This window comes from Lithobates pipiens, unplaced genomic scaffold (genome assembly GCF_037356315.1).
Source record: "Lithobates pipiens isolate NorthernLeopardFrog02 unplaced genomic scaffold, aLitPip1_a1.2 Scaffold_25, whole genome shotgun sequence".
Classification (NCBI taxonomy): domain Eukaryota; kingdom Metazoa; phylum Chordata; class Amphibia; order Anura; family Ranidae; genus Lithobates; species Lithobates pipiens.
The window spans coordinates 195,743,066-195,986,858 of NW_027507787.1; the positions used below are offsets into that span (position 1 = coordinate 195,743,066).

The following is a 243,793-nucleotide window of genomic DNA, read 5'->3' on the forward strand; positions in this document are numbered from 1 at the left end:
CAAATAAGTTTATCTTGGTCTCATCAGACCACAGGACATGGTTCCAGTAATCCATGTCCTTAGTCTGTTTGCCTTCACCAAATTGCTTGCAGGCTTTCTCGTGCATCATCAAGAGGCTTCCTTCTTGGACGACAGCCATGCAGACCAACTTGATGCAGTGTGCAGCGTATGGTTTGATTATTAACAGGCTGACCCCCTGCAGCAATACTGGCAGCACTCGTACATCCATTTCCCAAAGACAACCTCTGGATGTGACACTGAGCACGTGCACTCAACTCCTGTGGTTGACCATGGGGAGGCCTGTTTTGAGTGGAACCAGTCCTGTTAAACCGCTGTATGGTCTTGGCCACCGTGCTGAAACTCAGTTTCAGGGCCTTCTTATAACCTTCTAATAACCTATGCCATCTTTATGTAGAGCAACAATTCTTTTCAGATCCTCAGAGAGTTCTTTGCCATAAGGTGCCATGTTGAACTTCCAGTGACCAGTATGAGAGAGTGAGAGCGATAACACAAAAAATGTAACACACCTGCTCCCCATGCGCACCTGAGACCTTGTAACGTGAATGAGTCGCATGACGCCGGGGAGGGAAAATAGCTAATTGGGCCCAATTCGGACATTTTTACTTAGGGGTGTACTCACGTTTGTTGTCAGCAGTTTAAACATTAATGGCTGTGTGTTAAGTTATTTGAGGGGACAGCAAATTGACACTGTTATACAAGCTGTACACTCACTACATTATATTGTAGCAAAGTGTCATTTCTTCAGTGTTTTCACATGAAAAGATATAATAAAATATTTACAAAAATGTGAGGGGTGTACTCACTTTTGTGATATACTGTATAACACAAACTGTTTTGGCAGTTTTTAATTGTTTTCTAAGAAGAAAGCAAAGGATGAGCCAACTATTGTGTCACTTAGGGACAATAGACATTGAGCCACAAATAGCACAATAGCTCTCCCACAAGCACATTCTTATTTGTAAAATATTCAGCACTGACATTTTCTGTATATGCCGTCAATATTAGTTGGCACCTCCCGGTAAATATGCCGTCCCCGGAGGTCGAACATCTCCGAGCCACTTTTCCATACCACTGGAAAACTGATTCCCTGAAATACTTGGGGATTCATATCACCCCGACCTTCGCTTCTCTGTATCAGGCAAACTTCCCGCCCCTATACGGCGTCATTAGGCAATTACTTTCCCAATGGCGGAGGCACCAGATCTCCCTCTTTGGTAGGATAGCTTCGGTGAAAATGACGATTCTCCCGAAACTCCTCTACCTTTTCCAGACCCTCCCTATCCCAGTACCATATCACCACCTGAGAAAATTACAGGCGGACCTGCTAGATTTTACATGGAACTACAAACGCCATAGAATCCCCCGCTCGGTAATGACAGCCTCTCGCTCAGCCGGGGGACTGGCGTTTCCGGACCTGGTAAAGTATTTCCAAGCGGCTCAGCTCCGGGCAGTGACCTCCTGGTTCACCCAGAGGTCGTACAACAGATGGACGGAAATTGAGAAGCTCTGGTTGGCTCCAGTGCACCCTAATAGTATGCTATGGAGCGCCCCAGCACTAACCCCCCGGGCCCAACTGCTAGGATCTATGTCCTACCTACAGGGCCTATGGCGCAAGCTTTCTAAGATATATGTCCTGGCTTCGGACAAATCGCTCCTGACGTCCTTCCTGTACCACCCTAAGATGCCAGACAGCCTGACGTGTGCGATGTCCCACCCGTGGTCTTCCCGGAATCTCTTTCACCTGGGGACCTTAGTGGACCCCAGATCGCGGAGAATGTTGTCTTATGCAGACCTTCAGTCCAAATTTGACCTCCCGAGACAGAGCTTCTACAGCTATCTGCAGATACGACACTTTGCCCAGACCATATCCTCTGATTTGCGCTTCTCCCCTCCCTCCGCTTTTGAGACCATAATCCTTGAGGGCACGGCCCAAAGGGGATTGATGTCGGCTATATATAAAATCCTTAATGCACCCCCGCTAGCTCCGGTAGGTAAACATGCCTACATGCTCAAGTGGGAGGAACAGCTGGGGGAGGAGATCACGGATGGGCAATGGCAGACGATATGGTCCCAGGCCTCGAAAAGCTCTCTATGCACGCTCTATAGGGAGAACGCGTACAAAATTTTATTTTTCTGGTACATGACCCCGGACGTCCTTCACGCCATTTACCCTACCACCTCTGACAGATGCTGGCGGTGCTTGACCCACAAAGGCACGCTGTTCCACATCTTCTGGCAGTGTCCCCTAGTGGTCCCCTTCTGGGAAGGGGTCCGGCGCCTCTTGGCTGATCTCTTGGATCGGCGGGTGGACCTGGATCCTAAGACCTTCTTGTTGGGCATCCCTCTCCCTACATTGACGAAGTCCCGCAAGAAATTATCACGGCATATCCTGACTGCGGCGAGATGCCTAATAGCCCTACACTGGAAAAAGGTGCTGCCCCCCGCTCTGGGAGCACTCCATGCTAGAGTTCAGGACGTGGAGTTGATGGAGAGGATGACCGCCAGGATACAGGACAGGCTCGAGGCCCACGATGTGGTCTGGAGTCCATGGAACTCCCGGGAGATCCAACTGTGAAAAAGAAGCAGAGACCACGCACGGTGACTATACCCCCTACCTTTCCCTACCCCTCCTCCCCCACACTCTCCTCCCCCCCTTCTCTTTACTTTTTAGCCTTTGCTAAACTCTCTTTCTTTCTTCTTATCCCTCTTATCTCCTATACTTCTCACCTCTGCTCTCGTTCTTCTTCTCTCTCTGTTGCTTAGTACCCCTATTTCTTTCTGCCAGCCTCTCTCTCCTTTTCTATCATGGCTGGTGTATGTACGTGCTTTGTTGTTCTTTTAGCACACTACTTTGTGGATGCTGTTTGTTATGAGAGATTGATACTGTAAGAAGAGGTCCATGACTTGATGCGGGGCTACTCCACTGGACCCTATGATGGGTAAAGCCATTCTTTATTTCTCAGGGTCGGCCCGGTTGTTCACGGGGGGCCCCCCCGGGCAGGCATTTGCCGGCCCTGGGGGGCCTACTGGGATGGGCCAAGAGGTGGGTGGTCCCGGCGGTCTACTCTTTTCTGTTCTAGCTGTTTTATTCTGATGTAGTAATGCATGACGTGTAATGCACTTTTTGAAAATAAATAAATATGTTAATTGAAATATTAGTTGGCAACCAGCAGATAATAAATGTTCAGGTTGGCAATGTTCAGGATTTACTGTATGCCTGCCACCCTGCACAGTATTGTTTTTGTACTTGCATAGCGCATTATGTATTCTTTTACAGCTTTTGCTCTTCCCCAGGAGATCCATTCTGATTCACTTGCTAAAATACTTTGCTTTCCAACCAAGAGGTCAGCATAACAGCCAGGCAAATAGAATTTTCCATTGAAAAACAGCAATTTTTCATTTAAAGAAAAGTGTAGTTTAAAGTTGGACAGAAATACAACTCTTTGACAGATAAAACGGCTCTCATATACAGTGCCTTGAAAAAGTATTCACACCCCTTGAAATTTTCCACATTTTATCATGTTATAACCAAAAACTTAAATGTATTTAATTGGGATTTTATGTGATAGACCAACACAAATTGGCACATAATTGTGAAGCGGAAGGAAAAATATAAATGGTTTTCAAACTTTTTTTTTACAAATAAATATCTGAAAAGTGTGGCAGGTATTTGTATTCATCCACCGAGTCAATACTTTGTAGAACCACCTTTCGCTGCAATTACAGCTGCAAGTCTTTTTGGGGATGTCTCTGCCAGCTTTGCACATCTAGAGAGTGACATTTTTGCCCATTCTTCTTTGCAAAATAGCTCAAGCTCTGTCAGATTGGCTGGAGAGCATCTGTGAACAGCAATTTTCAAGTCTTGCCACAGATTCTAAATTGGATTTAGGTTTGGACTTTGACTGGGCCAGTCTAACACATACATATGCTTTGAGCTAAACCATTCCATTGTAGCTCTGGCTGTATGCATAAGATCGTTGTCCTGCTGGAAGGTGAAACTTCACCCTAGTCTTAAGTCTTTTGCAGACTCTAACAGGTTTTCTACTAAGACTGCCTTGTATTTGGCTCCATTCTTCCTCCCATCTACTCTGACCAGCTTCCCTGTCCTTGCTGAAGAAAAGCATCCCCACAACATGATGCTGTCACCACCATGTTTCATGGTGGGGATGATGTGTTCTGGGTGATGTACAGTGTTAGTTTTCCGCCACACATAGCGTTTTGCTTTTAGGCCAAAGAGGGGTACATTTTGGCTTCATCTGACCAGAGCACCTTCTTCCACATGTTTGCGGTGTCCCCTACGTGGCTTCTCGCAACCTGCAAACAGGACTTCTTATGGCTTTCTTTCATCAGTGGCTTTCTTCTTGCCACTCTTCCATAAAGGCCACATTTGTGGAGTGCATGACTAATAGTTGTCCTGTGGACAGATTTTCCTAACTGAGCTGTGGATCTCTGCAGCTCCTCCAGAGTTGCCATGGGCCTCTTGGTTGCTTCTCTGATTAATGCTCAACCTGTCAATTTAGGCCATGTCTTGGTAGGTTTGCAGTTAATTTTATGGCTTTCTTTCAACAATGGCTTTCTTTTTGCCACTTATAAAGGCCACATTTGTGGAGTGTATGACTAATAGTGGTCCTGTGGACAGATTCTCTGATTAATGCTCTCCTCGCCCAGCATGTCAGTTTAGGTGGACGGCCATGTCTTGGTAGGTTTGCAGTTGTGCCATACTCTTTCTATTTTCGAATGATGGATTGAACAGGGCTCCGTGAGATGTTCAAAGCTTGGGATATTTTCTTATAACCTAACCCTGCTTTAAACTTCTCCATAACTTTAACCATGACCTGTCTGATGTGTTTCTTGGCCTTCACGTTACCATTTGTTCATTAAGGTTTTCTATCAAATCTCTGAGGGCTTCACAGAACAGATGCAATTATACTAAGATTAAATTGCACACAGGTGAACTCTATTTACTAATTAGGTGACTTCTGAAGGCAATTGGTTATACTGGATTTTAGTTAGGGGTATCAGAGTAAAGGGGACTGAATACAAATGCACCCCACACCTTTCACATATTTGTAAATAAAATTAAAAACCATTTATCATTTTCCTTTCACTTCACAATTATGTGCCACTTTGTGTTGGTCTATCGCATAATATCACAATAAAATAAATTTACGTTTTTGATTGTAACATGACAAAAGGTGGAAAATTTCAAGGGGCATGAATACTTTTTCAAGGCACTGTGTACATATTTAATCTATGCGTCTTGCTGTTCGTCCAGAGTTCAGCTTTAAGTCAAGGCTTGTGGCTAGGATGAGGGAATATAAAATGTACGTTTTAATCTGATATGTCACGTTTTGTGTGAAATGCTGAGCCATAAATAATCTATACAAATGTCTGGAAAATGTCTGAAAACCACATATTTGAAAAAAAAAAAAGTTTCAGCTGGAAAAATCAACAAAAAGACATGTCGGTCAGTTGTGAATTCCTCTGGGTGTCTCCTTTGCGGTGTTGTATATGTCTGTTACATCAAGCTGGGGCTGTATGGTATTCTTGTGTTATAACAGTGGGATATTTGGTTTAAGCTGGCTGACAATGTTTATTTGTGCTGTGTTTGTTACATTAAACTATGGAGCTATATATTTGTAGCAATGGAACACCCAGTGAATATACAAGCAAGGTGTGGGTATATATGATTTATTACTAGTTCTTAGCTTTTCAACATAAAACTGTTTTAAAAATGAAAGCATTTCTATGGTGAAAATGTAAAATCATATATTTATTTCCAAATACAGTATAATTTCAATTATTTCTAGCTTATTGATATTATTCAGAACAATCTAGAACAGTGTCTCTCAACTTTTTTTTACCTTGGAGCAACCCTTGGCAAAAAGTTAGAGATCTGGGGGAACCTATATGTAGCACTGACCCCCGAAGGAGTGGCTGAGATTAATGGGCTTACCGTTACCTTCTTTACTTCGTGTACGTCTAGGGGTTTCCCGAGGTAGATGGCCCAATGAACTGCAGAGGCTGACACTTGAATGTCTCTCGCTATGCAATCCAGGGAATAGCCATTCGCAACTGGCTATTACAACTATCGGATAGATCCCTTTTCTGTGAATTTAGCAACTGACAGGTGATTCGGATAAAGCAAAGTCTCTGCCACAAACTTGGTTGTAGAACATATGCCGCGCAGTCACACGATCGGAATTCCGTCGGGAAAACCATCAGAGCTTTTTCCGACGGAATTCCGACGGAATTCGGCTCAAGCTGTCTTGCCTACACACGGTCACACCAAATTCTGATCGTTTATAACGAGCTGACGTACAACACATACGACAGGACTAGAAAAAGGAAGTTCAATAGCCAATAGCTTCTGTCTTGTAGTTGAATCTGAGCATGCGTGATTTTTGGCATGTCGGAATTGCATACACACGATTTGAATTTCCGATAGAAAGTTTTTTTCTGTTGGGAAAATTGAGAACATGCTAAAAAATTTTGGCTGGCGGGAATTCGGGCAGCTATATTCCGATGGAGCATACACACAGTCACATTTTCCGATGAAAAGCTCTCATCGGTCTTTTTCTGGCCGGAATTCCGATCGTGTGTACGCGGCATTAGAATGAAAAGTCGCTCTCACAGACTTGGTTGTAACTGAAGGATAAAATTTGAGAACTCTCATACAGTACCAGTATCTTGCAGCCGGTACGGCGATACCGTACGAGTGTGGATTCACCTGGTGTCCTTTCCAGCTTAGCTTCCAGGCTCTTGCTGAGCAGCCAGCCTTGTGCATGGCCCTCTTCTGAAGAGTCCTCCCCTGGTTGCGTTTTCAGTTGCTCAAAACCAAGATGGCACTGGACCACCTTGGAACCACCCTTACAGTTACTGTGCCTCAGGCTAGCCAGCCCAGAGACTCAGAATGGGATGGATCCGCACCCTAGGCCATGAGGGCTTCTGGGGGCTGGTCAGAAGGACCAGGACCATGGAGTCAGAACATACTTCTGGACCGGAACTTCGAACCAAGTGACATCCGCATCTTAAGTACCCTCTCCCAGAATACACAGCAAGAGTGACACTCCCACTGGCTGGCTCCAAGAGAAAGTAACCTTAAAGCACCCAACCAGACTGTGTTTCCATGCCTACCAGAGGAGACAGCGCCCCCTATGGCCAGGCCGAAGACCCTATAGTCCAGTCAGACTGATGCTGAGGTCAAAATTTTGAATAATAATACCCAAACCAAACTGCAGTTTAGGTGTAACTTTAAATTTCAAAAACACATAGTGAATGCTCTTCAGGAGCCGGCACTGCATACAGCTCATAGAACATTGGCTCTGATCAGCGAGCTATAGATATAAGTACAATTAACAAACAAATGCAGAGCAGTGCAGGGAAGCTGCTGTTGTAACATGCCTTTTCAGCCTTGATCCCTGCTAGCCCTCCTCTAGTCCATCTCCGATGATAGTACATAGTTACATAGTAGGTGAGGTTGAAAAAAGACACAAGTCCATTAAGTCCAACCTATGTGTGTGATTATATGTCAGTATTACATTGTATATCCCTGTATGTTGTGGTCATTCAGGTGCTTATCTAATAGTTTCTTGAAACTATCAATGCCCCCCGCTGAGACCACCGCCTGTGGAAGGGAATTCCACATCCTTGCCGCTCTTACAGTAAAGCACCCTCTACATAGTTTAAGGTTAAACCTCTTTTCTTCTAATTTTAATGAGTGGCCACGAGTCTTGTTAAACTCCCTTAGACATACAAGAGCTTGGGAAAGACAGAGGAGGACCTGTGAGTAACAGTGTAGTAATTAAACAGTATGCTTCCCTGCACTGCTGTGCAAATCCATAACCGTGTTTTTCAAATGGGATTCCACCGCAAATCAATATTGTGGTGAATGTATATTCGCCCAATGTTTTCAAAACGCACTAACACGATGCCTCTTCTTTAGTTTCGGCTCCTGTGAACTCAGAGGGTGGTATCAAGAGGAGTGCAGAGAGCGGGAATACGTGGCTGGATCAGGAGGTGACATCATTTGTATGGCAGCAGTAAATGTAGACTGTGGAGGGGGGGGAAGAAGAGAGTGTATGCACATGGATGGGTGTAGCAGGAGGTGACATCTAGTGTGTGGCAGCGCTGAATGCAAAATACAGACAGGGGGAGCAGAGCGCAGGGGCACGTGGCTGGATGAGACTGAATGTAGCAGGAGGTGAGATCATAATAGCTTTATGTACAATTATAGCATAACATAAAGCTATTATGATCTCCCCCTCCTACTACATTCAGTCTCGTCTAGCTGTGTGCTCCCCTCTCTGCAGTCTGAATCACTGCTGCCATACACTGGATGTCACCTCCTGCTTTAGCCATGTGCTCTCTCTCTCTTCTGCTCAACCCCCAGTCTGCATTCAGTGCTGCCTTACATACACAGTGCTCCAGCTCCCCCCCCCCCCCCCCCCACACGCTCCATCACACCACAGACTCATCAGGGGGGATTTCACCTCCTGATCAAGCCAAGGGTTCACACTCTGTGCTCCCTCCCACAGTCTGTGATCAGCCCTGCCATAGGAAGTCACCTCCCCCTTCAGCTCTCTGCACTACTCCTGGAGTATACACCGCTCCTACAGTGCTGCAAAGATGTGGCTTGCAGGACTTTTTTTTTTTACCATCCTGCAAGTGCACCGCTCCAGTGTGAAAACACTCAGGCTTTCAGACTGGAGAGACAGGAGAGGCTCTTTACAGGCACTATTTTTAGCGCTGTAGCACCTGTAAAGCCCCTCAGTGTGAAAGGGCTCTTATAGAAGGAGTTTTCATTCTCCTCTGACTACCCAATGAGGCTGCAGGGTTCCTGACCCTCTGTCTGGACTGTGCTGTTTGACCCTGTGCCGATCACATACACTTTCCTATAAAGAAAAAACTCTACATACTAAACTGAGCATGCGTAGAGTGCCTCCAAGACTCTGCACTATCAGCAGATAGATTGGGGACAGTAAAAGAAGGGGATGATCAGAGAAGACAGAATCAAATAGCCTTTTTACACAATGCGGAAGATTAACCCCTTAGGTTCCACAGTGAGTATAACAAGCATGCTTTACTGCATATACAGACTGATTTTTACTGTTGTGGTTTTAGTAACACTTTAATTTGTGGTGCACCCCTGCCATTGATAACGTTCTAATTTTAGCTTGTTTAGGGCTTGTGTAGATTGGGATCAGTTTTTCATTTGTCTTGTGTTTTCTCTTATCAACAATTGCTGTATATGGTTCCACACTATAAATAATAATGAAAAAGTATGAAGAAGTATTACTCAGTTAGGAGCCCTGGCAGGTCAGCACCATATATTGCTCGTCATTTATATCAACGATGAATCTGCAGTCAGGAGAAGCCAGAGAAGAGATCTATCTCAGACAATGTAAACAGTTCTGCATGAAAAGGAGACATTACTGCTGTGTAGCCATATGGATTCCTAACACTGTCTTCTTATTCTGAGAATAATTTATACAACGCGCTACATTATTCTTGTGCAGAAAAAAATTAAAAGGGACAAAATCGAATGGTTTTGAAAAAATGAATACTTGACTTCAGCCTCCTAACACTTGAAGTCATTGTGCTTTGTCTCTGATAAAGCTGCACGCTTGTTAGATATTACGATGATTACATAAAACCATTAAATACAATGCAGATTTTAGCCAGGCAGAACTCTAACACAGCCCAGCCAAACTGATGCCAAAGTTAACCTACATAATTAACCCTCAGAACCCCATTACCATTCTGAGGCAAAAACTAAATTTATACATGAATGACACTTTGTCCAAAATGTCATCCGCTACAACTAGAATTCACATTTCTGTAGTTTGGGAGAGGCCCAAGTTTGTGGACACATTGTCCAGGGGTTTAGTAGTCCTTTATTTTATAATTTAATAAGATTTCCTTCAAAGTAAGCCAGCAAACACATGAATTGATGAGGCCAAAACTGCATAAACAATGTTAATCTCTACTGAACTTGTTGGCAGTCACTTTGTCAGAGCTGGATTATAACCAAAGTCTAGGCAGCCTAAAATATTGGCCAACCAAGCCAAACGTCGCTATATGCTCCTTCTTTACATGTTTCAACTGTGTAAGAACAACACTACACACGTATTCATCTTCTATATTACTACTTTATTCTCTGATGGACTATTTCACTTTCTGCATTATTTTATTTTATAGGAGACCATATATTCTCCCCTCTTTTATATCCCTCAGTTTTACTCTAATACTGTGGTTGTCAAGTTCTGAGCTAAAGGAGGCCTTAAATGGAGCCCCCGGCATCACCAAAGGGCCACATATAACACTGAATATATCTAATGCGTGAGAGGACTGTCAGAGACTGCAGACCTAATAGAGGAAATGAGGGTGTGGAGAGTGTGGACAATGCTATATTTCTGGCTGGGGATATGCTGAAAAATACCATAAGAACCTGGGAACATGTTACATGAGGCTAGTACAGGTCAATGCTATTACTCTAATCAATATTCCCACTACAAACTGCTGATGTCCAAGGGCCACACATCATATACCAAAGGGCCGACGGTTGGGCACCAGGACTCTCATAGAATTTTGTATCTCTCCATATTCCCATAATAAATTGTGAGCTCTTCTACCTTTTCTGTATCTCTTCCTTATACCACACTGGATACAATCTTTTGCAATCTATGTCTCTCTTTATTATATATTGATAGATTGAAAGCTTTTTCGTCTCTATATCCTTCACTTATACACTTCCTGCAGTGGAATGTACTGTACCCATATGTCCTCTGTAGGTTTCAGTGGTTCTTCCAGGGTCATGGCTGGAACAGCAATCCTGATCCTGGTATCGTTTTTTTAGAGCCAGCAATGCTCTTTAATGGAAACGCTATGCAGCCACCCGATCACTTTTAGGCTTAGTTCACACTATGAACCGCATGTGAATCACACAAGAACCACACCGGATTTATGTTCAATTCACATGTGATTCAGTGCGGTGCAATTTGAGCCCATTCATTTTGAATGGGCTCAAATTGCACCACATTTCTCCAAACACCTGCATTGTCATTTTCTACAATGCAATCTGGTGCCAGCAAATGCACTGTGTTAGCGACATGCCTTTGGAGTGACGTTAAGATTGCACTGCCAATGCAATCTGAATGTGATGCGGCAAGCATGCACGGATCGTGGTGTTTCCTGCACCACATTAGTGTGAACCTAGCCTTACAGGTGGTGGAAGAGGGTCTCCCCCTCTCACCACCTTTCCAGGCTCTCCCATTCCAAGGGGGAGCCCAGGACCAATGTGGAAGGTTGGATCGCTTATCATAGAAATGAAGAAGGAACTTCTGTTCCCAAGTCTTCTCTATGATGTGAAACCAAAAGCAGCTAGAATTTCGTCACTTCCAGTTTGTTTGTTGTTTACAAGCTGTTACCAGCTTGTAAAGCATCTGATCGAACCAGTCGGTTCGAACAGATGTTTTTGAGGGTAGAGGAGAGATCAGGGGTCTAATAGACCCCTGATCTCTCAGTAAAGAGTACTGCCCCATACACATGATTGGACTTACCAACAACAACACCATGGATTTTTGTTTGAAGGATGTTGGCTCCAACTTGTCTTGCATACAAACGGTCACACAAATATTGGCCAACAATTACAAAAGTGGAAACGTAGTGACATACAAGACGTACGACGAGCTGAGAAAAAGGAAGTTCCAGAGTCAGTGCGGCTCCTTCTGCTTGATTCCGAGCATGCGTGAACTTTTGTGCGTCGGACTTGTGTACACACGATTGGAAATTCAGACAACAAAGTTTTGTTGGCGGAAAATTTGAGAACCTGCTATCAGATACTTGTTGGCGGAAAGTCTGACAGCAAATCTTCGATGGAGCATACACATGGTCAGACTTTCAGCCAACAAGCTCACATCCAACATTTGTTGTCGGAATATCCGATCATGTGTGCGGGGCATACCTGTCGCTGCCTATGTTACCACAAGAGAGTTGATAAAAAAAAAAAATAGAGACAGTGTAGAAAATGATTTTAAATAAAAAATAAATAATAAAATGAAAAGAAAAAAAATGAACGCGCCCCATCCTCCCTTACCTGCAAATACGACCGCATACGTAGGTCCTGCACGCATATGTAAAGAGAGGTCGCACCACACATGTGAGGTATTGCCGTGAAAGTGACCGCAATAGTTCTAGCACCAGACCTCTTGTTTAACTCCTAAAATGGTAACCTGTAAAGGCTTTTAAAGTGTTGCCTATGGAGATTCTTAGGTACCGTAGTTTACCACTCCATGGGTGTGCCCTATTTTAAAGCATCACATGTTGGGTATCTATTTACTCAGTGTATCATGATCCTTTATATTTTATTGAACAATAGGGTATAATATTGTACCCAAATGGGTATTATACTGTGTTTATGTACTAAAATGCATTAAAGTGTATTTTCCTGAAAGGCTCCATGGCAGCATATGTGTGGGTAGCCCCGCCTCCACAATTACCCAATAGGACCCAACTCCCATAAATCTTTGCTCCTGGTTACTATCAGTGTTCTTTTTGTCCTCCCCAGTAGGACCAGATGGTTTCTTTCCCGGAAACAAAACTTCACGACGATCGATTGGCTGATTGACTGAGAATTTTTCCTCCGATAGGCCCTGACTGTTAAGCAGGGTATGGAGTGTATTTGCAGAGTAGCGCTGAAGAAAGGATTTCCTACCTGAAGTGCGCACGGTCTGTGTCCCTTTGCTATGGGTGACCATTATCTGCTTGGAGGTGCGGCGTGTGTGTCCCAGTCCGTTCGGCCAGGTGATCGTTGGAGTGGTGAGCCTTTTGTCTATCCATGGCAGCAATGTATTTGTGTGTATTTTACTCTTTTCTGTTTGTCTAGCGGTCTCCTCTATGCTGTTTGCGGACACTTCCACGTTCCAGCAAACCTCTCTCTCCTACTTCTGGGTTACGCAGGCGTTCTGCGCATGTGCGAACCCGATGTGAAACCGAGGCTTGGTCCCTGCGCATGCGCACGAGCGCCTCGCGTCTGACGTCGGTAATGACGTCACGGGCGCCACTTTTAAAATTTTTTGGAAGCTGTCAGAACCCTGGGAATGTTTGCAGTGGTCGCAGCGACTTCCCAGGGCTGACAGTTCGGCGGTTTAAGGTAAGAGCATGTCCCTTAGGCTAGGGAAGTGCTTACTCTTAAAAAAAAAAAATGCATTTTTATTTTCTCTTTGGTTTGCAGTATCTCTTAATCTGTTGGTTTGTTTGGAATATGGACACCTTACTGCCTCCTAGTGGCCAGCCCGCTCATGTTAGGTAGGTTGCTAGCATTCATGTTTTTTTTATATAATGGAGAGAGTTTTGCATAGGTAGGATTGACTGTGTGTCTTTCTCTCTCTCTCTGTCTGTTTTGTCTTTACAGCCCTTCTGGGTCTGATCCACAGCATAATGCCTCTAGACGCAGTGGATCATCAAGATCACACCGCCATAAATCCTCCTCAAGGTCTAGCCAGCATAGGTCAAGGTCTGAACAGTGTGACAAGAATTATTCTCACCCCCCTGCTGCTCACTCCAGCAGGCATCCGGAAAAATCATGCTGGGGGTGCAGGATGCCTGTTCCATCAGACAAATCCCTATGCGATCACTGCTTCTCCAAAGCTGCAGATGAAAGGGATGGTGCAGACCAGCGTTTGGAGTCATTAGTAAGACGGGTTGTGAAGGAATCCCTGCAGGAGAGGGATGCTCTACAGTTGTGTGAATCCCCGTCAGATTTATTGGCTCCTCCAACCGGAGAGAACCCATTGCAGGAGACATGGGAATCCTCTCAACCAAGTCGCCTATCTGCTCCCATCTCAGACAGTGAATCTGACTGTGAGGATCCTGGTTTAGGATTTGACTATGGACTGGTGCCTTCATTGGTTAAAGCAGTGAGAGAAGCTCTGAAGTGGGAAGACCCTATTACTTCCCCACCAAAGCAGAGAAAATTCTTTAAACAGCTCAATAAGGGCGACAATATTTTCCTTTCCTTTCAGAGTTGAGTGACATTATCACTGAGGAATGGAGCAAGATAAGATAAAAAGGGTTCCATGCAGTCAAAAATCCTGAAGTTATACCCTTTTAAAGAAGGGGATGTGAAACACCTTGAGTCAGCTCCACTGGTGGATGCAGCGCTCATGCGTTTGGTGAGATATGTAACCCTCCCTTTAGAAGATACGGTATCTTTTAAAGATCCTTTGGAAAGGCGGATCGACTCAGACCTAAAAAGGATCTACCTGACTTCTGGAATGGCTTGCAAACCAGTGCTAGCAATGGCAGCGGTATCTAAGGCCATAGAATCCTGGGCTGATACTGTAGAAGAATTCCTGAGGAGTATTTCTGTCGATAACAGCCAAAGACTCCCCTATTCAAGAAATCAGAATGGCGTCTGCCTTTTTGGGGGAGGCATCTATTGATGTTATTCGCCTGATATCTTGGGATATGTTAGCAGCGGTCTCAGCACGCCGTGTGTTATGGCTCCGTCCATGGCTGGCGCATCCAGCATCCAAACAGGCCTGGTGCCGTATTCCTTTTGAGGGGACATCTTTGTTTGGTAACAAGCTGGATACTGCCATATCCCGGGCTACAGGTGGGAAATCTGGGTTTTTTCCCCAGGACAGACGTCTTCAAAATCAAAAGCGTCCATTTCCTAGAAGACAAGGCCCTGATCGTGCCAGGGAGGAGCGTAGCTATAGACCTGGTCGAGAATTCTCAAGGTCATGGAGATCCAGGCAGTCTTCTTTTAAAAATACCTCAAAAGGGGGTTCGTCTGGCAAGCAGGATTCCGCTAAATCCTTTTGAAATTGGGCCCGCTCAAACTTGTCAGGTGGGGGCTCGTCTTCTCCACTTCAGGCATGTTTGGGCGGCCTCAATTTGGGATTTTTGGACAGTAAAAACAGTTTCCTCAGGTCACAAGTGGGGTTTTATCAGCACCCCAAGGCTAAGATTCATTCCCACAACTCTTCCAGAATCAGAAGAGAAGAAACAAGTCCTATTGACCTACGTGAACTCTTTACTGGATCAAGGCGCAGCCGTACCCGTTCCAGAAGAAGAACGTGGAGAGGGCATGTATTCCCCTCTGTTTATGGTTCAAAAGAAAAACGGCACATGGAGGCCAGTAATAGATTTGACCCATCTCAATTCCTTCATTCACAAAGAGAAGTTCAAGATGGAATCTCTGCTTACCATCCAGTAGTCAGTGCATCTGGGGGACTGGATTATATCAGTCGACTTGAAGGATGCTTACTTTCCTGTACCCATGGCAAAGGAGTTTCAACAGTACCTCCGCTTTTCGGTAGGCAATCAACATCTTCAATTTACATGTCTTCCCTTTGGGTTAACAACGTCCCCACGGGTCTTCTCCAAAGTTCTTTTGGCAGTTGTGGCCTTTCTCAGAATCAAAGGTGTTCGTCTCCACTACTATCTCGACGACCTACTTCTGCTATCTCAGAACAGAGAGCAGCTCTTGGAGCACAAAGACCTAGTCATCTCCACTCTGCAAGAGTTCAGGTGGCTTCTGAACCTAGAAAAGAGTCACCTAGATCCAACTCAGTCTCTCGTTTTTCTAGGGGCACAGTTCAACACGGTGGAAGGTACTATCGCCCTTCCAGAAGAGAAGGTTGGAGTCATACGAGACAGGATTCATGCAGCCCTTGCGTCATCCCATCTCTCGGCTCTCCAATGTCTGAAGGTGATTGGCACAATGTCAGCCACCATTCCCATGGTAAAGCGGGCCCAGTGGCACACTCGTCCCTTTCAGAAGGGGTTTCTACAACAGTGGGACTTATCCAGCCAGACACAGCGCATATTCCTCACTCCAGCCATGAGGACATCTCTTCTTTGGTGGCTGCAGGGGAAGAACCTGCGCAACCACCATTCGATCATTTCCATCTCATGGGTCACGGTAACTTCAGATGCCAGCAACCGAGGATGGGGTGCTCACTGCCTTTCGGATGTCGCTCAGGGCAGGTGGACATTTCCATCACAAAGAGTTGTCTCCAATGTTCTGGAGTTGAGGGCGGCCTTCCAGACGCTTCGGTCATTCCACCATCTGATAGCGAATGCCTCGGTCATGCTAAGGTTGGACAACACAACCGCAGTGGCTTACGTAAAGAAGCAAGGGGGAACTCGCAGCTGGTCTCTGTTACAGGAGGTGGAGCCGATAATGAACTGGGCTCAGAAGAATTTGTCCAACCTTTCTGCGGTCTACATCCAAGGGGTGCAGAATGTTCAGGCGGACTTCCTATCGCGAGTCGAGATGGATAATAACGAATGGTCCCTACACAGGGAAGTATTCGATTGGCTTCTGACCTTAGGATTGTCCCTGGAGGTCGACTTGTTCACTTCCCCGTGCAATCGGAAGCTTCCCAAATATTACTCAAGGTTCAGGGATCCTCAGGCATATGGGATAGAGGCGATTCAGTTCGCATTGTGCGCTATACAAGTATTTCATTCATTCATAGATGCCCTCACAGAACATTGGAAGTTTCAGACAGCTTATGCCTTCCCTCCAGTTCCGGTGATCCTGCAGTTCCTTTGGAGGCTCAGGACAGAGAAGGTGGAGATTCTCGCAGTGATTCCATTCTGGCCCAACAGGCCTTGGTTCCCTCTACTGCTGCTCCTCAGTTATCAAGAGCTGGTTCCACTGCCTCTCAGGCTGGATTTGCTATCTCAAGGCACAAGGTTACATCCATGCCCATCATGTCTACACCTCAGGGTATGGTTTTTGAGAGGGAAAGGCTAGAAGCTCTTGGTTGTCCGGAAAAAGTTATTCCAACCCTTCTCAATTCCAGACGGGGGAGTACTAACAGAGTATATGAGCGCATATGGTCCAAGTTTTCAGCCCATATGTCCTCCAGAGAAAATTCTTGTAGTTCTCCGACAGTACAAGACATACTAAGCTTTCTCCAAACAGGGCTTGATTTACCTTTAGCTATCAGTTCATTGAGAGTCCAAGTGTCGGCTATTTCAGCCTTTACGGGTATTTCCTGGGTGAATCATGCACTGGTACAACAATTCTTCAAGGGAGCTATCACGCTCAGACCCCAAAGAAAACCAAGGTTTCCTAAATGGGACCTCCCTTTAGTGCTGGATTTTCTTTCGAACCTTGGAAAGGATCCTAGAGAGCCTCTGTCTGTAAGGGATCTCACTCTCAAGACCATCTTCTTGGTAGCTATAACCTCAGCCAAGAGAGTTTCAGAGATTAGGAATCTAGGTTCGGAGGAACCTTTTCTGACTTTTTTTCCAGACAGGGCAGTATTGATTCCCATGTTGGGATCGAATCCCAAAGTAACCTCAGTCTTCCATGAGAATCAGGAAATTGTGCTTCCCACTTTCAAAAACTCAGAGAGTCAGGATGTTCATCCTCTGGACGTAGGACACGCACTAAAGCAATATTGGGAAGTCACAGCTCCTTTTAAGCAAACAAAATTTCTTTTTGTTCTCCCTCATGGCAAGAATAAAGGATTGCGAGCTTCGGCTAGATCTATCTCTACCTGGATCGTTCAGATCATTCAGAGGGCTGTATGCAAAGGGCTTGGCTCCTCCTGAGGCACTAACGGCTCATTCAACACGGAGTATCTCAACATCGTGGGCAGCTTCTCGACATGTTGCGCCCGAAGTTATTTGCAGAGCGGCCTCTTGGTCTTCCATTAATACTTTTGTTTCTCATTATTGTGTAGAGCCAGCGGCTCTGTCTTCTGTTAATTTCGGTTTGCAAGTTTTGTCGGTTGACAATGCTAAATAAACTTTTGCTCTTTGCTCGACATTTTGCCCACCCGGGTGTGTTTGGCGAGTTATTTCCCACACGTATGCTGCCATGGAGCCTTTCAGGAAAACCGAAAATTTATATCAAATACTTACCGTAATTTTCCTTTCCTGATAGGCTCCATGGCAGCAGGAGTTCCCTCCCAAATATCTGGAGTAGGCTAGTTACAGAACACTGATAGTAACCAGGAGCAAAGATTTATGGGAGTTGGGTCCTATTGGGTAATTGTGGAGGCGGGGCTACCCACATGTATGCTGCCATGGAGCCTATCAGGAAAGGAAAATTACGGTAAGTATTTGATATAAATTTTCAGTTTTTTCCTGAAACTGTACATTTGATAAACTGCTGAATAAATATTGTGTGACATAAAATATTGCAATATAGGAGGGAGGACCCTAACCTTGCCAACATCCAAAATATAGCAAAAAAGGAGAGAAACTATAATAGTTTCTCAAAAAGACCAGACTTTGTAGGCACAGCATGAGGCGGTTTATAGAAAAAAGTTTAACAAAATGTTATTATATGTACATTAAAAACACGGTACAGGGTTAATGTGGATCACAGGAACCCAGCCAACTGTAGTTCCATACTTTAAATGTCAACGTGTTTTGCAAACTATACTTGCTTCTTTAGGACTGATTGGGTGGGTGCTGATCAACTACGGATGCAGAGGAAAGGACGGTGTACAACCAGGGGGTGGACACGGGGGACATCACAGAGGGAGGTGGGCACAGAGGAGGGAGACTCCTCCAAAAGGGGGGGGTGTGAACCACTACTATCACTGACAGGAGCCAGCCAAAATGGTATACATGGAGCAGGTAAGGAATATCAGAGTACCCATAAAAGTATACCCTTAATAGTATACACACCCTCAGGCGTCAGTGAGGGTGTTCTTCTACATTTTGATTGTAAGGCCCATTTTGCCTTAAAGAGACATGATGGTATATTTCTGCATTTTTGATGCGAACCATTCCATATATCGGCTACTGGGAGTCTATTGGTGTCACTTCAATATATACAGAGTATAACAATCATGTACCTTGGTACACCTGCATTCTCAGTGATACCTACGTTTCCCATTGTGATCTCATATGTTCCCAGCATACTTCTATTCCTTGCCAACCATGCTACACCCTCCGTTATTTATTAGAGCTTGTTTAGCAATATGGCAGTGTATACTTTTAGGGTACTCTTTGATAGTCCTTACCTGCTCCATGTATAACATTTTGACTGGCTCCTGTCCCTTTTGGGGGAGTCTCCCTCCTCTGCACCCACCTTCCTCTGTGATGTCCCCTGTATCCGCCCCCTGTTTGTACACCTTCCTCTCCTTTGCATCTGAAGTTGATCAGCACCCATCCAATCCGTCCTGAAGAAGCAAGTATAGTTTGCGAAACGTGTTGACGTTTAAAGTATAGAGCAACAATTGGCCAGGTTCCTGTGATCCACATTAACCCTGGATTTCAATATTGGGCTTCAACATACTCTATGATACACTGTGGCTCTGTTTCTCCATACATTAGGATTGGGTATCTGTTGACTTTCTGTAGACGGGAGGGTGTTTTTTTAATCCCCCCCCCCCTTTACCATGGGTTTTGTATCATGTTTTTAATGTACATATAATAACATTTTGTTAAACTTTTTATACAAACTGCCTCATGCTGTGCCTACAAAGTTTGGTCTATTTGAGAAACTATAATAGTTTCTCTCCTTTTTTTGATTAAAAAAATTGCAACCACCACCATTTTTTTCTCCAGGGCCTTTGCTTTCAGGAAATGCATAATCTATGGGTGTTCTAAGTAATTTCTAGTAAATAATATTTTACTATATATATATATATATATATATATATATATATATATATATATGCATATATTACAATTTTTTGTTCTTTCTTGTAATTTTTGCATTATTTATTTTATTTTTTGCATTTTTGGGTCTATTTGTATTGGCTAAACACTATTTTTGACACCATTTTTGGCTAATATCACATACTAATATATTTTTTTTGCCTTTGTTTTTTTCTGTATATTTATAATTTTTGCTTACTTTGTACACTTATCCTACTTTTTGCACTATTGCACAGTTTTGCATAAGCTCTTAGTATTTGCACATATTTATTCCTTTGTATTTTTGCACATTAGGTCTCCCTCTGTGGACTATACTTATGGGTTTACATATACCACAAACTGTATAATTATTTAGGTGGCGTTATGATATTGTGGTGGAGATCTCTCTGCAGTTGGCCTAGTGCCCTTAAATAAGATAGGGCTCCATACAATTTATATAGCTGGATGGTGACAATTGTCACTATCCAATTATATACTAATATATATATATATATATATATATATATATTTTTTTTTTTTTTATATTATTACTTTTTTTATTGTTGTTTTTTGAGCTTGTTTTTATATTGGATTCTTACTGGCTGCTAGATACTGATCATGGCCTTATAATGTGGTATTGCACTAAGTCTGATCCTCTTATCTTCATATAGCACACTTACATTCAACAGCTGGCATATATACTAAGTAGGGGGTAGCAGATAACCTACTTAGGCCTTGGGAATACAGAATCTAAATATAGGGTACCCCCATAGTGGCCTATATATAGGCTGTGACCACCTCTTCTCGTCTGTTTTTGTCACTTATATGTGGCATATTCTTCTCTCTCTTATGGAACATCAGTATTAAGGAGCTAACAACAACCCTAGATCACCCTAGCTTGCTAGGATTTATCTGCTTACAAATACATCCATTGTAGGTAGCGCCTGGGCCCCTAAATATATATTTTTACAATATTTTACGTTTGTGAGAAGTGTCAGAATTGGTTTAGGCAGCAAGTACTTATACCCCAATAGGTTGTAATCTCTTCCACTCTATGTACTGTATGTCTCCCTTCTACCCCAACAGATTGTAAATGCTATCACCTGTATCCCTACATTATACCCAAATAGGTTGTAATATCTTCCACACTATGTATCTCTTCCTTATACCCTAACAGACTGGAAGCTCTACCACCTGTATCCCTCCATTATACCCCAAGCATTTATTTCTGTATCACTACCTTATACACTAACATATTCTAAATGCCTCCCCCTTTTGTATCTATCTCCTATACCAGTGGTCTACAAACTGAGGCCAGGGGGCCAAATGCTGCCCTTTGCCTGCTTTCATCTGGCCCTCGGGGCACTATTTAATCCCCTGATACCAACAATGGGGAACAATTCCCCTCCCCCACCAGTAAAGGGGCACAATTTCTCCCAATGACATAGATGGGGCACAAATCCCCCTAATAACACCAATGATGGGGCACAATTCCTCCCACTGATACCAACAATTGGGTCCAATGACACCAATGATGGGGCATGAATCCTCACAATGACACCAATAATGAGGTACAATCCCTCCTACTGGCACCAATGATGGGGCATTGTTTTTTTTCCCCTGCTGACATTGGGACCTTTTCTACTCCCAATGACCAAAGTCCCCCCCCCCCCCCCCCCAAAGTCTGAAGAACAGTAAACTGGCCCTTATTTAGAAAGTTTGGATACCCCTGCCTTATACCCTAATAGATTAGAAATTCTTCAACCGTCTTTACCACTACCTTGCAACCTAATACATTATCACTACCATATGTTCTAATAGATTATACGGTATTTCACCTTCAGTACCACTGCCTTTTTCCCTAATAGATTGTATGCTTTTCTTCCTTCTGTATCACTTTTTTATGTCCTAAAGCCCCGTACACATGATCGGATATCCCGCCAGCAAAAGTCCGACGAGATCTTTTGGTCGAATAATGTAGGCTCCGTCTGACTTTTGCTGGCGGAATTTCTGCCAGCAAAAGATTGAGAGCAGGTTCTCTATTTTTCCGATCGGAAATTCCGAACGTCTGTAGCAATTCCGACACACAAAATTCCTACTCATGTTCGGAAACAATTCGATGCACGCTCAGAAGCATTGAACTTAATTTTCTCGGCTTGTCGTAGCGTTGTACATCACCGCGTTCTTGACGGACGAAAGTTCAGAGAACTTTTGTGCGACCGTGTGTATGCAAGTCAAGCTTGAGCGGAATCATCCAAGATTTTTGAGACGGAAATTTCACTCATATGTACGGGGCATTAGAAGCTGTAAGCTCTTTCACCTTGTGCACCTTTTCTTAAAGAGCTGCAGTCTGCTCACATAATTTTTAATAAAAACATGTTTGCCATTCTGAAGCTTCCCTCCAACCACTTTGTATATTATTTTATATATACTGTGGTTCTGTACTTGCCAAATATGCTGTAGAAATCTCCCTCCACTAAGTCTAGCTGCATCCATTTTAACTGTGGGCAGCTAAAGCTGCTGCCTGTTCACTTCCTGGATTTACACAGACACACACCTCCAGCTCTGCAGACATCATTGGCCCTCTTATGACTCATCCCCCATCCCTTCCTGGCAAGCTGTCACAAGTGTAAGAAAGAGAGAGAGCTGTGCGTGATATAAGCTTAGACCAAGAAACAGGAAGTGGGCTGTATACGGTATTTACTGGCAGAAATAACAAATGTTTTACTATCCAAAGTTAAAACAAGGGCAGAAGATTTAATAGATGGAAAAATGAAGAAATGACTGTCAGCTTTAAGACTGTAGGCTCTTCTGCCTTCTGTATCCCTCCCTCATACCCTAATAAATTGTATGTTTTTCTGTGTACTTCTATTCATTCTAATAGACTGTAAGCTCCTCTACCTACCAGCCAAGCTGGCAACCTTACACAACTGTTCCTGAATGGGCAGGGAGGCTTTCTCCCCATTTTCTCCTGGACAGCGGTCTTACCTACTCTACCCGAAATGATGAAATCTGAGTGTTAGTGCATGTACGTTATTTGTTTAGACATGAAAAATTGTGTTTATAGAGAATAATGGTGTGGTAGAGAGCAAGAATTTCGGCAGAACAAATTGGCGCATAATCCCATATTAACAAGCATAGTCCAAGCACAGAAACGGCTAGAGAAGGGGATATGTAAGCCAGCCATAATCGTCATTTTCGGGGGATTTGTCATCATAAACTGTAACCACTTGTGTAGAAAATCCTGTACGAGTGTGGTTTGGTCTCCTTGCGCCCTGTGACTATTTCTGACGGCTTCAATGTGAGTTTCTGTGCTGCCGATATTTTTCCAGCAGTTTTATGCAAGATTATTACATTAGAATTCCCTAATATTACACAATAGACCTTTGGTGGCTGTCATCACAACCACCTTTCACACACCTGTATTCCCTACACCTACATATAGAGGTGCATTGCTTTTTTCTTTATGTACATTCATGTCATGGGCTATTTTTGATGTTTGAACTGAAACAAGAGCTCAGTGGGGGATCATCTGAAACTTTCCTGACTGTTCAAACAGCCATTACTTGTGCTCAAAACATCCCTTATGCTGTGTACACACGATCAGAATTCTCGTCGGAAAAAGCTCTGATGGGTTTTCCCATCGGAATTACGCTCAAACTGTCTTGCCTACACACGGTCACACCAAATTCACACCGCCAAAGAACACGGTGACATACAACACGTATGACGGGACTAGAAAAAGAAAGTTCAATACCTAGTAGCCAATAGCTTCCATCTCGTAGTTGAATCTAAGCATACGTGAGTTTTTGCGTGTCGGAATTGCATACACACAATCGGAATTTCTGAAAGTTTTTCCATCGGGAAAATTGAGAACATGCTATCAAATTTTTGCTGGCCAGCTAAATTCCGATGGAGCATACATACACACGGTCGCATTTTCCGATGAAAAGCTCTCATCGGTCTTTTGCTGGCCGAAATTCCGATCGTGTGTACGCGGCATTAGAATCCCTCTGAACAGTGATCTATGGTGGTTTGCGTCTCAGAAGCGATTTTCAGACAGTTAGGAGGTAAAATGTGGCCTCCTCATTGTGTCTTTTAACCCTATAAATGCAAAACCATGTAGCAACCATGTGTGGCATAGTCTCATTAATTTGAATGGGTTGTGTTCAGAGGCAATACTGTTTAGTAAGGGCTTGTAAGGTGCAATATATTCCAGGTTTGTTGTTGGGTTTAGATACACTCGGAGGAACAAGGGACAGAGACGATGTTGCCGAAAATGAGGGATTGTTTAGAGCAATGATATTACACTTTTAATATTACCGTTATTTATTTAAAAGTTGATAACCGTATTCTCCGGGGCTTTGAGACTTGGGAAATGTACAAGATGATCCGACAATGAAAAACAAAGTGTAATAAAGTAGAGTAGATTAGAACAAAAGGAGAGTAGACTTTGCCCTCTAGATTTTTTAATATTCAGGGAAATATTTGCTCTTGCTTTGTTTGCACCACTGCCATAAAGTATATTAGTATTCTGTATTGCCAGTGTGACCCTATGTTCAGGTTTTTGTTTCCCAGGTGGCTGATGGAGAAATATAAATGTTCTTTGTTGCACATGTGACCTCTTCTATTATTACTGGCCGTTTGAAGGAACGCTTTACACTAACAAGCACAGTCCAGATAAGGACACACATGGATATTTAAAGAACCATTTTTCCTAAAACAAATGTTAACTTCCATAAACAGCCATTAAAAATAGTCCATTTATATAAACGTGCTCCACTTTCATATTCGTAGAACCTGAGATGCTTATTTTTTTTTTGTAAAGCTTAATGTGTATGTATAGCCAAAAAGTTTTTGCTTTTTTGGGATAAATTAAAGTACGGGTTAAACTCCTGTCAGGTTAGATTTTGCGGCCTGTGTACCATTGAAAAATGGAGGTCTGTCATCATAAATAGACAGATCTCCGTTATATCAGGGGTGAGGAGACTGATCAGTTGTTCCTAATGCTTAGGAACAACAATCGGTCTCCTCCTCCAGGCAGTCCCACCCCCCCGCCCACAGTTAGAAACACTCCCTAGGACACACATTTAACCCCTTGATCGCCCCTAGTTTTAACCCCTTCCCTGCCAGTGACATTTATACAGTAATCATAATTCACCTCTGTAAAATCTCGAAATTTCGCCACTTTTTTTAACAAATGAAACCACCAAGCTCCTCATTCACTCCCTTGTTATCTCTCGCCTTGACTATTGCAACTCCCTCCTTATTGGCCTACCTCTCCATCGCCTCTTCAGTCTATCATGAATGCTGCTGCTAGACTTATCCACCTTACCAACCACTCAGTGTCTGCCAACCCTGTCCTCCAATCCCTACACTGGCTCCCAATCACCCAGCAAATTAAATTCAAAATACTAACCACAACATACAAAGCCATTCACAACTCTGCCCCGAGCTACATCACCAATCTTTTCTCCAAATATCACCCAAATCGTCCTCTCCACTCTTCTCAAGACCTCCTACTCTCAAGCTCTCTTGTCTCCTCCTCCCATGCTCTTCTCCAGGATTTCTCCAGAGCCTCTCCCATCCTTTGGAACTCTTTACCTCCACCTGTCCGGCTATCCCCTACTCTTGCTACCTTCAGGCGATTCCTGAAAACTCATGTCTTCAGGAAAGCCTATCACGTCTCCAACTAATCTCCTACTACTTCCATCAGCTCATTCCCCACAGTTACAACCTTTTATACCACCTGCCCCACCCTATTAGATTGTAAGCTCTTCTGAGCAGGGCCCTCTTAATCATCTTGTATTTTATTGTATAATAACTGTATTGTCTCCCTTTTATGTTGTAAAGTGCTGCATAAACTGTTGGCGCCATATAAATCATGCATAATAATAATCAGTGGCTATAAATGTCAATGGCCCCAAAAAAGTGTCAAAGGTACCTAATCTGTCCACTGCAATGTCGCAGTCCCAATAAAAATAGCAAATCACCGCCATTACTAGTAAAAAATAAAATAAGTATATATTCCATTAAGCCCCTATTTTGTAGACGCTATAAATTTAGCTCAAACCAATCAATATTCGCTTATTGCGATTTTTTTTTTATTTTTTTATTTTTTTTTTTTACCAAAAATATGTAGAAGTATACATATCGGCCTAAACTAAGGAAGAAATGTGTTTTAAAAAATTTGGGGGATTTATAATGGCAAAAAGTAAAAAATATTGTTTTTCTTTCAAAATTATTACTTTTTTGTTTATAGCGCAAAAAAGAAAAATCGCAGAGGTAATCAAATACCACCAAAAGAAAGCTCTATTTGTGGGGAAAAAAGGACATCAACTTTGTTTTTGTACAGTGTCGCACCACCACGCAATTGTCAATTAAAGTGACGCAGTGCTGTATCGCAAAAAATTGGACATTGAGGGGCCAAATATTCCGGGGCTTATGTGGTTAATGCATGTATGCCTTAAGGTGAAAAACCTTCTGAGCTGCAGAGCCCCCCCCCCCCCCCCCATTAATCTTACATGTGCGTATCCAGTGAAGTTGCCACGAGCGCTGCTGTCTCTCTCCTCACTGGACAGACTGATAGCAGGAGCTATTGGCTCTTGCAGCTGTTAATCAAATGCTATGACGTGGGGGCCAGGGCTGAGTCCCACTGTCTGTGTCAGGTACACAAGCTCACACAGGTGCCCCCATGCAAAGCAGCTTTCCGTGGGGGCACCCAATGAAGAGGAGGAGCCAGGAGCACCGACGAGGGATTCCAGAAGAGGATCAGGGCTGCTTAGTTCAAAAGCATTGCATAGAGCAGGTAAGTATATACACATGTTTGTTATTTTAATACAAAAATAAAAATAAAAAAAGCTTTACAACCACTTTAATGTTTTGCCAGTGTAAATAATAGTGACACTTCTTATTTAGTAGTGCTGCACAGTGGATGAATCTAGAATCTACAGGGATCTGCAATTCTCCGACAGCTAGTTACGTTGTTTATTTGTGTCAAGTGAGGAAAGAAAAAGGGATTTTAATGGTGCAATAGAATCAGATAATGATGAGAGAGGATAAGAGAGATAACCAGAATATAAAAATTTAATTTCTAATAAATTTGAGATTAAAAAAAGCAAATATAAACATTTATCAATAAAGAAGTAGGCAGAAATTCATATGAGTGGTGGTCATAACAAACAAGTCAAGTTGAAAAAGACCCATTGCACATTATCCTGACATGTTTCGCTGTAATGCTTCTTCAGGGGATGTGCAGAGTACATTGTTAATTTCAAGAAAAGCCTGCAACAGACTCCACCCAAGACCATCACTGCCAAATACTGGAGCTGAACAAATATCCCCCTAGGGAGGGATCCCTATGTGGTCATAGAGGAAGGCCACGTTTAAAAACGCTTCCCTCATCTGCTTTCCTATTTACAGGATGGGAAAGTACAAGTGGCTCAACCTTAAGGTCTCGCCCTCCTCCTTTCTGGCTTTAGGTTGTTTACCTAAACTTGTCACTTGTTCCTGAGCCATTCATCATATCCATCAACTGCTACTATATAGAGAAGGCATGCACATGAGACAGCAGCAAGAATACATTATAAGTTGTGAGATCTAAAAAGGTGTGCCGATTGTGCCATAATGTTTAAACACATGGAGAGAAAAGTCTGTCTTACAAACTGTTGCCATCATAGAAGGTCTAGGACTAGAAAAGTAAAAACGGTTTGGACTGCATCCAGAAAGTTCCTCCATTGTGGAATTTGGAAGTGAGATTAACAGCATTATGTGGGCAACCATTGCTAAACGACTTCTACTGAGATTGTTAGTAGTCCGATTCCCTGGATTCTGCACTTTGCATTACAGGTCAGAAGATATATAGTATGCTGATCAGGAATTTTCTTATCACTTTCTGTATGCTTATATTGGGGCTGTGATTTAGAGATCCATACAACCCCATAATTCACTATCCATATTCTTAATAACACTGTGCTCTCCCCTGGGGTGACATCGGGAGCCAGAGTGGGCCATGTGACAATACTGGGCCAATCCATGCGGTCAGACAGGAAGGCACTAGCTTTGTGTGAGCAAATTCTCCAGTGAATTTGGGCATATCTGGGGCTTTTTTGTTTTAGCTCCAGGTAGCTGCACTGCCAAATCATCTGTTCACTTTACATTTTGTATAGAGTGGAAAAAAAACATTAGAACTTTATTGTAAATTAGACCTTCTCTTTCTCACCCAATGATATCCATAAAGTGAATGGGAACTTTTCCCCTAATGGGGATACTGCAAAAAAAATCAATAAAAAAAAAATCGCCTAACAGAGGTTCTAATTCTTCCTACTGTTAACGTGTTTTCCATTTCTAGTTGTATTCCTATTACAAATAGTTCTCCAATAAGGTGATGGGCACTGGGATGCACTATTACAAATCTGACCAAGGTTCTAATCCTATACAGCTTGTCCTTAAAGTGGTTGTAAACCCTTACAAACCACTTTGACCTACAGGTAAGCCTAGATTAAGGCTTACCTGTAGGTCCAAGAAATATCTCCCAAACCTATACGGTTTAGGAGATATTTGCCCGAAGACGGGCACCGATATATACGGCGCATGCGCCGTAGACAGCGGCGCGCAGGCGCACTGAGCGGGGCATCGTCGATGACGGCAATGGCGCGAGTCTCGGCTCCCGTGCGCATGCGCCGTAGACAGCGGCGCGCAGGCGCACTGAGCGGGGCATCGTCGATGACGGCAATGCCGCGCGTCTCGGCTCCCGTGCGCATGTGCCGTAGACAGCGGCGCGCAGGCGCACTGAGCGGGGCATCGTCTATGGCAATGCCGCGAGTCTCGGCTCCCGTGCGCATGCGCGGGAGTGACGTCATCGCTGCTCCGGCAAATCACAGCGCTGGAGCAGCGAGACCCACCAAGAAGATGGAGGCTCGGAACTACAGGGGACAGCGGTGACTTCGCTGGCTCCTGTGTCAGGTAAGTGACACATAATGGACTACTATGCGATGCACAGTAGTCCATTATGCTTTGCCTTTACAGGGAATGAAAGAGGAAGTAAACTCATCAGGGTTTACTTCCTCTTTAAGGCGGTTGTATAGACTTTTTTTTTTTTTTTACTTTCACCTACAGGTAAACCTATAATAAGGCTTACCTGTAGAACAGTCAAAATGCCATCAGAAGTTCTAATCTGAACCTTCCCCACTCTTTAGGCTTTGGTTTGAGTTGTGTTTTGAAAATATTTGCTCCAAAAGATTCTTAAAAAGTTCTTTAAAGCGGGAGTAAACCCACTGAAATATTAGTGCGCAGTACAGAGGACAAGGAGAAGCCGAACATCTCCAAAGATAAACGGCACCTGCACACTGAGTCCAGGTTGAAGCCCCACCATCCAAGTGGACATACGGTTGCTCATAATAACAGGGCCCCTCGTGGGCTCGCTTCGCTCGCCACGCTTCGAGCACGGCGTCGCTTCGCTCGGCTATTTTTTATTCTAACTCTATGTCCACTTGGATGGTGGGGCTTGAACCTGGACTCACTGCGCAGGTGCCGTTTATCTTTGGAGATGTTCGGCTTCTCCTTGTCCTCTGTACTGCGCACTAATATTTCAGTGGGTTTACTCCCGCTTTAAACAACTTTTTAAGAATCTTTTGGAGTAAATATTTTCAAAACACAATTCAAACCAAAGCCTAAAGAGTGGGGAAGGATTAGATTAGAACTTCTGATGGCATTTTGACTGTTCTCTGCGCGCTGTATCACCAAAACAATAAATGAAGGGGGAGGCGCGCAAGTGGTGCTAGGAACCCTCCTACCAAAAGAAAAAAAAAATCACCAATAATGTTTTTTTTTTTTTAATTTCTTCCATATAAAATGTTTTGCTTTTCTGGCTGGAGTTGGGCTAGAATTTATTAAGGTAACCTCTGTCTATTTTGATAAAGGATATCTCTGAATGTAGAAATAAAAATGTCTTTCTGACTAGGCTAATCCAGAAACAATTTTTGAAGTGTTACTAATGTTCTCAAGCTGCATATAAAGAATGACTTGCCTTCTGCTATACAACCAGTAGGTGGCATTTGTGTCTTGAATATTGTACTGAAAGTATTCATTCTGAAAAAGCAGCTTGTACTAGCCTACCCTGGATGCAGCCTCCTTGTAATGTACTGTATATAGTTACCTGAATGCAGTTCTTCCACACAAAAAAATACTTTACTAATCTAACATTTGGAATTAGCCCGCAGAGACGTTTGTGTTTTGTTCCCAATGTTAGTGAGTGAAGCAGACGAGGAATGCATTATTTCAAAGGGAGCTTAATGTATGCGTGTATTTATTGTTGCATTGATTTTACTCCTCTATACATGTTAATGCAAACATGTCATAGCTGGCAGAGTTTCACATGCATGGGGCAATATAAAGAACATTACTAACATTTCCTTACACTCAAGCCAGCACATTATTCTTGTTATATAGGCATACACCTCCCCCTTTATTTTTACCCTCTCAATCCTTGTGATAAAGGGTATACCCTTGAATGTTAGCCAGCCAATCATGAGAGCTGTTGAACCAGCTCTCTGAAATTCCCACAAAATCCAAATCCTCCTCGTACAACAGTATCTCTAGTTCATGCATCTCATCCGCCAGGCTCCAGGCATTGGTGAACATGCCATGTAGTTTAGACCGGTCGCATATCCTTATTGGGTGTTCCGAGATTCCAACTAGGACTTGCTACTATACTTACCTTGGGTTTATGTGCTTTTGTCAACCTACCACTATTGCCCCCAATACTACCCTCTGGAATATGTTCCATGCTGACTATCTCTACCTCTGAACCCTCCCCCCATCACCTAGTTTAAAAACCTCTCTAACTTTTTGGCCATCTTCATTTCCAGCTGATTTGCACCCTCCCATTTTGGTGCAGTCCGTCTCTTCTATAGTACTGGTTATTGACTGAGAAGTCGGCCCAGTCCTCTAGGAACCCAGAGCAGATGTAGTGTTTAGGACTTTGGGCTCCAGCAGGTGAACAATGTGGTTTGGGAGCTCGGGGAAGGCAAGTGTCAGTGGGTGGGGATGCCCTATCAAGATGACTCTTTCTTTCACTTTGCCCTAAAAGTGTAGATTAACTTTAAATTGCTTTTATTATTTAGATTAAACCAGAGATGTGTGGTGCATACATTTTGTAAAAATATTGGAAGCCATATACAGTATCTAACAGAAGTGAGAACACCGCTCACATTTTTGTAAATAGTTTATTATGGTATATCTTTTCATGTGACAACACTGAAGAAATTACACTTTTCTACAATGTAAAATAGTGAGTGCACAGCTTGTATAACAGTGTATATTTACACAGCCATTAATGTCTAAACCGCTGGCAAAAAAAAGTGAGTACACCCCTAAGTGAAAATGTCCAAATTGGGACCAATTAGCAATTTTCCCTCCCAGTGTCATGTTGCAAGGTCTCAGGTGTGAATGGGGAGCAGGTGTGTTAAATGTGGTGTTATCGTTTTCACTCTCTCATACTGGTCACTGGAAGTTAAACATGGCACTTCATGGCAAAGAACTCTTTGAGGAACTGAAAAAATAAAAAAATGGTTCCTTTACATAAAGATGGCCTAGGCTATAAGAAGATTGCAAAGACTGAAACTGTGCTGCAGCACAGTGGTCAAGACCATACAGTGGTTTAACAGGACAGGTTCCACTCAGAACAGGCCAAGCCATGGTCTACCAAAGAAGTAGAGTGCATGTGCTCAGCATCATATCTGGAGGTTGTGTTTGGGAAATAGATGTATGAGTGCTGCCAGCATTGCTGCAGAGGTTGAAGGGGTGGGGGGTCAGCCTGTCAGTGCTCAGACCATATGCCAAACACTGTATCAAATTGGTCTGCATGACTGTCATCCCAGAAGGAAGCCTCTTCTAAAGAAAATGCACAATAAAGCCCACAAACAGTTTGCTGAAGACAAGCAGACTAAGGACATGGATTACTGGAACCATATCCTCTGGTCTGATGAGAGCAAGATAAACTTATTTGGTTCAGATGGTGTCAAGTGTGTGTGGTGGCAACCAGGTGAGGGGTACAAAGACAAGTGTGTCTTGCCTACAGTCAAGCATGGTGGGGGGAGTGTCATGGTCTGGGGCTGCATGAGCACTGCCGGCACTGGGGAGCTACAGTTCATTGAGGGAACCATGAATGCCAACATATACTGTGACATACTGAAGCAGAGCATGAACCCCTCCCTTCAGAGACTGGTCCACAGGGCACTATTCTAACATAACGACCCCAAACACACCTCCAAGACGACCACTGCCTTGCTAAAGAAGCTGAGGTTAAAGGTGATGAACTGGCCAAGCATGTCAGACCTAAACACCATTGAGCATTTGTGGGGCATCCTCAAATGGAAGGTGGAGGAGTGCAAAGTCTCTAACATCCACCAGCTCTGTGATGTCATCATGGAGGAGTGGACGAGGACTCCAGTGGCAACCTGTAAAGCTCTGGTGGAACTCCATGCCCAAGAGGGTTACGGCAGTCCTGGAAAATAATGGTGGCCACACAAAATATTGACACTTTGGGTCCAATTTGGACATTTTCACTTAGGGGTGTACTCACTTTTTGTTGCCAGCGCTTTAGACATGAATGAGTTATTTTAAGGGGACAGCAAATTTACACTGTTATACAAGCTGCACACTCACTACATTACATTGTAGCAAAGTGTAATTTCTTCAGTGTTGTCACAAAAAGATATAATAAAATATTTACAATGTGAGGGGTATACTCACTTTTGTGGGATACTGTAACCTGCATGCCAAATATTAGTAAATGGCGCTAGTCTTATATTTACATTTATAACATTCTGCAGCATATTAGGAAGAAGAACACACAGACAGCACACATATTTAATTATTTTTATTATAATTAATTTAAACAGAAATCAACAAGGAATGTATCGAGCAATGTAGAAATTATAGTACCAACTAAAAGGTCAATTACAAAGCTCACCCACTTGGTGTTACTTGTATATATTTATCCAAGACAAGGATTGAATATTTATGATGTAAGTGCTACATGTTGGGATCCACATCAGTGTCATACAGCCAACTTCATCATGAGCAAACCACTAAATCTGTCTGCCCATATAGACAGCAGCACTGGGCTATTATTTTCCAAGTATAGAAAGATTCATATTTTTTTAGTAAGGGAAATACAATAGTTTAAACTTAGGAATTTAGCCAAGTAAATTGAGCTGGATTTCTAGGGATTAAATCCAATGAGGTACATGAAACCTTTTGAACTCGTCTGTTTAAATTGATTAATTTATATTTTTACAGAGCTGCAGTTGTACGAGAGAGCAGTATTTCTCCTGTCAGAGCCCTGGGAGTGTGATATCTGTACTCCCAGAGCTCCACAAAAATGTCAGATGTCAATAAAAGAGATACATCCAGGAGATGGCATGCACCTCCTTGGACTTAATTCGGTATGCCAGCAGATTTTACAAATGGGCTGAATTCCTGGAATTCAGCTTTAAGGCCTCTTGCACAAGGATGGAATAATAGTTTACTGATGTTTATATTCAGCATCTTGCTGGCAGAAAGATCCTGGTTAAAAAAAAAAAAAACATTATGATCTGTAAACCAGTGGTCATCAACCCTGTCCTCAGGGCCCATTAACAGGCCAGGTTGTATGTATTACCTTGGAGTGATGCAGACTAGAATACTGCAATCACCGAGCAGAAAATGATATCCCCTGTGATGTATTTCAGTTATCTTGCAAACCTGGCCTGTTAGTGGGCCCTGAGGACAGGGTTGATGACCACTGGTGTAAACGCCATGCATATACGCAAATGGAATTCTTCATCTTCTTTTAGCTGCCAGTGTTTCAATCTATGCATATACCTGCTTTGGATGCATAATTGCATTATGGATCTTTACATGTGCTGTGTGCATTGTCCCATAGATAATACATCAGTTTTTAGAGCCATAAAAATGCTAAACTTAGAACTGCTAGCAGGGAGCCGTTATAGCCCAATGGGGTTAATGTTTGACTGTTTATGAGCCTCCTTTCCCTCTTTAGCATGGAATTAACATTGGCTATAAGCATACTTTTTCTCCTTGTCCAGTCTCCACATGTTCATAATTTCATTCCACTCTCTTGGATCAGTTATGAATATCAGAAAATGATGGTAGCATTTTGTACCTATGATTACATTTTCCTTTGTTTCGTTAACTGACTTCTCTGGAAACTGCCTTTTCTTCTTAAATAACAATTTTGAAAAAAAAAAAAAAGCTAAACAGCTATAAATGTGGCCTTTGTATAAGAGGCTTTATAAAGATAGTGTTGAAACCTACAGTGGATTTGTTTCCTCTTGTATAGGTCTCTATTTTTACGTGCCTTGGTGTATTATGTGATCCAATACTTCCTGTTGTGTCCTATAGTATATAAAAGAAACTAAAAATCCAGAGAGAGTGGGCCTTGCTAGGAATGGCCATACCAACGCTGCAGACGTCAGAGCTCATACACACAGATCTTTATCGCCAATGATAGAAGATATTAGGTGGTTTTCTCCTGCAGCAGCCAATAAAACTGAAAATACATATTGGGTGAACAAGCTATAATTCTCTAAGGCCCCACTGAATATAAATGCCGCCTTCTTTGCAGCCCTTCAAATTGTATATGGATATTGCACACTTTTTAATAAAATGGCCAATCTTTTCTTATTGAACAAAATATTGCAGAAACTTTAATATCTTAAGAGGGTTGTACACGGCTCGTATTTTGGCCGATTCCCATGAATCGGTCAAAACTTGAGACATGGTTGGCCCTAGCTAACAAACATAAATCAAAGACGCCAGATGGAAAAAATGTGGCTGAAGAGTAAATACAGCCACTGGTTTGGTACTCTGACAGCCGCGGGCACTGGGTGTCATTATACATTATAGCTGGCAGCAGGAGTTTCGTCCATCCATGCTGTTTAGGGGGAATCTAGATTTCAGTCGTTTAGACTAAATGGCTGTATAGAGACCAGCATTTAGTGAAGTTTACACTTCATGTATGGAAATAATACTGCTGTCAATGTTTTACAGGTTGGTGAATTGTGACTTGGTCACCTGTTGCCTATGCATGAGTCCTTAGGTCACCTTAAAGGATAAGTTCACCATTGGGAACATGTTCCACTCACAGCCGCTGCCCAATTCCCTCCCAGCCCCCCTCCCTTTGACAGTAGTACAAGCACAGTTCCCCATACTAGCTGTCAGTTTATGAAATCAGAGCAGCTAGGCTCCAACCACACAGCCCTGTGAGTGAACGAACTTCAAATCCCGACATCCTTTACTAACTTTTAGCTTGTAGTTTTCAATGAACTTCCACAGTGCTGCGGAGCGGGATGTACGGGCACAGAGATACATGGACAGATTCGCAGGAGAACTGCATGGCACCAGCGATCGGTGCAATGCTTTACAGGCTCCAAAAAACAAAAACAAACAAACGCACATTTTGAAAAAGTTAACGTATCCTTTAACTGCCCTACTGTAATTTTCCAGTTTAAATTTTGGTCTTGTAAATTTAAAAACAGTTCCTCATCCAATAGAGAGGTGAATCTACTTAATCGTTTGGGTTGGTTACCATCTTAGTATGTGGGGAGCACATTATAATATGATACAAGTTAGATACAGCCATATAATAAAACTGATGCTTATAAGCATCTGCTCTAACTGCAAAATAATTGTAAGAACCACTTGCCACCGGTATGATTCAAAATAAATAATGAAAACTTACAAAGACTGAGGACCAACTCTACAGTACCAGCTTTTAAAGCCAATAAATTTAGCAGCACTGTACACCACACAGGAGGGTGACGTCACAGATTACATTGGACTACTACTAGAACCATCTTCTTTACAATAAAATAATAGTTAGTGACACCATTAGGCTGGCCATACATGTGGTCAGTCTTTTTGTTCAAGAAAAAACTGACCCAATTCTGCCATCCACACATTTTATGTAGATAGGGGAATCCTCTCTACTGTACCCTTGTATTCTGAAAGCTGGAATACTCCTTTGCCATCAGAATACACAGATCAGCCCTGCAGCCTATTGCCTGTGGATCTGAGTAAGCAGAAATATACCAACAGGGCAGTTGAACAGAAGTCAATCTGTAGCTTGACCTCTGTTCAACCACATGGCCACACAGATTGTAATTTTGATCCATGTAAGGCCTGCTTTAGTCAGATAACATCCTCGGATGTGCCTCGACTGGCAGCCACTCTCAAGCTTGGCATAGCTAAGGAGATTGACATTGGGGTGAGGTTAAAGATGACTAATTTCTTACAATGTAAATTTAAAGTATTTCAAACCATCTAGTGTATATTTTGAAGAGCATTCTAGCTGCACAACCTGATAGGAGGCTTTAAAGGACACCTGTATCCTTTAGTAGTATAGCCGCTAATTATTTACCCCACCACCCTGAGTACAGTCCACTTGGTAAAATACACTTCCTCCCCATTTCAGGGATCATCAGTGTATGGCTGTACTGCAAAGTCTTTGTAAGAGAAACATTTGGGCCAGCTCTTCCACTACACACATGCCCAGGCCCTATAAATTTCCATGGATGAGCCATGAGGCCACCATGAATACGACTCATCCATAAATGGGACCTTGGGTTCCTTTATTGCTGTGGCTGTTAGGTCCACTTTAAGGCATCCCTTTTAACCTGAAACCCGTACGTCATTTCTCATTCACAAAGCTTTCCTTACAAAAACCATAACAATCTAAACCCAAAACATAAACAATATCTACAGACATTTTTTGGAACTGTAAATTGGTCATCTTAGAATTACGTAGGAAGGAATAAGGTGTGGAGTCATCACTACACTATGTCTTGGAAACATAAGCACTGCAGAAATAAACAGACCTGTTGTACACATAAAAGATATTTCAAAGCTCCTGTCTACATAAAACTGACACTTCATTTTAGATAGACACAAATGGATTGCATCATTCTTTGGCTTTTAGGCAAGAAATCTTTGCTGAAGTCATTAGTTTGGATTGGTCATTATGGGTTTTTGCCTAGGGCTACTCTGCTACAAGACAGTTGACAGCTTACTAAAAAAAAAAAAAAAAAAAATCTCATTATCATAACGTGTGCTTCAAATTAGATGATTGCCAACAAGTGGTTAAATCTCACAGTAGCAAAAAAAAATGTCATCCTTAGTGTTGCCCTGGCTTAAAGCTGCCCATACATGAAGCGAATGTTAGCTGGTTGCTGATGAACTGATCAGTTGCCATGGGTGACTGATTGCATTCTCCAGCCCAGCATCCTTAAAAATAAATCAAAGGTCCCGGGAGGAAAATTGTTGGACAAACAGCGACTGCATCCAATCAGATGCAACCAGTGTTTGAATGTAAAAATACAATAGCTGTCAGGAAAGAATCAGCCAGCCACACTGTTCAGCATGGGTGGCAAAATTAAGCCAATTCTTGGGCTGAATAAGAAAAATATTTTACAGGCATACCCCGCTTTAAGTACACTCACGTTACCTACATTTGCAAATACGGACATACCCACGAGTGTATGTAAAGTGCCTCGCAAGTACTGTACAGACATTTTGTAGCTGCAGTAGAAGGAGCTGAAGCTCCAAGAGTGTAGCCTATCCAGTGTGCCCCTGATACCCCCACTACACCCTGAAAGTGAAAAAGGGTATTGCTTCACTTTAAGTACATTTTCGTTTAAATACAAGCTCTGGTCCCTTTTGTGTACTTAAAAGTGGGGTATGCCTGTAGTGTATGAAAAGTTTAACACTTGCATTTGGATATCCATCTGTACCTGGAACTAGCAAGTCTACTTAGACTGCAATCCATGGAAGCCAATGCAGAGGCCAGCTGGGAATGTGGAAAGCCGGGGATATTTCATCCAAAATAGAAACTGCTATTTTACTTATAAAATATCAGCCCGTTCACATTTGCATATTTCTACAACGCACCTGCTCTGTGTTTTTGCATTGCCATTCATTGTAAATGGCAACCCAACACACTATACGCCGCACTACAGCATACCCCACAACATACATACTGTATGTAATGGAGCTTCTTTAAAAGTGTTACCTAGAAATGCTAGGGAGGGAGGTACTTTTAACAAACATCAATTGAGTAACATCCAATGGAAATTGTTCTTAAGTGATGCCTGTTGATATATTTCATGTGTGTGCAGATAACATGTTTTGAGATTTTACATATTTGTCCTACTTCTGCACCGTCCTCTATTTTGCAAAATTTCTGAATGATCTTTTCTTTCACTCAGCAAAATGTTAGAATTTATAGGTATTTGATGTATGTGTGATATGTATATGATTTTAACCATTCGGCCCCATTCACATCATCACACAGCGGGAATGAGTTTTTTCCACTACGCAATTATGACATTGCAGTTTTCATGTGATTCTGTGTCACATAGGGCAGTCTATTCACTTGAATGGGCTGCCCTATGCACATTTGTTGCCCGAAAAGATGCTCCTTCTCCTTTTCAGGTGACAAGCTTCACGCGGCAGAATTGCATTGTGTTTGGGTGCTATTGAGGCATAATGGTACCCAAATGTGTGCAGTACTTCAATTGTTTCCAAAAGAGAATCCCGATTTCATAAAGCACTGGTTTAGCAGTAAATGCAGTTATTTTGGTACTCTATATTCGACTTATAAATATTTAATTCTCAAATGGATGGCACTCTTCTTAGTACTTGTCATGGTATTCTCATGGAAAGAAATAGGTTCTGTTATACAGATTACCAAGCTACAAAGTACAAAGTCACACATACATTTAAAGAAAAGCTCTCACTTCTTGATTACTTGACTTATAATGAATGCCCTGTATACCTTCTTTGTAACATCTTGGACTTATTGGAAAATGAAGCACAGTAATTTACCACAACCAATCAGCAAATATAATTTACTCTTCTGACAGTCCTAAACTGAAAGTTGGGGCTGTCTGATTACTCTTTGCTCTGCACTACCTTAAAGTGAATCTGGCTTTGTACGGCAGAATATGAAATCAGTAAAATAGACAAAGCAGACTATTACATTTCTACTAAATCTGTATTATAGTGTGTGACAATGTCCATTGGAAAACACAGTATAGGAATGTTTACTAGGTCGGGATAGGAGCTCCTGTTTCTGCATATATTCTGGTGAACGTCAGACTCAGTAGTGTGTCGCAGACAGTACTAGGGTCTACCTTCCGTGAAGCATAATGTCCGCCTTCCCTTTCACCAGTGTACTCAATTCTTCTCTCAATAGAGGGACTGCATGGTTTATCCTCACTTCTCTTCCTCGGTTTTGTGACTCTGAAGTTCAGTCAGTAACTCTGTACCGGCATCTCCTGCTTTCTTGGCAAATCGCAATGCTCCCTCTGTGAATCCTATAGAGCGCAGACTGCGTGCGTAATCTGCGAACACTGCCGATATCAGTTTATGTACACAGAGGTTAAGGAAAATGCAAATGGTATCTGTTGTACAGTAAATGTATCATGCTTAATGTAACAGTCTCCACCTATTAACCTACAACAGAGATAGCTGCCTAGAACTCCACCTCTAGTAGAACCGGTATACCTGCTGAGTAAATCCTGAGGGTTTGGCTCCAAAATACAAAAAGTTGCCAAGACTGTTTCTAAATTATGCTTACCACTGGAGTGTATAGATTACATTCAGTCTTGAAAAAGGGTGGGGAATAAATCGCTGTATTAGCCCCCGTACACATGGTCGGAAATTCCAACGGAAAATGTCCGATCGGACCGTGTTGTCGGATAATCCGACCGTGTGTGGGCTCCATCTGACTTTTTCCGTCGGAATGTCTGACCAACAAAATTTGAGAGCTGGATATAAATTTTTCCGACAACATGATCCGATCGGACTTTGTCCGATCGTTTGTAGAGAATTCCAATTGGACAAAGTGCCAGGCATGCTCAGATCAAATTACGAGACCAAAGCTACTAGCCTGAATGTAGTCCCGTCGTAACGAACGAACGTCATCACATTCGATTTTCTGACAACTTTATTTGACCGTGTGTATGTAACACTAGTTTCGGACAAAATCCGTCGGAAAAAAAATCGGACGGATTTTGTGGTCGGAATATCCGACCGTGTGTACAAGGGCTTATACCCGTGTTCAAACTGAATGCTGCAAATCTGATCCCAACTACTCAATTTAATGTAATAAATTATATAAATGGCCAGTGCTGCCCTCATGTGAAAAGGCATTCTGCCTGGCTGCCTAGATACAAGGGGAATTAATAAAGGGTGTCAAGGATACTCTATAGAATTCCATTGGGCCACAACAAAATTGTCAGTGTTTGAGCTTGATTCATGTACCTGTCAGACTGAAGTGACATTACTGGACACTCCGTCCTCAGTGCATCATTTTCTGACCCCTACACCCAATTAAATGACAGGAGTTTTGTAGTGCAGTGGGTGGAGCCTGATTAGCAACTAAGACTAGTTCCCCATCAAGTCTACCTAAGTGCTGACTGAGCCATAGTTATTTTTCAGCTTTCAAATCAGTTCACTGCCACCCACTTCAATTAAAAAGCAAGGTAGACCTAATGGGAAACTAGTGTTTCAGGTCCTCATCCGGCTGTGCCTTAGAGAAATATGTCCCATCCGGTCCACCTTCTCTGTGACTCAAGTCTTTTCCCAAGTATGTGCATTACCATATTTGAGTAATTGCATCACTAAGATTTCTCGTCCCTTTTACATTTAGCATCAGTTGAATTAGTCTAGGAATAGAGCCCGATGCAGGAAGTTGTCACATTCATGACAGCTTCCAACATAGAAATGCCCCACTCTGAGCACTGGTGCATCTCTGTACGCTAGCTCAGAACTGGTCTTAATTACCTCCAGTTTGCTTATCTGAAAACTAGTGGTAATTCTTTAAAAACCTGTCGCTATGCCAGCCACAGATAATTAAAGTTATGGTAATCAGACCTACAGTGCCTTGTGTGTGTGTGCTCTTTGTGTAATGTATTCATACCCCTTGAAATTGTCCACATTTTATCATGTTACAGCCAAAAACGTAAATGTATTTTAATGGGATTTTATGTGATAGACCAGCGGTGCCCAACCAGTGGCCCGGGGGACGCATGTGGCCCGCGACCTCCTTCTGTGGGATGGCGGATTGGCAAGCCCAGATTATGGGTTGTAGACCCACCATCCCAGAGCATCTGTGTTGATAATGATGCCGGCAAAGCAAGTGGCTGTGGAGCAGAGCTGTATAAGCTGATGCTTCCTGTATAGCACTGTCTCCTGCCATAGGTGGAGTGATAGCAAATGCAATGTGCCGGGGACAGCAACAACAGGCGATGCCTGAATGGAAGACTGTTATTAAAGGTCAGTTTATTACTAAAATTGCAGTGTATATATGGGCATATCTGCGGATTGGTTACTGTGCTGCTTTCAAAAGGGATCCACAGGTGCAGTGCACCTTCAGTTTACCTGCACTGAGGCATAGACTTCTGTTATTACCTGCGGGTTTGGTGAGCTTTCAGAAAGTGCACCACACCTGCAGGATATAATAGAAGTCTATGGCAAAGTGTAGGTAACCCGCAGGAAAGACACAGGTGCACTGCGCTGCATTAGTGTGAAAGGCCCCTTTCACACAATCGGTCTGACCCAATCGGACCCTCCATTCACCTCTATGAAACAGCAGATGTAAACAGATTTGTGTCCATTTACACCAGCCTACTTCCAATCTGATTCACTTAAAAAAAAAAAAAAAAACAGAATCCCCTTCCGTCGTGGTTGAACGGATCGGAGGACCCATAGAGTAGAGTGGGCTGTGTCCCGCTCTGCACAGACCTGTCATCCGCCTGCTCTGCTCATTGTGGCCCGCGACCGGTTACCAAGTCGCTTAAGTGGCCCTCGCTCTTCAAAAGCTTGGGCACCCCTGTGATAGACCAACACAACATGCACATAATGGTGAAGTTTTTTTTTTTACAAATAAATATGTGAAAAGTGACATGCATTTGTATTCGGCCCCCCTGAGTCAACACTTCAAATTTGCCACATTTTGTTATGCTAAAACCAAAAACAAATGTATTTTATTGGGATTTTACGTGATAGACCAACACAAAGTGGCAGGAAAATGATAAATGGTTTTCCAAAAATAAATATGTGAAAAGTGTGGCATGCATTGTATTCAGTCCCCTAGTCAATATTTTGTAGAACCACCTTTCGCTGCAATTACAGCTGAAAGTCTTTTTGGGGATGTCCATTCTTCTTTGCAAAATAGCTCAAGCTCTGTCAGATTTAATGGAGCGCATCTGAACAGCAATTTTCAAGCCTTGTCACAATTTTTCAATTGGATTTAGGTCTGAACTTTGACTGGGCCATTATAACCCATGAATATGCTTTGATCTAAACCATTCCATTGTAGTTCTGGCTGTATGTTTAGGGTCATTGTTCTGCTGGAAGATGAACCTCCACACCAGTCCAAAGTCTTTTGCACACTAACAGGTTTTCTTTTAAGATTGCCCTGTATTTGGCTCCATCCATCTTCCCATCAACCCTGACCAGCTTCCCTGCTGAAGAAAAGCATCCCCACATTTCATGGTGGGGATGGTGAATTTCAGGGTGATGTGCAGTGTTAGTTTTCCACCACAAGTTCAATTTTGGTCTCATCTGACCAGAACACCTTCCATATGTTTGTTGCGTCCTCCACATGGCTTCTCACAAACTGTAACGGGGAATTCTTATGGCTTTCTGTCAACAATGGCTTTCTTCTTGCCACTCTTCCATAAAGGCCAGATTTGTGGACGACTAATAGTTGTCGACAGATTCTCCCACCTGAGCTGTGGATCTCTGCATCTCCTCCAGAGTTACCATGGGCCTCTTGGCTGTTTCTCTCACTAATGCTTCTCTTGTCCGGCCTGTCAGTTTCGGTGGACGGCCATGTCTTGGTAGGTTTGGAGTTGTGCCATACTCTTTCCATTTTGGAATGATAGATTGAACAGCGATTCGTGAGAAGTTAAAAGCTTGGGACATTTTTTTTTCTTTATAACCTAACCCTGCTTTAAACTTCTCCACAACATTATCCCTGACCCGCCTGGTGTGTTCCTTGGCCTTTATGATGCTGTTTGTCCACTAAGGTTGTCTAACACACCTCTGAGGGCTTCACAGAACAGCTGTATTTATACTGGAGATCAAAATACACACAGGTGGACTATTAACTAACGAACTAATTAGGTGACTTCTGAAGGCAATTGGTTCTACTAGGGGGCCGAATGCAAATGCATATCACACTTTTCAGATATTTGTAAAAAATAAATTGAACACAATTTATCATTTTCTTTTCACTTCACAATTATGTGTCACTTTCTGTTGGTTTATCACATAAAATGCCAATAAATTACATTTACGTTTTTGGTTGTAACATGACAAAATGTGGAAAATTTCAAGGGATATGAATACTTTTTCAAGGCACTGTATAAAACTGGTGCACAGAGAATCTGGTGCAGCTGTGCATAATAACCAATCAGCTTCCAGGTTTATTGTCAAAGTTTAATTGAACTGAAGTTAGAAGCCGATTACTATTACTATGCACACAAAAAAGAAACGGATTCCTAAATCCACACAAACAAGGTCATTATATTCTGACAATGGTAACTGTCGCAAATTTTTTATCAATCATCTGCAGCTGCTGATCAGTGTATTCGAACATGTCCCTTTAACAGAAGTTGATCAAACAACTGACATCAGTTGAGCAAGGACAGCCACATGCTAATCGGAATTTGGCTAGTCTGCTGAACCGGCTAAATTTTGATCAGTGTATGCCCAGCTTAAAGCGGGGTTCCACCCTAAAGTGGAACTTCCGCTCATTGGAACCCTCCAGTGTCACCTTTGGCACCTTTCAGGGGGGGAGGGGGGTGCAGATACCTATCTAAGACAGGTATTTGCACCCACTTCCGGGCACAGACTCCCACAGGAGTCTATGCTTCTTCCTGTCCCAGCGCGCTGTCTGCTGGGACACACACGGGTCCCAGAGACAGCGCAGACCATTCCCATTGCGCTGCGTGACTCGCGCATGCGCAGTAGGGAACCGGGAAGTGAAGCCGCAATGCTTCACTTCTTGATTCCCTCACCGAGAATGATGGTGGCAGCAGCCGAGAGCCGAGCAATCAATTGGCCTCGGCTGCCGACATCGCTGGACCCTGGGACAGGTGAGTGTCCATTTATTAAAAGTCAGCAGCTGCAGTATTTATAGCTGCTGGCTTTTAATAATTTTCTTTTACAGTGGTCTCCCTCTTTAAGAACAGTGAACTACTGTCAAAGACTTGATTGTCCATCCTAACTTCAAACCATCATTGAAATAAGAAAGACACTGACCTGGAACCAATATTTAGATGAGGAATTCTGACTTGGCTGATTGCTCCTCAATCAGCAAGATAACCAGGCAACTAGTATTCTAGAAGGTGGTCTGCAAGGTCAGCCTCAATATTTCTCTTTCTACAAGAAAATATAGATTGGCAGCAATTACCACCGTCCCTAGAAATTACATTTTCGGAGTCACTGATGCTGAAATGGTTATGCAGGATCGGGCGTTATAATTTTCCTGCATATTTGTTTGGCATTGAAGCCAGAGGCTGACAAGCAGCATTTTCAGAAGGAAGTACATAATATCAGCCCAGTTTTGGGTGGAGGTGTTTGAACTTATTAACTTTCATTTCCAGCCGACTCCCCTGAACTGGTGCGGTTGGTATAACAGATGATGAGCAACGGCTCAGATATACCAAAGGATTAGTCTCATACTTGTTATACAATGCAAAGAGAGAAATTATACTTCAGTGGAATGTTCATTCCCCTCCCTCCTTGCTTTTGTGGGGGAAAAAAAACGACTAACGCTGCTCTTTCTATGCATAAAATGACTTACATTAGAAGGGATTGTCCTGGGACGTTTCATAGGGTATGGCAGCCATGGATGGCTTGGCAGAGGAGCATTTATTTAAATTGCTCATCCTGTTAGGGTTCTGCAGCCACATCAGCACCCCAACTTATTCAATGCGAGATGCAGATGTGGGGCATTGACACTGCTACAGTTTATATACCGGCTTGTGTGATGACATGTGAATATTGAGTTTAATACTGTCTCAGTGTGTTGCGCCTTAATTCCATTCTTTATTGCTGATTTTTGTACCATGCCAATGTTTTCAATAAAAGGATATTATCAGCCCACGTTTTCCTTTAAACTTAGACAGGGCTTAGGCTTTCTGCTCTCCTATGACAGGTAATCACCAATGCTGTCACATAGGAGGAAGGGGACAGAGCCACATTATTTCTCAGGCAAATATGCAACTGCCTTAAGTACAGGTGCACTATAAAACCTACAATAGCTTATGCAATAACCGGAGTTCAAATTGCATTCTGCAATACTTAAAAAGGATATTGGACTCGTCAGTGGTTTCAAATGCTGAACATTGCAGACAGGCTTCCAGAAACAAGGCAGCACGATCAAAGCACCTCATGCTGAGAAACAGAAAAAAAAAAAAAGAGAACACTTTATGTGAAATACGTCTAGAAAATCAAACAGGCCTTGGATATTTAAAAAGCGCACACAGTCCAAAACCATTGTATTATGGGGAGTAGGAGCTTACCTGTGTAACATTTCTATTACTTTTCTGAAGCAGCCAAGAGAAAGGAGAACAAGGATTGCTTTATATTTCTGATTGATATGTGGGGAACAGAGATGGTCCACCCATCGTTTCATGACCTCAGCACATTCTTCTGGATTCAGTCGCACCTGTTAAAAAGTATAGGTTATGGTTATAGGATAGGTGGAATACTGTAGATATCAATGTAATGTTGTGTGTCTCTATACAAAGCATCTATTCCCTTATTACAACCAATCCCGTTTCTCCTCATCTCCATTGCTCAACCTAAAGAACCACTCCTCATCTCCTTTCTAAATTATCTACACAGGACCCAGTGTGCTCAGACACCAGGCTCACTTTTCTGTAATATCTAAAGAAAAAGATTTAAAAATGTATTTCAGAAGTAACAAAGCATATTATCTTCATGTAGTAATTCAAGAAATTTGTATCCACTCACATGATTTTACTTGCTCCCAATCAGAGTTCTACTGTTTATGCTGAGAAAGTTAAACTGGGTTCAAGGTTTTTCCTACCTAGTCTTAAAATCGCTCCCTTCCCCCTCCTGACATTATTTCTAACTAACCTGTATAAGAGCGAGCTATATGCTTACTTATTTTCAGGCGGCTCCAGGCACGTGATCTCCCCTGTGTCAGTCAGTGTTGGCTGCAGGGAGAGGAGAGAGCGATGGGTGACTGGTTATGTATGCCTGAGAGCAGTGACATCACCCATAAGCTTACTATGGCCCCACCCATCAACGCTCATTCTTCTCCTCTTCTCCAGCCATTGGTTTACACAGGGGAGACGGATCATGTGACTGGACTGGCCCCAAAATAGGTTAGTATATAGCCTACATCTTTCTTATACAGGTTAGTCAGAATAGGTGTTAGGAGGAGAAAGGGAGCATTTTTAAAACTAGTTAGGAAAAGCCTGGAATTCCACTGTCTAGTCACAACAAACGGATTTCTAATATTTGTAAGTATTATCATCATCAGGTACTATGAGCTTACATTCCTAGTCTGTTAGCAAGAATACCAGATGCCACTCTGAGGCACCCTTCTACACCTGCAGCACCAGAAAGATAAATTCACTTAGAAAATGTATTGTGTATAGTACCTCTGCGCTGAACCCTATAGGTATAACAAAGGGAAGATGGGCTACTGCTGCACACACTGGTAAAAGGGTAAAACTCTGACCCCAATAAAAACAAATAAAAAGGGTAATAGTGTTGCGCTGTATAAGGAAAGGGGAGGGGAAGGGGCAAAAGGAAAAGAGGGAGGGGGAGGGGTGGATAAAAAATGTGTGTATATATATATATATATATATATATATATATATATATATATATATATATATATTACACCATAAAAATAATTAATTGTGTACACATTATATATTCCCTATAATAAATATAAAATCAAGCAGCAATTGGTGGGTAAAAAATTGTGAATCAAAGTGTCATAAAGATCTATATAAAATAACTAGCAAGTGCTAAAAGTGCAAAAAACTTCAAATAAACCTCAAAGTGACTGGTGCACACTTCAATAAAGTGACTGGTGCACACACAAATAAGATGATCAAAAATGAAAAAGTCCCGTTCAAAAAATAAATACGTAAAGCAATTCGTATAAATAAAGTGATAAGTGCCAATAAGTCCAAGTAATTAGTCACATGGATGAAAAAATGCTGGAAGAGAAATCAGTGCAACTATTGCTGTTGTGCTGTTCAAGCAACAGATAAAGCCATATTTTGTGCTGTGCAAATCATGCAGACAATTCCGTGGCACACTCCTCCTTTCCCCTTCGTGGGATAAATGGGTGGATGTCCCCTTACCTTACCACTGTAAGGTTACAGCGTGTAGCAACATATGATGGTCACTATGAAGCTTCCCTTCTCTTTGTATCGGATGATATGGTGGCAGATGAACCTCATAAAATGTAAGAGACGTTGCCAGATAGTGTAGTATTTTAATCACTCGTTTTTTTATTTAATAAAATGATCTAGCTATTCACATTTTTGAAGTTTAAAAACAGGCATGAAATGTAAATACAGCGATGGACAGCAGGTCTGGGCGTCACTTCCGGTGTCTCTTTCTCTCTCTTTCCTTGGAAAAACATTTTTACATTTACATTTCATGCCTGTTTTTAAACTTCAAAAATGTGAGTAGCTAGATCATTTTATTAAATAAAAAAACGAGTGATTAAAATACTACACTATCTGGCAACGTCTCTTACATTTTATGAGGTTCATCTGCCACCATATCATCCGATACAAAGAGAAGGGAAGCTTCATAGTGACCATCATATGTTGCTACACGCTGTAACCTTACAGTGGTAAGGTAAGGGGACATCCACCCATTTATCCCACGAAGGGGAAAGGAGGAGTGTGCCACGGAATTGTCTGCATGATTTGCACAGCACAAAATATGGCTTTATCTGTTGCTTGAACAGCACAACAGCAATAGTTGCACTGATTTCTCTTCCAGCGTTTTTTCATCCATGCGACTAATTACTTGGACTTATTGGCACTTATCACTTTATTTATACGAATTGCTTTACGTATTTATTTTTTGAACGGGACTTTTTCATTTTTGATCATCTTATTTGTGTGTGCACCAGTCACTTTGAGGTTTATTTGAAGTTTTTTGCACTTTTAGCACTTGCTAGTTATTTTATATAGATCTTTATGACACTTTGATTCACAATTTTTTACCCACCAATTGCTGCTTGATTTTATATTTATTATAGGGAATATATAATGTGTACACAATTAATTATTTTTATGGTGTAATATATATATATATATATATACACTTTTTTTTTTATCCACCCCTCCCCCTCCCCCCCTTGCTTTTGCCCCTTCCCCTCCCCTTTCCTTATACAGCGCAACACTATTACCCTTTTTATAAATTCACTTAGGCCCCTTTCACACTGGGGCGGTTTTCAGGCGCTACAGCACTATAAATAGCGCCTGTGTAGCACCTGAAAAAACCGGCCCCTATCACTCCAGTGTGAAAGCCGGAGGGCTTTCACACTGGAGCGGTGCGCTGGCAGGACGGTGAAAAAAGTCCTGCTAGCCGCATCTTTGGAGTGGTGAAGGAGGGGTGTATTCACCGCTCCTACCCATTGAAATCAATGGGGCAGCGTGGCTATACCGGCGGCAAATCGCTTTGCGGGTGGTTTTAACCATTTTTCGGTCTCATACAGCCGCTAAAATGACAATAAATCGCCGCTAAAAATAGCGGCGCTTTACCGCCGACGCCCGCACCGCAGCAGTGTGAAAGGGGCCTAAAGAGGCAATGTGATGTTATAGTACTGGTGATATTTGAGGCACATCCTGCCATATAGAAGCATGTCAGGAGTATGACCTGATCATTCAGATATTCCTTAAAGACCTTCTAAAATCATAAATAATCTATCCCCAGCTCTATAAACAGCAGAACTCCAGGATAAGCAAATAAAGTCTATATACAAGTCATGTGCATTCTGCCTTGAATATTGATGTGCTTTTTGCATTTCTTCCAGATCTGTGCAGTAATCCAGTGTGAATTTTTGCCTCTGGAAAAGGAAGGGGGGCGTCTGAGCAGGAGGAGAAAGCTCTCGCTGAGATCTACAGCAAGCAGGCAGATGGATTTTTTATAATGAAGTGAGTGGATTGTGGTGGAATAAAAAAAAAAAAAGCACAAGTGGACTGTATTATTAATGTACTTCCTGGAGGTATGAAAAACCCTCTGCCTACACTTACATCTTAAAGGAAGCCTAATAAAGTAGAAATATGGGAGCAGCCACTGCTGAATTAATAAATAAAAAGGTAAAGACTTCAGGGCTGTCATTCTTATCCTGGCTTCACTACCAAGGGTGTCTTTGACCTGGAACGAGTATAAGTGATGGAGTTCACACTTGGCAGCCTTGAAGTCTGTAATTTAGTAAATCATCAGTAGCAGCCCCAACATTTCTCTCCCCACAGGTGCCCATTACAATCTTTTTATGAACAAGGCAGCAATGACCTGTAATTTAACTTGCATGCCTTTTACAACATTAAAAGGAGAACCTGAGACTATGGATAAATCCAGCAACATATACTCATCATATTGCCTATTCTTATAATCATGCAACCATGAAGACAAAGTGACAGCACTGCAGCCTGATTTGATTTTTAAATGGGAAAAACATTTGTGTTCAGGAAACAAGCACATCAATGCCATTAGATGCTACTATACAGCATCCCTGAAAACAGGAGGCAACCATTTATTTGCCATTTTACATTTATTGGTCTGCCCTGCTGTCACAAATCAATGCTCGATATCCTTGTCTGTCTCACTTGTCCACTGTATAGTAAATACTTTACGCTTGCTTAACTTTTGGGAAAAAAGGCCACCTGACAAATTCCATTAGCTGTCTGTCTTGCCGTTACTGAATCCTGCCTGTTTAAAATGCCCCATTTATCTTTAAAGATATATATATATATATATATATATATATATATATATATATATATATATAGAACTCAACATACATATACGACATTAAAGGGTGGGTGTACATACAGCATTCAGGAGTGTGCTACTACGTGCATATCTCACAGACCAATTTACCCCAAATCCCCCCTCTCCAAGTACAGAGCTATCTCCTCTCGCTCCCAAATCCTCTCTTTCCCCCACCTACAGAGTAGCAGCGAGAGGAGCTGCTGCAGAAGTTAAGCTACCACTTATAGTAGGAGTGTGCAGGCTTCAGGAAAAGCTGCTGCCACAAGTTTAGGCTGGCTGTGCACATTCCCTGCCCCAAACTCTGCTCTCATAAGATTGGGCAGGGAGTGGAGCGCTGTCACATTCCAATCGTTCATTAGCTTGGTCTTACCCAAGTCAATGTGGGCTCTCTAGCAGTACTGAGGCCTGTTGACTGGCCACTTAGGAATCTAGCGCTACATCGTGGGAATGACATTTTATCCCCATACCTGGGGCGAACTAGCTCTGACAAGTTAACATGAAAATGTGAGTTAACGTGAAAGTAAAAGTTGTTTACCAGGATTGTTATCCAGTGAATCAAGAGGTTTTAGAGCAGAAAACAAGAACCAAGGTCCCATGCCCGTCTAATGTAGTATAGCAGAGATCTCCGTGATCAGCTGTTCTAGCAAATGTCCTGAGGCTACACTACATGCAAGGCAATGCAGACCTTCCTCAGCAAAGCCATTCCATACCAGCTGCTGCCTGGCTAAGCCTGATGTAATTATTTTATAGGCTGGGAAACCTCATACTAGAAGAATGCAGAGCAGCTCTTTGATGGTAGTCTCAGATCTGCTTGGCTACACTTAAAATAAAAGGTAAAAAGCTTTATTTATCCATTTTAAAAACAGCTAAGGGCTCTTTCACACAGGGTGGATCCGTACTGATCCGCCCTGTGGACATCCGCCCGCTCAGCGCTGTCGATCCCCACGGAGCAGGAAGATGACAGGTCCGTCTCTGCTCACCGCTCAGGGACGGACCTGTCAGAGCGCCGCTCTCCCCTATGGGAAATTGGATGAGGACGGACCGCAGAGTCCATCGTCACCGGATCTGATGACTGATGGAAAAGTAGGTTTTTCCTCTGTCACACTTTTTTGGGTCGGATGTCAGAGCTGACATCCGACACTCCATAGACCTCTATGGAGCATCTGTTCAGGTCCGCCTAAAAAATTGACAGGTGGCCCTGAACGGATCGGTGAAAGAGGCCTTTACGTGTAAGGCCCCCATTGACCCTTGCCAATGGGCTGTTTGGAATTAGCTGCAGGACACCCAGCAGAGGTTCGCTACGATTAGCTGCAGGTGGGAAACCACACTGAAATCAACAGGAGGCTGCTCATGCAGCTAATCATGGCCAATTGCATGTAAGTACTCATGCAGTGTTTACATGTGAATGGGCTGCCCCCAGGGTTGAACAGTCGCAGGTAATCGTAGAATAAGCATTGCATGCGATCTGTCACAATATGTATGTTTGCAGGAGCTGTCAGTTTCCCAATGCTTTAATGGCACTTCCGTCAGCAGCTAATCACAGGGACCCCTGCTGAGTCTCCAGCAGCTAATCATAAAAGGGCTAATTCACAAGTGTTAAATGGGGTCTTAATCCACTCCAGCACACTATGAGTACTGCAAATTGGTGGGACCTTTTTTAAATTGTGTTGCTATGGATTCTGCTACTACTAACCTTGGCAAGCCACGCTGCGTGATTCCACTCATTGTATGTCTGCAAGTAACGGCAGGCATCCGCAGCCTTGTCTATTAGGCAGAGAAGCTGCACTCCCTCTGTGAAAAAAACAAAAACCGTGTGTCATTTTTACTCACAAACACCATATTACCAAAAGGACCACTAGCCAGCATTTCCAGTGTTGAAGTCAACATTCTTTCAAACTAAAATTGTAAGTGCATGGAAAATGTGAAATTCAAAAAGGAAAAAACACAAGAAAAATCAGTTTTAGGCCCAACTCCAGCCAAACTTTTTGTTATTTTGAAAATTGTGTATTCTAATTAGTTACAGAAACAGGTTTTTACTGCAGACTTGGTCCACTTTGTGGAGATTTTCACTTTATTTTCTGGCTAATGTGTCCCCTGAACAGGAAGGTAGGAAAAGGGAGCAGGGACACAGACAACAATGAAAACCTGACAAAAAGTTGTTAATTCTTCCCAATTGTATTAGACACGTATTTGTATTGCCATCTGTATGCCTGTTGAGTTAGCTCCCCTAGGCTGAATTCACAATTCACAATAGGGAGCAGTGTGGTGCTTTTTTTTGTAGGTGGTACACTTCATTCATGGCGCTGTACAACAGCACGATGTGCTGTGCAGTGCCATGCGATAAAATGCATAATTTCTACATTTTACTCTGGGCCACGGTGCAGTGTGAATAGGACACACAGAAACCACTTGTCTGCTGTGCATCCCTGTGGCGACAGGCATTTTACAATACGTGTGTGAATCTACCCATACTGCTGTGATACCTTACAGGAATTACAACTGTTGTAAACCCCACTTTGTGATTTTTACCTACAAATAAGCCTAACTTAAGACTTACCTGTAGGTAAAATTAATATTGACCCTGCATGCAGCCACTGACATCAGTGACGCATGTGTTCTGAAGTTTCGGCTTACTATGCCGGAACATCATAGCATCTTGCTGGAACCAGGGGCCCCAGCGAGAATGCACAGGAGTTACATCAATCACAGCTCCAGAGCCCACAATTCCGGAAGGACGGTAGAAGATGTCAGCCCTTTGTTCTAAGGTGCTGGTAGTGTTTAAAGTGCGTCAAGGAAAAAAACAAACATACAGTCGATATAAAAAGTCTACACACCCCTGTTAAAATGTCAGGTTTCTGTTATGTAAAAAAAAATGACAAAGATAAATAATTTCAGAACTTTTTCCACCTTTAATGTGACCTATATAAACTGTACAACTGAAAAACAAACTGAAATCTTTTACGTCTAGCTGTTCTAGTAGGTCTTTCCTGACATCTTTGATGCTTTGGAAGCTCTCTGTGGACCATGGATTTTGCTGTATGATGTGACAGAGGGATCTCACTGTTAAAAGGTATCAGTCAGAAGAAGGGTACAAAAGAATTTCCAAAGCATTAGATATACCATGGAACATGGAATGAGGACAGTCATCATCAAGTGGAGAAAATATGGCACAACAGTGACATTACCAAAAACTGGACGTCCCTCCAAAATTGATGAAAAGGCGAAAAGAAAAAACTGGTCAGGGAGGCTGCCAAGAAGCCTACAGCAACATTAAAGGAGCTGCAGGAATATCTGGCAAGTATTGGCTGAGTGGTACATGTGACAACAATCTCCCGTATTCTTTATATGTCTGGGCTATGGGCTAGAGTGGCAAGACAGAAGCTTTTTCTTAAGAATAACATCCAAGCCTGGCTAAAAAAAAAAAACACCCAAAAGCATGTGGGAAAATATGTTCTGGTCTGATGAAACCAAGGTTGAACTTTTTGGCCATAATTCCAAAAGATATGTTTTGGCACAAAAACACTGTACATCAGCAAAACAGCACCATACCCACCACCACACTACCCAGCAGTTTGCATATGGCAGTGTGAACTGCTGTGCATGTCGGGTGCGATGTGGGAACCCGCAGTTGATTCGCAGAGTTCGCACAAGTGTGAACCGGCACTAAAGGAGGAAAAAGTTCTGAAAGGATATAGCTTTGTCTCAATTTTATACATCACAGAAACCTGACATTTTAACAGGGGTGTGTAGGCAGTTTACTGTATGCAGTACAGCTCTACAATACATGCACATTTCCCCATGTTTTATCCATTAAAATACTGCAAGTACAGAAAAATACCTGTTAATCAGAAAGAAATGCACACATCCTGTAAGTCCTGTAGTGAACTGTCAACACAGCTTTAGGGCCAGTTCACACCAGATGCAGTTCCATGCAGTTCTGTTTTTTCTGCACCAATACAGTCAGTTCCGGTCAGTTTCTGCACCAGAAACTGACTGCATGGTGTGCACTAGAACCATTGGAATACATGAAAAACACTGTGCATGCATTTTTAGTGCAGTAAAAAAAGCACACAGAACTGAACGGAACTGCGTCTAGTGTGAACTGGCCCTTATTGTGGACTGAGTGGTGTCAGGCCTACCCATAGATTTTTTTTTGCAAATTTACTCAACCGCTACTACTGCTCCCAGATGTCTACAGCACATTCCGGAGTTTATGGTAACATCTAGGAGGGAAGTGTGTAGAGGACAAAACACAGTTCTCAATTTCTAAAAAGATCAACACTATTTTTTTGCACTTTTCAAACAACCAAAATGTTTCCAATGATATATTTAACAGACCAGAAGGAAGAGATAAAAGTTCACTGCTAGGGTTGTACATACACTTAATGTTTCATAAAATTACCCAAGATGAAAATCAATTAAGTAATGAAAATATAAAGCACAGCAATCAGTTGGTGAATTGTGCAGTTTTCCTGTGAACAAAAACAAAATTCCCACCTGCCAGTTTTCCATTGGCGATCATATTGGTTGCCACAAGCTTAATGGTGCTCTGAGAAGGTCCAGAGGAAGTGACTGTAGTCACCAGACAGGCCTTCAGTGAATCGCAGTAATACTGTGGATTTTCAGCGCTGGTCTCTAGTAGCAGCTGTACAGCTCTGTCAGTCTGTAGAAATAGATACTGAAAGTTACTACCAAATACAAATGTAAACTGGACAAAAATATTTTTCCCTCATTAATGTAATACTATGTTCAGTACTTCATAGCAACCAGATCTCTTTATATAATGGCCAGACAACAGGTGATTTTTGTGCATCACCATTCTGCCCTTTGCATAAGCCCGATAACTTTGTTCCATAATACAGTATAGTCAGCTGTTATTGGGGTCTATTTTGTTTATCAAATACATCTTTAAAATTTGTAACTCAAACTCCGCTAGCTCCAAACAACCAGACTGTGAAAAAGTTTAAATCCAAAGTGAAGCCCCATAACTTTTCTGAAATTTAAAACATATTTGCTGTGCTGGCAGAAATGGAGCATTGCTTTTTTACATGCAGGTGACAATTTTTTCGATATAAAATATTCATTTCAAAATATATGAAGTGCAACATCAGTTCTAGACATATTATGCAGTAAAACGAGATTCAGAAGGGTGTAAAGTAAGATATGCAGTACACCAGGGGTGCCCAATCTTTTGAAGAGCGAGGGCCACTTAAGTGACTTGGTAACCGGTCGCGGGCCACAATGAGCAGAGCAGGCGGATGACAGGTCCATGCAGAGCGGACACAGCCCACTCTACTCTATGGGTCCTCTGAGCCACCCTGGCGGAAGGGGATTGATCCCCTTCTGTTTTTTTGCGAATCAGATTGGAGGTAGGCAGGTGTAAAAGGACACATCTGTTTACATCTGCCGTTTCATATAGAGGTGAAGGAGGGTCTGATTGTGTGAAAGTGGCCTTACACAAGTGCACTGCATTAGTGTGACTTTCCTGTGGGTTAGCTACACTTTGCCATAGACTTCTATATATTCTTTTTGAAAGCTCACCAAACCCGCAGGTAATAACAGAAGTCTATGCCTCAGTGCAGGTAACCTGAAGGTGCACTGCACCTGCGGATCAGTTTGAAAGCAGCCCAGTAACCAATCCGCAGATATGCCCATACATACACTGCAATTTTTGTAATAAACTGACCTTTAATAATTCTTCCGTTCAGGTATCGCCTGCTGTTGCTGTGCCCGGCAGAGTGCATTTGGTATCACTCCGCCTGTGGCAAGAGAGCGCTATACAGTCAGCTTTTACAGCTCTGCTCCATTTGCTTTGCCAGCTTCATTAACAACACAGATGCTCTGGGATGGCCAATCTGCCATCCCACAGAAAGAGGTCGTGGGCCACATCAGGGAGCTCCGCGGGCCACTGGTTGGGCACCCCTGCAGTACACAGTCTCAAAATCATCCACGTAATTCAGCCTATTTCACTCAGTCTTATTGATATGTTGCTACAGAGTGATGTAATCATATTCTGGCCTTTTCATGTTATTTGTGGCACATTAAATCAGTGTACTGCAAATATTGCCAACAAGCAAGGATACCTGTCATGAGAAGAATGTGTGGGCTACTATTGCCAAACCCCTCCTGAAAAAGCCATTTGCTTGACTGTCATCAATTTCTGAATCACTGACCCAAAACAGACATGCAGTAAGTGAAGTTAGAACCCCTGATCTGGAGTTTGGTGCAAGTCTGAACCAGTGATCAACCTGACTGCCAAACAACTAGAACTTTCAGAAGATCAGCAATGGCCTATATGTCTCCTCATTACAGATGCCAATGTTAAGCTCAATGGCTTCCAGAAAGGCAAAAAAAACGGACTTTTCATAATACAGTGAAATTGTATAACAAATATGGTTAAAATGGTATTAAAGGTTAACATGTTACACTTACCTGCTCTGTGCAATGGTTTTGCACAGAGCAGCCCCAATCCTCTTTTTCTCGGGTCCCCCGTTGGCTCTCCTGGCTTCTCTTCCTTGAGCAGTGCCGCCAATAGCAAGGCGCTTGCTATGGGGACACTGGTGTGTACTTGCTCCTGAGCCCTGCTCTATGCGACATGTTCAGTAGCGGTTTGACCCAGTTCCCCTGCTCTCTCCTCATTGGCTCACTGTCTGTGATTGACAGTCAGTGTGATTGACTCAGCCAGTGAGGAAAGGGAGTCCCAGGATAACCGAGGCTCTTGTGCACATCGCTGGATCAAGAGGGAGCTCAGGTTAGTATTAGGAGGGGCTGTGGGGGGAGCAGCACACAGTAGGTTTTTTACCTTCATGCATAGAATGCATGAAGGTAAAAACCTTCAGCCTTTGCAACCACTTTAGCTTGTATGTATTTTCAGAGATCTGTGGGCTCACCTGTCCTAGTAGCAATAGCTGGTCTGCACATTTTCTGGTGTGTTCATAACTGGAGCGTTTTACTTCCTGAAGACAAATTCTGTCCAACTGTAATTTCTGCAGGTAAAGGAAGAGAAAATGATGTAAATAAACAAATATATATATATAATAATTTTATAAATGCTGGTATGAGCACACCCATCTACAATCACCGAGCCTAAATAAGGAATAAAGAACATCTACATGTTCATCGAAATAAACCAATAAGACTAACCACAGACTGCATTAAGTACATTATGTTTCAATGCTGAGAAAAGTCAAAGAAAAATACCTTTTCACATGACAACTCCCTTCTCTACCAAGCCCTAAATCATATCCCAACCCCTAAAATATCCCCAAACCATTTCACCTCTCACTACCATTTTACCTTTTGGGAGAAAAAACTGAGTATTCTCTGTTCAATCCTGACCTCTAGAGAACAATATTAGTTTGATTATAGTTGCTGTCCACACTGTTCTGTGTATTTACACGCCATCAACATACAGTATCTCACGAAAGTGAGTACACCCCTCACATTTTTGTAATTATTTTATCTTTTCATCTAACACTGAAGAAATTACACTTTGTAACAATGTAAAGTAGTGAGTGTACAGCTTGTATAACAGTGCAAATTTACTGTCCCCTCAAAATACAGTCATTAATGACTAAACCACTGGCAACAAAAGTGAGTACACCCCTAAGTGAAAATGTCCAAATTGGGCCCAAAGTGTCAATATTTTGTGTGGCCACCATTATTTTACAGCACTGCTTAACCCTCTTGGGCATGGAGTTCACCAGAGCTTCACAGGTTGCCACTGGAGTCCTCTTCCATGACATCATGGAGCTGGTGGATGTTGGAGACCTTGCGCTCCTCCACCCTCCATTTGAGGATGCCCCACAGATGCTCAATAGGGTTTAGGTCTGGAGATATGCTTGACCAGTTCTTCACCTTTACCCTCAGCTTCCTTAGCAAGGCAGTGGTCGTCTTGGAGGTGTGTTTGGGGTTATGTTGGAATACTGGTCTGAGCACTGACAGGCTGACCCTCCCACCCTTTGAACCTATGCAGCAATGCTGGCAGCACTCTTACATCCATTTCCCAAAGACAACCTCTGGATATGACGCTGAGCACGTGCACTCAACTTCTTTGGTCCACCATGGTGAGGCCTGTTCTGAGTGGAACCTGTCCTGTTAAATACCTGTATGGTCTTTGCCACTGTGCTGCAGCTCAGTTTCAGGGTCTTTCCAATCTTATTATAGCCTAGGCCATCCTTATGTAGAGCAACAATTCTTTTTTTTCAGATCCTCAGAGAGTTCTTTGCTATGAGGGGACCAGTGACCAGTATGAGAGAGAGAGAAAGAGCGATAACACCAAATTTAATACACCTGCCCCCCATTCACACCTGAGACCTTGTAACACTAGTCACATGATACCGGGGAGGGAAAATGGCTAATTGAGTCCAATTTGGACATTTTCACTTAGGGGTGTACTCACTTTTGTTGCCAGCAGTTTAAACTTTCATGGCGGTGTGTTGAGTTATTTTGAGGGGACAGCAAATTTAGACTGTTATACAAGCTGTACACTCACTACTTTACATTGTAGCAAAGTGTCATTTCTTCAGTGGGGTGTACTCACTTTTGTAAGATACTGTATATGAAAAATTAGTTGCAGTGTGTTGCAAGCCAACACAAAAGTTTTACATTCCCCCCAAAAATCACAAATGAATGCACCATATACACATACAACTGATCACATGCATTGTGAACTCCAATTGCATAGGTTTTTTTTTTTTTTTCTTCAATGAGTTTTTATTAAGTTTTTCAAAGACAAACAAAACAAAACATAATACAATAAGGAAAGGAAGATAAGGGTGGGTATCTGGACACAGGATATACAACCATGAGAAATGCAACAATATAAAAATATAAAGTACAAAGTACAGACAGGTGTATTACGTCTCGTTCAGTTAGTAAAAAGCAAAACAAAAATACTTGTATCAGTTAGTGATAGTAAAGTTCTAAAATAAGAGGTGACCACGGATCAATGCCCGAATCTGGTGGTCCATAACTTCCAATCCTTATCGAATTGCTTACAGCAAAATGAGTTAATAGCAATCAATCTTTCAAACGTATAATTCCTATTGACAATGGTGACTACTTCAGAAAAATTAAGGGCCATAGATGTCTTCCAATTGCGAAGAATTAGGTTTCGTGTGGCTAGTAAAATATGTGTTACCATAGCTCTATCCCCACATGAAAAGGTTTCAATACCAATGTGCAGTATAGCTAAATTAGGGTTTGGAGGGGTAAGGATACCTGTGAGATCAGAAATTGTTTGAAAAACTTTGTTCCATAAGCTTTTCAAGCATGGGCATTCCCAGAGAATGTGAATCAAGTTTCCAATGCGACCACAATTCCGCCAACAAAGTGGTGAAGAGGATGGGAACATGATAGACATTCGAAAAGGGGTATAATGCCACCTATAAATAATTTTCAAGGTCATTTCCCAATGACTCACACAATGGGAGGATTTGTGGATAGATTTAAAGGCAGAGAGCCATTGTTCATCAGTAAAGGTGGTTGCTAAATCTCCTTCCCACTTCCTGAGTGCTGGCGATTTGTGAAATATGCGTTTATCCTGAAAGATGTTATAAAATAATGATATACCTTTGGTATTATGGTGTGAACTCGAAAAAAATGCCCATGCCTTAGTGGGTATATGGGTGATGGGTATCGGACGTGTCTTTAAATAATGAGAAATACGGGTACAGGAAAACCATGCGGTGTGTGGTAAGTCAAATTCCGATATGACCTGTACGGCCGATTTGGGTTCCGTGTCCCTGCATAGTTCTTGAATATAGCGAATATTTTTCGCTTGTAGTTGCGACGTTTGTAGGAAGGGGAGCTTGGCATTTAGGATTTCTAATGGTAAGTCATATGCTATGTCAGTTACGTCTCCGTTATCTTGTTTGAGGAGGAATCGCCACGCTTGCAGTGACACCTGTATAGTGGGAGGTAAATTTCTGGAGTCCCAAGGATCCCATGAGTCACTAAGTAAGAAATCTGTGGGATTACTTACAGGTAGCTTAGAAATTTCCATGTCTGCCCACAGTGGACTTTCCGCTCTATTGAACCAGTGCTTGAGTTGGTCAAGTCTTGTAGCCCACATATAATCCCTTAGGTCTATGTATCCAGCTCCTCCTATGGTTTTGTGAGGTGTAAGAACGTGGCGGGGGCATCTAGCCTTTTTACCCCCCCACGTGAATTTCCACATGGCATTGGACAACTTGTTAACATAGTGTAGGGGTATGGGAATTGGTAAGGAGCGGAACATATACAATACTTGAGGCAGTATAGACATTTTGTAGGCTGCTATTCTACCTAGCCATGACAACTCCCTCCGTCCTATCTCCGTAAGTTGGCGTTCTATTTTGGCCAAAAGAGGTTTGAAATTAGCATCAGCCAAGACAGGGAGGGTGTTAGTCAACGTCAGACCCAAATAGGTAATGCCCTTGGTGGCCCAAGAATATGGAAGCGATAATTGCAAGGCTTTTTTTGCTTGCGGGTGGGTTCCCAGATCCAAGATCAGTGATTTATTGTAATTGACCTTATAGTAGGATATAGCTCCAAAATCAGACAGGGTCTTGTGGGCTTGTGGGAGAGAATGTATAGGATCAGTTAATAGCAAAATAATGTCGTCAGCAAACAGATTTATGACATGTTTGGATTTGCCAAAGGAGAAACCTTTAATCAGGTCATTTGTCCGTATAGATTGTGCTAATGGCTCTATGATCAGATTAAATATAGTGGGGGAAAGAGGACACCCTTGGCGAGTGCCATTTGTTATGTCAAACGACTTGGACAATAGGCCTGCCGTGTATACCTGTGCTGATGGACACGAGTAAAGTGCCATAATAGCAGTGAAAATTGGTCCCCTGAAGCCAAATTTGTTCAATACCGCTTCCATATACATCCAGTGCACTCTATCGAACGCCTTCTCTGCGTCTATGGAAAGAAGCAGAGAAGGCGTTCCGGAGGCTTTAGCATGATGAATAACATTGATAACTCGCCTAGTGGCGTCTGAGGTTTGCCGCCCCTTCACAAAGCCCATCTGGTCCTTTGGTATAATGCTTGGAATGATATTTGTCAGTCTCCTAGCCAACAATTTAGCATAAATTTTTATATCAGAATTTAAAAGGGAAATTGGCCTAAAATTAGCGGGAGTAGTGGGATCTTTACCCGGCTTTGGTAAGGTTACAATGTGTGCTCTCAGCATCTCAGAGGGGAAGGAGGAAGTCGATTCCGCTTTAGTGAAAACGTCAAGAAGGTGTGGGGAGAGCAGGTCCGTGAGGATTTTATAGTACTCATTCCCGAAGCCATCAGGGCCTGGTGATTTGCCATTAGGCAATGTGGATATAGTCTTGGCTATCTCCTGTAGTGTGAATGGGGCATTTAATTGAATTAGATGGTCCTCCGAGAGAGACGGGAGATTAACGGCCTGCAGGAATGTTTGAATGTCTTGTGCAGTCGGTTGTGGAGTGTTTATGTCGTTGCGTAAATTATAGAGAGCTCCATAATAATCTGCAAATTGGTTCGCTATGTCCTGGGGATTGGTGATTTTGTGGTGTGATGTCGGGTGTATCAAGTGGGCAATTTTGGAGCGGGTGCGGGCAGCCTTTATCCGATTAGCTAGGTATTTCCCTGCTCTATTGGCATGAGCGTAGGAATTCAGTTGCAGTCTGCGTAAATGTTTATCAAATTTTTGTGTAAGGAGGTTTCTCAGTTTGTTTCTAAGGTCGGTGATGGTAGCCGCTATAACAGGCGAGGGGGAGACTTTGTTTTGGGTGTCTAGCAAATGAATTTCATCTAGCACCTCTTTCAGTAAAGAGTTGTATTTTTTCTTCTCTCTGGCTCCTAACTGTATAAGAATGCCTCTCATGAAGGCTTTGTGTGTGTTCCAGAGGATAAAGGGATCAATGCCTGGGGTGGAATTGTTTTGGAAAAAGTCTCTGAGATGCTGAGAGATTGTTGGGGCAAGTTTGGGTTCTTGAAGAAGCCTAGTATTGCAACGCCAGATGGGTGGTGAAGGAGCGGCCTTATGTGTATCGATAGACAATGAGATTGCAGCGTGATCCGACCACGTGATATCATGTATCTTAGTGGCTCGGACCTTCTGCAAAAGCCACTTGTCAGTTAGGAACATGTCAATCCTTGAGTAAGTGCAATGTCTAGCTGAGAAAAAGGTATAGTCCCTTTCGTTAGCATGGTGGCATCTCCAGACGTCGAAAAGGTCTCTTGTGTGGAAAAAGTTAGATAAAGACGATGATCTACACTTATGAACAGCCGTAGTATCCAGATGACGATCCGCTACGAGATTGAAGTCCCCTCCGATGAGAAGACTGCCGTAAAGCATAGATTCAGCTTTTTTGAATACTCGTCTGATAAATCTCAGTTGATGGGAGTTCGGAGCATAAAGCGTAACCAAGGTGAAGGGTTGAGAGTCAAAGTCGCCTGTTAGAATTATGAATCTACCTTTATCATCTATGAACGATTCCTTAAGAAGGAAGGACACAGTGTTCTTAATTGCTATCATCACCCCACCTGTTTTGCTGTCTGGAGTACATGCCAAAAATATGTGTGGGTAATCCTTATGGGTACAGAGCGGATTTTTCCGTTGTTGAAAATGAGTCTCTTGGATGAGAAGTATGTCTGCTTTTTGTTTATGGGCCTCTTGCCAGAGTGAAAAACGTTTTGCAGGGTGGTTCAGCCCCCGCACGTTAAGAGATAAGCAGGTAATAGTCATTTATGACGTAGTAAGAAAGCCTGTGGGGTCGTAAGTGCATGGTACTCACTGTTATCGCATGTTTTCAACAGATGCGTCTGCACCAGAGCTGAACGGAATAAGGTTGGGTCTTGCATAAGGAAGTTCTTGGTTTTTTCGTAGAAGTCCATGAGTCCAGATGGGAGGAAAAAGGGAAAAGAACAAAAACATAAGACAAAAACGTATAGTGCATGTATAGTAAAAAAGGATCTAACAACTGATCCAAGTGCAGTCATGACTGCTGAACTCGGTAACAGGGCGATTGGAGAGTGAGAACTAACTCCGTCAGCCAGAGAGAAAAGATGTAAAGGATGAGGAGTACTTAAGAGCTACTCCCGGCCTGTGTTTTGTTGTGGCGCTTGTGTGAGACTAGCTGCCATTCTTCCTGGAGAGGCGAGGGATGCCTTGGGGGAGCTAGAGTAGGTGGTGGCTCCTGCACAATCCCCCATTGAGTTAGGAGGTTAATACCTTCTTCCAATTTATTAATGGATTTGGTGACCCCATTGTGTGTGATGATGAGCGTGGCTGGATATTTCCATTTGTGTGGAATTTTATGGTTTCTCAAAGCTTTCGTGATTGTCGCTAGATTGCGCCTCCTCTGTAACGTATGCCGAGAGAGGTCCGGGAGGATTTGCAAATCAGCATATTGGGAAGGCATATTGTCGGGGCTGCGTGCTGCTTGAAATATTTGCTCTTTAACATGGTAGAAATGGATCCTCAATAGTGTGTCTCTCGGGGTGCCCTCAGGGAGGAAGGAGGGCTTGGGGATCCTATGGATCCGGTCCACTAATAAATCCTGTGCGGTCAGATTAGGCAGCAGAGAGGAAAACAGCGTTTGGGCAAATTGTAAGAGTTGCTGTGCAGAGACAGATTCGGGTATTCCCCTTAACTTAATATTGTTACGCCTGCTGCGGTCTTCAAGGTCTGCGACCTTATCTTTCAGCCATGCTATGTCATTCCCCTGTGCTGTGTGTGAATCCACCATCACATTGTAAGTAGCTGAGAAATCCTCCATCTTACGTTCCACCCTGTCCACTCTGACTCCTATAGCCTGCACTTCCCTGTGACATTGGTTGATACCTTGTACCATATCAGCTTGGAGAGCTGATCGAAGTGATATCAGCATTTCTTTCAGTACAGTATCTGAGATAGGTTGGCCAGATGTGGGAAAGTGAGATATGGGGTCAGGGCCTTGTGATGGTTGTGCAGCCTGGTCACCTTGTGAGGCGCTTACCTCCATGTCTGGATGCCTGTCAGGAGAAATCAGCCTGGGTTTTGATTTGGCTGGGCTTCTTGTAGTGGGGGTCGGCGTACCTGACGACTGGCCACTGAAGGATCCTGCAGAGTCTCGTTGTGAACGAAGATCTCCGTCGTTCGTCCCGGTCTGCGCGGCCTGCGCGGCCTGCTCTGCTCTGAGGTGAGGATGTGATCCGCCGCCATCTTGCGGGGGCTCGCGGGATTTCGCCGGGAAGAAGTGAGCCATCTTCTGCGGTTGTAAGGTATTCTTACGTCTCCTCGACATTCCCCAGCAGTTCCGCCAATCGTTCGGGTGAAATCGTGGGTATTATACGGCCGGTGAGCGCTGTTGCGGCGTGTTCTCTCTGGCGGGCGAACGGAGCTCCAGGATCAGGCGTCCATCTTAGAGCTCGGTCGCCACGCCCCCTCCATAGGTTTTTTTTCATGAGCGGAAAAGTTGAAGTTTCGTGACTCTGGAGGGATCAAACCAGGAGCCTGAGAAGGAGAGTCCAGGAGCAGAGAGTTGAAGTATCTGGGAGTGAACCCCATAAAAGGGAAAAGTGCCTGTGCCTTTTTTTTTGTTAAAAGGTCCACATTTTAAAGGTGAGTGCATATTATGAAAGGTGGTGGGGACTCACAAATTTTATGCATGCAGAGGATTCACATATGTTTGGGAAGAAAAGAGAGACCTTAAAATTGGATGAATATAAAGCAATATTTTAATACAAAATTACTTTTTTTATTTTTATGCAGCATATGGACAACTGATTTTTTTTTATTATTGTTTTGCACTAGGAATAATAATAATATACTGGGCTATTTGAGCTCACAAAAGTTAGTTTAGTGATGCACATTCTTGATATTATTGCATGTGGTTAGTTTTGCGTATATGATGCATTCATTTGTGATTCTTTGAGATATAAAATTGGGTTGCGAGTCACTTAATTATTCATATGTTCAACCCTTAACCTTAAAATGAGCAAATGGTTTCGCTTTTTAGCACGGGATGTTACCTGTCCTACATTGGAAGGCCAAAACCAAAAACAAGTTTTCCGTACTTATTTTAACAAAATCTTTTTTTGGAGTCCATTGAGAGACATAGCCAGACTTTTGGGTTATATTAGGAAGTTAGACACTGTCAAACAAAAGAAGGTAGGCCAGCCACAATTTTAAACACAATGGGATGGGACCTGTGTCCCTTAAAGGATTCCAAGAAAATTATTCTATGGTAAATACAAAAATTCTATTTGTTTCAAGTACATTCAAGAAAGTCCAATGGTGGTCCAAATGAGGGTGAGCGGGCAACACGGCAAATAAGTCAAAAAACTGCCTGAAAGACCTTATGCCCAAAGCTGGCATTAGATGAGGCCAAAACATCCACCTTGCCGAACTTAACCAGTTCCAGACTTTGGGTGTGCTACACAAGCCCCAAAAAAATATCATTGTACACAGGGTGTGTGTAGCATATCCAGTCTGTCTGCCCTGCAACTAGGGAAAACATGGTGGAGGCAGTGTGATGGCATGGGCATGCATGGCTTCCAGTGGCACTGGATCATTGGTGTTTATTGATCAGACAGAAGCAGCCGGATGAATTCTACCAAAGCAAAAACAAAAAGGATTCCTTGCAGAATAAGGCTGGCCATACATGGATCAGTTTTTTTCCCAAAAAACGGATGCACCTGAGCTCAATTTTGAGTGTCATTGCAAAGGCTGTGAATACTTATGGACGTGTTTTTTTTTTTTGTCCTTACGGGGTATTGTTTGTAGAATTTTGAGGAAAGTAATGAGTTTAATCCAGTTTGGAATAAGGCTGTAACATAACAAAATGTGGAAAAAGTGAAGCACTGTGAATACATTTCAGATGCACTGTAAGTTCACCTTTGTACCGTGGTTGCAATGCAGGACTCCTGCAGGCTGTCTGCTCATACCTTGTACAGCTAGGCAGTTACACACTGACAGGAAGCTTCAATGAACTACCTAGAGCACTCAACAGCACCCTGGTAGTTCATTGAGAACTACAAGCCACCAACTGCAACTTGTCACCTGTCACAGCTGATATTTAAGGCCTTGTGCATATTGCTACTCTTAATCTCACATTTAGGAGATTTGGGCTTTTTATTTTTTACCAAAGCTCCTGAAGTGAACTCTATCAAAGCCTATATGTGTCAATGTACACAGACATTTACCAGAGTTTAGGAGCTGCAGATTTTAGAGGCAGTAAAATGCTCCTCTCCTGAACACAGAGGAATTAACACTTCAGTGTTAATTTATTTAAATAGCCAAAATACATTAAAATTCTGGCCGATTAAATAAATGCCTAAATGCAGAACACTGATAAACTCACCTAAACTGGTTTGAAACAATGCAGCTTTTAGGTGAGTTCATAATGCAGATTTTTGTCCTAAAAAAAAACCCCAGTATGCATGAGGCCTAACACTACAACCATCTGCCCCACGCATGGGACTGCAGGCAACACTTGCCCACTACCTTAAAGTGGTTGTAAACCCTTACAAACCACTTTAACCTACAGGTAAGCCTAGATTAAGGCTTACCTGTAGGTCCAAAAAATATCTCCTAAACCTATATGGTGTCTATATATGGCGCTTTCACCGTAGACAGCGGCGTGCAGGCGCACTGGGCAAGCCGCAGATTGCAGCGATATGCTGCGAGTGTTGGCTCCCATGCGCATGCGCGGGAGTGACATCATCGCTGCTCCGGTGAATCACAGCGCCGGAGCAGTGAGACCCACCGAGAAGATGGACGCTCGGAACTACAGGGGACAGCAGTGACATCGCTGGCTCCTGTGTCAGGTAAGTGACACATAATGGACTACTATGCGATGCATAGTAGTCCATTATGCTTTACCTTTGCAGGGAGACAAAGAGGAAGTAAACCCATCAGGGTTTACTTCCTCTTTAATTCCCTGGATACAATCATATAGCAGAGTAATACACAAACACACTATTTTGGCAGAAAAGGGCTGTGGCATTTTATTGATTTACAATATTCATAAAGACAAACCATATTAATCCAATATTCAGATGAAATCAAAACATGCAGCAAACCTTTGCCCAGTTGTTAGAACTCGGACAGCTTAAACTTTATTATTAAATCTTATTAAAGAAAAACATCCCCACCAGCCGGACCTGTGAAACAAGACCGGCCTACCCAAAATAAGAGGCCATTTCAATACCGTTTTGCAGCCAAAGATTGAAGATATTGGCACCCACATCCAAAAGGTGGACCCTGTCCTGCCTATAAAGCCCTGGTATTCCCCCTTCAAGATCCACGTGCCGAAAAGCAAAACCCCCTAACAGTGGCATGTACTTAGCCATTACCCGATTGATCCTCTTCCTCATTTTCTCCATCACTCTATGGATCAGTGAAGACAGCCAAGCTAAGTGGGGAACTATCTCTGAAAAAACAATGATCGCACCCAGGGAAGTCAAATGAAACTGATAAAGATCTCTTTTGATCATAAACAAAAGATCCAAAGTATGAATGTTACCCACGTCGTTACCTCCCAGATGAACTATCAGGATTGAAGGTGGTGGCCAAAACTGATATAATTGCTGCCACTTTAGACCTCTCACACCCTTTCAGTACAGAGCGAAGGATTCAGTGAAATAAGTTAATGAAGTACCTGCGTTGAGCCGCACACTTCAGTGCTCAATATATGTAAAGCCGCATACACACGATCAGACTTTATACAAACTTTCTCGTGGATTTTTGTAAAAAAGGGCGTTGGCCCTGAACTTGTTAAGCATACGCACGATCTGACCTTTTCAGCCAACTTTCACGAAATAATGTTTTTGTGCTCTTTACTGCCACCTTTGGTCAGCTTCTGTATTGTTGTCTGATCTTTTGCATTGGTTCTGAGCATGCGTTTGTTAAGTCCGATGGTTTTCTGTACACATGATCAGACTTTGCTCCATCGGATTTATGTTGTCAAAAAGTTTGTCCGTTCACACAGCCAACAAAAGGTCAGATGAAAACTGAAAAAGTTTGTCCGATGGAACGTACACATGGTCGGATGTTGCCTTAAAACAGCTCATTTGCATGTCTGATCGTGTGTATGGGCCTTAAGAGTGGCCCAGAATCCATACACAATGTTAAAAACCTAGGAAAGCAAAGTGAAAGGTTATAGATCTCTTAAAACAATTGGACCTCCATCTTCCCATACCCATTACAGCTTTGGCCGGCAAACCCCTCTCAGCAGCATCAGACACTGCCCCTATTCTGAATGAATGGGATGGAAACTTAAAAATTTTCTAAACCCAATTTTTCAAAACAGCGTTTCAGGACATATGAAAATGTGTACTTCATGAGGGGAGACCGATCTAAATGAATGAGAAAATGGCTTGACTCAGACGGATGCGCTGACAAAAACAATTTACCAGTGCCCCCGGGCACACTGAGACATCTCCACATGCCGGTAGAATTACCCATTCACCACGTCCCAATTGGTTGGTTTTAGAGCGCTTCAAAAAAAAGGCATACCCAACCTTATTCGACTAGCACATACTCCGATAGCATTCCAAAAGAAATCCTTTTGGACACTGGAAGTGGGTAGGAAACCCTGAAAGGCTGCAAAATGAGACAACACAAAAGCCGCCTTAAATAGTACAGCCTCATAATTGATAAAGAAAACCAAATGCGTGGCCTCGTAAAGGTGGTTAAGAATATCCAAATAAGCCGACTACCATCCAGGGTAAAAGTTTTCCTCCTGTAGTCTTTCAATGCCTGTTTCACCATAAAAAATAAAAATAAAAAAATAAAAAAAACTAGAGCAGGGCGGGAAACCACTCATTCAGAAGAAAAAGGAAGGATACTCCAGCTAAGGTCTTTGCTGGAAGCCCATAAGAAGGTTGCCTCTCCATCAAAAAAAGCCAGAACAACCTGCTCATTGGAAGCATTCCAAGCAAATCCAGTATTTTCAGCAAAACGTATCCACTTCCTCCAAGCGGCAGAGTAATCACCCATGTACAAGGAGTGATTGAGTGTCTAATAGCTTCAACAATCGGTGTTAAATCAGATCCCAAAGGTAAGCTGGGCACTGCGATCGACCCAGGGAGTAATTGGTGAAAACATTGCATTTGGAAAAGGGAAAGAGAGTCAGCTATGGTATTTAAAACCCCAGGCGTGTACTTAGTCTTAATCCAGATCTAAAATTTGAAACCTAAAAAAAAAAAAAAAAAAAAAAAAAAAACAACAGATGAAGCTAAATCTTAACCACAAATAAAGAGCTGGAAGAAAGGCAATTGACAGCGAAGAGGACCCCTTTATTGTCGGTTTCCACCAGAATCCGCCTGTTAGCAAAAAAAATTCCCAAAGCAACATGGCTACTAAAATTGGGAAAAGCTCTAGTAGCACAATGTTTCTAGTATCTTTTTTCTGAATCCACACATCCGGCCAAGCACCACAACTCCAATGCAAATCTCATATCGCCGCAAAATCTTTCAAGCCCGCCGTGTCTGTGAACAAGCGGATATCTGCAGCAAAAATACAATCCGAATTAAAAAAGGATTTTCCGGTAAAGGATGCTTAAAAAATAAATAAATAAAAAACAGCCTACACCACTAAGTCATCCTTGAGGGGAGCCGTCAAGCTGATGTGAGCAAAAGGGGATTTTAAACCAGAGGTTGAAAGTTATAGACGTTGAGAAAATCCTCCCTATTGGCATAATTTTTTTTTTGAAATAATTTTTATTCAGGAAAAAAAGAAATAAGAACATACAAAGGCATAGAAGAAGGCACAATCAGCGATAAAGAGAGAAGATATAAATATCCAGGGCAAGCCCTGGGGCAGAGGAAACCGTGAAACACAGAAGAGTTCAACGAACAGTAATACTATAATAGCATAGGGCAACAGGGACCAACTGGATGAATCGGGGACTGTTTCGAACCTTAAGTAGAACAGGTATTGATACCGGCTCCCTAGTGGAACAAGTGCCTAATTACACTTTATAGATCCAAGTAATTAAGAGGGAGGGGAGGGGAGGGGGAGGGGGGAGGAGGGAGAGGTAGGGAAGGACAAATAAAAAAAAGGGGGGGGGGGGGAAGGGGACCGGGGGAGGGGGAGAGAAGGCAGATTAGGAACAAGGATAACATCTTAAGAAGGGATTCATATGCAATGACCACATAGGAGAAACCTGGGGGGCAAATAAGGACCAAGGCAGTCTAGGCAGTTAAGTAGATCCTGAAGATATATTAGGAGTGAAGCAAATCATTGTAGGTAAAAGACAATTGATCCAATGCACGTTGATCAGGTAGTGACATGGTTGCGGCGATAAACAAACGCCATTTGGCGAAAAAGGCAGCTTTTTGGGAGACATGGGAAAAGTCAGCCAGAAGCCTCTCCTTGTACAGGAGAGATAGAAGGTCCTTGAGAAGTTGGGAGGCCGGAGGGCCAGGAGGCGAAAGCCAAAAACGAAGTATAAGGCGGCGGGCCAGAAGTAGACATAATAAGATCCAGTCGACTGTAGCATGCTGGGAGTGGGGCCCTAAAATGGGTCCGGCCCCCGGCAATGTAGACCATGGCAACAGCAAGGGGCCCCAATATCCAAAGATTAGGAGCAGAGGATCCTTGGGTAGTTTCAGTAGAGTGATATAAAAAATGAATGTTATGACCTGGTCCCAGAATGTAGATATTATTTGGCAAGACCAGAAACGATGAGAGAGAGGTGGCTTTAAACATTGACAGTGGGGGCAGGATGCCCCGTCTTGCTTTGATTTAGGAGACAAAAATGGGACGTAGGCCCTGTGGGCAATCTTAAGCTGGGTTTCCCTCCAGATTTCGTTGGGCGTGAGTCTCATAACTTTGTTGAGCCCCAGCATAATCCTGTAGATGATGTCGGGGTCTGGGAAGGCCGAGGACCAGTTTGCAATGGAGGTGGTGGAGGCCGGTGGCGTTGAGCGTTCCAGAAGGGGTTTGTAGACATCAGAGATCTTAAAACACTCGTCCCGTATCAGCTGATCCATGAAGCTGGGTTGGAAACAAAGAAGCTCTTCCTTGCAGCTCTGGGTAATACAGCTGACACACTGTTGGTAGTGCAAAAAGTGCGAGGCGGGTATGGAGAACAATTCCATCACTGACTGAAAAGGAAGAGGTCTGCCAGTAGCCGGGTCGCACAGGGAGGAGAAAAGGGACAGGCCCCGTGCTGTCCAGGACGAAAAAGCTTTGCAGTGAAGGCCTGGAGTGAAGCAAGGATTTCCTTGAATAGGCAGGTGAGTAGAAAGGAAGGGTGGGAGTTTAGCCAGTTTCCTAGACTCCCTCCATGCTATTGCTGTGTCTCTGAGGACAAGGTTATGTTGGTGGGGGGGGGGTACCGCCTTCCAACGGCAATGCAGCAGGGCAGTTAAGGAGAAAGGGTAAGCCATAGCAGTTTCGAGATCAAAATTAGAGTACCTGGACGAGTGGGTGATCCAATCTAGGCTGGTTCTAAGTAGACAAGCTAAATTATATAATCTAACATTAGGCAAACTGATACCCCCTTTGCCCCTGGGAAGGTGTAATTTTTTGTAGGCAATGCGTGGTCTTTTGCCGTGCCATAAGAATTTTGAGATAGCAGAATCCAATGAGGTAACATCTTTGTGTTTAAGCAATAGTGGGAGAGTTTGCATAGGGTATAAGAGTTTGGCAAAGCTGACCATTTTCACAAGGTGGCACCTTCCCAGGAGCGAAAGGGGCAGATCCATCCAGTTGGTCAGTTCTTGGGAAATCTAATGCCCCGTACACACGAGCGGACTTTTCAACATCCAAAGTCCGTCAGACCGAGTCCGTCAGACTATCCGATCGTGTGTGGGCTGCAACGGACTTTCGCTTCGCAAAAGTCTGACGGACTTTAGAAATGAAGCATGCTTCAAATTTTCCCGACGGAACTCCGCCGGACCCGGTCCCCTTCGAAAAATCCGCTCGTGTGTATGCTACTCCGACGGACTAAAACCGACGCTAGGGCAGCTATTGGCTACTGGCTATGAACTTCCTTATTCGAGTCGGGTCGTACGTCATCACGTTCGAATCCGTCGGAGTTTAGTGTGATCGTGTGTGGCCAAGTCCGTTCGGCCGAAAAGTCTGTCAGAACTCCGTCGGAACTCCGGCAGAACTCCTTTGGAAGTCTGTCGGACATAAGTCCTCTCGTGTGTACGGGGCATTAGAGAGCAGAGGAGGGTAATTTAGCTGGTATAATGAGGAAGGTAATTTCCCAATTTTGATTCCTAGGTATGTGATGAAGGAAGGGGCAACCGAAAATAAAGAACCAGCAGCCCAGGGGGGGGGGGGGGGTGGAATGGGAGCCAATGGGAAGAATCTCACTTTTGGAATAATTAATGCGGAGCCCTGAGCAAAGTCTGAATTCGTCGAAAACGCTTTTAATAGTGTGAATGTCAGCTGCTGGATTAGATGTGAAGATAAGTACATCGTCGGCGAACAGAGATGTGCGGAGTTCCTTGCCTCCTATGTCTATGCCGTGGAGGGAGGCCATATGGGTCAGGTGTCTAGATAGAGGTTGGCATAATTTAACAAGCAAAAGCCACGAGGCCCCATAGCGACTGCATCTCCTTTAACAACACCTTACGTCTCCATTTTGTCAATCTTAGCCTGTGGCAGACTAAACTCCCTTGCTTCAGTATCAAAATACCTAAAAACTCTACCGAAGTTACAGAAGAACAAGTCTTCTCTGTGGCCAGTGGAATGCCAAAATGTTCCGTAATAACGCCAAACAACAGCAACAGCCAAGAACAAATGTCAGATTTTGCCGGACTGATAAATAAAAAATCGTCCAAGTAATGCACTACAAAGTCCTGCCCAGACTCAAAGCACATAGCCCAATGAAGAAAAGTGGAAAAAGTTTCAAAATACGTACAGACAAAGAACATCCCATAGGGAGACTTTTATCAAAAAAATAACATCATTCAAAATAAAAACCCCAAAGAACTGAAAGCTAACAGGGAGATAGTCAAAAGCCAACAAGGCCCCTCGGCCGCACGACTTAACCGTCACAATAGCTTCCTCAAAAGTCGCATAACAAACTGACCAAAGCGCCTCATCAATTTCATCATTGAACAGTCCCCCTTTAGGAAAAGAGAGATGTTGTATTAGACAGAGCGTATTTGGTTCCTTCTTGGGGACCACCCCTAGTGGAGAGATGTGGAAATCTTTGAACAGTGGTTATTGAAAAGGGCCCACCATGCGAATCTCCTCTATCTCTTTAAAAACTCTCTCTCACACAACCTCCGGAAACTGATCGACCGACTTCAAATTACTCACAGTATTGCACCCAGTGCCCAAAAAAAAGGAAGAGGAATCCGACATCGCACTGGATGTGGCCCTGCACAAAATGAGCACTCATGTTTATATTTGCATGAGGCATTAAAGCTACATTGATTTTCATTAAATGAAAAACAAAGACCCCTGTGATAAGCAGAGCTAACAGGGTTAACCATGTGCTGCCAAATAGCAGGCACTCTATGGAGCATAATCAAGTTAAGCCATAGGCCCACGTCCTTCATCCCATTCTTAAGAATGGGTGGACCACCAGCTTTTGGTGAAACGACTCATCGTAGGCGTACCAGCCCAAGCCGCCAAAACTTTTGTAGGCCTCCAACACGTGATCTAAATGCTGAAAAAGGCCTCCGCTCAAATCAGGGTGCTTTTCTACTAACACACTGGCAAAAACAAAAAATGCTTATAGCCAATTATTGAAAGAGCGGGGTACAGGCCTATGCCTATCCTCCTTCAGTCTATCCTCCCCTTTCTCATCTCATTTCAGAACAAAATCTTTTGTAGCAGGAAGGAGGGATAACACATCTACAAATTCCCCCTCCAGATTTTCTCCTTAACTGGACATAGCTAAGTGGTACCCTAAAGGAAAAATATCACAGGGCCGTGCCTCCTTCATATAGGATTCAGGGACCTCAATAGCAGGAGTGGGTATGTGTGTATCCCTAGCATGTGTTGTGCTGTCTAGCTGACTCAGTGACACAGGAGCTGGGACAAAAGGCACAGAAACCGAGCTTGCAGAGGCAGACCCAGAGGGGGATACAGCTAGAGGTAGGAAAAACAGGTACAGAAATGCCAGCAGCAGAGAGAGCATTAGAAATAGCTGACAATTATACCAGAATATCAGGTAAAGCATTAGACAGAGAAGACTCACCATGCACAGCTGGTGAAGTTGCCACAGCTGGTACTCAGGCTTGGCTGCATACTGTTGAAAAGTGCACCCGGGACCAGGTCACTCTGAGGAGCTGACAACTGTGGGATAGCTGTCGCTTGTAGACTTGCCTGCTGGTGCGGGCAGCGCCGTTCTCTCCAGCCGCTCTCCCCGTTGTTCAGTACGCGCTCTGCACCTTCTCCTGGCTGGTGACTGCGAGCAGGGCCACCACTTCTGTCCTGTCCTCTCCTGGGCACCACCTCCATGCCATCCTGTTCGGCACCTCCTGCCTGCCTGGTATCCTCCTTCACCTCCCACAGCCACAATATGCTCCGGGGGCATGCTCCGCCGCATTCTTCGCTGGGGGGGCTGCACTTGTTGTGGCCAAACCTCCTCTGCTCCAACACCACTATTCTGGCTCCCTTCTTCTGTGTCAGCATGCGCCATGCAGCACCGCTCTCTGCTCTCTCAACAAAAGCATGGACCAAGTCCTCCATTGGCATATAGTGCGGTACCTTGGAAGGGGGGGTAGCTCTGTCTTCTGGAGTCCTGGAGCTTTTTTTTTTTACTGTAGTCCTGGCCGCTGCAAGAGGAAGGAGAGACCCTCTGCAGCCCTTTAAATCACATCCCAAGGGACATTCAGAAACTTCCAGGAATTCCCCTTGGACCCACCTCGATACTTAATTTACATATTTAAAGTGACAGTACACCCACCATCATATACATTACAAATTATATGGTTGACATGAATATTGCCACCAAACAGGGCTGGGCCGTCCCAAGAAAGTGGGCTCAGATGATGCGCCCCCTTGTACATTCTATAAGCAAGGGATCAACCGCAGCAGCAGATCCGTTAACCCTTTTAATGCCATCAACTTAAATACTGCATTGGTGCGGCAGTAGTACCTTGTAAAGAAACTCATGGCCAGAATAGCATCTGAGATTTACTCTTATTAAAAAGAAAATTGTGAGCTACATTTTAAAAGCAATCCAGCAGCTATAAAGCTGTCCGATTGTTTCTATGGTGCTTGTTTTTGTTTTTGTCCATCTCTCCTGTGAAACGTGAACCAGCAACTGTTCAGAGCTATTTTTTTCCAGCTACGGTATAACAGCCAGTGAAGCAGCTGATCGAGGGTGCCATGTCCTTGATCACAATTGCCTTCATAAAAGATAACCTGTCAGTAAGAAAGTGCCATCACATACGAGAGCTTATTATCCCCCTTGAGATGGCAATGAAGTTAAAGCCGGGCTAAACTTACCTCATCTTCAATGTTCCCCATCCCATACCGGCATCTTCTTATGTGTCATGTCTTTGGCCATCTTCATTGGCTAGTGCGGAATGACATCATCCCAGAAAACAGGGACCGTGCCAGCCATGCCGGAGAACGCTGTGAGCAGACCGGTAGATGTATTTTATTACAGAAGAGACACTGAATGTCTCTAATGCAATTCAGAGCCTGCTTGCTCACAATTTATGACAGAGGAACTTTGTTTTCTTCTTTTTTATTAAAGTGGAACTAAAGTAAAATAATATCAAATGAATTAAAAAACAAAAAAATGTTTAAAAGCTCCTTGGCTCCTCACACATGCATTTATGGTTACCTGCCAGCTGATAATCTGTGAAGGCTTTTAAAGTGTTGACTAAGGACAGTTTTGAATATCAGTTAGTTGCGTTTTTTGAAGACTGATATCAGCATTTTCCTGTATGCAATGTAAAATCATAGACCACCTACCTGGAAGTAAGCATTCTCACATAACAGGTCGTAACAGATGTCCAGGGGGTCTGCTGGAACTGTGACATTCGGTGAATCACTGTGGTAAACCTGGAGGTAGTGAGAAGCCACCGTCCAAAAATTAAGTTCAGATTCATCCCCATATAACCTGGAGTGGAGATGAAAGTTAATCATTACAAAGCATGATAGGACAACAGGTACTCTTATTGCACTGTCTAGAAGGTCTGGATCACAGCTAAACAGAAGCAGTCAGGTAGTAATGTGTGCTCTCCAAGCCAACTGTATCTTAGGCTGGCCTTACATACAGTTTTCTTGTTCAAATTTTCTTTTCGAGTTTTCAAAACCATATAGGTTGAGGTCAAACCTAAACAAACACTTTCAATTTGTATGCAATCAGTCAGGTCCTCACACTACATAGTTGAAGGTAAATCTAAAGGAAATTGGACAAGAAAATCGTATAATATATGACCAGCCTTAGGAAGATCTTGTCCTGTTTAAGCCACCTACAGATAGCGCTTCCAGATATTAAAAACAATATCTGATTAAAAGTTTATATTGCACGGAAGAATGATGATTGAAGACGTATTGACCAAACATAGGAGTAATTTGTCTTTAACCCCTTCACTTCCATCCTTATAATTTTCTATTCTAGGCAAGCAATACAAAGAGTCTCAATTTACTAATATAAAAACCATGAGTACAGCAAGTGTTATTTTTAATAAAGTGACAGTATTCTTCAAGTAAGAGGATTTGAGATTTAAATTCATATTGCTTAAAATAAAAAAACACATAAAAATTTTGGAATGTTTTTCAAATGAAACCTAAAAAAGAAAAAGAAAAAGAAAAAGAAAAAAAATCTTTATCCCAAAACCATATTTTAATCCTGCATATCTAATACAATCTGAACATATTTGTTGTTTTCTACCCTCCTCTATTTACTTTAGTCTGTCAAAGATATTTCAGTAAAAAGGACATAAAACCTGATCTGAACACATACAATCAAAACTATATAATTGCTAAATATACCGTATATACTCGAGTATAGGCCGACCCGAGTATAAGCCGAGGCCCCCAATTTACCCCCAAAAAACTGGGAAACCTATTGACTCGTGTATAAGCCGAGGGTGAGATATGCCTGTCCATCCCTGTGTGTGTGTCCATCCATCCATCCATCCCTGTGTGTGTGTCCATCCATCCATCCATCCCTGTGTGTGTGTGTGTCCATCCATCCATCCATCCCTGTGTGTGTGTGTGTCCATCCATCCATCCATCCCTGTGTGTGTGTGTGTGTCCATCCATCCATCCATCCCTGTGTGTGTGTCCGTCCATCCATCCATCCATCCATCCATCCCTGTGTGTGTGTCCGTCCATCCATCCATCCATCCCTGTGTGTGTGTCCATCCCTGTGTGTGTGTCCATCCATGTGTGTGTGTGTGTGTGTGTGTGTGTGTGTGTGTGTGTGTGTGTGTGTGTGTGTGTGTGTGTGTGTGTGTGTGTCCAGCCTACCTGTGTCCCCAGCCTCCGTCCGGTCCCGAGCCTCCGTCCGGTCCCGAGCCTCCGTCCGGTCCCGTCCTGTCCCGAGCCGAGCCTCCGTCCGGTCCGGTCCCGTCCCGTCCCGAGACTCCGTCCGGTCCCGTCCCGTCCCGAGCCGAGCCGAGCCTCCGTCCGGTCCCGTCCCAGGATCACCGCTCTTCGTCGGCGCCCATTTTCCTGTTCAAATGCCGCGCCTCCCTGTCTGTGATAGGCGGAACACAATTTCCCAGCAGTCTGTGTTCCGCCTATCACGGCCATCCTTTCATCCTCGTCCGTAGTACGAGGATGAGCGCCTGTGATAGGCGGAACACAGGCTGCTGGGAAATTCAGTGTTCCGCCTATCACAGGCGAAGGCGGAGCCGGAGGCGCGGCTTTTGAATTAGAATAGAATGGCCGCTGTCTGTCTGCTCGACACGCTGATCGAGCAGGCAGACAGCGATGACTCGAGTATAAGCCGAGGGGGGCACTTTCAGCCTCAAAAAAGAGGCTGAAAATCTCGGCTTATACTCGAGTATATACGGTAATAGATAAAACTCAGATGTATGCAGCATGTTCACTTAGAGTGCTTGTAAACCCTTACAAACCACTTTGACCTACAGGTAAGCCTAGATTAAGGCTTACCTGTAGGTCCAAGAAATATCTCCTAAACCGTGTACCGTGTACCTTTACAAAAAGAGAGGCACCGCTGTCTATGGCGCATGTCCCGCAGACAGCGGCGCGCAGGCGCACTATTGAGTCGGAATTGCATACACACGATCTAAATTTCCAATAGGAAGTTTTTCCGTCTGGAAAATTGAGAAAATGCTATAAATTTTTGGCTGGCGGAAATTTCGGACAGCTAAATTCCGATGGAGCATACACACGGTCACATTTTCTGATGAAAAGCTCTCATCTGTCTTTTTCTGGCCGGAATTCCGATTGTGTGTATGCGGCATTACACTAAAGAACCCTCTACACAGTTTAAGGTTAAACCTCTTTCCTTTTAATTTTAATGTGTCTTATTAAACTCCCTTCTGCAAAAAAGTTTTATCCCTATTGTGGGGTCACCAGTATGGTATTTGTAAATTGAAATCATATCCCCTCTCAAGCGTCTCTTCTCCAGAGAGAATAACTTTAGTGCTCGCAACCTTTCCTCATAACTAATATCCTCTAGACCCTTTGTTAGCTTTGTTGCCCTTCTTTATACATCCTTCCTGAGGAATGGTGCCCAGAACTAGACAGCATACTCCAGATGGGGCCGGACCAAAGTCTTGTAGAGTGGAAGAATTATCGATTTATCAGTGGAGTTAAAGAGGAAGTAAACCCTAATGGGTTTACTTCCGCTTTGTCTCCCTGCAAAGGTAAAGCATAATGGGCTACTATGCATCGCATAGTAGCCCATTATGTGTCATTTACCTGACACAGGAGCCAGCGATGTCACCGCTCTCCCCTGTAGTCCGGAGCGTCCATCTTCTTCCGGGTTTCGCTGCTCCAGCCACTCACAGCGCCGGGGCAGCGATGACGTCACTCCCGCGCATGCGCATGGGAGCCGCCACTTACGTCATATTGCCATTAGCAGCGGAATGCGGGAGCGTGTTATACACAGATCCCTGCCATTTTGGAGCCTCTGGGCAGCTTTTAGCTGCCTTTGGCCCTTCTCGGCGGCTTTTGGCCCTTTCCGGCGGCCGAAAGCCGCTGAGAACAGCCGAAGGCCGACGGGAAGGGCCGAAGGCGGCCGAGAACTACCGAGCGCCACCGAGATACACAGGACATCTCGGCGGCGCCATTTTTAAAAATAAAAGCGAAAAATAAAATGGACAAGGCTGAAAATTACACAGACAAGGGGACAAGGCTGCATTGATGGACAAGGCTGCATGACAAAGCTGCATATGACACTGACAAGGGTGCAATGATGGACAAGGCTGCAAATGACACTGACAAGGCTTCAGATGGACACTGATAAGGCTGCATTGATGGGCATTTGAATGCAAGTTTTTTTCCTTAAAATTCCCTCCTAAACTTGGGGTGCGTGTTATACGCCAATAAATACAGTACATTCAACAATTTTTAATCAAGGCTATATGAAGGTGTCACATGTTGACTATGCATGGTTTGATCTAGAATAAAGAGTACCAGATGGGGGGAAGCAGCAAAGTCATGGATACTATATATTAGGAAGTAACAAAGCAGTGGACATTGTCTATTGTGATCATAATTGCAAAAAACAACTAAAAAGCACATATTCCAAAATTTCCGTGCAGCAGGATTGTATCCTTTTTTCCACTTGAGTGCAGATTGTATATTCCAGACATATACTTACATTTTTTTTTTTGCCCAGACATACACTTTAAACAGCAGGCTAGAGGTAAACATTTGATACAGGATGCTGTGAAGCTGAACCAGGAATTAGTGTTTCCATCGGTGATTCAGAGGTTTGAATTATATTTCTGAACAAAATGTTAAATTCTTTGGTAAGCTAGACATTTCTCACCTATGCACTTTAAATTGAATGTAGTCGATTGCCTGGAGCTCAGTTTTAAGAGGAAGATTTATATGATCACAAGACTAAAAAGGAAGATTTGAATGTACCTTGCCACCAACAGACACCTCTGTGTAAGTGTGAACTCTGGGTCTAGAAGAAGGTCCTTCACATCACTACAAAGACAAAAAAGAAGTGTTTTATGGTGTTAACATCCTGTAAATCTAAGTTGTACTTGATTCACCATATTACCATTTAACAATGTATTGCATAAACATTGAATTATTCAATGTATCAAATAATGCTGCAATTGTTGCTTTGAGCGTCCAATTGCAACTGCAAACTCCTCAAATTTCAGGTTTCAATCCTTGAAAAAGAATGAAAAACTTTCTTGAACTAGAAGTTTGTGCTTTTTTTCAGTTTTGTATAAAGTGCAGCATGATAGGACATCCGTCAAGCTATTTATTTTTCCCATCTGGTGGATTTACACTTTTTGTCCTGAAGACCACACCGAACGTGAGGAGCCTTCCTTACTCTATCCAAAATGGTAAAAATTATTTCACAAATATAACAGAAGTCAAATACGTTTTAACCATTAACACATCACATTTGCTGGTTTACATACACTTTAAATGCATTTTTATGTTTGCAGATATGAATTTAGTACTTGGCAGAGTCCCCCTTTGAGGACAAAGCTGCTAGGATGTTTTTTTATTTTAAATCAAATAAAACAGCATATAAAACTTAAGCCTTATTGTTTTCAGAGTTTACATCTTTCAGCAGCCTATAAGTGGCTGTACGTGGACATAAGGCCAAAGCAGCACATTTATGTCATTGGTGATCACTGTACAAACACAGGCTCCAAGTTATGTCTCCTACTGATGGTATACTGAAAACATCCGACACTCACTTGGTCAGAGAGTTTATCTGTTGCTGAATCAAGTTTGTCAAATCTTCATGTTCTGGATAGACACTGCAATAAAAAAAAAAAAAAAAAACACATTCATTAGTCAACTTGGATTTTGGATTCAAAACTCATAGGAAATACTGGTAAACGGACAGACAAAACATATCAGACACAACCAACTCTGAAATCACCAAGGCCTTGCATCTCTTTTCCTGCCGGTACCATGATGAAGATGCATTGGTGTTTATGTTCTGACAATATCCAATAACCAGAACTGAAAAGTATCACCAACAGAAAAAAAAGGGGGGGGGGCGTGGCCAGCGCATGAGCTGAATGGAAGCTCTGTGAGAGAGCTCTGTGACACGAACGGGCATATTAGCGACAATTCACAGCGAATATCGGTAAAAAAGATACGAACAGACAATGGAAGAGTTCCTGAATCCGAAGGAGATGTCAAAAAAGCGGAAAAACGAACGGAAAATGAAAAAACTAACGACATTCTCCTCTCAGTCAGCGGGAGGGAGAAAAAAAGATGGCACAGATCCTCTCACAGCTGCTGTACCAGCAACAGCCTCCTCAGGGAGAGCGCAATACACTGACAGGCCTGATGCTGCTCTAGAAGAATCACCTCACAAAACACATCTGGAATCTCCTCATGAGGAAGATTACCTCAGCCCTACATGTCGCAGCCCGGCTAAAACTCGTATCAAACTGGATTTCACAGGCCAGGAGGTAAGCTATAAAATACCTCATATTAGTCAAGATAACACAGTCATAACTCCTATAGCTTCACCTATAGCCGCATTCCCCACTAATAACCAGCCTATTCTGGACACCCAATTAAAAGAAATGCTATTAACTTTACATACTTCGCTTCATACGGATATTTTACAACTCACAAATCAATTCTCCAAAGCAGTGAACTCCTTAGGTGAAAGAGTACACACTATTGAGAACTCTATGGGAGACATGACCAATACTATTAATGATTTAATAGATGCTCATGAACAAAATAAAGCTGAAAAAGAGTGGCTTAAATTTAAAATCGCAGATTTAGAAGACCGCTCAAGGAAGAACAATCTCAAAATCAGGGGTATCCCTGAAAATATACAGCAGTCTGATCTTAAAAAATATGCCACTGACTTATTCTCCAACTTGCTGCCAGCTATACCAGCCTTAGAGCTCACAATTGATCGTATCCATCGGATTCCGAAACCGTCATTTCTCCCTCCACAGATACCACGTGATGTACTACTTAGAGTACACTTCTACCATGTTAAAGAACAAATCCTATATAAGGTGCAACATCTAGGACAACTTCCACAACCATATAATACAATCCAGATTTATGCTGACTTGTCTAAACATACTCTAGATATGAGAAGACAACTTTCCACGATTACAAAGGCTCTGCGTAATCATAAAATTGAATACCGTTGGAAACAACCATCTAAACTACTGATACAGAAGAACAACACCTACCATACAATCACTTCTGTGGAACAAGGCATTAAGTTACTTCACGCATGGGGTATTATCCCCGAACCAACTCCACCTATCAGAGCTAAGAAGAATCCGGAGAAACTTACGCCACAATGGCATTAGCTTTCATTGACTAGATCCTGTCAAAATACAATCCTATCTATAGGAAACCGATCTATCAGCTTGCCCGCCGTGCGATACTAAATCTTTGGAACAGCTGACCTTTGAACTAATTCCCCATTCTAATGTTGCAGTATACATTGAAATGTTTACCACTGCAAGTTAAGTTTAATGTTTGGTTATATTTTTGTTTGTGCTTTTACTTTTATTTTTTTCTTCACAGTATCCTATACACAACTCATAGCATTCAAAGGGACAGGTATGTTGTGAACCTACAAAATTTGAATCAAAACTTTTCAGTCACGAAATTTTTGGACATTCATAGTCATTTCAGACTACAGATTGTTCACATGGAAGTAGAATTTAAAGCTATTATCAGGCTAGTATGTACTTACTTTTTCCATCTTATTAATATCCTTTTATGAGTATAAAGTTAATATCTTTAAATACTAATGGTCTTAACCATCCAGCAAAAAGAGCGTCGATGTGGCAAATGGCTAACACCCAGCGATGTCAAATATTGTGTATACAAGAAACCCATTTCAAAACAGGCGCTACTCCCACTTGTAAAATAAAATAAAAAGTCAACCAGCGCTAAACACAATAAAAATAAGTGAAAAAAGTGAAAAAATGCAGCTAGAATACTATAGGTCAAAATACCAAATCCCACATTACAAAATCAAAAAGTAACAGTACAGCGCAAATAAATAATAAATAATTAATAAAAAGTCCATAAATTGAAAAATAGATGAATAATAATAGATGCAGTGATCAAGAAGAAACCGCTTGTGCAGTGTGTCTTCAATCAATGTAACAAGTGACGATGTGATCCCTTCACCATTGAACAAGTTGGACTCTCACCTCAACTAATGGACCCCTGATATATCAGACAGGTCAAAAACACATGTTCCCATCAAGGGTAGATCATAAGATTGCAGCAGACCAAACGGAAGTACTCCCAGGAAAGATCCTCCTCCGTGTCATCAGATCAATATGATATCATGTATAAATATAAAGAACAAGCAAATCTAGTGCTCTCCATTGCTCTGCTCCGTAAAGAGAAATTACACTCACATTTGTAAGCACTGATCTCCAGTGCTGAGTGCTAAGCGAAGAAACAAATACCATGCGTGGATCAGTGTGTCAGCTTGCGGATGACGTCACGGCGCGAGTCACGTGGTCCGTACGCGTTGCGTCCCAAAGAGTAGGCGGGACTTCATCAGCGGTGACGGCATGACGTCGGACGGCCGCTTTTAAGCCAACACACTGATATTGAGCCAATAGAAAACAGAGTTATGCCCAAGACGAGTACCAGGGGAAGCACGTATCAAACGTGACACCGGAACACAGATCTGCGCACAATCACAATACAAGAAAGAGAGGAAAGATGTATTTAAAAACAATACAAATAAGAAACAAAACAAAAACAAAAACAGAGGAAAGCGCAAGTATTGCCTACTAAACAGCAACATGCAGCAATCCTCTAGTTATTCCCACATAAACTATGTGAAGAAGTATTATTGCCAAAAAAGCAATGCGATGTAATAGCACTGAAATAAGGCCACATATGTGTATATCTCCTAATCAGTCCAACATTACTGGCAATGAAAACCTAAAATGTAAACCCACAAAGCCGCTGATATCATCAGAAAGCTACACTGATCCACGCATGGGTTAATGAGAAATGGATATACATATAAAAATACTAAAATAATAATCGTGAGTGAATATATATATACAAGATATATACAAAGATATATATAAAGAATAAAAGATATACTAATCTAAAAATATTATGCTGACAATACAGATAAAATAAAAAATTAAAAAAGAAAAGAAATAATTATCTGTCCGAAATGAAGCAATTTAAATCAAAATCCACGTTCAAACCTCTCGGGGCGAGAACCCTTGTTTCATGGATCCAGTAAGACTCACGTTTACTTAATTGGCGTATGAAGTTACCTCCGCGCCAATGTTTGGTTACCTTCTCAATCCCCCAGAAGCTCAAACTCCTGGGGTTCTGAGAATGCACCAATTTAAAATGGCGAGACACATTATGAGTCTTGAGACCCTTTTTAATATTATTCACATGTTCACCTAACCTCACATGTAGGGGTCTCGAAGTTCTACCAATATATTGGAGACCGCATCCACATTGTAACATATATACCACCCCTACAGTAGAACAGGTAATACGTTTATCAATCTTATATTCCTTGTTATTACTAGTGGCAATAAAAGATTTTCTCCTTTTTACATTGCATCTGGAGTGTCTGCATGCCGTACACCTACCACACGCATAAAAGCCAGATAAAAAAGAGAAAAGTCTACTTTCAGTATGCACAGGAGGATCGATAACACTGGGTGCTATCTGGTCACGTAATGAGGGAGCTTTCTTGTATATGAAGGAGGGCCGTGCAGGTAGGAGAGGACCCAACACACGATCCTGTTTCAATATGAACCAGTTTTTGGCAACCACTTTTTCAAATTTCTTGTACTGTACATTATAATCCAGAACCATTCTGACGTTAACCCCTTCCGCTTCTGATTCTTTTACTTTATCTCCAACTAAGATAGATCTATCCATCTGTTGGACCAAAGACATTTCATGATCAAGAACAGATCTATCATATCCTTTTTCTTGAAATTTAGAGGATAAGGTTTGGGCCTGAAGCATAAAATCATCCACACGAGAACAGTTCCGCCTCAGTCTTACATACTGTCCTCTGGGGATATTGCATAACCAAGACTTATGGTGGCAGCTCCCCAGAGGAATGTACGAATTCCGATCGGTTGGCTACTCCCACTTGCACCCATAAGAACTTTCCTCACATATTTACAGCATCAGGCCAACAGAAAAAAAGAGGAGTACTTATTGCCATACATCAATCAGTTAATTTTCAATTGCATGAATCTATTGTAGATACCAATGGACGATACCTCATATTAATATGTACCATTGATAATACACTTACTACATTGGTAAATGTGTATGCGCCTAATAAAAGGCAATCCCATTTTCTGAATGGCCTGATGAGAAAAATAGGTAAATGCCGAAAAGGTGCCTTAATAATTTGTGGAGACTTCAACACAATACATGAACAAGAACTAGACACTTCTAATCCCAAAACCAGAACCAACTGTGCACTTAAAATTTTTTTGAATAAAAGCGATCTCTATGATGTATGGAGATGCCATCATCCTGGAGATCGTGAATACACATATCATTCCCTGGTACATAATACCTATACTCGTATCGATTATATTTTTACGGATAAGTGGTTATTGCAGCGGGTGAGGGAGTCTGACATTGCACCCATCACTTGGACTGATCATGCCCCAATTAGTATGACTATTCTACCTAAACACTCTCAAACGATCCATTTTCTATGGAGAACAAATGCATATCTTATCAAAATGCCTACCTATGCTACAGCTATACAAAACCAGATAACTGAATTCTTTAAATATAGTGTGGGATCGGTGTCAGACTCCGCCACCCTATGGGGTGCTCATAAAGCATTTAGTAAGGGAATCCTAATGCAACTGAATGCTCAATTCAGGAAAAATACAACGAAACTCATTGAGAAACTTACTGCTGACATTAAAACATTAGATTCCCAAAACCAATCTCACCCATCACAACAACTGAAAACTAAACTACAAATATTACGACAGGAACTCAGAACGACTATTGGATACATTTGAAAAACATACTAGAAAACTTAAAGCTAAATATTACCATACTAGCAACAAAGCAGGAAAAAACATGGCACTTCGGATCAAAGGCAGATATTCCAAATCAAAGATTCCATATCTATACCACCCTATTACTAGAGAAAAATTGCAAGACCCCCAAGACATAGCGAATGCATTTAGCTGTTATTATAGCTCCCTTTACAATCTTAAAGATGATTCTCAAACTCCCACACCTACCCCAAAGATAATAAGTGATTTCTTAGATACTATTAGTCTCCCATCATTAACTACTGATCAAATCTCTGATCTTAACGTCCCATTTTCAGTGGAAGAAATTGCTAGAACTATAGACTCCCTGCCCAACAATAAATCTCCGGGCCCAGATGGAATGATAGGAGAATACTATAAATTACTTCGAGATATACTGGCTCCCCACTTATGCTCACTTTTTAACGAAGCGGCATCCAAATCAGAATTTCCGGCTGAGATGCTTCAGGCCTTGATCATAACACTGCCGAAACCAGGCAAAGATCCCAATGCTCCCCAAAATTTCAGACCGATTTCATTATTGAACATTGACATCAAAATATACGCCAAAGCAATAGCGAATCGACTGATGAACTACATACCAGACCTCATTCACAAAGATCAATCTGGCTTTACTAAAGGTCGACAATCTTCAGATGCAACAAGACGTCTGATTGATATTATACACTTCACTGAGAGACATCAAACGCCTTCTCTGCTCCTTTCTTTGGATGCAGAGAAGGCGTTTGATAGGGTCCATTGGGGCTATTTACAGTCAGTGCTTTTAAAATTCGGCTTTCATGGAAATATTTTATCGGCAATTTTTGCACTGTATAAGGGCCCCTCAGCGAGAGTATACACAAATGATATGATGTCTAGGCCCTTTGGCATCTCGAATGGAACATGACAAGGTTGCCCCTTATCTCCTTTAATATTTAATTTAGCCATCGAACCTCTAGCAGAACGTATAAGATCTGACACAAAACTATCTGGTATAAAAATTGGGCAAATAGATAATAAAATAAGTCTGTTCGCAGATGACATAGTGCTTATAGTGTCTGATCCTATTTCATCTCTCCCGAATCTCCAAAATATACTAACGACATTTGGAGCAGCATCATATTATAAAATCAATGAAACTAAGTCCAATATTTTAGACCTAGGATTAGATAACACAACAAGGCAGTTATTGTCTAATAAATACCCCTACCACTGGAAAGACGAGGGGATTTCTTACTTAGGAATCACTCTCACTAACAAAACAAAACAGTTATTTAAAACAAACTTTTTACCATTTAAGAAACATTTTGAAACAGATCTGACAACACTTAGTAAATTCGAATTTACATGGGCTGGTCGCCTGGCAGCTTTCAAAATGATGACCTTACCAAAATTATTATATCAACTCAGGTCCCTTCCAATATGTATCCCTAAATACTACTTTAAATCCTTACAAAGCAGTTTGGGAAAATATCTATGGAATGGCAAAAAATCCCGTTGCGCATACCATATACTAATTAAACATAGAAATATAGGTGGTGCGACCGTACCTGATCTACAGGATTATTATGACGCAACTCTTTTGACCCAATTGCAAGAATGGTTCTTGCCTACTCCTAAAACTTTATGGGGACAAATTGAGAAAGACACCACACGACAGCCTAATATGCAATTCTGGTTACTTAGTAGGAAAATTAAGTCCACAATTACAGCTCAATATCCACCAACGGTGAAAGCGACGCTACACTCTTGGCAGAGAATCATCACATACAAATGGGATAAAACTCCAATCACGGCGTTAAACCCTCCTCTAACAATTATACCAACATTAATTCCTGGCGTACAAATACACGACTGGAATTTGGGTGGGGATATCAAACTTGGTTCCTTCTTCCAACAGGGCTCATTAAAGTATTTTTCTCAGTTAAGTAATGAATTACAGCTTTCGAATTCTGAGCGATCTACATATATTCAAATAGAAAAGTGTCTGCTACACAATCCACAACTCAGAGCTTCAATCCTGGTTAAAATATGGTCTTTCCTCAATAACCATGCCACCTCACAGAAAGGAGTAGCTACAATATACCCAATTCTAGGGGAAAAAAACATACCCAGCAAACTACCTTCCTTCCTTAAATGGGAACAAGATTTGGGGCAAGACTTTTCAATTAAACAATGGATGGCTTCCCTACGAAGCATATATAGGGCCACTGCATGTGTTACACTATGGGAACTGGCACAAAAAATTGTTCAAAGACAATACCTGACTCCACATATTCTAGCAAAATTCAAGGGGAACTCGTCACCTAATTGCTGGAGAAATTGTACCCAATTGGGGACCCTATTTCATATTATGTGGGACTGCCCAAGCTTACATAACTACTGGCAGGCAATCTCCCATTTACTCACTTCCGTAACAGGTATTGTCCTTCAACTTTCACCAGAACTAGCCATTCTGAATATGAATTTACATACGATTCCCAAACAATATCGTAAAGTAGTAACACATATACTTTTAGCTGCGAGACTATCCATAACTAGAAAATGGAAAACTGACTCTCTTCCTACTATGACAGAAGTTATAGAATTAACCCAACTCCACCACTCCTATGAATTGTTATTTCCTAATGACAAATCCCTATATATTAAGGAACAACAACTATGGGAACCTTGGAGTACATGGTACAAAAATTATACTTCCACAATTTAGATAATGCTGATTCTTTAATCATATAGAAGAAAGAACTCCTGTGCGTTTTAATATTTTTTTTTTGGATGGCTTTAAAAATAATTTCATAGCAAAGTGACAAATATATCACATATTTGTTTATCTGAATTGAGCTGCGGAGTAAGATCTTTATTTTCCTTCATAAAAGATAACTACTGTGTTTGAATTTCCTTTAGGATGTTGGCCTAGGTACTCCAAGACACAGATAGATCCCTGTGAGGGGTGTCTTGGGGTCCAGAAGTGGCCATTATCCATATCGCTATTTATAAATCTTACAATAATTATATTACGGACTTTATTATACAAATTCTAAGAGACTTACTCTTGTTCGAGTCCCTTTATGACTATGAATATTAGATACTTAGGAATACTACTTTATTCTTTATTGTGGATTATTTGTTTCTATGCTATATTATGCTGAGAAAACCCTGTCACTACATTATACTGTGTTATGTTACTTTTATTACTATATATTCTTTTTTTTTGTTTTGTAACCCTTGTTGTAACTAACTCTGCTAAAAATCTCAATAAAAACATTTGAAAAAAAAAAAAAGGGGGGGTCTTAAATCAGCATACTCACTGGGGTTAATTTACTAAATTTGGAGAGTGCAAAATCTGGTGCAGCTCAGCATAGGAACCAATCAGCTTTCAGTTTGAAGCTGAAGTTAGAAGAGGATTGGCTGGGGGGCGTGGCCTGGACATGGCGGAGTAGAGAGGTGTTTGAGTGAAGCTCCCGTCCATCTCCTACCTTCTCCGGATCACTTAGCTCCTTTGACAGCATAATGCTCTCCTCTCGTAAGCGCACATCCAAGAAGAACAGGAGACCTGATCTTCGGCTTCCCTCGACTTCTCCCCGGGGCGAAATCCAGCGTTTGTTTGGGGCAGCCCTGCCGAGCTCCGCGGACACCAATATGGCGGAGGCGCAGGCCCCCCACGTGCGGGACTCAGAGTGCACGACTCCACTGGCTACCCCCTCGGGATCCCGGAGCCGGCCCCGGACTTCCCACTTGCCTTCTCCTCACCCCCGGGGGATTCACCGCGGCGACGGCCGCCATGTAGTGCTGATGAGGAGCTGCGTGACATCCTGCGGGCACTGCCAACGAAGGCGGATATTGAGGACTTGGTCGGCCGGGTGGAGGCGGCCCATCGTAAGGAGCTTAATGCGGTTAAGCAGGAGGTGCACTCCCTGGCGGATAGGCTGACGGTGGGGGAGACATCCCTCTCAGTACTGGACCGCAGGGTGTCGGACCTGGAGGCACACCATCGTGCACACTCGGAGCGATCGTTGGGTCTGCAGCTCCATATGGAAGAAATGGAGGACAGGAGCCGCAGGAACAACCTGCGGCTCCGTGGCCTCCCTGAAGCTACTGGCCCGCAAGATCTGGAGGCGACCGTGGCAGATATTTTCCGCAGGGTAGCGGGGGATCAATTGCAGGGCAGACTGGAGTTCGATCGTGTCCATCGAGCGCTGGGTCCGAGATCTGAGGATCCTACTAGACCTCGTGACGTAATATGTCGCCTGCACCACTATGCTCATAAGGATCTTATAGCCCGCAAGGCTTGGGAGACTCAGGACCTGGAACTGGACGGGGCGGCCCTCAAGATCCTCCCAGACATTTCCAGAGCTACGTTACAGCGCAGGGCGCTGTTGAAACCTTTGCTGGATCTAGCCAGGAGGAGAGGTGTGACTTACCGTTGGGGTTTTCCCCTTTCAGTTACCTTCCGGAGGGACCAGCGGTCCTTTACACTTCGTTCCCCCGATTCTTTGCCGGCGCTTTTCTCCTTCCTGGAGGCTGAGCCAATCAGGCTGCCCAACTGGCTGGATTACCTCCCGGACTATCCAGGGCACAGGAGTCGTGTCGCTGCGGGCGGTGGCTTGCCTCCCAGAACACAGAGAAGTAGACGACGATCCCGGGTGCCATCCCCGGAAGACGGCAGAGAGGTGTGAGATCTCCCCCTTTATCTTTTTCTTTTTTGGTGACTGTTTTGTTACTTCCCCACACCCCCCCTCTCATTTCTGTAGCCTGGTGCTGTTTTGGGACCCCCCCCTGCCCTTCTACATCAGATGATTCCTTCTGGCTTCCCCCCCTCCCGCCGCCCGGAGTTGTTCCGGGGCCCCCCCCCTCGCTCCTCCTGATGAAAGGTTTATCTGGCTCCTTTGGGGTCCCCGCCCCCCCCCCGTCCCGCCGCCCGGAGGTATCTAGGGACCCTTCCCCCCTGTCTCCTGTCTCCTTTTTTCTGGGGTTTGGGGTGGTGGGGGGGTCGATCTGCCTGCCGAGTGGAGCGAGGCGGCTGCCACCTGCGACCTCTTGCTTGCCGCCCACAGTTTTGATGGATGCCTCGGGGTGGTGGATGGGGGTTGCTCCGTGGACTGTCTTCCTTTCTTGAGCCGTTGAGGCGGTGGACACCCCCTCATCCCCTACCTGCCGGCCCGGTGGGTAAGACCTTGCTCTGGCCTTGGAACCTGTGGTCCAGATTGTACCGTTGGGTACTCGTTAATTAGTACCTGGACTCCTCCGCACGAACGTTGTGCCTACACTGAACAGGTCGTGGACGCTGTATTTTGGACTGCAGCCTATATGGGACGCCGGGATGTTGGTTGGGGTGTCCTTCTGGAGGGTGCTTTGTTTTGCTGGGAGTGGGGGGGCTGTAGTGGAGCGGGTGGGGGGCCCCCCCCCCCGGGTGGACCTTGGGTGCTGGGTGGGGGGGCGGTGGTGGCAGGGTGGGGTTCTTACGCGGGGGGGGGGGTGCTGGGGAGGTGTGCTATGTTGGGATGTTATGGTTGATACAATGTTATTGTATAATATTGCAGACTCTTATTTCTAGGGTTGTTTTCACGGACGTGTGACCTTGCCGCGGATTCCCCCCCATGTCTCGGGGGGACACGCCTCGGGTCTTCATGAGAAGATGGTGGAGTGCTCTGCATTGGGATCCTCTGCCCCATATCACCGCACTATGTTTGGAAGTGCTCTGTTTTAATTATCTCGTTCTGTTATTTTTTTTTTTTTTTTTTTGTCTCCATTTTTGTTTAGTGTTTCCCCCCTCGCGGGGTTGTGACTAAGTTGTTTATTGTTGCCGCTTACACTGGTACAGTGTGGTCTTGGGGAGGGTGGGTGGACGGGAGCTCCTTTTTCCTGCCTGAGTCCAACCCATCCCCCACGTAGGCCGGCACGCACCCCCGGATTTCTGGAGGTGACGTGCCTTCTCAAGGTTAGACTTGATTAGTTATTTGTGGGTCCCCCTTTTTCCGGGACTCACCCCTTACAACTTTCTTCCCTGAGTGGGAGGGAGGTCTCTGATATTATATCGGCCTGCCCTTCCTCCCCCCCCCCACCCTCTTTCTGTTGTCTTTCCTCTTTCCCTTGCCTGTCTCTCGCCCCCCCCTGTCCTTGCTTCTCCCTCCCCCCCCCCTTTTCTGTCACACCCCTCCCTCCCCACTCCTCAGCCAGGGGAGATGGACTCCATCAAGGTGGTTTCATTGAATGTACGGGGACTAAACACCCCCGAAAAAAGGCGCATGCTGTTAACTGATTTAAGGAAATCCCGTGTGGACATAGCGTTTATCCAAGAAACTCACTTTCAAAACACTAAAGTCCCAATCCTTCAAAACAGATTCTTCCCCACGACATATCATGCTACCAACCCTTCTGCCAAAACCAAGGGTGTCTCAATAGTGATCTCCAGTGGCATTCCCTGGAAGTGTCAAACCGCCCTTCGGGATACGGAGGGTCGTTACTTGTTCCTTAAGGGGTTGGTTGGAGACGTGACAGTCACCCTTGCGACAGTGTATGCGCCTAACGAACACCAGCACACCTTTATTGCTAAGGTGCTGGATAGTTTGGACGACTTTAGGGAGGGCCAGTTGATTTTAGGGGGGGACTTTAACATCCCTCTAATTCCATCTTCAGATACCTCGTCGGGTTCCTCATCGGTCCCTGTAGCCCATAGGAAACGCGTGGCTCAGTCCCTTCACAAGGTCCAACTAGTTGACGTTTGGCGGTTACAGCATTCGAGCGAACGGGACTATACCTATTTCTCAAACACCCATAAACTTTACTCCAGAATTGACTTTTTCTTGATCCCTCACAATCAACTGCACGCAGTGGTAGACTCGGCTATCGGACACATTACATGGTCAGACCATGCCCCTATCTACCTTACATACACTCTCACGGGTCGAACGGCGTTGCATTCGCGGTTCTGGCGGCTGAATGAGAGCCTCCTCCAGTCACCTGAGATACTAGCTGAAGTGAACAAATCGCTGGACTTATATTTCCAGGAGAACGACATCCCTGACTGTGATCCGGGTTCGCTGTGGGAGGCGCATAAGGTGGTCATTCGGGGGCTCTTGATCAGCCACGGGGCACGTATAAAAAAAGAGAGATCCGCAACTTTGCGTACACTCCTCGATACTCTAGCCTCTCTAGAGGCGCGACACAAACACGCCCCTTCCCAGACCTTAGTAGCAGACTTGACCATGACACGCAAACAGATTACGGACTTGCTTCACTACAGGGCTAAGGCAGCGGTGCAACGTAGCCGGCAAATTGCATATGAATCCGGAGACAAATGCGGGAAGTCGTTAGCTAGAACGATTCGGGTACAGAAACAGGCAGCCTACATTCCCTATATCGTGGGTCCGGACGGCCGGAGAGTTGCCCTACCGCAACATATCTCGACGGCCTTTCGTGACTATTACAGCGATTTATACAATCTCCCACGAGAAGGCCCCTCCCAGTCTGTGCTTGATGCTTACGTAGCATCTTCCCAGATGCCCTCTCTCCCCGCGGAAGTTCGGGAGGAACTTGAAGCACCGATAAGTTTAGTGGACCTTCAGACTGCCATTAGTGCTATGAAGCCGGGGAAAGCCCCGGGTCCGGACGGATACACCATTCAATATTACAAGACGTTGTTCCCTGTCCTGGGTCCACGCATGGTGCGATTCTTTAACGCCGTGGGGGCAGACACAGCCCTACCTAGGGACCTGCTAACCGCACATATTTCTTTAATCCCCAAGGAGGGTAAGGACCCCTCCAGCTGCGGTAGTTATAGACCCATCTCCCTGTTAAACACGGACTTAAAACTATTTACTAAAATTCTAGCGACACGCCTTGCCCGCCACCTGCAGACGCTGGTCGACTTAGATCAGGTCGGCTTTATACCTGGCAGGGAAGCGCGTGATAACACTATCAAAGTTCTAAACCTACTTCATGTGGCCAGTACTAAAAAGTCCCCATGTGTGTTTCTTAGCACAGACGCTGAAAAAGCGTTCGATAGGGTGAGCTGGGCATTCCTGTTTTCAGTACTCCGACATATTGGCCTCGGAGATAGAATGATCACCTGGATTACCAAATTGTATTCCTCCCCCACGGCACAGGTGAAGGCTAATGGTATCCTATCTACGCCCTTCCCTATCACAAACGGAACGAGGCAGGGGTGTCCCCTATCACCCTTACTCTTCGCACTCTCCCTAGAACCCTTCCTATGTAACATCAGACGAAACCCTGATATTCAGGGTATTCAGGTGGGCGCCTTGCACTGTAAAATATCGGCGTACGCGGACGACTTATTGTTCACTTTGACCAACCCCACAATCTCACTGCCCAACCTCCTTAAAGAATTCGGGACGTATGGGGAGTTATCGAATTTAAAAATCAATTATTCCAAATCGGCAGCCATGGGTGTGGCTGTTCCCCCATCGATTATGCAATCTATGCACACCCACTTCGCCTTTAGATGGACGAATGTGGCTCTGAAATATTTGGGGACTCAAATCCCCATGGACATCACACGAACGTTCGAGTTGAATTTCCCGCCACTCTTGGTTACAATCCGCTCACTCCTGGATGGCTGGTCCAGGGGTCTCCATTCGTGGTTTGGCAGGTGTAACCTCATTAAAATGTGTATACTGCCTAAGATCCTCTTTCTGCTCCAGGCCCTTCCAATACATATCCCATTAGCATTCTTCAAGCAAACGCACAACCTTTTCATAAGCTTTATCTGGGCCGGTAAAAAGCCGAGGATTAATAGACACCAGATGTCCCTCCCCAAACACCAGGGCGGTCTAGCAGTGCCTGATATTAAGCGGTACTTCCAGGCGACACACTTGGGTCGTTTTCTGGATTGGAGACGGAACGGTGGAGTCAAATTATGGGTACAGTTGGAGCAGGCTCAGTCCATTGTCCCACTGAAAGGCGCGCTGTGGTGCTACGACTCCCTCCCCTCAGACACGAAACATCATCCCCTCCTGGGGATCACGCTGCGACACGGTAGACGGGTAGCGGTACAACACTCACTAACCTCGCTTACGTCCCCTCTTTACCCAATCTTGGGTCACCCTGACTTTGCGCCGGGCCTTCACCCCAGGGAATTTGTTGCCCTGCGTGACAAAGATTTCGATCATGCGGCGAAATTTGTGATACAGAACCGTTGGCCTACTCTCGCGGAATTGTCCGACGGCACGGGTGAGTTCCGCCTCAATTTCTGGAAGGCGGTGCAGATACACCACTTCCTGCACTCGATCCCTGAGCCCCAGGACTTCTGTCGTCCACGGACAGTATTTGAAGAACTTTGCGTGGGCACGGAACCCTTGTCTGGTACGCTATCCAGTATGTATGTACTACTTAATTCACCCGCCGCTCAGCCACGCCTGCTTGGCCTGGAAAAGTGGGAGAAAGACCTAAACCGAACGTTTTCAGACACACAAAAACAGAGGGTGATTAGCTGCGCGGTTACAACGTCCATTTGTACCAGAATACAGGAGACAAACTATAAAGTGCTTTATAGGTGGTATCTCACTCCTTCAAGACTTCAAAAATGTTTCCCTGACGTCTCGGACCGATGCTGGCGATGTGGTGAGGAAGAGGGAACCATGCTCCACATTTTTTGGACTTGTTCCAAACTTGGAGATTATTGGGGAGCTATAAGGCGCATTGTTCAGAAGTTTGCGGAATACACAATTCCAGATGACGCCGCCTTCTTCCTCCTACACCTGTCAACTATCCCCCTTAAAAAATATAAAAAGTCGTTAGTACGCCATCTTCTGAATGCAGCGAAGTCATGCATTCCGCTTAGATGGAAGCAGCAGTCCCCGCCCACTGTTGCGGATTGGTTACGCAAAGTGGAGGAAATCAGGAAGTTAGAGGACTTGGCCCTTACGGCACAGCATAAGAGTGAGCAATTTACGGCGACGTGGGCCATATGGATTACCTTTATTTATTCGGAGGAGGGGACTACCCTCCTGGGCTCGTAATGGACTGGCGGCGGTGAGGACCCGAGGATGTAGATGTCCATCTCCCTGGCTGATACCCCCCCCCTTCTTTTCACTCCCTCTTTTCTCCCCCCCCCCCCCTTTCCCTGAAGAGTATATGGAAAATGGAAGGGAGGTTCCCGTCTTGGACATGAGTGCATACGGTGGGATGATGCATGGTTTAGCGCATTATCCCGGTTTGCTGGCAGTTCACTGTGAGACGCTTGGTCCTGTGACCTTGCTAGTAATGTTTTTGAAGTCATGCAAGCGCTTCACATGTTTGTATCTCTGTATTGATTGTACTGTCGGGATGTCTCCCTTTATGTGGTGTTTAATAAAAATTTATAATTGAAAAAAAAAAAAGAAGAGGATTGGCTACCATGCACAGCTGCACTAGATTTTGCACTCTCCAGTTTTAGTAAATCAATCCCAAGCCAATGTCTCCAAGTGTATGAAAGATTGTCAGTAACGTACCTTTGCAGCCAAGGTCAAAATTTGATTCCACATTATCCAATGCAAGTCAGAATCAGTTTTTCTGAAGTGCAGCAACAATATTTTGGATAAGTACTGTAAGGCCCAAGTGGATCATTGTTCTATTCCCTGGCTTAACATATGCATATTTGGAATAAGAGGGGGGGGGGGGGACTTACACATCTGTAATATCTAAGGAGCATTTCTCCCCCCATGGCTGGTGAATCCAGAAAGCTTTTAACACTAGAGAGGCTCTTGGAAGCAACATGTATGGGCACCACACAGGATCTGAAAAACACAAATACAGTGTTTTTATTGATGGTCAGCATCTGATAAGTAAAACTAAATTACAGGCAGGTGTGAATAAATCACCATTTAAAGCAGAACTCCAGGTTTTATTGCATTTGAAATAGTTAACTTGGATCAAGCTGGTGCAAGCAAACTATTTCACTAAAATATATACACACACACACACACACACACACACACACACACACACACACACACACACACAATGGCTTTTTGGGGTACCCAGGGATTACTGATAAATGTATGTAATACCCTGTGTAATAAAACTCTGAGTGTGGGATAGCCAGTATTTTAAATCTATCAAATCCTGCCACGTGCACATGTGTAGAACAGAAGAAGGACAAAGATGATGTTCCTCTACTGTCCAATCACAGTCTATTGGTGAAAAGCTGACCAAGTAGTATTGCTTAAAGTGTTTGTTAACAGAACAAAAAAAAAACAACACAGATACGGTTACATTAAAGCATGTTATACAGCACAGTGCTTGTGCCGTGTGTCATTTGGCCCCCTGTATAACCTAAAAAAACCTGGCTTATCCAACCTGGCTTTACCTTCCCCTCTGCAGACAGACCACAATAATCATGGCCGCTGAGCCCTAAAATTGTGGTCCGTTTGCATGATTCCATAATCCGCAGCCCTGCTATTTGCAGCTCTCCCTGTGTCTCCTTTGTCCTCATCCCCCTGCTTTTACCAGCACCCCTCTCTTATATGCCAAGCAGCGGTCTTATCCCCTCTGTAGCTTAATAACGTGTCCCTGTTTAATGTAAAAAATCAGCTGACCTGTACCTTGTATGAACGCGGCTCAAGGCGCTGAGCTGATTGTCTGCTCTCTCTCTCCCCCTAATAGCAGATTGACGTCTGGGAAGTGGTTCTGTTATTCTGACTTGGTGTCATATGATGTCCCTTAGGATAACAGCCGCCGCATGCCCATCGCACCCACCGGCGGAGGCTCTTTACCAAGTGATCAGCCATGTCCAATCAAGGCTGATGATGATGGAAACCAGAAAAGCCATTGATCGTCTTTTCCTCACTTGCGTCTAACAGACGCGAGTAGAGGGGAACCGATCGGAGGCTTTCCTGACGGGGGGGGGGGGGGGTCTGCGCTGATTGTTTATCAGCACAGCCCCCCTTTGGATGCCCACCCAGCACCACCAGGGAAGTCCACAGGACCACCAGGAAAGTGGGCAACATGTGGATGGCCAGGTATGTACCCCATGGCCATCCACATGTGCAAATGACAGCCCAATCTGTACCAATCAGTGCCCACAAAGGGGCACTGACTGGCACCATCATGTACCAAATAAAATCAGTGATGCCCTGCAATGCCACCCAGTGCCAACCTATCAGTGTTACCCATAAGTACCCATTAGTACCGCCTATGAGTGCCCATCAGTGCTGCATACCAGTGCCGCCTTATCAGAAACAAAGAAAAACTTGTTTTTTTTTTTTTCAAAAATTCTCTATCTTTATTAGTTGCACAAAAAATAAAAAAATCGCAGAGGTGATCAAACACCATCAAAAGAAAGCTCTATTTGTGGGAACAAAATGAAAAAAATTTGTTTGGGCACAGTGTTGTATGACCACGCAATTGTCATTCAAATTGCTACAGTGCTGAAAGCTGAAAATTGGCTTGGGCAGGAAGGTGTCTAAGTGTCTGGTATTACAGTAGTTAAACATAGAAACATTAAAATCAACACTGAATAAAGTCCATGTCACACAGAGTATGAAAATATAAGCTGTACATGGAGATATCATGAAAAGATTGATGGCGGATAACTACTCATTCCATGATCAGATATTACATTCCAGATAGAGGCTATGAAAACAGATTGAAGATGGTGGTAAAATCCTGGGCTGTACATATTTTGCGCCTTGTGTTTCTTCAGGAGCATCAAAAAAAGATTTAAGATATGAACACCGGTGTTGAAAGGACAAATAGTTGTATATAGTAATAGCTATTAACGTTGAGTGATTAATCAACTAAAAAAGGTGATCTTGATAGGAACAAGGGGTGTCGATACAGTGTATAGATAGAGGTATATAAGCAACGCCTAAAAAACTGTGTATAGTAGTCAGTCAACTCCCGAAGTGTGTATCCAGCATTAGACAGGTTCCTGGGTAAGGGACCATTTATAATATCACAAAAATCCCTATAGGGATATCAAAACCCATAATAGGTTAGAGGGTATATGGAGTGAAAAGATTGCCGGTAACCCGGGGGAGCGAAGGCTGGAGCAAATACCTGCATATGACCATATGAAGAGGCAACCTTCTTGCAAACAGCCACTTGGGTAGAAGCGGCTGGAGGCAGAGGATCTCCATTGGCTATGTACAGCTTATATTTTCTTACTCTATGACATGGACTTTATTCAGTGTTGATTTTAATGTTGTTTCTATGTTTAATAAATAGCTTTTTATATTATTAGACCTTTGTGGTCGTGCCTAAAAAGTCCAAGCCCTCTTCCTCTAGATTTTTGTCTAAAGTTTAAAGCCACCCACACATACCTGCCACACCATACACAAGGGGAAAGCACAGAAATGAACATTCCGACAGAGAGGGGGAGGAATGAAAGTTCATACATTTTCACATTGTGTACATGTTCCTTGTATTTAACAGGTAAAGTTTCAAGCTTGACTGTGCTTATAAGCACAATAAAAAGCATGGATTTCATAATACCTATCAGCTCTTGCTCATCCATTCTGAAGTTTGAAAACTTCATAGACATCTCCAGTACTCTGATACAGCCGTCATCACAGGCCAAGATGACCTTGTCTGATGAGCACCAGTCTACATCTAAGACTCGATAATTCACGTTCCTCCCAGTACGAAGGCTGCTCACCATCTGAATCTAATGGACACAAAAATACAGCATTATACACACACTCAACATAATGTTTAGTAAATAAATGCATAGTCTCTACCTGCAGAGAAATGCAGAATAATGTGTAAAATACAACACAGATGTTTTTTTTTTTTTTTTTTTACAGACTTTGGTGAATGACCACATAGTGATCACAATAGTAACAACATTACATGGTTGCATTTTTCCTCCGTCTACATTTGCAAAGATTTCTACTACCTTTCATTTTCATTATGTTAATTGATTTTAATTAATTGCATTTAATATTTTAGAGCACATCATAACATTACATTACTTTATATGTAGTTTGAACAACAGTGACACCCGCAGGACAATTAACAAAATCACAACTGCAAAGAAAAAAATTGCCTTTTGAAAATTTTTCTAGCAATACCCGGATGTCAGACATGAGCATTTACAGTTACAAATATTTAAAATTATATGCATGTATCCTTTATGCCTTACACTTGACAAAAAAGTCCCAGTTATCTGAAGCAACAATATACTGTGCCAGTACTGCAGAGCTCTTAGGGGTTAATTAACTAAATTTACTAAAACTGGAGCAGACCGATTCTGGAAGAGCTGTGAATAGCAACCAACCAGCTTCTAGGTTTAGTGTGTTCAGTTAACCACTTAAACCTATTTCCGACACTTATTGCTTACAAGTTAAAGTCAGTATTTTTTGCTAGAAAATTTTAGAACCTCCAAACATTATAAAATAGGATTTTTGTACTCACCGTAAAAATCCTTTTCTCTGAAGTTCATTGACGGACACAGCATCTTCATCTTGATCTTAGGGTTATATCTTCCCCTTCAGGAGAGGGCTAGGCAGAACATGTAAAAACAGCAAAGCTACACAGTACCGCCCAGGGGGCGGTCCTACTGGCTATAACCCCTCACACTGCATCCAGCAGCTCATTTCATCAAAAAGCAGTACAAACCTAAATAGGAGGGGTGCTGTGTCCGTCAATGAACTTCAGAGAAAAGGATTTTACGTTGAGTACAAATATCCTATTTTCTCTTTCGTATATTGACGGACACAGCATCTTCATCTTGACCTTAGGGACGTCCCCAAGCAGTGTAAAAAAAAAACGAGGAGTGGGAACAGCAAGAAAATAACTCCACCCATAACAACCAGAGCTCCTTAACGAAGGAGTTGCAACCTTACAGCCACCTGCAAAACCTTGCGGCCGAAGCAAGCATCCGAAGATGCGCTAACATCAACCTTGTAAAATTTAGTGAAAGCGTGAACGAACGACCAGCCCCTTAAGGCAAGAAATGGTGGCCGACGAGACCGCCAGGCCCCTTTTCGGACCAGCCACCGATACAAACAGGGAGTCCGACCTCCGAAAAGGAGCTGTAGAAGACAGATACAACCGCAGAGCCCAGACCACGTCCAAGGAATGCAAAAGCAAACTCTTTGGGATATGACGGCCGAGGATATAAGGACGGAAGCGCAATGTTCTCATTTAGATGACAGGCCAAAACCACTTTTGGAAGAAACGAAAACTGCGGGCACCGCCTTATCCTTGTGGACAACCAAGTAGGGAGACTTGCATGACAAGGCCGCCAACTCAGAAACCCTCCTGGCAGATGTAATCACCACTAGAAAGACTACTTTCTGAGAGAGTGTCAATAAGGACATCTCCCTAATGTTTTCAAATGGAGGTTTTTGAAGCACCGAAAGCACCAGATTCAAACCCCACGGAGGCAGCGGTGGTCGAACCGGAGGGGCCACATGGCGAACACCCTGAACAAACATACTCACCAATGAATGACTCACCAAAGGTCGTTGAAAAAAAGACATTTAAAGCCGATACCTGCCCCTTAATGGTACTTAAGGAAAGTTTCTGATCCACTCCTTGCTGCAAAAACAGCAGGATCCTGGAAACTGAATATGTACGTGAATGCCGCCCCATCTCCTCACACATGGAGATGTAGGCCTTCCACGTACAATGATAAATCTTCAGAGAAGATGACTTTCGTTCCCTCAGCATAGTGGAGATTACCGAATCCAACAGACCTCGATCCCTCAGCACCTGGCTTTCAACAGCCATGCTGTTAAAACCAGCGACTGTGAAGCAGGCTGAAGTATTGGACCTTGCGACAGAAGGTCTTCTCGTATCGGCAGCCGCCAAGGAACATCCGCCACCATTCATACTATGTCGGCGTACCAAGGACACCGAGGCAAATCTGGGGCAATCGGAATCACCGGAATCCCCTTGGCCTCCACTCTGCGAAGCAGACATGGTAGAAGTTTGAATGGGGGGGGGGCCATAAATCAGCCGATAATGCCCCCATGGAGCCACCAACGTGTCTGCCGCATCCGCCCAGGTACCGCCTCGAAAGTGGCTACCATGAGACCTAGGACTCGCATGCAGAAGGCAGAAGCTGCTCTCAGGAGGAGATTGTCCAGGTAACCCATCCTTGATGTCCAGGGACGCCAGGAAATCCCCCTGATGGAGTGCAGCGACCACAGAGTGAACTGATTCCATCCTGAACCTTTATACTTTCACAAAGCTGTTGAGGGCCTTGAGATCCAGGACCGGATGGCCCCCTTCCTTCTTTGGGACTACCAACAGATTGGAGTAGAATCCCTGAAACCTTTACGGCATTCCGGCAGCAGGTCCTGTACTGCCCCGAACAGGGCTTCGCAACAAGCTGGAAGAAGATGAAGGTTGGGAGGGAAAAAAAATCTGTTTGGGGGACAAGAAAGAAACTCTATCCTGAATCCTGATGAAACCAGTTTGCAGACCCACTGGTCAGAAATTAGGGAGGTCCACCGTGCAGCAAACTCCCAAAGGCGACCACCCACCCGAGTTGGGCGGGGACAAACCTTCATGCAGCAACAGATTTGCTTGCAGGCTTGTGAAACCAGGGAAGCTTTTGTGCCTCAGCGGGCACCTTGTCGGACTGGGAATGCTTACCTGCTGACCCAGGCGGACGGAAAATCTGCCTCTAAGTAGAAAAGGAGGGCCCTTGCCTACGGCGTGGCTCCTTACTTTTCCTGGACTGTGGGAGCATTGTACTCTTACCCCCAGTAACATTCTTAATAATGTCATCCAGCGAGGCTACAAACAGCCTCTCTCCCTGGAAGGGCAAATCCACCAGTGCCTTCTTAGATGCCTAGTCCGCAGACCAGCATTTTAGCCAAATTAGGCGACGTAGCACCAGAGCTGATACGGAGGCTCTAGAGAGCAAGGGGGCCGTATCTAAGGCTGCATCACAGACATAAGGCCCTGCACCAACTGGTCCGCCAGCTCCACGCAGACCAGGGAAGCCTGTTGCTTCTCCAACTCAACAATTTAGCCCATTCAGTAAGTGTCTGGGACACCTGGGCCATGGCTAACACTGGCTGCAATGCTGACCCCACCACCGTAAACATGGACCGGGCAACCGCCTCGGCCCTTCTGTCGGCAGGGCCCTTGAAAGGGTCTCTTCCACTGGAATCATGGTTACGTTATTTATCCTGGATACCGGGGCGGTCAACAATCAGAGGAGATGTCCATTTCTTCAGGAAACTCTCCTCAAAGGGGTAACACACCGCCATGCGTCTCAGGACTGAAAAGGCCCGCTGCGGGCTTCCTCACTCCTTGTAAATAAACGTATCAAAATAAGTTAAGTAAGGAAACACTTTAGCTGTGCGGGCCAGTTTGTGGGACCCAAAAGGGACCGACACCTCTGTAGATGCCCCCACCGTATCCATCTTTAGGGGATCCCACACCGCTGTGATAAGTGCTCCTATGAGCACTTTCTCCTGCACTGACCCAGACACGGAGTCATGCTCATTGTCCGAATGGTCCTGGTCCGCATCAGCTGAAAATTCAGAACAGGGACCGACTGCCACAGCAGGACCAGAGTCTGTATCAGAGCTTTCTCCAGACAACAGTGGGGGGGAGGGGCGTTTTTTTACCCCCCTTGCACCTGCATGCCGCTTCCACCCTGCCAACAAAGGACTCCAGGACCACCGACAAAGAGTCCATAGGCCCTGCAGGTACAGGGGAACCGGTTGCCATAACAGGGATGTCATACTAGCACATTATGCTCTTAGCTTGCAGGGAGACAATTTTTTTGTTTTGTTTTCTTTTTTGCGGTTTACTGCCGCTCTAAGTTTTTAAAGTGACCACTAGTCAATTGGTTACTATGCACATCTGCTCTAGATTTTTTTTCTGCTCCGGTCTCAGCAAATGCACCTCTTGGAATATTATACTGTATAGTATAAAAAAAAATAATAAATACCTCTTTGGTATCCCAAACCTCAGCTCCATCACTGTACAGCACAATTAGCTTCTGGTTCCCTTTTCCTGGTGCAAATCGGATTTTCCGCACACAGTTTCGGTGTGTAGGTACTCCCCTAAAATAAATGAGAGCATACCAAATTGCTCACAGTTTAGCACACATTACAATGCATGATAGTGATCGCAGCATGCTTGCAAAAGGTCACTTATCCCATTAACCCACTTAGAACATTACATTTAGTACCAGGCAGCAATAAAAGGCACTAACTGCTGATGAATTTTAATTAGCAATGAATTTGGGTGAACAGATGCATTACAGATCAATGGGTTTTTCCTCAGCTTTTTCGGGATAACACATATTTGTAGATTTTAATCAGAAGCTTGTTCAACATGAAGCACCACATTAAACAAGATCCAATAATGTGCTTAAACAATTACCATGATAAATACATTTTTAATGTCCCAGAGTTTAGACTCAGTTTCAAATCACAAGGATGCTGCATCATGATGGGTATTACATACCAAAAGGTTTTCTTTCACAATGTTTTTTTTTTTTTAAAGAAAAAAGTTTGTATCCAGAGGAAACAGTTGAAAGACATTAGCGTCAGAAATGATATAGTTTACATTAGACCAGACCACCATATCACAATCAAATGGGTCTTTTATAGACCATAATCAACAAACAGTAGCAGGGTGCCAATGGGACAGTACGCTCCACTAGGGAAGTGAATAGAAGTATGGCTCAAAGTACTTAAACATAAAATGGGCACTAATGAAAGTGTTTTCATGCCAATTGGAACCCTCCAATTGCTCCTTTTCATAAAAAAAAAAAAAAAAACTGGTTGCTGTGACTAACAAGAATACTTTTACCACTTTAATAAATTACATGCGTACACAACACTACCAAAAAGAGAAATAATCTTGTGGTGTATACTAAAAAATGGTAAAATTCAGATAGGTTTACAAACATCCTTCCCATATTTATACAGATCAGATGAGCTTCGAATATATACTGTAGATAGATTTAGAATATTGTCAGTCTTGACTCCGGAGCGTTGAAAGAATGCCTCTTACCTGGACATACGACCTTTTAGGTCCCAGAAGTTTAGGTTCCCATCAACATCTCCCAAAACCAAGATGTCACCTTTCCAGGCAATGCATGAAATGCTCCCCATGCTGCCCTGCACAATACAAACAAAATTCAGCTCAATTCAAAACTGATGAAAACCAGGCATATTAATTGCTCTATAAAATTCCCCATTTAATACATTTAAATGCCAACATGCACCGGGACAGACTTGCTCAGGGCACTAACCCTCCCTCTCCAATACAGGGTGTACAGGAGACATCTACCAGACAGGTGCAGGCACTCCAGTTTACTATCTAGTATCATAGGGGCATGGAGACCTATCGGTAGTTTTACAAGTCTGAAAAAATTAATTAGACATAAATAACCATGTGTGTATGTATGCAAGTATTTATAATATATATACACACACACACACAAGACACTGGATAAAAAAAGTCTACACACCACTGTTAAAATGTCAGTTTTTTTTGTCGTAAAAAAATAAGACAAAGATAAATCACTTTTTCCACCTGAAGGCTCGGTTCACACTTGTCTTGGCTGGGCTCAGCCCTTCCTTCTCTGAGCGGGCCGCTCAGCTGTCAGCTAATTGCCAGCTCCCATTTCTCTGCACAGTTACTCAGCTGTTGATGATCCTGCTCATCAGTCCTGTCTACTTAAGCTGTCCAATCCAGAGGAGCTCTACCTTCGCCTTGGTCACGTCAAACGAAACTATCTCCTGAATTCCTGTTTAAAGACTGACTTTGCCGACATCCCTTCTGGCTCCAGATCCTGCTTGCTGTTCCACTACTTTGATCCCTGACTTCTGGCTTGGCTGACTATCCGTGATTTGACTGTACTTCTGTCTCGGTCTGATTTCATGGTTTCTGAAAACACTGCAGCGATGCAGGAACCCTGCGAATCCACGGCGGGTTTCAGCATCGCATGTCTCCTGGCAGCAGTTTACACTGCCCTATGAGAACTGCTGGGAGTGTCAACTGAAAGTTAATGACACCCCCAAATCATTTTGCATATCGCAGTGCGAACTGCAAATTCAGACAGGAACCGGATCGCATGGGTGTGAACACCCATGCGATCTGATTCTGCTGCGGTCCAAAAAAGGGGTCCTGTGCGAGTTTGGTTCAAAGGCGATGCAAATTCAGCCAGCCATACTATATGTGATTTTCAGTGCGGTATGAATCACATCCGATCTTGGACATCGTACCTATGGGAACTAGCCCTTAATGTGACCTACAAACTGTACAACTCAGTTGAACAACAAACTGAAATCTTTTAGGTGGAGGGAAGTAAAAATGAAAAACTAAAATAATATGGTTGTATAAGTGTGCACACCCTTAAATACTTTGTTGAAGCACTTTTTGATTTTATTACAGCATTGTCTTTTTTGGGTATGCGTCTATCAGCATGGCACCTCATGACTTGGCAATATTTGCCCACTCTTTGCAAAACACTCGAGATTGTGAGGGCATCTTCTGTGTACAGCCCTCTTCAGATCACCCCACAGATTTTCTATGGGATTCAGGTCTGGGCCATTCCAAAACTTTAATCTTCTTCAGGTAAAGCCATTCCTTTGTTGATTTGGATGTATGCTTTGGGTCATTGTCATGCTGAAAGATGAAGTTCCTCTTCATGTTCAGCTTTCTAGCAGAAGCCTGAAGGTTTTGTGCCAATATTGACAGGTATTTGTAACTGTTCATAATTCCCTTTACCCATATCTTTTGCAATTATGGCCAAAAAATTCAACCTTGGTTTCCTCAGACCATAACACATTTTCCCACATGCTTTTGGGAGACTTCAGATGTGTTTTTGCAAAATTTTGCCAGGCTTGGATGTTTGTTTTTTTTCGTAAGAAAAGGCTTCCGTCCCTGCCACTCTACCTCATAGCCCAGACATAAGAAGAATACAGGAGATTGTTGTCACATGTACCACACAGCCAGCACTTGTCAGATATTCCTGCAGCTCCTTTAATGTTGCTGTAGGCCTCTTGGCAGCCTCCCTGACCAGTTTTCGTCTAGTCTTTTCATCAATTTTGGAGGGACGTCCAGTTCTTGGTAATGTTGTTCCATATTTTCTCCACGTGATGATGACTGTCTTCACTGTGTTCCATGGTATATCTAATGCCTTGGAAATTCTTTTGTACCCTTCTCCTGATTGATACCTTTTAACAATGAGATCCCTCTGATGCTTTGGAAGCTCTCTGCTGACCATGGCTTTTGCTGTAGGAAGAAAATGTCAGGAAAGACCTATTTCAGCTGAACTTTATTTGGAGTTAATCAGAGGCACTTTAAATGATGACAGGTATGTACCGACTCCTATTTAACATGAGTTTGAATGTGATTGCTTAAGGCCCCTTTAAACGCATATGGACCGTTCTTCTGTATTCCATCCATTCGTTGACAGATGACAATGGATGATCATTCTTTTGCATCAGTTTTCATCCTTCAATGGACAGAAAAAGGATGTTAGCGGACGACATCCACTTACATCCGATCTGCTGACATCCGCTTTAAACACACCGTATATTAGCTGGCTGCTAATGAGGGGGCCTGGGGAGCCGGCCGCCACATCCTCAACAACTGATGAGTCATCAGCTGTCAGCTGCCAAAGTACCCATGTTGAAGGCATGCGGCCTGGTATGGTTCAGGAAAAGGGGGGGGGGGCCTCGCTGGGCTGCATGTTTGAATAAGGTTCTGGTATGGATTTTGGGGGGACCCCACAGCATAAAAAAAAGGCTTTTTAGGGTGCATGGGTAGGGGGACAATGTACGCGATACCCATTTACATGGGGAAGTGGGATCTGGAGGCTTCCAGATTCCGATAAGCCCCCTGCTCCCAGACCCTGACAACCACTGGCTAGAGTTGTCTACTCCACTTTAAGGACGTGGTGACCATCATCTGGCCCCCTCCTTAGCAACCAGCTATATACAGTGTTTGCATTTCAGTCACTTTTTTTTGTAATGAAAAACGGGTGAATACTTTCTCCATTTTGATGTGACTGAACTGATGAAATGAACGGTCTGTATGTGTGAAAGGGGCCTAATTCTGAACACAGCTACATCCCCAGTTATGGGTGTGCACACTTAGCCAACCGCATTATTTCGTTTTTTATTTTTACTGCCCCCCCAAAAAAAGATTCCAGTTTATTTTGCAACCGAGTTGTACAGTTTATGTTTCACACTAAAAAGGTGGAAAAAGGTCTGAAATTATTTGTCTTTGTCTCATTTTTTTTACATTACATAAACCTGACATTTTAACAGGGGTGTGTGGACTTTTTATATCCACTGTATGTGTATATTATACAGTATATGCTCAAATTGCTGGAAAAAAGCTATTGCTGGTTTTGATAGAAAGGTGTCAGAACACCAGTTTGTTGTGTATAAGGTTGTGTAGCTGCAGACCAGGCAGGGTCCCTGTGCTGTAAACATCCAAAAGTGCCTACAATGGACACGTGAGCATCAGGACTGGACCATAGAACAATGGAAGAAGGTGGCCTGATCTGATGAATTCAAGAATGGTTTGAGGAAAACAAGTTCAAGATGCTGACTTGACAGATCTCAGTCCAATCAAGCCTCTGTGGGAAGTGCTGGAAAAAAAAAAAACAACAAGTCCCATGCAAGAAGGACCCACTTCGCAACTTACAGGACTAAAGGATCTGCTATTAACAACTTGGTGCCAGAAACCACAGCATACCTTCCGAGCTCTAGTGGAGACTATGCTTTGATGAGTTATGGCTGTGTGTGTGTGTTTTTCCTTTTTAGTTTAAAAAAAAAAAAAAAAAGAAGGATTTCATTATCAAAAAAGGACCATCCTGAGTAAAAGGAAGTCAGCTGAATGCAGCATTTCCTCAGTCTCCCTCTCCCAGTGATTACATTGTAACACAAACTTTTTTGGTTGACTATTTAGGCACAAGGTGACAAAACATAGCCAAGAATAAAAATACTAATACAGCAGACTTCTATGATTGTGTTATCTGTGGGCTTGTGTCTTAGCCCAGTAAGTGAATTCTGGCCTGTATGATGCCCTGGAAGAAGAGGGCTCTGTCCTAAGGAGAAAAGAAAGTTGAAGCCATTTTCCGGAGTACTGTAATACCTGAAGTAGTATTACACTTCAAAACACAGCATGTATTTACCATATAAAATATATATGATTGCATTAATGTTTAACACTAAGCATCCTAAACATAAACAAAAGTTTTTAACCATGACAATCCATTTTAAACTGCTTGCAGAAGTTCAGAAAGTTTTGAGGTCTTGCTAAAGTCTGCTGCATTCCCATGAGCACCATTAGACTGAACGCTCACACTTCGCTAATGTGCCGCCGACCCAACAGATATAATGTTAGCACAATATACGACAGCGATTACAGCACATCCATGCCATAAAAGTGCCAATACCTACTCAACAATATATGATTCAGGAAGCTCTAAAGAAGACATTATCGTCACAAGTAATCTCACCAATAGCTCCGTTATGGGAGGAGAAGTAACAGCAGACCATAGAAGAGGAGCTGCATGAGGACAAGGACAGTGAAGAATATGTTACTGACACAGACATTATTCCACTTTTGCAGCCAAACTTGGATAACACCTACTTTATATTTGTTACAAGTTCCATTCACATAGCATAACCTTAAATATGTATAGTATTTATCGGCCTATAACACGCACTTTTCTCCCCTGAAAATAGGGGGGCAAATCATGTGCGTGTTATACGCCGATACCTGGCTGCCTTGGAAGGGACGGAGGGGGCAATCGCCACTGGATTACACAGAGCCGAGATCTCCTGTGTACCCGGCGCTCGCCGTGAAACACAGTTCCGCCTCCTGGCCCGGCATTGGACCAGTGTTCTGCATCATAGGAGCCGGGCCAGGAGGCGAGACTGTGTGACTGCAAGCGCTGAGTAGACAGGAAATCCTGGCTCTGTGTAATCCGGCAATGATCAGACTGCAGAGATTGGCAATGGTGAGGCTGCAATGGTCAGGCTGCAGATGGGCACTGCTCAAGCTGAACTAATGGGCTACATTCATGGGCAATGGTGAGGCTGCAGATCGGGCTGGGGAATTGTGTTTGCCATAATTAACCCAGTCTGTGCTGTGCTGACATATATTGCATTAGATATGGAGGAATGTCTTTCCTAACAAATGGTTAAAGATCTGAGGATTGGGTGGCACATTGTATGATGTTGAGCCTAAAAATTAAACTGTCCCAGAGTTTATCTCCAAATTGCTATTTACTCAAAGCTATAGAAACTGCCGATGGCCAAACTTGCTCCAATAAAGCAGACAAGGAATATATATATAATGCTGTGTGAATGAGAACACAAAAACATAGTGAGCATTTCTCAAATTTGACCATAAAGGTGGAAACCACTACTTTGAAGCTGCAGCATCTATAAAAGGATCCACTTGTTAAAAACCCCTAAACACACAATAATGAAGCACAGGACAACATATAAAGTAAACAAAATATATAAAGACCAGCTTGCTTTTTCTAATACTGATGCACAATAAGAAAAAACAAAGAAGAAGAACAGCCAGCACAAAGAATAAAACAAACTATAACATTTAGGCAGGCCATACATGGTGCAAATTTCTTTCCTGCAACCACGAGTTGCAGGAAAGAAATCTGCACAATTCCCCCATCAACACAGACAGTGCTAACAAGGGAATCAGCAATTGTCTTCTTCCAGCGGGGGAGGGTGGGGAAGGTCATCTTGGCAGGAGAAGACAGTGATTATTTCTAGCGGCTATAGCAGCCACTAGCGATCATCGCAAGAGAATCCGGCAAGCTGGTTGTATCAAAGTTGATTGATCGATCAACTTGGTACATTCAGCCTGCCCATTAATGGTGCGAATCTTGGTCAGTTCCTGCCAAATCTAGTTTTAAAGCAGAGGACCTGGTTTAATACACTGTAATGTTGTTACATACGTTGGCAAGTATATTGAAAGCTATCCTGCCATGTCACAATGTCTGTAAAATAGAGTACAGCAAGACAGAGGGTAAGATTTTAGCTACCATCACAGTAAGAGTGGTTACAGGTACCACATCACAACAAGGCAGAGTGTGAGATTCCCCCCTCACCTCCATATACAGTGCCTTGAAAAAGTATTCATACCTCTTGATATTTTCCATATTTTGTCATGTTACAACCAAACATGTGAATGTATTTCATTGGGATTTTATGTGATAGACCAGCACAAAGTGGCACATAATTGTGAAGTGAAAGGAAAATGGTTTTCACATTGTTTTACAAATAAATATCTGAAAAGTGTGGCATTTGTATTCAGCCCCCTTTACTCTGATACCCCTAACTAAAATCTAGTGGAAGCAATTGCCTTCAGAAGTTACCTAATTGGCAAATAGAGTACACCTGTGTGTAATTTAATCTCAGTAAAAATGCAGCTGTTCTGTGAAGCCCTCGGAGGTTTGTTATAGAACCTTAGTGAACAAACAGCATCATGAAGGCCAAGGAACACACCAGACAGGTCAGGGATAAAGTTGTGGAGACAATTAGTGTTTTTAGTATACCAACTCGCTTAATCATAACCTCTGTGATTGGTTCGTGAAACATGCTAACCTTGCTGCTATAGTCCTATTTTATCGTGGTCTATTGATCTTATGCGTGGATTTGAACAAATAAAGCATTTATACTTCTGAAGATCGGAGTGCTCTTTTGCACATACTTTGAATGTCTTCCAGTTCACGAACTGGACCAGCACCAGATCTTCAGTACAGTCGTGTTATCACCTGGTGCGTTTACATGCTCTGCCAGTCACGGGAACCAGTACAGAATACTGACAGAGAACACGCATATTCGGCAACCCATAACAGAAGCGGTGTTCCGTCGCCGCCATCTTGCTACACCCCACACTCGTTCCACAGTAAGGATACACTAAAAAGGGGTAAAGCGAACATGTTGTTACACCCACCGGAGTTTTGCATTTTATACGTATTTATAACAGTGAACTCAGTTTATATAGTGAAATACAGGACTTACAACTCCGTCTGACTACTGCGATCTTGAATTTTAAAAGCAGCGCTAGCCCTGCTCATCTCACAGGTTTGCTAATCTGACAGAAGTTTGCTGCTTTTAAAATTCCACATGTAAGCAGTCATACAGAGTTCTAAATCCTGTATTTCACTATAGAAACTGACTTTACTGTTATAAATACGTCTAAAATGCAAAACTCCAGTGTGTAACATGTTTTCCCCCTTCTTAGGGTATCCTTACTGTGGACGAGTTTGGGGTATAGCAAGATGGCGGCAACGGAACTTCACTTCCATAGCAAACTGCAATGGGTCACCGAATATGTCGTTACACCGACCCTGCAATTAGCGGTGTCCTTGTAGGTGTCAATAGCCCCTGTGCCAGGATGTATAATTTCTCCGACTAGCCTTGGTTAAGGAATCTTCAGTATATGCTCACACAGAATATACAAGTAAGGCTACAGCAATCTGCAGTTGGATGGGAAGTGTGGTGCGGTGTGTGTGTGTGTGTATAAATGTGGCAGAGATATTCGAGGGTGAGCCTGGTCAGAGAAATGTCAATAAGTGGGCTCTGGTATAGACTGAGGAGTATTCAGTTAATAAAATAAAAATAGAGTTTTTAACTAGCATTGCCCAGAAGGTAAACTGCACACTGCCCAGCTGTCTCCAGCACAAATACTATATTGTGTATTGCAGACTTACAAAGAGTTAACCTGTACAGTCACTAGAACGGTTCCCACAGGCCTGCAGAGGTAATGATCTTTGCTGGCAATCAGTAGGTTTAATTTTCTGTGCTGCTAAATGAGATCATCCCTTCACATGCCCACAGGCTAAACCTGCTACAAAAGCAATCCTGGTACAAAAGCAATAATATGAACTCACATCTGGGGGAATCCTGGCGCTGTCTTTCACACTGTTCCCCTCCACAGTAAGGTGATAAACCTGCCCATCTGTGTCTGTGAACACAAAGTGCTCCCGCGCAGAGACGTTTTGGCTCAGCTCCGACTTGCTCTCCGCCTCCTGTAACAGACTAATGCAGCAGGTAAATGCAGAGAACTGTTGGCACCAGGTACTGACTAATTCTCTTTACCACTCTCTTCACTAATGGCCTCATTAGCGCTCTATTAATACACAACCAGTGGCTATAAAGGGAGGAACTGAAATTGCAGCAAACCAGCAACTCGTATGATTGGTACTTTGGGTTAATGCAAGTGTTAGAGAGAGATCCATATCCCTTCACTGGCATGAAAAGTAATTGGAGGTGGAGGAAAGCATAAACTCATCAGAATTAAAGAGCTGAGCTGATGAGGGAGATCGGCAAGGCATAACTTTATAGCCAATTCTTTCCATTCAGCCAACTACCACAGATGGTCAGCTCAGATTTAACCATTTTCACACATAGATTATAGATCTACCGCTGAGGCCAAGGATTACTGAATTTTTTATTCCAGTTATAAAAGTAATAATGGCCAATGGAACAGATCATTTAACACGTTGATCATATTTGACAGTAGTTTCCTCTGACAAGTACATAGGCATACAAAGTAAGATATTCATTTACAATATTATACACAATGAAGTTTTATCAGAAACATGAAATGAAACTGCTTCTATGTGACATTACCTGATCACTGAGCTTGCCCAGCAGTTAAATGGAACAAGTTTATAAAAAAGAGCAAACAATAGTCCTTGAACTCTGTCACTTTGCTCACTAAGCCCCGGTTCACGGTGATGCCATACAGGAAACGTAGCGATTACTGTGCGTTTATCGCACCGCATAGCAATCTGATCATTTTCTGCAATCTGCTGCGGGTGTCAATGGAAAGCTAACAACACCCCAAAAACAGGTCGAAAAGCAGTGTCTTTGCCTGAACGAGATTGCATGGGTATAAATACCGATGCAATCCAGTTACAGGAGCCATCCAAAATGAATGTATCGCACAGAATCGCATGTGATTTGCACAGGAATGCAGTGCGCTTCAGTGTGAACCTAGGCTCAGGGCAAGGTGTCATGTCAAGCTATTATTATTTTTTTTTTTAAACAAAAACACACTCCCCAAACTGAGACTAGCCTTATCCACACCCCTTCCCTTCCTGTTTATTAAAATCCTTTCAATGTACCGTATATACTCGAGTATAGGCCGACCCGAATATAAGCCGAGGCCCCCAATTTACCCCAAAAAAACTGGGAAACTTATTGACTCGTGTATAAGCCGAGGGTGAGACATGCCTGTCCATCCCTGTGTGTCCGTCCATCCCTGTGTGTGTGTGTCCATCCATCCATCCCTGTGTGTGTGTGTCCATCCATCCATCCCTGTGTGTGTGTGTCCATCCATCCATCCCTGTGTGTGTGTGTCCATCCATCCATCCCTGTGTGTGTGTGTGTCCATCCATCCATCCCTGTGTGTGTGTGTCCTTCCATCCATCCCTGTGTGTGTGTGTCCATCCATCCATCCCTGTGTGTGTGTCCATCCATCCATCCCTGTGTGTGTGTCCATCCATCCCTGTGTGTGTGTCCGTGCAGCCTTGTGTGTCCAGCCTACCTGTGTCCCGAGCCTCCGTCGTCCCGTGCCTCCGTCGTCCCGTCCCGAGCCTCCGTCCTTCAGCCATGCCAGGATCGCCGCTCTTAGTCGGCGCCTCGGCGGCCATTCCTCTGTTTAAAAGCCGCGCCTCCGTCTGTGATAGGCAGAACACTCAATTTCCCAGCAGTCTGTGTTCCGCCTATCACGGACATCCTCTCATCCTCGTCCGTAGTATGAGGATGAGCAGATGTCCGTGATAGGCGGACCACTGACTGCTGGGAAATTGAGTGTTCTGCCTATCACAGACGGAGGCACGGCTTTTGAATAGTAGAATGTCCGCCGTCTGTCTGCTCGACACGCTGATCGGGCAGGCAGACGGCGATGACTCGAGTATAAGCCGAGGGGGGCACTTTCAGCCTCAAAAAAGAGGCTGAAAATCTCGGCTTATACTCGAGTATATACGGTAAATAGGTTATCCAGAGGGAACAGTTTTTTTTCTCAACAAATGTGGAGTTGCACTTTAAAGTAATTTAGCCGATAAAAAAAAACTATGCGGTCTTGAAGCAGTCAGAGAGCAAAAACAGAAGTTATGAGAGCCAAATAATGGTGCTGTAGAACAACTCATGCATAAATAAGCAACTGAGCTGCATGCATCCAACGCACCAGCCTTAAGGTAGCTATACATAGATCGAAATTTGGTTAGTTTAACGGGGATCGGACAAATTTTGATCCATGTATGGGCATACCGATAGACCTCTGTACAAGCAGGTGGTCAGATTTTCCCAGAACAATCAGTACCGCCAGCAGCACTGATCAGTGTATTCTGACAGTGGGAAGATCCCTCTGTCGGAAGAACACAATAACTCGGGGGAAAGTCTCCTCCAGCCACATGAATGTGTGGATATGGGAATTGGGTTTTTTTTTTTTTTTGTTTTTTCCTTTCACCCAGCTGGTTGAAAGGAAAATAAAAATGTACAATGTATTACCTGCCTTACCTCTATGGAATAATAATCATCTAGCCTAGAGAACAAATTCTTCTCTTTGAGCTCTTGTCTGAGAAAGACCAACAGCCAGATCAGATAAAGAGCTTATTTGTATGTTTAATTCTAAAAACATCTCCACATGCACGTTACATAAGTATGTTTGGCACAGAGTGGACATGGGATCTTCATAAAACACCTAACACTTCCCAGTAATTCATGCAATCCTTTAAGCCAGGTTTACACCACTGTGTTGTGGTAATGCATGTTACATGCTTGGGTGTGCTGTCATGCCACTCATTTTGAGCGGCACTCCTATATATTAAAGCAATGCACCTACACTACCATGCATTGGATTCCAAATAAGGGTCAAATGTAAGCCCAGCCTAAAGCAAAGTACATGTAAACTGCATCACTTCAGAGTCGTCCGTTAAAAAAAGAAGTCTCACGCATCTGATTACTTACACTTCACTGCTGCAAGCTGACATGTGATTGGTTGCTATGTGTAGTTACCTTTAGAAGCTCTTCATACTAGCTATCTGATTCAAGATGTTCCCTTAGGAAAACATTTTTTTTTTATATGCAAATAAAAAAAAAAAATATGCCACCCAAGTATGCAACTTCTTACTGCATTATTCATTTATTTGTAATAAGGCTTTTTGGTTTTAGTTTTATGCACTTGAGATTGATTCTGTTTCCCTGATTTCACAAGTGTTCAGCACAGTGTGATGGGAGAGTTATGAATTATTACTATGCCTCTAAAGAAGTGCCAGATGTTTCACCTGATGACTGAAGACTCAAAGCTGTTTGGATCACTGTCTGAGGACCCTGTCTGACGTGCCATTGCCTCGCGAGCTGCCATCTGCTTCTTGCGGAGGCTCTTCAGATTATGAGACGGGGACCACTCCTGAGAGACCGAGGAGGAGGCAGAGTTACTACATTTGTAATGTCTGAAAAGCCAAAAAATTCTGGGCTACTGACATACCACAATTACAGAAATGGCAAAATCTCTGTGCAGTCATTCATATAACAGTTCTATGCAACAGACTACGATGTGACAATTTACATAGAAATAAAACTGCAGAAAAGAACTGGTGGTGTATTCATTTTCTCAGCTCTAACAAGTATAATACTAAAGTACACTGGCAGGCAAAACATTTATAAATACAGTATAGGTAATTTGCTAAACCCTCATTCGTGTTTTTTGCTGTGTGCCAAAAGGGTAAGCTCCGCTTGTGTGCTCCCTCCGCTGCTACATTGGGGGGGGGGTGTTGTGAGTGGGTACCTGTCCCCACTTTCGGTAGACCTCACCATGGTGGTGAGATCCCTCTGAAGGTCGGCCTCTCCTCCTTCCCCTGCCGTCGGGCCATTCAGAAAACACAGCACTTAGCTCATGCGTAGTAGGTACCCGGCAGTGAAGCCACAAGGCTTCACTGCGTTTCCCTTACAACGAATGGTGGCATTAACCCCCCCAGAGCAGACTGGAAAATCGGCAGGGGTGCAGACATCGCTGGATCCTTGGATGGGTGAGTGCAATATTAAAAGTCAGTAGCTACTAGATTGAAACAAAAATGGGAAGGTGACTTGTCCCAGTCCTTTTCTGTAGAAGATTGGGAAACTATATTCAAGATGGCTCATAAAGGGTCCCTGAACGCTCACACGCAGGAGAACGCATTTAAAATAATCTCAAGATGGTATAGGACACCTCTCCAGATGCAACGTTTTGTTCCACACCTTTCCCCTCAGTGTTGGCGCTGCTTAGACGGAGTGGGATCTTTCTTGCATATTTGGTGGACTTGCCCTAAATTGCAACCGTTTTGGAAAGTAGTCCACAGAGTGATTAAGCAGGTTACTACCTTTGACTTGGCCTTCCGACCTTCGCAATTTCTATTAGGTTTGCCCTCCATTCCCAAAAAACAATACTTTCGCTCATTATCAATGCACATGGTAAATGCAGCCAAATTATGCGTACCGACCAAATGGCGCAATTCCGATCCGCCCACGATTGTAGAATGGCTGGCGAGAGTTCGAAAAACGGCGGAAATGGAAGACTTGATACATCAAGCTCATGACCAACCAGAAAAATTCACTTCCACCTGGGCTTGCTGGTTCCACTTCCTTTCTACCCCTGAATATAAATCACTCACACACCACACTGGGTAGAGGGTACGGAGTTAACGGACAGACATCCTATTTCTTTCTTACATTGCCTTTCCTTTACCCTTTCCCCTTATATTTCTATTCCCTCATATGACAGATCCCTGGCCTTAGAAAACCGGGGAGCCTCATTACTCCCAGAGGAGGGAACTAGATTTCCTTTTCACAATAGAACTTGCTTCTGAAGAGATTCTTTCAGTACTTTAGGAGGACAATCTCTTTGTTCTCCCCCACCCATTCGGCTAAAAGATAAGCCACGGGTATCGCTCAAAGTGATCTCGGGCATTTTATACACATAAGAGCCTCAAGGTTTATATTATTGCGTTTCATAAGTTGATAGACTTTGTTATACTGTGTAGTCCTTTTAACGTAGCATTGGCTTTTCTTTTTCATATTCAGATTCTATTTCGCTTCCTTTGACCTATGTCTAGGCCAGTGATGGCGAACCTTGGCACCCCAGATGTTTTGGAACTACATTTCCCATGATGCTCATGCACTCTGCTGTGTAGTGGAGCATCATGGGAAATGTAGTTCCAAAACATCTGGAGTGCCAAGGTTCGCCACCACTGGTCTAGGCTAACAAGCCTTATTAAAACTGTCTGGAATATATGGTGGGGGGTTGGGTCTGCCTCCGCACAGACACAGTCCAGCACCCTTTCGGGGTGTCCGGGTGGAGTCACCCCCTCCCTCCACCCATTTGATAAGCGACATACTGGCATGGACCACCTTTGGTATATGACATATTCTCTACCAAGACGTTTAGTGAATTCCTGGACTTAGAGTAAATGACACACAGTAGACGTTTCATGTTCTAAAAAGTTGTAATGTCATACTTTGTCAATACTGTTTCTGTCACTTTGGCTAACAGATGTATTTTTCTGAATACTCCAATAAAATTTATTGTTAAAAAAAAAAAGTCAGTAGCTACAGGAACTGTTGTAAAATGAGGAAAAATTCTTAGAGACAACAGTGATCAGAGCAGAGTGTTCTCTATGCCTGTCCTTGTGACAATCACATCATTTTGCATTTCTCGTCACTCACTGTCCCTTTGATGACAATTAAAGTGGTTCTAAAAGGCATTTTTTGTCCATCATAATGCATTATCTGCATTAAAAAGGTAAAAAAAAAAAAAAAGAAAAAGAAGAAAAAACCTTCCATGATCAGCCCCCTTAAATAGTTACCCTGTTCCTCTTTAGGTACAGTGTTGTACTCGTCTACATCAGTGCTTTTCTTCTCTCCCTCTCACAGGCACAGAGAAAAACTGGAGCCATTGGCTCCTGCTGCTGTCAACTAAATCCAGTGAAGAGGGAGCGGGGGGCTGGGGCCAAGCAATGCTGTGTGCGTCTACAGTAAAGGATGGTTATAACCTGGCGGGGTTTTTTTTTTGTGTCTACTGGATTTCCCTTAACGTCCTGTCCTATAGCCACAATAGGAAGTTAAAGGAAATCCATGGTAGTCACAAGAACTAGTGTCTCCATTGAAAGATTTTTCCTCTATTCCTGTTCTGGTGACAACCATTATTATGTGGGATTTTTTTCTCATTCACTTTAGGCAATAATAAAAAACAGTACTGATAGAGAGGGTGCATCTCCCTAACAGAGACATAGACAGCCATAAAAACCGGACAGGCATTCAAATCCCTCTCCACTCTACCCAAAACCAAAAAAAAAAAAAAAAAGTTTTGGATTTAGTTATACTTTAAACATACAGCGGTTAGGTGGTTAAGCAGTAAAAATAAAAAACATACATATTATTTTGGTCATTAGAATGTGTCCATCATACATACCAAGGCAGTTACTGTAGGGAAGACCTTTGACATCTCCCGCAGCAGAGTACAAGTCCTGATATCCCATAATTCCATAGGCTTGTCCTTAAACACCACAACAAGATACTGCCTGCAATACACATGGACAGGTGTCAGATCACAAAGACGTATGGTTCTCCCCTTCCTCTGATAGAGTGGGAATATTTGTAATGCAATGTAAAATAACATTCACCAAGCAGGTGACCCATGCATCGGTTATGCTCAATTTAAGGCCGCCATCAGGGGCGAAGTTATAGTTACAGCAAACCTACTTTAAATGAGAAACTTTGATCATCTCCATGGGCTGTTCATCGTTTCCTCTCTCTCCTCTGAATGACATACTTCTGCCTGAAAGTAAGGAAACAAATGACATAATGCAGAGAACGGTTGTACTGGAAGCTGTACAACACCTACAAAGCACTTTACATCAACTCATGGCACATCTGACCTTATTATTATAGTAGTTTCTTGCTCACACATTATGAGCCTATATACACCATGTTTTACTTTAGGAAGGGTAACAATCCTACAGTATGTATTATGAACAAAAGCTGGCCATGCATGGATTGAATATTGGCTGGTACTGTCTGAATTTTCGATCCAAGTGTGGCCACTGAGGGTGAACAGAACTCGCTCTACTGATCGACTTCTGTTCAATCATCCAGTCTGTATTGTTGAGCAGGATGGATTCCCCAATCACATTGAATGTGTGGATGTGGGAATTGGGTCAGGTTTTTTTTTTTTTTGTTTAACCCACTGGCTGAAAAAGGAAAAAAAAAAATAAAAAAATACAAAAACAAACACAATGTATGGACAGCCAAACACACTCATAGCAATCCATAGAAATAATCCACAATAACATTTTGCACACAGGAAGAAATAGGTACATGCAGCACTTCCAAAGGCTGTGAGGTATATTTTCAAATGCCAAGACATAAAACAGCAGCAGCCCTAAAATGTAATTTTGGGGCGGCACAGTGGTGTAGTGGTTAGCACTCTCACCTAGCAGTAAAAAGGGTCACTGGTTCAAATCTCAACCACGACACTACCTGCCTGGAGTTTTCATGTTCTTCCTGTGCCTGCATGGATTTCCTCCGGGTACTCCGGTTTCCTCCCACACTCCAAAGACATGCTGGTAGGTTCATTGGCTTCTGTCCAAAATTGGCCCTAGTATATGAATGGGGACCTTGGATTGTGGGCTCTTTGAGGGTAGGGGACGATGTGAGTGTGCAATGTACAGGGATAGGGGTAGACACTCACTCAGGATGCACTGGATGAACTGGTGTCTTTATTCAACCTTACCAACTATGTAACTATAATATAGGGGGGAGTAGAAGAAAGGTGTGGGGCAGGATCTCTTAAAGCAGCAGGTGTTTTCGTTCAGGTCTCAAGCATGTAGTGGGAATGGTTCTCCATCTCCCAAGAGTGGTGGCAAAAAGTTGGTTTCTGTACAAGGAGGGACTGGGTGTGTAAGAATTAAAGTGCCAAAAGCAGAACATGTAAAGTCCAGATTAAAATTTTATTTAGGCTCCTATACCATACATTTTTTGGGGGGTTCTTCCTTAACAGGGCTTGGTACTATTGAACAAAGTGTGCACTGGACTGCACTTACTCCAAGTGCTGTTGCAATGTAAAATGCTGGAGAAAAAAAGATCAGGTCTTTGTACCAGACACTTAGGAGAGCAGAACCTGTAACATCAGATTTCCTATAAGAGGGGTCTCCAAACTTTCCAAGCAATAGGGCCAGTTTGCTGTCCTCCAGGCTTTGGGGGGGAGGGTTGGTCAGACCATAGCCAGTGGGAGCAGAAAATGCCCCAACGTCAGTATAACAAAATAGTGCCCTATTGTCGGTGTCAATGGAAGGAATAGTGAATCCAGCCCTCGGGCCGCAGTTTGGAGACCACTGTTCTACAGCATTGTTTCTCTTTGCAGGCAAATTGGATTCGAGCAAGCCGACACACGCCCCTTGCTGCTCAACCACCGCAGTTCGAGATATGTAGTATCAGCAGCATGTTGGAAATGACATGCAAGTGCTGCTGAACCATTCCAGCCACCTTCTTCCCTGTGTAGTTGCAACTGGCTTGGAAACATCTTTCCAGGTAATAATTCAGGTAGCAGTGTGTAGACATGGCTTACATACATTGAAGGAGGGGAGCATGCGTAGTGTGTTGGCAACAGTGCAGTGGCTCTGTGAGCCTACAAATAGTTTCCACCACACTATGGGTGACTGCAAGGTGCACCAGAGACGTATTTATAAACAAAGATTTTTAAGCTAAACAAAGGGCATGGGCACATTATAGTATTTAGGGAGGGTTTTATTCATTTTAATTTTTTATTTTTTTGTGACCCTTGAGGCTGGGTTCACACTGCTGCGGTGACGAGATCGGATGTGATTCGAACGGCACTGCAGTGCAAATCACATCCGATCTCTGTGTGATGCGAGTTCAGCCATACAGATAGTATGGCTGAATTCGCATCGCATCCGGCCCAAAACTTACACAGGACCCTTTTTTTGGCCCGCAGCAGAATTGGATCGCACTGCGATATGCGAACTGATCTGGGGGTGTCATTAACTTTTCACTGACACGCCCAGCAGTTCTCATAGGCTAGTGTGAACTGCCGCCGGGAGGCATGCGATGTGGGAACCCGCAGCGGATTCGCAGCGTTCCCGCATCGCAGCAGTGTAAACCCAGCCTTAAAGAGAACATTGCAGATAACAGTCATTTTAGCATAATGAAAAGTCTGCATGTACGTGCAGATAGGTTGTACTGCAGTCAATGTATGCCTAGAGGGGCTCCAGAAATACACAATATTTTAAATCTGTCATTAATGTACAAAAAGACTCATTACTAACCTAAAAGCTGGCATACACTACATTATAAATCTGTAATGGTAGCTACAGCAAAATTCAAATGCTAGTCAGTCACAAGCTAAATAAAATGTCACAATACAGCAAAGTAATAAACACGTGTACTCCCTGCTAATAAGAACTTAACCTAGGTGTACAAAACAGTTACTCAGAAAATTGAAAAGCCCAGGGGGCAGTGAAATCTAGTTTTACATTCTCAGAATTGTGTATTATAAATCCAGAGGTCTCGTATCACCTCTGTTCAATAATTCACATGGTGAAAGCCGAGTCTTCTGCCAAGCACAGTGTGAAACTAGATTACTTCAAACGTGGCGAACAGAATAAGGTTTGGATAGGTGTGTGGTCATCAAGCCCTGGAAGACACACCTCTCTAACAGTAATTAAATTACCATTCTGGAGCTGCCTTGTAAAAAGAGCAGACATTTTAACCCTTTTCGCTTCCAGGTCCTGCGCTCCACTTTTAAACTCTGGTAGCCAGACTATTTTTGCAATCTTTTCATTGTTTTTTCATTTTATACTTGCAGCTTTCAGAAATTGTAAAAAAAAAAAAAACTCAACACCATATATTTTCTGAAATAACATGACCAATAGCATAAAATAGGATTTTTCCTAGAGTACATCACGGGACACAGAGCAGCTATAGCAATTACTATCTGGGTTATACACCACTTATAGGTGAATGGACATTGGCACACCAAAAAGACAGGAAGTCGCCCTCTATTTAACCCCTCCCATACAGGAATTACCTCAGCTATAGTAATTACTATCTGGGATTTCCCAAAGCAATGCCACTGAGGGGAGGGAGACACAATGCAGACCACCATCAGACACGAGGACCTATATCGCCCAAACGTAGCATCCTCCTGATGCCTTACATGCATTTGATAAGATTTAGTGAATGTATGCGCTGACGACCAAGTAGCGGCCTTGCAAATCTGAGCCATAGGAGGCTTGATGACACACTGCCCATGAGGCACTTACTCCCCTGGTAGAGTGTGCTCTCACCCAAAAAGATGGGGCTTTTTTCTTCAACACATAAGCCTGAATTATAAACTTGGCGTATTCACTGGGAAATAGTTGATTTTGACACTGCCTGCCCCTTCCTGGGCCCTTCTGGCAGCAAAAACAAAGTCGGTCTTCCGTATCCGAGCTGTCATTTTCAGATAGACGCTGACAGCTCTTACCACATTGAGAGAATGCAACAATCTCTCCTCTGTAGAACGAGGCTCTGGAAAAAAAAGAAGGCAGTTTGATATCTTGGTTTAAGTGAAAACTGAACACTTTAGGCAGAAATGCCAGATGAGGACGCAACACCACCTTGTCCTGATGTATAATCAAATACGGCTCTTTACAAAAAAAAGCTGCCAACTCTGATACCCTTCTTGTTAAAAGGATCAGAATAGGCTCAAAAGACTGTTCTTGCAACGCAGCCAAGACCAGATTCAAATCCCAGGAACACAAAGGTGGCCTGACTGGCGGAGTTATACAAACTACCCTTTGTGTAAAAGCTAAAACGAAGGAATATGAAGCAATTGATCTTTGAAAAAATACAGATAAGGCTGAGATCTGACTCTTGATTGTATCTAAAGCCAGCTTATTTTCTACCCCCAACTGTAGGAATGCAAGAATTCTTCCTATGACATATTTACAGGGATGCCATTTCCTGGCCTTACACCAGGAAATATAAGACTTCCAAACGCAGTAGTAAATAGACCTCGAAGCTGGTTTTCTCGCATTTATCAGGGTAGTCACCACTGAGCCAGAAAGCCCTTGATTTTTCCAAATCCAGGCCTCAATAGCCAAACCATTAAATTTAGCGACCGCAAGACCTTCTGGACCAAGCTGGGGCCTCCAGTATTACTGACTTCCCCACCTCTTTGATCCTGTGCAAAAGCTGCGATAGAAGCTGAACTGGAGGAAATGCATAAATCAGAGAAAGCTGATCCCAAGGAATCAGTAAAGCATCTGCTCCGAATGCGAGTGGATCTCTATGGTTTGTCAATCTTGTTGTGCTGCTTTGTGTGCTGCTGAGCCAGCAATAACAAAAGTAGCTCTAAGTAAAGATTCCAGCTTTTTATCTGTCGGATCTTTAAAAACCTGGGCATTATTTGTCTAAAGGACAGGTTAAGCTTTTGTTAACAGAGGAAATAGCAGCATCAACTGCTGGCATACTCCAATTTTTTGTGAATTTTTCCTCCATTGGACACAAAAGTGAAAATCTTTTAAGAGGAATAAAAACTCTTATCAGGATGATCCCAGTCTGCATATACTAACTGCTCCAGCGGCGGGTGCAAAGGGAAAGTATGAGAACTCTGGAGGCCTCAAAGAACCCGAAAAGGAGGAGGAGGTTTCAGAAACCTCTACCGGAGGCAATTTAAATCCAGAACGGACCAATTCCATAAGGGATTGAACAAACAATCTCTGGGATTGAGAAGCTGAGAAAAGCTCTTCAAAGACTGACACTTCAGATGAGGAGTCATCCGTCTGACCCTCTTCCAGGTCATTCAAAGGCACTTCTACATCCTCTGCCCATTCCTGTTCCATTACTGGAGGATCAGAGAGGGAGAAGGAGAGCTTTCACATTTTCCCACCTTGGGGGACAGAAGCGATCATACCAGCTATCTTGCCTTCCAGACCAGCCAAAGCTGATGCCAAATAGTCTTCTGACGTATGCGGAGGCTGAAGCATTGGAAGTAGCCACTAAGGCTGATAGTCGTAATGGCTCAGATTGGTCAGTTGCCTCTGGCCTTTAAGGGGAGGATAGCACTCCAGAAGCATGACTAAGATCCTCAGATCCTAACAGCGGCACCCTTGTGCCCCTTCCTGCTGTGTTCTCCCTACTGCTCTTTTGGGAAGGCATTGCTTCAAGCAAAAAATATTGAGGTACCCAACAGGTTATAGCTGCTATCACAGCTCAGCATAACACCCAGTAGCCGTGTTTTTATATGCCTGTATCCATACCCCACAGTGACTCACGTGCCCCAGCAGCAGCCTGCTCTGTATCCATCCAGCAGTCTCATAGGAATCCCAGCAGGAACTCACTTTATAACCACTGAGCTGTGTTTGTGTAGAGTGCTACGTGCACGCTCGATTCCCATGTGCACCCCAGCCGTAGCCAAGGCCACGCCCCCGGAAATCCTCTGCAAGCACAGGAGAAAAAAGCTCCCTGAATGGTCAGAGAACACCAAGGTAAAATATGCAGCATCATACTTCCCTCTAGTGGGGAAGTCCAGGCAAGACATCGGAACTACTGAACTAAAAGTGAACATATATTCCTATTTTTTTTTAAACTTACCATTCCCAGCCCAGGATACTGCTAAAATATCTCAGCCAGATCCAATTTTCACCTATCACGGCGGGTCATGTCTCCTATGGATCTTCAAGGATCGGGTCCCCCTTGAAACTTTGGGGTTCACACCCTTGGACCTGTACAGCACCCTGCCAGAACAGCCTTTAGCTGTCCAAGGGTCGGATCCCAGGGTCCAGTACCCAAAGGGTCACATTACAAGAGAAACCTTGATATTTTCTTCTTCGAGGCTCAGGTACCATTCATCTTAGCCTCATTTGCGAGTGGATCCAAATGCATAGCCCCTTGATCCTGACAGGACATTTAACTGTGACCATCTTTAGCAGAGATAAAATAATCCACCGTGACCATCACCTTGAAGACACTGGCAAAAAGAAAAAAAGGGAAGTACTTCCTGTATGGAAGGGGAAGGGGAATTCCTGCCTTTTTGGGGTGCCAGTGTTCATTCACCTATAGGTGGCGTATAACCCAGACAGTAATTACCTATAGCTGCTCTGTGTCCTGTGATGTACAATAAAGAAAAAGAAGGTGCTACAGATTTTTAGGGCCCAATGATCTTTGCGCAAATGTTTATCAAATCAATATTTTCACAAAAAATTGACTAAAATCATTATTAGCAGATACAAACACAGCACATTTTATAAAATTGCTGCTAGAATCCTACTAAATATAAGTTTAACCTGTATTGAGTTAATAAATAAAGATTTGTAAAATTTTAAATTGCACTTTTTTACGAAATGGTGAAATTGGAACTTACACAAAACTAAAATAATCAAAAAAATCTGGGAGGTTTTCATTTTTTCACTTACAGCTTTCGGAGTTTATAAAGCTGTTCCCATGCAGCTGTTGTGTTCCAATGAATATCAACTAAACTATCCGCATGGGGATGGACAGAAAACCTGTGCTTCCCTGTGCAACTAAACACGGCCTTACTGTAGTATTCCCCGCATGAACGAGGCCTTAGGACTTGTTTAGACTTGCAGTTGGGGGGGGCAAAAATGTGCTGTTTAGCTGCATTTTTACCACCCGCCAATGCCCCCCACTTTAAGGTGTAATCACCTCAATGGGAAAGTGCCAAAAATGCCCTGCAACCGTGTGCAATACATGTGGTTTGAGGTGCATTTGTCAGCAAAAATGCTGCCTCACCACCTGTCAGTAGCCTCTGGAGTGTGATCTGAATGCAGATCAGGTTTCAGAGGCAAGGGAGATATAGACGCATGTCTAAGTCGACCCCCAGGCATCTTCCACATGGGGTGGACTCTGCCAGGAGTCCACTTGCTCATCAGGGAATCTGTCCACTGATCCCTGCTGAGCAAGCAATGGCTGGTCTGTGTCTGATCTGTTTATGCAGAGCGGACATAGACCCCTTTCCTCTATTGGGGGGGGGGGGGGTCGGATGTAAACGTACCGCATGTCGATTTAGACCCGACTGCCATCCGATCCACTAAACAGATGAGTAACGTCTGTTTTTGTGAATCAGATTGGATGTAGGCAGTTGTAAACAGACAAGTGCCTTTACATCCGCTGCTCCACAAAGAATGATGGAGGGGCCGATCAGGTGCCCCTAAAAAAACTGCCTGTGAAGTGGTACATCTGTATGACGTATAAAAAAAGCTTATTACAGATGAAAATGTGGTATGGATTCAAAAGGGACCACATATATACACACACACACACACACAAAGTCAGCAATGTTGGCACCCATATTTTTTTTTCCTACAGCCTACCTTAACAAGCACATGGAACTATGCATAATCCCCAGACTTACCAGTAAGAAGATCAACCAGCTGTAGTTCATTCCTCACTAAACCAGCATTGTTTGGGGTTGAGGTGGCAAAAGACAAGAAGTTTGTAAGGCTGGTCCATTCAATGCCCCTAAATGACAGTAAGGTTAATCAGCACATGTTTAAGAACCAAATACTTTATAACTGTGATTCTAAGACAAAAACACTCAAATACACAGGGCCAGCTTTAAGGCAGGGCAAAATGGGCAGCTGCCCTGGGCCCTGTCATTGTTATGGGGCCCAAAGCAGCTGCCTCATACTTGCCAACTATCCCAGTTTAAATTCCCTTGACCTTTGAAGTTATAGTACTGTGCTGTGTCCCGATATCTCAGTGTGAAATGCTGGTACTAATTCTGCCCAGCTCTGCCTTATTGCTGTGTACAGATGACTCATCTGCAGAACCTGCGTTTACATGTAAATAACCGGCATTCATATGTAAATAGTGGCGGCATTCATAAGTAAATAGCTGCGGCCGGCAGCATTGATATGTAAATAAAGGTGGCATTCATATGTATATCATGCCACCCTGCAGTGAGGAGATGATGTGCTGTGACCTCTAGCAGCCAATCAGTGAGCAGTATTACTGTACAGTAATCTCTAGCAACCAATTAACAAGCAGAAATCATTTGCTGTAACCTCTAGCAACTAATCAGTGAGCCGTAATATGTGCTGTAACCTCTACCAACCAGTCAGAAAGCAGTAATGATATGCTGTAACCGCTGGCAACCAATCACAATAGCTGCCTGATCTGATATAGTAAACAGATTTTTGGTCTAGCTGCTATTTATTGTATGTCTCAGAGCATGTGGAGAGTGAAACTGAATGGGGGGAGCCCCCAAGAAAATTTTTGCCCAGGGTCCAATCAACATTAAAAAGACGGCCCTGAAAATATACACAAAAACAATCAAATAAACACAAAATATATTACCAAAAAGTCATTTAAAATAAATCAAAGGTTTGTACTTCTGTCATGACAGTATATTTCTCCAGTCATCTTCCAGGACGGCACACCTGAGAGATGACTGGTCCACCTGACAGGAAACACAATCAACAACAAATTTAAAAGTCCCCACCCCTCCCTCAGACCCTCAGTTCTTGATTGTGTTTCCCACAGGATGGCAGCGAAACCAAGTTTCTTTTTAATTTTTTGTTGTGGGGTCTGGGACCCCATTTTCTCCTTGTGAGGTTTATCTTCCTGGGACTTAGCAGACAGGGTCTGTGATGCTCCCTTGTAACCCCCAGGGAATACTTGGGGGAGATAGCCCTCACTCAAGGCCTCTTTAGGGAGCCTTGTTACAGCCTCAGGGGACAGGGGAGTTGTCCCAGAAGTGCTATTCCCCTTTCATGCCTTTTACCTACCTTGAACAGGGTTCGTTGGTGGAGTGAGGTGAGCTGCTTTCTTCCGGAGTGCGGAACGCGGATGGCGTGCGTTCCAGCACTACGGCGCATGTCCGGAAGTTCAAAGGCGTCACTTCCGGGTATCGAGTTCCGGAAGCCTGGTGGTTCTGGGGCGGCTGGACGCACCGGCGTGCGTTCCAGCCTCATGGCGCAGGACCGGAAGAGGCCGTACGTCATTTCCGGACGACGGACCTCCTAAAGATGGCGCCGATCGGCGCGCTATTTAAACAGAGCGGGTGCGGCGTGAAGCACCCAGTCTTCTTTTCTGGTGAAACGCTTTTGTGTTGGCAGCATCTATAAGACAAACAAGGGGACGCTCAAGATTGTACCTTGGTCCAGCGATCCTGCAGGGCAGTAAATCGCCATGGAAGTGGAAGGTCCGTCTGAGCAGACAGGCGTTGAGGTCGCCACAGGGGGTGAGTGATCCAGCTGTGTTTAGGGGCAGGGTACTCTGGGGAGACCTCCTGTGCCCCTTTAGGACATGTGTAGCTAATTGTCTATTTGTTTTTGACTATTCCCAGGGACCGAAGGCTCTGCCCAGGGGTCAGCTGCTAGGTCTAAGGGAAAGGCTACTTCAAAGTCCAGGCGTTGTGGGTATTGTAATTCTAAGTTAGCACAAGACCACACCAAACCTTTCTGCGATAGATGTATCATTAAACTCGCAGGCAAGGAGACCGCCCAGGTCGTGAAGGAATGTAGGGCCTTACAAGCAGAAATGTTGGCCACCCTATTGTCCCTATTGTCTGAGGTGGAGGAAGGTCAGGTCCCAGATTTTAGTTCTGGGGAGGAAGATTCAGACCAAGATAGCCAGGGGGAGGCTAAACTTGGGGGACTTTTGTTCTCGAGTGAGGACATGGAAGGCTTATTAAAAGCCATTTACACCTCAGAAGATATCCAGGTTCCCTCTGCTCAAGTCTCAGCACAGGACAGAGTATATAGAGGTCTAGGAAGGTTGCAGACTAGAACCTTTCCCATCCACCAGTCTCTGAAGGAGATAATCCTCAGAGAATGGAAGGAACCTGAACGCAAGCTTCTCAAACTGAAAGCTTGGAAAAGAAGGTGTCCCTTTAAAGATGAGGAGGAGGAGAAATTTTTTAAAACTCCTCGCTTGGATGCAGCCTTAGCGCAGGTATCTAAGAGGTCCGATTTATCCTTTGAAGATTCTGGAAATATCCAGGATCAGATGGATAGAAAGTCGGAGACTTTACTCAAAAGAGCCTGGGAGGCGAATGCGGCAGCAATGGCGCCGGCTCTAGCTTCCGCCTGTGTAGCCAGGAATGCAGACACCTGGCTTGGCAAATTAATGGATCACGTTTCCCGCAGTAGGGAGACTAAAGAAATCGTAGACTCGCTGGAGGTAATCAGTCGAGCGGTAGCATATGTGGCAGATGCAGCGCTGGAGACTGTTAGGATCACAGCTAAGGCAGCAGCACTTTTGAACTCCGCCAGGAGGGCCCTATGGGTAAAGACCTGGGATGGAGATTTTACTTCCAAGTCTCGCTTATGCGGCATTCCCTTTGAGGGTTCCCTGCTGTTTGGCTCAGGCCTAGATCAGGTTTTGTCCCGATCTACTGAAAAGGGAAAGAAGTTCCCGGTGAGGCCCAAGAGGGAAAGGGGTAAGAAATTTTTTCAAGGCCCCTACTCAAAGGCCCATCATAAAGGGGAAAGCTGAACAGAGGAAGAAGTGGAACTTGGGAAAAGGAAAAGAAAAGAGTGCAATTCTTTTCTCCAGTTCCGGAGCCTCTCAGAAAGAAGGCAAATGACGCCACCGTAAAGGTAGGCGCAAGACTCAGCGACTTCCTTCCCCAGTGGGAAAGGATTACGCAGAGTCCATATATTTTAAATCTCTTAGAAGTGGGGTACAGACTGGAATTTCAGAGTCATCCCCCACAGGAGTTTCTGATTACTTTTCCTCCCAGGGACCCAACCAAGGCAAAAGGGTTACTGAGAAATCTAAAAGGAGCTAGCAGAGCAAGGGGTTATTGCTCCAGTACCAACCAGTCAGCTAGCCCAGGGTTTTTACTCACACGTATTTGTGTTTCCAAAACCCTCAGGCAAGTTTCGGTTGATAATAAATTTGAGAAGACTCAACCGTTACTTACTTCACAAGAAGTTCAGGATGGAGAGTATTTACTCAGTAAGAAAACATCTTCAGAGAGGAGTCTTTATGGTCACCCTGGACCTAAAAGACGCTTATCTACACGTACCCATTGCTCCCGAACACCAGAAGTACCTACGCTTCGCAGTTTGCATACAGCAGAAGGTACAACACTGGCAGTTCAGAGCTCTTCCCTTTGGGCTGGCGGCAAGTCCAAGGGTATTCACAAAGGTGATGGCCGAAGTAGTAGCATATCTACATCTGCAAGGGATAGGGTTAATACCCTACCTGGACGACTTGCTGATCTACAGTGTGAATCAGAGGCAAGCAGTAATAGACAGAGACATCGTGTTAGAAACTCTGGAGACCTTGGGCTGGATGGTCAGTCGGGAGAAGTCCTCACTGACTCCATCTCAGTCCAAACTATACCTAGGCTACCTGTTAGACTCGCAGGCACAGAAGGTATTCTTACCAACAGAGAAGGTAACGAAGGTCCAGAATGCGGTTGTCACCCTTCTCGAAAGAGGAGAAGCCTCTCTGAGATATATAATGAGACTGCTGGGTCTCATGACGGCCTGCATTCCGGCAGTAACCTGGGCACAACTCCATTCTCGGGAGCTTCAGACTTTCCTACTTGCCTCATGAGGAGGAAAAAGAGAAACATTAGAGAACAGAGTACCCATCACAGAGGAGGTATCTCGTTCTCTGCGGTGGTGGCTCGACCCACAGAATTTGTTGAATGGTCGCCCCTGGTCTCAGGTAAACCCTTTGGTCTTAACCACGGACGCCAGCGCTTGAGGTTGGGGGGCTCATCTGGGAGACCGATATACCCAGGGGCCCTGGAACCACAGCCAAGCCAGGGAATCTTCCAATTTCAGGGAGCTTCTGGCAGTAGGCAAAGCCTTAGACTATTTCCGAGAGGAGCTGCAGGACAGAGAGGTTCAGGTCCTCTCAGACAACCTGGTCACGGTGGCATACCTAAACCACCAAGGGGGGACAAGGTCGGACAAGCTAAGACGGTTAGCACAGCAGATCCTTGTGAAAGCAGAAAGGAAGGTCCTTTCACTGTCAGCGATTCATATAAAAGGCTCACTCAATCTGCAAGCAGATTTTCTAAGCAGACAGCCCATCCTTCAGGGGGAATGGGGATTGAGCAAAGAAATCTTCTTCCTGGTGTGCAGACATTTTGGCAAGCCAGAAATAGATTTGTTCGCTTCCCGGGGGAATGCGAAGGTACTCAGGTTTTTCTCCCTTTACAAGGATCAAGAAGCAGAAGGGATAGACGCTCTTGTACAAGTGTGGGATTTCAGGCTGGCTTATGCCTTTCCCCCATTGGTACTCCTTCCCAGAGTCCTACAGAAATTAACCTACTCAAGGACAGACCTGATACTGATAGCACCCTGGTGGCCCAAGAGAGTTTGGTTTCCCACCATTCAGAGTCTCTCGATAGCTCCCCCGCTGCGTCTGCCGGTGCAACGAGACCTACTCAGTCAGGGTCCAATCTTTCACCCCGACCCGGGTCGTCTCTCTCTGACAGCATGGCTATTGAGAGGGAAATACTCCGCGACAGGGGATGTTCAGAAAAAGTGATAGATACTCTTCTCCTCAGTAGGAAAGGCGTCACCAGAAAAATTTATGCAAAGGTCTGGAAAGTCTTCTCCCACTGGCTGCAGTCTAAGGAGGGGGCTCTCCAGATGATACTTACCATCCTAGACTTTCTTCAAGAGGGGGTGGACCAGGGTTTGGCAGTTAGCACCCTAAAGGTCCAGGTGGCAGCCCTGTCCGTGTTTTTTTGATAGGAAGCTAGGACAGGAGCCGCTGATAAAAAGATTTTTGTCGGCCAGGGAAAGGGTAGTTCCAGTTAGGTCGGTCAGTTGCCCTCCATGGGACCTGTCCCTGGTATTAGATTCCCTATTCAAGGGGGCCTTTTGAGCCGGTGGCTCAAATTTCTGTTAAACTCTTATCATTTAAGTTGGCCTTCCTCCTGGCTATCACTACGGCCAGAAGGGTGGGTGATATACAGGCTCTTTCAATTAAAGAGCCGTTTTTGCGCATCCTAGAGGATAGGGTAATCCTCACTCAGGATCCTCTTTATTTGCCAAAGGTAGCTTCATTATTTCACAGAACACAGGAGATTATTCTCCCGTCCTTTTGCCAGAATCCCAAGAATAAGGAAGAGGAAAGATTCCATTTCTTAGGTGTCAGGCGTTGTCTCCTAGTCTATTTAGAAAGGGTGAGAGACTTTAGGAGATCCAGTCATTTATTGATCACCTTCTCAGGGAAGAGAAAGGGTCTACAAGCATCTAAAACAACGATAGCTAGATGGGTTAGACAAACCATATCTATTGCTTATAGGCAGGCAGGTAAACCAGTACCAATCCGCCTTAAGGCACATTCAACCAGATCCCTGGCGACCTCCTGGGCAGAAAGGGCAGGCGCCTGAATCGACCAGATCTGCAGAGCAGCAACATGGACGAGCCATAGAACTTTTCTGAGGCACTACAGAGTGGAGCTGTTGTCCCCTCAGGATTTGGCATTTGGCAGGAAGGTCCTACAAGCGGTTGTCCCGCCCTGAAGGTAGGCCTGAACTTCTTGCTTATCCTCTCAGGTGTGCCGTCCTGGAAGATGACTGGAGAAAATGACCAGTTACACTTACCGGTAACGTCTTTTCTAGGAAATCTTCCAGGACGGCAGGCCTACTTCCCTACCCTTGTTTTATTGGTGTGGTATATTGATTCCTCACAGAATGTTCCCTCTGACACTGGTGTGGGATTTTCTTTACCATAACTGAGGGTCTGAGGGAGGGGTGGGGACTTTTAAATTTGTTGTTGATTGAGTTTCCTGTCAGGTGGACCAGTCATCTCTCAGGTGTGCCGTCCTGGAAGATTTCCTAGAAAAGACGTTACCGGTAAGTGTAACTGGTCATTTTTAACATCCTAGTGCAAAGAGCAAAAGTGTTCAGTAACACAGCTTCAGCCAACCAGAATTAATTTTAGCAGGATAATGTTTCTTGTTGTTAATTTATTGTCTTGGATACACTACAGTGATATTAAAAATTCTTTATTTTCTAAAACAAACGTCATACATACCTGCTTTGTATAGTGGTTTTGCCACTTGATCCTTTTCTCAGGTTCCCCGTCGGTACTCCCATCTCCTCCCCCTTCGAGTACCTAATCGACACACAGTGTGGCTTGGCCCTGCCCTCCCCACTCTATTCAAAAAGCTGTCGGTGACAATCAACACTGCGCTATCCCCAAGAAATTATATACAAAAAGAAGCTGCTAACACGATCACAAGGATAAAATAGTGAACAAAATACCAAATATTAAATTATAGTGTAGCGCTATAGAAAAAAAAGAAAAATAGTCTATTTAAACTACTTAGTGATATAACAATATTATATAAGTGTCAAAATTAAATAACATTCAGTGATGCTTCTCAGACTGCACCACACTTGCATAAAATCGTGAAAAAATTTTGAACTGAAGAAATCAAATAATGTGAAAAAGTCCAAAATATACAAAAAAATAGTCTATTGTTTAATTTAAATTAAATCCAATCCACACGTGAGAGGGAAAGAACCATCCACCTTCTTCTTATAAGGACCACATGCAGGCACCCTGTGGCATTTCCATCACCAAATAGGATGTAAGCTTACCAAATTGAATGGATCCAAGCGAATATATATTCGAAGGATCAATCAGGCTTCTAAATACTCTTATATAGAGCTCTCCACCATAAATGACTCTCCAGGGAATTTTCAACCAAGTACTCAAACGATGGGAAAATCTTCCGCTTTAAACTCCAACGCACATTATGGAACTCATACAGGGAGAAAATGAGGGCTTGGCCCTGCCCTCCCCACTCTATTGTCTGGATTTGATTGACAGCAGCTCTCATAGAGCCGAGTAAGGATGGAGAGATAGAGCAGTGCCCCTAGTACTGTGCATGGCGCTGGTAAGAATTTAAGGATTTAGCTGCACCAAAAAGTTTTTTTTTTACCTTAATGCAGAATAAGTCTTTCAAGTGTGGTCATAGACCTTCTGAGGGGTAAGCTTCCTAGATTCTAGAGATGTAGGAGTAATGGGATTCAAAAAGATTCCGGGCTCATCAGGACCTAGGCTTCAACATTCAACCAGGATGATATTTTGGCTCTCGAGACAGCAAGCTGGGATGTACCCATCGAGAGTCTCCCAGGAGTTAAAAAATAAAATAAAAATAAAATGTTCAGGTACCAAGTTATCTTGGGCCAGTTTGGCTTCATCAGGATCACCAGCAAAAGTAATCCCAAGGGGTCACCAGTGTGTCCACTGCAAAGGCCAGATAATCCCTGGCCCTAGCCATGCAGGGTCCACCTTGCTGTTAAAATGGGATGCCATAAGATCTGCATCCGGAATCCTCCAACAGTGACAGATGTCCCTAGAACAGGGATATGCAATTAGTGGACCTCCAACTGTTGCAGAACTACAAGTCCCATGAGGCATTGCAAGACTCTGACAGCCACAAGCATGACACCCAGAGGCAGAGGCATGGTGGGACTTGTAGTTTTGCAACAGCTGGAGGTCCGCTAATTGCATATCCCTGCCCTAGAACATTTAAGGTTTAGAGACCATTCCCTGCATCCAGATATTGACAGCTGAAAGATTCCACCTGCAAATTGACTATTCCAGGAACATAGCCGGGACATGCCTTTCTGCTCAAGCTACAATCAAATCCACCTCTTGAAGAGCTGGGAGACTTCTGGTGCAGCCCCGATGATCTAGCCACAGCCATTGTGATCTTAAACTGAACTCTTATCGTTAATCCCTATAGTTGGTCAATTCACTGCTGAAGGGACAGGCGATTTTATTTTAGTTACAGAAGGTTGATGAGAAGTCTGGACTCCCTCAACGACCAAGTAATTTGAACGGTGTCCGTTTCAAGGACTCCTTCCCAGCCTGATAGGCTGGCATCCTTAATTAAAACAATCCAGGTAAATTGGATAACGGACCTCCCCAATTCTAGTGCATGGCCAGTAAGCCACCTGGCCAGTGATATACCAGCCTTAGGAAAATGCTACATGGGCCAATCCACAGACTGAAGAAGTTTCTCCAACATAGTCCGCACACTGAGCTGCAGAGGTCTGGAGTGAACAAACATCACCGCCTAAAATTAAGTCATCATCTGGCCAAGTAGTTTCATGTAAAAATGGACTGCTGGAAGCCGGTCCAAACACAAGTCTGAACAGTCAATACGGGCCTGAGCCATCTCCAAGAATAGGCCCAGGTACTTCAAGCGGTTGATTCCCTGAGAACTAGAGCCAGCACCTTGGTGAAGACCTGGGGCCATTGGCAAATCATAACAAAAGAGCCACAAACTGGAAGTAAAACCAAAAAACAAAAAGCTAAAAGTCTGAACTAATAATTATTTAATGCATCTAGCAAAAAGATTTCAGCCTGTACCTCCAGGATACCCTATTCCAGACCCAAAGATCTGAAATTCCCTGAGACCAGGTGGCTGAGCTGGTCAGACATTCTCCCCACTTATATAAGTTAGGGGACCCCTCATTTTAAAGCAGGCTTGACACCAGACTTGTCAAGACATGGAAGCAGAGGACTGGAAAGAACAAAAGTACCACAGTCACCAGAGTGCTCTTTCTGCTAGTGATTCCTTAATAAAAAGGTGACTCTCAAAAGATTTGTTTCCCATCAAATGGAATGTTTTTCAAACATCTTAAGGCCTGTACACACGATCTGACTTTTTGACAACAAACATGCAATTTAGCTGTTTTGGAGCAACATCCGACTGTGTGTACGCTCCATCGGACAAACTTTTTCCGTTTTCATCTGACTTTTGTTGGCTGTGCGAACGGACAAACTTTTTGACAACATAAGTCCGATGGAGCAAAGTCCGATCGTGTGTACGCAAAACCATCTGACTTTTGTGCAAGGTACAAACACGCATGTTAAGAACCAATGCAAAAAGATCAGACAACAATACAGAAGTTGACCAAAGGTGGCGCTGGAGTAATTGAACGTCCTCTTTTGAAGTGTCATCAGTACGTTGAAACCTCACTACATTCATGTTTGTTGCCTAAAAAGTCCGATCGTGTGTATGCAATACAAACTTGTGGACTACGCCCTTTGTACAAAAGTCTACGGGAAAGTTTGTACAAAGTCCGATTGTGTGTATGAGGCTTTAGACTGCTTCCACACGTGGTTCTCCAGCCACTGAATCTGGTGTAGAAAAAATGCCAAACCATCTACAGAGTAGCACATAGTGATATTGGCATCTAGACACAAGTAATTGACAGAGGTCACAATGAGCTCAATTAAATGGTTTCTGGGACACTTCAGCTGCAGGATATGAATTCAATTGGAAGTGTTCGATGTGTAAGGAGCAGGGATAGAAAGGATTATTAACATATCCAGTGTGAATGACCATCTCTTAACCTTGATGTTCTAAAACACACAAACACCCTGACACTTTTCCCCACAACATTGTGCATGTATATTGTGTGCTGACATGTTAGGGTGCAATACAAAATGAAAATCAGAAGGCAGTGATCCTGTCTTAATTTTGTGCTCAATGGCTCTTTCCTACAATGGAATAGTAAATGCGCTGAGCAAATTTAGTGATGCTTTTCATTCAGCAGTTTCCCCCGCAATATTACAGGTTTCCCCAGGTGGGTCACGTTTAACCTCCAGCCTGATCTTGAATGAAGTATTTGCATCACCACGACAATCATCTGACTGATAAATATGATCTCTTACAGATTAAATGTATATGCTTTTGAGCTTAATAGACAGGGCACTACAGTGCTTAGTTGCGAAATTTGATGAGATAGCAGGCATTGCTAGGGATAGCTGCATAGGAAAAAAGTGGGCAATGCTACCTGCAATGGTACTGTTAAGGATAGAGGGCACCGAGATTACCATTTACATCATAATGCAGAGATACTATAGATTAAAAGTATAAAATACCCAATAATGCTTTCGTTCATCTCTATCATTATTATTGTTCAATAAAATGGCTTTCCTCTGCTGGTTTCTCTAGAGATACAATATTATAGTTACATAGCTAGGCAGGTTGAAAAATAAAAAAAAAGACACAAGTCCATCTAGTTGAACAAAAAAAAAAAAAAAAAAAAAAAAGAAAAAAAAGAAAAAAGTAACAATCCCCAGTTGAGCCAGGAGGAAGGCGGAAAACCCCAGCAAAAGCATGATCCAATTTGCTACAGCAGGGGGGAAGAAATTCCTTCCCAATTCTCTCTCCCCCCCCCCCCCCCCCCGAGGCATTTCCATTTTCACTGGATCAACTTTACCTATAAACGTCAGTACCCAGTTAGTTATATTATGTACATTTAAGAAGGAAACCAGGCCTTTTTTGTTTTTGTGGAGTCTATTCCACATTTTCAGAAACCTTTCTGGAGATGAAATCTTTTTTTCCGCTAGACCTAAAGAGTGCCCCCTTGTCCTCGGTGATGATCTTAACGTGAATAACTAAACACCAAGTTTACTATATGGACCCCCTTAATCTCCTCTTCAGTTCCTCTAATCTTTCCTCATAGCTGAGCTCCTTCGTGCCTCTTATCAGTTTGGTTGCCCTTTTCTGCACTCTCAGGTTCCCCGTTATCCTTTTTGAGAACTGGTGCCCAATACTGAACTGCATATTCTAGATGAGGTCTTACTAATAATTTGAACAGGGGCAAAATGATATCTCGCTCTCCGGAGTCCATACCTCTCTTAAATACAAGAAAGGACTTTGCTCGCTTTGGAAACCACAGCTTGGCATTGCATTCTATTATTGAGCTCACCTACCACTTTTCCCAGATCCTTCTCCACTATGGATTCCCCCAGTTGTACTCCCCCTAGAAAGTATAATGCATGCATCTTAGCCCTCAAGTGCATAGCTTTACATTTATCAACATTAAACCTCATTTGCCACTTAGTTGGCAAATTAGACAGTGCATTGAGGTCAGCCTGTAAATTGGAGACATCCTGTAAGGATGTTATTCTACTGCATAATTTGGTGTCATCTGCAAAGATGATGGTACTTTTAATCCCAGATCCTATATTTATAAAGATATTAAAAAGTAAGGGTCCCAACACTGAACCTTGTGGTACACCGCTGATAACCTTAGACCATTCAGAGTAAGAATCATTAACCACTACTCTCTGAACTCGCTTTTTTTAGCCAGTTTTCTATCCATTTACAAGTTTATCTTTCCAAGCCTGTAGACTTTACTTTACACATTAGGCGTGTGTCAAATGCTTTTGCAAAATCCAAGTATACCACGTCCACAGCCACCCCTCTGTCCAAGGTTTCACTTACCTCCTCATAAAAAGAAATCAGGTTTGTTTGACAACTTCTGTCTTTCATGATTCCAAGTGGTCTGTTGCTTAAAATATTTTTTGCCAGCAAAAACTCGTCTATGTGGTCTTTTATTAAACGCTTTAGTATCTTTCCAACTGTAGAAGTTAAACTAACAGGTCTATAGTTACTTGGTAAAGACTTTGATCCCTTTTTAAATATGGGCACCACATTGGCCCTGCGGCAGTGGTGCCATTCCAGTCATTAACAAGTCCCTAAATATTAGAAACAATGGACTTGAAATGACAGAGGTCCATTTTAGGATCCGTGGATGTAAGCCATCTGGTTCAGGTGCTTTATCCACCTTTATTCTATCTAAATATTTCTGGACCATATCACTTTTGAGCCATTGTGGATCATTTGGGGCAATGTCAATGTCAATACCATCACCATTATGGACATAAGCTCCCCCATGCTCATTTGTGTACACAGAGCTTAAGTATTTAATAAAATTTACCTTCTCTTTGTCCTCAGTCACCCACTCTAGATTTTGTAAAGGGCCTACATGCTCAGACCTGACCTTTACAATATTAATATTTGGGGTTTGTCCTACTATCTTTTGCAATCTGCTGATAGATTTGAATTTTTGCATTATTGATTTCCTTTTTACATATTCGACTATATTCTTTTGTAGCATTTAAACGATAATAGTGTTCCTTCATTTTTATATTTTTTATAAGTTCTTTCCTTATTATTTATATCCATTTTAACTTCGGCCATCAGCCACATAGGTTTTATTTTTAGACTTTTAAACATAATGCCCATTGGAATATACTTTGCAGTGAGTTTGCATACAGTCTTTGAAGAATTCCCATTTTTGTTTTGTGTCCATTGATGCCAACATTCACTTCCAGTCTAAGGCCGCGTACACACGGGCGGATTGTCTGGCCAACTAAGTTCGTCAGACAATCCGACAGACAGTCCGTTCAAAATTTGCATGAACGGACTTGACCACACACGATGAGCAGACAGTCCGCTGAAAGCGTGCGCGATGACGTGTACAGCACTAGAAAAACGACGTCCTATACACTGCAATGCAACCTTCGGCCGTGTAAATCCTTTCTGAGCATGCGCCATACTTAGTCCGTCCAACTTGCCTACACACGAGCAGACTGTCCGCTGAAACCAAGTTTGGACGGACAAAACCAAGTTTGAACGGACAAAATTTCGGAAATTCCGTAAGACTTTGTTCGTCAGACAGTCCGCTGAAAAAGTCCGCTGAAGCCCACACACGAGCGGATTGTCCGCTGAAACACGGTTCAGCGGACTAAGTTGGACAGACAATCCGCCCGTGTGTACGCGGCCTAAGTCTTGGAGAGCAGCCCTCATCCTTGGAAAATTTGCTCTCTTAAAGTTAAAAACACTTCTCTATTATCTCACACAGCACTGAAGGCATAAGCATACAGAAAACAAGCTTTTATACTTTCTACATTGAAGCCAGTCCCACTTTACCCCACCTTTAACTTTCCTTTTCAGCTTTTGTGAGCAAGCAGTACAAAATGCTAACAGATGAACAGAATCTGTGTCCCTCAATGGACTCGAGAATAGTTTTTTTTTATAGTAAGCACAAAATTGTATTTTCTTCATTGTCCATTGAGGAACACAGGAATTCTTAAATTCTTAAACAGTGAAGATTACCAAAAGCAGTGTAAAATAGGATTTTTGTACTCACTGTAAAATCCTTTTCTCTGATGTTCATTGATGGACACAGCACCTTAATCTTGACCTTAGGGTTATATCCCCAGCTTTAGGAGAGGACTAGACAAAACACATAAAAAAAAACACAGCACAGTACCACCCAGGGGGCGATCCTACTGGCTATAACCCCTCACTCTGTTCCCAGCAGCTCACTTTGTCAAAAAGCAGTACAAACAAATAGGAGGGGTGGGTGCTGTGTCTGTCAATGAACATCAGAGAAAAGGATTTTACGGTGAGTACAAAAATCCTATTTTTCTCTTTCGTTCATTGACGGACACCGCACTTTAATCTTGACCTTAGGAATGCACCCAAGCAGTGTCAAAAACGAAGGGTGGGAATAGAAAGAAAATAAACGCCACCCATAACAAAAAGAACTCATCAGAGGAGTTGCAACCTCAAACAGCCGCCTGCAAAACCTTGCATCCGAAGAAGATGTGCCCACATCGACCTTGTAAAATTTGGTGAAAGTGTGAACGGATGACAAAGTCGCTGCCTTACACACCTGGGAGAGGGATGCTTGATGTTGGAAAGCCCAGGAGGCACCAACTGCCCTGGTAGAATGTGCCGTGACTGGAAAGGGAGGCGCCAGCCCCCTTATGGCACAAGCCTGAACCACAATCTGTCTGATCCACCGAGAAATGTTGGCCTACGAGACTGCCAGGCCCTTCTTCAGGCCAGCCACCGATACAAACAGAGTCTGACCTCCGGAAAGGAGCTGTAGCAGACAGATACACCCGCAGAGCCCTGACCACATCCAAAGAATGTAAAGTGACCTCCTTGGGAATGCGACGGCCGAGGACATAAGGACAGAAACACATGTCCTCATTTAGATGAAAGGCCGAAACTACCTGCCTGCGGACGTGGCACGGCAAGTAGAGAGACTTGCATGACAAGGCCGCCAACAAAAGAAATCCGCCTTGTAGATGTAAAAGCCAGTAGAAAGACTACTTTCTGAGAGAGTGTCAATAAGGGGATCTAATGGTTTTCAATCAGCGGTTTCTGAAGCACCGAGAGCACAAGATTCAAATCCCACAGGGGCAGTGGCGGTCGTACCGAAGGGGCCACATACAGAACCCCCTGATCCACTCCTCGCTGCAAAAAACAGCAGGATCCTGGAAACTGAATACATAAGCGGACGCCATCCCATCTCCTCACACATGGAGATATAGGCCTTCCCCGTTTGATGATAAATCTTCCGTGAAGAAGACTTCTGCGCCCTCAGCATAGTGGAAATTACAGAAGCAGACAGTCCTCGGTCCCTCAGCAACTGGCTTTCAACAGCCATGCCGTTAAACTAGCGAGAGTAAAGCAGGATGAAGTATCGGAGCTTGCGAAAGCAGGTCCTCCCACATCGGCAGCCGCCAAAAAACATCTGCCACCATTCGCACTATGTCGGCGTACTAAGGACGTCAAGGCCAATCTAAGGCAATCAGAATCACCGGAATCCCCTCGGCCTCCACTGTGTAGCAGACGAGGGAGGAGTCAGAGGGGGAAAGGCATAAATCAGCTGATAATGCCCCCATTGGGCCACCAACGCGTCTGACGCATCCGCCCAGGGATCTTTTGACCTGGCCACAAACCTCTGCACCTTTACAATTGAACCGAGAGGCTAGGAGATCCACATCCGGCATGCCCCACCTTAGGCAAATGAGCCGAAACACTTCCGGATGCAGTGACCATTCCCCCTTGTCCAGCAACTGCAGACTGAGATAATCCGCCTGCCAGTTTTCTACGCCCGGAATATATATACGGCTGACAGAGCCCACTGTAGGATGTGAGAGACCTCCAGCACTGCCACTGAGCTCCTTGTCCCTACTTGATGATTGACATATGCCACTACCGTGGCGTTGTCCGACTGGATCCTGGCCAGATGCCCCTGCGACCATGTGGAGAGGCACCGACTGATCGCCCGAAGCTCCAGCACATTGATCGGCAGGCGGGATTCTTCCTGCGTCCAGCGACCCTGGGCTGACTGGATGCCCCAACCCTCCCCCCCCCCAGCCGGTCAGGCTGTCGTCTGTCATGATCACCGTCCAATGAAGAGGAAGGAATGACTTCCCAGACCAAAGAGTCGGAGACCTCAGCCACCAGAGAAGCGAAGCCCTGACTAGCTGGCTCACCCAAATTTGATAATCCAGGGATGTCGGAAATTTGTCCCATTTGGACAGGATCTTTCTACAAGACTCGAGTGTGGAATTGAGCATACGTTACCGCCTCGAAAGAGGCTACCATGAGGCCCAGAACTCGCATGCAAAAATGCAGCGAAGACCACCTGCGGGTCAATAATTGCACCGCGGATTGAAGAGCCTGTAGCTTGTTCGAAGGGAGAAAGACTCTCGCCTCTGAGGAGTCCAGAATCAACCACAAGTACTCAAGGCACCGAGTCTGCACCAACACTGACTTCTGGAGAGTCAACACCCAACCATACCCACAGAGTCTGTATGGTGATGGCCCCATCCTCCCTTAATTCTGAGGCAGAAGCTGGTCTGAGAAGGAGGTTGTCCAGGTAACCCACGATCGCAATCCCTCGTTGTCTCAGCAACGCCAGAATTGGGGCCAGCACCTTGGTGAAGACCCTTGGCTCCGTCGCTAGACGGAAGGGAAGAGCTACAAATTGGTAGTGCTCGTCCCTGACCGCAAATCGCAAAAACCTTTGGTGTCTGACGCATATGGGGACATGCAAGTATGCGTCCTTGATGTCCAAAGAAGCCAAGAAATCCCCTTGATGAAGTGCAGCGATCACAGAACGAACCGATTCCATCCTGAATCTCCGCACCTTCACAAAGCAATTGAGGGCCTTGAGATCCAGGACCGGACGGACCCCTTCCTTCTTCGGGACTACAAACAGATTGTAGTAGAATCCCTGAAAGCTTTTCAACGTCAGTACAGGCACTATCACCCCACGCAGTAGTAAGTCCTCTACTGCCCCAAACAGGGCCTCCCGACGAGCCGGAAGAAGATGAAGGTTGGGAGGGGGAAAAAAAAATCTGTCTGGCGGACAAGTAAGAAACCATCTTGTAGCCTGGCAAAACTAGTTCGCAGACCCACTGGTCGGAAACCGGACTGCAAACTCCTGAAGGCGACCCCCCACCTGAGAGTCGGGCAGGGGCTAACCTTCATGCAGCAGCCGATTTGCTCGCAGGTTTATTTGGTTTGCGAAAGCAGGGACGCTTTTGTCCCTCAGCGGGTACCTTGTTGGACTGGGAACGCTTACCTGCCGGCCCGGGGTGGACGAAAAAAAGCCGCTTCTGAGTGGAAAAAAAAGAGGACCCCTGCCTACCGCGTGGCTCCTTACCTTTTCTGGACTGTGGAAGCAAAGTACTCTTTCCCCCAGTAACATTCTTAATAATGTCATCCAGCGAGGGGCCAAATAGCCTCTCACCTTGGAAGGGCAAATCCCCCAGCGCTTTCTTAGATACCCGTTCCGCAGACCAGCATTTAAGCCAAATCAAGTGACGCAGCACCACTGCCGATACTGAGGCTCTAGAAAGCAAAGGGGCCGTATCCAGGGCTGCATCACAGACATACTTAAGGCCGTGCACCAACTGGTCTGCCAGTTCCACACAGACTGGGGAAACCGGTTTCTTCCCCAACTCACGGTGCAACAACTTAGCCCATTCAGTAAGCGTTTGTGACACCAGAGCTGTGGCTAACACCGGCCGCAATGCTGACCCCACCACCATAAACATGGACTGGGCAACCACCTCAGCCCTTCTGTCGGCAGGGTCCTTGGAAAAGGGGCCCACTTCCACCGGAATTGTAGTCACCCTATTTAAACGGGATACCGAGGGGTCAACAACCGGAGGAGATGTCAATTTTTTCAGGAAACTCTCCTCAAAGGGGTAACGCACTGCCATTTGTCTCGGGACTGAAAAGGCCCACTGCGGGCTTTCCCACTCCTTGGAAATAAACTTATCGAAACAAGTTATATAAGGAAACACCTTAGTAGTGTGGGCAGGCTTGTGGGACCCAAAAGGGGCCAACACCGCTGCAGATGCCCCCGCCATATTCTCCATCTTTAAGGTATCCCGCACCGCAGTGATAAGTGCTCCTACTAGCGCTTTTTTCTGTTCAGAAATGGACGCGGATTCTTCCTCTGAAGCGTTAGAACAGGGGCCACCTGCCACAGCGGGACCAGAGTCTGAATCAGAGCTTTCCCCAGAAGACGGGAGGGGGAGGGGGCGGGGGCATTTCTTACCCCCTTTGCGCCCACACGACACTTCCACCCTGGCAACAAATGATTCCAGGACCGCCGACAGAGCGTTCATAGGCACCTCAGGTGCAAGGGAACCAGTTGTTATAACAGGCGTGCCTAGAGAAGAAGCACTGAGTAAATGTCCCTAGAATCAGTAGGAAAGTATGGTCTGAAGTCACCTGGTGCAGCAGAACTGTCACAAGACTCGAGAAGGTGATTAATCTACATCTTGAATTTACAAGTAATTTTTAGGAGGGGATGATCCTTTTTCCAACTCAGTCCAACCAGCGATTCGTTTTTTTTTTTTTTTCTAACATGGTGTTTTATATTTCACTTGGATGTTATAAGTTGCACTGAGTAATACAGCTGGGCAATACAAAAACTGTCTTCAGTTCAGGCTGCAAAGCAACAAAATGTGATTTTAAAAAAGGGGAGTGATTATTTTTCTATAACCACTGTATATCAACATCTATAGTGCATTGAGTATCTTAATTGAAGAAGAAAAGTAAAAAGAAAAAAAATATTATGGCTAGCAAATTTATAGTTGGGCTTTTACCAGCAGAGCTAAAGACATCCAAACTTATAGGACACTAGCAAAATAGGCATGGCTGTTAGGGGCAGGGCTATATGGGGGTTAGCTTTAGCTTTTTTTGTGTGAGAGTGTTATTTAGAAATTCAGGAGTCCCCCAATGGACAATAAGTAAATCATTATTTGATGTCTCTTGTCACTGAAGGCATTAAATCAACCAAACAAAAGGAATATAATGTTTAAAGGAAACGTTTCAGGACAGAAATATGGAGATGCCAGTGCTGACTTAGGAACAGAATTCTCATGTTTGCTTTACTACTTAGTAAGTGGCCAACCTGAAACAAGCATACAGGGTGAGAATCTTGACACATTCCTGGTTGCATACTTTTGCTTAACTCCTAGGATGAACCTGTATCTAAGACAAACAGATGAGGATCCTAGACTGAGCCATCAAAAACAAGACCGCAGTTATTACAAAAAAAAAAGAAAAGAAAAATAGTTCTTGTTTAGGCATTAGTCCAAGGAGGGTCTCTCCATGATGCCATGTCAACATGGGAAATAGAAACACCACAACTCAGTGGGGATGCAAGGCTTGAAAACTTTTATGTCTTGCACTGGAGTTGATGCAAAAAATGCTATGAATAAAGGGTACACTGAACACACACCATGCTAACAGATGTTCAATATAGGCTGTGTGTATTTTAAAATGGCATTTCCATGATACTCATAACACCTGGAAATACTTTTGGAACAAATGACTTTGATCAATATGTCTATTTAAAGTGGATGTAAACCCTCACATATACTCAGCCTCAGTTGATACACAGAGATGAAACAAATATCCCTGCATGTGTTTTACATGTATATCTGCGGTTTTAAATCGGAGTTCCGCCCTAAAGTGGGACTTCTGCTCATCAGAACCCTCCCCCCCCTCGGATGCCACAGTTGGCACCTTTCAGGGGGGAGGGGGGCGCAGATACCTGTCAAAGACAGGTATTTGCACCCACTTCCGGGCATAGAATCCCACGGGAGTCTCTGCCTCTTCCTGTCCCGCCACGCTGTCTGCTGAGACACACACGGGTCCTAGAGACAGAGCGGACCATTCTCATTGCGCTGCGTGACTCACGCATGCGCAGTAAGGAACCAGGAAGTGAAGCTGCAATGCTTCGCTTCCTGATTTCCTCACAGAGAATGGCGGTGGCAGCAGCCAAGAACCGAATGATCGATCGGCCTCGGCTGCCGACATCGCTGGACCCCAGGAAAGCTAAGTGTCCATTTATTAAAAGTCAGCAGCTGTAGTATTTATAGCTGCTGGCTTTTAATAATTTTTTTATTTTTTGGGTGGACTCCCTCTAAGCTTTTTATACGGTTTAGAACGTGCACGTCCTGTTTGATTTTTCACTTCCTTATTCATCTGTAAGAGTGGAGTATTGCTAGACACTCTGAGACAGCTGACTGAAGGAAAGGCGCGCACGCACGCACGCACACAGGTTGCCTGTGAATAGTTTAGCAGTCTGCTAATTTATAGCCACCTCCCCTGACACACACTTCTATCCCATCTAGGAGAACATGTGAGAAGTTATTAGGCTGATAACATAGCTACAGAACAGGACAAAGCTACGGGACTCAGTACTTTGAAGAAACATAACAAAACACTACAGATATATGTGCCCAGCTCAAAATTTCCCGAATTGGGTTTATATCCACTTTAAGTTCTACAATTTGTTTTTATCCCACGCCATTACATCAGCCATCATAACTTTCAACTATACTAGAAGACTTAGTTGCACTCTTCGTTACTCACCTGACTTCACAGGAATGTATATTCAACTCTTTGTGCAGCAGCCCATTAGTCAAATTATACACAAAAACTGAGCCATTGCTGGTGCCTGTAAAAAAAAAAAAAGGATATTCTGTATCAATGCAGAGAACCAAGGGAGGTAAGAAAATCTCAGAACTAGGTTGTCAGCTACTCTCCAAAGCTTTGACCCTACACCACAAAATACCATTTATAAAACCCATCATTACCTGCAACAGATTAGCTTTTTCCCCCCAATTAAAATGTGCTGTGAATTTTGTTCTGTAATCTACCACCTACTGGACATTCTGCCTCATTAATTTATCCTAATGCTTTAACTCTCACATCTGGTCTACTGGTAAAATAAACATCTAATTAGAATAAAAACATAAACCTGCACAAAACAGAGCTTTAGTGTACTAAATTACTTCATTAATTGCTGTCCTATGTCCTTATATATTAGTCTCCGAGGGAGAAACAGAGCAGCCAAGTCAAACATGATTTATTTTGAGAAATCTTGGCATTTAAAAAGGGATCCTTGTAGACTACAAGCCAAACTTTACTGAATATGGGGGTATTGTATGGGTTAAAGGACTTGCGAACACAGGAAGGAAGTTCAAATAACGTTCGACAGGGAAACATTTTAGGGGCCCATCTCAACTGGATAGGTTTGAGAATAACACTGCATTGTAGAAGAGAAGACACTTTCATACACCTAGCTGAATTCCTTCTCTGTAATCATGTGAGGTAGCCCCCAGTGACTGCGGATAAACCTAATGCAGACAAAAATGGCAAATAAGTGTCAGAACAGTTGATGAGGAGATTATGATTTTCGGTTCTTTCCCGAAACATTATGTATAAGAGCTAGTGTGATTTCTGAACAAAAATGAAGATAAGGTACTGTTCAGAACTGGACACACATCCAACCTACATTTTGCACTCAAAGACAGAGGAGTAGCTTCTGATGCCCTATAAAGGGTTCATCTATAAGAATGTGGGAGTTTTGGCCCTTACACCTTCTCATGTTAACATGCACATGTTTAACTTGAGTATTGATGTATTTTATTTGCCTGATTTGATACATTTTAGCAGGCAATAATGTTCTTCAGTAAACTAAAAACGAAAAAAAAAAAAAAAAAAAAAAAAAAAGAAGAGTAAGACATGAAATAACACCCCCCCCCCCCCCCCCCCTTTAGGCAAGGCTTCAGTTTTTTTGCTAATGTCCTAGGAGATGATGGTCATGTCAGTTTCATCTGGGATTAGGAGACTAGCTCTTTCCTGATCCATTTTCCTAAAGATTTGCCTATACCATTTGCTGGTTGGCACTGGACCCTGGGAACGTGACCCTGCACAGGGGTGGCCTATAACGTTGCTGGTCAGCACTGGACCCTGGGAACTTGACCCTGCACACTGGTGGCCTATAACATTGCTGGTCGGCACTGGAACCTGGGAACTCGACCCTGCATACTGATATATTGCCTTGCGGACTGGTACAGTGCTACACAGGTCCAGGGCAGTGAACCTCTGCTGGGGAGGAGAGTTCCTGAAGGCCCATGCGGCATTGCCTAGGTGAAAAAAAAAAAAAAAAGAAAAGACAGAATGTGTCTAGCGGGGAACGCTGTGTATTGTGGAGTAACCGTTTTTGTTGAGTATTGCAGGTGCCTGTGTAGTGCGAGTACCTGTGTATTGTAAGTACACGAGTGCATGTGGACTGTGAGTACAGGAGTGCTGCGACTGCATGTGGGCTGTATTGAGTATTAGTGTCAGGTAGTATTGTGAGTGTTGGGAGTACCTGTGTATTGTGAGTACCTGAGTGTTGTCTGAGTAGTGTGTGTGGATCGTTATTACCTTTGTATACTTGTGTATTGCGAGTGTACGTAGGCCATGATGGCACGTGGGTGGCGAGTACCTATGTATTGTCTTGTTGAGTCCCTGTGTATTTCATTGTTGAGTATTGGTGTCAGGAAGATAGTTGTTAGGTAATGTGGAAAGGGTATAATCCCCAATTCTCATTCAATTAGTAGGTATGATGCCTGGCGGGTGTTGAGAGGCGACTCGGTGTACATCTTGCGGCATGTATGCGTTCCTTGATTATCTGATTGAGGGCGAATACTGCTGTGCAAAATGTAAGCATTGTTTCCCTGGAAGCCCAGGTTCTGAATCTATGGAAGCAACTGTCAGTACTGAGAAGAACCTCTGTACTAAAAGGCGAGCTGGAAACCTACCCGGCAGGGGCCAGCACAGAGGCGGGTGGATACAAAGAGGTTCAGGCACTAGAAACTAGTAGATGGCTTTCAGTCAGAAAAGAGTAGAGGGGGGTAGTGCCACGGAGGCCGATCCTGGGCTGGAGTATCCCAATAATTATGCTCCATTGAGTGACATTGGTGAAGCCGGTCAGGGACCAGCACTACTGGAGCTGAGGGACTCTCCTAACTGCCAGGGGAAGTACTCCTCCTCAGAGTCGGGGCAAAAGTGAAGGGAAAGGATAGACGGATTCTGGTGGTAGGGGACTCAATTCTTAGAACGACAGAGGGGGCAATCTGTGACAAAGATGTGAAAAACAGTGCAGCGCTTAATGTATAACACGTGACTGAATGTAATGAAACAATAAATCAGGAAAAAAACTTTCAAAGATAATGTTTCCAAAAAGTAAAACATCAATGATAAACAATACACATGTGCATATTGTGCAATAAACAAAAAATGGGTTATTAAACCAAAAGAAGGGTCAAAAAAACCACTTTTAGAAGGACAAATAATTATTTAAACTACAGCTTAATGCTGTGAAGCACAAACTTGTGATTAAGTGAGAAAAATAAACAACAAAATTGAAAAACAAATCAAAACAAATCCCATGCTTTGGATAAATGAAGTGATTTACAAGGCCCCATAAATGTGAAGATATAAGTTCATTAGGTGGAACGTGAATGGAACTTTATAGTTGAACGTGAATGAAACTTTAAAATTGGTCCCAGGTATCACTGGTATAGGTGCTTGACCACGTAAATTCTTTCACTGTACAGTTTAAGTAAGTAGTAAAGGCTTACCAGAGCCACCTTTAGTGTGCGCAGATACGAACTCCCCAACTGTTGGGATCGGACAAGATCGTTCCTCCGACACTCATCGTGTGAATGGATGACTCGAATCACCTTTCCGGATAGGAAGGTAAAGAATGACCCACACCTTCGGGTGTTCCTTGAACGTCGTCCGTTCCGGTCCGTTCGAAAAATGTTCAAGTTGGCGTGTCACCAAATGGATGAAAAAGGAAAAAAGCGCCCAATCGTGTGATAAAGTCTAAAACACGTGTACTTTATTTTCCAACCAAATAGACGTTGAAAGATACAGATGACTCAATGGAATCGTATAAAATTGAACGAAAAGAATTGCTAGCAAAAATATAAAATAAAGCGGATAAAAATAGCACGAGATGTAGACGTATCTACCCGTATCTATCCAATCTGTGACAAAGCCCTAAAGCGCCAAACTTTATGCTGCCGCCCAGGCTCGGCACATCACAGATCTGGTGGACAGATTACTGGAAGGGGTTGAGGAAGACCCAGCCGTCATGGTGCACATTAGCACCAATGACAACGTCAGAGGTAGATGGAGTGTCCCAAAGATCCTTTTTAGGGACTTAGGAGCTAAATTGAGGAAAAGGACCTCCAAGGTACTATCCTCAGGAATACTACCGGTACGTCGAGCCACACCAGAAAGGCAGAAGGAGATTAGTAAACAAGTGGCTGGGGAGCAGGTGTAGGAAGGAGGGGTTTGGGTTCCTGGAAAAATGGGCCCGCTTCTCAGTCCATCACCAGTTCTATAGAAGGGACGATCTGCACCTAAATGAGGAGGGTGCAGATCTGCTGGGAGTGAAGATGGCCGAAAAGTTAGAGGGGTTTTTTAGGTGACGGTTCAGAGGTTGAGATAGTCAGAAATGAACTTATGCCCCCAATACTACCCTCTGGAATTAGTGGTAGGTTGACTAAAGCACATAAACCCGAGGTAAGTATAGTAACAAATCCTATTTGCAATCTCTGAACACCCAATAAGAGGACAGCATGTGACCGGTCTAAACCATGTGGCGGACAAGATGGGTGAACTAGAGATACTGTTGAACAAGGAGGATTTAGATTTTGTGGGCATTTCAGAGACCTAGTTCAACAGCTCTCACGATTGGCTGGCAGACATTTAAGGGTAATCCCTATATCGCAGGGATAGAGAGGGTAAAAAGGGGGGAGGGGTATGCCTATATATCAAGAATAACGTACAAGTGAATGTGAGAGATGACATCAACAAGGGAGCTAGGGAGGAGGTACGGGTAGAGCTCCGAATGGGATGAAAGTAAGGGGGAAAGAATACTGTGAGTATGCTATAGGCCCCCAAACCTGAGGGAGGAAGGGGAGACGAACCTCCTATCACAATTTGGATTAGCAACAAGAATGTGAAGTGTTATCATAATGGGGGATTTTAATTATCCAGACAGACTGGGCAGAGGGAACCACGCATTCGTCTAAGGCTTGCCAGTTCCTAGATGTCTTGCAGGACAATTTCATTTACTTCCTCTTTCCCTGCAAAGGTAAAGCATAATGGGCAACTATGCATCGCATAGTAGCCTTTTATATGTCACATACCTAAAACCGAAGCCTGCGATGTCACGGTTGTCCATACTAGCAGCGAGCGTCCATCTTTACCCCTCTTCCTACCGGGGCCGCAAACTCCGGCTCTGTGACTGGCCGGAGTCGCGTGATGTCACTCCCGTGCAGGCGCATGGGAGCCACCAGTCACAGCATGACCCCTTTAGAAATGGCACCCTCATGGCTAACTGAGGACAGAATTAGAAATTGACTTGGGAAGCTTAACATTAATAAATCACCAGGACCAGATGGCTTGCACCCGAGGGTACTTGAGGAACTCAAGTAATTGCCAGACCATTGTTCCTAATTTTTACTGACAGTCTACTGACTGGAATGGTACCAGCTGATTGGAGAAAAGCCAATGTAGCACCACTATTTAAAAAAGGGCCAATATACATCCCTGGGAATTACAGACCAGTTAGCCTAACATTAATAGTACGCAAACTCTTGGAGGGATGATAAGAGACTATATACAAGATTTTAGTAATGAAAACAGTATCACTTGCAGTAATCAGCATGGATTCATGGAAATGTGTTCTTGCCAAACTAATCTATTAACCTTCTATGAGGCGGTGAGCTGCCATCTAGATAAAGGAAGGCCTGTAGATGTGGTGTATCTGGATTTTGCAAAAGCATTTGACACAGATCCCCATAAAGGTTTTACTGCACAAAGTAAGGTCCATTGGCATGGACCATAGGGTCAGTACATGGATTGAAAACTGGCTACAAGGGTGGGAAGTGGGGTGCCCCCTAGGGTTCTGAGCTGGGACCAATCCTGTTTTAATTTGTTGCCAAACGACCTGAAGGATTGGGTAAACAGTTCAATCTCTGTATTTGCGGATGACACTAAGCTAAGCAGAGCAATAACTTCTCTGTAGGATGTGGAAACCTTGCAAGAAGATCTGAACAAATTAATGGGATGGGCAACTACATGGCAAAAGGGTTAATGTAGAAAAATGTAAACTAATGCAATTGGGTGGCAAAAATATGAATGCAATCTACTCAGTAGGGAGTGAACCTCTGGGGGAATCTTGGATGGAAAAGGATCTGGGGGTCCTAGTAGATGGCAGGCTCAGTAATGGCATGCCATGCCAAGCTGCTGAACAAAACAGAACATTGGCATGCATTAAAAAGGGGATTAAAGTGGTTGTAAACCCTTACAAACCACTTTGACCTACAGGTAAACTAGATTAAGGCTTACCTGTAGGTCCAAGAAATATCTCCTAAACCTACACGATTTAGGAGATATTTAACCACTTCCCACCCGGCCAATGCACATATACGGCCGGGTGGGAGCAGTCTACTCCTGATAGGACGTTCAGGAACGTCCATCAGGAGGAGCGGGATCGTGCCCGCGCAGCGGCGCGATCCCGATGCGCCCGTGTCACTGGGACACGGCGCATCGCAGATCGGCAGGAGGGCTCTGTGATTGGCCCTCCTGATCACATGACGGCCGTGTCCAATCACGGCTGTCATGTGATGTAAACAAACAGCCGGTTGCTAGGCAATCGGCTCCTCCTCTCCTCACACAGAAGTCATCGCTGAGGAGAGGAGAGCAGATTGCTGCAGCCGGCTGATGATCAGTGAGTATGAGCTGTTTTTTACAGCTTTTTACTCACTGATCTTCAGTCCAGTGCAGGGGTCTCAAACGTGCGGCCCTCCAGCTGTTGCAAAACTACAAGTCCCATCATGCTTTTGCCTGTGGGAGTCTTACTTGTAACTGTCAGCCTTGCAATGCCTCATGGGACTTGTAGTTTTGCAACAGCTGGAGGGCCGCCAGTTTGAGACCCCTGGTCTAGTGTAAACACACAACACACCACACAGTACAAACACAGTCCCCACATATGTCCCCATAACACACATGTCCCCAAAAAATAAAAACACATGTCCCTAATAATAAAAACATGTCCCCCACATATGTCCCACTAAAATCACTTGTCCCAATGATTATGTGCACACATATGTACATGATCATTTGCGTACATATGTCCGTGATCACACAAACCAATTATTATACACTTAACGGAATGTTTTTACCAAAAACATGTAGCAGAATACATTTTGGCTTAAATTTATGACAAAATTTGATTTTATTGGATTTCTTTTAAAATAGAAAATATTGTTTTTTTTCCAAATTTCCGCTTTTTTGCGCTTATATCGCAAAAAATAAAAAACGGAGTCGTGAATAAATACCACCAAAATAAAGCTCTATTTGTGCGAACAAAATGATAAAAATTTCATTTGGGTACAGTGTAGCATGACCGCGCAATTGTCACTGAAAGCGCTAGAGCGATGAAAGCTGAAAATTGGGCTGGGAAGGAAGGGGGCGAAAGTGCCCTGTATTGTAGTGGTTAATAAAAGACAGCGAGAGCCGTCTACAGCGCATGCGCCGTAAACAGTAGCACACAGGCGCACTATCGCCGTTAGCAGCATGCCGCTGCTAGCGGCGATATGCCGTTAGTGGCGGCTCCCGTGCGCATGCGCGGGAGTGACGCCATCGCTGCTCTGGCGCTGTGAGTGGCCCGGAGCAGCGATACCCGGAAGAAGATGGACGCTCCGGACTACAGGGGACAGCGGTGACATCGCTGGCTCCTGTGTCAGGTAAGTGACACATAATGGGCTACTATGCAATGCATAGTAGCCCATTATGGTTTACCTTTGCAGGGAGACAAAGCGGAAGTAAACCCATCAGGGTTTACTTCCTCTTTAACTCCACTGATAAAGCGATAATTCTTCCACTCTACAAGACTCTGGTCTGGCCCCATCTGGAGTATGCCGTCTAGTTCTGGGCACCAGTCCTCAGGAAGGATGTATAAAGAAGGGCAACAAAGCTAACAAAGGGTCTAGAGGATATTAGTTATGAGGAAAGGTTGCGAGCACTAAAGTTATTCTCTCTGGAGAAGAGACGCTTGAGAGGGGATATGATTTCAATTTACAAATACCATACTGGTGACCCCACAATAGGGATAAAACTTTTTCGCAGAAGGGAGTTTAATAAGACACATGGCCACTCATTAAAATTAGGAGAGAGGTTTAACCTTAAACTGTGTAGAGGGTTCTTTAGTGTAATGCCGCATACACACGATCGGAATTCCGGCCAGAAAAAGACAGATCAGAGCTTTTCATCGGAAAATGCGACCGGGTGTATGCTCCATCGGAATTTAGCTGTCCGAATTTCCGCCAGCCAAAAATTGATAGCATGTTCTCAATTTTCCTGACGGAAAAACTCGGAAATTTCGATCATGTGTATGCAATAACGAATCTCAAACAAACATTCTTCAGCTAGGGAGAAACCTGGACACAGCCCCCCCATGCAATGTAGCCCCTGGGAGCAGTTAGTTTTATATTTTCATATCTGGTATTTCCACAACCTCTGGGGCATCTTCCTCCAGTTCCTTTGTGATAAGGCTACTTTCACACTGAGGCACTTCACAGGCGTTTTAGCGCTTAAAATATCGCCTGCAAAGCAACTCCCGTTACTCCAGTGTGAAAGCCTGAGTGCTTTCACGCTGGAGCGGTGCCCTTGCGGGACATTAAGACCCCTTTCACACTGGGGCAACTTATAGCCACTTTTGGGCTAAAAATAGCGCCTGTGTTTACCGCTAATGCCCCCCCCCCCTCCTCCTAAGGGAGGAATTCACACCTGCTATTGCTGGGGTACAGCAGTAGGTTTGTGGAATAGTTTCTGGCTTGGACAACCTTGGTTAAAAAGGAATGAAGAAGAAGAATCCTCATCTCAGGAGTCTACTCCTGATGAACCCCGGGGTCCAGGTACATCTAAGACCCAAAATGCTTTTGAGTTTTCTCATGAAAAGTTGTCCGGACTAAATCTGAAACTACTGCTTCTCGACTCCAAAATATACAGGAGTTGGATAATTGCATCCACCACAGCATCCCCAATCCTTCCTATACATACTCATTTAAAGGATGTTTAGTATACAGACTGAGCTCACCTTCAAAAGGTGTTTTTGCCACCAAAAAGATTTGCTCAGCAATACCACATGGAGAGTGAATTCACTCTCTCAAGAAATGGTGTATGCCTTTGGTGAACTCAGCAGTCTCTTATTTGAACAAGACATCACGTATCCAGTGAATGAGGTACCAGTATTTAGGCATGCCTCGGAAAAAAAGCCTGAAAGTTTTATTCAAGGCATCGACTGCAATAAGGGGAGCAACTTTACAGCCCGCAATTACGGCTGTTGGCGTGCATCAAAAGCCTTGAAGTGGAAGGCAAATCAAAACCTAAACTAAGCTTAAAATCTACTCCCACCCCCATTCTTCAGTGTAGAGGAGAGATCGTCAACAATGGCTGCAGAGCCTGGGCAATGAAGTCATAGGCATCAATTGTCGGCTGTTGCTCTCCTACAAAAAAAGCCAGCGTTGGAACCCGATCATGTGAGCAAACCGCAGCGACTTCAGAATAAATAAGTCTAGGCAGTTTTCTTTTTACAGGGTAGATAGCTTAAATATTTTCCCACACCCATTCTAAGCCTATTCTTAGTTAGATTTTGATTTGCCTTCCACGTTAAGGTCTGGGCTTGTTGCATGACAAGAGAGGGAATCTACTAGTGGAGATACAGAATGAAGCAGAAAATTGGAGGATTTTACATGTCCCCCTAGCTTCTCAGTGGATGCCTTAACCACTTCCAGACCGCCACACGCCGATGTACATCCTTACTTTGAGAACGGATATCGTTATGGCAGCAGCCAGCTGCCATAACCCCGGTATCTCCGTGTTCAGCCGGCGGTCCAGTACAAGATAAAAGTGGTCTCTGCGGATTTGCCGCAAGATCACTTATTGGTGGTGGGAGAGGACCCCCCCCACGCGCCGCGATCCGGTACCCTCCGCCGCGATCAGATCCTTCCTGTGGCTGTGCATGGAGACGAGGGAGGGGAAGATGGCCCCCCACCCGTCTCCATGACACCGTAGGGCTGAAGCGACATCAAAAGTCACTTCCGCCCATAGCTCTTAAAAGGCCCATTTTATTGTTTTCATTTTTTTTATGACAATTTTTTTTTTTATTATTGCATTTTAGTGTAAATATTTAAGAATAAGAAAAAAAAAAAAAAATGTAAATGCACCCCGTCCCACCGAGCTCGTGTGCAGAAGCGAATGCATAAGTGAGTAGCACCCACATATGAAAACGGTGTTCAAACCACACATTTGAGGCATCACCGCTATCGGTAGAGCGAGAGCAATAATTCTAGCCCTAGACCTCCTCTGTAATGCAAAACATGCAACCTGTAGAATTTTTTAAATGTCGCCTATGGAGATTTTTAAGGGTAAAAGTTTGTCGCCATTCCACGAGCGGGCAGAATTTTGCAGCGTGACATGTTCGGTATCAATTTACTCAGTGTAACATTATTTTTCACAATATAAAAAAAAAAAAAATTGGGCTAACTTTACTGTTGTCTTATTTTAGAATTCAAAAAAGTGTATTTTTAAAGAAGTGCACTTACTTGTAAGATCAATGTGCAGATACGGTGAGACAGAAAATATTGCAACGACCACCATTTTATTCTCTAGGGTGTTAGAATTTTTTTTTATAATGTTTGGGGGTTCTAAGTAATTTTCTAGCAAAAAAAAATGTTTTTAACTTGTAAACATCACATTTAAAAAAGAGGGCCAGTCTTAAAGTGGTTAAAAGGACTCCTCACAGCAATTTTCATGTCTTGGGGTCTTACCCATATACATGCGCTGATCTCTTAGCTGAACTGTTGGTCAGCAGAAATGCCCTACAAGCAACATGTAGAACAATTACCTTTTCAAAAAAGGGAACGTTTGTTTGGTCCTACTTTGGATGTATACATCCAGAAGTAACTGTGGGTAAAGCCGGCCATAGATGGTTCACGTCTCGGATGGTTTGCATCTCAAATGGTTCAGCAGGGACCATTCGAGATTCAAACCATGTATGGGCAAAGTTAGTTACACCCAAGTTGATCGATCAGCTTGAGTACAACCAGCCTGTTGGATTTTTCATGCGATTATTGCCAGCAGCTATAGCCGCTGGCAAGAATCACTTCTCTTGGTCTAAAGGGCAAACGGCCACCATTTTTGCTGACAGCTCATTCTACCAGGAGAATCTTCTTGGGCTATTCCACATCAGGCTTGGGTAGCCCAAATTTGTAAGACTGTTAACTTGGTCTTTGGTTCCTACTTGTTTTAAGTTATACCAAGTGGATTTAGAGGTGCCAAGGACCCTTACTTTTGGTCAGTGGGTTTTGCAAGCTGCTGGGATATCATGGGATACAAAAATCCCTCTTCCTGCGGCTCACGGCTTGCAGTGAAAGCTGAAACCTTGGATAATGGGGAGGGGTATGCCTAGGTGGGGATTTCCCATTTATTTACGCCTGTGTTAAAACACCTGAGTGGCAGCATAACCCTATCACAGATATGAAGATGCTCTGTGTCCCGTGATGTAAACTAGAAAATAATTTTACAGGTAAACCAAAAATCCCATTTTGTGAACTAGTTAGGTGGCTGAAAGTTTAACAGAAATGGCAAATGTTACGATGTGAATACTTAGGCAACTCCAGGTGCTACAGTATGGGTTGATTTAAATGTTACAACATGTTTTGAGTCAAAGCCTGGTAGTGGCATAGAAATACTCCCACCCCTAAGTTCTCTCCTCTCTGAAGTAGCTTCAAAAAAATGGAGAATCTCATTACTGGTCATATGGCCTATACAAAATGCTTCCTAATTGGGTACAATTCAGTCCTATTTTTACAAAATGTAATAGTTGTTAATGGAATAACTGCTTGGTTGTCTATGTAATGAATGCACTTACCTACTGCAAGAAGAGGCTTGTACTGTGTAATATTCTTGGTAGTGAGCGGGGGACACATTCTCACCACAAATGGGGGCTGAGGAAGTCCAGACAGAAGGCCCGTCAGCAAAAACTTGAGGTGAGCTTCTTGAAGTGGACCCCCAGAGAGAGCAGAATCACCAGACAGCATGCTCTGACCAGCTGCAAAGTAGGAAAACAATATAGCAAGAGAAGGAATATTTAACTGGTGTGAGCAACAACCAGAGTGTGCCAAACTGACATATTAAAAACACACCCCTTAACTATGTACACTCAGATTCATTGACGAATGAGTGAGCAGAACTTAGCCAGAGCAACACAAAGGGTTTGGCAACAAAACAGCATGTTTTAATAACATCTATTAAACCTTGATGCTATAGGCTACCCTACAGAATTCAATTTAAGGGAGAAGTACAGCCAAAGCTTGTTTGGCTGTACTTCTTCTGTGGATCACAGGAGTGCAGTTGGATCACAATAGTGGCCCATTTTCAGCAGACAGTGGATTGAAGCCCACTGAAGCCCCTCCACAGCCCAGCGCTCCAGTGAGTGACGGGGGGTGTGGGCAGAACAGACAGGCAATCCTGAGAACCAAGCGATCAGCGATGTTTGATCGCTCAGTTCTTAGTGTTAGAGCCGGCAGGGGACTGATGATGCATCCACCTAGGCAAGTATGATTCTGGTTACATTCCACAGTCTAGTTAAAGACTAACCCAAAATCAATTTCAGAGGTTCTACTTCTAACTCCACCAATCTCTGATCTGTATCCTTTCAATTACTCCTCATTTTCAATGCGAGTTTTGAGGCACCTAAAGAAGATGATGAATTACTGGAGAATCCAACTATTAGACTACCAATTGAAACTTATAAAAAAAATGCTAGTGCATGGCTGTCAAGCAGAGTCGATGCTTTCTTTCAGCATTTTCTGAGCCCCTGACTTGCAAGCTTCTTCTGACTTAATGACTCCATAAAAAAACAACTGGATCAGCTTGATAGACAACTAGCAGTTCCAGGATGGCAGCTTAGATCAAGGACCACAGATACAAAATAGCATAGGTAAAAAGCAAAAATTCTAGAATAGAAAAGAATGATAAGAAGTCACACTGTTGATGTAGTATATGGTATATATCTTATGGCTATTTAAAATTGTCAGATTTCTCTTACCAATCATACTGTCCAAAGATAGATCGGGGCACTTTTTCTGTAGCGGTCCCACTGGTCTCCCACAGAATGATGAAGGGGCATGTAAAGCACAGGCACTGGAACTGTAGAATAAGTAACACAGTTATTGTTATAATCATTATAGAATACCCAGATCAAGTATTCCCACTCTTAACATTTTTCAAATGTATAAAAAAGTATGAGACATATTTTATTGCTACACAGGACGTTTCTAATACAATGGTATATTAAAGTATCTATAGGTTTTGTTTTTTTGTCTTCTATAGAGAAGGGAGGGGTAACCCCTGAAAAGGTTCACTGATGTGTGTTCACTGCTAGGAAAATTCACACTCTCTATTTGTGTTGGCGATTTGTGTAGGTGATCATTGGCATTAAACTCTGGTTCACACCAGTGTGACTTATCATGCGACTTGACAATTCAAAGTCACGACAAGTCGCACCCCATTTGCAGCAATGGAACTGTTCAAAATTCTTGCAAATCAAGTCACAGCAACTTTCAAAAAGGTTCCTGTACTATTTCTGTGCGATTTCAGTTCAATTTGCATTGACATTTGTTAAATGAAGGCCCACAGATGTCAGCAAGCTGCACATAAGATCGATCTGATAGTTGGCTTTGAGGCTGCGGTAAAGTTACATGACTTCAAAGCTGTACTGATGTGAACCAGGACTGAAACAGAATGCGGCAGGTAATCCTAAATTTTGCAGTTGCCCCCAGCCAAAAAAAAAAAAAAAAAAAAAGCCCACAAAGAATTGGAATTCAATAAGGGGCATTCACTGCAGTAGAGGTTTACATTTTTTTATGTTCTATGAGCTTCCCGTCTTTGAAGGATTAGGTATGCTCATTTTATCCTCACTAGAAGCCTTGAGCCTTGCCTATGTACAAAGCAATAATGTGATGTACTGTTTCAGCCTTAGGTAGTAGCAGCAAAGATACAGATGATAACACAAAAAAAAAAAAAAAAAAGAAAAAAAAAAAAAAAAAAAAAGAAGAGCTGGGAGTGAAGGATTCTGCTGGTTCCAATATAGACCTGGGTCAGTCTTGTGTATGGCACAGCTTATTAAAAATGTATAAATGGAGGCGCTTGATCCGAAGCCATATACAAACTTTTTATTGTAAAAAAATTAAAATGATATGTTCACTCATATATGCATAGTCTGGGATGGACAGGGATCATGAAAGAAAAAGTACACAGCAGCTAGATTAACAGCCATGGCATACATGGGTGGCTCTCATGCTGGGAGAGACTCAAGCTGAGGATACAAAGCACCAGCTCGGAACCTGCTGGAGGAAGCCAATGCAACCCAACATTGGATGATGTAGAAGGAAAGAACCTCAGTGTAAGCCCAGTAGAGAGGGAGACACACTAGAAAAACAGTGCCAGCTGCCGACTCCTGTGCACCCGATCCAGCTCCAGGAACACCGCTCCGGAAGTCAAACTCCCAAGCTATGTGGCTAATGGCTGTTTATTGAGTCTATACTCTGTATGGCCACTAAGACTGGAGCCGGCCGGGTGCACAGGAGTCAGCAGCCTGCGCTGCCGTGTTTCTCTAGTTTGTCACCACCCCCACCCCCCACACTGGGCTTACACCAAGGTTCCTTCCTCCTACACCAACTAGGGTTATGTTGCATTGGCTTCCTTCAGCAGCTTCGCAGCCAGCACTGTACATCTCTAAGCATGAGAACCATGCTCGTCTGCCATGGCTGTTCATCTAGCTGCTGTGTACTTTTGTCTCATGATCCCTGTCCATCCCAGACTATGGATATGCAAGTAGATACAATGCTTGATATGATATGACGCCATGAATAACCAAGGCCCTCATTTCCACAGAGAAAGTTCCAGATCTCCTGAAACTTACTAGACTGCTTTTGATTTTCCAAGTGCCAATATGGACTATATATATGGAGTGGTCAGCGCTCTGCAATTTGTGATTTCAGCAGCACAACAGTCATTTATTTTGTTTAGTTTCATTTCCCTGCCATTCCCTTCTTTTCTACTGATTAATAAAATAGCAGGCTCAGTTAAAGGATGTCCCATCATCTGATCAAAGGCTAAAACTACTGACAGTGCATGCTGGGACTAATAGAGCCTTTACCGCTGCAGGCGCAAAGCCTGATGTATAGGCAACCTATAAAAGGCTGTCAATGGAATGGAGAGAGTTGAGAAAGGTATCCCATTTACCCACAAGGTCAAGCTTTTTCAAGCACATTATTACCAGACAAAACAATGTCTTTTTGTCAACCCATTTCCTGCTGCAGAACATATGGCAATTTTAAGGAAGATACAGGAGGCTAATAACAAAGATTGCTGCACGGAATCCTTGTGCGTCTTATCGAAATGGCAGCTTTCCGTGAAACGACAGATAATGACTTGATTATGCCTACAAGCTGAAGTTTAATAATCCAGAATAAACACTGCGAGGATAAACTTCATATACCAACAGAGAATGTTAAATACCAGAGGAAAGAGGCCAAGACGAGAGACACATATGCTTCTTTTACACATGCTCGTTGAACAGCCAAACCTCAGAAACAGGTACCAATAATACTACTACACTTTTATATACAATCCCTATGAAGATCTTCTGTATCTTCTCTACGGCCAAGCATTACCGTATATAAATCAAACAGATCTAATTAGCCACCTTTAAAGAAGAATGATTAGCTGTGTACAACAGGTTTTTGCAACAGTACAATCAGAAAATAGTGAATACGTGACTTGTGGTTGGCATAGGCGTTACATTTTTAAAGGCTCAGCATCAGGAAATTTACTTCTTACTGAAAACCCTGGAAGGCATATAGACAACTTCAAGATTCACAGAACAAAAAAAATTCTCAAACATTATTTCAGATTATGAATATCAAATAAGCACAACCTGGCATTCCGAATCTTTTTCCCAGGCACACTGGCCTTTAGCTCCCATATCATGACCCGACCATCGCCAATGATCAAAGCAACCTTATTCTCGCTTATAGGGCTGCAAGCAATGCTATATGGACGCACGGTCTTGGTTACCCGGATAGCGTCACACTGGCATTTCAGGTCGTAAGTCATTTCTGGCACTGGATCAGCCTCTGTGGAGAAATAAGCACAAATTACTTCACTTAGATCTTACATTCCTAAGGGAGAGTTCACATAATTTGAAACAGTTTTACTCCAATTCCATGGGGAGAATGATGAATACAGCCATTTAATTTACCCACAGGGACTAATTTGTAAATCTCAAAACGCAGCAGCTTGAATGTTGTTTTTTTCTTAACATATTGCAGCTCACACAAAATATTTATGCATCTATTGTCCTAATTTATGATGATGATAATGTCCTAGAAAGAAAAACACTTTGTTCAAAGACACCAACCCCTCCTTCACACTGAACGCAGGTTTGAAATCATGTGAGTTCAGCTGAGCTCACACAATTTCAAACCCGCATTTCAGTGTGAGTTTGGGGTGATTCGAAAGACATCTGTGTGGGTTCATGCACAGATGTCTATGAAAATTGCCCCCAAAGTCACCAAAAGTAGTGAAGGAACTACTTTTGGAAATCAGTGCGGCGTCACACTGATTGGGACAGCGCCATTGCCGGCAATTGGATGCGATTTGGCATGTTAAAATCGTGCCGATGTAAACGTGGGCTGAAAACAGATTTTAAACGTAACTGTTTTCTATCGGACGATATTTACATGATCTAACTGTGGTAATAGCCAAACTAGCATTTCTATTTTATAGGAGTTTTCACCATTTCCATGAAGACTTTGGTTGACTAATCGTTGTGATGGGAGCACTCAGCTTTTGCCATCCCACAATCATGACTGAAGAGATGTTGAAATCTGATTACAATATAGATCTTATTAAAGGAATAATAAAAGGCTGGTCAAAGGATCCCTTTCCTCTGGAAAATACTTTAAACGTGACCTAAATCAAGGAAACACACTAAAGGCCCGTACACACGGTCTGACTTTTTGACAACAAACATGCAAATTGGCTGTTTTGGAGCAACATCCGACTGTGTGTACGCTCCATCGGACAAACTTTCTGTTTTCATCAGACTTTTGTTGGCTGTGCGAACGGACAAACTTTCTGGCAACAAAAGCCCGATGGAGCAAAGTCCGACCGTGTGTACGCAAAAGCATCGGACTTTTGTACAAGGTACAAACACGCATGCTCAGAACCAATGCAAAAGATCAGACTACAATACAGAAGTTCACCAAAGGTGGCGCTGGAGTCATTGAACATCCTCTTTTGAAGTGGCGTCAGTACGTTGTGACGTCATTACGTTCGTGTTTGTTGTCAAAAAGTCCGACCGTGTGTATGCAATACAAACTTGTGGACCACGCCCTTTGTACAAAAGTCCACGGAAATGTTTGTACAAAGTCCGACCGTGTGTATGAGGCTTTACATATTTCCCTACAAGACCTAGGCAGTTTGGACACTTTTTTGGCTTTTTTCTTTTTTTAAAACTATAGCTAGGATTTGATGTATCCACAGATCACGGGTGTTTGGATAGTACAACAGTTTCTTATCTAAAAGCACCAACAATCACCCCTGACTGCTGACTCTCCAGGACGACTCATGGATAGGCTTCAAAACCTTGTCCAGCTGCTATTTGGTTTTCTGTAAACATACCACTCTCCATAGGCATCAACGAGTGCATTCAGCCTACCCAAGCATACATGTTGATGGTACAGCCAAGCAGTCCCTTCACTCTGATGTGGGTGCAATCAGGTGTGCAGGAGTATGCCCAACTAAAGAAACAGCATTTATTAAACCCTTTGATTCTCTTTCTTCTAAAATTCTTTTTTACTGTCTTTATACTAGAATGCTACCCCCAAAGTCATACACAGGTTTGAAGCGTGTATTCAGGCTCTGTACCCCCCCCCCCTCCCCCGGCGATGGAAAGAGAAATGCATACTTGACTTACTAATGAATGCACAGGGTGGGTGTCACCAATGTGAAAGTGGTTGTAAACCCTCACAAACTCAGTGAAGTGACTGGCATCAGGCGATACACAGAGATTAAACAAATCATCCTACATAAGTTGTACGCGTTTAGCTGTAGTGTTCTCTTCTCTAAATCTATTTAAAGTTTATAGCTTGTATGAGTGGTCAGAAAAAAAAAAAAAAAAAAAAAAAGAAGGGTGTGGAGAGCTGAAATTATACTCTGCGGAGCTCAGTGAGGAGAGCTCTGACAGATGATTGGAGGGAAGGGAAAGGAAGGGGAGGAGACACCCCCTCCACCCTGCTTCCCATGGCACACATGAACAGAGCTGAGGTTGTCAATTAGCTGGAGATCCCTTCCCAGTCACATTTTTTCTGTAGGTGTCTGGAAAACTTGTTACAAGTGATTGATATTTATAGCAGAAGAATGAAGCAGCAGACAGAAATGACAGTTAGTGCTCCTAATTGAGACAAGCGCACACTATGGAGGGATATGATTTTTTTCATGTCTGAGATTTACAAACACTTGACTTATAAGACAAGGCAGCAGCCTGACTGTCGAACGAAAGACTCTTAAAAAGTGCAATGAGGTCACATGGCACCACAAAGGTGGCATGCGCATTGCCTTAAAAATTTTGGGAAAGTTAAACCATTCCTAAAGATTTAACAGTTTACGTAGCCTTCTGGCTGAAGCAGCTCTCAGCCTGCATTGTAAACAAGGTTGCACTTCTATGTCCTCAAGAAAATAAAAAAAGGTCCAACCAGCTGTAGCTATTGCATGGAAGGTAACGAGTTAATAAATACAACCCAAACAACTTATTTTTCATACAGAAGACTGTAGAGGAGTAAATGTCTAGAAACAGAGTGTATACTACCATTTACAAAGCTACTCAGAGGAATTAGGAGAATACAAATATTGCTCTGCGGGGAAGCCTGCTAAATCAGACTGCGGCTTTCTGGCTCGGCGACTGAGTCGGATCTGCAGGTGTCCCAGCGTCTTCATTAATTCTTCATAGAGCGGTTTGCGCTTGGTGCGTCCCATGCTGATGTTTGACACCTCAGCAGCTGTTATACTATATAAAATTGATGCCACTGCCCTTTCTTTTTATGCGGTTTCACAGTTTTAAAGTTGGTGCGTATTGTTGCCATGGTGATAAAACACTGCAAGTGTTGGTATTAGGTCCAAACGATTAATCTTCATGTCAACTGGCTGATTATGTGCGAGAATGCAATAAAACGCCATAGTGGGGACTAAAAGACTAAATTTTTTAACTACTCACAAGCTTCGTATTTCAGGTCTATTAGTTGAAAATAGTGATTTATCACTTGGCCAAGCAGAAATTATGAAACTTAAAGCGGTATTAAAATGTAAAAACAGAAAATTAATGTATTGCAGCTTACCAAATCCTATATGTGGTGCCTGCATTTGTTTTCTTTTTTACGCTTTATTACCCTCTCCTCCCCCCAAGTAATCCGGCCAACAACTTAGTTCCTGTCTTAGGGTATCTCCACTTCACTTGAGGGGCAACAGAGATACCTTTGGGTAGCCGAATTGTCAATCTGGGGAGAGCACAGTGATAAATGCACTAGAAGATTTAGCTGGACTTGACCAACAAACTAAAGCCAAACTCCATCTAAATTTAAGCATTTACAGCAAAAAATAAAAAAAGGAAATCAATGCATCCATCACATCTCAGGATATGTAAGCTGCAACTGAATATTGTTTTTGGGTTTAATACCGCTTTAACAAACCTTTAAAATGTACCTGTACTCCAAAAGAAAGTTAAAGCGGAGGTCCACCCTAAAATGGACCTCCGCTCATCGGAATCCCCCCCCTCCGGCGCCACAATCGGCACCTTTCAGGGGGGAGGGGGGTGCAGTTACCTGGATAATCCAGGTAACTGCACCCACTTCCGGGCTAGCTCTCTGCGGAAAGGGGCGTACGTTACGCCCCTTTCCGCAAGCGCCCGCCCCCTTCAGCAAGTGCCCCGCTGCCTGCTGGGAAACACACAGCTCCCAGAGGCAGCGGGGACCGTCCGGATTGCGCCGCGCGGCTCGCGCATGCGCAGTAGGGAACCGGGAAATGAAGCCGAAAGGCTCCATTTCCTGATTCCCATACCCAAGATGGCGGCGGCACGAGCGAGCGATCGGCTTCGGGTGCCGACATCGCGGGCGCGCTGGACAGGTAAGTGTCACTATTTAAAAGTCAGCAGCTGCAGTATTTGTAGCTGCTGGCTTTAAAAAAAAAAAAAAAAAAAAAACGCGGAGTCCCGGTGGACTCCCGCTTTAAACTGAAAATATGACTTCAATGCCGGCACTGAGAATTAGTATAAGTGCCATCTTCAGAATTCCCCAGAAGATCCAGTAATTAGTAGAGTCTATTATACATTTTTTAAGTGTTTTCCATTCAACAGGTGCTTGAACTCACCCTCACCCTCGCCCCCTGTGCCTTTGCGACTGATCTGGGAGACTGTTCATCTTACCAGTAGCAAGGTGGAGGCAGATGGGGCCACTTAGAAACTTTATGGGATGTCATTTCATTTTTATTAAAGCAGCCCACATTTCAGGCTCTGGGTAACAGTATTCATGAGCTCGGTATGTATGTTTTTTTTATTTCATTTATTTTTAAAGGACAGATTTGCCTTAATAAAAACCTGTTAACAGTGTTTTGATCTCTCCATTACCTAGCTTAGCGTAACTGCAAGAACTAAATAACTACAGACGGATATGACAATAAACATTCAATTAGAAACTACATGTGTTACATACATTTGCTCACTCATTCTTTGGCAGAGCTTTCTTTTAAAAATTGGATATGTCTGCCCAATAGGCTCTGTAGTGTTTTGTTCACATCTTGAAATGTCAATAAAGATAACTTAAAAAAAAAAAAAAAAAAAAAGATTTGGATATGTCTGATGGGTTTAAAAAGGAAGGGCTGTAGAGCAAAAAAAAAAAAAAAAAGGAGAAAAGTGCAAATCTGTACTATACAGGAAAGGGTCACGTAAAATAATTAGAACTGAAAAACTCAAACTGTAGCAAATATTGATCAAACAATAACTGAAATAGAGAAGGAGGTGGTCACCAGAGCAGATATGATCATGTTTGTGCCAACTACCACACATGTGGTCTGGATGGAAGGTGGTTGTGCTGCAAATTTTACATTACTATGCTCCAGATCACTGGTCGCCACACAGTGGCTCGCGGGTCAGATACAGTACTTTATTTGGCCCTTGGGGCACAATTTCCCCCACTGAAACCAATGATGGGGCACTATTCCTCCCACTGACACCAATGATAGGGTACTATAACTTCCACCAACACAAATGATAGGGCACTAGTCTATTCCTCACACTGACACCAATAATTTGGCACTATTCCTCCCATTGACATTAATGATGGGGCACCATTTCTCCCATTGACACCAATGAAGGAAGGGGCATCATTCCTTCCACTGACACCAACCATGGGGCACCATTTCTTCCATTGACACCAACAGGTTGCCCTATTCTCCTGCTAATACTAGTGATAGGGCACTATTCTTCCCCCTACTGACCACAGGGGTGCCATGTAATACTTTATACTCCCGCTAACTATGAAGCCTGAGACATTATCTACTCCCAATGGCCATAGTCTGCCCCCCCCTAATGTATAAGGGACAGTAAACTTGCCCTTAGTTTATGCAACTATAAAAAAGGGCACCAGGTCAGTATGATCAAAAACAGAATGCAATTTATTCAGTAACACTTACATTTAAAACTGCTGTAAACTGTATACAGGGCTGGTGTGGTGTGGCCAGCAATGAGGCAGCGGCCTCGATGGACTGGAGGCCAGCCGCAGGCATCAGTTGGGACCAGGAGCAGGGAGAACCATCATTGTACTGGGCTCTCACACGCTACTGACAGCGGATCGAAGCACAGGCAGGCAGAGAGAGAGAGTGGGGGGGGAGCTGCACCCCATTTTCGAGGCCCTGTCTCCTTCTTTAGAGCACGACAAAGAAGGCTAGGCCTCAGAAATGAGCTGAAGCCCGCCACCTCTCTCTCTCTGTCTGTACTTTGGTCCGCTGTCAGTAGCGTGTGAGAACGCAGGACGCCGGTCGGTCCCCCCTGCCTTGGTGGGCTCCAGCTTGTGCCTGCAGGTGCCCTCCAATCTATCAAGACCGCTGCATTATTGCTGAGCACACCAGCCCTGTATACAGTATACAGCAGTTTTAAATGTAAGTGTTACTGAATAAATTGCATTCTGTTTCTGCTCATACTAATCTGGTGTCCCATTTCATTGTTTCACATGCTCATGGGGCAATTCCAAAAACACAAAGAAGCTCCCAGTGATTGTATCTGCTCCTCCATCTATCAAGATAATCATTCCCCCAGCTACTGTTGGTTCGATTTCTATGCTCTTCATGGACCTATTATGTCTGTTTGCAGGTCAGTGAAGCACTGACTCAACTGTTATATATTAGTGCGATTATGGCTGTGGTCCTTAGTTTAGAAAGTTTGGAGACTCCTGCTCTAGGTGCATAATATATCAATTATCGAATAAAGTCTGTTCAAAGAGGGGCTGGACAAAATTAGAATATTAGAAACACAGCCATCCATAAGAGCACTTTTAAGGGCCCAGGGAACATGTGATCTCAGGGACAAAAATGAAGCACCAGCTGAAAGCCATTCAGACGTAGTGACTACTTGGATCTCTGTTGTAAATAAGGCAACCAGATACAATTAAAAAAAATAAGATGTGTGCATAGGTTCCAAATCATTGCTGTGCAACAGAAGTGTGTCTGCCTCATTACCAAACCAAGACACTTACCTGCTTCCTCACTTGTTGCTCCTACACTTCCGCAGCTCTGCCTTCCTACCCGGAGTGTAATGCAGCCATTCTCATGAAGGCAAAATAGGACATCCCTCTGAAAGCATGGGATCACCTAGAGAAGAATCAATAAGAGCTGTTATGGACAATCACAGAACAGCCCTGAAGCTTTAAACCACTACAATACCGGGGGCACGTTTAGCCCATTCCTGCCCAGGCCGATTTTCAGCTTTCAGTGCTGTCACACTTTGAATGAAAATTGTGCGGTCATGCAACACTGCACCCAAAACTAAACTTTTATCATTTTGTTTACACAGCTAGAGCTTTATTTATGTGGTAGTTAATCAGCACAGTTTTTTTTCTTGCTAAACAAACAAAAAAACTGAAAGTTTAGGAAAAAATAAAAAAAAACTGCAATTTTATTTGTTTCCGTTATACAATTTTGCTAATAAATAATTGTTCTTCATGAATTTAGGCCAAAGTGTATTCCACTACATTTCTGTGAAAATAACCCAAATCTGTGCATATGATTTAGTCTGTAGGAAAGAGTCCACAAACTACGTTATATATCTGAAAATGTATCAATCCTGATGTAATGACGGCCTATCATTTCTTGAGGCCCGAAAAAGGCCAGCACAGTACAAATATCCCCTAAATGACCCCCTTTTGGAGTCCAAGGTATATAGTAAGAGGCATGGCGAGTTTTTTGAAGTTAGTCATCATTTTTTGGAAATTGAGTACCTGCAGGAAAGGAACGCCTGTCCTCTCTATAGCAACAACTCCAACAGTCTGATTGACCTCCAGGTCCAAGATGAGGATTTCTCTGGGATAAAGCAGCAGCATGTGGTTACGTCTGGATGGTAAGTAGGACAGCTGCAAGCACTCATTCAGTGTCACAGTCTCAGCACTGCAAAAAGAGCAAGCAAAATACAAGGCGAATGAAAGTGAAAACACATACCATATTGCAAAGCACACAGTTCCAGAATATGTAGAGATAGGAAACATTTTAGAGAAAACCAAAATACAGTTAAAGGATATTGCAAAACACTGATTGCCTTGAACTCATGGGGTGGCGTCTTTTGTTGAAATTAAAAAGGAAATTTTATGTGACAGCTGTTGTACGCTTCGCTTTTTGCCTTTTGTTTACACGTATTTTCCTACCCCCAAACCAACCAATGAAGCCAACTTGTTGATAAAGCATGTTGGGAACGTGGGTCACGTTTTTATTGCTCTACAGTGGGCATGGGAAATAATTACCCCAATTTAAATCACATTTTGTTGCATTGCAGCCTGAAATGAAGACAGGCACAGTTTTTGTTTTATTCAGCTGTATTTACTAGTAACTAAAAAAGATAACACACCTACAAGTCAGGAAAAAAAAAAAAAAAAAAAAGAAGAGAAAGACCTCACCCCCCTTATGTCAGTACTTTGTTGGGCCACATTTTGCTTTAATTACAGCCTTTAGTCTGTTGGAATATGTCTCTACTAACTTTGCACATCTAGACTTTGCAATATTCTCCCTCCCTTTGCAGAAGTTCAGTTATATTTGATGGAAATCATTTGTGGACATTGTAGTCTTCAAGTCATTCCACAGATTGTCAAATCGGGCTTAAGTCTGTGCTTTGACTAAGCCATGCAAGGACATTCAAGGACATTCACCTTTTTCTCCATCATCACTGTGTGGTCATTTTTTGCTGTGTGCTTTGGGTCATTGTCATGTTGGAAGGTAAACCTTCTTCCTATTGACAACTTTCTGGCAGAGGGCAGCAGATTTTTCTCAAGAATTTGGTTGCATTTTGCCCCAACAATTTTTCTTCTATCCTGACAAGTGCTCCAGTCCCTGCTGCAGATTATCACCCCCACAACAGGATATTACCCCCTCCATGCTTTACTGCAGGTATGGTGCTATTTGGATGGTGGGCTCTATTGGATTTCACAGAAAAGGAATACCGCGCTCCCTAGTGACAACAAGTGAACAAAATTAAATACATAAATAGCTGCAGCTCAAAATTGTGAGATATACACAAAACAACCAAGTATAATAAGGAAAAACAGGCTGCGCAGCCCGTTTTTCCTTATTATCTACTGGATTTCAGCCAGACAAATCGTTTGGAGTTGAGGCCAAATAATTCAATTGTAGTCTCATCTGACCACCTTAACCATTTAAGGACTGGGCCCCTATTTTTTGCACTTGGTGTTTACAAGTTAAAATCCAGGTTTTTTTGCTAGAAAATGAATTAGAACTCCCAAACATATATATTTTTTCAGACATCCTAGAGAATAAAATGGCGGTCGTTGCATTACTTTATGGCACACCGTATTTGCATACAGCGGTCTTACAAAAAACAAAATACACTTTTTTATATTGTGAAAGATAATGTTACGCCGAGTAAAATGATACCCAACATGTCAAGCTTCAAAATTGCGCCCGCTCATGGAATGGCAACAAACTTTGACACTTACAAATCTCCATTGGCGAAATTTTTAAGTTTCTACAATTTCTACAGTTTTGAGTTACAGGGGAGGTCTTTTGCATCGCGCCGATACCTCACGTGTGGTTTGAACACCATATACATATGCAGGTGTGACTTGCGTATGCGTTCGCTTCTGTGCGTGAGCACAGCAGGATGGGGTGCTTTCCTTTTTTTTCTTATTTTATTTTACTTTTTATTTTTACACTGTCCCTTTAAAAAAAAAAAAAAAAAAAAAAAAAAATTGGATCACTTTTTTTCCCCTATTACAAGGAATGTAAACATCACTTGTAAACCTGCTCTGCCCCCATCATAAATGGCCGCCGGACAGCGCCATGCGGTGAGAGGAACAGTGCTGCCTCAAACACAGCAAAATATCTCCACAGGCACCTTTTTGGGACCCCCCCACACTGGAACCAGGACCATCGCTAACCGCACAGACCCCATACAGGTGAGAGACCCAGCGATCCCCTGTACACACACGGCACAGCAGACACATGCAGCCGCCCCTCGGGGGGGGGGGGGGGGCAAGGAGCGAAGATAGGGACGTGGGAGAGAAGAGAAAGAGGTGAGGTGGCCCTCAAAATAGACCTCCCAGGGAGTGCCCAGCTGCTCACCCCACCGAAGCAGGGGCGTACTTGCCAGTCCTGAAGAGCTGGGAGACATTCCATCACAGACCCACTCCTGCGTAGTTACAGGGTGGCTGCTGGCCCCGGTATACTGTGATCCAGACATCAGTAGCCCGGTCATATGTATACCCTGGAGCATTGAAGCTCACTGACCACCTCTGGAGCTGAGGTATGTCGTGGCCTGCCGAACCGTAGCTGCGACGTGCACACGCTCGATGGCCGGACTGGGGGGACTACAAGGATAACTTAATCAGTCTGTCACTCAGCCGGCAATTGATAGAAGATCATTCATCTTGCGCAAAAGCATAAGTCCTGCAACAAAAAAATAAATAAATTGGACGGAAGGCCCGCAGGGTTTCTAGGTCATTCTCCTTCACTAGGCAAAATAAAACTGAAGCTGCTGGGGCAGCAGGGAGGGTTGTTAGCACAGGGTCCACCCCCCTGTGCGGTACTGACAATTCTGTGTATTGTGTTACAATTTTGCCTAGTTTCTCCTAGTGGCAGATCGGTGAATATAAGAGAAAGTAAATCATGGCAAGACCTCTGAAGCCACATTGATAAAGGGGTTATGGTCAGAGGAGACAAAAATTGAATTATTTGGAATCAACACCAACTTCCAACATGACCAATGACCCAAAGCATACAGCAAAAAATTACCACACAGTGGTTGAAAGAGAAAAAGGTGAATGTCCTTGTATGGCCTAGTCAAAACCAAAACTTAAACCCCATTGAAAATCTGTGGAATGATTTGAAGACTGCAGTCCACAAACGGTCACCATTAATTTAAACTGAATTTGAGCAGTTCTGCAAAGAAGAATGAGCAAATACTGCAAAGTCTAAATGTGCAAAGTTTGGAGAGAGACATACCCTAGACTAAAGGTTGTAATTAAAGCAAAAGGTGGTTCAACAAAATACCGACATAAGGGAGGCTGATCTTTTTTCCAGTTTTTGTTTCTGACATGTTGATGTTCCATCTTTCACTTTGATGTTATAAGTTGCACTTAAAAAAAGGAGGTCAACCTAAAAAAGAAAATATATATATTTATATATTCCAGCGAAGCTGGCAGCCAAAGCAGATTGCTCGGCTCTCGGCAGCTGCTGCCGTCATCCTCGGTGAGGGAATCAGGAAGTGAAGAGTTGCAGCTTCACTTCCTGGTTCCCTACTGCGCATGCGCGAGATGAGCTGTGTGTCCTGACTGGTCCCTGCTATCTCCTGGGACCTGTGTGTTTGTTTGACGCCTGTATGGATAATTCATGGATTTGGCAACAAAACAGCTGCCAGTTTAGGCTCAGCTCAAAAAATAAAAAATAAAAAAAATAAAAAAAAAGAAGGAGAGGAAGCATCACAGTGTAGACCATAATAAAAATTTATTTATTGAAAGTATATACAGTATATGCACTCACATTAGTATATCAGAGTAGCAGGTGCATCAAGAGTACAAAGCCACCACCTCCCTCAGGTCTCAGTCCAACACCCAAACAAACTGCACCAAGAGGTGAAACAGTAAAAGCTGGCAGCACATGGAATACCACACTTAATCTCCTTAGTCCGTGAAGCTCCTGCATGCACGTTTCATCTTAATGACATCATGAGGGGTGTAGGGGCATTCTTCTTTTTTTTTCTTTGAGCGAAGCCTAAACTGGCAGCTATGTTTGTTGCCAAATCCATCAATGATCAATAGAAGCATCGACTTGCAGTTAATCCAGATCTTTGATTGTATAAAGCTTCAGTTGCCCTATGTAAGGCCAATCTGTGAGGTGAGTTTACACATCAGTGCTGGGGGGGGGGGGGGTTCTTTGGTAGTGGCCTTTACGAATGTGATTTCAAGGTACTCAATTGTCCCGGATATTTTATTAGGACATTGTTGTTTGTTTATGCACTGGGATTGTAAATCAAAGACTTTATAAATTATGGTTTGCATGTGTGGCATCAATTACCGATTTCTTTACATTGTGTTTCTTTTAAAAACATTTGTTTTATGTCTACGGTTGGGTTATTCTTACCTTGGCTTCTCATTTGTGATGAGTATCTTCACTTTATTTAGGGCTTTCTTCGCACCAGTAGTTGTCACTGGCTTTGCGTGTGCAGGACTGGAGTGAGGGCTGGATATATAAACTTTCCTTCCACTGCTGGCCGGGGGCTTAGACGGAGAGAAGTCGGAGACAAACACGATGCCCTCGCTAGTCAATACTGGGTGAAAAACACAAAAGTTGACTACCAACAGTTTGAAGTGTTTGTTACCCCAGCATTTCATATTCCCGACGTGTGCCTGTTGTACCATGTACTTGTATTAAAAAAGTAGCCTGTTCTCTTTGTATTGCTAATAAAAACTGACCACACCGTGGTGGGAACTCAGCCTGTTCTCCTCCAAAGATCAGACTTGTCCTGACACCTCCCCCTTCCTGCACAGCCATTCACTGGGAAGCTAAGTGTACTGTTGCTTATCCTCCCCTCAGCTCTTATGTAGCTGAGAACAGAGGGAATGTGATCACTTATAAAAAAAAAAAAGGGAGGGGGGGGGAAACAGGGTTTATAAAGATTTTTATATCTATACACAAATGTTTTGCTTTTCATTTCAATTTTAAACTGAATAGGTTGTTTTACAAGATGATCGTTTACAATCACTTTAAAGGGCTGCCCATGATGAACGTTGACGGTGTACCAACATCTCTACAATGTATTGAATTTTAACTGCCTTCATGTTGAAACTCTGTTGCACAAACTGTTGGCGTTGTATATAAATCCTGTATTATAATAATAGTAATCAAAATAATAATAATGCATCACAGCAGAGGATTACTGGTATATCTAAAACACACATGACCTGTCATGTCAGCGACCACTAAAATAACAATGATAATAAATACAATATTCAGCCACTGGCACAAGCCTGCCCTTCTATGGATAATGGGAGCCTTTCCAACTCACAGCATTGTGGTACGACAACTTCAGAAGCTTTTCCTGCATGAAGCCTGCTAATTATTTAGCCTTTAGACCCCTTTCACACCGAGGCAGTTTTCAGGCATTTTAGCGCTAAAAACTGCACCTGTAAAGCGCCTCAAAAACTGTCTCCCATTCATTACAATCAGTGCTTTCATGCCCAGGGCGGTGTGTTTGCCGGACGTTCGGAAGTCCCACAAGCAACATCTTTAGGGTGGTTTGGGAGTTCTGTATATAGCTCTCCCAAAATACCTCTGCCCATTGCAATAAAGGGCCACAACACGGAAGATTTTAACCCCTTTTTTGTTAAAAGCACCCTGCTAGTGGCCAAAAAGCGCCACAAAAAGCGCCGCTTAACCACTTGCTTACTGGGCACTTAAATCCCCCCCACCCCCCTCATGCCCAGATCAATTTTCAGCTTTTAGTGCGGTCACTCTTTGAACGACAATTGTGCGGTCATACAACACTGTACCCAAATTAAATTTTTTTATAATTTTTTTCCCCCCACTAATAGAGCTTTCTTTTGGTGAGATTTGATTACCTCTGGGCTTTTTATCCTTTTGTTTAAAAAAATTTCAAGACCGAAAAAAATAAAAAAATAAAAAATAAAACACGTTTTATATTTTGTTATTAAATTTTGCAAACAGGTAATTTTTCTCCTTCATTAAAGTGGGAGTCTGCCGTTTTTTTTTTTCTTTTTTTTTTTAAAAGCCAGCAGCTACAAATACTGCAGCTGCTGACTTGTAAAATAAGGACACTTACCCGCCCAGCGCGCCCGCGATGTCGGCACCCGAAGCCGATCTCTCGATCATCTCTCGGGTGCTGCCGCCGCCATCTTGGGTATGGGAATCAGTGCCTTGCCTTGCGGCTTCATTTCCCGGTTCCCTACTGCGCATGCGGGAGTCGTGCTGCGCAATAAGGATGGTCCCCGCTGTCCCTGGGATCCGTGTGTTTCCCAGCAGACAGCGGGGGACCCGCGGGAAGTGGCGTAAATATCCGCAGATTCTGCGGATATCTATGAATGAATGAAATACTTGTATAGCGCACAATGCGAACTTAATCGCCTCTAGGCGCTGTGGCGAGCTTTGAAGTGGGTGCAGATACCTGTACTGTACAGGTATCTGCACCCCCCTCCCCCCTCCCCCCTGAAAAGGTGCCAATTGTGGTGCCGGAGGGGGGGAGGGTTCCAATGAGCGGAAGTTCCACTTTAGGGTGGAGCTCCGCTTTAATGTACGCTGATGAGGCTACACTGATGGACACTGATAAGGCAGCACTGGTGGGCACGGATGAGACGGCACTGGTGGGCAGCACAGAAGGGCATTGATAGGTGGCAGTGATGAGGCACTGATAGGTGGCACTGTGTGCACTGGCAGGCAGCACTGGTGGGCACAGATGAGATGGCCATGCATCTTCCTCTTTGGGACCCATGTCCCTTGCACAGAAGCCGGTGATCGGCTTTTTTTTCTCCTCGAGCTGCCAGTGTGAGGAGGAAAAAAAAAGAAAGATTACCGATCTTCTGTTTACATCACGTGATCAGCTGTCATTGGCTGACAGCTGATCACTTGGTAAGGAGCAGGGATCGGCCCTTTACTCCGATCTTTGACCACCTGAGTCTGATTGACTTGGTGATCACAGCATGTGTGCCCTCTAGGGGGTGCGCGGGGAGCGTGCAAAGGAGAGCACGTCTATTCACAGCCTCCCGGCAAAGTAGGTCCGCGCTGTGGCTGTCATAGCGCGGATCTGAAGGGGTTAAACAGCTGTAAAGTGCCACTAAAACGAGTGGCGCTTTACCGCTAATGGCTGGCGCTTTCAGTGTCAAAGCAGCCTTAATGAGCCTATCAGCATACTCGGAATGAGCAGCTTCTCAAAGCGAGAGGGATGCTCTCTCCAGGGCACGTTATTACAAACCTGTCATAATCAGGCACTGGAGTTAGTTCATGGCAAGGCAGCATTTTGTCGCTTCACAAAAAAGGCAAACCATGCAACCTCCTAGAACGTTGCTATTCCTTAGGCCGCGTACACACGGGCGGACTGTCCGCCCAACTAGGTCCATCAAACAGTTTGACAAACAGTCCGTTCAAAATTAGCATGAACGGACTTGACCACACACGACGAACGAACAGTCCGCTGAAAACTTGCGCGATGACGTGAACGGCACGTACGACGGGACGAGAAATTCACTGCAATGCAACCTTCGCCGTGTAAATTATTTCTGAGCATGCGCGAGACTTAGTTTGCCGAACAAGCCTACACACGAGCGGACTGTCCGCTCAAACCAAGTTTCAGCGGACAGTCTTACGGAAATTCCGAAAAACTTTGTTCGTCAGACTGTCCGCTGAAACTGTCCGCTGAAGCCCACACACGAGCGGACTGTCCACTGAAACACTGTTCAGCGGACAAAGTTGGACGAACAGTCCGCCCATGTGTACGCGGCCTTAGTGTTTTTTCTCCTCATTTTGTAAAAAAAAAAAAAAAAAGGAATGTTTATAAAACAGAAGATCAAGTCGTAGTTCAGCTTTAAAGTGGTTGTATACTCAATTTTTTTAACTTTTACCTACAGGAAAGCCTATAATAAGGCTTACCTGTAGGTAAAAAAAATATCGGTATGCGCCGCTGACTGCAGCGGCGCATGCGCACAAGGGGATTCTCGGCCTGAAAATCCGGCAGTGGCCGGCCGGAATGACGATATCGCGGCTCCGGCCACTCACAGCGCCGGAGCCGCGATACCCGGAAGAAACGCAGAGGGAGCATGTCAGCTCCCTCGGCGTGGATCGGGCCAGATGTCGGGGCCTCGTTCTAAGGTAAGTATTTCATAATGAGCTAGTATGCGGTGCATACTAGCTCATTATGCCTTTTGCTTTGCAGGTTTAAAAAAAAAAAAAAAAAAAAAAATGTGCGGGTTTACTACCGCTTTAAAGTGGTTGTAAACCCCTATCACAGAATTTGAGCAAAGCACATATATCTACAATGTTTACTTATCTGTCTCCAAAGCTCTAAGTGTTGTTTTGCTCTGGTGCTTCATTCCTCCGTTATCAGCACGAGTCACTTGTTTTCCCAACACACAAGATAAATTTGTGTCGGTAAGGAGGGCTCAGTGTGGAGCTTGTCTACTCACACCACCCTTCTTCTGCTGTATGGGGGGGGGTGTTGGTGCCTTTTCTCCAATCAGCTCTCACACAGTGTACCTGCTGTCTCTCCGCCCTTCCCTATGTACTGCTGAAGAAAGATTTTTAACATGATCTGCACTTTGGAAGGGGTGTAGAGAGGGGAAGACTGCGAATATACAAGTAAAACCTATGTAGGAAGATTCGTTTCATCTCGGTGTATCATCTGAGGCTGTTCAGTTCACTGGGTCTATGTGAGGGTTTACATCCACTTTAAGCCCTAACATTGATGCTTACTCCCAATACTTACAAGCAAGCTGAGAAGGTTGGAAAGGGTTGAAGGAGAAAGAAAGGATATTTTCTGCATAGCTTTTTTTCCAGAGTTTTGTTCCAGTGTCTGCATTCCACAGTACAATTAGATTAGGAGGATGCACAGCCAGCAAAAGATCACGAGAGGCATCCTGGCTCCACAGCCATTGCATGTCTGTAGGATAAACAAGGAACATCACTATATATTAGTAAAAAGGAGAGATGAGGAGAAGCAGGTTTGTTGATAGACCACTTCTGTATGATCTGCACAGATGAGAATCAGCAAAAAATAAACAAAGCAGCTAAGCTGAAGAAACATGGACAGTTTAACCACTTCAGCCCTGGAAGATTTTACCCCCTTAATGACCAGAGCATTTTTTTGCGATACGGCACTGCGTCGATTTAACTGAAAATTGCTCGGTCGTGCGACGCTGTACCCAAACAAAATTGACATCCTTTTTTTTTTTTTCTACAAATAGAGCTTTCTTTTGGTGGCATTTGATCACCTCTGCAGTTTTTAATTTTTGCGCCATAAACAAAAAAAGGACAATTTTGAAAAAAAAAAAAGCAATATATACGTTTTACTTTTTTTTTTTTTTTTTTGGTGATATTTATTATAGCAAAAAGTCTACATCAGCTTAGGCCAATATGTATTATGCTACATATTTTTGGTACAAAACAAATAAATAAAAAATTGCCAATAAGTGCATATTGATTGGATTGCGCAAAAGTTATAGCATCTACAAAATAGGGGATAAGATTTATGGCATTTTTAATATAAATTTTTGCTCATTAGTAATGGCGGTAATCTGCTAATCGGTACTGCGACATTGCGGCGGACAGATCGGACACTTCTGACACTATTTTGGGACCATTAACATTTATACAGTGATCAGAGCTAAAAATAGCCACTGATTACTTTACAAGTGTCACTGGAAGGGAAGGGGTTAAATATTAGGGGGAATCAAGGGGTTATGTGTGTTCCCTCAGTGTGTTCCAACTGTGGGGGGGGGGGGCTACCACTGACATGACAGAGATCACTGTTCCCAATGACAGGGAGCAGAAGATCCCTGTAATTTTACTAGGCAGAACAGGGAAATGCCTTGTTTACATAGGCATTTCCTTGTCGAGATCGCGAGCCACCGCTATCCTGCTTTTGTAGACTGACATACAGGTATGTCAGTTTGCACAGGAGTGCCATTCTACCAACGTATATTGGGGTGAGCCAGTCGGCAAGCGGTTAATAAACATGATCTAAAATATAAAAGGGGATAAATTTCTTTACATATACAGTGTATCCGGAAAGTATTCACAGCACTTCACTTTTCCACATTTTAATGTATTACAGCCGTATTCCAAAATGGATTAAATTAATTATTTTCCTTAAAATTCTACAAACAATACCCCATAATGACAACGTGAAAGAAGTTTGTTTGAAATCTTTGCAAATTTATTAAAGGAAAAAAAATAAAAAAATAAAATCACATGTACATAAGTATTTACAGCCTTTGCTCAATACTTTGTTGAAGCATCTTTTGCACCAAAACAGCCTCAAGTCTTTGAGTATGATGCTACAAGCTGGGAAAAACTGCCCAAAAATAGGTGTGCCAATTCTTCTTTGCAGGACTTCTCAAGCTCCATCAGGTTGGACAGGGAGCGTCGGTGCACAGCCATTTTTCAGATCTCTCCCGAATGTTCCCAAACATTCGTTCGGGTTCAAGTCTAGGCCACTCAAGGACATTCATAGAGTTGTCCCAGAGCCACTCCTTTGTTATCCTGGCTGTGTGCCTAGGGTCGTTGTCCTGTTGGAAGATGAACCTTCACCCCAGTCTAAGGTCCAGAGCACTCTGGAGCAGGTTTTCATCAAGGATGTCTCTGTACATTGCTACATTCATCTTTCCCTCAATCTTGATTAGCCTCCCAGCTCCTTCCCTTAAAAAAACATCCCCACAGCATGATGCTGCCACCACCATGCTTTACTGTTGGGATGGTACTGGGCAAGTGATGAGCAGGGCTTGGCTTTCTCCAGACATGACGCTTGCCATTCAGGCCAAAGAGTTGAATCTTTGTTTCATCAGACCAGAGAATTTTGTTTCTCATGGTATGAGAGTCCTTCAGGTGCCCTTTGGCAAACTCCAGACAGGCAGCCTTTTAATGAGGAGTGGCTTCCACTTCCATCTGGCCAATCTACCATACAGGCCTGATTGGTGGAGTCCTGCAGAGATGGTTGTTCTTCTGGAAGGTTCTCCTCTTCACACAGAGAAAAGCCGGAGGTCTGTCAGAGTGACGATTGGGTTCTTGGTCACCCCCCCCCCCCCCCCCCCAATCGACTAAGGCCCCTTTCCTGCGATCGCTCAGTTTGGCTGGGTGGCCCACACTAAGAAGAGTCCTGGTGGTTCCAAACTTCTTCTATTTATGGATGATGGAAGCCACTGTGCTCATTGAGACCTTCAATGCTGCAGATTTCGTTCTGTACCCTTCCCCAGATCTGTGCCTCGATACAATCCTGTTTAGGAGATCTACAGATAGGCCATCATGGCTTGATTTGGGCTCTGACATGCACTGTTAACTGTGGGACTGTGTGCGTCTTTCCAAATCATGATCAATCAACTGAATTTAGAACAGGTGGACTCCAATCAAGTTGTAGAAACATCTCAAGGATGATCAGTTGAAACAGGATGCACCTGAGCACAATTTTGAGAGTCATTGCAAAGGCTGTGATTACTTATGAACATACAATTTTTTTCATTTTTTTTTTTTATAAATTTGCAAAGATTTCAAACAAACTTCTTTCACGTTGTCATTATGAGGCATGGTTTGTTGACTTTTGGAGGAAAATAATGGATTGAATACATAACAAAATGTGGAAAAAGTGATACGCTGTAAAAACTTTCCAGATGAAGTGTAGTAACTAATGCAATTCTAAGCAAACAAGCTCTTCTGGCATACTGGCCTAGCTGACTGACCCAAAGCAAACTGTTTTACAACTAGACTTGCTGGAGTAAAAAAAAAATAAGAGTCTTTTTTTCAGTATAAGCAGTCAGGAATATCTACTTACCATGGATAGCTTTAGTATGCTCCTGTATTTCACATCGGGTTGTGCCAGATGCAACATCCCACACAATAATTTTTCCACTGGCATCTGCTGATGCCAGTCGCAGGGTATAAGGTGAGCCCTGGTTGTGGTGATAGTTTTCTCTGGCCCATTTCACCTGAGAAAACAGAAAGAATAGTTCATATAAACCATGTCGCACACAAAACCACCACTCATATTAGGCAAATAGCAATAGCAATTACACCCAACAAATATTACAAGTAGTATTACAAAGTGCTATGGTCACAGCATACACAAACCCGAACACTTTAGCAGCACAGGGCACATTTTTTTTTTCGTAGTATACATTATAGGATTATAAAAGACCAGGGGCACCTTTTGGTGCCCCCCAATTAGAGTGGTTACACAGCGCACTGCAACAAAGTGGGTGTGGCCAAACTGTTCTTGCTAACATCCTGCCCCCCACCCCCAGTGATGCCAAACCTGCCCTCAGAGAGGGGACTGCAGCTCCCGAATGGCAACAGATTTTTGTGTGACTATCTCGGTATTTCATAGCATTATGTCTGCTGGCCAGCTCTTTCCACACTTTACTGGATTCCCTGTATGCTTTGCAGCTTCTCCTATACCGTTCACTTTCAATTCCTGAGGACTACATGTCCCATTGTACCTTGCTGCCCTGCCAGCAGTGATTCCTGTACTCTCTCTGTCTCGTGAAACTCTTCCACTCAGTACTGCTGTAGTACAGAAGAAATGTGCGACACAGCAGTGCCTACTCACAGGGCATACTGAATAAGTGTCACCGAATTCAAGGCATTAAATATGTGAAGATCTTTACAAACATCAAGATCATTCAGTTTAATATGAATAATTGAGTAATAATTTAAAAAATCTATGTGGAAAATATTTTTTTTTTCTTTACCATAGATAAACTTTAAAGTACATCCGGCCTGCGGCTGTTGGATGTCAAAAGTGTGGCCAGGGCTTGCAGCCTATCACTCCCCTAATATCATTGTGGCTTGCCAAAGTCAAGGACATCGAACACATGGACACCCTCCTTATACCAGAGAGGAGAAATTATATCACACCTGGCTTCCATGACCTATCTTCTCTTGCTTCTCCGCATATTAGCAGCGGTTACATCCGTCAGACATGGATCAGTCATCCGAATCCTCAGGGAAACCCATGGCTCAGTGTGACTAACCACATTTTGAACGGAGCACCTTATTCTTAGTTATCACGCAACCCTTCAACCTATACTTTTACTCCTCAGCTGCACCTGAGTGGTTATTGCTTTGGGTTGTCAACCTTTGCCTTTCCTTAAAGGGGTTGTAAAGGCAGAAGGTCATTCTATGCATTAAAGTGGTTGTAAACCCTTACAAACCACTTTGACCTACAGAGCCTAGATTAAGGCTTACCTGTAGGTCCAAGAAATATCTCCTAAACCTATATGGTTTAGGAGATATTTGCCTGAAAACAGGCACTGCTGTCTACGGCGCATGCGCACTGAGCGCGGCATTCTCAAGGACGGAGCTGCCGCGCGTGTCGGCTCCCGTGCGCATGCGCGGGAGTGACGTCATCGCAGCTTCGCCGAATGACAGCGGCGGAGCTGCGAGACTCCACCAAGAAGATGGATGCGGCGGACTACAGGGGACAGCGGTGACTTCACTGGCTCCTGTGTCAGGTAAGTGACACATAATGGACTACTATGCGATGCATAGTAGTCCATTATGCTTTTCCTTTGCAGGGCATGAAAGAGGAAGTAAACTCATCAGGGTTTACTTCCTCTTTAAGAGAAAAAGCCTTCTGTGTGCAGCATCCCCCCTCAGCCCCCCTAACACTTACCTGAGGTCCCTCTCTGTTCAGCGATGTCCATGACTGCCTCAGCTGTCCGAGATTCTCCTTCCTGATTGGCTGAGACACAGCGGCAATGCCATTGGCTTCCGCTGCAATCAAAATCAGCTAGGCATTTAAGGAAGAGAGGGGCAGGCCCCCGTGTCTAAATGGACACAGGTAGCTGTGACTTCGCTCAGGTGCCCCATAGCAAGCTGCTTGCTTCGGAGGCACTGAACAGGAGGGAGGGACCAGGAGCAATGAAGAGGGATCCGAGAAGAGGAGGATCTGGGCTGCTCTGTGCAAATCCACCGCAACAGAGCAGGCAAGTATAACACGTTTGTTATTTTTAATAGGAAAAAAAATAAGGCTGGGTGATTTTACCCCAAAAAAAAAAAAAATACTTGTTGTACGATTCAAATCGATTTTAACTGCTAGGTACTGGTAACATAAATCACAGCTGCAGGCAGGATTATTAAGGCGAGGCCGCGGCTTCGGCCTAGTCTGCGATGGCCAGAATCGCGGGCGGCTCACTGACGGTAAAACTTCTCCCCTGCACACGGTCACACACCGGAGAGGCTAGGGGACACAGGAGGGTCGTGCGTGAGGGCAATAATAGGAGGATTGTGCCGGTGGGGAGCTCAGAGCCTCAGACACAGTGCACATATCTGCTGCCAGTGTCAAGCCATGCCGGACACGCCCCCTGCTACGGAAACTCTGAAGGGAAAAAAAATATTAAATTGTAAAAATATAAATTTTCTTCAAATCTGAATGGATTTGAACTCACAATTCGATTCAAGATTAAAATCAGATTTTTTCCCCAGCCCTAGAAAAAAAAAAAAAATAAATAAAAAAAAGGGGGGCCTTTACAATTGCTTTAAATAAAGAATAAAAGAAAAAGAAGGCTAGTCTGATTACAGACGCATCACAGTGTACATGGCATCTCTGCAATTATTTCCTAAGAAGAGATTTCTCACAAGAAGCATTTTGATCCCTCAAAACAGTTCTCTACTTTCATCTGTTCAATATTATTTCTAAGGGTCTTATCTGGAGCTGTAAAAGGTTCAAAACTACATTTGTAAAACTTATTAAAAAATATAACTTGCATGTGTTCACTTTCAAGCAAGACCCAACTGTTAGAAAGGCACGGAGAAGAAGTTGTCAGGTACATACTAATTGGCTAAAAACAAAACCATGGCAGTGCTGTGGAGGGAAGGCACGGCTGGCTGCATCCAACACTCTGGGGAGACCAAGTGTGGAGAGAAGTTATAGATGCTGCTCCCTTCCTTCCCACAGTGCAAACCAAGCAGACAGATGCATCATTTAGCCACATTTACAAGTACCTTGCGCTCTTAAAGAGGAAATCAAGTCTCATCCTAAAATTTCCAGTTAAAGTAGAGGTATATTCTTTGATACATTTTGGGACACCAAAACAAGTGTCCTTTTTTTTTTAAATCCAAAAAGGTTTTTATTATTAACTACTTCCCACCCGGCTATATATATAATAAATATATATATATATATATATATATATATTATATTATATTATATATAATATATATATCCCTGGGTGGGAGCCTTCTCCTTCTGACTGGACGTTCAGGAATGCGCTCATGTCACCCGGACACGGCGCATCTCGGATCGGCAGGAGGGATCTGTGATTGGTCCTCCTGATCACATGACAGCCGTGTCCAATCTCAGCCGTCATGTGATGTAAACAACCGGTTGCTAGGCAATGGGCTCCTCCTCTCCTCACACGGAAGTCGTCACTGAGGAGAGGAGAGCAGATCGCTGCAACCGGTGTTCTGGCAGATAGTGTCCTGCCATCATATAGTGTCCGCCCCGTACTGCGCATGTGCAGTACGGAGCAGACGAAGCTTCGGAAAATCTCAGAAGATGAACGGCGCCGGGGCCGTGAGTGGAGGCGGTAGCCCCACCATCCAAGCGGACATAGGGTATCACGCTTCGGGTTTCAGCCTCGCTGCACTCGGCTCTTTTATATTCCAACTCTATGTCCACTTGGATGGTGGGGATAGAACCTGAACTCACAGCACAGGCGCCGTACACAGCGGACACTATGCGATGGGGGACAGTATATGATAGGACACCGGCTGGTGATCAGTGAGTATGAGCTGTTTTTACAGCTTTTTACTCACTGATCACCAGTCTAGTATAAAAACACACATGTCCCACACATGTCCCCAAATAATAAAAACACATGCCCCCCCCCCCAAGTATGTCGCACTAAAATCACATGTCCCAATGATTATCTGCACACATATGTACGTGATCACCTGCACACATCTGTACATGATAATTTGCGTACATATGTCTGTGATCACACAAACCAATTATTATACACTTAACGGATTTTTTTTTTTTTTTACCAAAAACATGTAGCAGAATACATTTTGGCTAAAATTTACGACAACATTTGATTTTTTTGGATTTCTTTTAAAATAGAAAGAAGAAAATATTGTTTTTTTTTTTCCAAAATTTCCGCTTTTTGCGCTTATATCACAAAAAAAAAAAAAAGGAGTCGTGAAAAAAATACCACAAAAATAAAAGCTCTATTTGTGCGCACAAAATGATAAAAATTTAATTTGGGTACAGTGTAGCATGACCGCGAAATTTTCATTGAAAGTGCGAGAAGGCTGAAAGCTGAAAATTGGGCTGGGAAGGAAGGGGGCGAAAGTGCCCTGTATTGTAGTGGTTAAAGAAAAGCAGTCAAATGTACACAAAGCCTGTCCAGCATGGACAGTACGATTACCGTACATCTAGAATCATTACACTGAATCCAAGTATATATACACCACATTTCTCACTCAGAAAAAGGAGCATGGTTTCCATATCATATTCCAGCACTAGTTCAATGTACATGGTTAATCTTGATGCTAGCATTGACATCATACAGTAACGCCTTAAAGTAAGATTCGGTTCAGAATTAGTTCTACAGGACCAAGTCCTGGGAGTATCTTGCCACGGGGACCATCGTTTTCAAATTTGTCTGTGCAGCCTCTGTGCTGGAAAACGTATTTCTCTAATCTTAATGTGTCACTCATTTGTATAATCCACTCCTTTAGCAAAGTTGGTTCTGCATCCTTCCAATGCCCAAGAATTAACTTCTGGGCCTGAAATAAAGCTCTACCAATGGCTTGTTTAGGAATGTCTTCAATAGTAAGGTCATCCAGGATCTCAAAGATACAGGGCTTAGGGTCAGACAGAATGGCTACAACTCTGGACCAGTATAGGTGTCGTTTTGGGCATCTACAAAGAAGGTGCATTAGATCCCTATGATCTCTGGTGCATCTAGTACACAACGGGTCCTGCCTTAGTCCCCTTTTAAATAGGCTCACTGGTGTTAAAGGAAATCTACATTTTATTGTAAAGCTTTTATTTATGCACACATTTATGGGGAATCTACCGTGTTTTTCCCACCATAAGATGCCCCTGACCATAAGACACTCCTAGGTTTTAGAGGAAAACAAGAAAAAAAATATTCTGAACCAAATGTTGATTTGGGAGCACAGGAGAGGATGCCTACATTCCCAATTAATATACTATTGTTTGTAACTTACACAACCAATCAAAGCTGATGCCTAAAAAATAGGCATCAAGTGTGCCAGATAGCTTCCAGGCAAATATTGCCATGTCGCCAAATTCAGCCTATATACAATTCATAGGAAATATCACCATTTTATAACACCATACAGGGTGTGAGCACAGCCCTGCAGGTGCAGTCTGTCGCCATGTACACACATCACATGGTCACTCCAGCAGGTGACACACTGGAGATGCCGGCTCTTGTATCCCCCGCTCAATCGGCGTCTGACGTCACCGATCGAGCAGGGACCAAAAAAGAAAAATGGACACTGCGCGTGCGCCAGTGACATGGACCCTAGCCAGACTACAGGACCCAAAAGGCATAGCGGGGAAAGGAGAGGGGGGTGCCCAATATTGTTACACGGTGGCGGCTGGTCAGTATTCACTCCATAAGACACATAGGCATTTTCCCTCCTTTTTTTTTGGGGGGGGGGGTGAGTGCATCTTATGGATCGAAAAATACAGTAAGTTTATTAAATCATACAGGGAGTCTCTGCTTCTTGTTTTGCAATAATAGTTAGAAGCTGTAAAGTATAACAAATTAGGACGGATTTAGAAAACACAAAAATGGCTGATCACTTTTCAGGGGAATTTGCCCCAGAACTTAGTGAACGGGTCAAAATGTTACTTTGGATGTTCTTTGTAATCATGTGAAAATTGAAAAAAAAAAAAAATAGCATTTTTGCTTGCACATAATTGGATGATAGAAGTCAGCAGAGCTTTACCTTATAAACTCTGGGGAAAATGCTCTTGCAGAGTGCAACTGCAGCTGCAAAAGTGAACCGTCTGTATGACTTTAGTAAATCAACTCCTATGAGTTAGCTGCCCTACTGAAAAGAAGGGAACATTTCTGATATTTCTGCAGTTGTCACGGAGACAAATTGAGTGGTTGTAGATAATAAAGCGTTACCGCTAGAGGACATGCTATAAATTTTCTGTGCATGAATCCCATCTTGGGACAAAGAATAAATCTCGTCCATCTAGTGTTTTTTATTTATTTATTTTATATACCTTTTGTTATATACCTGAAGCAGGTCTATATCACCCAACTTCGCTGTTGATATAAAGACACAACTGTTATCTTTTCAGGGGTGAGTAAAAAAAAAAAAAAAAAAAAAAAAAAAATGCATATTATTTACGTATGGTTAGCCAGCCAACATTTTCTCATTTTGGATGAAACAAGGGAGAGTTATAACACGTCAGTTTTTTTTTTTTTTTTCACCATCTGTGTCCCATTGCCAAAGCCAAACAGAAAGTGAGAGAAAATCCCTCCAAATTAAAGCAGAGTTCCACCCAAAAGTGGAACTTCCGCTTTAAGGAATCCTGACATGCCACTTATTTATTTTGGGGGGGGGGGGGGGGTACCTAGTTTTGACAGGTACCCAGCTCCCACTTCTGCTCGGGCTGCCTAGGTGGCTCTTCCCTCCCTGCAATCTTCTGGGACACGTCACAGGTCCCAGAAGATTTGCCAGCCATTCAAGACGCGCATTCAAGACGAGCAGCGCAACGCGTGCACCCGGCTGTGAAACCGCAAGCTGTCACAGCCAGGTGCCCCAGTAGTGATGCCGGTGCTGTAGAAAGGGAGAGAATTGAGGCTTCGGCCGGCCGTATCAATGGACCGTGGGACAGGCGAGAGTGTGTTTATTAAAAACTCAGCAGTTACACTTTTTGTAGCTGCTGACATTTAATAAACACAGAAACAGTTGGAACTCCGCTTTACGGGAACTCCTTGGGCACCCCAAGGTCACCAGAACTAGTGTCTCTATAGGAACATTTCTCCATTACTTTTCTGGGGACAACACAAAATTTGGGATTTTCTTTTTCTTTCAATGATAATGGTAAGCAGGACAAAATATGGGGGGAAGGGGGGGGGTGTTCTAATTCCTCCCAACTCTATCCCCCTTTTTACACAATGTGGAGTATTAACCCCTTAGGTTCCACAGTGAGTATAACAAGCATCCCTTTACTGCATATACAGACTGATTTTACTGTTGTGGGTTTAGGAACACTTTAAGCTACTGAGAAATATCAACAGATTGGGAGTCCTCAGAATCGGATGAGGCAAATCTCCACTCATCTCTTCAAGCAGTGCAAAAACAATTATATGAGATTCAGAGATGGACTCCAAGGGAGAGGATAAGAGACCGCTTGTGGTCTATGCAGTCTGAGGTCTACAAAGAGGCTGAAAACCTATCCCTAAATTCAGACATAGTGGCTGAACTGTCCTCTCTGGACAAACAGGACAAGAGGGGAGACCCAGAAGTGGCCACAGAGATCTAAGAGGAGGGTAGCCAGTAAGACTGCGGACAGAATTTCTCATCATAATCAGATCTTTTATGGGTTAGGTGAGGTTCAGCCTCTATCAACCCCCCTAAATGCCGAATTATCGCTTTCATCAAAGGAACGTTTTGACTGCCGGCCATGGCAAAAATCACAGTAAAATTGTGGTGCATTTTTGACACGCTTTGCATTTTCCCACAGCATGCAGTCATAATAGGCTATGTGTACATGAAGGCCAAGAAATAATTTGGTAGGAAAAACTGTAAATGTGCATTTAAAAACAGTATATCTAGCCATTTGCCTGATATTACACATTAAGGCCTTCTTCACATGTGGCGATTGCTTGTATACATCGGACTCCAGCGGGAAGAATCAGCGAATGCAGAAAAATTTGTAAATGCTTGGGACATCCATTCCTAACCGAATGTAACCACTGGGTGTGTGGCTACATGCAAACAGCGACTCTAAGCCTGTTAATAAATTGTACAGGCTGAGCCTCTCCCGCCGTTCACATACGCCTGTGACACCAGCCGCAAGTACCCACTAATTCTTGCCTGCGGAATCTGACGTATGCCCCTAATCACCTGTGTGAAGGAGGCCTAAAGCTAAATTCCAGAATGCATATGTATACCATTTTCCTCAAGTCTTTTGTCCAGTCTCCAGAGGTGATCGGTCTTAAATTCTGCAGAGATCAACATCTCAGCCGCATCCCCTTTAGCATTCTCTTGCGGGCCCTAGCTGCATTCATGACGCATTCTGCAGATGTCCGTGAGGCTTTGGGCTACAGGAAGTGGGTTGAATGACACCGAGTGCTGAAGATAGGGAGAGTACAGCAGTAAGAGCTGGACTTTTATTCCAACTCCCGCAGGGAAATAGATATATATTATTTGTATTTGCTTATTTGGAGGCAAGCTTGGTAAAAGCAGTGCCAGCATTAGGTACCAAAACAATCTAGCAGTCCTAATGTACAGAAGTAATTACAAACTACAAATACAATAATACTCTTGAAACATCAACATTGATTGCCATGTTGTTTTACCTTAAGCTTATTTTTTTTTCCTTGTGTATGTAGAGAAACACTAAAGACTATAGTTCCCACCTAAACAGCTGTTTATTTGTTGTGCATGCTGGTAGCTCAGATGGGTTTCTCCTCATTTGTGCTTACTGCCGTTTGCTAATTTTATAATGCATTATTGAACCTCATAAGGGCTTTCAATCCAACTGCAGGCAGTCCCCGGGTTACAAACCAGATGTGTTCTGTAGGTTTATTCTTAAGTTGAATTTGTACGCAAGTCGGAAGAGGTACTTTTTTTTTTTTTTTAAGTGTAACTCCAGCCAAAATAATATTTTTTACGTTTTGGATAGCATAGGGAGGGGTTAACACCCCTGTAACATTTCTCTTCCATGGGGTAGATTTCCTGTCACTTCCTGTTGTCTCAGGGACAGAGAGCGAGATTAACTCTTTCTAATGGACGACAGACGACAATAAATCTCACAGTGGCTCTAACCCGACAACATACTAGCCAAAATTAAATATTAAAATTTGCTTGGAGTTCTACTTTAAAAATGCAACATGATCAAATGTTTGTCTTAGCATATTATTTATTTTTACCTGTGCATGTAAATCCTTAACCACTTTTACACCCCTTAGGCTGGGTTCACACCGCTGCGGGGGGAGAACCGGATGTGATTCGCACAGCAAATCACATCCGATCTCCGTAGCACTGCGAGTTCAGCCATACAGATAGTATGGCTGAACTCGCAGCTGTCCCGCAGCAAACTCGCACAGGACCCTTTTTTGGGTCCGCAACGGAATCGGATCGCATGGGGGTTCACACCATGCGATCCGATTCCTGTGCGAGTCGGCAGATCGCACTGCGATATGCCGACGGATCTGGGGGTGTCATTAACATAACATTGACACCCCCAGCCGTCCGCATAGGGCAGTGTGAACTGCCGGCGGGAGGTGAGCGATGCGGGAAAACGCCGCGGATTCGCGGCGTTCCCGCATCGCAATAGTGTGAACCTAGCCTTAATGACCAGGCCAAATACGACACTGCATTACTTTAAGGCTAGGTTCACACTATTGCGATGCGGGAACGCCGCGAATCCGCGGCGTTTTCCCGCATCGCTCACCTCCCGCCGGCAGTTCACACTGCCCTATGCGGACGGCTGGGGGTGTCAATGTTATGTTAATGACACCCCCAGATCCGTCGGCATATCGCAGTGCGATCTGCCGACTCGCACAGGAATCGGATCGCATGGTGTGAACCCCCATGCGATCCGATTCCGTTGCGGACCCAAAAAAGGGTCCTGTGCGAGTTTGCTGCGGGACAGCTGCGAGTTCAGCCATACTATCTGTATGGCTGAACTCGCAGTGCTACGGAGATCGGATGTGATTTGCTGTGCGAATCACATCCGGTTCTCCCCCCGCAGCGGTGTGAACCCAGCCTAACTGAAAATTGCGCGGTTGTGCAACGCTGTACCTAAACAAAATGTGTGTCTTTTCTTTTGGTGGTATTTCATCACCTCTGCAGTTTTTATTTTTTGCGCTATAAACAAAAAGATTAACAATTTAGAAAAAAAAATAATATATTTAACTTTCTGCTATAAAACATATCTAATAAAAAAAAATGCATTTCTTCGTCAATTTAGGCCAATATGTATTCCGCTACATATTTTTGGTAAACAAATCCTGAGAAGAGTATATTGATTGTTTTTTCGCAAAAGCTATAGCGTCTACAAAACTATGGGATATTGTTATTTTTTTTTTATTAGTAATTGCGGCGATCAGCGACTTATAGCAGAACTGCGATATTGCGGCGGACAGTCGGGACACTGACACTTTTGACACATTTTGGGGACCAGCAACACTAATATAATGATCAGTGCTAAAAAGTATGCACTATCACTGTACTAATGACAACTGTAGGGAAGGGGTTAACATCAGGAGCGATCAAAGGGTAAAATGTGTGCCTGACCAGTGCTTTACTACTGTGGGGGAGGTCCTTGTAATTTGAGGAGGCATGGATCGGTGCCCATGCTTAGCAGAGACACAGGATCCATGACTTCTGTAGTGACAGAATGGCGGTCTACCTGTGTACTGAAGCATCGGCAAGAGCGGGCCCCTGGTGGCACTCGCGCGTGTCTCGGACCTGGAAGTGCAGGATCATGTACTAGGTACGTGATCATGCACAGGAGAGCCACCTTGCCGATTTAAGTGTATATATATTTTTTTTTATTATATTATACATCTCTCTCGATAGATATAGCATCGGCTTAGTATTGTCTCTGTAATATGTGCAGATTATTGCTCTATGAAACAATACATTGCATTTTCTGGTTAAACTGATAGCTTGCAGAGACAGAGGAGAGAGTCTATTGGGTACAGCTGCAGGATTGAAGGCGGATTGGTTACTACTGTAGCTAAGAAGGAAGCCCACCCCTAACAGCAAAGGCAAGGAAGGACATGATTGGATAGGAGCCCAGGAGACACCAGGACAGAGAGAAGAGAGAGACTGGCATTGTGGCAGCCAGACAGGGGAAAACTGTCCCTTGTGCTCGTCTCCTGTGCACTGCCAAAGCCTGTGATTCTGTCCGTGACTCTCCTAAAGAGAGGGGCAGACTTGAGAGGGGAGTTTGCAGTGTGTTATTCTACCGTTTTTTCCTGATTTCCAAAGATGTGCTAACAGTGCAGTGACATCTAGAGTTGAACTTCCGTACTGCAGCAATCCATCTTCATCCTGTTGGGAGGATTCTGTGGCCTATGCTGCTCCCGTCGCCATCCAGTCGGCTGAGACAGCGATCAATCTACCAAATGGGTTAGCTAGAATCTACAAGACCTAGATAGGCTCTTATAGTCAGTAATATCTCTTTTGGGTAATTGTTGAACTTTTTTTTGTATTGTGCAACAGTATTCGTTCACCACTCGCTCAGCACATTTCGGGAAAGGCCCATCACAGACGGTTAAAGTGAACGAACATCAATCCTGTTTTAATTTGTTGAGTGGTTATATTACATCATTGCATTTAATATTGGTACCCTGTTAATCAGTTTCTCTCTTTCCAGGGCTTATTGCTAGTTCTAATAAAGCCCAGCTGAAACTTTAAACGGTGTATTGTATTACTTGGATCCAGGTGCGGATGTGTCATCACTGGGGTAGGACAGAAGACCCATATATTACAGTGGCCCTTGATGGGGTAGCGCTACATACACACTGTATACGGTCAGCAAGTGGTAAACATTTTCAAATACTGTACAGTACAACCTTAAACAATCTTGATAGAGGACGATGGGACTGGTATTAGAGAGTCAGAGCCTGATATAAGGCTCATTTGCAGGACATGCCTGCTTGATGCTCCTCAGCCTGCAGTAGTAGCAGTGGTCCCCGATCCTCAGAGCTGTCCAGCAGCGTGGGATCCAGTAGCCAATAAGATGACCACACAGCGTTTTCCGGGACTGGCGTGGAGCACAAGTGGCTGGAGGCGACTTCATGCTGCCTCTGTTTGCAAGTTGGATATATGTAACTCAGATACTGCCTGCACTAAAAAACATTCTTATACATTTGCATGCAATAATGATACTAGCGCAACAACTGGCAATGTTTAATCAGTCTTTAATCAGTAACATTTTCCTAAGTAGGTGTCCACAGGCTTCCTAGAGAACCTGGACTCCATCTGCCTCTTCTCTGTTCATCTTGAACATCATCCGAGAGGTTCTCCCACTTGGTGCTTTAGGAATCATCAAACTCCATAAAGCAGCTGACTCAGCGTTTGCCTTCAGACTTTTGTTCACATGCTTTTAATTTCTCCCACCAATGATTTGCCTCACAGACCTTACATCAGAAGATCTACGTTTATTTCTTAGACAAAACCGTGACCTTTAGAGCCGGTTCACACAGGGGCGGCTTGTCAGGCGACTTAGCCACCTGGCAAGTCACGTTCTGTACTATGGAACCATTCTAATAGGTCGCTCAGACTTAATAAAAGGTTCCTGTACGACTTTTGGGGACGACTTCGAGTAACTTGTATTGACTTCTATACAGAAGTCATTTTGCAAGCCGCCGCTGAAGTAGCGTGCCGGTGGCCAGAGGCAGTCGCGCTGCAAGTCATGCTGCCCCTGTGTGAACCAGCTCTTATTTTTACACTTCTGTTACTGAATAATAAAAACAAATACACATAAGCATGCTGTGGAACTTTAACAATACAGGAAGGCACTGGAAAGAACATTTGGTTTGGATCTTTAACCACTATAAACTAATATATTGTATGCAATCTTACTATGGCAAAATAAATATGGAATACTGTGTCATTTGTTGAGAAGTTCCTAAAGAGAAAGTTCACCATAAACCCATAACAGAAGAAGAGGGACTTAATCGAATGGAGGTCTTTCTTTTTGCTGAAAATCCACCAGGTGACCAGCAGCATAGACTCAATCATGCTTTCTGAATTCTCATGCTGCTGCCCCCCTAGAGCATTATCAAAGACGATATCTACAGCATTCAAAACCAGGAACCTCTGAGCTGTGTCCCAGCTATCAAAACTGACTTGGAGGTGGTAGCGGTGGGGAGTGATGCTCATATCAGTCACAGACAGTGCTTCCAGGGGGATTTGTGTGCTCTCCTAATACATGCAAAAATACATACACAGGCTAGGAAACAACTAACCTTTAAATAAACATTTTTCATAAAAAATACTATTTCAATATATAGATCACCTTTATTGTGGTAGAAGTCAGTCCACCCAACTTACCTTGACAATGTTGGCTTTGTGTTTTTCTAAAACCTGAAGAGTCTGTGCAGTGCTGGGGTCTACCACGAGGACCAGCGAGTGACAGCCATAAGCAATTAAACCTTGACAGCCCCTAGAAAGAAAGCAGTAGATGAGGAGCCTGTTCACTGCAAACACTACTGAGACGGACCTCCACCCATCCGGCAGGCATAACACCACATCTATCGTATATATAAATTACATCTTCATTTAAACTTGCAGGCACAAATAATATAGAAAATCCAAGTTCTGTTCACACAATGAACTGCATTTTCTTATTAATGGGAAGAAGAACCATGCACTGAATAATCTGACTTTTAGACCCTTTGATTAGTATGGTTTGATTTCTAGGTGTTTACAAACCATAAAAGACGCCATAAAGAAACCCAACACACCTATCCAGTGCTTAAAGCAAAACACCAGCCAAAAAAAAAAAAAAGGAAAAACAATGAACAACCAATGTTAAAGATATAAAAAAGTGCTTTTACTACTCATTTCAATCTGAAGCTGTCCCCCATTTTTTTTTTTAACCACTTCAACCCCGGAAGAATTTACCCCCTTCCTGACCAGAGCACTTTTTGCGATTCGGCACTGCGTCGTTTTAACTGATAACTGCGTGGTCGTGTGACGTGGCTCCCAAACAAAACTGACGTCCTTTTTTTCCCCACAATTAGAGCTTTCTTTTGGTGGTATTTGATCACTCCTGCGGTTTTTATTTTTTGCCCTATGAACAAAAAAAGAGCGACAATTTTGAAAAAACGCATTATTATTATTTGCTATAATAAATATCCCCCAAAAATATATAAAAAAATATTTTTTTCCTCAGATTAGGCTAATACGTATTCTTCTACATATTTTTGGTAAAAAAAAAAAAAAAAAATTGTAATAAGCGATTATTGATTGGTTTGAGCAAAAAAGTTATAGCGTTTACAAAATAGGGGATAGTTTTATGGCATTTTTATCAATAAACTTTTTTACATTTTTTTTTTAAATGGTGGCGATCAGTGATTTTTATCGTGTCTGCGACATGGCGTACACATCGGACATTTTTGGCACCATTGTCATTTATACAACAATCAGTGCTATACAAGATTCCTGTGTAAATGACACTGGCAGTGAAGGGGTTAACCACTAGGTGGCAGTGTAGGGGTTAAGCGTGTCCTAGGGGCATGTTTCTAACTGTAGGGGGGTCGTGGCTGTGTGACCGATCACAGGGAGAAGAGATCAGTGACACTGTCACTAGGCAGAACGGGGAGATGCTTGTTTACATTAGCATCGCCCCGTCTTCCTCCCCACGAGGCGATCGCAGTCCGCAGGACCCATGACCCGACTCACGGAGCTTGCCGCGGGGTCTGCAAGCATGGCCCGTAGGGTTTGTTGTTGGTTATAGGGTCATGTCCAAAGGGTGGTGATAAATAACGTGTACTCAAAATGATCTGGAGTGGTAAGTGGGGTACCCCAAGGCTCTGTCTTGGGACCAATTGTTTCATTTATGCCCCTTTCACACTTGTGCGACCTGAAAGTCACGCAACTTGAAGCAATGTTTGTGTAATTTTGTGGTCTATGGCCCTCAAGTCGCATCAAAGTTGGACCAAAGTAGTGCAGGGACTATTTTGAAGTCGCTGCAACTTGAGGTTTCACAGATATTGAAAATCATGGGGTAAGACTTGTCATGCGACTTTGCAGTTCCAATTTGCAGGACAAGTCACACGAGTGCGAAAGGGGCATTATTCTTAAATGACGTCGTAGAGGATGGGATAAATTGCTCAATCTCAGATTTTGCAGAAGACACAAAAATAAGCAGGGCAATAACTTCACAGCAAGATATGGAAATTTTACAGAAAGACCTGAATAAAATAATGGGACGGGCAACTGCATGGCAAAGGAGGTTTAATGTGGAGAAATTATAAAGTAATGCACTTGGGGGCTAAAACCAAATGCAAACTGTTCACTAAGGGGAGAACGTCTGGGGGAATCAAGGATGGAGAAAGGTCTGGGGTAGAGGTCGACCGATATGGGTTTTTCTCTGGCCAATGCCGATATTTAGATATCATGGCGGCCGATGGCCGATATATGATGCCTATTTTTTTGGGCCGATATGTTAGGCTGATTTTTTTTTATATATTTTTTTTTTATCCCCCTTCATCTCATAAAACCTAACAGACACCTTTCCCACTGGGGCGTTTTTTAGGCCCTTTTGGGCTAAAAAGAGCGCCTGTAAAGTGCCTGCAAAACGGCTCCCCTGCAGTCTGTGTGAAAGACAGAGTGCTTTCACACTGAGGAGATGCGCTGACAGGATGTTAAAAAAAAAAAGTCCTGCAAGCAGCATGTTTGGAGTGGTTTATACAGCTCCACCACCACTCCTGCCCATTGATATTAATGGGCACCACTGCCGAAGCGCATACAATGCGATTTGGCAGCGGTGCTTCACAGGCGCATTTAACCTCTCCTATTCAGTTGCTAGCTGGGTTATATGCGCCCCACTAGCAGCCGAATAGCACCGCTAAAATGATGGTAAAGTGCTGCTAAAACTAGCATCATTTTACCATCAACGCCTGCCCGCTCCAGTGTGAAAGCAGCCTATAAAATAATAACAGGTAGTCAAAACTTTTGGATGGAAAAAAAAAAAAAAGGGCTAACTTTACTGTTTTTTTTTTTTTTAAAGTGGTTGTAAACCCTTACAAACCACTTTGACCTACAGGTAAGCCTAGATTAAGGCTTACCTGTAGGTCCAAGCAATATCTCCTAAACCTATATGGTTTAGGAGATATTTGCCCGAAAATGGGCACCGCTGTCTACGGCGCATGCGCCGTAGACAGCGGCGCGCAGGCGCACTGAACGCGGCAGTTCCAAAAATGGAGCTGCCACATTTGTCGACTCCCATGCGCATGCGCGGGAGTGACGTCATCGCGGCTTCGCCGAATGACAGTGGCGGAGCTGCGAGACGCCACCAGCAAGATGGATGCGGCGGACTACAGGGGACAGCGCGACTTCGCTGGCTCCATTGTCAGGTAAGTAACACATAATGGGCTACTATGCGATGCATAGTAGTCCATTATGCTTTACCTTTGCAGGGAAAAAAAAAAAGAGGAAGTAAACTCATCAGGGTTTACTTCCTCTTTAAATCATTTAGTGTATTTTTCCCAAAAAAATTGCATTTGAAAGACCTCTGCGCAAATGCCGTGTGATATAAAATATTGCCTAGGGAACAACCGCTATTTTATTCCCTAGGGTCTCTGCTAAAATATATATAATTTTTGGGGGGTCTAAGTGATTTTCTGGCAGAAAATACAGGACTTTTACTTGTAAGTAACAAGTGTCAGAAAAGATTTAGTCTTTAAATGGTTAAACTGAGAACTTCTACACACTGAGATGACTTCATTCATTGAAGTGTAAACATTGTATCTTTCTGTTCTTTTCTTGGCAGACTGCCCAGAGAGGAGACAAGTCCCTTCTATGAAGACTCAGGCAACTTACACTGACTTCTATTACAGAAGTCATTTCCAAGTCGCTCTGTTCTAAATCGGCCTTTTTATCAGCTCAATCGGCTGATGCCGATTAATTAAAAAACGGTAAATATCGGCCGATATATCGGTCGACCTCTAGTCTGGGGGTCCTAGTAGAAGACAGACTGAGCAACAGCATGCAATATCAAGCTGCAGCTACCAAAGGTGGCAGAATTTTAGCATGCATAAAAAAAAAAAACAAAAAAAAAAACAGATATACCCCAGAGATAAAACTATAATCCTGCCACTTTATAAAACTCTGGTTAGGACACACTTGGTGTATTCTGTCCAGTTCTGGTCACCAATCCTCAGGAAGGATGTGCTGGAACTGGAGAGAGTCCAAAGAAGGTCAATAAAATGAATAAGGGAACTGGAACTGGAGGACCTCAATTACAAGGAACAACTACAAGCACTACATTTATTGTCGCTGGAGAAGAGATGCAGGAGAGGGAACATGATAGAGATTTACATATACCTCAATGGTGATCACAGCACAGGAAAAAAATTATTCAGTCTCAGGGAGTGTAAGAGGACACGGGGCCACACAATGTGATTGGAGAAGTGGTTTACCCTTAAAGTGATTGTAAAGGTTTGCATTTGTTTTTTTAAATAATAAACATGATATACTTATCTCCACTGTGCAAGGATTTTGCACAGAGTGGCTCCGATCCTCCTTTTCTGGGGTCCCCCGGTGGCGCTTCTGTCTCCTCCTCCGCAGCGTGCCCCCCACGGAGAGCCGCATTCCATAGGGGTACTCGTGTGGGTGCGCTCCCGAGTCCCTGCTGCTGCATTCATCCATTGATACAGACAGCAGGCCTCGGCCCCGCCCCCCCATGTCACTATATTTGATTGACAGCAGTGGGAGCCAATGGCTCCTGCTGCTATTACTCTATCCAATGAGGACCTGAGACAGCAGCTGGAGCTGCTGGGCTTGTTTACGACGCTGGAAAGATCGGGTTCAGGTAAGTAAAAGGGTCTGGGAGGCAGCTGTACCGCAAAAGGTTTTTCACCTTAATGCATAGAATGTATTAAGGTGAAAAACCTTGAGACTTTAACACCCCGTTCAGCTGCACAGGGGGTTTTCCACTATCAGGGCGATAAGATGTGGAACGCTTTTCCACAACTGGTGGTATCAGCGGGGAGTATTGAGATTTTTAACGACTCTTGGATTTGCATCTTAAAGAACACAACATACAGGGATACAAGAAATAACAATTGACACTGACATACATACACCTACACAGGTTGAACTGGATGGACTATTGTCTATATTCAACCTTACCCACTATGTAAGTGTAATTTAAAGTCCTGCTGTGGGATCAATGTTGCTTGGGGTCCTTCTTTAGGTGTCCATGTTACTGCCTGTGTGAACTAGACAATTCCCATTGGAAAGAGAAGACGACTGATGTCAGTACAGAGGGGCGCTAGGAAGCACATTTCTACAAAGAAGCTGATGATGTCACTAAGATTTGAAATCCCCATTTATTCAAAAGGTAAGAACTCAAATGAAACAAACATTTAACCACCAGTTTGAAAGAGCATGGGGAAGGGATGTACGCACAGAAAGGGGATGGGATCCTGGAGTTCAGCTGAAGTAAGTCTACTTCCTACTCTCAGTCTGTGATTGGACAACAAAGTAACAGAAGCATAGGGAAGTACACCTTTGGCTGATGTTCATCCCTCTTTTCTTGTATGGCACGTTCCTTAAAAGCATATCTAAAAGCTCCTAGTATTGCTCTTCCCACTCCCAATCTAAGACCCCTTTCACACTGCTGCGATTTGAAAGCTGCACAACGTTGCCACGATTTCAGGGAATGCCAGTGTAAACTTGAGGTCTATGGACCCCAACAGGGCATCAAAGTCAGACCAAAGTAGTACAGGGACTAGTTTAAAGTTGCACAGATATGAATGGTACTCTTGGTAAAACTTGTCATGCAACTTTGCCCGCAGGAAAAGTCACACAAGTGTGAAAGGGGCCTAAGGGCTGCTATTTAGGGGATTAAAAGAAAGGCCGTTACCAAGACACATTAGGGTACTTACACCTGCTGCATATAGAATTATATTTAAGGTCCTTTTACACAGGCTTTCAGTTTACGTCTTGCCAGTTTCTCAGGCAGATCTGCTTGAAAGCCCCCCATGCAAGTCTATATGCAGGCAGATGTAAACAGACATGCATCTGTTTCAGGGGCGTAACTAGAAATCACAGGGCCCCATAGCAAAATGTTGTATGCCCCCAAAAAAAAATTAATTAATGCCATTGAACAACAGATTACCACACCCATGTGGCACAGTACCCAGGCAACAGCTTATATTCATTTCGAACAACAAAGTATGCAGTATACTGTATGCAGCCCCTGAAGGACACACATTGCTGACCTCCATCAGTACAGTGCAGACCCCCCAGCAGTACGGACACCCCTCTTAGTACAGACACCCCCTACCTCAGTGCAGACCCCCCAGCAGTAAAGACACCCCTCTTAGTACAGACACCCCCTACCTCAGTGCAGACCCCCCAGCAGTAAAGACACCCCATTTAGTACAGACACCCCCTACCTCAGTGCAGACCCCCAGCAGTACAGACACCCCCCGTGCAGACCCCCCAGTGCAGGACCCCCAGCAGTACAGACCCCCCCAGCGCAGACACCCCACTTAGTACAGACACCCCCCCATTACAGACCCCCCTCAGTGTAGGACCACCCCAGCAGTACAAATAACTCCCAGTGCAGACACCCCCCCCCCAGTCCAGACACCCCCCTCAGTAGTGCAGACACCCACCCTCAGTGCAGACTCCCCCTCAGTAGTGCAGACACCCACCCTCAGTGCAGACACAACTCCATTACAGACCCCCACTCAGTGCAGGACCCCCCAGCATTGCAGACACCTCCCCCCTGAGTAGTGCAGACCCCCCCCCCATTACAGACCCCCCTCAGTGCAGACACCCGCCCAAGCGGTGCAGACCCTCCCCACTCAATAGTGCAGCACCCTCCCCACTCAATAGTGCAGCAGACCCCACCCCCCCACTCAGTAGTGCAGCAGACCCCACCCCCCACTCAGTAGTGCAGCAGACCCCACCCCCCCACTCAGTAGTGCAGCAGACCCCACCCCCCCCCCCACTCAGTAGTGCAGCAGACCCCACCCCCCCCCCCACTCAGTAGTGCAGCAGACCCCACCCCCCCCCACTCAGTAGTGCAGCAGACCCCCCCCCCCCACTCAGTAGTGCAGCAGACCCCCCCCCCCCACTCAGTAGTGCAGCAGACCCCACCCCCCCCACTCAGTAGTGCAGCAGACCCCACCCCCCCCCACTCAGTAGTGCAGCAGACCCCACCCCCCCCACTCAGTAGTGCAGCAGACCCCACCCCCCCCCACTCAGTAGTGCAGCAGACCCCACCCCCCCACTCAGTAGTGCAGAAAACCCAACCCCCCCACTCAGTAGTGCAGCAGACCCCCCCCCCCCCCACTCAGTAGTGCAGCAGACCCCCCCCCCCACTCAGTAGTGCAGCAGACCCCCCCCCCCACTCAGTAGTGCAGCAGACCCCCCCCCCCCACTCAGTAGTGCAGCAGACCCCCCCCCCCCCACTCAGTAGTGCAGCAGACCCCCCCCCCCCACTCAGTAGTGCAGCAGACCCCCCCCCCCACTCAGTAGTGCAGCAGACCCCCCCCCCACTCAGTAGTGCAGCAGACCCCCCCCCCACTCAGTAGTGCAGCAGACCCCCCCCCCCCCACTCAGTAGTGCAGCAGACCCCCACTCAGTAGTGCAGCAGACCCCCACTCAGTAGTGCAGCAGACCCCCACTCAGTAGTGCAGCAGACCCCCACTCAGTAGTGCAGCAGACCCCCTCTACATACCTCAGAACAGCGCTGATGCACAGTGCCGTGTGTGTCCCTCGAGCGCAGGCTCCTCCTCCTCTGTGGATGTAAACAGAGAGGAGGGGAGGCGGCTGCGGTCCGTGCTGCTGTGTCCCTGCCCCGGCACGAGGTACTACAGAGAGCAGTGTTAGTGATGCGGGGCGGCTGCCGCTACCCCAGCGTGTCACCCCTCTGGCCAGCACCCACCTATTAACACCACTCACCAGGCCCCAACTCGGCTGTGGGCCCCATATCGCCCGCGTGGGTCGCTATGGCGGTAGCTCCGCCACTGATCCGTTTACAACTGCTTACTTCCGAGTCTGTCCAGGTCCAAAAAAATAAAAATAGAAGGACTCCCTCAGGATGTAAATGGACACATGTCTGTTTTCATCCAGACATCCATAGATCCAACACAGGTCCACAAAAATTCTGATTCAGAATACTTTATTAATCCCAAAGGGAAATTATGATACAGTTACATTCAACAAAGACAGCACAAGATCACAATAAAGAACTGAACAAGACACAATAAAATTACCAACAGCAATAGTACCAAAAAAAAAAAAAAAAAAAAAAAAAAACTATATATATATATATATATATATATATATATATATATATATATATATATATATATATATATATATATATATATATATATATATATATATATATATATATATATATATATATATAAATAATTGGCCCTAGTGTATGAGCGGGGACCTTGGATTGTGGGCTCCTTGAGGGTAGGGACCGATGTGAGTGTGCAATGTACAGGGATAGGGGTAGACACTCACTCAGGTTGAACTGGATGGACTAGTGTCTTTATTCAACCTTAGTAACTATAAAACTATGAAACATAGAATAAATAACACAGATTGAAAAAAATAACAGAAAATCCCAAGATAATAATGAACAGAAGACCAACATATTCTAAAAAGTTCTGGTAGTAAAAAGGTAGAAAAAAAAAATGTTAACAGGCACAAATGACAAAAAAGCGATCTCTGTCTCATTCTGCTCCAATTCAGCAGTAGATCTATTCATAGATCCCCAGCTGAACGAACTAGAGGACGGGCAATGTAAAAAGACGCTTCATTATTTTTTTTTTATACGAGTATACATCATTTGCATCTATTTGCATTTTTAAATATCTGCCTGGAGTGCACCGTTACGTTCTTCCAGCAGACAGATTCAAAGTTGCCCTGGATTTCTAAATGCACTTCATGACACAGAAAACATTCAGCTAAGGGCCGCACATAATGATGTCATGCTACCATCTCTCTACTATGAAGTTCAAATATGGTGATTGCGTCAGAGGGGTGCAGCTATAGGTGGGGACTTCCAGTGGGTCCATTTTGATTGAATAAAGAGTTTTTTTCTTTTTACATGGAGTGACATGACATGGTGAAATAGCAAATAGGCATGCAACCACTGTTTTAAAAATATATGTATCTATTTAGCACACATTTTTACATTTATAAACAAAACTGTAATAAAACCCATGAAAAATAATAAGGTCCCATTCACACTAGTGGTTCTATCAGGTCTACCCGTCATTTTCATGCAGAGCTGATCAGAAGCTCCATGCAAGTCTATGTGCAGGCAGATGAAACCAAGACATTCATCTCCATTTACGTAGCTTTTACCTTTGAGTCCTTCAAGCTCCTGGAATCCAGAAAAATAAATAAATAAAAAAAAGGGGGGGGGGGGGTGTGCGGAGGGAGGACGGTCTGTATCCTTTTCAATTTTTCAGGACCAAGGTGAAGGATCTGAGATAGTGTGATGCAAACACAAACAAGTCCATTTTCATCCACTGATCCAATATTAGTCTGGAAAGCTGCGGTTTTAATATGCAAAAAAAAAAAAAAAAGGTGACATCTGTCCAGTTCTGCTCCACTTCAGCAGAGGATCGGTTCACAGATCCCCTGCTGAACAGAACAGACACAGTCTATGCAAAAGGGGCATAAAGAAAAAAAAAAAAAACTAAGCCCAGCTCCCTTCATTCATTGATACATATTCAAGATGCAGAACACAGAATTGAAAAGTATTGGGTTGGTGTGGAGACATGGGGGGGGGGGGGGGGGATGGGGGAAATAAAGAAAAGAAATACGGTAGGTATTTCTTGTAAATATCTGCGCATTTGCGCACCAAATTAAAGCGGTAGTAAACAAAACAGCAGTAAAAAAAAAATGCAAAACAATGGCATAATGTGCATCACACACTAGCACATTATGAAATGCATACCTTAGAACGAAGCTCCCGCAGTCTGACCCAGTCAGCGCTGAGGGGGGGGTTCACATTCATACATGCACATACTAGGGCCAAATTAGACAGGAGCAAATTAACCTACCAGCATGTCTTTGGATGGCATGTGGGAGGAAACCGGAGTACCCAGAAAAAAACTCACGCAGGCACAGGGGAGAACATGTGCAGGTAGTAGAGCTGCACGATTCTGGTTAAAATGAGAATCGCAATTTTTTTGCTTAGAGGATAGATCACGATTCTCTCGGCATAACATCATCTTTCACATTAAAACAAAAAAAAAATTGTGCCAAAGCTGGGCAAATACAGTGCGACATAAAATATTGCAGCCATTGCCATTTTAATCCCTAGGGTCTCTGCTAAAATTTATATATATATATATATGTATATGTGTGTGAGTGTGAGTGTGAGAGAGAGATCTCTATATCTATATATCTCTCTCATACACACACACACACACATATACACATATATATACTATATATATATATATATATATATACATATATACACATATATATATATATATATATATATATATATATATATATATATATATATATATATATATATATATATATATATATATACACATATATATATACATATACATATATATATACATATACATATATATATATATATATATATATATATATATATATACATATATATATATAATCTCTAGCTGTATCTATACAGAGAGAGATATCTATCTATCGAGATTATATATAATAGATGGAGAGATAGAGAGATTAATATATTTATGTAAAATTCCAGAATCTGTGAAAAATAAAATCCTTCTTTGGACTTTACAGCCAACTGGTGAAAAGCCCCTGGGAGCTTCAAGGACACAATCGGTGCTAATAATATTATTATGCAGCCGTTTACTCTGAAGGGGATTGAGTACTTTATATTTCCCAGACGATTACATACTGTAAAATGCAGCATGAGGAACGACACAATGAAATGCCTCAAGAACACATTCAGCCTCCTTTCATAAACTTCCAATAAGGAGCCAGATTGGACTTTGGGGGTCCATTTGCTTCTTTGGGCGTAATGCTGGTTGTGTTAAGGCAACCCAATAGAAAAAAAAAAAAATGAATGGGTTGTCAGCACACCCCAAAATGACTTTTTTTCTGTACTGCAATACACTACCATGCGTTGCAGCGTGATACAGCTTAGGATCCATGCATCAGTGCACTGGGGTGCTATTCAAAACAAATAGCACCACAACACAATACATGCACTACCATGCATTGTGGTGTACTACAATGCACGTCTGTTGGCAAAATGCGATGCCATTCAAAACAATCAGCACGATGCATGCCAATGCATCACAGCAGATGATAAAACATTCATGATATGTTTTTAACCAGGCAGCGCACCACAATACACTGTATATAAGCTGTGGTGCCTTGTGGTCACATATAATTGTCATGCCACACGTGTTCATGAGCCCTAAAAGAAAGTTCCTATAGTCTACTAAGGGCCTATTCATAGGGGAGCCTAGGGCCCTACAATGACAGAATTCAGGGCATTTCTGTGCCCAGTGTTTGCATATGTAGTCATTCAGGCTGTACACATCAATGACAGGACAACAAATGTAGTGGCTGTACGCACAATCAAATGGTTACATGCATACAGGGAGGGACGAGCAGTCATGGATGCAAACTGTCATCCATCCCTATACACACGTAACTACTTAGATGTGTATACAGCCACAGTGTCATTAATCTATACCCAAACACCAGAAACACACTGAATTCTGTTGGTGTACAGACCTCTGCTCCCCTGCGAATGACCCCTAAAGACTTGAGATTCAGCAGAACTTGCAGGCACTAAACAGTCCCTAAAAAAATTATACATTTTTCCTAATGAGGTTTTCCATTGAGAGGTATAGATCTACCTGAACAAATGGGAGAAGCCAAAGCTCACCGGGCACAATGTTGCCCAGTGTCACCTCCTGACACCCAATTTAAACATCGAATTGCCGTACTACTGTGTCGCAATCACATGCATTGCACGGCAATCATGGGTTTAAATCAGGGGGTGAGGAGGAAACATATCACCTTCTCACAGCCTGTCAAGCAAATTCTGATTGCATTTCAGAGGAGAAGCAGTGTCTGCGGCACTTGTGAATGAGCCTTGAGTTGCATTCCACATTGGTACCCTTAAGGCTCGTTCACGCCTGCTGATGAGTTTACCGCCATCAATCCTGAGCCAGCAGCCAAAGGTGAACAAAATCGCCGCAGCAGCAATTAAGCCCCCTGTTGCTTTTGGTGGGCGCTACAGCCTGCCAATCGTGACCCATTCAAGTAAATGGGGCCACTCTGCAAGCATCCCGCAACTGCATGCTTCTGCAGGGTCAAAGCAGGTGATGAGAAAGCAACACAACTCTGCCTGTTTTAACACCTTGTTTGCTGTACGGCACAAGGTTGCAGGCCACTTGCAGAGTAGCCTCATTCACTTAAATGGTTCACGCTTGGCAGGTGCTACACCCCCCCCCCCCCCCCCCCCCCCCCAACCATGACAGAGGTATAATTCCTGCTGTAGCATGTGTAAACCCCTGGCCACTGCAGCTAAAAACGGGGTGTGGTGGCAGCAAAAACACATCTTAACTAAGGGGTTTTATCACCCCCAGACTGCAAATGAACCATTAGATTCCTGAGCCCCCTAAAAGGCTGCTTTAAAGTGGTCGTAAACCCATTACAACCACTTTAACCTACAAAAAAAAAAAAAAAAAAAAAAACGGAAGCCGATTTGTTCCTATGCAGAGCTGCATCAAATTGTGCACTCTCCAGTATTAGACATGTGACATTGTCTATACAAATAGAAAAATAAAGCTATCTGCAAACAAAGACAGAATACCTCTCCAGTGGGTGGTGTAACGACATATTCGGCGACCCATCGCAGTTTGCTACGGAAGTGACCTTCCGTTGCCGCCATCTTGCTACACCCCACACTCGTCCACAGTAAGGATACACTGAGGCCGCGTACACACGGGCGGATTGTCTGCCCAACTAAGTTCGTCAGACAATCCGACAGACAGTCCGTCCAACATTTGAATGAACGGACTTGACCACACACGATGAACAGACAGTCCGCTGAAAGCTTGCGCGATGACGTGTACAGCACGTACGACGGGACTAGAAAAACAACGTCCAATACACTGCAATGCAACCTTCGGCGTGTAAATCCTTTCTGAGCATGCGCCATACTTAGTCCGTCCAACTTGCCTACTCACGAGCGGACTGTCCGCTGAAACCAAGTTTGGACGGACAAAATTACGGAAATTCCGAAAGACTTAGTCCGTCAGACTGTCCGCTGAAAAAGTCAGCTGAAGCCCACACACGAGCGGATTGTCCGCTGAAACACGGTTCAGCGGACTAAGTTGGGCAGACAATCCGCCCGTGTGTACGCGGCTTAAGAAGGGGGAAAGTGGACGTGTTGTTACAGCCACCGGAGTTTTGCATTTTAGACGTATTTATAACATTAAAGTTAGTATATAGTAAAATACAGTACTTACAACTCCGTCTGACTACTTAGATTTTTAAAAGCTACGAACTTCTGTCAGATTAGCAAACCTGTGAGATGAGCAGGCTTGCCGCTGCTTTTAAAATTCAAGATCGAAGTAGTCAGACGGAGTTCTAAGTCATGTATTTCACTATATAAACTGACTTTACTGTTATAAATACGTGTAAAATGCGAAACTCCGTTGGGTGCAACAACATGTCCGCTTTCCCCCTACTTAGTGTATCCTTAGTGTAGGGTGTAGCAAGATGGCGGCGACGGAACATCACTTCTGTAGCAAACTGCACAGGGTCGCTGAATATGTCGTTACAGTGGCAATTCAGATCTTTGCAGCTTTCAAAGGCTACGGCTGCTGAAGAATCTGCCATGTCAAACACACTTCTGGGGGTGTTGAATTTGCTGGATCCTTATTGTGCGCTGTGATTCAATCTTCCTGCCCCTACATTACTACAGTTAATTCAATGCCAACCTGAGAAATCACCATCTACAAACCAGGTATTTCTATTGCATTACTCAAGAAGTATACTACAAAGTGACACATCGACAGGCACATCACACAACAACTGACCTTGTGGCAGCCACTGATGGGTTTTCTATATACTACACAAATAATGTCATTTCCTTAGATTCTTTGAATAACAGTTCCCATCCGCCCTTGTCTGGATGAACAATATAAAACAAAGAATAAGGAGAGATATACGTTTTGACTTTCTGAGTGAATGCATTGGGTATAAGGACCTTAGTCTACGTCACACGTGGACACGGTATGAAGAGACAGAGGCAAGCAAAAGGAATAAAACAAGTGCAAGCAATGGAAAGAAAGCTGGAGGCAGAAAAGGTAATTACATTTTGAATGAGACGGGTCTATGGCTGTTTATGGCCATGTTCTGGAAGTGCGTTTATTGGATTTGTACCGTTAATCTGTCTGCACATATTAAAGACTGTACACTTATTACTCCAACACCAACCCATGCATGAAAATTTAGATACAGACAGCACAATCTTTCAGGGTAATTTGTGTTTGAAAAGCATTCATATGGAGGTACTAAAAGCTTCATATTCACTTTTAAATGTCTTCACTAGGGATGAGCTTCGTGTTCGAGTCGAACATCGGCTGTTCGCCCGTTCGGCGAATCCTGAACGTTATGGGCCGTTCGTGCCAAATTCGTGTGGCGCTCATGGCCCACAATGCACTGCGATGGCACAGTGCATTGCTGGCTCATGATTGGCCAAGCATGCACTGTGACTGTGATGCTTGGCCAATCACAGCGCCGGCAGCGAGGAGAGCCATGATTGGCCACAGGCAGGATGCCTGTGGCAAATCATAGCTCAGGCTGTGTAGTACATGCCCCACACTATATAAGGCCGCCAGCGCGGCAGCCTTGTGTAGTGTGTTGGGGTCTGTAGCAGTTAGTGGGTGTTCTGTGTACCTTCAACACAGTATACACTGATCGTTATCGGCCAATTATTCATTCTTGCTCTTCTGTAGTGGTTGTCTGCGTGCCCTGACCGCAGTATACACCGCTATATTCACCTATATAGCTAGCGATATATCTATCTTTTATAATAGAGCTTGCAGTCAGTGTTAGGAGATTGTGCGTGCTGTCTGCATGCTCTGAACACAGTATACACCGCTATATCCACCTATATAGCTAACTATCTTGCTTGTTTTAAATAGAGCTTGCAGTCAGCGGTAGGAGATTGTGCGTGCTGTCTGCGTGCTCTGAAAAAGACGGACGGCAAAACAAATTATACAGGGGTGATAACCCTTCCCTATGTTTTCCAAAAAGCTTAAAAATAGTTTTTTTTGACTGGAGCTACACTTTAAAAATGTACCAGTTGAAAATTACAAACAGATTCAACTTAACACAACAAACCTACACAGTCCCTGTCTTGTTTGCACCGCCTGTATACTGCTGTTCTGAGTATATAGGGCCTGGGGGCCACACGTCTTTCCTTTTTTTTAATATGGGTACGGGGTTCCCCTTAATATGCGTACAAGACCCAAAGGGGCTGGTAATGGGCAGGGAGGGCTACCCATGCCATTTTTCTCAATGATTTTCAACCATATTGCAGGAACCAGATAGAACATTAAAACCGCAAGCAGTTTTAAATGACGTTATTTCCGCTAAATGTCATTTTGTGCAGGGACTGTTCTAAACACGGGAAACACGTGGCACTTCACAGGCATACTACAGACACCCCCCAGGCACCATATTTAAAGGAATATTTCACTTTTTTTTTTTCCACTTTAATCGTCATTAAAATCAGTGCTCCCGCCAAAACGGCCATTTTTAAAAAACTTTTTTTTGCATTGACCCATGTCCCCTGGGGCAGGAGCCAGGTCCCCAAACCCTTTTTTAGGACAGTATCTTGCATATTAGCCATTAAAATTAGCACTTTTAATTTCGAACGTTCGAGTCCCATAGACTTCAATGGGGTTCTAACGTTCGTACGAATTTGGGGTCCGTTCGAAAGTTCTGGTGCGAACCGAACCGGGGGGGGGGGGGGGGTGTTCGGCTCATCCCTAGTCTTCACTACCCAGTAATAGGAGCCAAGTCTAAGGCTACTTTATAAAGAGCATTTGAAGAAAGTAAAACATGATCGAATAAGCAAACGGATTCTTCTTCACGGAGGCGCCAGTATGAAAGGGGACTAATGGTCCATACACACGATCCGAATATTGTACGAAAACTTATCATCCGAGGAAGAATCGTATGGCTGTCTGATCGTGTGTACACTACTTTCGAGAGCCGATCATGACAGTTCAACTGAAATTATTAGATCGCACAAAAATGTTCCTCGTACGATACCAGATCGTAGGATTTACATTTAGTCAGTATAGCTGTCATCCAAAAATACAATACAAATACACAACACATGACGTCACTTTTTTTCTGTTGTACATGAATTTACATGACTTTAGTTACCTATTCAATTTCTAAATGCGACTATTAAGCGAAAAAAGTCATACGATATTTGGATAGTGTGTACGGGCCATACGTTTATTATGTCCTGTGAAGGTGAGCTTTGGACTGGTGTTAATCGTAACCCGTTTGAGATGCTTCTGTGATCTTTTAGAAAATCACCATCAGGTGCTTCCTACCTGCTACAAAAACTTGAAAGGGAATGCAAAGCCCAATTAACCATATCAGCCCCGGAAGGATTTGGCCCCTTAATGACCAGGCCATTTTTAGCGATACGGCACTGCGTTTAACGGACAAATGCGCGGTTGTGCAACACTGTACCCAAACAGAATTGATGTCCTTTTTTCCCCACAAATAGAGTGGTATTGATCACCTCTGTAGTTTTTATATTTTGCGCTATAAACAAAAAAAGATGGACAATTTTGAAAATAAATAAATATATTTTTTTCCTTTTTTGCTATAATAAATATCCCAAAAAAAAAAGAAAGAAAAAAAAATGTAAAAATACGACATTTCTTCATCAGTTTAGGCCAATATATAGTCCTCTACATATTTTTGGTAAAAAAGCAATAAGCTTATATTGTTTGGTTTGTGCAAAAGTTATTTATGGTGTTTTTATTATTATTATTTTTTTTTATTTTTTTTTACTAGTAATTGCGGTGATCAGTGATTTTTAGCAGAACTGTGACATTGCAGAGGACAGATGGGACACTTTTCTGGGATCAGTGACATTTATACAACGATCAGTGCTATAAAAATGCACTGAATACTGTATAAATGACACTAGCAGGGAAGAGGTTAACAACTAGGGGGTGATCAAGTGGTTAAAGGAGAAGCCCAGCCTGAGCTTCTTAGGCTGGGCTTCTCCTAAGTGTCACAGGAGTGCAATTTGTTTTGCACTACTGTGACCGGTTTTCTCCACTGACGTCACCAGGATCAGTTGAGAAACCGCATCATCCCGACTTAGGAAGTCTGGGTCCGTCAGCTGCCTTGACGAATGGCAGTCTCAGCAAGACGCTAAGGCGGTCGCTCCCCACCCCTCCACAGCTCAGCGCTCCAATGAGCGTGGAGGAGCAGAGCAGGAGAGATGCTGACTGACAGTCAGCATCTCTCCTCTCAGGGAGCTGAGAGACAGAGCCATCGGTGGCTTGATTCTCAGTGAGGAGGCGGCGGGGGACAGCTGCAGCACCAGTCTGATGCTGCATCCACCTAGAGAAGTATGATTATGCAAAAGCAAAAAAAAAAAAAAAAAAACAACCACATACTTCTCTTTAAAGAGGAAGTAAACCCTGATGAGTTTACTTCCTCTTTCATTCCCTACAAAGGCAAAGCATAATGGACTACTATGCATCGCATAGTAGTCCATTATGTGTCACTTACCTGACACAGGAGCCAGCGAAGTCACTGCTGTCCCCTGTAGTCCGTCGCATCCATCTTCTTGGTGGGGTCTCGCAGCTCCGCCGCTGTCATTCGGCGAAGCCGCGATGACGTCACTCCCGCGCATGCGCACAGGAGCCGACACGCGCAGCAGCTCTGTCATTGAGAATGACGCGCTCAGTGCGCCTGCCCGCCGTAGACAGCAGTGCCTGTTTTCGGGCAAATATCTCCTAAACCATATAGGTTTAGGAGATATTTCTTGGACCTACTGGTAAGCCTTAATCTAGGCTTACCTGTAGGTCAAAGTGGTTTGTAAGGGTTTACAACCACTTTAAGTGTGTCCTAGAGAGGCGTGGACTGGCAGAGATTGCTGTTCCTGATCACTAGAAACAGATGATCACACTGTACTCCCCTGACAGAACGGGGATCTGCTTTGTTTACACTGGCAGATACCCATTTTGCCTCTCTGTGGAGAGATCGCGGGTGGCCGCCGGACATCGCGGCCGCCGGCCATGCGCATTGGCGCTTGCACACTGTATCTATTGCACAAAGCGCCATACCAGTACGGCGATTCACGCAATAGAGTCACCCTGCTGCAGCATAACTGCGGCGGCTGGTCGGCAAGTGGTTTAAGCAAACAAAAGCCCATCCACACAGGCCCTTAAAGCCCCTAAAATGTTTAAGGGACATATATTCAAAGCCCCCCCAAAAATAAAGCACACACACGGAGAGTTGCCCCCCCCCCCCTGATGGGAATAGGCCCAACATGCCCTGGAGTGGGTACCTGTCAGAAATAGGTACCCGCTTCAGGAAAAAGAAAAAAAAAAAAAAACAGTAGTAGCGGGGAGGAAAGGCAGACATTTAGCTTCAAGCTAAAACGGCTTTCCTAACACTCCCCTCCCTCAGACTGAGCAGGCTGCTGTGCAAGGGTGTCACTATTGCTCCACCATCCAGCATGCAAACACAGTAAGGCTCCATGCACACTGGACGTTAAAATAACATTATAAAATCGCCAGTAGCTTTGCAGTGAGTCTTTCAATGTTTTTGCAATAGCGTTTTTCTGTGTTAGTGTTTACTTTTTTTTTTTATACATAAAAAAACGCTGGTGAGCTATGTTTTTAAAGTCAGAAAAACGACTCCTGAACGTGATTTTATGGCGTTCAGAAAACAGCCTATAAACTCCACTACTGATAAACATCCAAAAACGTCCATGTGTGCATGGGCACATAGGATAACAGAGGGGAGTTTATGAAAAAAAAAAAAAAATACCAAAAACGTCCGTTTATGAGTTTCAGTGTGCATGGAGCCTAAGGCTGCTTTCACACTGAGGAGCTTTGCAGGCGCTAAAGTGCTAAAAATAGCACCTGCAAAGCGCCCTGAAACAGCCACTGCTGTGTCTGAGGGCTTTCACACTGGCGCGATGCGCTTGCAGGGCGGTCAAAAAAGTCCTGCAAGCCTCATCTTTGGAGCGCTGTAGGAGTGGTGTATTCACCGCTTCTAAAGCGCCCTTTCAATGGGGCAGCGCTGCAAGCCCGCATGCAAAGCGCCGCTGCAGCCGCACTTTTCAGGCAGTTTTAACCCTTTTTCGACCACTAGCGGGGGTTAAAACTGCGCCGCTAAAATGACAGTAAAGCGCCGCTAAATATAGTGCTGCTTTACCGCCAGCGCCCGCACATCCCCAGTGTGAAAGTAGCCTAAGTCAGGAATTGTGTTACTGGCTGGATCACCAGAAGAAAATAAGGGAAAAAAGCCTTAAAAAAAAAATAAAACATATGCAGCCACCACATGTAGAGATTGGTAAACTGCAACATATTACATTTTCGGTTGCAGGTTGATTACGGCTTTCATTCACACAGATGCTTATTCCCATATAGCGTGAAGAGCCATGGGCTAATGTTTTTGTTTTGTGGCGAGCTGTGTGCAGGCAGCCCATATTAGTGAATGGAAGCCCCCGGACAGCCAAGTTTGACAGATACACGGCCTGTGTATCCAGGTTTGTGCAACCATCCATGTGTACCTGTCAAACTCAACTGTGTGGTCTAGTCTGTAAAGCCAATGCACTTATAATTTTGCCTGCCTGCAGCTCGCCACAAGTATGCCTTTTTTGCCCCAGATATTTTTAGTAAAATAAGCACCTGAAAATGCACTAAACCCAAGTTTCTGGGGTTTTTTTTTTTTGTACAATCACATTGAATGGAACCAACTGAATGCACATATGAACGGTGACTAATGAAATACATCAGATTCAACATGTTCAGCATTTTGGCACTGTGAGACACAAAACACTCAGGTGCCAATGAGGACTGCATTTACACCTACGGCATTTGTAAAGTTCCATGTGTTACTTACCTGCCCTGTGTAATGGTTTTGCACAGAGCAGCAAATGCAAAAGAAAGCAAATGCACAATGGATACGGGCTCTACCTATCACCATACTCACTAATTATGACTATTACATGAAACATACCACTTATACCTCTCTAAGAACTCAGCTTTAGAGCTGCACGATTAATCGTTAAAATATTGTGATCTCGATATGACATGCGATCTTTAATCCAGCATTTCCACGATTCATGTAAAGAGCAAATACTCTGCTCACAGCTCTCTAACATTGCCAGCTGCGCTTTTATTTTTTAACCAACAACATTTCTCAGAAAGAGACAGATACAAAAGAAACATTTTATCTGTCTGTGTATTAATTTACAGATTAAAGTGGTGTTGCCATTTAGAAAAAAAAAAATAATAATAATTAAAAGTCAGCAGCTACAAATACTGCAGCTGCTGACTTTTAATAATCGGACACCTACCTGTCCCAGGGTCCAGCAATGTGGGGGATCGAGGCCCCGCTCGTCTCCCCCTCCGTTCGGCGGCGATGGCATTGTAACTGTGGGCTTCACAGCCAGGCACCCGCTGCACATGTGCGAGCGGCGCTGCGCACCGTCATTGGCCGCGCAATCATCTGGGACCTGTCACGTCCCAGAAGTGATGTCACCAGCCCAGGCACTGAAGGAGGCAGACTACGAGTGACACCCTAGCAACAGGCATTTAGAGGTGAGTAAAAACAAATAAATAAAAAAACATTTTTTTCCAATTTTTTATTTTTTTTTTGTCAGTCTTTTTTTGTTTATAGAGCAAAAAAAAAAAAATCACAGAGGTGATCAAATACCACCAAAAAAAGCTCTATTTGTGGGTAAAAAAGGACATAAATTTTGCTTGGCTACAGCGTCGCACGACTGCGCAATTGTCAGTTAAAGCGATGCAGTGCCGTTTTGCAAAACAAATGGTCATTAAGGGGGCAAATCCTTCCGGGGCTGAAGTGGTTAACCACTTCAGCCCCGGAAGAATTTACCCCCTTCCTGACCAGACCACTTTTTGCGATATGGCACTGCGTCGCTTTAACTGGATCAGTGCTATAAAAATGCACTGATTACTGTGTAAATGACACTGGCAGGGAAGGGGTTAAACACTAGGGAGTGATCAAGGGGGCAAGTGCGTCTTAGGGAGTGATTCAAACTGTGGGGGGTATTGCCTCACTAGAACATGACAGATCACTGCTGATGACAGGGAGCAGTAGATCTCTGTCATGTTGCTAGGCAGAACAGGGAAATGCCTTGTTTACATGACACGATCGCGGAACACCGGCAGACATTGAGTCTGTGTGTTTTTAGGCAATCCTAGTATAGGGACCAAAAACACCAATCCTGCCTCACAAGTATCTAATGTAGCTTTTGGAGTGACAGACCATTGATGAGCATTAGCTGTGGCCCTTGGCAGTACAAAACAGTCAGGTGTGAATGGTGCCTTAAGCCTCGTACACATGATCGGATTGTTGGCCAACAGTGTCAGACTTTTGTCCGAAGGGCATTGGCCAGGAACTTTTCTTGCATACAAATGGTAAACAATTGTTGGCCAACAAACGCAAAACGTAGTGATGTACTACGTGGAATTTCAGCTTTTGAGAGCCACCCTTTGGGCTAATGTCATGTTTGGTGAGCATCGATTCCGAGCATGCACATTTGTGTGATGGACTTGTGTACACACGATACGAAAACCTGACAACAGTTGGCCGCCGAAAATTTACTAGCCTGCCATCCAACATTTATTGGCGGAAAGTTGGCCAACAATTGTCCCGATGGAGCGTACCAACGGTCAGATTTTAGGCAGTCTGTCATCACACAATTCCCAGCTGAAAAGCCGATCGCGTGTACGAGGCTTTAGGCCTCATGTGCACCCCCTTTTACGGGCCTTTTTTATTGTTTTCTCTATCAGCCTGTAAACACAAAACTGTGAAAGCCTATGTGTCCATGAGAGCTGCACAATTAATCATAAAAAAAATGTGGTCATTTTGATCCCCCCCCCCATCTCCATCCAGCATGTAAAGGTAAAGGTAGCCTAGACTGGATGGAAAGCCGTCAGCCACAGTGGAGCCAGCGTGGAATGCAAATGGGGCCAATACCAGTATTGACGTCAGCAGGGTCCCCTGCATTATTATCCAGTATTGTGTTCCACGCTGGTTCCACAGAGGCCGATGGCTTCCACTCTGATCCAGGCCACCTTTACCTTACCATCCCGCCACAAGATAGATACTGATGGCAGCATCACCGGGACACCCTTGATCCCAGCCATGTGATTTATCTGCTCAAATGCAAACTTTCAGTTTTTTTACTGTATTATACTAGCATTTATTTGTTTCATTCCTGCAATTTTTTTTTTTTTTTTTTTTTTTTTTTTTTTTTTTTTACACAATAGTACCACTTTGAATTAAACACATGCTTATTCTTGAATTGATCCTAAGTGTCGGTTCACACTGTAGCAATGTCAGACATTGCATGCAATTCGCACGGCACTGCAGGACCCTTTATTTGTCTGCACCAGAATCGGATCTCATGTGTGTTCTCACTCATGAGCTCCGATTCCTGTCCAAATTCACAGTTAGAACTGCAATATGCGAACCGATCTGGGGGCGTTATTAACTTTGTACTGCCACTCACAGTGGTTCGCCTAGGGCAGTGTGAACAACCGCCGATTTAGGCACGATGTGGGAACCAGTAGTGGATTCGCAGGGTTTCCCGCATCACACCAGTGTGAACTGAGCCTAAAGGCTTTTTTTTTTTATTATTAAGATAAAAAAAAAAAAAAAAAAAAAAAAATAAAAAAATAAAAAACTTATGGGTGCGTCAGCCCCCCCCCCCCCCCCATCTCTCTTCAGTGATGTCAGAGTTCCTTAGCCATCTGGGACACTCCTCCTGACTGTCTGAGACAGCAGTGGCGCCATTGGCTCCCACAGCTGTCAGTCAGCCAGCCAATCAGTGGACAGAGGGGCAAGGCCAGGCCACCACATCTGAATGGATACACGGATCTGTGATTCGGCTCGGTTGCCACCATAGAGAGCTGCTGACTGAGGGGGCACTTGATAGGAGGGAGGGGCCAGGAGCAGCAGCAAAAAGGGACCTGAGAAGAGGAGGATTTGGGCTGCTCTGTGCAAAACCAACTGCACAGAGGAGGTATAACAGGTTATTAAAAAAAAAAAAAAAAAAAAAAAGCAAGCCTTTACAATCACTTTTTAAAGAATGTTTTCTTTTTCTTTAAAAATCACTAAATAAAACACCAAAGATTCCAGTGAATCAGTATTTTTTATTGCCATCTTGCTTAACTGCTTGTCGACCGCCTCAAACCAATATACGTCGGCAGAAGGGCTCATACAGGCAGAATCGCGTACCTGTACATTGCCCTATAAGAGGTGCGCCCGCGGCAAGCTCCGTGAGTCAGGCCGCGGGGATACCCGCGATCGCCTCACAGGGAGGAAGAACGGGGAGAATGTAAAAAAGCATCTCCCTGTTCTGCCTAGTGACAGTGTCACTGATCCCTGTGATCGGAGCAGAGATCAGTGACGTGTCACACACACAGCCACAGCAACACGCCCCTGGACACACTTAAACCCTACACTGCCACCTAATGGTTAACCCCTTCACTGCCGGTGTCATTTACACAGGAATCAGTGCATCTGTATAGCACTGATTGCTGTATAAATGACAATGGTCCCAAAAATGTGTCAAAAATATCCAATGTGTCCACCATAATGTCGCAGTCACAATAAAAAAATTAAAAAAAAATTATAGCTGATCGCCATTTAAAAATAAAAATGCCATAAAACTATCCCCTATATTGTAAATGCTATAACTTTTGTGCAAACCAATCAATAATCGCTTATTGCGATTTTTTTACCAAATATATGTAGAAGAATACGTATCGGCCTAAACTGAGGGAAAAAATTATATTTTTAGATATTTTTGGGGATATTTATTATAGCAAAAAGTAAAAATAATGTGTTTTTTTCAAAGCTGACGCTCTTTTTTTGTATATAGCGCAAAAAATAAAAACGGCAGAGGTGATCAAATACCACTAAAAGAAAGCTCTATTTGTGGGGGGGGGGGGGGGGGGAAGGATGTCAATTTTGTTTGGGTGCCACGTCACATGACTGCGCAATTGTCAGTTAAAGCGACAGTGCCAAATCGCAAAAAGTGCTTTGGTCAGGAAGGGGGTAAATTCTTCCGGGGCTGAAGTGGTTAATGATCTAACGTTCAGATATTGCAAATCTTTAACATAAAAAAAGTTCTTCAGAAATGTGAGAGCTCCTGATCTTGATTCGAAGCAAAAAAATAAAAATAAAGTCACGATTCTCATTTCATCCAGAACCGGACAGCTCTGTGTCCACGCACACTTTAGGCGTTTACAGGTGGATTTTTTTTTTTTTCATAAATCAAATGCGCGTTTAGAATAGGAGCTGAAGAGCCATGCAAAACATGCAAAACATGCAAAATGAGGCATAGACTTGTCTACACGCAGCTGAACAATAGATGTGTTTAGAATGCAATTGAGCATTAATGCATTCCAATGGCCATGGAGAATTCATATTCTGACCAATGGAATCCCATTAGGGCTCAAACAATACATGTGCAATATACACAGTTTTAAACGTGTTTTTTTTTTTTTTTTTCTTAACTGCTTCTCTCCTGCCTCATGTGTATGAGGTCTAACCTTTCTTCATGTAATAAACACCTGACAGAGGCTGTACCTACAGCCACAATACACCTCTGTCTGGAGCTGTCAGTGACCTCTGACCCCGGAACTCACCAGTCCAGAGCCCCCTTGTTGTGCTGGGTCAGCGCCCCTGTCAGGGTCCGGGTAGACAGCTTGATATTCACGGTGAACGGGATCATGTCCGAGCCGGGCAGCAGAACTACGAAAGAAACTAAATGACAACTGCTGTCATATCACCACCCCACTTCCTGCAATGTGCGGAGCCCGGACAAATACTTCCGGGCAGAAGTGACGTCCTCGGTAGCAGCGATCGGCGGCCATGTTTAGTAAGGGAAAAGTGGGCAGCTGTGGAAAAGGAGAGGAAAAATTTTTTTTTTTTTTTCCCAGTTCCAGTAAATCTTATACATCTTATACTTGCCATGTGTGTCTGTTAATTCATTTCTGAACGAGTTTAAGGAATTGTACAATATCGCTCATGAGGGGAATATACTAAGTAAGGATGAGCGCAAGCGTGTTCGCATTGTCCACGTGCAGAGCCCGCCAGGAAGTCGGTGCAGCTCTGCGCTAATCACAGGCAGTGAGACAATGCCCCGATGCACGGCTGCAGAGATCGGACAATGTCTCACTGCCTGTGATTAGCGGGCTCTGCACGTGGACCATGCGAACATGCCTGAGCTCATCCCTAATACTAAGCAAGCCTACAACTGCATAGATCCACATTGGTACTATTTGGCATGTAATTTGACATGTCAAATCGCATGGTGTTTCGTCAAATTAGGGCGACCTGTCAGAACAGTGATTCTCGACCGAGTTTCCATGGAACCCTAGGGTTCTTCCAGAGGTTGCTAAGGGTTCCTTCAGCATTGGGACATTTCTGCCTCTCAGATAAGTTCCCAATGACACCATTGATCTTTTTAACTATCTGTAAGGAAGTAATTCTTTCCAATGACCACAAGTGTAAGGACCATTCTTTCCACTGACCATCACACTAATGTATCAGAAGTTGTAGATTTCTCATCTTTAGCAGGGGTTCCCTGAAATCAAAGAACTATTTCAAGGGTTCCTCTGTGTTGAAAAGGTTGAGAAAGGCTGCGTCAGAATTTGTAACATAAGTAACATTCTGTCGCTGCCATCTTGCTACACCTCGACATCATCCACAGTAGCATAGTTCCCAACTATCCCTGATTTCGAGGGACTGTCCCTGATTTGGAGAACTGTCCCTCTGTCATACCTCCCAACATTTTGAGATGGGAATGAGGGACACCTACTAGCAAATGCAAGTAGGCATAGGACACACCCCCTGCCACACCCCTTAAAAGAGAATTTATATATGTTTTTTAGCAAAGACCCGAGAGAATACAATGGCGGTTGTTGCAACTTCTTATTTCGCACGGTATTTGCGCAGGAATTTTTTTTCTTGAAAAAAAAACAGTTTTGTGCTTTAAAAAAAGCAAAACAGTAAAGTTAGCCCAATGTTTTTGCATAATGTGAAATATGACGTTACGCCGAATAAATAGATACCTAAGATGTCACCCTTCAAAATTGCACACGCTCATGGAATGGTGCCAAACTTCGCTACTTAAAAATCCCCATAGGTGACGCTTTAAAAATTTTAACAAGGGGACCCCCAGATCCCGGCATCCCCCCTATGTGAATTGGTAACGGGCACATTGTACCAGTACCATTTCACAAAAAAAAGTGTCAAAAATAGTAAAAAAGACAGGAGACAAGTCCTTTATTAAAAGATAAAAAAAATAAAAATGTCCCACAATGTAAATCCACGCTGCCTGCCGAGCCGAAAAAAAAAAAGCCGCAACAGCTTTGCCTCCATGGGAGGCTCCCGCCGAGTGACGCTTCTTCTCAGTGACAGCTGTTATATAGCTGAGGGTGGGGCCATTCGGTGATGTAAACAGGTGATCCCGCCTTCCTCTGACGTCACCTGGTGTCAGAGGGGTGGGGGTCACCCGTTTATGTCACCGGGTGGCCCCGCCCTCACCCATATAAGAACTGTCACCCACAAGAAGCGTCAGTTGGCGGGAGCCTCCTACTGCTTTTTTTTTTCTTTTTCGGTCTGTCGGGCAGCATGAATTTAGGAAGTTTTATTTTTTTATAAAGGACTTGTCCCATGCTGTCTCTTGTCTTTTTTTACCATTTTACACCTTTTTTGTCAAATGGTAGGGGTACAATGTACTCCGTTACCAATTCACATGGGGGGGCCAGAATCTGTGGGTCCCCTTGTTAAAGGGGGGCGTCCAGATTTTGATAAGCCCCCTGCCCGCATACCCCCATAACTACCGGGCAAGGGTTGTGGGAATGAGGCCCTTGTCCCCATCAACATGGGGACAAGGTACTTTAGGGGGCTACTCCAAAGCACCCTCCCCATGTTGAGGGCATGTGGCCTGATATGGTTCGGGGGGGGGGGCTGCTTTCTCATCCCCCTCTTTTCCTGCAGCCTGCCAGGTTACGTGCTCGGATAAGGGTCTGGTATGGGTTTTAGGGGCCCTATTCCATTTTTCTTTACATTTTGGCGCAGGGTTCCCCTCTGGTATTTTTTTTAATTTGGCGCAGGATTCCCCTTAATTTCCATACCAGGCCTGAAGGGCCTGGTATGGATTTTGGGGGGGAATCCCACGCAATTTTTTTTTTAATTTTTGGTTTGGGGTTCCCCTTAATATTCATACCAGACCCAAAGGGCCTGATAATGGACTGGGGGGGGGGGACTCATGCCGTTTTTTTCAATTTTTTATCTTTTATCTATATTGCCGAGACCCGATAATTCATTACAGCCGAGATCCGTTATAAATGACAATTTTTCCTTTAGAAATGTCATTTTGCTGTGGTACTGTTCTGAACACGGGAAAAATGCACCACTTTACAGGCCTGCTATAGACCCCCCCCAGGCATGATATCTAAAGGAATCTTTCATTTTTATTTTTTCACTTTAAGCATTAAAAAAAATCACTGCTCCCGGAAAAACTGGCTTTTTAAAAAAAAAAATTTTGCATTGATACATCTCCCCTGGGGAAGGACCCGGGTCCCCAAACACTTTTTATGACAATAACTTACATATAAGCCTTTAAAATTAGCACTTTGGTTTTTCATGTTAGTGTCCCATAGACTTTAACGGTGTTCCGGCGGCTTTCAAATTTGCCCTGAACACCGCATATTGTTCGGTGTTCGCAGAACATCCGAACAGCCAAAGTTCGACCCGAACTTATACTCCCTACTGGGGGTCTTTCATGGGGTGACAGATACAACCGGTTGGTCAAGAGTATATAGGACTTCAAAGACCTTAGACCGGGTAGGATTAAGCTGAGGTTATTTATTTACTGGTTATGCATTGACTGTAGTATATGCATTACAATTGTTTATGTTGACTGTTGTATTTTAATTGTTTGTGTAACAAAAGGCTGCTATGGCCATTTGACACCAAACAATTTGTGTCGTCTGGTCAATCTTGGATGGCAGCTAGTCGGATGTGCCAATCCTGGTGCATTGCACTGTTTATTTTTTTATGCGAAATGTATTAAAATTTCACAAACTAACAGTTAATCAAAGTGGTATTAAACCCAAAAACAAAACAGTGACATATTACAGTTTACTTGGTCCTTAAAGCCGAACTTCACCCAAAAGGGTGGCACATACAGTACATTCAGGAGGCACAGCGCAACTCACACATGTGCAGTGGGCACCCAGCTGTGAAGCGACAAGCTGTTACAGCCGGGTGCCCAGAGATGAAATGCTGGCGCTGGGGAGAGAAGCCCGTGGGAAGGGACGTCTCGTATGAGCACTTAGCTAGATCCTGGGACAGGTGAGTGTGTGTTTATTAAAAGTGAGGGGCTACAGGTTTTTATAGCTGCTGACTTTTAACAAAAACAAAAATGACTGGAGCTCCTCTTTAACTGCTTCAGCCCCTGAAGATTTTACTCCCTTCCTGACCAGAGGACTTTTTGCAATTCGGCACTTTGTACCCAAACAAAATTGACGTTATTTTTTTCCCACAAATAGAGCTTTCTTTTGGTGGTATTTGATCATCTCTGCGGTTTTTATTTTTTGCACTATAAACAAAAAAAGAGTAACAATTTTGAAAAAAAAACATAATATTTTGTACCTTTTGCTATAATAAATATCCCCATTCTTTTTTTTTTTAAGCAAATTTTTTCTCAGTTCAAGCCGATATGTATTCTTATACATATTTTTGGTAATAAAAAGAATATTCCAATTTTCTTTCAAATGATTTTTATTAAGTTTCACAAAGGATAACATGAAGCGCAATAAATACATTTCCATCAGTTACAAACATAGCATAGTAACAATAGAAAAGCCATTAATAACAGTAGACTTGGTACCATAAAACAATTAATTTGCATAAAACAGGAAATGAGATAGGAGGTTTGGTGGTGTACCAAGTACTAAAAGAAGTAAGGGTAGTAGGGAAGTAGGTAGGATAGAAGGGGGGGGGAAGGGAAGGGTGGGGGAACTAGGAAGGGATAGAGGTCTTGAGAATAAGGTTACGTGGTTAGTATTCTTTCGATTGCAGGAACAATATCAATAAAAGGATATAAGTCATCAAGTGCAAGTTCAATCTATCTTAGCTTTATACCAACTGAGCCATGGGATCCATTTGTCCCGAGTTTTAACATATGAGGCTAGGCCTCTTGAACCAAGAAGTTCGTAAGTAGAGTGTGAGTGAACCAGCGTGGTGACATCGTTGATAGTGGGTATAGTAGGTGATTTCCAGTTTCTAGCTAGAAGTAGTCTTGTAGCTAGTAGAATGTGGGTGATAACCGTGCGCAATGTGTGGGGGATATTTTCTGGCATGATATTGAGTATGGCCAGTTGTGGCGATAGGGGGAGAGTAATATGACTAATTTCGTAGATAAGTCGTGCGACCGCCGACCATAGGGGTTGTATTTTAGGACAGTGCCAGAGGATATGGATCAAGGTCCCTGTATGGTCGCAGTTGCGCCAGCATAGTGGGGTGACTGAGGTGTGGAATTTAGCTATCCTATGAGGGGTTAAGTACCATCTAAGTGTGATTTTAGTAGTTAGTTCCCATAGGCCCGTGCACCGGGTAGCCTTATGGACAGACTTTAGTGCCTGTTGCCATTGATCGTCAGAAAATTGTGTGTGTAAGTCTGATTCCCAATCTAGGAAAGGTTTAGATTTATAGAAGACATTTTTCTCCTGGAGCAATGGGTATATAAGTGATATGCCTTTAGACGTGGAGTTATGAGAGAAATAGAAGTTCCACAGTTTGGTAGGTAAGGTCCCTTCTATGTAGGTGTACGTGTTTAGACATGAACGTAATCTATGAAACGTGAGGAAGTCTGAGTTTGGTGCTCCGTACAGGGATTGGATTTCAGAGAAAGTTTTATGTTCAATGAGGGATCTAAGTTCAGCCGTGGTTGACGTACGTGATGTGAGCCAAGTGGGAAGGTGCAAATCAGGGGATAGGATCTGGAGGGTGCGGAGGGGTATCAGTAAGTCTTTCATGGGAAATGATACCCACTTACTGTTAATTAAGCTTTTCCATGCATAGAGCGATGCCTGTATGGTAGGTGAGTATAGGCGTAAATTCGGTGTAGAAGCTAATGAGCTATATAGCCAGCTTATGAGATTATGGCTCGGAGTGGCGTGGTTTTCAATATCACCCCATAGTGTGGTGTGGGGGGGATTAGTCCATTCCTGCAATTGGGAAAGGATAGTAGCTAAGTAGTAATCTCTAATGTCAATATAACCCATGCCCCCAGCATGTTTATGTTTGATAAGCTTAGAGTGGTTGCTTCTGGATTTTTTGCCTTGCCATATGTAGTTGGCCAAAATAGATTGCAAAGATGCAAGGTAGGATTTGGATAAAGGGATAGGAAGGGTGCGAAATACATACAGTAATTTGGGTAGTAGGAGCATTTTAAAGGCCGCTAGTCTACCTGACCATGAGAGTTCAAATCGAGTCAATTTGGATAATTCTTTGATTAGCATTTGTTTAGTGGTTACATAGTTAGATTGAAATAGCCTAGATACAGATTTGGTAAGCACAATACCTAAGTATGGTATACCATCTTCGGCCCAGGGAAAAGCATATTGGTTACGTAAAATGGAACTAGTAATAGCGTCAAGGCCTAGGTCTAAAATATGAGATTTGGATTCATTGACCTTATAGTATGAAACCGAACTAAAGTTGGTTAGAACACTTTGTACCGAAGCCAGGGAAGTTACAGGATTGGTAATCATCATTATGACGTCATCTGCGAACAGATTTATTTTATGTTCAAGGTGACCTATTTTGAAGCCAGTTATGGTGGTACATTTTCTAATGTGTACTGCTAGGGGTTCCATAATTAAATTAAAAATGAGAGGGGATAAGGGGCATCCCTGGCGGGTGCCATTAGTGATTGGAAATGAGCGAGAGACAATGCCGTCGGTGTAAACTTGTGCAGATGGAGATGAGTATAAAGCCATGATGGCCGAAAATATACGGCCATGGAATCCGAATTTATGGAGTGTAGCTTTTAGGTAATCCCAATGGACTCTGTCGAACGCCTTCTCTGCATCCAAAGATAGAAGCAGAGAAGGCGTTCTGGTGGTCTCAGCATGGTGTATTATGTTTATGAGCCTCCTCGAGGCATCATACGTTTGTCTACCTTTTGTAAAACCCGATTGATCTGGGTGGATCAGAGTAGGCATAATTGTGAGCAGTCGAGTGGCTATAAGTTTGGCAAATATTTTGGTGTCTATATTGAGGAGTGAGATTGGGCGAAAGTTTTGTGGCGTGTCGGGTTCTTTCCCTGGCTTCGGCAGCGTGATTATTAAAGCTTTAAGCATTTCGTCCGGAAGAGAAGAGGAGGAGGCAGCGTCATTGCATACCTGAGAAAGGTAAGGAGCCAAGGTAGTACTAAATTTTTTGTAGTATTCATTTGTTAAGCCATCAGGCCCTGGTGATTTATTGGCAGGTAGAGCTGAGATTATATTTTGTACCTCTAAATGAGTAAAGGGTGAGTTCAGTTCATCCAAATGGTGCTGTGATAGTGTTGGGACGTCAATTGTTTGCAGAAATTTATTAATATCTGCAAGGGAGGGTTGGTGTGTATTAGTGTCCTCCTTCAAGTTGTACAATGTTTGGTAATAATGACTAAACGCATCTGCAATAGCTTGCGGATCTACGAGTTTCTGTTTAGATGTGGGGTGGAAGAGGTGGTGAATCTTGGATTTAATGTATCGGCCCTTAATCTGGAGTGCCAGTGCTTTCCCTGCTTTATTGCCTGTAGTGTAGTAGTGTGCCTTCAGTTTCGTGTAAGTCTTAGTGTGTGTTTCTAGAAGTAAATTTCTAAGTTCCTGCCGAAGGAGAACCAATTGGTCTTTTAATTTGGGATCTGGATTGGTTTGGTTTAGAACATCAAGTGAATGTATCTTGGCTACAATGGTGTCTAGACGCTGTGATCTCCTCCTCTTCTCTCTTGCAGAGAGTTGTATAATGATCCCCCTGACGAATGCCTTATGGGCATTCCAGAGGACAGTGTTGCTGGAAACTGTGCCAGCATTTATCTGAAAAAATTCATCAAGCTGAGTGCGTATGTAAGAAGAATGTTCTGGGGAAAGAATAATGCTTGCGTCCGCTCTCCAAACTGCGGGACGTGGAGAATTTGGACAGTCAGTGACAGTAAGAGTTATTGGAGCGTGATCGGACCATGTTATCGTACCAATGCTCGATTCAGTAGATCTGGTCAAAGACCATTTGTCAACAAGAAAATAGTCAATTCTCGTATAGCAGTTGTGCCTATGAGAAAAAAAGGTGTAATCTCTCTCTGTGGTGTGGTGGCATCTCCAGATGTCGTAGAGGTTATTATTTCTGATGAAGGTGGTCATTGGAGAAGGACGTCTGGAGGATCGTGAGGAAGAATCCATCGAGTTATCTGGTACCATATTAAAGTCTCCGCATATAATTAAGCAACCCTGTCGAAATGTTTCAAGTTTTTTCATCAGTTTAGATAGGAATTTGATTTGGCCAGTATTAGGGGAGTAGACATTTACAATAGTGTATCTGGTTTTGTCAATGTTGCAGTCCAGTGCTATGAATCTCCCATCTTCGTCTGTCATGCTGTTGTGTAAGGTGAAGGAAATGGTATCTTTAATCGCTATCATGACCCCATTGCGTTTTTCTGGACCTGATGATTTAAAAATGTGGGGAAATCGGCGATTAGTGCAGCGAGGCTCACACTCTTTTTTGAAGTGTGTCTCTTGTAGACAAATGATGTCACACTTGGATTGAGTAGCGGTTCTCCACATGGAAGACCGTTTCGCTGGATGATTAAGTCCTTTCGTATTAAGTGAAAGAAATTTCGGCATAATGGATAGCAGGTTTGGATGTTAGGTGTGGGTGTAGTAAGTAGTACTCACGGTATGTGGAAGTCTCTGGATAGTGGCAGAGGGATCCTGGTTGTGGGTTCCTGTAGGTATTGCAGGTAGAGTTCTCAAGACGGGAGGAAGCCGGGGAAGGAAGGGTGGAGAGAAGAGGTTATAACAGAATACAGTGGTAACTGTGAACAAAAACAGTAGAACAAGTGGTAGAAGTTATAGCTTAGGACAGCCTCCGACACTAGGCTGTATCAAGTAAGTGGGGTAAAAGTTTGTGGTGAACACGGCACGAGCAGGGCACCGACCGGAGTAGGTATAATATAAAGGAATGATCATCGCCTGGATAATGGCTTCATCGAGCATTGGGGGGTTGTTTAGCATAGAGGGGTTGGGAAGGACCCCTGCGAGTGTTGGACATGGGGGTAGGTTCTTCCGGGAAGATTTCCCATTGTCGTAGGAGTTTTAGGCCTTCTGGAACAGACGTGATGATATGTTTCGTTCCATTTCTGGTGACGATGAGTTTAGTCGGGAATCCCCACTGGTAGGGAATCTTATGATTGAACAACGGTTTAGTAATGGTGATCAGCTGTCTGCGCATTTGTCTAGTATGCTGAGATAAATCTGAAAATAACTGTAAGTCAGTGAACGGTTCGGGCAGCTTGTTCAGGTGTCTGGTCTTGAATAAAAGTTGATCTTTAGCGTGAAAGAAATGGACCCGCATCAAGACGTCTCTGGGAACGGTTGCTGCAAGGTGCGGTGGCTTGGGGATGCGGTGTATGCGATCTATGATGGTCTCCATAGGTGACAGGTCTGGTAAGATAGTGGAGATCATTTTTCTGGCGTACGAATTGAGGTCATGGGGCATGACCGATTCAGGGATGCCTCTGATTTTGACGTTGTTACGTCGAGAGCGGTCTTCGAGGTCCGCCATTTTGGATTTCAACCATTGTTGTTCATCATGCGTATGATCTTGGGCATCTACAAGGTCATTAACAGTATGAGTCAGGTCACCCATATGATGTTCAACACGTTGGAGTTTTTGGTCTAAATGCAGCACATGAGAGGAAAATTTAGTGAACATGGATGCAATCTCTGTGTGTATGGAGGATTGCAAGGAGATCAGCATCTCCTTCATGGTAGTGTCCAGGACAGGCTGGTCAGAGGTGGGGAAGGCCGCAATAGCTGAGGGCTGAGGTGATAGTAAAATGGATGCAGGGCTTACCTCAGGATTAGGCCCCGCCGAATCCAGTCGCATCCGCGCTTTTGCTGGGCTGTTACTGGCCGATGAGGGAGTATATTGTGTGGAGGATTCAGGAGCGTGTTGCGGATCAGATATTGCCTGGTCGTCTGCATCAGGGAGATCAGTGTAGGCAGATGAATCTCGAGCAGGGCCGCGGGCGCCATCTTGGATTTCTGTATCAGGCGGCTGATTGAAGTAATCTGTCAGCTTCTTCGGCGGCCTGTACTCTTTCCTCTTGCGGTTAGCCTGAGATATTGCTGGGGCTTGCGGTAGTCACCCCGTGTGATTAGGGCTCGCGGAAAGCGCTTCGATCGGCGATGGATCCGCTGTGTAATCCGGTCGGTGCAGGAGCTGTGGATTCAAGCGTCCATCAAGCTCGGCGGTTAGCCACGCCCCCCAGAATATTCCAATTTTCCACTCCTTTCTGAATTAAAGGATATTATTGACGAGAAATGGAGCAAGGTACATAAGAAGACCTCTATGTCAAATAAAGCCTCCAGGTTATATCCCTTTAAGGCTGAGGAAGTGAAACATCTACAAAACGCTCCCCTCGTAGACGCAGATCTGATGCAACTGGCCCAGCACGTCACTTCCCTTGGAAGATGCGGTATCCTTTAAAGATGGGCTTAAAAAGAGAATAGACCAAGACCTGAAAAGGATTTGCGGGTTAGCCGGCATGGCTTGCAAACCCGCTTTGGCCCATGCGGCTATGTCCAAAGCCATAGAGGCTTGGACGGAGAATGTAGACTCCGTGCTCAGAGGAGTCTCAGAAGAACTGGCCAGGCACTCAGCAATCCAGGAGCTGAAGCTGGCAGTGGCCTACCTTATCTGCCTGTCGGCCCGGACTATGCTGTCCTCGGTCACGGCTAAGTGGGCCTTGTGGTTGCGCCCCTGGGTCACCGACCCAGTATCTAAACAATATTAAAGAAAGGAAGGGATTCCGGTGCTCCAGTTTTTGTAATGTCTTATTAGAATGGTGCAATACAAGCTTAAATGGCTCATTAAAATCAGTCACTATTTATTTGCAGGTGAGAAGGCAGCCATCCTCAGAAGGGTGAGGGTGTCCATAACCTCAGTATACAAGCAAAAAAGACAGGAAGGGGGGTTTTTGGAGGTGCCAACTCCAGTAGTTCTATTACATAAATATATATTGTTTTTTTAACTTACTGGTTTGCAGGTTCATAAAGTGGTGATGTCCATCAAAGGTTAAAAAATCCTGGAGTGTGTTGGTGATAGGGTGCAGGCTCCGCTGGCAGTCCTTTTGCTGTATGGATGTTAGTCCTGATTGTTTTTGCAGCTAGTCCCTGTTGTACATGGTGTGGGAAGCTCCACGCTAACCACCCTGGAACGCGGGGGAGGAAGTGATGTCAACAGTAGGGATGAGCTTCGTACGTTCGACTCGAACATTGGCTGTTCGTCCGTTCGGCGAAGTCCGAACATTTTGGTCTGTTCGCGCCAAATTCGTGTGGCGCTCACGGCCCACAATGCACTGCGATGGCGCAGTGCATTGCTGGCTCATGATTGGCCAAGCATGCACTGTGACCCCGCATGCTTGGCCAATCGCAGCGCCAGCAGCGAGGAGAGCCATGATTGGCCACAGGCAGGATGCCTGTGGCCAATCATAGCTCAGGCTGTGTAGTGCACGCCCCACACTATATAAGGCCGCCAGCGCGGCGGCCTTGTGTAGTGTGTTGGCGTCTGAAGCAGTGGGTGTTCTGTGTACCTTCAACACAGTACACACCGATCGTTTTCGGACGATTTTCGATCTTGCTGTTGTGTAGTGGTTATTGTCTGCGTGCCCTGACCGCAGTATACACCGCTATATTCACCTCACCTATATAGCTAGTGATCTATCTTTTATAATAGAGCTTGCAGTCAGTAGTGTTAGGAGATGTGTGCTGTCTGCGTGCTCTGTACCCAGTACATACCGCTATATCCACCTACATAGCTGTTCTCTATTTGAGCCCACTTGCCATCTGCAGGAGTTATTGGAAGTTGTGTGTGCCTCCAGCACAGCACAGTATACATCTGTACATACCCCTTTATCTCTGGTGTTCTATAATAAAGGCATCTGCAGGAGTTAGTGGGTGTTGTGTGCCTCTAGCACAATATACACTACCCAACTGCTTTTTTACCCAACTCCCTTCAGGCCATTACCATGTCTGGAAGGCCAGCAAGGAGAGGCAGACAGGCGCGAGCCGATAAAAGAGGGCAAGCAGGCTCTGTGTCTAGAGACAACAGTGCTGGTCGTGGACGCGGTGCATTGTCATCAGCACGTGGCCATGGGACACGCTTGTCCTTCTTTTCGGCAGCTGGACATGTTGAACCGCAACATGCCAACGACTTGGTAGAGTGGATGACCAAGCCCTCTTCATCCTCCTCATCCTCTCTCACCCAGTCTCAGGGTACTAGCAAAGCAGCTGCCAACGCATCATCTTCCCTCCTCTCAATGTCATCATCAGTGACTCCTTCCCTAGACCCACCACGTCCTACTGAGGAGTCTCCTGAACTCTTTGAGCACAGTGTTGGGTACATGCTCCAGGAGGATGCCCAGGGTTTTGTGGGCTCTGATGATGACACTCAGCTAGAGGAAGGCAGTAGAGTGAGCGCAGAGAGAGGGGATGCTCAAGAAGGACAGCAATCTGGCAGTCATGTTCCACAAGCTGCAGCATACTGCCAGGTTTGCTACAGCGATGAAGAGGGAGGGGATGATGAGGGCACTGACTCCACGTGGGTGCCTGGAAGGAGGGAGGAGGAGGAGGAGGAGGAGGCACATGTCCAACGAGGCAGGATGCCCTCCGGGGGCCAGCTTAGGGGCAGCACACCGACTGAATCACACCGCAGAGCTCCGCCTGTGCAGAGCGCTGCCTCTGCGCGTTATTCTAAAAGTTCTTTGGTGTGGGCCTTTTTTGAGACGAGTGCATCAGATCGCACCGCTGCTATTTGCAACATATGTCTCAAGCGTATCTCACGTGGCCAAAACATCAGCCGCTTGGGCACCACATGCTTGACCAGACATTTGTTGACCTGCCATGCAGCTCGTTGGCAAGCGTACCTCAAAGACCCACACCAAAGAACAAAGCGGACCTCTCCTTGCTCCTCATCAGCTGGCATCTCCAACCCCACTAGACCTTCAGTCCTCTCTGAAACCTGCTCTGAGAGGAATAAAGGTGTAGAATTAGGTGTGTCACAGCTGAGTGCTTCCGGGAACTCTAGCGGTACACCCACGTCCGATTATAGCAGACAAATGTCCCTGCCCCAGCTGCTGGACCGGCGGAAGAAGTTCACTCCCAGCCATCCACATGCCCAGCGGTTGAATGCTAGCTTGGCTAAATTGCTAGCACTTCAACTGCTGCCTTTTCAGTTTGTAGACTCGGCCCCCTTCCGTGAGTTTGTATAATGTGCGGTTCCTCAGTGGCAGGTCCCCAAACGCCACTTTTTCTCACGGAAGGCGATTCCGGCTCTCTACCGGCATGTGGAAGGCAATGTCCTTGCCTCGCTGGACAGGGCGGTCAGCGGTAAGGTGCATATTACCGCTGACTCATGGTCCAGCAGGCATGGACAGGGACGTTACCTGTCTTTCACGGCCCATTGGGTCACTCTTCTGGCAGCTGGGAAGGATGCAGGACAAGGTGCAGTAGTGTTGGAGGTTGTTCCGCCACCACGCCTCCAAAATGCTACTATTGTTTGTAACACACCTCTCTCCTCCACCCCCTCCTCTTCTTCTTCCTCCATGGCCTCTTCCAGTGCTCTGTCCTCAGAACCAGCGGTGCTTCGTAGGCGTTCCAGGGGCTACGCAAGTACGCAGGCAAAACGATGCCATGCCGTGCTTGCGCTGGTTTGTTTGGGGGACAGGAGCCACACTGGGGCGGATGTTTTGTCAGCTCTGCAGGGGCAGGCCGAGAGGTGGAGCGCCCAGATGACGTCTGAATGACGAAACGCGTAGGGCGTGGCCAGATACGTACACCTTCAGCACAAACGGCGTGTCAGCTGAGTGGATGTTCCGAATGCTTTTAATACAATACGTGTTTTTTTCGTACCAAATGTGAGTATTTTTAAGGTTGTTTCAAATAAACTGAGTTTCAAACATACTACACCATGGGCAGTCCTCTTTTCTATCACATGTAAACGAGGTACAACATCCCCACGGAAGAACGAGGGATCTCCCCAGCAGCACAGCAGAGACAGCCCAAGAAGCGACACAGTGGCTTATACTGTGGAGGCTGATCCACCCCGGACGGGGTCATATCTCTGGTGAGAGCAAAATCCATAAACGTTCACTGCAAACGTTCACTGCGAACGAATATCGAAGTCACTCTCTTCACTTACCTTTTTCACCATCAAATATTCGTTTCATGTTTAAATATTAATTTTTAAACTTTATTCAATTGGACTTTCACATTTGACTTGTCACCGCAAGATTTTTTTACGTTTTTTACTTTTTACTTTTTACTTTCTGGACTTAATTTTAAATTTTTTATCTTTATTTATTTTTCTATCTTTTCTATTCTTATATTGTGACAATTTTTGGCATGTTCTGAGATTTGACACAGTGTGTTCACACCCACCATCCCACTAGTATTCACGTTTATATAATTTTGATTGTTCCCCTTGTGGCCATTCATTTGGTTGTGCCACAACCACAGTTACAAGCACCTTAAGTAGTTTTCACTATTGAATATTGATTGATTCATGGTAGTTTTACTAATTATTTATCTAAATATTTATCTATTCATCTTTACCTAATTTTTGTGGACCGTACAGTTTTTTTGCATTTACTAACTAGCACGCTGGAAAATTTATATTCACTTTGCATTCACTATTTAATAAGGACTAACCCCCAGCACTTTATCATTTATTGATTTTACTATTCAGTCCACCAAGGTTTATCGCTGGTTTTAAAAAATATTAGCCAGCAAGCTGGAAAATTTGTACAATTTTATTTTATATTTTATATTTTTTAGTGAGTTTAATAAGGTATAGCGCCACATCTATTCTCTTTCTCTCACCAAGAAACACGTGGACTTGTACGTGGCTGGGAGGAGGTAGCTGCGGATCATGTTGTCCTTAGTGACCCAGAGGACTCCGGACCGAATGCCTCAGCTAACCTATGCTGCATGGCCTCCCTGATCCTGCAAAGCCTGTGGAAGGATCCTCGTATTCTTCGGATCAAGGAGAGGGACCATTACTGGCTGGCCACTCTCCTTGATCCACGGTACAAGGGTAAGGTTGCCGACCTTATCTTGCCATCGCAGAGGGAGCAGAGGATGAGACATCTCCGGGAGGCCTTGCAGAAAGGTCTGTGCAACGCGTTCCCAGAGACTGGGAGGTTACAAACTCCTGGTCCTGGACAACGTGTTGCTGAGGCATCGGTCAGAAGGAGCGGTGGAGAAGGTGGCCGTCTGACTGATGCTTTCAGACAATTTTTTAGTCCGCAGCCCCAAGGTATGATCGGTTCCAGCACCCATCGCCAGCGTCTGATTTACATGGTGCAGGAATACCTAGGGGCAAGGTCAGACTTGGACACCTTTCCCACCGAAAATCCTCTGGCTTACTGGGTCTTGAGGATGGATCACTGGCCAGAGCTTGCACAGTATGCAATTGAGCTACTGGCCTGTCCTGCATCCAGCGTTCTTTCTTTTTGGTGGCTTTGTTACCGATCACAGGGTGCGCCTGTCCACCGAATCAGTTGATCGACTGACCTTCATCAAGATGAATCAGTCTTGGATCACCCACAGCTACCAAGCACCTGAAGCTGATGTAACAGAATAATTTTTTTGAAATATCACATCCCTTCAAGACTGCATATGCTGATGCTGAGTGACTGTCCTGTTATGTTGATTGTCTATCCTCTTCCTCCTCCGCTGATATGTTGGAAGAACATTTCTGGTTCTGGTTGATGCCATCAGCCCAATTTTTCTGCTCCTATTTAACAGGGGCGTTTAAGTACAATTTTTGATGCAATGCTTTGCAGCAGGGCTAATTCCTGCAATAAAACTAGAGTATATGGCAGAGGTTGCAGTGTGGTGGCACCAGCACCAGTGCCTAAGGCCCAATTTTTCTGCCCCTGTTTAACAGGGGCGTTTAATTACAATTTTTGATGCAATGCTTTGCAGCAGGGCTAATTCCTGCAATAAAACTAGAGTATATGGCAGAGGTTGCAGTGTGGTGGCACCAGCACCAGTGCCTAAGGCCCAATTTTTCTGCCCCTGTTTAACAGGGGCGTTTAAGTACAATTTTTGATGCAATGCTTTGCAGCAGGGCTAATTCCTGCAATAAAACTAGAGTATATGGAAGAGGTTGCAGTGTGTTGGCACCAGCAGCAGTGCCTAAGGCCAAATTTTTCTGCCCCTGTTTAACAGGGACATGTAATTACAATTCTTGATATAATATTTCACAGGAGGGCCCCTTCCTGTGCCCACCCAGAGTAACGGTGAGGACTTATAGTGTTGTGGCACCAGCACCACAACCACCAAAGGTCAATTTTTCTACCACTGTTCAACAATGGCATGTAATTACAATTCTTGATATAATCGTTCACAGCAGGGCGCTCCAGCGCCCACCAAGAGTCACTTTGAGGGCTTACAATGTTGTGGCAAAACCAACACCTTGTTCCGCCATTTCTGCAGAGCATATAGGGCAGGCCCCTACTTTCAAACATCCAATTTACAAACATCTCCTACTTGCAAACGGAAGGAGACAACAGCAAGTCAGATGAAAAAAGATGGACGACAAAACAAATTATACAGGGGTGATAACCCTTCCCTATGTTTTCCAAAAAGCTTAAAAATAGTTTTTTTGACTGGAGCTACACTTTAAAAATGTACCAGTTGAAAATTACAAACAGATTCAACTTAACACAACAAACCTACACAGTCCCTGTCTTGTTTGCACCGCCTGTATACTGCTGTTCTGAGTATATAGGGCCTGGGGGCCACACGCATTTCCTTTTTTTAATATGGGTACAGGGTTCCCCTTAATATGCGTACAAGACCCAAATAGGCTGGTAATGGGCAGGGAGGGCTACCCATGCCATTTTTCTCAATGATTTTCAACCATATTCAAGGAACCAGATATAACATTAAAACCGCAAGCAGTTTTAAATGGTCTTATTTCCGTTTAATGTCATTTTGTGCAGGGACTGTTCTAAACACGGGAAACACGTGGCACTTCACAGGCATACTACAGACACCCCCCAGGCACCATATTTAAAGGAATATTTCACTTTTTTTTCACTTTAATCGTCATTAAAATCAGTGCTCCCGCCAAAACGGCCATTTTTAAAAACATTTTAGGCATTGACCCATGTCCCCTGGGGCAGGAGTCAGGTCCCCAAACCCTTTTTAGGACAGTATCTTGCATATTAGCCGTTAAAAATAGCACTTTTCATTTCGAACGTTCGAGTCCCATAGACTTCAATGGGGTTCTAACGTTCGTACGAATTTGGGGTCCGTTCGAAAGTTCTGGTGCGAACCGAACCGGGGGGTGTTCGGCTCATCCCTAGTCAACAGTGCTCAGCAAGCATCCAGACACAGAGTATAGAACATGTATAGAGGGCTTCCTACCTCAGGATAGGCATCTGTTTGGTCAGAAGAGGCCCTAGCACAGAAGACGTAGTACTGAGCGTTCAAGGGAAGCACGCTCCTCTAGGCCCAGCCGAGACTTCAGAAGGAATTGGAGCAGAGGCCAGGCATCCTACCAGAAGTCCACCAAGAGCCAGGCATCCAGTTGACGAGAGTCGGCTGAGTCTTTGTGAGATTGGGTCAGCCCAGGTGGGTCGGGTAGGGGCACATCTGCTTCTCTTCCAGCACGTCTGAGTGGCCACAATCTCTGACTACTGGACCATCATGATGGTCCCCATAGGCCACACATGGTCCTTCAAAAGTACTCCTCCCCCCAGATCTATTTTATAAACGATAAACAATTAAAACTTTTTTGTTTGCTTTGTTCATGAATATTTTTACACATATATTTTAACATATATTTACACATTTCACATTGAAATAGTGCAAAATTAAAAAAAAAATCTATTTATTTCAATTGTAAATACAGCTGAAGTGAAAACAAAATAGTTGTGGTAGGTATTGGTAATTGGTATCGGCGAGTACTAAAAAAAAAAGTATTAGTACTCATACTCGTAAAAAAAATGGTATCGGTGCATTCCTAGTCAGAAGAAAAGAAGCAGGTGCTACTGTCCTACGTAGATTTGCTGATAGTACAAGAGGCCATGGGGCCTGTCCCTAAGGGCAAATAGTTCCAGGGCATATACTCCCCTCTCTTTTTAGTTAGAAGAAAACCGGCTAATCTCAATTGACTTAAAATATACTTCCACGTGCCTGTGGCAGAGGAATTCAGCAAATACCTCCGGTTTCAAGTCGGGCAAGAGTATCTACAGTTCAGCTGCCTCCCTTTCGGTCTGACAACCTCACCTCGAGTTTTCTCAAAAGTTATTTTTGCCGTGGTGGCCCTCATCAGAACAAAAGGGATACACATGTACCACTATCTCGACGACCTCCTGTTGCTGTCCCAAGACAAGGAGCAGCTGTTGGTCCACAGGTTATCTCCACATTGACTGAATTCAGTTGGCTCCTAAACCTGCAAAAAAGACATTTAGATCCAGGCCAGCACCTGATATACTTAGGGGCCCAGTTCGACACGGTGGAAAGTACCATCTCTCTGCCAGTGGAGAAGATCGCAGTCATTTCAGGAGAGAATCTCATGAGCTCTGAGCTTCCCAAGCCTGAAGGTCTCACAGTGCCTAAAAATTATCAGCACGATGGTCTCTATGACCGCCATGGTCCAGTGGGCTCTATGGAGGTTATACCCTTTCCAGATAGGGTTTCTGCAGCAGTGGAAATCAGGGGACAACAATCAATCGATTCACATAACATCAGTGATGAGTAGCAGCCTCTTCTGGTGGTTTCAGCTCAGAAATCTGCTCACCTGCCACTCCATTATCCCTGTCTCATGGGTCACAGTCACGACCGATGCCTTCAGTGCTGGATGGGGAGTCCTTTGCAGGTCAGAACTTGCTCAAGGCAAGTGGAATACTCATCTTCACAACTCGGGCGCAAATGTCCTGGAACATCAGGCAGCCTGGTGTGCCCTCCAATCCTTAGTCTATCTCCTGAAAGGAGAATCAGTGTTATTAAGGATGGATGACAGGGGGGCACCACCCTGCTCCAAGAAGTCAAGCCTGTCATGTCTTGGGACTAGAGAAACCTGGCCAATATTTCTGCGGTCTTCATCCTGGGAGTCCAGAATGTCCAAGCGGACTTCCTGTCTCGCACTCAGTTGAACAACAATGAGTAGTCCCTTTATATGCAGACGTTTGAATGGATCCTGTCCTTGGGATCCTGTCCTTGCAGCCAGGATAGATGCCCTGACAGATCAGTGGAACTTCAAAAGGGCATATGCCTTTCCCCGCTCCCAATTATCCTAAGGTTCTTCAAGTGGAAGCAGTCAAAGACAGGCCACGGTTTCCTCTCCTTATCCAGCTCAACTTTGGGGACCAGGTGCCTCTTCCTCTCAGGCCAGACCTTCTTTCTTAGGGGGCTGTCCTGCCCCTTTCTCTGGCATTACTGGGACTGATGGTCTGGTTCTTGAGATGGAGAGGATGGAATCTCTCAGGTGCGCCTCAAGAGTGATTTCCACCCTCATGAGCTCGAGGAAGTCAAGCATGAATAAAGTCTATGGGAGCATTTGGACCAAGTTTGTCGAATTCTCATCCTCTACTGGCAGATCATTCAGAGATCCAGATATCCATGATATACTCAATTTCCTTCAATCTTTCCTAGATCTATCGCTAATCATCAGCTCTCTCAGGGTCCAGGTCTCAGCCTTATTGACATTCTCTGGAACATCATGGGCAGCCTACCCTTCCACAATCCGGTAGTTCTTCTGTGGGGCGACAAGACAAGATTCCTCAAATGGGATCTTCCTCTTGTTCTCAACTCATTGTCTGGACTAAGTTCCGTGGGATCTACCCCGCTTTCTATCAAAGACCTTTCTGCAAATGTCGCTTTCCTGGTAGCCATCACTTTGGCCAAAAGGGTTTCCGAGATTGTGTCCTTGGGTCACAAAGAACCATTCCTGACTTTCTTCCTGGACCGGGTGGTCCTCATCCCTATGCTCGGCTCAAACCCAAAAGTCACTTCTGTGTTCCATGAGAACCAAGAAATTGTCCTACCTACATTCAGGGCCCCAGGGTCCACCGTAGTTCACCCTCTGGATGTAGGCGAAATACTGAAGGGATACCTGCAAGTTACTTCCTCCTTTAGACACTCCAACTACCTGTTTATCCTGCACTCGGGCAGTAACAGAGGGAAGCAAGCTTTGACCAGAACGATTGGGGCCTGTATCGTTCAGTCTATCCAGCAGGCTTATAGGGCTAAGGGATTGGTCCCCAGGGGCGGTGATGGCACATTCCACCAGGGACATGGCAGCTTCGTGGGCAGCAGCCCGGAATGTGGATCCAGATGTCGTCTGCAAAATGGCCTCATAAATACTTTTATGTCACAGTACTGTATAGAGCCTGCTTCTTTATCTTCTGTGAACTTTGGTTTAAAAATCCTGTTGGTTGACGGGCCAAATAAAATTTTCTTTTGATCAGCATACCCACTCATGTGATCTGGCTAGTTATTTCCCACGCATAGGCTACCATGAAATCTGTCAGGAAAACTGAAAATTTGTTATCAAATACTTACTGTAATTTTTCTTTCCCGATGGACTCCATGGCAGACAGAGTTCCCACCCATTGGTGAAGAGTAGGTTAGTTACGGAGCGCAGTCTCTACCGGTGAGTTCAGATTTATGGAAGTGGTATCTTATAGCATTGGAGAGGAGGCAGGATTAACCCACACGTAGGGTGCCATGGAGTCCATCAGGAAGAAAAAATTACGGTAAGTATTTGATAATATATTTTCCGCTATACTTACCTGCTCTGTGCAGTGGTATTGCCCAGAGTGGCCCTGATCCTCCTTTTCTGAAATCCCCAGCTGCAATCTTGGCTCCTCCTCTTCTTTTGAGGAACTACCATAGCCAGCCACCGCGCTCTCGACCTGTGTGTCGTATGTTGTATACAGCGGGACTTAGGCCTGCCCCCCACTTCGTCCCCATTGCATCTGATTGACAGCAGCACGAGGCAATAGCGCCTGCTGCTGCTCGAATGCTATGTGAAGAGGATGTAAGGGGTGAAAAGGTGCAGCCATGCACAGCGCTGATCTCTTCTCCGCTCTCTTCGGAAAGGGGGGGGGGGGGTCACAGGGACACTGAAAATGTTTTTTTACCTTAATGCAAACAATGCATTAAGGTTAAAAAAATGTTTTAAGGTTTAGAAATACTTTAAAGTTTTATCAGCTTAACTGAGCAGTAAGGAAAGGAGAGAGGAAGAGAGAGAGGAAGGGAAAGGGGGATTTCTTGTTGTAGGGTTCTTCTTTTTTTTTTGTTTCACTATATGTTTGTTATATAAAAGGAAAAAATTAATAAAAATAAAAACTGATTTATAAAATAAATCAATAAATAAATGATCATCTGTACGAGCCCTTAAAAAAAGTTTTGAATCACTTTAATGCTAATATGTTATGAAATCATGTTATGATGATAAAAAAAATGGCTGTTGTTTCTTTTCTTCCAGACAAAAAAATCTAATTATTTCCATATCAGTGAATAATAGAAGACTATTATATACGGCCTTGTAATGCTGTGTATATCTAGATCTTGAGACCTCAGAAGAAACCCATGAACACTTTTTACCTACTTATAGAATGTTATACCTTATTTCCTAGTATTATAACTCACATCATCTTGAACCTGAGCCATTTGTGTCAAAGTAAATTTGCCACATGCCGATCAGATCCCATTCCAAAACTGATGCCCAGATGAGATTCTTCAAAGTGACAGAAAATTGCAAGTGTTCTATTAAATTTGTAGTAAAGGGAATTGAAAAGGCATGTAGCGTATTCTCCATGGTTGATTTATAATTAAAAATATGTTCTTCTCTTAGATGTTGGGAACTTGCAGCATTTGGCAGGCGTCCCACCAGTTGTCATTAGCTGGGTTTGACCTACAAACATACGGGAAGTGCACACGGATTGTACCGGGATGTCTGAGCTTTTCCTTGTCACTGTGATAAGCACGATACTCGCTGTGTCTCATGGATAAGCTGAAGACAGGGGTGTCTGGGAGCACAGAGAGGTGACAGTCTGGTAATAGAAATAGAAGGAATCAGGCATAGCTAGAAAGAAGAGAGAAGTCGCAAGAGGGAAGAGTCTTATTTATTAGTGTCCTTTGACAAGCTGAAAGCATTTTTTATACATTTTTGTGTATATTTAGTTCTAAATTTCACATCAAAATAAATGTCTGACTTAGGAGGCTGACATTTGTGGGAGGGTTAATGTAAAAGACAAGAGTTTCTCCTCGCTCAGCTTTTCCTGAACTGCAGACAAAACATAAAATGCAATTCAAAAAATGCAAACTAAAAAATAATTTTAATGCGTCTGCCCGGAAGATGTTTTACAAAGTTTTATGCCAGAAGTAAAAAGTGAAGTCTGGTATGACACACATTATAATCTAATTGTATAATCTCCTTAAAGTGGAACTTCACTCAACAAGTGAGGTCCCGCTTGTAGACAGGGGTGAATTCACTGCCCCTCTAGGATAGGAGTTCTTAAATCCTCCCAGAATGTGGATTCATTTCCTTCCTAGCAGGATCCTTTTATAAAGTATGGGTGGAAATGAATTTGTATTCAGCTGGCTGATATAAATGCAGATGTGCCCGAGTGCTTTCACACTGGAGCTGTGCGCTTGCAGGATAGTAGTGCTGTAGGAGCGGTGTATATGCCGCTCCTAAAGCACCCCTGCTCATTGAGGCATCAATGGGGCAGCACCGCCGAACTGCTTGCAAAGCGCTGCTGCAGCGGCACTTTGCGGGCGATTTTAAACCTTTTTGGCCGTTAGCGGGGGTTAAAGCACCGCTAAAAAGCTAAAAAAAAAAAAGCTACAAAACACTTTACCGCCGATGCCACCGACGCCTCTGTGTGAAAGCACCCTAACTGGCATTTGCGTGGTCATGCAACTCATATGAAATTAAAAAAAAAAATTCACACAAATAGAGCTTGCTCTTGGGGGTATTTGATCACCACTGGGTTTTTTATTTTTTGCTTCTAAAAAAGAACCTAAAAGATTGAAAAAAAAAACCCTAATTTTTTTCTACTTTTTGTTATACAACATATCCAAACAAGAAACCTAATTTATTCATAAATTGAGGGCAAAATGTGTTCTGCTAGATATCTTTTTTTTTTTTTTAATCCCAATAAGTGTATATTGGTTTGTGCAAAAGTTATAGCGCCTACAAGCTATGGCCCAGATAGCAATTGCGCTGCAAGTTTGAAAATGATTTGCTAAGCTACTGCTAGACTTGACAGGCTTCACAAGTCTGTCCGCATTGCATGACTCCAGATCAACTTTCTTTGCAAACATTCTGCAAGTCTGCTGAAAGTTCTGGTTCAGTTATGTTGTGCTACAGTCATCCCACCACAGGGGTCACTGTGGCTGAATTTTCCTGCTGTAGACTTGCAGAGCTCTTGCTGTGGGATCAAATACAAGGAGAACAGGAAAGAGGGTAGAAGATGCAGGGCAGGAGCAAGATCAGGATCTATGGCAAACAGGATGCAGCAGCAGCAAAACACTGGAGCGAGAGGCACTTAGTAGGGGAGAACCTCAGGACCCTCCCAGCAGCCAGCATCCCAAGGGAAAATTCGTTACTGGGATCTCCTGTGTGCTGAGCGACACCCACTAGTCGACAACGGAACTACAACCTTCCCCTCTGGGAAGCATAGTGTCACCAGCAGGTGATTCGGGTCCTGACAGTTTTATATTGCTGTGTTGGAGATTATTCCTTACCAAAAACTATTGCTGATTGACTACCTCAACTACAAATAAAATGGAAGTGTACCAAGCCTCAGGCTGAATTATGGTGAATCAAGTGGATGTCTGCTATCTGTGAGAGTATGAGTTGTGACTGAACATGGTTAGGCCTCAGTGCTGGATAGGTACATCTCATGCGGAGTACACACTGAGGGATACAGGTTCCTGAAGGAAAAGAGTGCAGACCTGGTCTGGTTGAGGCCAGTGGTGGATTGGGGATGCAGT

At 43.8% G+C, this 243,793-nt stretch overlaps 1 protein-coding gene across 1 annotated transcript; it reads right to left on the reverse strand.

The window, feature by feature from the left end:
* Positions 1–32,506: 32,506 nt before the first annotated feature.
* On the reverse strand, positions 32,507–220,319 carry WDR11 (WD repeat domain 11). The gene is made up of 29 exons (XM_077455385.1): positions 220,142–220,319; positions 195,537–195,648; positions 182,077–182,230; positions 179,020–179,193; positions 174,669–174,855; positions 170,306–170,471; positions 169,565–169,679; positions 162,700–162,898; positions 159,808–159,908; positions 158,629–158,808; positions 147,216–147,300; positions 127,126–127,232; positions 119,454–119,529; positions 119,164–119,272; positions 116,003–116,127; positions 112,601–112,748; positions 104,722–104,828; positions 103,649–103,763; positions 99,226–99,397; positions 96,419–96,527; positions 80,467–80,529; positions 79,667–79,732; positions 75,566–75,713; positions 56,610–56,705; positions 54,217–54,382; positions 51,413–51,510; positions 45,240–45,385; positions 45,029–45,111; positions 32,507–39,068 (listed from the first exon to the last, which is right to left on the reverse strand). Exons 1-29 carry the CDS (start codon positions 220,225–220,227, stop codon positions 38,917–38,919), a joined length of 3,645 nt encoding a protein of 1,214 aa, XP_077311511.1. The 5' UTR covers positions 220,228–220,319; the 3' UTR covers positions 32,507–38,916.
* Between the last annotated feature and the right edge of the window lie 23,474 nt (positions 220,320–243,793).

Excerpts from the sequence above, each read along its gene's own strand:
- WDR11 (XM_077455385.1), bottom strand. The coding sequence starts at position 220,227 with ATGATCCCGTTCACCGTGAATATCAAGCTGTCTACCCGGACCCTGACA. Across the intron at positions 99,398-103,648 it reads AGGTTTGGGATACCAAAGAG|ATTCAGATGGTGAGCAGCCT; the intron begins GTATTTATTATT and ends TGTGTCCATTAG. Across the intron at positions 75,714-79,666 it reads AGGTGTCTGTTGGTGGCAAG|GTTATATGGGGATGAATCTG; the intron begins GTACATTCAAAT and ends TCTCCACTCCAG.